A 264,971-nucleotide genomic window follows, 5' to 3' on the forward strand; every position below is an offset into this window, starting at 1 on the left:
CACAGAACCTCAGAGCTGGAAGAGACCTTTGACATCGTTGAGCCTGACCCGTATTTGAACGAGAGTACTCTCTACCTTACACCTGTAAAGTGGTCACCCATCCTCTGCCTGAGAAGCAGCTGGGTGGTGTAGTGAATAGAGTGCTGGGCATGGAGTCAGGAAGACCTGAGTTCAAATTCGACCTCAGAGGATTACTAGCTGTGTAACCCTGCGCAATTCACTTCACCCTGTTTGCCTCAGTTTCCTCACCTGTAAAATGAGCAGGAGAAGGAAATGGCAAACCACTCCAACATCTCTGCCAAGAAAACCCCAAATGGGGTTGCAAAGAGTTGGACATAATTGAACAACCTAGCTTGTTTGTACATAGTCGTTTGCATATTGTCTCCCAGTGATTGTTTTTTGCTTTTCTTTGCATCCCTAGCATTTAGCACAGTGCCTGACACATAGTGGGACCTTAAGAAATGTTTATTGACTTTTTTGACCAGAAATCAGGGAGTTTGACTTCTTTGTCAGATGCTTATTAGCTGCGTGACCCTGGTCAAGACACTTAATCTCTTTCAGCATGTTTCCTCGTCTGTAAAATGGGGATAATAAGAATGCCTACTTCCCAAGGTTATTGTAAGAATCAAATGAGATAATATATATAAAATGCTTTATGAACCTCAAAGTACTACATAAATGTCAGTGATGATGATGAAAGTCAGTGGTAAGACATTACAATATAAAAATCAGTTGGTATTTTATAAGGAATATTTATTGAGCTCCAGCTGTTTGTATACTCAATACTTCTAAACATCATAGGGGATGAAGAAGAGCTGATGGTTTGGTTTCTACTTTCAAAGGAGCCTACAGATCATGTAGGGAGAAGAGACTCATACAATTGCTATTTGGCACCAAAAGGCAGTTTAGGATAAGTGCCCAATGACTAGGACAGATCAGTTCTCATTAGAGAATTATTTTTTCAAGTTCTGTAAAATAACCATTTGGTAGTTTGAAAGATATGGCATTAAATCTGTAAACAGTATCATCATTTCTATTATATTGGCATGGCCCAACCATGGACAATTCATATCTTTCCAATTATTTAAATCTTCCTGCATTCTCTACAGCATGTCCACAGAAGACATTATCCTAGAGTGAAGAAGACTTGGCAGCAGGCAGGAATAAGATAGTTAACTTTAAGTTTTTAAAATAGTTACTGCCTGAAAGTGAGATTAGATTTTTTTCTCTTAGATATAGACAGCAGAACTGGAAACAGAGGGTAGATGTTGCAAAGTGGTTGATTTACACTTGATGTCAGGAAAAACTTACTATTATGTAGACCTATCCAAGACCATCAGGAGGAAATGGGTGTCCCTTCACTGTAAGTCTTCAGAAAGAGGATGGAGGACCATTTGTCTAACATTTTGTAGAAAGATTTCCTATTTAGTTATGGAGCAGTCTAGACTTCTGAAATCCATTCCAATCCTGCAATCCTGTGATTTTGTAAATTTCACTAGGAACTTGGAAGAAGGAATTACTGTAATTACTATAATGGGGGTGCTATCTTCCTCCCCTAGGCCTTTGTCCAGGCTGACCCCTATGCCTGGAATATGTTCCTTTCTCTCTTAGGCTTCTCCAACTTCTCTCAAAGGGCAGCTCAAGTGCTGTTTCCTACGTAAAGTAGAGTATGTGTACCATGCATACATTTGTTTATCAGTTCTTTCTCTGGAGGTGGATAACATCTTCCTTCATAGGTCCTTTCTAGTTGATTTGAATATTTATAATAGAATAGTTTAGTCATTTACAGTTATTCTTCAAACACTACTGCTGTTACTGTACACAGCATTCTCTTGGTTCTGCTCATTTTACCCTTCGTTATTTCATGTGAATTTTTCCATTTGTAACAACACTGTTGCTAGCAGCTGCTGTGGAGGTATAAGACCAACAACACCAACACACAGCGGGACTGCTAGCACAGGTTCTTTGATCCGCTTTTCTAAGGAAAGCAACTTTAAGGGGTTTACAATCTCACTTTAATTAAACATACACGTATCATTCACTTAATTCAGGGGAAAAAGTCAGCACCCTGAACTTCAGAGAAAACACAAACAGAAATTACAAACAGAGAAAATATAAACAGAGCAAATAACACAAATCAACAGACAGGCTTCTAGTTGTCTGACCAAAGCTACACATAGATAGTTACCAGAGAGAGAAGCACCAACATCTGTGTTTTCTAAGTCAGAGGGGGGAGCTCCTTAATGGCTACCTAGAGTCTCCACACAAACACTCTTCCAATGAGTGAGCCCCCAAGCAAAACCTCTCCTCCTGCAGTTCTGAGAGTTCTAGGCTACCCTCGGAGTATATATACCCTTTTTCAGGGCCTGAGGGCTTCATACCTAATTAGCAAAAGGGTGTGGGCCTTCCTACAAACAAAGGCAAAGCTCAATCAAAGGCACTTGATTACCTTAGTGCTGAGAAGCTCTCCAAAAGAAAAAAAAACAGTTAGAAGTTCCACTTTGCTTGCCCTTACGCCATTTAAAAAAAATCATCCTGCTTGTTATTTCTAATAGAACAGTGGTATTCCATTGCAATCATATATCACAACTTGTTCAGGCATTCCTAGTTGATGGACATCCCCTCACTTTCCAGTTCTTTGCCACCACAAAGAGAGCTGCTATAAATAGTTTAGAATGTAGAGGTTCTTTTCCTTTTTCCCTGATCATCTTGGGGAACATACCTAATAATGGTAGTGCTGACCTGGCCTTTGGCTATGAATCCCCTCATACCCCATCCCCAAGAAAGGTTCATCCAGCCTCTGCCTGAAATAGGAATAACTTGACACAGAGAGGTAACATAGAGTGCTAGGTTTGGATTCGGGAAGACTTGAATTCAAATTCTCACTCAGACACTTAACTAGATGCGTTATCCTGGGCAAGTCATTTAACCTATCAGTTTCCTCATCTGTAAAATGGGGATAATAATGCCATGTGCCTAATGGAATTGTTGTGAGGGTCAAATGAAATTCTGTGTGTGTGTGTGAAGGGTATTATAGCACTCTATATATATCAACTCATTATTAAGAAACATAGTATTAAGATAAGATTATTTAATTATTATATTTAGTAATATACGATGTTATATATTATATTACATATAAATGTAATATATACTGTAATAATTATATTTTTATTTAAGTATTTAAATACTTGGGAATTAGCTCAGGTCTTCTGAGCTCCAAAATTGTATTTTTTTTCTAGTACTGCAGAGTGGTGGTGAGGTGGGGAACCTGACCATGACTGAGTTCTCTATAGAGGCAGAACACCAGGGAGCTTAGGGGACTTCTGTTAGTGCCTTCTCGAAGAGGAATATCATAGGATCAGTAGTCTAGAGATAGAAGGGACCTCAGAAGCTATTTAATCCAAATCCCCTTATTTTACAGCTCAGGAAACTGAGGCCCAAGAAGGTACAATGACTTTGCCAAGGCTAACATTTATAGGAAGCCTTAGAGGTGAGATTTGAACCCAAAGCCAGTGTTCTTTCCCACTGTTCCAAGTTGAAGCCTTTGGCCAGATCAACAAAAGCCTCTTTTGGTTCCCTGGAGGGGAGGGCTTAGCAATCTGGGATAGAAAGCAGGCAACTGTTAAGAACCCCTTTTTGGCTTGTCCATTTGAATCCAGCAAGCCCCCTTTGCGAGGGAACCTGATGGAGCTGATTTCCCCAGGAAGGGAATTGTTGATTCTCCAGCTCCTGCAAGTTCCCATCATTTCAAAACCTAGTTGGCAATACATCCAAACAGCATGTGGTGCCAGGGAGTTGGAGTATTTTTATTTATGAAATCTGATTCACAAGCGTCTCCATGACAACGAGCGAGGCGAGGGTGGGGGGAAGATGTGAGCTGCCACATTATTAAATGACCCAAAGAAGAGAGAAACTTGAAAACATGTTAAGGATTAATTGAACATAGTGACAAGCCATTGCCCCCTCCTCTCCCCTCCCCCCATCACCGCTTGTGATGGTTACCATGCCCAGTGTGCTCAAAGGAGCTCATCTCTCATCTGCTTCTACTGGCTAGATGCTTCGGATGGCACTTCTCGGGACATTCAAGGCCAGATATTCAGGGTCATCGCTAAAAGCCCAGTTTTAAAATGAATTGAATAATTGCACCAGCCAGAGGTGATGGACACAGGATGCAGAAAGAAATATGCATTTTTGGACATCGCCACTGCGTGAATTTGTTTATTTGACCATGCCTCTTAGCTGCAAGGTTTTTTGGTTTTGTTTTTCTCATTTTTTAACTGACAGGAGGGAGGGAGGGTGGGAGGAAGGATTAGCAGTGATAATGACAAAAAAGAGGATCACTGTACTACTTTGAAAACTTCACAGAGGTCAACAGAAGGAACTTCAGAAGGAAGCATAGACCAGCAGGACGATTTTGAAAATAACGTGTAGAAGTTATTATATACTTAAAAAGCAGATGGTATGAAATGGAGACTCACTGTTTCATATAGAATCCTCTTTTTCAGAAGGGGTTCTCTGTGTGTGGAAATTCTCTTTATAGTGTTGAAGTTCAGAATAAAATTTAAAAAAATAATTATAATAACCAATCCAATCTTGGCCCTAGAGATGAGATAAGGAAGCACTTGCCTTCTTGCTATATACAGAAGCGGTGGATTATGTGTAGAGAATATTGTATACGTGATCAGATTCTGCTGTTGGACTGTTGGGTTTTTGGTAACTGTTTTCATTTGTTACAGGGAGGTCTCTCTGGAAATGTTAGTGATATAAGAATAAAGAGGATCAATAAAACTTGGGGGTATGAGATCTGTGATTTTCTTGGTATGGGGAATTCTTGGGTGAAGAAACTCCTTTCCCCAGTGCAGGCTGGCCCCTTTTGTGTAACTGACATCATCTTTAGTGAGTTGCTTCAAACACAAAGTTAAGTGACTTGCCCAGGGTCACACAGCCTGTAGGTGTTAGAGATAGGATTTGAACTTAAAAGTCTTTCTAGTTTTAGGACCAGCTCTCTGTACCATATTGCCTCTCCTGAAATGCAGTTTAAAATCAAACAAATAAACTCAACATTGATCCCTTTGGTCCGTGGATACCCAGCGCTGCTTTGTATGGATTGTGAAAGTGTTTTGTGTTCATGCTTTTGGACTTGTGCTGAGGCCTTTCCTCTGATCCTGGCATGGAGGTGACCTAGGGCTCTTGGAGGATATATCAGTAGGGTCTAAGTCATGCCAGGGGATTGAATGTCAGACCTCAGAGGTTACCTAGTGCCTCCCTGATCTGGACTAGATTCTCTGCCTGGAGAGCAACACTAGCCATGCCAGAATCATACTAGAGTGCTGTCAAAAATCACTTACTAAGGGTGAAAGGAGCAAACATTCATTAAGCACCTACTATGTGCTAGGAACTGGGCACTTTACAAATTATCTCATTTTATCCTCACAACAACCTGGGGAGGTAGGTGCTACTATTTTCTCCATTTTCCAATTGAGGAAACTGAGGCAAATAGAGGTCAAGTGACTTGCCTAGGGTCACACAGCTAATAAGTATCTGAGACTGAATTTGAACTCAGGTCTTCCTGGCTCCAAGCTCCCCTAAATGCCTCTAAGGACAGCTAGCTGACCTTTTCTTCTTCCCTCCCTAGGGGGGAATGACTTGTTTTTTTAACATAAGAGAAAAGGTGAAAAGTTGAAATTTAGGAAACATCCCAGCTTAGTCGATAAATATTTATCAAGTTCTTACTATGTGCCAAGGCTTGTGCTATGGGGTGGTGATACAAAGAAAGGCGAGAGATAGCTCCTGCTCTCGGAGAGCTTATAGTCTAATGCTCTGCAAGACAGTTCTAATGTGCCCACTACAATGGGCAAGCCAGGTAAGAATATTGGCAGTGTTCATTGAAATTTGATTTATTTAAGAACAAAAACAAAACAAAACAAAAAAACCCAGTCCCACTTGTAAGGAAGACGATGGCGCTTTACCCAAGAATGGTAGGGTTTTGCTGGTGATAGCCTTAGAACAGGTATAGGTAGTAAACCAGTGGTCATCAGCATCACCATTATTGGTCTGCTTAAATCCCCATGGGTGTGATCCCGACTGTCTAGATACTAGTGACCCTGGCTATGCCACTTCTTATGTATGCCTGGAGAAGGAAGACTCTGGGAGACCAGGGCACTATCTTTGAATATTTGAAGGCAAGACACAGAGAAGAGAAATTAGACTTGTGGCCTCAGAGGGTTGACCCGGGAGCAGTGGATGGGTGTTGCAGAGAGGCTGATTTCGGTTTGATGTCAGAAAGAACTTCCTAACCGTGACATCTGTCCCAAGGTAGGATGGCCCACTTTGGGAGGTAATGGGTTGGTTCTTCCTCATTAGAGCTTTGCAAGCAAAAGCTGGGTGACCACTTGTTAGGGGGCATGGTATCACAGAGAATGTAAGTTCCTTATGAATTCTAACCAAAAAAAAAGTCAGGCGAAAGGATACAACTACTGTAAACATCATTTTAATAAATTGCTGCCTTCTCCAAGAGGACTTTCCTGGTCCTTCCAACTGTTAGTGCCTTTCCCACTAAGGCGACCTTCCATTTCCTCCATATTTATCTTGTATTTACCAATTTACGAACAAGTTATCTTTCCCATTAGAATGTAAGCTCCTAGATGGCACAGGTCATGTTTTTGTTTTTCCTTTGTATATCCAGGGCCTGGAACACAGCAAGCTTAATAATTGCTTCTTGATTGATCAATTTCAGAATATAAGCTCCCTGAGGGCATGGATTTTCACTTTGGCCTTAGTATCCCCAGTGGTTAGCAGAGTTGTTGTTGTGTTCTCAAAGAGGACTATGACATCAGGAAGGAGGTGTCATGACTTGCGAATCAATTGGATTTAAGTGAAGGAGGGCTGTGCAAAGCTTCCCTCTCCCCTCCAGAGCCATCTGGGTCCAGTGGCCAGATATAGATCAGGATGACTGGAGATGGCCCTGGAAGCAGTGGCCTTTTTAAGCTAAGGTCTTTCCCAGGTCTCAGTTTGTCTGAGGTAAGTAATTCCAATTCAGTGATTAAGGCTAGGTAAGAAATGAGGTAGAGAATGGCCTCTTTACTAGTCAAAAAAATAAAATCAATCTGGGAGAGGAAGACCCTCCGAGTTTCTGGCCAAAACAGAAATTGCTATTTACACTCACTCTGAGTCACCAGAATCCAAACAAGGATCAAGTGAGGCTTGGGCTGGGACCTATTGTTGGCCGATCAATGAGAGCCAGAGTGATTTTTAAGTGCTTGATAAATGATTACTCAATGATCGATTGATGGAATGATAATGCCTGTGGTGGGGGCTATTTCCAGCAACAATCTTTGGATGTGTCTCCTGCTTACTACCTGGGGCCTGTTGGGCATATAGGCTGTAGAACCCATGCTTGGGCTGTATCTGGGGAGTTGGAGGGTATGTTTGTTCATATGGTCATGTGTACATCATGCTTTTGAGGGACAGCTGTCTATTAAGGAATGCAATATCTCCAGTCTAGGTCTTGGCCTGACTTTGACTGGTGCCTTTGGGTCACTCAGATAAAAGGAGGAGCTGACAGTTCTCTTGACAGTTGGTGCTGTCAGCACAGGCAGGATGCTGGAGTAGAAGAGAGGGCTTGCCTTTCAGAGAAGTCTGAGGATAGCCAGGGAGGAGGGACCTCATGAAATGATATTTATAGAGTGTCTTAAGATTGAGCTGCTAGGAATGCAGCTCCATATATATACTAACACCATTCTTCTAAGACTCTCTAGGGCATGGGAGGAACTCTGGATTCTGGAAGGGCAGCATGATATAGTAACTGTCTAAGGCTGGATTTGAACTCAGGTCATATAGTAGATGGCAAGATGGACTTAAATTTGGGAAGACCTGAGTTAAAATCTTGTCTATGACACTAACTGTGGGAATGGGAGCAATTCATTTAGGCTCTCTGAGCCTCAGTTTCTCGTCTGTAAAATGGAGATAATAGGATCTATCTTAGCAGAATGTTGTAAGGCATAAATGAAATTAAAAATATTATATATATACACAAACTATATGCAGATATCTATTTAGTACTGTGTAATCCTTACAGTGATATATGAATATGAGTTATTACTGTTACAGTTCTGCCATTATTATGATGGAAGGCTCTATCCTAGGTGGTGCAGTGGATAGAGTGCTAGGCCTGGAGTCAGGAAGACCTGAGTTCAAATCCAGCCTTAGACAGTTACTAGTTGTGTGACTCTGGGCAAGTCATGTAACTCTGTTTGCCTCATATCTATTTCTGATGTTGAACCATTGATGTCACCAAGGGCTTTGGTGGCAAGAACTCTCTTTTCCAAATCTTCAGTGGCCATGGCAGCTGAGGAGGCAAGGGCTGCAGATCCTGCAGAGCCTGCGTGTTGCCAGGTTGCATCTCCATAGGGTTGGGGTTGATGACTTCCCCAGATAACAGCTGTGAAGGCTGGACTGGAAGCAGGACTGTTGGTCTGAGAGGTGCTGCCACTCCCAGGGCCCTTGGGCTTATATGCACATTGGTGACAATTGATCAACATTTGGTGTTAGTCATGGTAAGCAAAGTGGGATCTTTATGCCACAGTTGCCTATTGAAAGATAGTGGGCCAGGCTCAATGACCTCTCAGGGTTGTTTTTAGCTCTGGGGCTCTTATCTCTGGTTCATCAGTAACTCAGGGGTACATCCTGAAGAGGCCAGGTCTCTGGTTCAATCCTTTTAGCTACAGTCTGGACTTCATTCACTTATACATTTGAAGAATATGGATGTTTGGTGTCATTCAGAGCTGGCTCCACTCTAGGAAAATTGTCCGGGACACATGCCCTGTCCACAGTAGCTTCACCTTTGTATGAGAAGGGCAGATGGTACCTTATTCACTGTGTTAGGGTCATGAGTAACGAGAGCTCAGCAGGCATGGTGCTTTGTTAGAAAGCATGGATGAGATCAATGCCAATCTTTAAATCTTTAAACCAGTGCAGCCTGATGTGGTGATGGTTGGTTTTGGTCTAAAGTAGGATGGGGGAGGCAGTATGATTAGAGAGAACTTTGATGGAACTCAATAGAAATAGCTGGGCTTTCTTGATCAGGAGGAGTGGAATCAGAGGAGGAGGAGGAAGAGGAGGAGGAAGAACACAGTGGTGGTGGGGGGGCTGATGGCTGTCAAAGGAAAGAAATTAGAAAATGGGGGGGCTGGTAGGCAAGACTTTCAGAGAGAGGAAAAGTGATTTCCATGACAACAACTCAATTAGAAAGAGAAGCCTTCTCCCCTACTGGAAGGACATGAAGGGATTTGTAGTAAACTCAGAGCTACAGTGTGTCCTCAGGGCAAGAGGACTGGCCAAATGTTTGGCTCAGCAGATCACCTGCAGGCCCACTACAAAGCCCTAAATCCCACCCTGGTGTTTGGTGGTAGATCTCCATGGGAGGATTGGATTGGAATGGGAATCAGTGGGAAGGGGGGAAGAGAAGCCCAGAACCACACAAAAGCATAGAATCTAAGAACCTCAAGGGACCTCAGAGGCCATCTGGTTGTTATTATTATTATTATTATTATTGGGTTGTATAGAACTTATTTTTCAGATGAATTGTTTTCTAGTCCTGTCTCCTCATCCCATATTTGTGAAGTTACTATTTTTAAAACTCAAGTATAGAAATATGCCTGATTTTCTGGCAGCTTGGTGGCACAGTGGATAGAGTGTCGGGCCTGATGGGAGGATGACTCATGTTCCTAAGTTCAAATCTGGCTTCGGACACTTATTAACTGTATGTGAGTCTGGGCAAGTCACTTCACCCTGTTTGCCTCAGTTTCCTCATCTGTAAAATGAGCTGGAGAAGGAAATGGCAAACCACTCCAGTACCTTTGCCAAGAAAATCCCAAAAAGGGGTCACAAAGAGTTGGACATGACTGAAACAACTGAACAATGTAGAAATTTGTGTTCGTTCCTGTTAAATTTGATATTACTCCATTTAGTCCTTCTTTATAGCCTGCCAAGTTATTTTTGGAGCTGGACTGTCATCTAGTTAGTCCTCTAAATCTCATGTCATCCATGCCAAATCATTGACAAAACTATTGCCCAGCATAGGCCATTAGCCTGTGTGCCATCCACTAGAGATGTCCATCTAAATCAACATTGACCCATTTATGACTTCTCTTTGTCTTTCAGCCTGCACCGAGTTTAGCCTACCTTTCCTATCAGAGCCCTTGTCAAATGTTTTGTTGATATCCAAGTTTACTGTGTCTACATCTTTTCCTTCCTCTACAAAGCTAATAACCCTGTCAAAAAAGGAAAAGTGGTTAGTCTGGCACTGGCAGAAGGTTGATGATCACTCCTACTAGTTCTTTCATTTCTCAAGGATATAATCTACCTGAATCTGGCAACTTGGCCTTGTTGAGTACAGTCTTTTTACTTCATAGTAGAGGTGGAACTTGGGGTGTGATGGGGACAAAAGAAAACACTTAGTCCTGGGAACTAAGAGCCCTGGCTTCTCCTCTCCACCACTTGTTTGCTTCTGGACTTCAAAGCAAATATTTCTGGGTTCCCATTGACCAATATGTGCAATGACGGGTTGGACTAGATGCCCTTGGAAGTCTCTTCCAGCTCTGACACTCTGAGTATGATGTGTTCCAACTTCTATATCTTTGGTCCTCTTGTTCTATCCAAATCTTCTCCATCCTTCAAGGTTTGACAATCTGGTATAGTCTGAAGAGTCAGAGGACCTCGGGTCACATTTCACCTCTAATGCTTACCTAACTGTGTGATTTTTAGGCAAGTTACTTACCCTAACTGGGTCTCAGTTTCCTTATTTATAAAATGAGGGAGTTGGACTATATGGGTGGGTGAATGAATGAAAATATCTAGATGGTCATTCTACCTCTCGACTTATGCTCCATAATCCTGTGAAATTCCTTCTCCTCCAGGAAGTTTTCCCTGACTGTCCCAGCTTACAATTATCTATCCTTTCCTGAACCTTCCACAGCACTTAAGAGAGTTTTTACTCCTCATTTGGCACAGTATTTATTCACTTTTGTTGTCACTTACTGTCTCAGGGGTCTTGTCTCCTCAACTAGACTGTGAGTTCCTTCAGGGAACGGACATATTTTTAGATTTCAGTATTCCACTCTCCCCCACCCCCAATCCCTGGCTCAAACTTGGGGTCAGAGCAGGGACCAAATTTAGACTGGCATTACTTTATTTGTTGGTATTTAGGAACTTATTCTCTAGCTCTTCCCTTGATGTCTCACCCTTCTCTCAGCTCCTTTCCTGCTCATCCACTCTCTCTTTCTGCTCATCTCCTTTCCTCTTTCCCTCAGCATTCTTCCCTCTCCGCCTTTCCTACTTCTCCTACTTCCTCTTTTTTCTGTCTCCTCCTTCCTCCCTTCTCCATTCCTCCTCCCCACCCGTGCCTCCATCCATTTTCCTCTATTCCACCCTTCTCTTCTTCTTTCTCAGTCTCCCTCTGCCCTTGTTTCTCTCTATTTTCCTATGTGCCCCAACTTTCTATACATCTCCCTCTGCTTTCTCCCTTAGTGACTCCCCTCTTTTTCCCTTGTGCCTGTTCCTTCTCTGTTTTTCCCACCCCCTTCTCCCTCACCTTCCCTCTGCCCTCTCTCTGTTCCCCCTTCTCCTTCACTCTGCTTCTCCCTGTCTCTTGGCCTCCACAATCTCTGCTCTCCCTACCTCCTCTGTCATGGTGTTTCCCTCTCCCATTCTCTGCACTTGAGTGAACTTATTAGTTCTTCTTGGCCCTTTCCTCCCTCCCCATTTTTCTTCTGGGCCGCCAAATTCCTGCTCTCCCTCCCTTCAGGCCAAGCAATTACCCACCTGCCTGTGCCCAGAACTACCCCGCCAAGCAAGGTGGGAAACAGAAGCTGGTCCCGCCACCCCCTGGGGTTTAGAAAAGCAATCTGCCCCCTGGGAGCGCCTCCATTTTCCATGGGGCTGCTAGAGCCTGGTTTTAGGCTGCTTCTCCAAAGAGGTTTTCTGTCTACAAATATGCTCTCAGAACAGTCTGCTTCCCTCCTGATGCTAGGCCTGCTGTTCCTTCTTCCCTGCCTCTGCCGTCACTCCCTGCCCTTTGCCAAGCAGGGACTGTGCATGTCTGGAGGCATTGGAGAGTGTCTATCTCTGTTCTTTCAGGAAAGGGTAGTGTGGGGCAGTGGGAGGAGCATCTCAGTGCCCACTCATAGGTGGGTGACCTCAGGCAAGTTAATGTGGCTCTCTGAGCCTGAGATTCCCCATCTGTAAATGGGGGGAATGAAAGCAGTAGTAATTGACATTTGTACAGTGAGGACTGGGCTTGCATATAGTGGGAAAGGAGCCAGTCTCTGAGTCAGGGAGAGCAGAGTTGGAATTCAGCCTCTGACACGGAGTGACTGTGTGGCCCTGGGAAAGTCATGGAAGCTGAAGCTCTCAGCTCTCTCATCTAGGGGCTTCACCACTTCTATGTTCTAGACCCTTTTGGCAGTCTGGAGGAGATTTCTCAGAATCATATTTTTAAAGAACTGAAGGAAATGCCACATTTCAGTTAGAATTTAGTAAAAATAAAGATGGCTTTTTTCCCTTATCCAAGTTCATGGGCCCCTGAAGTCTATCTGTGGATCTCAGGTTAAGGACCCTTGTTTTAAGACCTTATGTTCCCAAATAGTTGTTTATTTATGTTGAGGGAGTTTTCTTACAGATAAATTTATAAGTATATGGACCTTTCTGATTTGTTATGAACTTTTTCCTTTTTTTCTTCCTTCCTTCCTTCCTTCCTTCCTTCCTTCCTTCCTTCCTTCCTTCCTTCCTTCCTTCCTTCCTCCCTCCCTTCCTTCCTCCCTCCCTCTGTCCCTCTCTTTCTTTCTTTCTTTTCCTTCCTTCCTTCCTTTCTTATTCCTTTCCTTATTCCTCTTCCTTTCTCCTTCCCTCTTTTCCTCCCTTCTTCTCTTCCTTCCTTCCTTTCTCCTCCCTCTTTTCTTTCCATCCTCCCTTTCTTCCTTTTTTTCTTTTTCTCTCTTTCCCTCTTTTGCTCTTTCCTTTTTTCTCTTTCTCCCATTTTCCTTTTCCCCTCTCTCTCTTACTCTCTTTCTTCTCCCCTTCTTTCCTTCCTCTCTCGCCTTCTTTCTTTTCTTACTACTGACTAATTCCCTATCCTCTACCTCACTTCCAACTCCAGCTTTTCCTTGCCACAACTAAGTATAGGCAAACAAAAAAATCTCTTTTCTCTTCCCAAAGGAACATAGAAAAATAAAATACAACACACTTAAAATTCTCTAGCAGAAAATGTTGAAAAGTTCCTGGGGGCAGGTTGTTTATTGGAGAGGGTAAAAAGGGTAATTAGCAGAGAGGTTTGGGGGCAGGGTCTAATGAAGGGTAAGGATAGATGTGAAAGTTGCATTCCTGGCTCAGCATCCCTCCTTGGGCATCTGGAGGCGGCGAGGCTCTAATTCTGTACAATGCAGAATCTCGGTGGGTAGTAATAGCAGCCCACATTGATAGAATGCCTTAGAAATGCTGTCTATACAGTCACAGAATCACAAGAAGTGTTGGAATTAAAAGGAATTTTAAAAAGCCTTCTAAGTCAGCCCATCCTTAGAAAGAGAATTCTGTATGACACATTTGACCAGTGGTCATCTAGGCCTTTCTCTTGAGCCCAGATTTCCTGTCTGGCCCAAGCTGGAAGTTCAGTGGTCACTTAGGCACCCACCCCGTGGCTGATTGATACAGTAGCTTCAGTTTCTGACCTGGCCTGCGTCACCCCTCCTTAGTCAGCCTGGTGGCTCTCTACTCCTAGGGTCTCCACATATTAATTTCCAATTTAGTATAGATTCTCCAATCAGTTTAGTTGAACAATGGCTCCAGTGATCTATCAGCCTCACCCTCCCTAGCAGTGCCATCGACTCTTCTCTTCTGGGCTTTATGTGAAGAGAGGGACACCTGTTACCTCCCGATGGACCCCATTCTGGTTCTTGGTTAGCTTTCCTTATGATGAGGCTTTTCCTTACATCAAGTTCTAGTCTGTCTCTTGGCAATTTCCACCCGCTTGTCTTGGTTTTACCCTCTGGGGCCAATCAGGTGATCTGGTCAGATCCTGCCTCCACATGACAATCCTTCATATCCTTGAGGCAATTCATCAACCAACAAGCATTTTTTGAGGACCTACCATGTGTACCAGGAACTGAAGATACAAATACAAAAATGAGATGGCCCTGCCCTCAACGAGCTTGCCTTCTAATGACTGAGTATATTAGTTCTCTTGGTTGTCATAATGTACTGTTGACCCAGTCCACTAGCACCCCTGGACCTGTTCCAGACAAGCCGCCATCTTGTACTAGTGAAGCTGATTTTTTGAACCTACGTGTAAACAATTGTTTACGTGTGACCTTTTCCATAGCTTGGTGAGATAGACAGGGTAGGGATTATTAAGCCCACTTTGGAGAGCTGTGTAAGGAAAGTCATTTGTTCAAGGTTATTCTGTTAGTGTGGTGGGGGAGGGGTAACTAAAACTCAAATGAAAGTTTCTGGACTCCACGTCTTGAGCTCTTTCCATAAATGAACCTTTGATTATAAGAGTTCATTGAGATAAACTCTTGATCTGTGGACCTGGGTGGAGTTTTGGTACAAAAGAGAAGGTCAGTAACTCGGTTGGACCTTTTAGGTCTTCTAAGCCTATCTCTTTATTTTACAGATGAGACAACTGAGGTTCAGAGAGAGGAAATGCCTTGCAAATCATGGCAGAGCCTGGACTTAAGGCCAGGTCTTAGGACTTCCCAAGTGCAGCATCTCTTCACTCTGTCTCGATCCCTCCAGCACAGGGCTGTTCTTCAGAAAGCCATTGTCTTCATTTCCTATCATGCTTCCTTCTTCTTTGTTCTCATTTGCATCTATGACAGTTCCTCCTGTCATAGGCACCCTTCTTAACTACCTGAAATCAAGGGATTTTAGAGTTGGAAGGAACCTTAGCAGTCCTTTAGTCCAAGCCCCTCATCTTACAGGCCCAGGGAAGTCACGTGATTTGTCCTGATGCCTCACAGGTAGCAAAAGGCAGAGCTGGGATTCAAACTCAGGTCGAATGCTTTCCTCACTGCATCCCTCATTTTGTTTCCCGAATCTCCTCCTTCTCCACACAGCGATCAATTTTCCTAAAGTATAGCCCTGATGATGTCACTCCCCAGCTCAAAAAGCTCAAGTGGTTCTCCGTGGGCCTTCAAGCCCTTCTGAGGGCTTCTCTCCAGGCCAATTCCATGCTACTCCCCCTCATGCACTCTAGACTTCAGGCAAAATGGATTTTTTGTTGTTTCCTTGACACAAGACTCCGCATTCCAGCCCTGTGCCTTGGCCTGAGCTATCCACCACAGAATGCTTTCTTTCCTGTCCTCCACCTCTTGGAGAGGCCCTTTCAGGCTCAGTTCAGGGGTTGTCTCCTTCAAAAGACCTTTTCTGATTTGTTCAGTTGTTAACACCTCTGACTGGGAACCTCTTTGTGCTTACTTTATAGCCCTCACTTAAAGCCAATTCACTTGCGTGTCATGGCATCACCTCCCTGATGTCATGATCCTCTTCGAGAACAGAGGACAAACAAAAATATTAGTGCTTTTCCTCTGGGTTATATCTAATTTATTACATCTAATTATATAGAATGATATATGTGATTATCATATACATATATGTATATACACATATACACATTATATCTCTGTGTGTATATATGTGTGTATATAATTTGCACATAGTTGTTTTCAGACCATCTCTCCCATTAAAATGTAAGCTCCTTGACAGCAGGGACCGCTCTTGCCTTTTCTTTGCATACCCAGGTGGCACGGTGGATAGAGTGCCAGGCCTAGAGTTAGGAAGATTCATCTTCTAATTTCAAACCCAGTCTTAGACATTGACTAGCTGTGTGACCCTGGGCAAGTCATGTCACCCTGTTTGCCTCAGTTTCCTCATCTGTAAAGTTAGCTGGAGAAGGAAATGGCAAACCACTCCAGTATCTCTGCCAAGAAAACCCCAAATGGTGTCATGAAGAGCTGTGCATAACTGAAATGACTAAACAACAACAAAGCACTTAACATAGTGCCTGGCACTTAGTAGGTGCTTCATAAATGCTTATTGTCTAGTTGACTGTAAACAAATTGCATCCTCCCCTCCCTTCTCCCCAAGAATGAAAACTCTTTTAATGCAGGGACAATCTCACTTTTGCAGTTATTTCTCTAGGACAGAGCTTGGTGTGTGGGATATAATAGACACTTAATAAATACTCGATTAATCACTTCCTTCCTTTTAAATGCTATTGGCACCACTCTGGTACAGGTCTCATCACCAGCCTCTAAGACTACACTGACTTCTTACGTTTTCTTTCTCTATTCTCTCCTCCTTCATCCTTCATGCTGTGCTAGATTTATATTTCCTTATGCATAAACTTGGCCATAGCCATTCCTCTGCTCAAGAATCTTTGGTAGCTTCCTATTGCCTCCTGAGACTCTCCTGCCTGGTTTTCAAGACCTGTCTCCAGTACCATCCCTTCCTAATCTAGTCTCATCTAACATCTAGATGCCTGGATAGAGCCTGGAGTCTGGGTTTGGAGTTAGGAAGACCTGAATTTGAATCCAGCCCCATGTGTCCCTGGGCAAGTCACTTAACTGCTCTCTGCCTCAGTTTCCTCATCTGTAAAATGGGGATGATAATAATGCCTACCTCCTGGGATTATTGTGAGGATTGAATGAGACGATATTTGTAAAACTCTTTTGTATGTCTGTTAGCTATCATCATCATCCTCATCCTCATCCTCATCCTTTGTGCTTCAGCTAAACAGAACCACTTCCGACCTATTGGAAAAGTCACTGCTCTTTCCCAGTTCTGTGATCTAGCTATCCATCTCCAGTGTCTAGAATGTCCTTCCTTCCTGCTTGTCTCTTTTAATCCTTCCCTATTCTTTAAAGCTCATCTCAAACTCTATGTCCTCCAGGAAGCCTTTCCTGAGAGGAGACAGTGAGATGATAGGAGAAGGATCACCAACTCTCCAGTTAGGGGACCTGAGTTCAAACTCTACCTTTAAAACTTACTACCTGTGGGAATTTGAACAAGTCAGTTAATGGCCTCCCTCGATTTCTTCTTTGGTCAAAGGAAGGGATGGGATTCTGACCAGATGGTCTTCTAGATTCCTTCTAGTTCTCCTTGTAGGATCCTCTTGTTAGCGTACTTCCCCGATGCTCTTAGATTGAGTTGTGACTAGCAATGTTTGTGGGCATTGTATTAAGCTTTAAGAGGGCAGGGGCCATGTCTTATCTCAATTTGGCATCTTTCCCCTAGGGCCTTTGGTTAAATGAATGAAAGAATTGAATTTTTGTAAATTGAAGCTTCAGTCACAAGATCATAGGTCTAGATTTGGAAGGGACCTCAGAGGCATCTAGTAAACCCCTTCATTTGATGCTGGATCCGAGGGGGAAATTGAGTGATTTGCCCAAGGTCACACTTGGAGCTGACTCACTCGAGTCTGTGCTCCTTCCATGGTACCAAAGTACCTCCAAGAGAGCTCACTATTTAAAGAATGCCTTTGATGAATTATTTTGCAAAGTGGAGATTCAACCCCGGTTCTATTTTCTGAATTTGGATTTCTGTGTTTTCTTAAACTTGGGCCTGCCCTGAGTAGAAATCCTCTTCCTGCAACACCCTTCCCCCACCCCACCCCCTAATCACCTGTCAGCCAAGGCTTTGGGCTCCAGCGTGTCCTGTGGAGATTTGTGCTTTTTGAATATGGATCAGGTTCTGTGAATATTTTTACAGCTCATGAAATTGCTGCAAATGAGATCGAGAGGGAAGTTTTTGTCTTCTGTTCCTCTTCTGGAACACAGTGGATCTGTGTGGGATTTTCAATAGGCAGATGCTTGGATGACCTTGATAAATGGACATGAAGGATAAAAATTTGGAGGCTCGGAGAATGAATAATTTAGCCTAGAAAACATTTAATTACTTGGAATATCCATGCCTATGTTGTGGTCTGTTATGAGATACACCTATGACTTTGGAAAAGAGTGAGATGGTGGGCCATTTTGATCATTTACCTTTGGGAGAGCTCAGGGCACAAGCCATTCTGTAGACAGCTCATCTGATATAGATGAGCACAAGCTGCGTGAAGGACTAGAGTAGAAAAAAAGAATCTTGACATGTTAGAATGATAGGCTGAATGAAAAAAGGTTCAGTTTAAAAGGGAGAAATGTAAAGTTTGACATGAGTTCAAAAAATCGGCTGCATAAGACAGGAAGGCGTAAACATAGCTAAATGATAATTTGTATGAAAAAGATCGTGGGGTTTTAGTGGATTGTAAACTCAATATGTGTTAAAAATGGCAGCCAACTTTCCCCCCAAACAACAATTCTAATGTTATCTTTGTGGTTCAGTCGTTTCAGTCGTGTTCAACTCTTCGTGATGCCATTTAGGGTTTTCTTGGCAGAGATAATGTAGTGGCTTGCCATTTCCTTCTCTAGTTCATTTTAACAGACGTGGAAACTGAGACAAATAAGGTTAAGTGACTTGCCTAGGATCACACAGCTAATAAGTGTCTGGGGTTGGATTTGAACTCTGGAAGCTGACTCTAGGCCAGGTGTTCTATCCACTGCACCACCTAGCTACCCTAATGCTATCTTAGGCTATATTAACAGAGGCATAGTGTCTTGAATGAGAGGGGAAGACAGTCTTGCTGTATTCTGCTTTTATCACAGAACATCTGGAGTACAGTAACCGGTTCTCAGCACCACACTTTGATGTAGAATGTAGCCCTCCTCATTCTGCCCCCTTCCCCTAGATATCTTGAAATGCACCAAAATTCCCTCCAAAGCATGGCTCATGAGCCCCCACCTATATGTTTTTAAACCAGTCAACCAGATGAAAAATAGTTCATAACAAAGGTATTTTAATTAAATGACAATGTAAAATAACTACAGAATATTCCTACCCATAAACCTTGAAGTCACTTTTCTCAAAATATGTATACACTTAGTAGAAAGAGTGGATATTTCTAGGAATTATGTATAGAACATATGGACATCAATATGTAAGGAAATTCATATACTGAGAACACTTGTGACCAGGGCAGAAACATGGATGGGCAGCTGACGTTTCTAGTATTGTAAAGCTGCCTGTGTACTTTATAGATGTTGTTGTGCAGCTCTTTCCTGACATTTTATACCAGGGGCTGCCTCTTTCCCATCATATATTACTTGCTAACTGGCTATCAATTCCAACCATTTTCAGGGTCATCTAAAACTTGTTCATAACATCCATAATGGATACTATGGTTTTACACCAGCTCTTTCAGACACTTCCACTATCCACTGGTGGCATTAGACAGCTAAGTCATGCGGTGGATAGAATGCATTGGGGCAGGAGATAGGAAGACCTGAATTCAAATGTGGCCTCAGACACCAGCTATGTGACCCTGAACAAATCGCTTAACCTCTGCTTGCCTCAGTTTCCTCTACTGTCAAATGGGGATGATAATCACACCTGTCTTCTAAGGTTGTTGTGAGGAGTAAATGAGACAGTATTTGTAAAGTACCTAGCACAGTGCCTGGCACATAATAGGTGCTTAATAAATGCTTGTTTTCTCTCTGCCTCATTCTGGACTCCTAGTCTACCAACTCTCTACTGAGAAGCATGCCTGTTTCATCATCAGTCTTTCAAAGTCATGATTAATCACTGCACTGGTCAGATTGTTTTTTTGTCTAGCCCTGTGGTCACCATATAAATTGTTGTCTAGGTTCTGCTCACCTCTTTCTGTGTCAGTTCATACAAGTCTTCCTAAATTTCTCTGAGTGCTTCATAGACATTGTTTAGGATACAATAATATTCCATCACATGTGTAGGTCACAATTTGTCTGCCCATTCCTCAGCTGAGCAATTTTGTTCCAGTTCTTTGTTGCTATGAAAAGTGTTGCTATAAATATAGTCAGGGCAGCTAGGTGGCACCATAGTGGATAAAGTGCCGGGCCTGGAGTCAGGCAGACTTGTCTTCCTGAGTTGACATCTGGCCTCAGACACTTACTACTTGTGTGTCCCTGGGCAAGTCACTTCGCTCTGTTTGCCTCAGTTTCCTCATCTGTAAAATGAGCTGTAGAAGGAAACAACAAACTATGCCAATATCTTTGCCAAGAAAATCCCAAATGGGGTCACGAAGAGTCAGGCACAACTGAAAAATGACTGAACAAGAAAATAAATATAGTCATATGTGGGGAAGCTTCCCCTCTGTTTTTGACTTAATTGGGGTGTATGCCTTGTAGTGGATATTGCTGGATAAAAGCTTATGTATAATTTAGTGCCTTTTTGGATATAATTTCAAATTATTTTCAAGTATAGTTGGACCAATTTATAGCTTCCCCAAGGGTATATTAATGTGAGGCAATGGTGCCTTTAGTCTCCTTCAGCTCATTATGCCTAATTGGTCCCAGACCCCAGATGAGTCTTCACTTTCACATTCCATCCAGGCCATCTTGTCATCTGTGCCTGTCTCCCCTGCTCCCCTTCTGGACCGGCACCCTGGACTTGGATCTCTGTACCTTGGACCTCCAGATCCCATACCCCTGGTCTTAAGGGAAGTGAATCTGCTCCTTTTTGGAGCTCTAGCCATAGGACCCAGTCATATTGATTGGTAATTGAGTGAATGCAAACTAGCTAGCCCCGGCTCCTAGACCATATTTCATTTTCATATCCCACTCAGCTGTTCACCCAGGGCATCCGGCCATCTGCCTTGCGCTGCTGGCATACCCCCTCCCTGCCCCTTTTCCCTTTTTATTTCTTGCTCTGGGCATGACAATCAAGTCAATATTACCATGGCTTCTGGAAAAGACAGGTCAGTTGACTGCCCTATGGACCAACTTACCATCCCTGTGATGCCCTGAACCAGGGGTTCTTAAAAAACTGGGGTCTATGAACTTTGTATACACACATACATAAATGAATAAAACTCCATTTCAATATACTTTATTTCCTTTGTAATTCTATGTATTTTATATTAGACATTTAAAAACATGATTCTAAGAAGACTCATATATGATCATATATAAATATTAGTATAAATGATCTATATACGATTTATTTCCTTTTTAAAATGCAAGGTCCTTGAGGAATAGAGATTGCCTCTCTTTTTGTCTAGCATTTAGCATAGTGCCTGGTATGTACTAAGTGTTTTTATCTTCCCTTCCTCTCTTCTTCCCTTCTCTTCTCTTTTTTCCCTTCACTTTCCTTCCTTCCTTCCTTTCTTTCCTTCTTCCCTCCCTCCCTTCATTCATTCCTTCCTTTTTTCCTTCCTTCCTTCCTTCTTGCCTTCTTTTCTTCTCTCCTTCTTCCTTCCCTCCCTCCCTTCTTTTCTTCCTTCCATCCTCCCTCTCTTCCTTCCTTCCTTCTTTCCTTCTTTTCCTCCCTCCCTTCCTCATTTAGGATCCAGAGCTCAGGTGCTACCTTCTTCATCTATTATACAGAATCTTAGACTATCAAAGCTGGATATGACTGTAGAGATGATGAAATATAATCTTCCCATTTTTAGATGGGGAAACTAAGACCCTGAGAAAAGAAGTGATTTGCCTAAGGTCACACAGAGTTGACTGATGCTTAATCTCTATGGACCTCTGTTTTCCAAGCTGCAAAAATAAAGGGCTTAACTAGATGGCCTCTGAGTATCCTTTCAGCCCTAGATGGATGGTCTTATGATCCTGTAAGTAAATACAAGGTAGTGGTGGAGGTGTTGAAGGACAGAGGAGAGTTCCACACAAAATGCTCTACAAATATTTGAGGAGGGAGAAAAGACCTAACAGTGACATGGTAGACATCAACTTAGCCCTGATCCCAATGATTCATCCATCCATCCATCCATCCATCCATCCATCCAACAAGCATTTCTTTAAGTCCACTGCCAAGGAGCAGCTAGGTGGCGCCATAGTGCATAGAGTGCCAGGACTGGAGTCAGGAAGACTCATCTTCCAGAGTTCAAATCTGGCCTCAAACACTTACTAGCTTTATAACCTTGGGCAAGACATTTAACCCTGTTTGCCTCAGTTTCCTCATCTGTAATATTATCTGGAGAAGAAAATGGCAAACCACTCCAGTATCTCTGCCAAGAAGATCCCAAATTGGGTCATGAGCAATTGGACATGACTGAACAACTGAAGAACAATACTGTGTGCCAGGGACTATGCTGGGTACTGGGGCTATCTATACAAGGACGATAATAGTATTGTCTCCGCCTTCAAGGAGCTTACCTTCCATAGTGGTGGGGTGGAGCACCACATACCCAGATAAAGAAATACAACATAATTTGGTGTGTGGAGAGAGGCCATTAGCAAGTGGGGGGATTGGGAAAGGTCTCTTGTAGGAGGTGTGGTCTGAAGGTAACATGATCCCATGCTTTGAATGAGAAGGCTTCCTCAGAGGCCATAGGGAGTCTTCAGAGAGCTCCTGGATCATTGCAATCAAAGGGGGAGCTTGACCTGGATGGAGTTCCCATGGTCAAAGATGGACCTTTGCCCGATGTCATCATCTCTTGAATGCACAGAATAGTTCTGATTTGAAATGAGCCCTTGCTTACCTTTTCTGTTTCTTCTGGTTTGCATGAACCCCCAGAATACCCTGGAGAGTGTTTCTCACCTTCTGCAAAGCTTTGATATTTTAAGTTGCTTAAAATAGGGAGGAAAAGAATTCTTAAATTAGCATCAGATTGCCCAGAAAAATCAGCTTCTCCATATGTGATTGGAAGCAAAACTTCAACCAACAGGTTTTCAAGTAAAAAGTTTTTTTACCGGAAGAAAAATAAATCCTTAAGGGGATGCTGTGTTGTCTGTGAATTATTTAGCTTAATTCAGCGAGCATTTATTAAACACCTGCTGTATGTGTAAGATACTATATTAGGGGCTAGGGATATGAAGACAAAAATCCCTGCTTTGACAAAGTTGGGGCAAGACATTATGGGAAATATAGGAGCAGTACCTGCCTGCAAAGAGTTTACAGTCTAGAGCAGTGACATGTGCTTATAAAAACATTAGAAAGGGTATGAGATAATATAGTGAGAAATGGGTAGGTCACCCTCTTTGGAGGCCAGAAACAGGAAGGATCAGGGAAGGCTCCCTGGAATTGGTGGGACTTGAATTAGGGTCCTGAAGGATGACAAAGAGATGATATGACAAATATATAAGAGGAGACACATAGTAGGCAATTAATAAATGATTGACTGACAGGAAGGTCTGAGTTCAAATCCTGCTTCAGATACTTACTAGCTTTGTGACGCTGGCAAGTCATTTAACCTCTGTTTGTCTCAGTTTCAATACACCTATAAAATAGGGATAATAATAGCTCCAATGTCCTAGGGTTGTAGTAGGATCAAATGGGATAATATTTGTGAAAGTGCTTAGCATGGTGCCTAGTGCACAGTAGGTGCTATACAAGTGCACAGGTAATGTTGTATTTTAGAGAGAGTGCTGGATTTAGAGTGAGTCTTGGAATCTGGGTTCACATCCTTTCTTTGCTATTTACCACTTGTGCAATCTTGGGCAGGTCACTTCCTTCTTTGGGCCTCAGTTTCCCTATCTGTAAAATGCGGGTTTGGACTAGGTCATTGGAGAGGTAGTGTGTGGAAGTGCAAAAGAAAACTGATGTCAGAGAACATGGGTTCAAATCTTGGCTCTGCCATTTACCGTTTGTTTGACCTTGGTTGAGTCACCTACCCTTTTTTGGACTCAGTTTCTTTACGTGTAAATTAAACTGTTTGGATTAGATTGTTTCTAATGTCCAAACATAGTGATCCCAGCTCTAAACCTGAGGGCGCTATGATTGAGGAGTGGCATGACATCATGGGTAAAGGAGTGGACTTTGAATCAGGAAAGACCTGAGACCCTGGGTAAGTCACTTAACCTTTATAGGAATCGGTTTTGTTATCTTTAAAATGAAGGGGTTGTACTCAATGTATCTTTAAGCTCTAGAATCTAGAGTTATATCTAGATTCTAGATCCATGATTCTCTAATTCTAATATCTTTTGATTCTCTAGCACAGGCTGAAATTTCTCCCATAGTTCCTTCCTGGGACTATTGGGGGAAATCAATTTGGGAGCACAAAAATCGGAGGCTTTGTACTGCAGACTTCTGTTGTTCTTATGCCAGTAAACCAATCAATCGATAAATAATGTTCTGCTTGGTTCCGGAAAAAAATCAAGCCAAACCCAGACTCCCCAGGGTCCAAGTTGCAGGCTCAGAACTCACAAGTAGCCCTACTGAAACACGTGCAGGGCTCTGGGACTCAGTCCAGAGGCTGGCTCCAGTTAGCAAGAGTGGGAATTAGCACCACTGAGAACATGATGGGGAGATTGGAAAGCACCTTCTGGTGTTTCTCTGGCTCTCCAAGTCCAGAGAAGTCAGCCTCAAATGTTCACCGTGCCTGCCAGTGCCGAGGGCTTTTAAAACCACGCTGTTGATTCATGTTGGCTATTTTCCCCCAACTACCTGCCCTTCCTGCCAATGCTCCCATCTCTAGTCAGATCAAATTCCTTCCCAAGTCTGACTGAGGACTGGTCAGTGGGAAGGCTTGGAGAGCTGGTGCTAGTTCAGCTTGTCCGCTCTATAAGTGGCCATGCCTGGGGCTTCCCTCGGGGTGGTGGTGTGGCTCTCCGCCCTGTTGGCATTCACCCATGCCTACTGACCTGGAAGGACTCAGGAAAGGGAGCATTAGCAGAATCCAGGGGAAGAAAAACCTGTCCCAGGGACGAATCATAGAATCACAGGCGTTCAGAGCTGGAGATGGTAGCAGTGGGATGAGCTCTAGATCTGGAGGCAGAAACCCTGGGTTTGAATTCCAGCTCTGTTACTTACCATGTTGTATGACCATGTTCAAGTGACTTTCTGGGCCTAAATTATCTCAACTAGAAAATGAGGTATCTAGTTAGGAAGATAGATTTATCATCATTAATTTTTATTATAATAGAATATTTATATTATATAGTGTTATTGTAATATTATTATATAATATTTATAACAATATTTATTATTGTTTATAATAATAGCTGTCATTTATATAGTGCTTACTGTGTGCTATGACTGTGCTAAGTGCTTTAAAATTATTATTTCACTTGATCCTCACAACAGTTCTAGGAGATAGGTGCTATTATTATCCCTATTTTTTACAGTTGAGGAAACTGAGGCAGACAGGGTTAAGTGACTTGCCTAGGGTCCACACAGCTAGTAAATGTCTAAAGCTAGATTTGAACTCAGGTCTTCCTGACTCCAGGCCCAGCACTCTCTCCATGGATCACCTACCTGCAAGGCCCCTCAGAAGCCATAGCGTTTAATTCTCTAGTTTTATAGCTGAATAATAATAATTGACATTTATATAGAGCTTAGTATGTACCAAGAACTATGTAAAGCACTTGTACAAATATTACCTGATTTGATCCTCACAACATCCCTGGGAGTCAGGCGTTATTATCATCTCCATTTAACAGATGAGAAGAATGAGACTAATAGAGATTAAGTGACCTGCCCAGGATCACGCAGGTAGTTAGTGTCAGAGGCTGGATTTGAATTCAGGTCTTCCTGAGTCCAGGCCCCAGGATCAATCCACTGCAGTACCTAACAATGCTCCAAAAAATTTAAGTGATTTGCTTATAATGACATAGGAAGTGTCAACTGTAAGATTTGAGCCTAAGCCCTCTGACTCAGGAGCCATTGCTCCTTTCTCTGTGCTATGCTGTCTCTTCCATCTTGAAAATATATGATCCTGTGATTTTCTTTAGACAGTGTGTATAAAGTTCTTACTATGTGTCAGGTACTGTGCTAAGTGGTGTGTGTGTGTGTGTGTGTGTGTGCGCACGCACGCGCGTGCGCATGTGTGTATTTGTAGAGGGGATTCTCAGTCAAGGATACGTTGAACTAATTGGCCTTTGAGGTGCCTTCTACCCTTGAAATTCTGCTATTCTGTGAAACTGCTGGATCTTAGAACTTATTAATTCTGAAAATCTTTTGCCCTTAACACCACAGAATTCAACGTTCCAGGTGTCCTTTGTTTGGTTTCATGAGAATGTTTATATGAAATAATGTTAAATAGAAACTTCCCAAGATTAGCGTGGCCATGTAGATTACAGGTATGTAATAGGCATGTGCAATTGGCAAAGATGTAAAGACAATCTGGAGACAGGGTGCAGGGCTTGATGTTTATTAGGCTGTCTTTTTATATAGTTTTAAAATCTTTGATCCATTTGGGGTAATATGGGATAGCTGGGTCAAAGCATATGGTTTGCTTAGTGATTTTCCTCACATAATTCCAAATCTGTCTCCCTGCTTCCCACCAGCCTCTTTTATTCATCCATCTACCAGTCAATCGGTCGATCCATCCATCTATCTATCTATCTATCTATCTATCCATCCATCCATCCACCTATCTATCCATCCATCCATCCATGTATCATCTATCTATCCATCCATCCATCTATCCATCTATCTATCTATCCATTCGTCCATCTATCTATCTATCTATCTATCTATCTATCTATCTATCTATCCATCCATCCATCCATCCATCCATCTATCCATCCCTCCCTCCCTCCATCTATCTATCTATCCATCCATCCATCCACCTATCTATCCATCCATCCATCCATGTATCATCTATCCATCTATCCATCCATCCATCTATCCATCTATCTATCTATCTATCTATCTATCTATCTATCCATCCATCCATCCATGTATCATCTATCTATCTATCTATCCATCCATCCATCTATCCATCTATCTATCCATCCATCCATCCATCCATCTATCTATATATCAATCTATCTATCTATCTATCTATCTATCTATCCATCCATCCATCCATCCATCTATCCATCCCTCCCTCCCTCCATCTATCTATCTATCTATCCATCCATTTATCTATCTATCTATCTATCCATCCATTCATGTATCATCTATCTATCATCTATTTATCTGTCTAGTAAGATAAGGAAACTACGTCTTACTCAATATCTTGTAGGTAGTGAGTAATCGGCAGAGCTGGAATTTGAATCTCAATCCTTTGGCTGCAAATCCACAGCTCTTCCCACTGCTAATCCATACTGTCATCTAATCACTCTGAGTCTCAGCTTCTTCTCCCAGAGTTCTTGTGCAGGTCAAATGAGATACTAGATAGGAAAGACCTGTATGTGTACACACAGACACAGACACAGACACACATACACATTTCAATATGCTCTAAATATGCTCTAACATACACACACACACACACACACACACATAGTGAAAATGTACAGGATTGTGATGTCCCTACTCCCTAAAGGTTGCCACTGTCCTTTGGGAAGAGCGGGGTGAATGCCGGTGAAGTTCAGGGATCCCTTTATGACCATTCAAGAGCAGCCCAAGGATAGGGACACCTTGAGGGAGGAGCTTTTTTGCAGGATTGGAAGCTCCACCTCCTTTGGGGTGGGGAGGGGGGATACGGCTAATTTCTAATCCCTTGCCCATGCCAAAGAATGCCCATGTCTCATCCTTTGCCCTCCCCCAGACTGGCTTTTCTACATTCCCTGCTGCTGCAGCCTCCATAAAGCTCCATCCTCATCTCTCTGGCCCTTCCTTGATCAACTGGGTCCCTCATTTTCTGGCTTCCCTTTATGTCTATTCTGCAAAACCCCAGTAGCCCTCTAAGAATGGATCTGTGGGAGAAAGTATCCTTTTTTTTTAAAACTCCCAAAGAGAAAGGTGGTAGCAACATAAACCATAAAAGCAGAATCTTACTCCTTTAAAGCTAGCTAGTAGGTAGGTGGTGCAGTTGACTTAGAATTAGGAGGACTTGAGTTCAAATCCTGCCTTAGACACTTGCTAGTTGTGTGACCCTGGGTAAGTCACTTTACCTCTATTTGCCTCAGTTACCTCATCTGTAAGATGAGGATAATAGCACCTACCTCATAGGGTTGTTGGGAGGATCAACTAGGATAACATGTAAAATGCTTTGCAAATCTTGAAGTGCCCATGTAAATGTTTCTGTTATCATTCTACTTATAGCTGAATGGGAAAGTCTGATAGATGAAAAGATGTATTTTCATAGCTCGGCTCAGGGCAAATGAAACCTGGCCCCTTGTACTTCAGGGGCAAAATAGTTTGGTAGAAAGTAACTGGATTTGGAGAGGACCAGGGTCCATGTTCCGCTGCTGTCGCTTATTAGCTGTGTGACCTTAGGCAAATTAGTTCAGTTCTCTGGGCATCAGTCCCCTCCTCCATAAAAATGAGGGGATGTTCCCTTCTAGCCCTCTACCTGTGATTTTTCCGTGTCACAGTCTTAGGAAAGCCCTCAAAGCCCCAGGAGATTTTATCCAACCCGTCCTGCGATTGACGCATCCCTTTGGGGGCCCTGGTATCCACCAACAATCATCCATCAGGCTGCCTTTCCCCCATAACTCAACGTTAGTGCCACGTCAGGGAGACTGGCTCCATACGGTGTTTCTGCCAGGCCTCCAAGGATGCTTCTTCATTAGTAACCGACCACCAGTTTGCTTTGTATGCATATACATGTATCTAAGACAAGACCAAAGAATAAAACTCTGCTCCATCAATCTGCGGAGCGTGGATTAATGGCTGGTTCTGGGAAGGAACCCCATCCCATAATTCAGCCGAGGAGATAGTTATAAATGGGAGAATGGGGCTGCTGGAGGTAAATGCCAGGTAATTCTAGAACTGTGAGTTTCCCCCCTCACATCTCTATTGATGAATGGATCCAGATTTTTAAAAGAGAGACATCAATTGCTCCATGTTTCTTCCTTCATCTGCATACCCGGAACCTCCCCAGCTCCCATCCTTCCGGGGGAGAACTAAAATAGCTCTTACATCCCTTTATTCTCCTGCAAAGATTGGATGTAGGTAGCAACCCATGGAAGAAATGGAAATAGTACCTAATTAGATCAAATGCTCTTGTTCTCTCCCCCTTCCCTAACCCCCACCTTGTCGGGTGGCTCATTTGTTCCCTGGAAACCTGCTTTTCTGTCTTTTCATCCAGTGCCCATATATAGGATCACAGGATCACAGAACTGGAGCTAAAAAGGACCTTAGGAACAATCCCCCTCAGTTTTTTACATATGAGGAAACTGAGACCCAGAGAGGGAAAGTAGCTTGCCCAAGTTTACCCAGGAATGAAATGTCAGAATGAAATGGATTTGAACAGTGGTCCTGTGTTTCATTGATTACGAACATAGCAGCATCAACATAGTTCCTAGTACCAGAAAGGGACCGCAGAGGCCATTGGGGCTTCTCATCCTCTGTTTTACAAATTGGGAAACTGGGGACCAGAGGGGGTGATTGCCCAATTGGTAGAAGTGGAATTGGAACCCCCTCTAACTCCAAAGCCAGCAGCTGGAGCAGATTGAGCATCAGGCCTGGAGTCAGGAAGACTCATCTTCCTGAGTTCAAATGTGCCTCAGACACTTAGTAGCTGTGTGACCCTGGGCAAGTCACTTCACTCTGTTTGCCTCAGTCCTCTCATCTGTCAAATGAGCTGGAGAAGAAAATGGGAAACCCTTTGCCAAGAAAACCCCAAATGGGGTCATGAAGAGTGGGACAAGACTGAATAACTCCAAAGCCAACATTCTTTCCACTGTAGTGGGCTGGCTTCCCCAGATGGAGAGGAGATGCTCACTTGAAAGGGGGTGAAGATGAATGTGCACTCAGTAGGGCAGCCAGTGCATTCCCCTGGAGTGGGCATGCTGGTTCTCTTGTCTCTCTTGATGGTTTCCAGTTTTTGTCCCAGACAATCTCAGTTGGGGATGAGAGACCCATGGGAACTTTTGGCTGTTGGGTGGGCCCTGACATCAAGGGATGTCCATGGACTGTCAGCTTTGTTGGTAGATGGTATGTGCTATGATCACCCGAAACTCTAGGCAAAGTATTTCTGGGCAGCTCATTATGGATAATGTCAAACACAGCACGTGTCGATCTACAACCCAATGGAGGAACTGGCTGAATCAGAACTAGGGGTTGGGAGGGGGGAAGGAGGAGGCAAACGGCCCCTCCCAGTTCCACTCAGTATAGCTGAGGATCAAAGGGAGTCTAACCAGGTTCTTAAACCCTCAGTCTAGTCAACTAATCTCTTAAACCCCAGCCCTGTGCACAGAGATTAGCGAAGGTGTGGGGGACGTAGGCTCTCAAGGATTGGTTTGTGGGGGCGGATTTTTGTTTATGAGCTCATTTAGGAAGAATAGGAAAAAGCCTGGGAGGAACTTCTGGGAGAGGCCTTGTTTTTGGGGAGGTGGAGGCAGGAATGTGGAAGTGGGTCAGTTCTTTGGGGAAGGACATCTGTCATTGGTTGCAGTGCCTAGAGCGTCACCGTCACTGCAGACCTGGGCCATCGGATGTACCTCCCCTGCCCTTTCCAGATCCTGTCATTGGCAGTGGCCTTCAGAGCCCTTTGGGATGCCCTCAGAGCCTCACTGAATTTCTCATCCTGGAGGGGCAGGAAGAGAAGGAAGGATGCCGTCTTCATTATTGCTGATAATTATCTTCTATCCCCAGGCAGGAGTACTGCAGACCCTGCCCCTGCATCCTTTCACAGGCAATAGCAGATGCTGAGAAGCTAGGCAGGGGTTTGGTCAAGTCCTTAGGCATCCATTTCTTACCCAGGAATATTTCTGCTCATTGACTTGGGTATCCATTTCTCTGATAGGACATGGCAAACTCCAGCTGTTGTTACTGTTGGTAACGATGATCAGTCAATATGCCAGCATTTGTTAAGTGTGCCTTCAGTGCTGTTCTGGGCTCCAGGAATACAAAGGTGAAAGTGGATTGGTGCCTGTCCTCAGAGGGCTTACGGTCTAGCCAGGGAAGACAAGTGCATGGCTTTGAGACCAGCTCTGAATCTGTTATGCAATTCTGTATCATATTAAATTGTAACTGACCCTGAAATCTGGGGGTTTTGAATTTTGATTCAGTCTAGGATCATTGGCATTTTGGCTAGCAATCCATCAATCACAAAGGATCTATTAAGTGTCTACCATGTGCCAGGTACATTCTAGGGATAAAAATACAGAGGGAAAAGTGTCTCTGCCTCCAAAACACTTAGACTCTATTGGGGGAGAAAACAGGTACATGAGTAAATACAAATTATATTGAAAATAAAGACAAGTTTATTTGAGGGGTGGAAGGCACCAGGAGGTAGAGGGATGAGAACAGCTATATGTAGAAGGTGGCATTTTAGCTGAACTTTCAAGGAGACCAGGGATTCTAAGAGCCAGAAGTGAGGAAGGAGGGCATTCCAAATGTGGGGGACAACTGAGGCAAAGGCAGCGAGGTGGTGCAGTGGATAGAGCAGAGGACCTGTGTTCACAGATCTGAGTTCAAATTCTGTGGCAGACACTAGCTGTGTGACCCTGAGCAAGTCACCTAACCCTGTTTGCCTCAGTTTCTTCATCTGTAAAATGAACTGGAGCAGGAAATGGCAAACCACCCCAGTATCTTTGCCAAGAAAATCCCAAATGAGGTCACGAAGAGTCAGACACGATGGAAAGGACTGAACAACAACAAACTGCAAAGGTGTGGAGATGGGAGATGGAGTGCCATTTGTGACAAAGAATAAGGCAGCCATTTTGTCTGGACCATAGAGTGTGTGATGAGGAATAATGTTTACCAGTGCTTGGAAAGGTAGATTTGTGTGTGTGTGTGTGTGTGTGTGTGTGTGTGTGTGTGTAGTCTGTGTTCTGTTGCCATCATTATATTCACTTAAAATGGATTTTCTGAGGTTCCTTCCAGCTTTGGATCTAGTGTTTATTAACATTTATTAATACTGGAAGGATCAGGTGCATCAACTGATGGAACAATTTTATTATAACTTTAGTCTGAAATAAAAATGTTCATTGTATCTCCATTTTCTTTGGCTATGAATTTTTTTTTAAATCTACCACATCAATTTGTGCTGGTTACTCCTTTGAGGTCTTTTAAAATTCCATTCTCTATAGTATGTTAAGCACCTACTATGTGCCAGTCTCTGTAATGGGTTCTGGGAATACAAAATCCAAACAGTCCCTACCATCTTGTATTGATAGTGAGTTCCTTATCGCTGGAGGGCTTCTAATGGAAACTAACTCAATGATTCCTTCCAGCTCTGACTCTGTGGTCCTAAGTGACTTCTTGTTGGGAATATGGTTCCTATTTAGAGATGGGTTAGACTAGATGGTGTCTGAGGTTGCCACCAGTTCTGAGAGTCTGGGCTTCTTGTCCAACAGGCAGCCCTGGCTCTGAGATTGACGGACAGGGGTGAGGGGGCAGGGGTCCAAGGGGTTGCTATGGAGAAGCAGCCAATGGTATCCTCTCCTCCTCCCCTCCCTACATTCTCCCTCTCATCTTGGCTCTGCTCCTGACCCAGGCTCAGATGCTAATCAAACCAAATGTCCTTTTATTCGCCTACTCTGGTTGCAATTAGGGGCCCAATATGTTTCATTAGCAGTGTGTAAATAATACACGTGTCCAATCCTAGGATGAGTCAGTCAGGGTCGGCAGTGGCTTAGCTGTGCCATGTGCTTGCCTCGTCTTTGAGTGTTCTTCATTGGGCCCAACCCTGGCATGAAGGTGGCCCAGCAAACTAGGAGAGCCTCTAGCCTCTGGGGTCTGGAGTGAAGGAGTGGGTGAGCTTTTCTGGGACTGGCCCCTATGGTTGCTTCTCTCCATCTTGGCTCATATGGATGGAGATATTCCCAGAGCTCCAAGATCACAGGCTCAAATAGGAGGAAGACAGTAGTCATAGCCCCACTGGGTCTGCAGTTTTCCAACTAAACATGCCTAATTCCTCCTCTAGAGTTGGAAGGGACAGCCGGCTAGTCCAACTCTCTCATTTTTCAGATAAGGAAACTGAGGCCCCAGGGGTAGGGGGTGGGGCTTACATCATAAGATAATTATGTCTACAGGCCATCCAGTCCATTCTGCTCATTTTGTAGATTGACCTATAAATTATTTTATAGATTAGGTTTAAGGATTGCAAGCACCTCAAGGACAGAGACTGTTTTGCCTCTTTTATATCCCCAGCACTTAACACAGCACCTGGCACATAGAAGGTCTTCTTAAATGTTGTTGATTGATTGATTGGTTGAGGGGGAGTGACTTGTCCAAGGCCACAAGGTGTTCTACATTAGAAGCAGGATTTGAACCCAGATCTTCTGACTCAAGAGCCAGAGTTCTTTCTATCATATCATTCTGCCTGAGAGTGATATCAGTAATGAGATGGGTACCTTTGCATTTGCCTCCTAGTGGGTTTCTGGAGGAAACTCTGGTCTTCCAGTGGGTTTATGGCTGGATGTGTCGGTCATTTGGTACTTAAACCGAGGAGGTTTTTCCATTCAGTCTCATTTGCCTGCCTGGGGTTTACCATGGAGATTTTGTCTGGGACAGCAGTGGGTGGAGGGAAGGGACATCGGAAGGAAATTTTGAGTCTAGTCAAAGTATGGTTTTGCAAGTACATGTTGTCTCCCTGATAGACTATAAATTCGTTGAGGACAGGGACTGGTTTGTTTTTTGTCTTCGTGTCCCAAGCACCTAAAACAGTGCCTGGCACATAGATTGTAGAATTGAATGAACATTGCATTTCCTCATAGAATGTAAGCTGCTTGAAGACAGGGACTGACTGCTTCACTTTTGCTTTTGTTTCCCAAGTGCCTAATAGAGTGCCTGGCACATAGTAGGTGCTTACTAAACGCTTGTAGGGTTGAGTGAATGTTGCATTTCCTCATGGAATGTAAGATGCTGCTTCATTTTTGTCTTTGTATCCCGAGTGCCTGGCACATAGTAGGTGCCTACTAAATGCTTGTAGAATCGAGTGAATGTTGCATTTCCTTATGGAATGTAAGATGCTACTTCATTTTTGTCTTTGTATCCCAAGTGCCTAGCACATAGTAAGTGCTTACTAAGTGCTTGTAGAATTGAGTAAACATTGCATTTATCTATGGAACGTAAGATGCTGCTTCATTTTTGTCTTTGTATCCCAAGTGCCTGGCACGTAGTAGGTGCCTACTAAATGCTTGTAGGGTTGAGTGAATGTTGCATTTCCTCATGGAATGTAAGATGCTGCTTCATTTTTGTCTTTGTATCCCGAGTGCCTGGCACATAGTAGGTGCCTACTAAATGCTTGTAGAATCGAGTGAATGTTGCATTTCCTTATGGAATGTAAGATGCTACTTCATTTTTGTCTTTGTATCCCAAGTGCCTAGGACATAGTAAGTGCTTACTAAGTGCTTGTAGAATTGAGTAAACATTGCATTTATCTATGGAACGTAAGATGCTGCTTCATTTTAGACTCTGTATCCCAAGTGCCTGGCACGTAGTAGGTGCCTACTAAGTGCTTGTAGAATCATGTGAATGTTGCATTTCCTTATGGAATGTAAGATGCTGCTTCATTTTTGTCTTTGTATCCCAAGTGCCTGGCACATAGTAGGTGCTTACTAAGTGCTTGTAGAATTGAGTGAATGTTGCATTTCCTTATAGAATGTAAGATGCTGCTTCATTTTAGACTTTGTATCCCAAGTGCCTGGCACGTAGTAGGTGCCTACCAAGTGCTTGTAGAATCATGTGAATGTTGCATTTCCTTATGGAATGTAAGATGCTACTTCATTTTTGTCTTTGTATCCCAAGTGCCTGGCACATAGTAGGTGCTTACTAAGTGCTTGTAGAATTGAGTGAATGTTGCATTTCCTTATGGAACATAAGATGCTGCTTCATTTTAGACTTTGTACCCCAAATCCTAACACCGTGTACTTGGTGTCACAAATGATTGCTGATTAATTTGTATGGTCTAGTGGAAAGAATATCGGACTCAGGATTGAGAGATCTAGGGTCAGATCCCAACGATCCAATGTTACCAGCTGTGGGATCATATTGGAGTCAGTTCCCTTCATTAAGCCTTAGTTTCTCACCTGTAAGATGGGTACACTAATCCCTGTTTTTACCTCGCAGGGCTGTTGTGGGGAAAGAGCTTTGTGGACCTGAAGGTACCATGGAAATGTGAGCTGATGATATTGCTAGTAATATCTATACCGTCATATGTCCCAGCTTCTGCCAAGATACTCCACAAGTCCTGGGAAGAGAACACTCATTTCTATTTTAAGTGTGTTTTCGACAATGCCCATTGAAGCTCTTGTTTCTTTTGGCCCCCCTTTCTTGTTTTCCTATATTTTTTCCCCTAGTAAGTAAAACAAGGACCCTTCTGGCAGGATCTTCCTTGGTAGCTAGGGTCCATCTGGGACAAAATCATTAAATGCTCTCTTCAAATTCCCTCTCAGTTCTTGAGGTAGAGAGGCAGTTTAGTGTAGAGGGTAGCGCTCTACAGAGAAGGTAGAAAGGGGAACAAGAATTTACACGGCACTTACTGTGCCAGGCACTGTGCTAGTCACTTTTACAAATATTTATCTCGTTTCATTCTCACAACAAACCTGGTAGTCAGGCACTATTTTTAGCTCCATTTTACAGTTGAGGAAACTGTGGCAAACAAGTTCAATGACTTGCCCAGGGTCACACAGCACACAGTGCCAGAGGCTGGATTTGAACTCAGGTCTTCCATACTCCAAGCCCCGCCATCAGCTGCCCCTGTAAGGAGTTGGATACCAACCCTGTTTCAATATTGGTGAGCTTTGGGACTGCGGACACTTACCCGAGTCTCTATTTTCTCTGCAGAATGGGGAATAACAGCACCCACGTCCAAGGGTTGTCTTGAGGCTCAAATGAATAATGTTTACCTAAGGGTAAGATCCACTGAGTCAATCAGCTAATCTGCTCACTCCACTTAAAGCAAATACACAATACTCTAGCCCTGATAGCTTTATTAGGGAGAATATCTCAGTTGGACAAATCAAGGAATCACTCTATCCCACCTAAAGAAACTACCTTAACTGAGAGCACATCTATTGAATCAACTGATTGATGGAGCTTATCCGATTCAGTTCGAGACGTCTTTGAAAGTCATTTGATGAAATGGAATGATGCTGCATAAGAGACGGATCCGTATTGGCCCAAGAATGCTGGTCATGCCCTGTGGCTTTTGTACAAAGCAGCAAGCCAGTTTGCATTTCAGTATTCTAATATTTGGCCAGTGAGTGGGGATATAGTCCTAGCCGAGTGAGGGGGAACCATTTGGTGAGGGGAGTAGAGACTCTGTCTTTGTCCCCTCCTTACTTTACCTGAGCATGACCTAGACTCCTAGAGAACTAAGGGGGATGAGAGGGTTTGGATTTCTTATCAGGGTCCTAGCAGTGTCTCCTGAACAGCAGTGATTGGCAGCAGCATCAGTGCCGGGAGCGGAGGACAAACTATACATATTGAGGAGAGGCGGCTTTTGGACTCAACAAGAAGCCTCAAAGAAATCTATACCGTCCCAAAGGGGAGCTTCAGGAGTACCACGATGAAGGAAGAAAGCCGCTTCAGAAGCAAAGGATTCTGACATTCCTCCTAAGCTTGGGTCCACTTTCTCCTTGGCTCTGTATGCTGGGTGGTAGAGTATGTCATGAACTTTTGACATTATCTTTTATACCAACTATCTTACCGATAGTAAGTATGTGTTCTTGAAAGCTACTTAACTTCTCTGGCTTATGAAACCTGTTATACCCTGGCCTTTTTCTACCTTTCCAGTCTTCTTACATTTGAAACCTCAACACACACCCTGCTCCTCCCTTTTCCTCCAGCTCTCCTTCCTCTCTCCCCCCTCCCTTTTGCCCTCCCTCCCTTTCTCTCTCTCTCTCTCTCTCTCTCCTCCTCCTCCTCCTCTCTCTCACCCTCCCCCCTCCCCTTGTCTCTCTATCTCTATCTTTCTCCCCTCCCCTCTCTTCTCTTTCTCCTCTGTCTCTGACTCTGTCCCTGTCTCCTCTCTCTCCTTTCTTTCTTCCCCTCTCCTCTCCCCTCCCTTCCCCTCCCCTCTCCCCTCTCCTCCCCTCCCCTCCCCTCTTGTGTCCTCTCCTCTCCTTGTCTATCTCCTGACTGAGAATTTTCCTTGAGTCCTTCCTCTGAATTCTCTATCACTGGGTCTCTCTTCCTCCTGATCTCTGCCTCTTGGCTTCTTTCAACTTCCAGCTAAGACCTTCTACAGGAAGCCTTTTCCCCTTAATGCTAGTGCCTTTCCTCTATTGATTATTTCCAATATATCTTGTATATATCTTGTTTGTACACAGTATCTGCATGTTGTCTCCTCATTAGATTATGAACTTCTTCAGATTAGGGACTATATTTTGCCTTTCTTTGGATCCCCAGCATCTAGCACAGTGCTTGGCATGATAAATGCTAATTAACTGTCTAAATCTGACTAGCTCATTGATATCAATTAATAACGGTGGAGCTGGGAAGCACAAAATGGGGGACTTGGGAGGCAGGGTGCTGGAAAAGAAACCCCCCTAAGCCGTTAGAGACCTGAAGGTCTCCTGACCTCTGGGGAACAAGCCTGCCAAAATAAGAGGGAGTTAGAAGAGTAGCTGCAAAGCTTTGTAAGTCTTGGAGTGCCATATAGATGGTATCTATTATGTCATTGCTGATGAAGATGATGACGACGATGATGACGTTGATGACAATGATGGTGTTGATGATGCTGCTGCTGCCGCCGTACCATGACATAGCCAAGGGGGCTAGCGTTCAAGTAATGAAATCTGAACTTATGTCCTCCCCCTGAATGATGGATTTGGAATTAGGGACTAAAGGGTGCTGGCTATCCTAGAGACAGAGGCTAGGGTCAAATCTCATTGGTTTTCTTCTACTTTGTATGTATTTAATTTTTCCCCTTTTTATTAACATGAATTTGACAAATGTCAACAAACAGTAACCATATCGTATATGAACGGAAAAAGAGGACTGCCAGTGGGTGGGGAAGCTCGCTTCATCGCTGGTCTTCAGGAGTCAGCGTCAATCACTGTGTTGAGCAAAGTTCTTAAGACCCTTACAATGTTTTTGTTGTTCAGTTGTTTCAGTCACGTCTGCCTCTTTGTGACCCCAACTGGGGTTTTCTTGGCAAAGATAAAGCAGTGGCTTGCTATTTCCTTCTCCAGCTCATTTTACAGGTGAGAAAACAGAGTTAAATGACTTGCCCAGGGTCATACATCTAATAAGTGTCTGAGGATGAATTTGAACTCAGCTCTTCCTGACTCCAAACCTGGCACTCTATCCATTGCACCACCTAGCTGCCCCCTTACAATGTAATCTCTACATAAATTGTTCTCTCACACATTGAATAGAACTCAGGGCTTGGAATCTGGGAGACTTGAGTTCAAATCCTACCTCAGACACTTGCTAGCTGTGTGAACTGGGCAAGTCACTTAACCTTGTTTGCCTCACTTTTCTCATCTGTAAAATGGGGATGATAACAGCACCTACCTCTCAGGGTTATTGTGAGGCTCAAATGAGATTGTATTTGTAAGATTCTTTGCAAAACCTGAAGTGATGTATAAATGCTAGCCTTTTATTATTATGATCATTTCTCACTTCACTTTGTACAAATTTATGCAAGTCCTCCATTGTTTTTTGAATCTGTCCTTTTGGTCATTTCTAATAGTGTAGTAACATTCCATTACACGAATATTCCAAAATGTGTTCCATCAATTAATATTTATTAAACACCTACTATGTGCCAGGAACTGTGCTAAGCACTGCTCAGACATTCCCCAAGCGATGGCACTGAATTTGTTTCCAATTCTTTACTGCATTTTATGTATTTGTATTTACCATATCTTGTATATTACACCATATACAACACAAATATTCCTGTATACTTGCATTGATTGCACTTACTTATAAGTACATGCTGTTTCTTCCCAGGAGAATGTAAGCCCCTAGAGGGCAGGCACTGACATATTTCTTTTTCTGTATCCCCAATGCCTCACACAGTAACTGGCACATAGTAGGCACATAACAAATGTTTGTGGAATTGAATTGAATCCAGGGAAAGGAGCTTTGCTCAGATGCCAGCTCTTGATTCCTAGCGAGATGCCAGGACTTTCCTCCTGGTGGTCGGACAACTGCCCTGGGCTGTTTTGTGACGACTCGTGCACTACCTGTCAGCATTTGTCAGTGAGCTGTGGGCAAGGGCCATGTAAACACAGGACTCCAGCCTTGGGAACTGGGATCCAAATTGCTCTGGGAACTGGTGCTCGTCATTTCAGCCATAATTGAGTGTGTCTGGGCTTCCAAATTCCCTACCTCCTTTTGCCTCTCGGCAGACCATGCAGGTGAATGATGCCCACACGTTTACGTTTTACCACTCAGCCCAAAGCAGAGAGACAACATGGAATGGAGGCAGAGGGTCATGGATTTGGAGTTCAAAGTGACCTCAAAGGTCAGTGTATCCCAGCCTCTTTGTTCCCAGGAAGCCATGGGTTCAAGTCCCAATCTATGGAACTTCCGTGGGCAAGTCACTAAGGCTTTTTGAATAGCATATTCCAGTAGAAAGAGCCTTGGCTCTGGAGTCTGAATTTATGCCCTCTGACTCCAGAGCCTGAATGACCTTGTATGAGACCTCTTCCCCTCCCTGGGCCTCAGTTTCCCTATCTGTAAAATGAGGGGGTTGAACTAGATGATCTCTGAGGTCCCTTACAGCTCTACCTCTTTGGACCCATGATAATGATAATATTCAGATGAGTTTTTCTCTGATTGTCTTCTCATGGACCTGTCTTCCCAAGCTCTTAGCCCTGGGCATACAGGCAGTATAGTCCAATATTACTGAATTATCGTCACCCAGGTGTGCTTGCTGCCAGATACCCCAAAGCCAGGGGAAGCCTGTCTGTTAAAAATTAATGGAGTACGACATCCTAACATAAAGAAAAGCTGTGAGACTCCATGGCTTCATGGATTGTTAATTCTTTATTAGGTTTTTGTAAGACTGAGATAAAAGGCATTTCATCTTTTTTAAGGGTTGCATTAACATGCCATTGTGTTTTATGGATACATTGATCTTCGTTTGGCTAATCTGGGAGGGGTAATAGAAACGTATGCTACACACCCTAGCAAAGACAGCTCCATAATGCCAAGAGTTTTGGCTTATGGGTATTTTAGACAGGGACCTGCATGTTAAAAACATGGTATGGGGCTGATGAAGACACACCAAAATCCAGAGGGACTGGTTTCCATTGGCCAGTATCCAGAGCATGTGGACTTCATTTCTCATTGCTATGGTTTTTTTTTTCCAACTGTTCTGCTTCCCAGAAAAGTTGGGAACAAAGATGAGCTGGACAGTCTCTTCTGAGGAATGTCAGTAATGAGCTTTTGGGATAGAAAGAGAAAAAGAAGCTGAATTCTGGTTTCTTTGGTTGAGTGTCTGAGCACGAGCACATCCCTTAGGCTGAGTCAGGCACGGGAAGGGGCTATCCAGTGGCAGGCCACATTGGTACAATGGAAAGAGATTTTGTTGTTGTTTAGGCATTTTCTGTTGTGTCTGACTCTTTGTGATCCCATTTTTTGGGGGTTTTTCTTGGCAAAGATACTGGAATGGTTTGCTATTTTCTTCTCCAACTCATTTTACAGATGGGGAAACTGAGGCAAACAGGGTTAAGTAACTTGCCCAGGGTCACGCAGCTAGTAAGTGTCTGAGGCTGGATTTGAACTCAGGTCTTCCTAACTCCACCCTGGTGCTCTATCCACTGCACAATCTAGCTGTCCTAATGGAAAGAAAAATGACTCCCAAGTCAGAGGAACTGGGTTCAAATCCTACTACCAATATTTACGACTTATGTGACTTTAGGCAAGTCTCCCTGTCTCGGTTTCCTCATCTGTAAAAGAAAGGGAAGGAGAAGGTTGAATTATATGGGACACTTCTGGAGTTCCTTTTAGCTCTGTGCACAACAATGTCTTCTTGAATTTAGCTTCAACAACCATAATTTTTAATGTTGGTGGTAGGGGATGAAGCAGACATTTGCTTTGGATTGCCCTGGAGAGCTTAAACTCTTTGAGGGCAGGGCTGTGGGGTGGTTTTTGTTTGTTTGTTTTTTGTCTTTTTGTAGCCAGCACTAAGTATGATGTCTGGCACATGGTAGGTGCTGAATAAATAATTATTGGATTGGATTGCACTGATTTGTAGGTGGGCTTTCTGGGTTAGAGTGAGTGATGCTGTATACCTCACTGGTAGTGTGTGTGTGTGTGTGTATGTGTGTGAGTGTACATGTGTGTGTATGTGTGTGACCATACATGTGTGAGTGTGTGTGTATGTGTGTATGTATGTGTGAGTGTGTGTGTATATGTGAGTGTGTGTGTATGTATGATTGTATGTGTGTGTGTAGGGGTGTGAGTGTGTGTGTATGTGTGTGAGTGAGTGTGTGTACATGTGTGAGTGTATGTATGTGTATGTGTGTGTATGTGTATGTGTGTGTATGTGTGTGTGTACATGTGTGAGTGTGTGCGTAATGTGTGAGTGTGTGTATGTGTGTGAGTGTGTGTATGTGTGTACATGTGTGTATGTGTGTGACTATACATGTGTGAGTGTGTGTGTGAGTGTGAGTGTACATGTGTGAGTGTGTATGTGTGTGACTGTACATGTGTGAGTGTGTGTATGTGTGTGAGTGTGTGTGTATGGGTGTGAGTGTGTGCGTACATGTGTGAGTGTGTGTATGTGTGTGAGTGTGTGTATGTGTGTGTATACATGTGTGTGTATGTGTGTGACTGTACATGTGTGAGTGTGTGTATGTGTGTGAGTGTGTGTACATGTGTGAGTGTGTGCGTAATGTGTGAGTGTGTGTGTATGTGTGTGAGTGTGTGTATGTGTGTGTACACGTGTGTGTATGTGTGTGACTATACATGTGTGAGTGTGTGTATGTGTGTGAGTGTACATGTGTGAGTGTGTGTATGTGTGTGAGTGTGTGTGTATGGGTGTGAGTGTGTGCGTACATGTGTGAGTGTGTGTGTATACATGTGTGTGTATGTGTGTGACTGTACATGTGTGAGTGTGTGTATGTGTGTGTACATGTGTGTGTATGTGTGTGTACATGTGTGAGTGTGTGTGAGTGTACATGTGTGAGTGTGTGCGTAATGTGTGAGTGTGTGTGTATGTGTGTGAGTGTGTGTATGTGTGTGTACATGTGTGTGTATGTGTGTGACTATACATGTGTGAGTGTGTGTATGTGTGTGTACATGTGTGTGTATGTGTGTGTACATGTGTGAGTGTGTGTGAGTGTACATGTGTGAGTGTGTGCGTAATGTGTGAGTGTGTGTGTATGTGTGTGAGTGTGTGTATGTGTGTGTACATGTGTGTGTATGTGTGTGACTATACATGTGTGAGTGTGTGTATGTGTGTGAGTGTACATGTGTGAGTGTGTGTATGGGTGTGAGTGTGTGCGTACATGTGTGAGTGTGTGCGTACATGTGTGAGTGTGTGTATGTGTGTGTATACATGTGTGTGTATGTGTGTGAGTGTACATGTGTGTGTATGTGTGACCATACATGTGTGAGTGTGTGTATGTGTGTACATGTGTGTATGTATGTGTGAGTGTGTGTGTATATATGTGAGTGTGTGTGTATGTATGATTGTATGTGTGTGTGTAGGGGTGTGAGTGTGTGTGTATGTGTGTGAGTGAGTGAGTGTGTGTACATGTGTGAGTGTATGTATGTGTATGTGTGTATGTGTGTGTATGTGTATGTGTGTGTATGTGTGAGTGTGTGTGTACATGTGTGTGTGCGTAATGTGTGAGTGTGTGTATGTGTGTGACTATACATGTGTGAGTGTGTGTGTATGTGTGTGAGTGTACATGTGTGAGTGTGTGTATGTGTGTGACTGTACATGTGTGAGTGTGTGTATGTGTGTGAGTGTGTGTGTATGGGTGTGAGTGTGTGCGTACATGTGTGAGTGTGTGTATGTGTGAGTGTGTGTATACATGTGTGTATGTGTGTGACTGTACATGTGTGAGTGTGTGTATGTGTGTGTACATGTGTGTATGTGTGTGTACATGTGTGAGTGTGTGTGAGTGTACATGTGTGAGTGTGTATGTGTGTGACTGTACGTGTGTGTGAGTGTACATGTGTGTGTATGGGTGTGACTGTACATGTGTGAGTGTGACTGTACATGTGTGAGTGTGTGTGTGTGTGTGTGTGTGTGTGTGGTTGCATTAATCTATAGCAGTGGTTCCCAGTGATTTTTGTTCCATGAGACACTTTGAACACAACAAAATATACTATGAGCTCCCACAATAATATAACATGCTACGTTGTGAGTATACATATTACATATAAATAATTTACAATTATTTATTGCTTTAGGCAGCATTAAATAATTTTTATCATAAACCCCTCGGACCATCATCGTGAATTCCTAAGGGGTTTGTGAATTGCAAAATGAGACCCATTGATCCGCAGTGTTAGGTTAATAGGGCACCTTATTATTAGTGTTTCCCTCTGAAATTACTTTGTACGTATGCAAAGTCATATATACTTTATGTATATTTTGTATTTTCTTATGTTTGTGAGGTTCCTCCCAGTAGAATGTTTGGTTGTTGAACTGGTTTAGATTCCACCGGCCCTAGAAAAGCATCTATTCCATTATTTTGGCAGACGTTCTAATGAAGATTCACATTTCATTGGGTCCTAATAGTTTACGAGGTGCTTGCTGTGCAACAAACCTGGCAGGAGGAAATAAAAATATTATTTTCCCCATTTTACAGATGAACAAATTGAGGCTCAGAGAAATGACAACTTGCTAAGGGTCACAAAGGCAGAATGCAAATGTGACTCCAAGTCTGGTCTGTTCTCGGTGGACCATAACTGGAATTTACATGGTATTTAATGTTTGTAAAGCGCGTTACATACTTCAGTTTAAAATGGATGGTCTTAATTACAGCTTTAAAAAATTCACTAATTTTAGCTCAACAAGCATTTATTAAGCACCGACTGTGTTCCAGGCACTGTGCTAAGTGATGGGATACAAAAATAAAGATGAAGCAGCCATCATTTGGGGAGGTGGCTTCTATGGAGAAGGGGCTAACTATCCTCACCGACTATCAGCCAACTGCCAGTCACAGGGCAGGCAAGTCTGCCTCACTATATCAGCAAGGCATGCTGGGGGAGAGACAAGAGGAAGCATGGGCTGAGCAAGTGAGGCCACTACTAAGACCTTGAACATCATCTCCCCTAACACCCCTTTGGAGACAGCCCAGGACTATGAACCCAAGAGCCTTGGGAATAACAATGCTTCCAGTCCAGTGCCCTCAGACACCATCCTGAAAATTAATCACTGAGAAGATGCAGCCTACCAACTCCTCCTCCAGGTGCCCCATCCATTGAAATCCCAGAAAAGAAAGTGTTTGTCACCAAAGTCCTTGGCCCTGACAAATGGTTCGCCATCAGAAGCTAAACAGATTTTGTCAGTGGAAATGACATAAAAAGAAGTTGCTTTATTACTATCTTTCTTCGCTGCTGAACCCTAGGGACCACAAGGCATTTCTATCTGATTTGTAGCTGAAACCTTCCATATGCAGTGCGCAGCACAGAGTGAGCACTAAATAAGTACTTGTTTTCTTCCTTCCTGTGTTGTTTCTCCCATTAGAATGTGAGCTCTTTGAGAGCAGGGACTTTCCTTCTTTTTGCTTAGCAGGTTTTGTACATAGTAGGTGCTTAGTAAATGTTTCATACATCCATCTACCAATCCATCAATCCATCCAGTTATCCATCCATCCATCCAGTTATCTAGTTATCCATCCATCTATCTATCCAATCAGTTATCCATCCATCCATCCATCTATCCATCCATCCAGTTATCCATCCATCCATCCATCCATCCATCCATCCATCCATCCATCCATCTATCCAATTATCCATCCATCCATTCAGTTATCCATCCATCCATCCAATTATCCGTCCATCCATCCATCCATCCATCCATCCAGTTATCCGTCCACCCACCCACCCATCCGTCCATCCATCCATCCATCCATCCAGTTATCCATCCATCCATCCATCCAGTTATCCATCCATCCATCCATCCATCCATCCATCCATCCATCCATCTATCCAATTATCCATCCATCCATTCAGTTATCCATCCATCCATCCATCCATCCATCCATCCATCCATCCATCCATCCAATTATCCATCCATCCATCCATCCAGTTATCCATCCATCCATCCATCCATCCATCCATCCATCCATCCATCCATGGAGGTGGAAGATGGATTATCATATAAGGGCATCAGAAAATGGGCTAAGCACAGTGTATGCAGAAAAGCAATGTAGAACCAGTCTTGGAAGATGGGTTCAACATGTGAACTTTAACCAGCATGTGAATGACTTTTAATGCCAAACAGGAGTTTTGTTTTGAATCTGGAAGCAGACTATGGTCAGGTCTGTGTTTTAGGAATGTCAGTTTGACTGCTGTGTGGAGACTGGATTGGATGTGGCTAATTGGAAGGATTCTGGCAAAATATTCCAGTCTTTTTACCTTGATGGATTCTTGATGCCATCCAAGTGTCCCTTGACCAAGGCAGATCTTGACCCGGCTCTGCCTTCTTGTCCCCCTGTGTTGTTCATTCTCATTCATGTCTCCCTATAAATCCTCTATGAGTTATCTACCCAATCTGCTGGGTGCCTTACTGCAGACACCCATGCCTTTTGTCTTCTGGGTCTTCTGTTCCTAGTGTAGCCTTTGGGCTTTCTATCTCATCTCCCTCATTCTCACCATATGTGGCTGGCCCTGCTCCTTTCCTGGTTCTACGCATCCCTAACGATGTCTCTTGTACCACTTCCTGCGCATAAGGCATTATTGGCAACACGCTCCAGTCTTTTTACACCCACCATGTGTCTTTCCATTGCCCTCTGGCTCACCTGCTATTGTGACATTTCTGAGCTCAGGGAATTCAATGATTCACAGCCCTATAGCACCACCAGGAGAAAGCTGGTGCTAAGTGATGGTCTTTTACAGCAGAAAGCTGTGTGGCGTCCTTTTAAGAGCTCCACGGCTTCTCAGAGGCTATCCAGTCCAATCTCTGATTCTCTTCAGGCTCCTGCTTATTGGCCATCATCAATGTCTGTGGAGGGGTCATAAAATCATTGAGTTAGACCTGGAAAGGACTTCAGAGGCCATCTAGTTTAGTCCTTCCCCTTTTACATATGAGGAAACTGAGTCCCAGAGAGAGTAAGTGGCTTGGCCCTTGTAACACAGATCTGTGGTAGAGATAGGATGTGAACTCAGCTCCTTTGGCTCCAGAGTTCTTTCCACTGGGCTGCCCATCCAGCTATGATACTTGGGAAGACCCTGATTTTTATTCCTATGGGAACTTGTTCCACCTCAGATTATCATGTTCGTCATGATCTGTTTCATGTAAATGGTAGAATGTAAGCTTGCTGTGGGCAGGGGAAATTTCATTTATGTTTTTGTTTCCCCAGCTCCTAGAAAATGCCTGGCACATAGTTGGTGCTTAATCAATGCTTCTTGGATTGGGTTGGATCCTGACAATCTTATGCCATGGGAGATGGTTTCATGCCTTATTTCTGCCAGACAATTTCATAATGTTTCTGATGAAGACCTTCATGATGCTTCTCTAGGCTGCTCTTCAGTTGGTCTCAGGCACAAAGCCTTTTCCTGATTGGTGGGATCTGGCAGTGCCTGTATGCTGCTGGAATGAGCTGAGGATCCCAGGGTCACCTTTACACCACAATGAGGAATCAGTAAGAGATATTAGCAGAGAGTAAAGACCACTGTGGGGCAGCTAGATGGTGCCAGACCTGGAGTCAGGAAGACTCATTTTCCTGAGTTGAAATCTGGCCTCAGACACTTACTAGCTGTGTCACCCTGGGTAAGTCACTTAACCATATTTGCCTTGTCTGCAGTTTCCTTGTCTGCAAAATGAGCTGGAGAAGGAAATGGCAAACCACTCTAGTATCATTGCCAAGAAAACCCAAATGTGACCATGAAGAGTCAGAACTCCTGAAAAGCAATTAAACAACAAAGAATATTGTATAATTGAACGAAAGGAAGATTTTTTTTAAAGGGAAAAAACCTGTATTAATGTCTTTCATTTTTAAATATCACCTCCATTTCCAAATATATCTTTTACTCCTTCCCTCCCTAGAGAGCCATCTCTTCTAATAAAGACTAAAAAAAGATAGAAAAGGGAAGAAAAATTCATTAAAACTCACTGACGCATTGCCTGTGCCTGACAGTCTTTGCCATGTTCCTTACTCATAGGCCCCCAGCTCTGCAAAGAAGGGATGGAGGAACATTATCTCATTTCTCATCTGAGGCTGAACTTGACCAGTGCAATTATAAACCCTTCAGTACCTTTGTTGTCTTCTTGTAATTTTTTGTTTCTGTTGAGGTAGTTACTCTGTATAGTTTTCTGGGTCCTGTCACTTCGATCGATTCCTGTCTCTGAATTCATGGAGAAACTTCTTGACTATTAGAGCTGTCTAAATAGAGTATCACAAGATCATAGGTGGTGCAGTGGATAGAGCAGTGGAAGACCTGAGTTCAAATGTGACCTCAGATACTTGACCCTGGGTGAGTCACTTGACCATTCTGTGCCTCAGTTTCTTTATCTATAACACGGAAATAAAAATAGCAGCTATCTAGGATAAAATGTGAAAATATTTGTAAAGTTATTTGTAAACTTTAATACTAGCCGTTATTATTCTTAAAATGAGAATATTTCACAAACCTTAAAGCACTAATGAAATGCTAGCTATTGGTATTGGTTTTCTGATGTTTTTTCTTTTTTCATATATATATATATTTTCTTTCCCCCCAATTACATGTTAAACCATTTTTTTAACATTTTAAAAAAGTTTGGAGTTCCCAGTTTTATTCTTCCCTTCCCCCTCCCTGAGATAGTAAGCATTCAGATATAGTTTATTCATGTGCAATCATGTAAAAAGCATTTCTGTATTAGTCATTCGGTACTAGAAGCCTCAAATAAAAAAAGAATGAAAGTATTGTTATTTTAAAGTAAATATTTATAAATTGCTTCAAAACCCTAAAGCCCTGTATAAGTGAAAGCACTGTGCAAACCTTAAAGCACTATTTATCAGTTATCCATCCATCCGTCCATCTATCCATCCATCCAGTTATCCATTGTCGTTCTTAAAATGAGATAACATTTGTAAAGCCAGTGGGGATAGAGGTGGGATTTGAAACCAAGTCTTCTGACCAAAATCTAGTGATCTTTTAGCATTAGCATGCTCTCTCATCTTTGTGCAATGCCCTGGAAGGCAGGGAGGTGCCTCTCCCTGGAGACATTTCATCAGAGACCCAATGGCCATTGGTCAGGGATGCTATAGACGGTGGAAGGCTGGAGCATTTGGCCCAAAATTTTGTAAATTCTTCGTGGAGCGTAGTGACTGCGCAAACTGATGGAGATGATTTTTGGTCGTTAACACTTTGCTCCCACAAAAATCAAACAATATTCCTTGAAAGATGTAGTAATAGAGAAAATCTTAATTGTAATACTCTCTGGTTGTTAATATTCAGCAATTCCTCAAGTGAGATATAGATATAAAGCACTTTGCCAGCCTAAAAATACTACATAAATGATAGCTTCTTAATAAAAATAATAAGGCATGATTCAATTTAATTCAAGGAGTCTAATTTTTAACCCCTCATGACCCTGCTTCCAGCCTCATCATTCCACCCAAACTGCTCTCTCCAAAGTTATCAATGGTCTCTTAATTGCCAAATCCAAAGACTGTTTCTCAATCCACATTCTCCTTGACCTCCCGGCAGCCTTTATCACTGTGGATCACTTTCTCCTCCTCAGTAGTCTTTTCTCTCTAGGTTTTCAGGATGCCAGTCTCTCCTGGTTCTCCTATCTCTCTGACCTCTCCTTTTCTGGGTGTCCTTTGCTGAATCCTCCTCCTGATTGATCTCTCTAACCATAGGTGTCCCACAGAGTTCTGTCCTGGACTATTCTCTTTTCCTTCTATACTGCTTCATTTGGTGATTTTATCAGCTCTGATAGATTTAATTACTATCTCTGTGCTAATGGTTCTCAGATCTACCCAACCTACCTTAGGAGGAGCAGAGGGCAGGGGCAGAGGGTACTTCAGAGGTGTGAATCCCAAGGCTGGAGTGAAGTTTCAGGAGAAGATCTGGAGCATGGTAGAGGAAGTCTGGAGTGGAACCTGCGGAAGATATTTGCTGTACTATCCAAATGGCGGTGGGCTTCCTGTTAGGAAAATGATATTTTTCCAGAAGCTATTATTTACAGATATCAGTCTGCTGTTTGCATCAAAGCCCAGAACACTGCAGAGTCTCCTAAGTGAGATCCAGGAGTACTCAAAAGCTTTTGTAATCACTATCTGCATGGGAAAAACAAAGTGGATGAAGACATGGGACAGGATGTTGGATTGACAACCTGAAGAACTGGTCTATAAGTAAATATGGGCAGCTAGGTGGTACACTGGATAGAGGCTGGACCTGGAGTGAGGAAGACTCATCTTTCTGAGTTCAGATTTGGCTTCAGACAGTGTGAACCTGGGCAAATCACTTCACCCTCTTTGCCTCAGTTTCCTTATCTGCAAAATGAGCTGGAGCAGGAAATGGCAAATCGCTGCAGTATCTTTGCCAAGAAAATCCAAATTAGGGTCTTAAAGAGTTGGACACAACTGAAACAACTGAACAACAACAAGAAATAAGTAAATATATTTTGGACAGATATTGGAGAGATGAATAAGGCATTGGGCCCAGAACTGATTAAGAGGAATGTGAGCTGGCTTACCTTTAAGAATTTATGCAGTACTTTTTAACGACCACAAGACCTTCTCTGAAAGAAAGCCCATACCTTGAACACCAGTATTATTTCCAGTGATACTGTAGGGTTGTGAGGAATGGAATGCCACATTCTCTGAAGCATCCATGTTGTAGGTCCATGGAGAGGCATATAGTAGAGTGCTTGGGATGTAGTAGGGTGTTTAATAAATGTTTTATTCAACAACTGGCTAGCTGGTGTGTGTGAATAATCTACAGCACAGAGCCAATAAAGACCTGTCCAAGAGCTGGAAAAGAATGTGAGGTAGGATTGCAGCAACAGCAAGGGGCCATTTAATAAGCAAGCTTTCTGAAATGTCTCATATGTGCCAGGCACTGTTCTAGGGCTAAGGACACAAAGACAAAAAAGCCCAAGATAGCTCCTGCCCCCAGGAAGCTTACAGTCCCCATGCTTTATTGGCATCCTTGTGACCTCATGGAATCTAGAGGAAGGCACCCACCATGTTGAGTGAGCCCCTTGGAGTGGATTTTCCCAAGAGGACACAGATAAGAGTTGCACGGAAGACCACTTGTGGATGAGTAGGGATGTGTACCATTGGGCAGAGTACTCACATTGGTGATATCACAGATCTATCAAGATAATATTTGTGTGGTATTGGCACTGTTATCTTAAGATCATTTTATAATATCAGATAAACAACATGCACATTGATATATTGTCTTCCTTTATCTTGATGGCTCTCAGAGTTGGGTAGAAAAAAGAACATTAGAGACACATAACATAGGTTTGAATTCCGCTTTGCCACTGTGAAACTGGGTGATTTTAAAGAAGTTACTTAAACCTTTGTGGCTTGGGTTTGCCCAATCTGCAAAATGGGAATGGTTACATTTGCTCTGTCTTATCTCTGGGCATGATGTGACAGTGGGTATAAAGTAGCCAGAGAATTCAAACCCGAAGAGATGGTATTGTTGTTTTCCATGTGTGAAGACTATTGAGTGCTTAATGTGTTCTCAAGTCTTGCATTGAGTTACAGAATCTCAGAGTGGGAAGTGACCCGAGACGACATCTAGCCCAAGCCATAGCTGACCAGGAATCTCCTCCCCATCTCTCTATCTGTCAAGTAATCCTTTGCTTGAAAGCCTGCAGTCGGAGGGGAATCCATGACCTCCCGAGGAAGGCAAGCCACTCCACTGCTGGACAGATCTCTTTGTTAGGAACTGGCACGACCAACTATTCTAGCCACTGCTTTCATTTCTGCCCTTTGGGCTTAAGCGGAAAAAGCCAAATCCTGCTTTCACCAGACAGCCCTCCCATACTTGGAGACAGTTATTGTGTCTTAAGCTTTTTCCAAGTTAAAAGTCTTAGAGCCTCAGGCAACCATGAGAGATCTGTTCCACAGGTGGCTAATTCCTCTCTCCCTTGCAGGAAGCCAAGCTATTTATAAGTGATTATTATGATAACTGTCACCAAAAGAAAACCAGGTAGATACAGTTCCCACCTGTAGCCTTTTCAAATTTGGTTCAGTTGGTTTTGCCTTGGAAGCACTATTAAAATCAGACTGATAAAAATCTGATTGCCCAACAGATATATTAGAGAGGGGGCACAGTGGATAGAGCCCTGGGCTTGGAATCAGGAAGAGTCATCTTCCTGAGTTGAAATCTGGCCTCAGGAACTTACTAGCTATGTGACCCTGGGCAAGTCACTTCACCCTGTTTGTCTCAGTTTCCTCATTTGTAAAATGAGCTGGAGAAGGAAATGGCAAATCACTCTAGTATCCCTGCCAAGAAAACATCAAATTCAGCCTCTGATACTTACTATGTGACCCTGGGCAAGTCACTTCACCCTGTTTGTCTCAGTTTCCTCATTTCCTCAAAATGAGCTGGAGAAGAAAATGGCAAATCACTCCAGTATCCCGGCCAAGAAAATATCAAATTCAGCCTCAGACTCTTACTAACTGTGTGACCCTGGACAAGTCACTTAACCCTGTTTGTCTCAGTTTCCTCATCTGTAAAATGAGCTGGAGAAGGAAATGACAAAGTATCTTTGCCAAGAAAATGGTCTCATGAAGAGTGAGACACGACTGAAAAAACTGAACTCACTCACACACACATATGTATGTGTATATATGTATATGTATACATAAGCATATCTATATATCTATATATGAAGTCATGCAAAACACATTTCTATATTATCCGTGTTCTGAGAGGGGAAAAAGCAAGAAAAATAAAGAAAGGATAAAAATGCTTCAGGCTGCCTTCTTGCATCCATCAACTCTCTCTGGGGGGTGGGTAGCATTTTTTATAGCTAGGGATTCTAAGAGGTGGAGCTGAGGATGGGAAACAGTCTGAGCAAAGGCATCTGAAGGTGGGCAATGGATGTTATTATATTAGGAAGGCAGAATTTATGATTTCAAAGAGAATCTCATATGTGCCTAAAAGGTCCGGAACCGCAAGATACAAGGAATTCTCTAGGCAGAAGGCAGGAGAACTAAAGCATGTATTTACACTCCACAATAACAAGCCCACAAACCAGCGTCCCCATTTTGATATTTTCATCAAAAGCTTCCAGGCCCAATAAGTCCGCCTTATAAGGGTAACCAAAAGGCCACAGGGAAGCGAGATAGTATAAGGCAAAATCGTATACATGCTTCCCCTCTACGGTAAGAAGATTACCCACTAGCCTCTAGTCAGCTCTGCTACCGCAGCTCAGCTTCGGCTGTAGGCGTCTCTGGCTCCAACCGGAAAAGGAAAGGAGGATCTTCAAGCTGTCCTCTCCCCTCTTATAGAGTTTTTGACATCATCAAGCGCCGCCTGAACAACCAGGGCTGATTGGTTCTTGACTTGGCCCCTCCCCCAGCGTAGACCACGTTAACACACCTCCCCTCAGCCAGCGCCACAACTCATCACACAGGAAGCTCTGGTCCTGCCCCGGAAGAGCAAGCCCCAGCGTCCAGGGAAGCTCAACGAGGCGAGCTGAGTCATTCAAAGAAAACAAAGTCCATTCTGGCTACAGTTATCCAAAAACCTCAGTTTCCTCATCTGTAAAATGGAGACAGAAGTTCTAGTACAATCTCCCTCATGGGATTGTTCTGAATAAAAGATCCTGCAAACCTTAAAGGACTATATAGAAATGGGAGAGATGAGTGACAGTTGCAAGATTTCTCATCGTCTATAGGTCGGTGTTGAGCAGTTTAAAAATATACTCCAAAATATGCCGTCCCATAACCAGAGCCTTCACCCGCCTTTGTGTTGCTGGTGTTCACTTTATGTTCTTTTTCTTCAAGGAGGGCTTCTTTTTTTTCCCTTTCCAACAAAAGACCTTTCCGGAGGGAATTTTCCTCCCTCGCTGTTCTTTACTATTTTGAGAAGGTTGGGTAAAGCACAGTTCTCATATTTTCAGTCTTAATGGTGCCCACCCACAGGGAAGTGTGTGTTGGTGTTTTATGGGTGGTCGGTCAGTGAATGAGCATTTCTTAAGGGCCTACCATGTTCCAGGCATTGTGCTAAGAGCCAGGAATACATAAAATGGTCAAACTCCTGTCCTTGCTCTCAAGGAGCTCACAATCTAATGGGTGGGAGTGGGGGAACAACACAAAAATAACTATGTACATATTGTTGTTCAGTCTTGTCCAACTCTCTGTGTCCCCATTTTGGGGTTTTCTTGGCAGAGTTCCTGGAGTGGTTTGTCATTTCCTTCTCCAGATCATTTTACAGATGAAAACTGAGTCAAACAGGGTTAAGTGCCTTGCCCAGGGTCACACAGCTAGTAAGTGTTTGAAGCTGGATTTGAACTCTGGCCTTGGTCCAGGCAATCTATCCACTTTGCCACCTAGCTGCATACAAGATATCCATGTGTACAAACAAGATGTATATAGAGTAGATGGAAGGTTAGTCACCTTAGAAAGAAAGGATTAGCACTAGGGTTGGGGAGGAGTGAGACTCAGAAAGGCTTCTTGCAAAAATTGGGATTTTAGCTGGGTCTTGGAGGAAGCCAGGCAAGCCAAGAGGGGGAGATGAGGAGAGAGAACCAGTGAAAACCCCTGGAGTCTCAAGACTCCTCTTGGAGAAATAGTAGAGTCCAGCATAGCTAGACTGGAAAGCTAAGAAGGGGCCAGATCATGAAGGGCTTAAAAACCAAACCGAGCATTTTGGATTTGGTCCTGAAGATTACAGAATAAGGGCATGGGTCCATGGTCAGACCTGCACTTTGGGAAAATCACTTGGGCAGCTGTGTGGACATTTGAAATGCACAAATTCATACCTAGAAGCCTGATTGTTTTCTTCTTTTCACCTGTGCTCTCTCCACCCTGCCTCCCAGAGCTGTAGTCCCCCAATGGGGATCAGGATACAGGAATTCTGTATTAGTATTAGTCCATTAGTACATAGAATTAGTAGAGTTCTGATGGTATTAGAAAGCTTGGCTGGATCCTGGGTGTGGAGACTTTGGCTACCAAAAGAGGGTTCTTTTTAGAGCTAGAAGAGATGTCAGCTATGGCTTGGCCAACCCCTTTATTTTACTGAGGAGGAAACTGAGGCCCCAAGAGAGGACAGGACGTGTCCAAGGTCACATAGGAGTACAATAGCTGATTTAGGCTTAACAACATTTATGTAGCTCTCAGCACTTTAGTAGGCAGAGTAGGGATTCATTATTTAATGTTCTAAAAGGTGGGGCACCTGAGCCATACTTTGGTAGCAGAGGGAATGCATCATCTCACTGTGGAGACAAAAACGTATATTTTAAACTCATTCAATGGTGAAATAGTGTGATTTTTGGATTTCTTCAGTATAGGTCCTCCTTCTCCCAAGCATCACCCATCCATGTCTCAGTAGCTGGTTTTTTTTGAGAGTTGCTTTCCATTCAGAATTTGGCAAGGCTAGTCCTTGGACAACAGACATGGAGACACGCAAGTCCACTGCCAGGTCAACTGTTGAAGCTTTACCATCTTGGAAAGAACTGCCAATGATTGCACTCCTTTTGAAAACCTGGAGTCATCTCCATGGGGTGGTGATGGCTCAGAGGATGTTGCCAGGGGAAGATAAACAATTCAATACTTGTAAAAGTGTTGCAGTGAAACCACAGGTTCAACGCTCATCCCTTTTCCTAGAAATGTCATAGACCATGGGTGGTAGAGGAGTTCTAAGGAAGGAGAGATCACTGGGGGCTGGTCCAGCAGAAACCTACCCAGTTCTGCTGCCTCAGAGAGAAGGCCCCTGAGATCTGCCATCTCCTGTGTGGCAGGCTTTGAGATCTCCTTTCTCTCAACAGCTCCTTAACTCTGCGGGTGAACTGAGCTCCATTGGGTGATGCCATGTGCTTCTGCTGAGGAGGGAAGAGAAATCCCTTTCCCACTTTCTGGACTATCCAAGGGGCCTAAAAGAAAAGATGAGAAAGAATCCTCAGGAGCTTCCTCAAGAGCAGAGTTGTCCCGTAGTTGACTCTTTTCCCAACTGATTCCACTAGGGTCTGTTTCCCCATGTAAGCCCACTGAACTGTACTGGCAAAGAAGAGACTCTGAGACCCTTCCAAAGGAGAGCCCAGCCAAATTCCTGACCTTTTCATATGCAAATATGGCCACTTGGAGTCTGAAAGGGCTCTTTGCCCCACACCCTTACAGACTATAAATTAGTCACTCCATGGGGGCATATCCTTACATTCCCATTGTTTATGTCCTCTGCCCCTAACATCCTACAAATGAAATATGAAAAATTTAACCATTTAATTTCATCTAATCAACTGAGGCACTTGGTTGACCGGAGGTTCCAACCTCCATTCCAAACCTCGACCCTCACTCATTTTAGGAAAATGAAGCCCAAAGAGGCCCTTAGATAGCTACTGTCTGACGCAGGGCTGAAACCTAAATTTTCAAACTTTCAGGCTGGAGCTCTTTCCATCATCCAGCTTCTTATGTAAGTTGAGCCCCTGAAGAATGGGTAGGTATTGATGGGGGAAGGAGAACATAGTGGGAATATATGGGAAGACTAGAAACAAAGGCATGGAGGTGGTATATTTAGGAACATGATGCAGAATGGTCAAACTGTAGTGGGGGCTGCTTGTCTACCCCCATTGGGAAAAAAGTTTGGAGAGGGTGGGAGGAGGTGAGATGGGGCCGATCTTTCCTGTTTATTCCTGGACCTCTTATCATATAGCTTTAGAATATTGTCTGGGAATTCATTTCCGGGTGGGAGAAGTAAAGGGAGAAGCATTCAGATACTAGGTCTCTTTTTAACCTCCTGTAACTGAAGAGGGTAGGGGTAGAGAACATTTGCAATTCCCCTTTCTCAGATATTATAGATGACCAATATTTGTGTGCCAACCAGAATTTCCCTGGCCAGAGGACCACATCACCTGTGAGTTGGGTCTTGTTGGTGCTAGGAGGATGAATAGCTTTTGGTATAAAACTGGGCAATATTCAGTCCAATCCAGGGGCAGTAAACTAGAAAATCTGGGAAGATGCACTTTTCTAAGAACTCTTAGAGGATTGATTTGGCAGAAATCTGCCAGAGGTGAGGTACTGTTTCAGACAATGCCCACACCCTTCCTCCTTCTCCTTGGTACAAGTCAAGCTTATTCAGCGCTGTTATGCACACCCTAAATTTTCATCTTCTCGATAGTTGTTACTTTTTTCCCCTTCTTTTTATAACTAGGGTTAGATAAGACTAATTTTTAAAATGTGTTTTTGTTTAAAATAAAAAAAATTAGCAAAACTCAATTCCATTCAACAAACAATTATTAAGCACCTACTATGTGCCAGGCACTGTGCTCAGTACTGGGCGTACAAAAAGAGGACAAAGACAGTCCCTGCCCTCATGGAGCTTATGATCGAATGGAGGAGAAAACATGCAAACAAACATACAAAAAGTAAGCTACCTACAGAATAACCAGGAAATAACTTATAGAGGAAGTCACTGGAATTAAGCCGGGTTGAGGAAGGCTTCCTGTAGGAGGTGGGATTTTGTTGTTGGTTCATTTCAGTTGTGTTTGACTCTTCATGATTCCATTTTTGGGGTTTTCTTGGCAAAGCTACTGAAGTGGTTTGCTATTTCCTTCTCTGGCTCATTTTATAGGTGAGGAAACTGAAGCAAACAGGGTGAAGTGACTTGTCCAGGTTCACCTAGCTAGTAAATGTCTGAGGCTGGATTTGAATACATGAAGATGAGTCCTCCTGATTCCAAGCCCTGTGTTCTATCCACTGGGTCACCTAGTTAGTTAGGACTTAAGGGAAGCTAGGGGGGTCAGTAGTTGGAGTAGAGGAGGGAGATCATTCCAAGGTATGAGGGACAGTCAGAAAAGAAGGAAAAATTACTTAGAGAGGCTGAAAGGATCATGAGGCAAGAAGAAGGAAATACACAAGCACTTCCTGTTCACTGCCATTTTTCATCCTAGAGGCCTAGAATGTCAGAGGTAGAAGGCTTGAGCATCTTGGGGATAATCTAGCTCAGGGATAGGGAACCTTCAGCCTTGAGGCAACATGTGGCCCTCTAGGTCCTCAAGTGCAGCCCTTGATGGGTGGGGGATCTGTAGCCTCAAGGGCACAGGTTCCCCACCCCTGATCTAGCTTCTTCAACTCCTAGAACCCAAGAAAAATTGCTGTCCATACTCATTACCTCTACCTTCTCTCTTTTCATTTCACAATCCCATTGGAATCTAGAGTTGAATTAGAACTTAAATTCCTTGAGGGCAGGGACTGTCTCATTTGCATCTATATCTCTAGTGCCAGGCTCAGTGCCTGGCACAGAATAGGTGCATATTTGTTGTTGGGCTTTTAGCATTGTCACTCACCTGAAATTACTCTCTCCAAGGTTACCAGCAATTTCTAATGGCCAAATCTGATAGTCTATTAAAATTCTCATTCTTCTTGACATCTCTGCCACACAGACACTATTAAGCACCTTCTCCTGGATCCTCTCTTTTCTTCCTGACAATGTTCTCCACTGCTTCTCATTCTACCTTTCATTCTTGGTCTCTTTTGCTGGGGTCATTGTCTTTGTCCCTGTCCCTGTGTGAGGCTGATGACTTTGCACAGCTCTGCCTCACTGGAATCCAATTCACTTGCAAGTCAAGACATTAAGCTCTTGATGTTAAGGGTTTTCTTCAAGAAGGAAGGGTGAACAACAATAACATGTGTGGGTACATCCACATGTTATGGGTCCTTTTGTGGGTCCTTTTCTTGTTCCTCTACATGTGCTCTCTTTTGCTGACCTCATCAGCTTCCATGGGTCTAATTATCATCTCTATGCTGGTGACTCCCAGATCTGTATATCTGACCCTAGCTCTAGTTAGTTTACCATTGGACATTTCAAACTGAATGTCCCCTATATAGGTATGGGAACAACTCAACGTGTTCAAAAGTTGCCCCAAATGTCTTTCTTCCCAGCTCTCCCCTTCCAAATGTCTCTATTATTGTGTAGGGAACCATCATTCACCCAGTCATACAGTTTCTAACACATGGAATCATCTTTAACTCTTCTTCCTCCCTTGCCTCCATATACAATCAGTTGCTCAGTCTCATCAGTCTGTCTCTGAAACATCTCTTAAATCCAGCCCTTTCTCTCCAGTCCCATGGTCATCATCCTAGTTCAGGCTCTCTTCTTCTCTCACCTGGACTGTTACAATGGCTTCCTAGTTGGTTTCCCTACCTCCAGGCTCTTCCCACTTGAATCCTTCCTCTACATGAGGCAGCACAGTGGATAGAATACTAGAATTGGGGTCAAGTAAGATCTATGTTCACATCCTGACTCATACACTTACTAGCTGTGCGTTACAAGCAAATCATTTAACCTTCCTCATCCCTCATCTGTAAAATGGGGCTCATAATAGCATCTACTTCCCAGGTTGGTGCTATTGAGATAACACGTAAAATGCTTTGCAAACCTTAAATACTAAATGTTATTTCTCATTACAGCTACCAAACATCTGTCCATTCCACTTCCCTGTTCAAGAATCTCCAGTGGCTCTCATTTGCTTCTAGAAGAAAATACAAACTTGGGTGTTTAAGGGCCCTCCTAATGTGGTTTCATCTTGCCTTCTTGTAAGGGCAAGCAAAATGGGACTTTTGTCGTCTTTTGTTTTGGAGTGCTTCTCAGCACGAAGGCAATCAAGTGCCTTTGATTGGGTCTTGCCTTTGTTTGTAGGAAGGCCTGCACTGTTTTGCTAATTAGGTCATGAGAGCTGTGAAGCCCTTGAGAGGTGTGAAGCTCTCTGACCCTGAAAAAGGGTATATATATACTCTGAAGTTAGCATTTTGTTTTCAGCTCACTCATTGGAAGAGTGTTGGTGTAGACACTCTGGGTAGCCATTAAGGAGCGCCCCACCCCCCCAGCTTTGAAAACACAGATGTTGGTGTTTCTCTCTCTGGTAACTGTATGTGTTGCTATGGTCAGACAGCTAGAAGCCCTGTCTGTTGATTTGTGTTTATTTGTTTATATAATTTCTGCTTGTAATTTCTGTTTGTGTTTTCTCTGAAGTTTGGGGTGCTGACTTTTCCCCCTGAACTAAGTGAATGATATATGTATGTTTGATTAAACTGAGATTGTTAACCCCTTTAAGTTGCTTTCCTTTGAAAAGCAGATCGAAGAACCTGTGCTGGCAGCCCTCCTGTGTGCTGGTGTTATTGGCCTTGCATAGCCATAATGGCTTCAAGTAATGTTGTTGTTACACTTCTCCAGTCTATTATATGTCACTCCATTGTCTTTATGTTGTAAACTCAGAATCCATAGTCCTGAGTACAAATTCAAAATGAGGAAGGCCTGGATTCTAGAACCACCTCTGGTATAGACGTGTGTGACCTTATGTAATATATTGAGCCTTAATTTCCTTATTTTCCATAAAATGGGGACAATAATACCTGTAGCATTTATTGCACAAGATTGTTTGGAGGATCAGCAAAAATAACATATGCAAAGCATGTTGCAAACCTTAAAGGACTATAGAAATGTCAGCTATTAAGTTAGCCAGTTACCTACCATTTATTACACTCTTACTATGTGTCAGGCACTCTGCTAAGTGCTGGGGATTAAAAAACAAGGCACAAATGAATTTCTGTTTTTAGGAGCTCACAGTCTAATGGGGGAGATAGCATGTAAACAATTATGTAAAAACAAGATATAGACAGGATATACTGGGATAATCTCAGGAGGAAGGCACTAAGATTAAGAAAGACTGGGAATGCTTTTTGCAGAAAGTGGGACTTCAGAAGGAAGCCTGGGACACTAGGAAATGGAGATGAGGGAGGAGAGCATTCCAGGCTTGAGGGACAACCAGTGAAAATGCTGGGGGATGGGGTGTCTTATGGGAAGGACAGCAAGGAGCCAGTGTTGCTGGATTGTAGAGAATGTGGAGGGAGGTAAAGTGTAAGATTACTGGAAAGGTAAGATGGGGTCAAGTTCTGAAGTACTTTAAAAGCCGTACGATTTTATATTTGATCCTGGAGGCAATAGGAAGCCACAGGAGTTTATTGATTAGGAGGTGATGTGGTCAGACCTGTGCTTTAGGAAGATCAATTTGACAGCTGATTGAAGGCTGGATTGGTCTGGGGAGAGACTTGAGGCATGAAGACCAACCAGCAGGCTGTTTCAATAGTCCAGCGATGAAGTGATGAATACCTGAAGTACGATGGTGGTAATGTCAGAGAGAAAAAGGGGCTGTGTATGAGAGATGTTACAAGTGCTTTGGACTTGACAAATTATTGGGTCTGGGGGGTAGGAAAGAGTGAGGGGTTGAGGATGACACTGAAGTCATGAGCCTGAGTGACTGGATGGTAGTACCCTCAGCAGTTACAGGGAAGTTAAGAAGAGGGAGGGAAGGTTTTGGGAAGGGGACAGGGAAGATAATGAGGTCAGTTTTGGACCTGTTGAGTCTACATGACTCCATTTTGAGTATCTAATAGGTACTTAGGAGATGTAAGTCTGGGGGTTAGGAATGAAGGGGGTGCTCATCCAAAAGGCATGAAAGGATGTGATGTAGACTTTTCTTGCTTAATTCTAAATTATGCCACAGAATGGTAGACCAATTTACAGCTCCATCCAAGAGTGTCTACTTAGGCCTGTCTTCCTTCACCTCCTTCAACATTGACTGTCTTCTATTTTGATTCTGTTCATCAGTTTGATAAGAATGAGGTGATCTGAATTGTTTTAATTTATACTTCTCATTAATAGTGATTTGTATCATTCTTTCATATGGTTCATTCCTTCAACGATCAAGCACTCACTCAATGAAAAGAATTCAGTAGGTACCTTCTACTCTATCTGTCTGGAGCAGCTAGGTGGCCAAGTGGATACAGTGCTGGGATTGGAGTCAGATGACTCATCTTCCTGAGTTCAAATCTAGCCTCGGACACTTACCAACTATATGATCCTGGGCAAATCACTCAACTCTGTTTGCCTCAGTTTCCTCAAGGAAATGGCAAAACTCTCCAGTATCCTTGCCAACAAAACCGCAAATGAGGTCAGGAAAAGTTGGACATGATTGAAAACAACTGAAAAAAAAGAACAACTGTATCTGCCAGGCACTACATTAGGTGTTGGGGATAAAAGAGAAAAATGAAACAATTCCTCCCTTCAAGGAGTTAACATTCTCTTGGGGAAAAATAGCACTCAGGTGATACATACAAAGGAATCTTGAGTGGGGCAGCACTAGCAACAGGTTAGGGGAGAATCAGGCTAATGTAAGATGGAGTACTTGAGACAGGGAAAGTACAAATGACTAGGGAATTTGGGAAAGTCCTCTTGTATGAAATGGTACTCAATCTGCACCTTTGAAGGGTTTCCAAGGAATGGAGGTGACAGGGGAGAGCATCCTAAGGTACGGGGAACCTAACTGAGAAATGCCTTCCTGCATCTTGTTTGTCTTTCCACTGTTGGGGAGGGTGGCTGTTTATATTAGTAGGATGGGAAGTACAGTATGGGGAGAGCCAGGAAAGTTAATGGGATCTGAAGCTCTCTTCAGAGAAGAGTTTGGAGGTCTCAAGGAGCCCTGAGCTGGTCAGAGCACATCAGGGGGCAACTAGGCAGGTAAAAAGGCATAGAGACAAGAGAGGGACTGTTGTGTATTGGTAATGTCAAATAGGATGGGTTAGTGGGAATGTATAGTGTGTAGAGAGTTGTTGCATTTCTTTTGAACATTCTTTGTTCCTATCCTTTGACAGTTTATCTCTTGGGACTCTTGACCTTATATACTTGTGTCAATTCCCTTTATATATTGGATCTCAGGCTTTTATCAGAGATACTTGATGTAAACATTTTTTTTCCCAATCGACAATGTCTTTTTTATCCTAGTTGCATTGATTTTGTTCCTGCAGTAGTTTTTCAATTTTATGCAATTGAAATTATATGTTTTCTCTTTAATGATCCCTTCTATCCCTTGCTTGGGATACAGTGAGAACATGTGTCCTGAGCAGGCAACTCATGCTCACACGTGTGTGTCCCTAAAGCTTTGGCCAAGTGCCTGAAATGACATACAACAAACGGCTTTATTCCTCCAGAAATCTGGCTTATCCACAATAGAGTTGGTCCATGAGCAATTCCATCCATGACTTGGTATCTAATTGGCTTGAATACAGAACCATATTAATGTGGTTTACTTAGAACTCTCTTTTAAGTTACATGATCTGAGCCAGTGACCCAAATAAGTGGCTCTCAGCCTCCCCGGCATTAGACATGGTGTCTGGCCATCGTTATTCCTTTGTCCGGCATTCTTCAGAGTTGATAAATACTGAGGCTTACAGGACAATCGCCCTTCGTTGTGCTTGTGGGAAAGCTGCTGGGAGGCCTGGTATGCGGAGGGCTGGTTCAGCTATGTCTTGCTTGTCAGTCCTTCATACTTCCCTTCTCAGTTGTCCTTAATCACTCATCTCAGCCCTGCCTCTGTATGGCATGTGAATCAGCCTGGGAAAGTTGTGAGACGGGCCTGAGTCCATCGGGCGCTGGGGTTTTGACATGTGCCAACTGACCGGATGCGCCAGCAGCATTTAGGGCTTTTGTCGAGGGTTGCTAACGAGCTCGGACCAGTGTAGGGCAGGGCCCCGGCAGAAGTCTGCCTTAGAGGAGGGGCTGATCTGGAGGATGAGTGACTGCTCGAGCTTTGATCGTCGCAGACGGAGACAAGTGCACCCAGGGAGGGCCATTTGGGCCATCCCCAAAGTCATCTCACCATGAATTCGGTGAGCATGTCGGATGCATATGTTAGCTGTAAACCCTGGCATTTCTGTGAGGAGAAATTGGGCCAGAGAGGGTTGGAAATAGGGCAATTTCTCTGAGCTGGGAACTTCAGGAAGAGGTCATGAACCCTTGTAAGAGAAGGACAAAGATCTTTTCTTCTGGCCCAAATTAGTGAGATTGCCAGAGGCTGTTGTCATCTTTCAGTGGAGACTGAGGCGTTAGGAGTTGGGATGAGAAATTTCTGTCTTCGGCGCTAATGAACATCCAGGCAGCCTGGTCTTTCTTTCAAAGATTAAAGAAAGAAAAAACCTAACTGAGAAATGCCTTCCTTTTGAAAGTGCATCTCGTTTGTTTTTCCACTGTCTGAGAGGGTGGCTGTTTATATTAGTAGGATGGGAAGTACGATATGGGGAGAGCCAGGAAAGTTAATGGCATCTGAAGCTCTCTTCAGAGAAGAGTTTGGAGGTCTCAAGGAGCCCTGAGCTGGTCAGAATGCATCAAAGGGCAGCTAGGGAGCCCAGTGGATAGCTGGACTTGGAATGGGGAAGACCTGAGTTCAAATTTGACCTCAGTGGCTTACTAGCTGTTTGACTCTTGGCAATTAGTTTACTTCCCTCTGCCTCTGTTTTCTCATCTGTGAAATGGGAATAAAAAATGGCCCCCACCTCACTGGGTTGTTGTGGGGATCAAATGGGATTAATACATGTAAAAAATTTAATAAATCTTAAGATGTTATATGAATGCTATGTATTATTTACTAGTATCTCGTTCAATTCTGGGAGCTATATTTTAGGATTTAGCTACAAGGCATCCAGAAGAGAATGACCTGAATGGTGAAGGGTGGTGAGACCACACCACCTGAGGGCTGGCTGAAGGAACTGGAGTTATTTAGCTTGGAAGAAGGGGTCAGTGAGATACAGTGGAAAGAATATAGGCTCTGGGAGTCAGAGGATTTGGGTTCAAATTCTGTTCCCAGTGCTTAACTACCTGTATTTGAACAAGTAACAATCTCTCTGGGCCTCAGTTTCTTTATTTTTAAAATAAAAGGGTTAGACTAGATAGCCCCTAACGTCCCTTCCGGCTCTTAGGATACAGTTCTAAGACTGAGGCAGCTAGGTGGAGCAAGTAGATAGAGGACAGACCTGGAATCAGGAGGACCTGAGTTCAAATTTGACCTTGGATACTTACTAGCTACGGGACCCTGGGCAAGTCACTTAAGCCCGATTGCTTCCCCCCCACCCCAAACCCAAAACAAAACGGAGACTGAAGCTGAATCCAGACAAGGAGTCAGTTGAGTATTTGAAGGAGTGGATGTAGAAGGCTTGACTCATTCTGGTTGGCCTTAGAGAGTAGAATAAGTGTTTAATAAATGTTTATAGACTGACTGAGCTGATTTTGACTTATTGTGAAGATCTTATGAGATTTAGAGCTGGGGTCATCTAGTCCAATCTGTTCATTTCACAGAGGAGATGACTGAGTCCAAGAGATAGGAAGAAACTTTCCCAAAGGTTTACAAAATTCAGACCCAGGTCCTCTGGCATCAACTTGAGTGCTTTTCATCACTATACCACACTTCCTGTTCCTGATTCAACCAAACAATCGATCAGCGAGCCTTTATTAATTGCCTCCTGTGTGCCAGGCACTGTGCTAGCACCTGGGAATGCAAGGACAAAAACCAAGCAGCCCCTGCCTTCCAGGAGCTTATATTCTCTTGGGGACAGACTCCCCCTAGTCTCTGGAATCCTGCATTTAAAAGCATCCCCTCACCTCCCCAGCTGCCTTGTGGGATGCCAAGTATCCGGCTCTATGAGGAATTCCGTCTCCCAGCTCATTCAGCTGTGGTCTTCAGATCAATATCTATAGCAGGAGAGGGATTTTAGTCACAGGACAGTCCCCGATTGTCTGTCTCTGTGATGAGTAGACTGACCCTCACCTACATATCTGACTCTTCTTGGTTATAGCTGAATATCGGGGCCTCAGAGCAGTCTCGGTGCCCCAGAGTGTCCTTCAGTTATCTGTAGCTGGTAAGTGTCCGAGGCTAGATTTGTCGAGGACTGGATCCTGCTGCCCATTACTAATCTTGCTCCATGCTCTGCTTTGTTCCTGCTGTAGGATTTCAGTCTTTTCAAACCTCTTTTGTTTTTTCTGGCCTCTGCTCTGTTTGTGACGGAGGACTGCTTCTGGGCTGTAGAAGGAGCACTAGGCTTGAAGTCAGGGGAACTTTGGGGTTCTTGTGTCATCTGGACGCTACCTGTGTGATCCTAGATAAATCCTTTTCTCATTCCTGGGCTTCCTCCTTTAGAACATAAGCTTTAGGAACAGGCAAGGACAGTTCTACTTTGTCTCTCTGTTTCCAGTGTTTAGCACATTTTGTTGGTGTTCAGTCATTTCAGGGAAGTCTGATCCTTCATGACCCCATTTGGGGTTTTCTTGGCAAAGATACTGGAGTGGCTTGCCATTTCCTTCTCCAGCTTGTTTATAGGTGTGGAAACTGAGGCAAACAGAATTAAGTTACCTGCCTAGGGTCATACATCTAATAAGTGTCTGAGGCTGGATTTGAACTCAAGTCCTCCTGACCCGGTGCTCTATTCACTGAGCCACCTAGCTGCCCAATATATAACCATGAAATGAAATAGTCCCTGCCTCTAAGACCTTATATTCAATTGAAAGATCATAGGTTTAGAGGTCGAAGGTATCTGAGAAGCCATTGAGGTCAAAACTGAGGGAAGGATGGTTTTACTTTGTCACTGTATTTCCAGTGTTTAGCCATTTTATTCTTACTCATTCATTTTAGTTGTGTCTGATTCTTCATCATCCCATTTGGGTTTTTCTTGGCAAAGATACTGGAGTGGTTTGCCATTTCCTTCTCCAGCTCATTTTACAGGTGTGGAAACTGAGGCAAATGTAGTTAAGTGACTTGCTCAGGGTCACACAGCTACTAAGTGAGTGTCAGAGGTCACATTTGAACTCAGGTCTTCCTGATTCCCGGTCCGGCACTCTATCCTCTGCACCATCTAGCTGTACCTATTTAGCACATAGTAGGCACTTAATAGAAGTCTTTTGGTTTCATTATTTATTGACGAGCTGATCTCTAAGGCCTTTTTTCAAGTTAAGCCCCGATAGTTTTGGACTTTTAGTCAAAAGTTTCTCAGGAAGGTTGGCCTGTGGCAAAATTGTACCTGTAATTAATTTCTTTTTCTTTTCCTCTTTGTTGGTAGAGAATTGAAAACCTAGGTTTCTGGCTCCAGATTTGCCACTAGCCACTTGTGTGATGTGGGGCTGTCTCCAGGGGCCCTTTCAGTCTGGCTGTTCTGTGACATGATGACTCTTCCTTCCTCTGGTGACCCTTTGACATGCCCATTGTCCCTGAAAAAGTCCCTCATGCCCTTGCTTTGTCCTGGAAACTCTAGTTGGCTTCTTTAACCAAGCCACCTTGAGAGAATTTTCCTCTCTCCCTGTTTGAAGTACAGATTCTTAGATTTAGAAATGGACCTTCCTCAGGGACCATCAGGCCCCACCCCTCTTATTTTACAGATTGTAGGATCCTGTATCTCATGCTGGCAGGGACACCTCCAAGGCCTTCTAATTCAAGCTCTCCCTCCTCTACATCTTTTACAGATGAGGAAACTGAGGCAACAAATTCAGACAGGAAATAAAGATGGGATCTGAACTCAGGTCCTCCTGACTCCAGGGCCACCCCTCTCTCCACCGAACTGCTCTCCAGTTAGGAAGACCTGAGTTCAAATCTAGCCTGAGATATGTACTAGCTGTGTGACCCTGGATTAGTCATTTAACCCCGTCTGCCTCAGTTTCCTCACCTGTGAAATAGCACCTACCTCTGCAGACGGCAATGAGGATAAGGCACTGTATCATCACTCTGTAACAGGAGACATTTTCCAAGAACTGATTTAGGCCCCTTGGAACTCCCACTGTCTTATATTTCCTGGAGGCCTGTTGCCTTGTTCCTTCTAATTTTGGAGAACTTTCATTATCCTATGAATCCCGAACTAATCCTCTGGCCTTTGGGGGATTGGATTAAAACTTGGCCCTGCTTCTCCTAAGTCTTCCCTCCAACAATGGGCCAACTGTCGTGGGACTCTAATCCAGTTGGGGCCCATTCAGGCAGGCGAGAGAAAATATCAGAAAACACATTTCTGGGCCAAGTTAAATTTAGATTTATTCAGCTGGAGCTAATTGTAATCTTTATTTGCTCCCAAGTGAAGCCTTCTTATCGTTCTTATTATAGCTGAGAAAATTAATTTTTATTCTGCCATAAAGGTGGCCATAATAATCTGGGTTCAGGGAGGGAGATTACTTTAATAAGATTTACAGGCGGGTGTTTGAAGCAGTTGGCTCTTCTTAGCCTGTGGCAGTGGCGGGATGGGCCCAAGAGAAGGTGGGTGACAGGGCTGGGGGGAGGTGTGGGGAGGCTGTGATTGGGGGCCAAGGCAGTCCCATTGGCCTGCATTTGGAACTCCACAAAGGACAGGTTTGAAAGTCAGCAGAGAGCCTAAGGCTCTCTTCCATTCCTGTCTTCCAGAGAAACTGCCTGGGAGAAACACACAGTACCTGGTCCATAGTAAGCACTTAATAAATGTCTTTTCATTCTTTCATAGGATTGTTGTCTTTCCTTATTAGAATGTAAGCTCCTTGAAGGCAAGGACTGTTTTGCTGGCTTGTATTTGTATCCCCAGTGCTTAGCATAGTGCCTGGCACACAGCGAGTGTTTAATAAATACCTATTCATTCATTCATTCATTCATTCACAGATTGTTATTCGCTATGACGTCATGAGGGTGATGTCTTGACTGGGGAGTGGATTGGATTTAAGTTGAGGCAGAGCTGTGCAAAGTCTTCAGCTTCACTCTGTCCTCTAGTCATCAGAATCCAGTGGCAAGCCAAGAGTCACCATGACTGGTGATGGCCTCGATTCATTCATTCATTCATTCATACAAAACCTGGGGTGTTGAGGAGGACTAGCACCTCTGATGTGAGGGCTCACTGGGCCTTTTCAGGACTGATCATCCACCTTTGGTATCCACCTCCACCCAATCTCACCTGGGCCTCCAAGAAGCTGCACAGTGGCCACACCTCAACAAACCATCTCAGCAGACAGGCTAAATCGGGTTGAGGGTAACTGAGGGGGTCATATACCCATCAGTGAGTTAGGGGGGTCTATCCCAAGCATGTGAAGACTTCACCCTGGTGGAATGGGGAGATGAGAACGATTTGTCCCGACAGCCACCAAGGCGGCTGAAGCAGGTGTTGTGGAGCGCTTAGAGCTCAGTCAGACGCAAAGATGCCAAGGTCAGCTGTTGCATCCCGAGCCATCGCCAGTCATCCTGACTTTTGTCTTGCCACTAGACTTCTATTGCTCTGGAAGAAAGAGTGAGGCCAACGACTTTGCTCAGCTCTGCCTCACTTAAATCCAATGCTCACCCAAGTCAAAACATCACCCATGATGTCACTGGTCCTCTTCAAAACAACAAAAAAAGGACAAACAACAACATTCAAAACCACTGCGTTTGAAATCAGGAAGACTTGACTGGTGGATGGGGAGGTTGAGCAATTAGTTCTTGAGCCTTTGGAGGAAAGAATTAGAGATAATGACATGGATGGGAGAAGAGATATGGGTTAGGCAGAAGGAAGAGATCTCTGATAGGATGTTGGGTGAGGTCTTTGAGAAGAATGTTACTCAGTCCCGTGATCATGGCTCAGAGACTCAGAGTTGGATGGGGACCTCGTGGTCCTCTCCTCATAGAAACTTAAGCTTAGCATTAGTAAGTCTGCTGGAGACCTTCCAATACAGCCCCTTTATTTTACAGATGAGGGAGATGAGACCCTGAATTATGAGGAGACTTGTCCAAATTCACCCAGGCAGTAAGACACAGCGGCTGGATTTGAACCCAGGCCTTCAGAACAGCACTGAACTACATACAAAGAGAATAGTTTGCCACAAATAGCCTAGATCAAGATGTTTAACCCTTTTTCTATTGGGCCTGTGTAACTGGAAAGCCACAGGAGTGTGGGCTACATGCTTCTAATGATACCATTTCATTCATCTTCAGTGAGTTGTTCCTCAAGTTCAGCATTCTGTCTCCACCTCCATGCATTGATCCAGACCAGCCCCCTTGCCTGGAGTGCCCCCTTTCTTCATCTCTGCCTCTCTGAATCTCACTCTTCTTTTGCAGTTCAGCTCTAGTGGAACCTTTCATAGAGAGCTGTTACAGCGGAGAATGCTCTCCTGCTGGGTTCTAATCCTGCCTCTGAGATTTACCATTTATGTGACCTTGGGCAAGTCACTTATTGTTTCTGGGCCTCAACTGTCAAATGAGACAAGATGGCTTCTTGGGGCCCTTCCAGGATGGGATTGAGAAGCCTATGGCCATCTGTTCCTCTTTAACTTACCTTGTATTAACTTATCTGTGTACATGTAGGATCCTTGGAAAATCTCTTTGATTTTGTATCTTTGGGTCTCTCATAGCAAGGGTTGTATCTTGCATGCAGCAGGTACTTAATAAATATCCACTGAGATGGAATAAAATGAAAGAAAAGTCATAGAGTGTAGAACAGCAAAAGGGGGTAAGAAGATTAGAAAGTCAGGAAGATTCAAATTTGAATACTGGCTCTGTCAATCACCACATGTTACCTTGGTCACACTTAATCTTTCGGGGTCTCAATTTCCTCCTCTTTTCTGAGGGGTTTATTTGGAGTTGAAAGTGGGTGGGAAGGTGGGCAGTCAGGCAGAGGAGGGGCTTAGCTCAGCCCTCCATCTGATAATTTCTTATTTTAACTAATTATTCTTACTAACTACTTGTTAAGTTCTGTTGTTTTCATGATAATTTTGGAATTTGAAGTCTGTCATCACCCACTAAATTCAGCACCCTGGTGCAAACCCCCAACTGCACCATCCTAGGTACAGCTCTGGTGCTCTTAATGGGTATTTTTTTCCTCAGATTAAATTGGGCAGAATCACATTCTCTTTTTCAGAGTCTTTACCGGATACCTCAGAACTGCCCAGGTAGGGCACTGGCCAGGGCTCTGACTGTGAGCTCTTTTAGGCTGCATTCATTGCCTTTGGGGCTGGCTTTTAAGATCTCTCACCCTGCCCCAGGACTCAGGTAGTTTAATGAAAGGGAAGAGTTAGGAGGCTTTATCATCTGGGAGCCAGATACTCTTCCTCCTGCAGTGAGTGCTTCCACAAAGGGAAGAACGCACTTTCATAAAAACTACAGATTGTCACAGGTGGGAACATACTAGATATGGGCGAAAATGAGTTTCTCTTCCTTTTATGATTCCTCAGGGTGAACACAGAAGACAAAAGGAAAGGAAGGAAAGAGGATCTCAGACATAAAGATCCCCATCAGCTTGGCGGTGCCTTCTAAACATAAACAGTGCTGGCTGCTCTCTGGGGGCTGTCAGCGCTTGGTCTTTTAGTGCCCAGCTGCCCATGTGCATTCTGGGAGAAGGCAGGATAGCACTGTGGAAAGCTCTGGAGACACAGGACCTGGGTTCAGATCACACTCTGATGCTTAATCCCTGTGTAACGTTGGGCAGGTTACTTTGTTTTCCTGAGAAATTTCCTGTAAAATAAAAACAACGTCTAGCATTTCTCTAGTGATTTAAGATTTGCAAAGTACTTTACAAATATCTCATTTGATCCTCCTGACGATCCCAGGAGATAAAGGTGCTATTATTATCCCCACTTTAGAACTGAGGCAGACAGAGTAGTTGCGTGAGGAGCCCAGGGTCACACACACATAACCAGCAGGAGTCTGAAGGAGGATTTGAACTCAGGGTTTCCAGGCTCTATGAACTGAGCTGCCTCCTTTAGAGAGTAGAATTTAGAGCTGAGAGGGATTTTAGCCATCACTGAGTCCAAGGGCCTCATCTTATAAAGAAGCAAGCTAAAGCTCAGAGAGAGGATGTGATTTAGCTGAGGTCACACAGCCAGAAAGACTGGCATTTGAACCCATGTTTTTTGACTCTCCATCCTGGGTTCTTTGGACATGGTTCCTGCCCTCAGGGAGGGTGTAGTCTAGTAGGAGGATAAAACACTCAAACAGATAATTGTAATATAGGATTTTTTTGGAATATTGGATAGGGAGTTCTTTGTGAGGAAACTCCCTCTACCAAAGTGGATTGCCACCTATTCTAAAATTTAGACTTTCCTCTATATTACATCACCTCTTAAATTAGGTTTTATGAAGTACACGAATGGTAAGTCATGAAATCAGAGAATCATCGAGTCGTTGGACTAAGCAGGAATGTGCTGAAGCCAGCCAAGCTGATTGTTAAATTTTCAGTGTGTGCATTTACATATCAGAAATCGGTAAGTGCTACAAATCCAGGCTCCATTTATTGTTTCATTGATTATCTAGACTTAAGAAAGTGATGAAGAATTTCCTCACCAGAAACTGTCCACATCCATGAAATCATGTATCCTGACCACAATTTTCCCCCTTCAGATTAAATTGATTTTGCAGGCTCATTTATTTAGCCCATGTGGGAAAATCACTGACACAGACTAAACTTATAAGTGTGTCGAATATTTTCAGAGAACCAGTTGTTAAACATTTACTAGTGCACACTCCTGGATATAAAGGACTGGAGCAATCCTCGGAGTCAATATGCTGTTCTTTACAGCAAGCCAGGTATTGCAGTCTCTTCTTGAATACACCCAGTGAGAGGGAACTCACTACCTCATTAAGTAGCGGATTTCATCCTTGGATAACCCTCATCACCATACACTTCTTCCTCCTGGTGTGTGTCTCAGATTTGAGAAGCATCGTTGCATGCTGCATAGAGAGATGAGCTGGGAAGACCTGAATTTAAATTCTGGCTCTGAAACATACTGACTGTGATCTCGGACAAGTCAAGGTAACCCCTGTGTGTGCTAGGCAGCTCTCTAAGACTGTGTATTGAAGAGAAGGTGCTGACCAGCTTTGGTAGATGGAGTTCCCTCATCCAGAAGTTCCTTATACCAGGAAAATCACAGGTCCAGTTTTCAAATCATCAGCAAGTATTCAGTAAGCGCTTACTATGTGCCTGGCACTATGCTAAGTGCAGGGGATACAAAGAAAAGCAAAAATACACCTGTCCTCAAGAAGCTTGCAATGTAATGGAGGAGCCTTGGTCCTGCCCCCGAGGAGCTTAGAATCCAACAGAGGAGCTCCGGTCCTGCCTCCGAGGACCTTAGAGTCCAACGGAGGAGCTCCGGTCCCGCCCCCGAAGAGTTTAGAGTCTAACAGAGGAGCTCCGGTCCTGCCCCCAGGGAGCTTAGAGTCTAACGGAGGAGCTCTGGTCCTGCCTCTTTTTATGTGAAAAATTGCCTCTCTTTTATTCATACCCATTGCTCCTGATTCTACCCTTTCAGAGTCTAGAGAATCAACTTAATACCCCTCCCCTGTGACAACCCTTCAGAGGGTTTCTCTTTTCCAAATGAAAACTCCTTAGTATAAATAAGATTTCAGAAGGCTGGTTAGAGTACTTGAAACCAAGCCGTTTTAAAACACAGTTGAAAGGATAATTACTGGCCTTATCTATTCATCAAAGCAGGTCCTCTAGAGATTATTACTTGGCAGTACTTTGTTAGTCTGGTTCTAGTTACTCATTGTGCTTAAAATAATAGACTTTATGCCTTTCAAGAGACGCTGCAATTCTGACAAATTCAGACCAGCTTCCCGCAATGAGTCTGAATTAGCGAAGTTTTCCTGTATACAAAGGAAAGGCAAATTAGTCCAGTTCGGACTAGGGGAGCGCGGAGGGAGAAAGGTGTGCTCGATCACTCCCGGTGTGTTTAATCGGGTGAGCCCTGGTGGGCGTTCCATAGCCGATTAAGTAATTACTAAAGACTCTTACCCAGAGCAAAGCAGTTCATTATAGCAGATAGTGAGCCAACCTTGATGGCAGGAAGAGCCTGGCATGTATTGGTTGGGTGACCCTGGGCAAATCATTTTATTTATTTATTTTTGTGTCTCTGGGGAGCAGTCCAAGATCATAAGTTGCAGAGTAGGTACTAACTTACACGGGTAGAAAGAACTTCCTCATCAGAAACCAGTAAAATTGCAGGTCCTGACGCCCTTAAAAAAGCCTTTGCCTCAGTTTCCTCATTTGTAAAACGGAGATGATGATAGCCCTTGCTTCCCAGGGTTGTTGTGAGGATCAAAATAGGTAACATGGGAAAGTGTTTTGTAAACTTTAAAGTGTTATGTAGATGATAGCTAGCTGTGTGTGACCCCGGGCATATTTACCCTCTCAGAGCATCTGCTTCTTCATTCTTAAAGGAGAACATAGGACTGGATGATCTCTGAGACCCTTTCCAAATCTACTCGTGTGATTCTGATCCTGTGACCAGCGTGGGCTTCTATTACCAACTCTCTTGTTCAGATAGAGCCTTTTTGTTCTAGCAAATGAATTTCATTTATTCAATATATATTCAATGCTATTCCAATTAAATTACCAAAAATTATTTTACTGAATTAAAAAAAAAACAGTAACGACATTCATTTGGAAGAACAAAAAGGCTATATTTGAACAAGAGAGTTGGTAATAGAAGTCCACACTCTGCTGAGGGAACAATGAAACCATCGAGTTAGCAATGCCCACTTTTTATTTCGGCAAAGGTCAGTCTGAATCAGCCACAAGATCGAAGTATGAAATCAGTATGGAACTGCTTTTAATGAAATTCATTTAGAAGCGTTAAAATACTTATTTCTAACAAACTCACACCCTCTTATTCTATGCAACGAATGTTGCTGACAGACAGGTAGGGGAGAGAGGATATCCCTATTCAATAGAAGGGGAAATTCAGAGCGATTGAATGACTTGTGTCAGGACATAAAGGGAGCTGGTGACAGGGGTGGAACCCCCATCCAGGGCTCCTCCTTGACCACCTCCTGTTAGAGTAAGTCACCGCCCAATCAGACAATGAGATAATTGCTAGAAGCGCACAATGTTTTCCGCCTCCAATTTAAACAACCTCTTAGGTGTCCAATTTAGAATAGATATAAATGGAAGATGGGACAAGGTCATCATAATTTCCTGCTGCTTAGCAGCTGATGGTGCCTATAGGAGATCAGAATTACTGTCAGAAAGATGTATATAATCCGTTTAATAATGTTCTCTTTCCATCTGGTGCCCTGTGGAAGTCTCCCATGTTGGCTAACAAGGTCTGCCTTTCTCTTCCTCTCTCATCCCCTTCATCTTTTCCTTTCCAGTTTAAATCAAAGGGGAGCTGTCTGGATGAGATGTGATCTGTTTGAGCTTTGTAGTGGTTGGGGGGCTGGAACTTTCCAACTCGCAAAGAACCGTGGGACACCACTGTCCCCTGTCCTGATCTCAGGCTGATTGGATGCCCAGCCAGCACTCTCTTCCCTGGCCCCGGTTTCAGACAGAGTTATAGAAATTCTTTTGGCATGTGGTGTGAAATATGAAGAGAAAGAATTTGATTCTTGTTTTTCTTAAAGCCGTTGGTAAAACCCTGAATGTGTTACTCCCTAAGTTCAAGATACTTATCCAACAAACCATAAAAAAAACCAAAGAAACCAAAAAAAACCTCTTTGTGTTTTGGGTGGGGTGGTGGATCTCGGTGAAAAGAGCATAAAATTTGGAGCCAGAAGACTTGGGTTCAAATTTGGACACTGTGGCTTCCTAACTGTGTGCCCTATAGCAAATCACTTACTGTCTCTGAACCTTGGTCTCCCTAATCAATAAGCTCAAGTGGTTGGAGTAGATGACTTTCAATAAGGTCCCTTCTGCCTCTGATGATCTGGGATTCTACTGTGAGAATTCAGAGAATGGGGAGGTAGATGTGGCTTGACTGGTCAAGGAAGGCTTCATGGAGAGGTAAGCTTTAAAGTTCTCATATAGGCAGAGATCTAGATGAGTCCCTTAATAGAGAAGTAGTGTTCTCTCATTCCTTGGCTGGGGCAGGTAGGTGGTGCAATGGATAGAGCACTGGGCCTGGAATCAGGAAGACCTGAGTTAAAATCCAGCCTCAGAAACGGAATAGCTGTGTGACCCTGGGCAAGTCACTTTATTCTGTTTGCCTCAGTTTCCTCATCTGTAAAAGGACCTGGAGAAGGAAATGGCAAACCACTCCAGTGGCTCTGCCAAGAAAATCCAATGGATGGTTGTGTTTCTTGGGATCACAAAGAATTTCAGACATAACTGAAATGCCTGAATGATGACAATCTCTGACTACAAATCTATTGCTCTTTTCACTGTGCTGTTCCTTTTTGGCTTTGGTACCTGAGAATTCTGTGATTCTGTGAATGAAGGCCCATCTTTCCTGTTCCCAAAGATGCTTCCCAGGTCTTAAAAACTCTGGCTATGAAATTAGAACTATCAGTAGTGAAAAGTTCAGTAACTAGTATTTTCTTATGCTTTACTGACTGTTCCATCTAATTCAACGAGCATTTACTAACTGCCCACTGTATGCAAGGCCCAGTGCTAGGCAATGGGGATACAAAGATAAAAAAAGAGCCCATCCCTGTCCTTCTGGAGACTGAAATCTTATGGGCCTCATGATGCGTGAACACATAAATCGGAAGCCAAGTAGAATGTGCTAAAGGCAAAGGGGTGGTGGAGTGAGTGTCCTTTAAGTGTGAGGAAAAAATCTGAGCAGGAGCAGCCATTCAGCTTTGGTGTGTGTGTGTTTGTGTGCATGTGTGTGTGTGTGTGTGTGTGTGTGTGTGTGTGAAAGAGAGAGAGAGAGAGAGAGAGAGAGACAGAGAAAGAGAGACAGAGAGACAGAGAGAAATTGTAGAGGCAGAGACAGACAGAGAGACATAGAGAGAGACAGAGATAGAGAGAGAGAGGGAGAGAGACAGAGACAGAGAGATTGGAGAGACAGACAGATGAGAGAGAGCGAGAGAGAGAGAGAGAGAGAGAGAGAGAGAGAGAGAGAAGACAGAGGAGGTGGCACTTATCCTGGGCATCAAAGGACAAGGACCATTTCAACAAGTGGAGATTAGAGATGGATAGGGGGTTGGGAGGGGCAGGAGTGGGCAGCAGATTGGGGTGCCAAGAAGCCCCTGGCTCAGGAGTCAGGTTTTGGAACCTGCTTCTCTGACTCCAAACCCAGTTTCCTTCCTGCTGTACCACACCGGATTGGAGTCTGGGTCGTGCCGCTAATTTCCTGTGTGTGACACTTTAACTTTCCTGGGCCTCAGTTTCCTCACCTGTAAAATGAGAGAATTGGACTCATTGGCCTCTTAGGTTCCTTCCAGCTCTAAACCTATGTCGTTATGGGCTTGTAAATCCTTTCTTCTTATGCCTCAGCTTCCTCATATGTGAAATGGAGGGGTTGAGTGAGAGTATTCCCAGGTCCCGTGCCAGCTCTGATTTTGATGACTCTTCAGATACAACCCTGAGGCCTGGATAGTATCATGGGAGGCTGCTGTGTACAGCGGCTTTGGAGTTGGAAGACCTGAGTTCAAATCCTGATGCTTATTACCGGTAATAACTTGGGCAAATCACTTCCCTTCCTTGGGGCTTCAGGAGTTGCACCAGATGGCCCTTCTAGGCCTTACTCTATGATCCCATTATACTAAATTGTTGTTTGTTATTCAGTCATTTCAGTTGTTTCAGACTCTTTGTGATCCCATTTTGCATTTTCTTGGCAAAGACACTGGAGTGGTTTTACTATTTTCTTCTCCAGCTAAATTTATAGATGAGGAAACTGAGGCAAACAGGGTGAAGTGACTTGCCCAGGGTCACACAGCTAGTAAGTGTGTGAGGGCAGATTTGAACTCAGGTCTTCCTGGCTTAGTCCTCTATCCATTGCACCACCTAGGTGTCCATAGTATACTAAATGCAATATAAAGGGAGTGGAAGGGGGGGCAACTCATGGCATAGCCTGACTGAAATATAACACATATGAGGAAAGAGTACCTTATGTGAGGTCAGGAAGGTATGTTGCAGCCAGTTGGCAAAGAGCCCTGAATGCCCCAAGGAGTTTTCATTTTATCCTAATGTATAATGTGGAATCACTAAAGTTCATCAATAAGCAATTATTGAACACCTACTGTATGCCAGGCACAAGGCATGGAATCATCATGGTTAGCCTTAGGAAGATGACTTTGGCCGTTGAAGGGAGTATGGATTAGAGAGGATGGTGACTGGAGGCAGGGAGGTCAGTGAGGAGGCTATTGCAACAGTCCAAGCGAAAAATTCAGGAAAGACCTGGAGAAGCTGGTTGGCATCCAGAAAGAGGCATCCATGATGGTTAAATGACCTCCAGTTCATGGAACTGGGGCCATCCAGGCTGGAGAACAGAAGACAAAGGAGGGGAATATGTCTTAGTAGCCTCTTTCTACTTGGACTCTGAAGGTAGAACTAGAACAGTGAGTGGAAATTGCAAAAAACACAGATGTAGGCCGGCTATTAGAAAATCTTCCTAACAAGCAGAGCAGCTGTCCCCGAGTAGAGTGGGCTGCCTCCAGCTGGCAGGCTCCCTCACCTTGGCCATCTTCAGGTAAAGGCTGGATGAGCTGCTATCTAATATGGTGCTGGGTATATAGTAGGTGCCTAATACATGATTGTTGAATTGAAGTGAGGGCCTTCTTGTTCAAGTCCGAGTTAAGCTAGATGGCCGCTGAGGCCTGTTCCAGCTCTGCCATCTGTGATTCTGTAAAGGGAAGAGATCTTGAACGAGCCTTCCGTCAGTGGCCTTGGTAAAGTGATGGATACCTGTAACAGCCAGGCAATAAGCACAACATCGATGATAATCGTGAATATGCCTATGTAGTTCTGTATTGCAAAGTATGAAAGACTCTCCATATAAAGGTAGAAGAAGTAAAACATTTATTCAGACACTAGAGAACCATATCCCATAACCAGGCAATCTGCTCGCACAACCAGTAAGCCCACTTTATCACAACAGCAAGGAACTTAAAACACAGTATCATAGCATGGAGCCTTGCCATCCCAAAACCTCTCTGGCCCCCTGCTGGGGTCTTTCCACGAAACTCACAGTGCAGCTATCATAGGTCAGTTTTCTTTACCTCAGCTCTAACCATTACGATGGCCATTAACAGCCATAATGACTCTTTCAGCATTTCCTGTGACACAACTTCCTTTTTCTGTCAAGAAGCTCCTCCCACCACATGTGACTTAGGCTTCCTGTGACATAAGCAGGTCACATGGCCTATTAATGGGTGGGAAAGATCTTCAAATCTAAATTGCTATTACAATACCATGCTCATTATGGCTGCTGATGCCTGGCAGTAGAACAAGTCCCAGCAGCCTCAATCTCACTTCTGGGAGATCTGCTGTTTGGGAAGTAGGGAAAGGAACTTGACAACAGAAGAACCTCAGGGTCTTCTCTTATGGTCCATGGCCAATACTTCCATGCCCACCACTGGGTATATTTTAGTAATGCCTGTTCTTTTTCCATCTCAGTCATTTCAGGGGACTCATCTTCGCAGAACTGAACCCCTCTCTTGTAAAAAGGAAGATAATTAAGCAAAAACAGTCGATCTAGTGACTGACAGTGAATGCAGCACTTTGTCCCTATAGTCCCCCACCTCTGCTGAGAGAAGATAAATATTGGTTATCAGCATGACACAGAGTTCAGTAATTTTGTTGTTCTCATTTCCGTCATTGAATTCATTATATATATTGTTATTCCATCAGTGGGTCTTTTCTTTAATTCCTCAGTGGGTCAGGCTCCATGACTGGATGTAGACAGTGTATAGTTCAATCTCATTGGTGGTAGTGTGTGATGGGGCAAATCTTTGCAGAATTGCTCCAGGGTCAAGGTGTGTTCTTTGTGTCCAGAAACTGGTTTGCAGGGGAGCACAGATAGCAATACAGAAAGCCCCTCTATGTGGACTCTTGTGTATAAGAGGCAGCACGGAAAGGTGGGGAGTGGTGGGTTCTGGAGTCAGAGGACCAGGATTCAAATCTTGACTTTGCTTCTTATTAATTGTGTGGCCTTGGGGAAGTCAGTTAGTTTCTCTGGGCCTCAGTTTCCTCAATAGTATATTGAGAACATTTGTACTAGATAGCCTCTAATGTTCCCTCCAGATTAATAATAATAGGTTACATTTATATAATGCCTACTATGTGCTAGGCACTGTGCTAAGCACTTTACAAGTATTATCTCATTTGATCCTCACAGCAACCCTGGGGAAGCAGGTGCTATTATTACCCCAATTTTACAAATGAGGAAACTGAGGCAAACAGGGTAAAGTGACTGCCCAGGGTCTCACAACTACTAAGTGTCTGAGCCCAGATTTGAATTCAGGCCTTCCTGACTCTAGACCAAGCACTCTATCCAGGTACCCCAAAAGTATAGGATCAAAACCTATGATCCTATTCTTATTATTTGTGTACCTGCTATTTACCCTAATAGGATGTAAGCTCCCTGAGGCCAGGGACTGTTTTATTTTTGTCTCTTTGTGTCCTTGGAGCCTGGCACACAGTAGGTGCTTAATAAAGGTTGGTTGATGGATCAATTGATTTACAGTGAGAATTTCAGGCTTTGGGAGCCCTGTCCCATACCCTGTGTACCTTGTGAGTGGTTTTATTCCAGGTAGTAATTGGTTTTTCTGGTAAAATTTTTTGAGATCTTCCTGGATCAAGTTGACATTGCCTCTGAAAAAAATGGGGACTCGTGTTTCCAGTGGCTATTGTCCACTGGGCTGGGTGGTCTGTCACATGTAACAATAACAACAATAACAGCTGGCCTTTGCATACTGCAAAGGCTGATTGTGTCTCTCTTTATATCCCCATGGCTTAACACTGTGCCCGTCATACAGGAAGTGCTTAATAAATGTTTATTGATGTTTGCAAAGTGCTTTAGGTAGGATTATGGGATGTTCTATCTAGAGACAGAAGGGACCTCAGAGGCCATGTAGCCCAACCTCTTAATTTTGGGGATGGGGAAACTGAGGTCCAGGGAGGTTGTGACAAGCATCATAGAACCAAGGTTGTGCTGGAATCGGCTCCAACTGGCTCAAGAGGCGATTGTTGAATTTTCAGAAATCATAAATTGCTACAAACCAGGGTTTGATTTATTATTTTGTTGATTGTCTAGACTTAAGAGGGTGATGGAAAAATGTTAATAATGCTGACTAAACATATAAGTCTGTCCTGCTTTATGGAGAGCCGGTTGTTAAACATTTATCAGCGTAAACCTGTATAAGACTACAGACTTAGAGTTTAGGACCTTTAAAGTTATCTAATCCAGCCACTGAATTTTATCAATGAGGACACTGAAGCTCAGACAAGTTAAATAAAATGCCCGAGGTCATTTAGTATTAAGTGGCAGAGCTAGAGTTTGAATCTGATATTCATTTCATTCTCATAACAGTCCTGTGAGGTAGGTGGTATTATCATCCCCATTTTACAGATGAGGAAACTGAGGCACAGGGAGAGGTTAAAATGACTTCCCTAGGGTCACACAGCTAGGAAGTATCTGAGGTGTGATTTGAACCCAGGACTGCCTGGCTCCAAGTCTAGTGCTCTTTCCAGTCCCCACACCAGTTGTTATGTCTTTGAGCATCCACATACTTTGATTCCTTCTCCAGTTTGGGATGGAGGGAGGAGAGGCTGATCCTTGCTAGGTGTCCTGAAGGCTTTTGGATTTCCCTCTCCATCTACACCTTGCTCACCGGATGTTTGGAAGCAGAGAAGTGAAAGGTGGCTGGCTTCCAAACAGATGCCGGTCCTGGGGAGCCCCTCTTCCTGCCACTTTGAGTCCGGGCATCAGCCCAGGTCAAGGGGCATGGGTCCGCTGCGCTTTTCCAGGACCCGGTGGGTCTCTCTGCACACATTCCCTGGGCTTCATCATACGCGGCTCAATTCAGATATCGTATTCAGCGGCAATCTGGTTCTGGGACAGAATGGAGCCCTGTCAGCCAATGTTTACGGCTTTCCATCGGGCCTTTCAGACAAAATTTGTATCGCCTTCCCTCGGAATTACAGGGGACGGCAGCGCCGGCAGGGGACGTGGAGAATGAAAGGGAAGAAGATGCTGCCTTAAAGTTCCCCTAAATCACCCTTTGAGAGATGTCAAATATCTGCATAAAAGATAAAGAAGATAATAAACCTCTCCAAGATGAAAAAGCAAGTGTGTTTAAGAATTGCATTGCAGTCCCTGGAAGGCTGCCAGGGTGTAAATTGCTCCTGGTTGGGGAGATGGATAAGTTTGTACATATCATCCTTCCAACGCTCCCCCTCCCCCATTTGAGAATCCCTCTCCTCCCCTCCCCTCCCCTCCCCTCTCCCCTCTTATCCTCTCTTCCCCTCTCCCCTCTCATCCTCTCCTCCCCTCTCCCCATTCCTTTCCTTTCCCCATATTTTTCTTCTCTTCTCCCCTCCCCTCTCCTTCCTTCCCTCCCCTCCCTCCCTTCCCCTCCCTTCTCCTCCCCTCTCCTCTCTTTTCCTCTCCTCTCCTTCCCTCTCCTCTCCTCTCTCAATTTCTCTCCTTTACCCATTTTCTCTCTCTCTCTCCTCCTCCTCCTCCCTCCTCCTCCTCCTCCTCCTCCTCCTCCTCCTCCTCCTCCTTCCTCCTCCTCCTCCTCCTCCTCCTCCTCCTCCTCCTCCTCCTCCTCCTCTTCTTCTCTTCTTCTTCTTCTTCTTCTTCTTCTTCTTCTTCTTCTTCTTCTTCTTCTTCTTCTTCTTCTTCTTCTTCTTCTTCTTCTTCTTCTTCCTCTGCTCTCTCTCTGTCTCTGTCTCTCTGTCTCTGTCTCTGTCTCTGTCTCTGTCTCTCTCTCTCTCTCTCTCTCTCTCACACACACACACACACACACAAACACACACACACACACACACACACACACAAACTTTCTTCCCCTTCTTTCTATTTCTCCTAAGTCTTCCCTAGGTTAAACATGCTCTCATATGGCATTAATTCTGATTACCATTCTGGAAGAGCTCCCTTCCATCAATGTCTTTTCTAAAATGTGATCCCCACAGCAGACCCCAACATTGTGGATAGGCGTGAGCAGCCTAGGGTACAGTGAGATGCTCTTCTTCCTCATCCTAGATACTGTCTCTCTTTTGAAGCAGCCTGAGACCCCATTTGCTTTCTTGGCAGTCATATGACACAGTCGATTCCTAATGAGCTGGCAGTCTACTTCCTGGTCTTTTCCCAATGAACCCAGTGCCCAGTCAGGCCTCCCCCATCTTACGGTTACAAAAGCCCCTCTCTGCCCGGGCTCTTTCTCTTCCTGTGTCTTCCTTTGGGGCCTATGCCCCAACCCCAAGGGACAAAACCAGCACAGAAGTAGGCATGTAGGGGGTGCCTCATTAGTACTTGGAGTCCATGTGAGAAAGAGAACAGTGGATTGTAGCATAGTGGGCAGAGAAGTGGTCCTGGAGTCAAGAAAATGTGAGTTCTAATCCTACCTCAGATGCTTACTAGCTGTGGGACTCTGGACAAGTCACTTAACCTGTTTCCCTCAGTTTCCTCAATTATAAAATGAGAGCTAATAAGAGTTTGTCCCTTGCTGGGTTGTTGTAAGAATCAAATGACATAATATTTGTAAAAGCTCTTAGTGTAATGCCTACCACCCACGTGGTAGGTGCTTAATAAATGTTTATTCTCTTCCCCGTCCTCCCATATGGGAATAACATTCTGACTGCTTTGGCATTACAAAGCAGAGATTCTGACCCCTAGCTCCTCACCCCTTTCCTCCTTCCCCCACACCAGGGTAGCAGTTTTGCTGAAAATGGATGCCTGAAAGGAGATCTAAATAAACACAAAATTATACCTTGCAGAATTTTTTTAAAATATAGGACAAATATCACTGGGTGTCAGAGTCAACAGACCGGGATTTATCTTTCTTTCCATCTTCAAATCATACTAAAGTTAAAAAAAAGCTGCTTCGGGATTTCACATGTTTTCATTCTGGTAAATATGGGTTTAGTTGTTTTTCTTTTTTGTAAGAAAAGGTTGGGTAGTACCAGAGAGTGTGAGACAGTGTGGTACAGGAGAGAGTGTGCTAGACTTGGGGTTGATGAGACCTGGGTTAGAATCCATAGACATTTTTAACTGTGCAATCCTCACCTCTCTGGGCTTCAGTTTCCTGTCTGTAAAATAAGAAAGTTGGGCTGGGTGGCCTTCACTCCTTCCAACTCTAAATCTATGATCTATGAGGGTATAATCTTGACTTCAGCTCTTGCAGTGGAAAGAACCCTGGATATACAGTCAAGGTCTCAGCTCTAGAGCTGAAAAGACTCTTAGAAGTAATTCAGTCCAACCCCCCAAATTTTATAGACGAAGAGACTGAGGCTCAGAGAGTTAAAGAGATTTGTCCAAGATCATACAGTAAGTGGCATACCAGATCCCTTTGATTCCAAATCCCAAACTCCTGTAAAAAAATGGGAATGAGAACAGCACCTGCCTCCTGGTTGTTGTGAGGATCAAATGAGATAAAGCATTTTGCACAGTGCCTGGCACGTAGTAGGTAATAAATACTTGCATCCTTTCTCGTACCTTCTACTGTGCTACCTAATAGGACCTGGGTTCAGATCTCAGCTTTATTATGATTTACCTTAGACAATGATTATATTTCTCAGTGCCTTAGTTCCTTTTCCTATATAAAATGATGGAGTTGGATTGGATGATTTCTGATGTCACTTAGAACTCTAAATTGATGACCCTGGGATTTATTATCTAATGTGATATGGCAGTTAAGAAAGCTAATGAGAACTTGGATTGCATTGTCAAATGAGATAACATTTGTAAAAACTCTTAGCACAGTGCCTGGCACATCCTAGGCATTATGTGAACACTTGTTTCCTTCCCCTCCCCTTCTCCATTAAAAGAAGCATAGCAGGAGGTGAGCAAACCTTCTGTACTCCACCCTGATCGCTCCCACCCGGAATGCTGTCTTCAGTTTAGAGTTTCACAGACTGAGGAGAACACTGAGCCCAGAGGAGGCAACCAGGATGGTTAATGGCCTTGAGTTCAGGCCACTTGAGGATGGGATGAAGGTACTAGAGCAGAAGATATTTGGGAGGGAAATGATGCTGTCTTCCGGTATTAGGACTGCCCTGTGGCACAGGAATAGAATTAGGCAGAAGTAGAAGTTGCACAGAGGCAAAGTTAGGCCAGAGGTCAGTGAATAGTCCCTAAGCCATCTGCAAATGGACTGGCTGCCTTGGGGAGGTGGTGGAGGTCTTCAAGACAAGAGGCTAGCTGCTTATTGGATATGATGTAAAAGGGATTTCTCTTCAGCCTGTCTTGGACCCGTTGACCTCCAGGGTCCCTTCTAACTCTGACATCCATCATCCAGCATTGGCACTTGACATCGGGGGAGAAAGAGATGCATCTTTTTTTGTTAAATTTTACACTTGAGACCTTGGTTCACTGTCATCTCTTCATTGATAAATCCCATTCGGGTCCCCATCCTCATTTTAATTTTAATTATGGAAGATTCCTCAATGCCCCACTTGACAGAAACCATATGTTTACATAACATATAGAGGTAATGAAAAATAAGCATAAATGCCGAAGTGATAAAATATTAACAGGCCATATGTAGCATTCGCAGGGGCTGACTGGCAGCGTGTGTCTGATGCTCTCCCGACCCCTCGCAGTTCTGATGGTGGAATTACTAAGGCTGATAATGACAGTTCTCTGGACTGGAGATTGGAGGCCAAGGTTGAGAGAGTTGGTAGTATTCCATTGTCATCTTTTATGGAGAGTGGCTGCCCACGGCTAAGATGCCTTGGCGATCTTCTGATCCGTCTTAACAGAATTTCTCTTTTTTCAGACCTTTCCAGAGGTTATTTAGAAGGCCTTGAAGAAAGTGCTTAATGTTATTTTGCTCTTAATTGTTTAAAGGCTTTCTGGTTTTAATGAGGATTAGCAGGAGGAGTTATATCAGATGGGAGTAGTCTCTTGGAGCTGAATAAAATTTTTCAGTGATTTCCTGTGTGATCTTGGATAGCCTCTTTCAGAGGCTCTCTGTGTGACCTTGGGCAGCTTTCTTCAGTGGCTCTTTGTTGTTTCCTGACAGCAAAGTTCAGATTTTTTTCTGGCATTCAAGGCCTCCCACAGTCTGGTGCCAGCTTACCTTTCTAGACTCCTCTCTTAGCTTTAAGCTCTCATACTACCCCTTAAAGTTGCTTTCCTTAGAAAAGCAGATCAAAGAACCTGTGCTAGTAGCCCTCCTGTGTGCTGGTTTTATTGGCCTTACACAGCCACAGTAGAAGCAAGTAGCATTAATACAATGACCTTTTTTTATTACATGTTTTGGTAACTATTTCATTTCCTCATGTCTGAGATGTTCTCCCTTATCCTCTTCACCAAATTAATTCCTTCCCAGCCTTTGATGGTATCATCGTTAATGGTACTGCTTCTTCCATAAGACCTTCTCTGGTTCCCCTGGATGGTGACCACCTTCCCTTTCAAAGACCCCGTAGTACCTTGTTTCTGCTGAAGCTCACTCCTTCTGCTTTGCTAAATCAGAGGAAATGGGCACAAACCCCATTTTGTTGCATGTTCCATGTGTGACCTTGGGCAGGTACTTCATCTCATCTCCTTGGGTCTCAGTTTCTTCTGCAGAATGAGGGGGCTGGACTAAATGATCTTTAATATTCCCACCCCCCATTACTCTTGATATTACCACTATCCTCTCAGTTCTATCTCCCCTCTAGACCACTGCCAGTCATATTCCTAAAACACAGGCTTGATCACACTCCTGAACTGCTCAAGAACCAACACTGGCTCCCTGCTACATCCAGGATCAAAAACCAAACTTTGTTTGGCATTTAAAGCACTTCACAACCTGGCTCTGGCCTGCCTTTTCAGGCTTCTTACATGACTTACTTTTTTGCTAGGAGTTTTCAGTCTAGGGGTCCATGACTGTAATGGCAAGTAAAGTGGGACTTTTTGTTATCTTTTGTTTTTGAGTGCTTTTCAGCACTAAGGCAATCAAGTGCCTTTGAGTCTTGCCTTTGTTTCAATCAAGAGTCTTTGGTTGAATTGGGAGTCTTTGATGACCTGCTTAAGTCACAGGAAGGCTTAGGCCACATGGGTTTCAGCCACATGGTTGTGATGTCCCCTGACCCTGAAGAAGTGTACATATACTCTGAGGTTAGCATTTTTCTGGAGGCTTACTCACTGGAAGAGCGTCATGCAGTTTGACCAGATGAGACTCTGGGTAGCCATTAAGGAGTCCCCCTGCCCCAGCTTTGAAAAACCAAGATGTTGGTGCTTCTCTCTGTGGTAACTATGTATGTAATGTCTTGGTCAGATGGCTAGAAGCTTATCTGTTGGTTTGTGTTATTTTTACTCTGTTTATATAATTACTGCTTGTAATTTCTGTTTGTGTTTTCTCTGAAGTTCAGGGTGCTAACTTTTCCCCCTGAACTAAGTGAATGATATCTGTATGTTTAATTAAAGTAGGATTGTTAACCCCTTAAAGTTGCTTTCCTTAGAAAAGCAGATCAAAGAACCTGTGCTAGTAGCCCTCCTGTGTGCTGGTGTTATTGGCCTTACACAGCCACAGTAGAAGCAAGTAGCATTATTACAATGACCTTGTTTTATTACATATTTTGGTAACTATTTCGTTATGATTGATTTCCTTTATAGTTCTATGCATTTTATTTCATATATTTAAAAATATGATTCTGAGAAAGGGTTTATAGGTTTCATCAGCCTGCCAAAGGGGTCCAGGGCACAAAAAGATTAGGAACCCCTATTTTGAGTACTGTTACATTCAAGAGAATGTAAGCTCTTTGAGGTCAGGGACTGCTTCATTTCTATCTTTGTGCCCAACACTGCTAGAATAGAACTTGAGACATAGTAGGTAGTTAAAAATGCTTGTTGATTGATTTTCAATGGTTAATGCATTTATCATGTAACAGTGTATATTATTATGAGGAGACATGATGACATCTATAGAGATTCAGCTTCAGAGCCAGGAAGAGCTGGGTTTAAATATCACCCATGACATATAATGGATTGTCCAGTGTGACGCTGGACCAGTTGCTTGGCTTTTTGGTGCTCTAGCTAACATTCTATATATTGAAGAGAAGGTTTCAACTTGCCTTGTTAGAGAGAACCTTCTCATTAGAGAGTTTCTTATTCCAGCACAAACACAGGTCCGGTCCCTCTCCCTATTGCGTATTATAATTATCTGTGATTTTTAAAAAAATTACCCCACTAGACTCTAATCTCCTTGAAGGCAGGAATTCTATCTTATGTAAACTTTGTATCTTCCCCCTGTACTCTGTACATAGTAGGTGCCTAGTATATGCTATGTCCATTGCTGTTTTTCAGTCATTCAGTTGTGTCTGACTTTTTATAATCCCATTACTTTTTGTAACCCCATACTGTGCATGGGGTTTTCTTGGCAAAGATACTGGAGTGTTTTATCATTTCCTTCTTAGATGTACATACTAGATGCTTAATAAATATTTGTTTTTGTTAAGCCTTTGAAGAAGTAGTGACACTCTAAGCCTCTCTTTGTTTAATGAGGGTTAGAAGGGAGAGCATAGCATAGAGGATGGAGCTGGGGGTGATTATATTAAACATATTGGGTGGGTAGTCACAGGATGGTCCCAGTTAATGCTGGGAAGATAAAGAAAAATAGTTATCAAACTAAACTTTGAAATTGTTTTTTTTCCTTTCTTTCTTTTGATTGTGTAGTGATGGAGAGCCGGGGAATCATGGACAGTCTCCAGAGATTTTCCTCCTTGCCTGCCTATCTCCCCATGAGCTACCACATCTGCAATGCTGAGGTCTCCTTCTTTCTGAAAGAGGCCAACCAGGACCTCATGAAGAATTCCAGTCTGCAGTCCAGGGTGGAGTCCTTCTTCATCTATCGAGCCAAGGAGCCCCCCATTTTGAATGCCAGTTATGGCCCCTTTTCTGTGGAGCAAGTGATCCCCCGAGACTTCCTGCTGACTTTGGCACCCTTTGGCCACTCAGAGAAATTTACTTTTAATTGGAAACTAAAGTCACACATCCTCGACAGCTCCATTTACTCCAACAGACCTAAAGTGCAGACATTGTTTTATGTCACAGGAATGGACTGGGAGGAGAACAACCCAGTGGAAGATTTGCCCTGTGTTAAAATGTTTGCCATTCTAGAGGCTCGGGAGGTGGTGGCCAGCTGTAGGCTGCAGGGGGACCTGGGGCTTTGTGTTGCAGAGCTTGAGCTGTTACCTGACTGGTTTGACTTTGTCCCAGTCCTGGATCCTGAGGCAGAGGCTGAGGCTGAGTCAGGAGCAGGAGGCACCCCTGTAGAGTTGTTTTACAAACTGTGCTCTGCTGATGAATGGGGCAAGTGTTCCCCAGAGGATGGCAAGTGGGAGAACAACATCCATTTGGGGCAAGAGAATGCTCATAAAGGGTTTTCTCCCATGGAGAGGATCGGCAGCGTAGTTGTCTACCCAACTCAGGACCAGACGAAGCGGTCCCTTGTGAGGCTAGATGACAATCTTGTGATCTCTCTGCCACTCAATCCTGTCCGGGAAGGGGACACTGTCACCTTCTTTGTGTCTCTGGCTGGTGGTTCTACTGCAAACCACTTTACTCTCAGGTAAGAGGCTTGGCCCAGTTGGGCAGTATAGAAATCGATTCTTAATTATGAGTCAGGTACTTACCAAACACTGACTTCCACACCTGGCCTCTGTACTAGGCACTCTGGGGAGACAAAAGAAATATAGCTCATAATTCAGGATTTCAATGTGCTTGTAGTCTAGCTAGGGAGCTAAGATATACACATGTGAAACATTTTGAGGATAATCCATGGCACTAAAGTATGTTATCGCAGTAGATAAGTTTTACAAGGAGGAGGGATCACTGTGGACTAGAGCAGGCAAAGATGATTTTACGGTAAGCCTTGAAGAATGGGAAAGATTTAAAATTTAAAGCTCTTCATTACTTTCTTTTCATAAGACTCGTCTTCACTTACCTATTCCCAAAAAAACCTGGTTCTTTAGGTGCTCCCTAAATGTGTATGACCTGTACTTGTGTCCCTGTCCTTGGTACCTGGAAATGTACTCCTTTCTTACTCTTGTCTCAGAAGCCCTTGCTTCCTTCAAAGAACTTCTCTTCCAAGCTCTCTACTGCCATTTTCTACATTGGCCCTCTCTTTATTCCTCTCTACCTCTCTTCCCCTCCCAGTTTTTAGTACTGTTTCTCTTTTTAAATTTCTTAGTATTATTTTTTCCTTGCTTCTTTGTATATACATTCTGTCAGTCTCCCCAATGGAACATAAGCTTCTAGAGGGGAGGGATCATTGATATTGGCTTTGTATCCTCAGCATATAACATATTGTTTTGCATATAGTAGTTGCTTAATACATATTCATCAGGTTGGCTTGAATCAGTTTTGACTAGAGAAGTGGGAGGGGCATTCCAGACCAGAGGAACATCCTGAACCAAGGAACAGAAGTTAGAATATGCAAGATATCTTCATTACTTTAGCATGGGGACTTTGCATATATTAGGTGCTTCATCCACTTTTAGTTGAGTTGAATTGATCATGAGGGAGATTGGTTTGATTGGAATGGAGGGAACATGCAGGGGGGTAGCTTTTTTCACAGTCAGGGAGGTAGGATAATTGAACTGTGTGAACAGGAAAGTAGAATCTGCTGCCTTAGCCCTAACAAGTATTGGTTATATTCTGAAGCTGCCTGCAGGAAGCTTCTGACAGTGGGGATGGCCTAGGCCTCTGGGACAATGTTCCTCAAACTATTTCTTAACTAGAAAAGTGACCATATTAATAAGACAATAAGAAAGACAAATGAGGTCTTTTTGTGGCAGAGCAGTATAGCTGTGGGGTATCTGGGTGGCTTTTCCTGTGTGTCTGCTTTTGTGTTTCCCTTTGTTATATATCTCCCCAGGGAAAGTCTCATGCATTGGCTCATGCTATAAAATGCTTGAGGTCTTATGTTCAGAATGTACCAAAGGGCGAGGCAATGATAAATCTTCCCTTGACACCTTCCCTTATTCTCTTGGCTATGCCTGTATTAGAGGTTACAAGACCCTGACGATGACAATGAAAATAAATAATAATAGCTAACATTTATATAGTACCTACTGTGTGCCGAGCACTATACTAAGTACTTTACAAATGTTATCTTGTTTGATCCTCACAATGACCCTGGGAGGTAGGTGTTGTTATTATCCCCATTTGACAAATGAAGAAACTGAATCAAATGAAGGTTAAGTGACTTACCCAAGGTCACACAGCTAGTGAGTCTCTAAGGTCAGATATGAGGTCTTCCTGACTCCAGGCCCATCGTCCTGACATACAGTTGCTTTTGGACTCTGACAGTAGTGGAAACCAAGACTAGAAAGACAGAAAGGGCCCCCAGATTGGGGAGGGCTTTGAATGCAGAGTGAAAGGGGCAGATTTTTATCTTGTAGGCATTGGGGAACCATAGAAGGTTTTGGAGCAGGGGAGTGACATAGGATATGAGAATTTTAGAACTGGAAGGGAATTTTGCCCATGCCCACTGATTTTGATCAAACTGAAAATTCCAGATTCCTGAGAACATTTCTCAAGAATATCTTTTGGTTTGACTCTCTCCCCTCTGGCTGATGGCCAAAGAAGTAGCTCTTCAGTGAGAGATGGGCCCCCTCCTTTTGTGAGTCCCTCTGTACTTCAAAGGCTGTGTTGTAACACGATTTATGCCTGTGCCTTGGAATGTCTTGGCACGCTGAGTAGAATTGAGGGTGGTGAGAGGGATGATGGGGGACTGAGAATCTTGGGATAATAGCGGGATTTAGAGCTAGAAGGGCCCTTAGAAATGGTCTTGTCCAGCCCCTGAGCATTTTGGGGCTCAGAGAGGAAACAGTGACTTGCACTAAGCCATTCAGGTAGTAAGTATCTGAGCCAGGGCTCAAACTCCCATTCTGTGAAATGAAATTTCATGCTTTGTCCATGGAGAGGGAAAGAGGGGGAGCTGTGATAGCAGAGAGGGGCTTTTCCCATAATTCTCTTTACTTTTGGGTGTGTTAGAAATGGGGTTCAGTTATTCCCTTAAGAAACAAAACTTAAACTGAAGTGAGTGAAGGAGGCACTTATTTAGATTCTTTGCAAGAATTGGGTATATGACACCCCAAAAGGGGCACATACAAACAGTATAGAAGTCAAACTGAGCCTTATGTAGGGTTAATTATTCCTGGTCCATCCCTTCAGAGCTGGGATTGGTCCCAGCTCCTCCGAGTCACAATCTTTCTAGTCCACCCTCTACACATTACTCCTTAACATGTTACTCCCCACCCCAAACATGGGTCCCATGTTCAAAAAATGGAGGGGTGATCTATGCAGGGGAGTGTAAGGTAATATGAATGAAGGTTATTAGGTGTGCACAGATGCAAGAGAACTTTGCCCCTTGTTTGACCTCTCAGGTTTTGAGGGGTTGTCATGTCCCAGCCTCTAGTCCCATTTTCAGACAGGATGTACCCTAACCATAAATTGAATAAGGGGAAGCTCAAGGGTCCTGGTGTTTCCCTTCATACTGCTGTGGAAGCAGAACAATAGAATTCCTTTCTCACAGGCTTGTAGAGAGTGGTGCCTTCATCATCACTCCTCAATCATCATTCCTGGTACCAGGGCATAGAAGCATAGGCAGCACGGAACAGTGGAATGTGTGTGGGTCTGGGTCAGTCAGAGGACCTGGGTTCAAATCTTGACACTCCCACTTACTGGTCTTGGACTTTGGGCAAAGTCTTTTTCACTTCTTAGGGCCTTAGTTTCTTCATCTGTAAAATGGGGAGGAGGGATTTGAACAAGATGGCCTCTGACTGCTACAAGTTGATGATGCCATCTTCTCCTAGAGTTAGCTTGAAGACATCTTCAGTGAGTTTGTAGAAGATGAGTATGTATCATAACATTGTCATTCATTCAGTGACAAAAATCCCTTATTTTAGTCACCAGCTCAATAAATGTTACACATAAAAGAAGAGTAGCAGGATATCAACTTGTCCTAGAACTGCTTGTCTCTGACAGACATCCTTTAAGCATAAGAATGCGAACAAACAATAACAATGATAATTGTAATGCTAATGGTGTTGGCCTTTGGAGAGTCCTTTGAGAGTTGCCAAATGTTTTACATGGATTATTTCATTTTGCCTCTCAGCAATCTTGTGAAGCTGTTGCTATAAATATTATTATCCTTGTGTTGTAGGTGAGGAAACTGAGTCTCTGGGAGACTCATTGTCACAAAATTAGTAAGCATCAGAAGTGGGACTCATTCATTCATTGTCAACAAACATTTATTAAGTGCTTACTGTATACCAGCGCTTTATCAATGAAGTGCTTTAACTTTGTGCTAGAAGTTGGGGGTGTAAATACAAGCAGTGAGAAAGCCAATCCCTTCCCTCAAGGCACTGAAGTTCTTATGGGGGAAGGCTACACATAAAAGGGGAATTAAAAGGGGAGGGGAGAAGAGATAAGGGGGAAAAGAAGTTGGAGAGGGGATTAAGGCACCTAAGGTGGAGCATTGCAGAGAATAAAGGATGACTGGTTTGGGGCCATTTTCCAAAGTGAAGGTTTCTGGGAGGAACTCACCAATGGGAGAAGGAGCCAGAGCTGTCTCCAGTACACCCCGTTGCTTTTCCAAAATCATCTAGATCTCTCATATCTGATAAGTTGGACGCTGAGATGGAGGAAGATTTAGTGACTTGGGCACAGTCACACCACTCATGGGTGGCAGAACTGGAAAATAGAATCCAGGCAGGTCTCACGGATTCCAGGACTCCCTTTCTCCCCTAAGGTGACACTGTCTTTCTTTAGAAGGTTCCAGAGGACAGGAGGACAGTTCTAGGATCTTACCTGTCTGATGGACAGGTAGAATATTAGAACTTCAAGGAAACTCTGGAAGCCTCTTAGTCCTCCCTGGCTTGCTTGAAAAAAACCTTTCTTGAGCCTCCATACCATAGCAGTGCTCACAAATGCCCAGCAGAAACTGGATCTGGAGAATGGCCCGAAAAGTTTTTTGTTTTATTGCTGGTGGAAAGTGTATTGAAGTAAATATTTTTGCCTTGGGAAATCTGTTGTTTCCCACCATAAGTGATTGTCTCTTTTAATCACGTCCTTTATAAATGGAAGGGGGTACACTCCGCTCTGGCTCCGATGAGACACTGAGTCTGAATGCAAGATAGTTGCAGATCCATATTTCTGAGCTTAAGTTGTCTTGAGAGGGAATAGAGATGTGCAGTGTTCATGTGTCATATTGCTATTTCTGACAGCGTGTGTTGGTGTGTTGTGAGATGCCAGTTTGGGGCAAAGACGGCATTTCTTATTCAGGAGCACAGAGTTAGACGCAGGTTAAATATGAACGCCCAAAGAACACTGAGGAGCTAATTGGCTCCTCTGAAGGCGAGACAAAAGGAGGTGTGAAGTGGAGGGCGGGAGGAGAGAGAAATCAGCTCAGACTCCTCTGGAGTCTGTCACATTTTGGAGACAACTTGAAACCTGAACCTTCCCTGGGAGCTGAGGCGGGACTTTACAGGGGAGAGAGTGCTGCTGTATGTGAAGTCAGGAGACCTGGTTAAGAGGCCCATCTCTGCTTGCTTAACCTGTATTACCTTGGGCAAGTCATTCCCCTGCTTTGGACCTCAAAATATCCATCTAAAGTTCCATTTGAATGGAAGAGGACAGAGATAGTTTCATTTTTGTCTTTATTCTCAGCAAAATGCCTGGCACATTTTTGGGTGTGTGGTGGTGATGGGAACCAAACCTGTGATTTCTCCTGTGGAGGGAACTCCCAGGGAGATTCTTTCAGATCAACATATTCTCTGCAATTTAAAGCTTTTGAGAGTGGTTAATTGACTTGCCCAGGGTCACACAGCCAGTATACATCAGAGATGGGAGTCAAACTCATGTCTTCCTGACTCCAAGATTGATTATCAATGACACCACACTGCCTTTCTGCCTGGAATATCATAGGTATGTAATCAATGCTTTTTTTGGAATTGAATTGAACAGGTCTCAACCTATGATCCTATGACCCTAGGAAAATTCTTTTCTGAAGCCTAAATATTCCCTCATATACCCTATATGGTAAATAGCACAGTAGTTTGAGCACAGTACTGGAGTCAGAAAGACTCATCTTCTTGAGTTCAAGTCTGGCCTCAGGCATTTACTAGCTGTCTGACTCTGGGCAAGTAATTTAACCCTGTTTGCCTCAATTTCCTCATCTGTAAAGTGAGCTGGAGAAGGAAATGACAAACCACTCCAGTATCTTTGCCAAGAAAATTCCAAATGGGTTATGAAGAGTTGGACATGGCTAAAAAACCACACCCATGAACCCCTATAAACACAAGGAAATTTTTGGGCGCAGCCACATTCTCTGAGAAGTCTCCCCTGCCCCTGCCCCATTTTCTGGCTTACTATTATGTTACCTTGGCCAAATCACTTAACCTTTCTCTGGGGCTCAGTTTTCTCATCTTTGGAATGAGGGAATTGGATTGGATGCCCTCCAAGATTCCTTCCATCTATAAATCTATGATCTTTGAGCATTTTATCTAATATCCCTACATGTGTAGTTCCTCCCAGATGAATGTCTCTTGAGGGCAGGGGCTTTTCTATTTTTTCCATTGTACCTTCAGGATGCTTAATAAATACCTGTTGAATAAATGAATCAATGGACTTTTGGTTTTTAAAACTGATTTTAGCTTATCGTTTTGGAACATTTATGGTCCTTTTGTCCATTCTTCTTTCAACCTAGGAATAATTAGTCCTTGGAGAACTCCATGTTGCCCCAAACAATCAGCTGACCAGTGTTTATTCCAATGGTCCAAGCAGATAGATGTTCATTAAGTCCCTTCCAGGTGCCATGATGTGCCAGATGTGTTACATGCACTGTGCTCAGTGCTGGAGATACAAAGGATACAAGTAAGAAGCAAAACAATCCCTGCCCTCAAGGAGCTTACTCATTTTGTGCTCAGCCTGGGGCTAAGTGCTGAGAGGGAAATGGAAGTGGAAATCATGCTCCCAGCACAAAGTTGATAAAGTGAATGAGAATTCAAGCAATGAAGATGGCCTCTGAGGTTCTTTCCAATCTGGGAATCAACTCAAATGCCATCTATGAGAGGCTTTTTCTTCATCTCTTCCCCTATCCCCCTTCCCATCCAGATGCTAGTGCTTTACCTTCAATGGGTTCTGTGTGTCTTGATGCACATATTCCTTTCCATGTTTCCCATTAGAATGTAAACTCCTTGAGGGCAGGGACTGGGTTTGCCTTTCTTTGTGTCCCCAATTGCTTAGCACAGTGCCGGACACATACTGAGGGTTTAATAGATACTTGTTGATTGATTCTAGAAGTGTAATGAAGACTGGGGGCTAGATTGATTTACTAGAGTTGATCAAATTCTGGGATACCTTCCACTCTACTTAGAGTACTTATTAGAATTGCCTCATCATTCAGGAATTACCTGATGGGTTTTGATGATTGTGAATGCATGAAGGATTCATAATTTATTTAGTGTGGGGAACTCCTTGAGGAGGGGGGAACTCTCTCTACAAATTCTGGTCACAACTTCTCTTTTTGTTAGTAAATATAAGCCTTATGGGGTTGTTTGAGAGATGTAGAAGTTAAGCGACTTGATCAGGGTCACACAGCCGATAGCAAAGTATTTGAATATGGGACTTCCTCATTCTAAGCCTAACACTTTATTCCCTCAATGATATTAAAATAACTGTCCATAAAATTTTAAGATAGATTTTTAAAAATAGTTTTGAAATAGATTTTTTATGCTTGGTATTCATAATCTCCAAACAATGTGGAAGGAAAAACTTTCAAAATATAGAGACTTAGAGGAAGAAATCAAAACCATGTGCTAACGAGATGAAAATCATACCTATTATCTGTGTCCTGAAGTTCTATTGAGGATCTCTTCAGTGAACTACAGAAGAAGAAGTTACATCTCAGTATTTTTATTTGGGTCTGAAATAGTCATTTTCTGTAATAGTATAATTGTCCACAGAACACTAACTATAATAGAATTAATAACAAGATATTGACTTGTCCCAGGACCTTATAGCTAAACTCTGTTGAAAACTTTGAGGATGAGATGAGAATGATGACGATAGTTTGTAATTAAAGAGCACATTTTATTAGAGGCAGCATGATATTGGCAGGGGGCAGGGAGAGAAAGTGAGAGAGAAAGAGAAAGAAGAGAAAGTGAGAGTAAAGAGAAGAAAGTAGAAGAGGGAAAGTGAAAGACATAGAAAGAGAAAGTGAGAAAGAGAGAAAAGAGAAAGGGAAAAATAAAAAGTGAGAGAGAGAATGAAGAGGGAGGGAGGGGGAACAGGAAAGAGAGAAATGGGAGGAAGAAGAAATTGGTTTACATTCCACATCTGACACCAACTGTGTGACCCTGGGCAGGTCACTTAAATTTTCAGTTTTCTAGGCAACTCTCTAAGACTATAGGTTTCAGAGAAGGTGTTGATCTGTATTGGCAGAGGGAGTTTCCTCACTTGGGAGTGCCCTATAACAATGAAATCACTGGTCCAGTCCCTCTTCCTTATATTAGACCAATTCAATTCAACCCAGGAAGTGTGGCTTAGTGGATATAGAGCCAGAAAGACCTGGGTTCAAAGGCCGCCACTGGAACTGTGTGCCCCTGGGTCATAATCTCTCTGTGCTTTAGGCAGCTCTCTAGGATTTATCTCCTAAATCATAGGAGAGTTCCAATGGGCATAGATGGAGGGAGCTCCCTCTGAGATCACAGATGGTCCCTATATTCTAATTTTGAATGTGCCATCTTCCCTTCCCTCTTCCCCGCCCTCTCCTCCTCTTGGTTTCTCCCTCTCTGTCCGCCTCAGTCTTTCATTGTGTCTCCCTCTAGTCTCCTCTACAGTTGGCATGAATTTCTTATTTTCTTCCCAAATCCCCTTGGCTTTCCTTCTCTGAAGAGAGACTAATCCCTGAGCCCATTCTGGTCTACTACTCTTCTCTATCCCCTCTCACCTCTTTTCTTTAGGAGTATTTTTATTTTCTTTTGTCAGGTGATTTATTTCCATTGTGAAGAGGAGAGGACCTGGTTTTACTTGACAGTCTTGCCTTCACACTAATTCTCTATAATCTCTGGTAAATTTCTTTTTCATCTCTGGGCCTCAATTTCTCCTTCTGTGAAATGAGTGGGTTGAGCCTAATGATCTCTAAGGCCCCTCCCAGCTCTGACATTCCTTGTTCTAAGGCCCTCCCAGTCCTGACCTTCTATGTTCTAAGGCTCCTCCCAGCTCTGACATCTGTATTCCAAGGGCCCTCCTAGCTGTGACATTCCCTGTTCTAAGGACCCTCCCAGCTGTGACATTCCCTGTTCTAAGGACCCTCCCAGCTGTGACATTCCCTATTCTAAGGGCCCTCCCAGCTCTGATATCATGTGTTCTAAGGACCCTCCAACTCTGACACTCACTATTTTAAGGCCTCTCCCGGCTCTGACTTTCTCTATTCTATGACATATGTTAGCTCTAACACTCTTAGTTCTAAGCTCCCTCCCTGCTTTGGCATTTTCTGTTCAAAGACCCTAGCCGGCTCTAACCTGCTCTAAGTTCTCTTGACATTCCATGCTCTATGAGGTTGACCACATCTTCCACTCTTCTTGGTTGAGCACAGCTTCTTCCTTGCCTCATTTCCCACTTGTTGCCTATATAACCAAGGTACACCAGTGAAATTATCAACCCCTCCTCTCCCTGGGGAATATCTCAGGTTTTTTGAATGAGCTACAGGGATGGTAAGTAAGACTACCCAGGTAGGTTGTTGGACAGATGGCATTGGGTGCTGTGCTGCCCACTGGGGTTCACGTGAAGCCAATGCATGTCTATTTTTAATGTTAGTTGCCTGTCAATCAAAATGCATCTAATTGATGGGGACATCTGCTATAATCCCTGCTGTTCTGACAAATCATGCTGCTTGTTCCTTGAGTTCCTGGAAGATTGACAGCCTCCTATAATCTGGGAGAGGCATTCCTTTCTTTCGTTAGCTAATCAGAACATCAGAGAATCATAGACTTTTAAAGAGTGGTAGGTTCTTAGAAGTCATCCAGTCCCATGCTGCTCTGGACTATTGATCTCTGCCCTTGGGCCCTGGAGTCTGGAACTAAATGAAACCCATTTGTTACTAGTTTTACAACCACAAGTGATTGAGGGCAGTCAGCCTGACCCCCTGGGGAAGCTTTTTTCATGGTATAATCTGTACGATAGATTTTCTTTCATTACCCACCTTAAGGTAATATTCAAAGGTACTGGAATTAGAAACTTTTACAAATATATAGGTGTCTTTTTAGAGTCTAGGACAGACATGTACCTAGCATGGGATATATGGGGTTCTGCCTCAGGCAGTGACCCCCAAAGGTTCTTCATCTTTAGGAAGGTCTCTTTCCTCCCAGCAGCGACTGCCAGCCTTCACCCTTGCCTTGTGGAGATACTTCCACTGGGTCACCCCTCTTCCTCTGGGTCCTGGGCCATCTTTCTCCCTGCTCATCTTCCCATTAGCCAACTTGCTACCCAGACCAGAGACCATGCTGTGGAGACCTTAATTCTTTTGGTACTAGAAGTCCTGCTCAGGGCCCAGATTTCCTGATTGGTAAGACCCCAAGGAGCCCTTTGTATCTAGGCAGGTTCCAAACAAGCTACACTTTGCTCCTCAGCCATGTTTCTGCAATACTTACTACTTGTGTATATAAATGCTACTGTCTTCCTACCCCTGCCATATTCCCCAGTTCTGGGACCATGATCACTTTTGTCATTATTCTTGGAAAGGGTATATCAGTCTTTCTCCCTTATTCACCTTCTTAATAACTTTCCAAACCAAAATACTATTCTCTGGGCAGTACTCCCTTATATTACATGGGTTCTTAACCTTTTTTTTTTTTTTGGTATCCTGGATCCCTTTGGCAGTCAGTGAAGCCTATGGATCACTTCTTAGAATGTTTTTAAATGCATAAAATAAAAGGAAACCAATTATATTGAAATACTTATTAAAAGGTATTATCAAAATACTTTAAAAAATAACTTTCCCAACCCCTGTTCTATTGAGAATCCCTATCGTGTTAGAATGGAAGCTCCTTGGGGCCATGGACTTTGTTTACTTTTGTATCTTCTCATATTGTTGGACACATAGTAAGTGTTTAGTTATGTTCATTCATTCTCTGGACACGGTTTTCTTCACCCCAACAGAGATGAAGGCTGGGGTGTGTCCCCACTCTCCTGGTGGTCAATCTCCTTTGCACCACTCCCCACTCTCCTCTGTGCCACCATTACCTCTCCAACCACCCTCCCCATTTTTGTTTTAAGTGAAAGAACTCATAGTTACAACTTTGGCCTGAAATGTAAGCATACTTTGGAGACTGTGATTTCTTGGAAACAAACTTAGCAACTTGGATTGTGAAACCATGAGACTCAGGGAGGTAATATTCAAAGACTGCTCTGATAGACCAAACCATGACCTTAGCTTTGTGAGAACTTTAATATTAACTTACTTTCTGTCTTTTGGCAATACACTCAGTCCTCATGGGCCTCAGTTTTTTCATCTTCAAAATGGGGAGAATAATCTTTCCTCTGCCTTCTTTCCTTCCAGGACCATTGTGAGCTGCTTCTTCTTCTTCTTCTTCTTCTTCTTCTTCTTCTTCTTCTTCTTCTTCTTCTTCTTCTTCTTCTTCTTCCTTCTCCTCCTCCTCCTCTTCCTCCTCCTCCTCCTCCTCCTCCTCCTTTTTTGTTACAGAATGGTAATAGTTACAAACTCATTGGGTATGCCAAAGGAGAAGCTTCAGAGCCCTCACTGGATGTGTGCCTCCAGAGTCCATTTTCTGGGGGTGGGAAATAATTCTCATCATGAGTACTTATAGATTTACAAGAAATCCAATGGGTAGTCTCCATTTGGGGTTTCTTCTTAATATTCTTTTAGATAGCTTTATTTGAAATTGGAATTTTGTGCAAAATAGACCTGCTGTAATTGGTTTGTGGAGAGCTGGTTCAATTTGCCTCTTCAGTGTTAACAGATGTCTACCTTAGGTGTACCTCATCAGTAATTTTAAACAGATTTGAAGGGGATGGGCCAATCAGGAGCCCAAGGTACATTGTGTGATCATTTTATTTCGAGTGGGGAGAGGAGCATCATTTCTTGACAGCTTTATCAGATTTCCCTTGAGCTCAGGTGGCAACTTCCATTTATTCCCTTATTGTTTGCAGTTCTCTTTTAGAAAGATAGATGGGGTAGATAGATGATAGAATCATTATAGATATGAGGAAACAGACAGAGAGGTAATAGATAGACATATGAAAGCTACGGAGAAATAGTGAGGTAGAGAGATTGATGATAGATAGTCTTCCAAAGACTGTAGAGACAAAGGAAATCTGGGTTGATCCAATAATGTGTGAATTTCCCAATGTCACACAGCTAGCTGAGTCTGTACTAGTCATGACTCCATCATGATGCCTCTCAATTAAGAGTACCAGTAGTGAAATAGGGCAGCTAGATGGCACAGTGGATAGAGTACTGGGCCTGCAATCAGGAAGACTGATCTTCCTGAGTTCAAATCCAGCCTCAGACACTTCCTAGCTGTGTGACTCTGGCTATGTCTCTTAACCCTGTTTGCCTAAGTTTCCTCATCTGTAAAATGAGCTGGAGAAAGGAAAGGGTAAACTACTCCAGTATCTCTGCCAAGAAAACTGCAAATGGGGTCAATAAAAGCTGGACATGACTGAACAACAAAAATGGTTTGAAAAAGTATGATTCTTACTACCCTTGGCCCCTTTCCAACCTCTGTCAAATGTTGCTAGAGAACTGGAAGGGGTCCACACAGCACTGAAGGCCATTTTTTATTTTTCTTTGTTTCATGGTTGCTGTGGCCCAAGTGAAAAAATTACCAAGTGGCCAGTCTCCTGATGATGAATCTTCCCATGCATGGATGGCTAGGTCGGCTCTCAGCCAAAAGACCTAGTCTGCAGGAAGGGTCATGCAGGAAGTCTTTCTAGTCTGGTGATAAGCTCCGGGTCTTATGCTTTCATTACCTTTGAGGATTCAGGGTCACCTCCATGTCATGGTAAGGGATTGGGCTGGGAACAATAATGGTTAATATTTATATATAATAACAATAATGGTTAATATTTATATAATATATATATTTATATATATAATATTTATATATAATAAGCTAGCACTTATACACTGCTTTAATATTTGCAAAACACTTTACAAATACTATCTCATTTTTTGTGTCTACAACAACCTTGGGAGGTAGGTGCTCTTATTATCACCCCATTTTACAGATAAGAAAGATAAGACAGGTAGAGATTAAATGGCTTGTCCAGTGTCACACATCTGGTAAATATCTGAGACTAGATTTGAACTCAGGTCTTCCAGACTCCAGATCCAGTGCTCTACCCACTGAGCCACCTAACTCTTGGCATTTGACAGATATTATTTCATCTTATCTTTAAAAGGCCCCCTGAGGTAAGTGCTACAGGTTATTTTTAAGATGAAGAAACTGAGACTGAGAGGTGACCTCATTCAGGATTTCATACTTCTGCTCCTTAGAACCGCCCAGCTTCCTTCACGGCTTGCTTTGTATTTTAGTCTCTTGCATAAGGCTTCCCCTCTCCTCCTAGTTACCAGTGCCCTGCCTCCTCCAAATTACATTATATTTACTTTGTATACATTTTCTCATAGGAATATCTTTTTTCCTCCTAAAAGAAGGTAAGCTTCTAGAGGGCAGAAACCGTTTCATTTTTGTCTCTGTCTCTACTACCTTGGCACATGGTAGGCACTGAATAAATATTTGCTGAATTTGAACTGAGTAGAATATTAAGTGTCTAAGGTAGGATTTGAATGCAGATCAGGGCACCCCTGTGTATTTGTGTATGGTTTGAGTTTTCTCTCTAAAAACAGCCAAGGGGCAGCTAGGTGGCACAGTGAATACTGGCCCTGGAGTCAGAAGGAACTGAGTTCAAATCCAGCCTCAGATACTTGCCACACCTTCTAGCTGTGTGACCTTGGGCAAGTCGCTCAACCCCGATTACCCTGCCTTCCCCCCTCAAAAAAAACCATCCAACACTTCAGCCAAGTCACTTGGTTCCAAGTGGATGCTCCCCATCTCCCTCCCTCCCTCCCCATCCTCCTTCCCTCCAAGTGGATGTTCCCCACCTCCCTTCCCTAAGCAGGATGACAGGAAGCTAACAACTCCAACTTGGACTCCCTGGAAGCAAAATTTCTGACCATTCCACAATGACTAGATGCGTAATAATGCTTGAGGGACAAGTTCCCGATCCATTTTCCAATTAACCATTTGGCAGTCTTGTGAGTAAACCTGATTTCAGTTACCCTTGTCAACTCGTGTGTTCAGGAAGTGAAGGATGTGTTCAATATCACTCTAATTGTGTGTCTAGCAATATACCTGTGGGGCGAAGAAGGACATTTGCCCTTACATGCATAGCACACAGGTCCTTGTGAAAGATAATTGGACAGTCAGCTCCTTTAGAGAAAAGCTTACCTCATTTTCTCTCGTTGTTTTGTCTTTTTCTGGGGAGATGGATGGGGTTTGGATCAATCCAATTTAATCATATCAACATTTATTAAGCACCTACTATGTGCCAGGCACTGTGCTAAGTACTGGTGATACAATTAACTAAAAGAGAGTCCCTGCCCTCCAGGAGCTTATAATCTAAAGGGGGATATAACACACTAAAGGAAGGAGGAAGGCAGAGAAGAGGTGGGACACCAGAGGGTACCCAGTACGCCCCTGTGGAATTGAAACCAGGCAGGACAACAGATGCAGAGTGGAGTGAGCTTAGAGTCCAGCTTCTACCTACTGTAAAGGAAGGCACTGGGAGGAGTTTGGTGCCCTCCACCCCTCCAATCAGAGGGGAGAGGAGAGTAAGGGAGGTGGTATCAATCAAGGCTTGAGTTAGCAGCCTGGGGGTGATAGTAGAAGTGATGAGCTTATCCTGGGTGGAGCGGGGAGCACCTTGTTCTGTGGAACTGAGATCAGGCAGGGTGGAGGGAGACCTATGATTTCATGGGTGAAGAGATCTCCTGGTAAAAACATTCCCTCTACTGAAGCAGGTTGCCATTTGCTCTGCCATTTATAGTCTGGGAGAGCTGCTTGCATCCCTGAGAAGTTAAGTGACTTGCCTAAGGTCACGCAGCCATTATATGGCAGGGTGAGGAACTTTTTATCATCTTCCCTCTGAGGCCAGCCCCATATCCACCATGCCACCTCCCCTCTCCAAATGTCATTTACAGTTTTTATTATGCAACCAAAATCAGAGCCAGGATTCAAACCCAGGTCATCCCAACTCTGAAGCCGGGCCTCTCTCCACTCTGGGTCTCTTTTGTAGCTTAACCTCATAATCAGTAGGTGCTTAATACTTGTTTGTTGCTTTAAGCTGATTTTCTTAGCACAGATTACTAGACCTCCTCCCACCAACTAAATACAGCCTTATATGGTTTTAAAAAATAAATCCTTGGAGTGAAGGGGCACAGTGGAGAGAGTGCCCAGCTTGGAGTCAGGAAGGCCTGAGTTCAAATCCAGGCTCAGACACTTATTAGCTGTGTGACCCTGGGCAAATCACGTAACCCTGTTTGCCTCAGTTTCCCCATCTGTAAAATGAGCTGGAGAAGGCAATGGCAAATCACTCCAGTATCTTTGCCAAGAAAACCCCAAATGGGACCGTGAAGAATCAAACACAACTGAAATGACTGAACAAAAACAACAACAACAAAGATAAATTCTAGCGAGTTGACTGAGGCAGGAGCAGAGGTTAAGTCAAGTCAACAAGCAATTATTAAGCCCTACTATGTGCCAGGCACTATGCTAAGCACTCAGGATACAAAGAAAGGCAAAATACCCTCAAGGAGCCTCAAGGAGCTCACAGTCTAAAGGGGGAGAACAGCTATGTATAACCTACAATATAACCAGTTTACTATTACCTATTCTAACTAAGGGGATGGAAACACTAATAAGACTTGTACTTCTCCATATATGCAATCACATTTAATTAACAGAAATGTGCAAACAATACCCTCCTCTAAGATGAAACCACCAGCCTGAGTATCTAAGGCTCTGATTCCTGACTGGACAAGGCCCAGGTGGAAGCCATGTGTCTCCCTCTGAAGTGGTCATCTGACCAACCTGTGTCTTTCAACATTGCCCTCAAGCCACCACAAAGAACACAGAAGGCACTCCTAGTCTAGGAATAAGCTCCTGGCTGGGGGCTCAGGTGGTTTTTTATATTTTTAGCTATTGCTGCTTCTAAGTGGTTTACTGCATAATTTGTTAGTTTATTTCAAAATTATTGATAAAGTTGCTTATGACACTTTTTCCATTGGTAGTCTACTTTATCAGAGGGTATACATGTGTTTATCGGTTGTTTACAAATACGCATGTTGTTTATTACATCATACTACATAGGTGCTTGAGCGGCTAGGTGGCACAGTGGATAGAGCACCAGGCCTGGAATCGGGAAGACTCATTTTCCTGAGTTCAAATCTGGCCTTAGACATTTAACTAGCTGTGTGACCCTGGGCAAGTCACTTAACCTTATTTACCTCAGTTTCCTCATTTGTCAAATGAGCTAGAGAAAGAAATAGCAAACCACTCCAGTATCTCTGCTGGAAGGAAAACCCCAAATGGGGTCATGAAGAGTTGGACACAATTGCAAACGACTTAACAACAATACATAGGTGCTTATTTTTCAAAAACAACTTACATCAAATGACTCAATCACAAAATGGAGTCAGTTATGCTAAGTTGACAAACTTATTCCTAGTATCTCTTTAAGATACTAAAACATATTCTCACTACATTATATATTAACAAGCTATTTTTTTGGTGTGTGTTGTTGTACAATTGTTTCATTTAAAAAAATTTAAAAACCAATCCAACTTTCTTAGCACGGTACTTGGCAAAGAGGAGGATCATAGCTCTCGAACTGGAAGGGACCTCAGAGGCCATGGAGTCCAACTGGGACCCAGAGAAGTTAAGAAATTTGCACAGGGTCACATAGCTGTTAACTGTGGAGGGCAGAAGTTGAACCCAGGTCTTTGACTTGAGCTCAGCATTATCTTCTATGCCACATTCCCTCTCCTTCTTCATCAATAGATGGGTTTGTTCATAGGATCATAGGATTACAGCATCAGAGCTGGAAGGGACCTTGGAGGCCATCTAATTCAATTGTTAATTGATTAAAGATTTAAAAGCTAGCACACATTAACTTAGCTCAGTTTGCTTATGAGCGCTCATTTTGTTTGGTGGTCTATAATGTGCATGGTACTTGAGGGTAACATAGCGCCAAATGAGATGATGCATATAAAGTGCTTTGTAAACCACCAAGTGCTATATGAATGTCAGTTTCTATAAAAATATTCTGTAATTTACTAGCTGTGACTCACTCTCCATTTCTGCCAAATCGTCCCTGACCTCAACATTCCATTTGTATCATCCCTAAATTTAGAATCCCTTCCCTTCTCCTCTTTGTCTTCTAGAATCCTTCTCCTGTTCCATAATTCAGCTCTGGGGCCATCTCCCCAGGGATTGCTTTCCAGGACTCCCCCAGATCCCTCCTTCCCACAAACCATCAATCAACAAGCATTTATTAAGCACCTTCTGTTTACCAGGCACTCTGCCTGGGGGATACAAATACAAGCAAAACCACTCCCTGCTCTCAAAGGGCTTACATTCTTTTGGGGGAGAAAATGTTTATGTAATTTGATATATACAATATACATAGAGAGTAGAGGGAAGGCAACCTTTGAGAGGAAGATAGTGGGGGGAGGGACAATGGAAAAGGTCTTGTGCAAAAGGTGGCAATTGAATTAAGTCTTGAAGGAAGCTAGGGAAGCTAAGAAATGGTGGCTGAAAGGGAGAATTTTAGAGCTGGGGGATTCTGAGACTTATAAATTGCAGAGAAGGTGCCAAGTTACATTGGCAGAGGGAGCTGACTCTTCCAGGAATTCCTGATGTCTATGAAATTGTAAGGCTGGTCCTTCTTCCTATCCCATTTTACAGGTGGGGAAACTAAAGCTCAGAAAGATTTAGGTGATTTTGGGAGTGGGGGGGAGAGGTGTGTGTCTAAACTCATATCTCTTACATGTATGTTTGCATGTAACAATCCTCCCTCCCCAAATAAAACATAATCTCCTTGAGGGCTGGGACTGTGTCGTTTTTAAATTTTCCTATTTGTAGGATTTAAAACAATGTTTCGCTCATTTTAGACACTTCTTACATGTCTGATCAAGAAATGGATTTGGCCTTTTCCAAAACCAGTCTTCTTTTGTCCCTGTTCTTTGTCATTAATGGATTTTGGTGTGGTGTTCTCCCTAGTTGTCATTAGGTTGGTGCTTCCAAAGAGATGTCCCTGGTAATATTTATTTTTCTAGGATATTACGGTATAAGTGCTGGCCACTAGGGAAGCTGGCTTTAGGAATTGCCCGTCATAGGAATTGCCCATATCATCTCCATGCAGAATGGAATTTGGATTTAAGCACCAGAGACTGGGTGTCTAGAGGGAGTTTTCAGCACCAAGGACAGGGCCAGGGCTGTAGAGTTGTGCCCTGTAGACAGATGGCTTCTTGTTTCCTGGAGTATTTCCCTCCAGATGCCCTTCCCTGATTCCAAGATGCCTTACATGACTGGGCTTTCCCACTGCCCCAGAGACAGCTGGCAGCTGTCTGGGCTTGGAATTCTTGTGAGCCTTTCTGTAGTATGGGCTTGCTTCAAAGTATGGGTTTTTCCTTGCGTGGAAACACCATGTAGACTGTTTCTGTGTCACTGGGTAACTTGATATTCTTTCATGTCTCTGGCATTTTGTGTTTTCACCAGTTACTGAGAGCTGGAAGGTGGCAGACAAAGGCTTTGGTGGGGGTGGTGAGGAAAAGGAGTGAGTTTTACCGCTCTAGAGCTGGGAGGGACCTCAGAGACCATCTCATCCGATTCCCTATTTTACAATGAAGGATACTGAGGCCAGTGGAGGTTAAGTGACTTGCCCAAGGTCATACAGGATCACAGTATCATAGCTCCAGAGCTGGGAGGGAACTTAGGGGCCATCAACTCCTTATTTTACAAAAAAGGTAACTGAAGAAAAAAAGATTAAATTACTTGCCCAGGATCATACCTGTAGAAAGTGGCAAAGTTGGGACTTGATTCCAAGAGCAGCTCTCTAATCATTACACCACACGGCCTTTAGTCAATGAATAATAGTAGCAATGATATTAATAATTATAATAATAAATGCCTTTTTTGGTAAGTAGAGCTTCCATTAAAACCCAGGTGTTCCTGATGCTAAGTCTCATGTTCTTCCCACTGCTTGTGGGGGTCCTGTCCTGCCAGGTCTTTCTAAGTGATGTTTCAGATATCTGTACTCTCTTTTGCCCATCCTTTCTCTTATCATCATCCCAGTTCATCATAGCCTCCCAACTGGTCTGTCCATCCCAGCCCAAGACTCTCCCTTCTTCACTCCAGCCTTCACATCCCTTCTAGGTGATTGACTTGGATGGAGCAGGAAGCTCAGCAGAGACAGCCATGGAGGGTGTTGGAAGTAGCACTAATTTTGTAGTCAGGAGACCTGGGTTTGAATGCTGCTCTGATACTGAACTGGCTGCATGGTAATGGGGGTGAGGGAGCAGTGTAGCAGTTATAAATGTAAGATCTCAGAACCTGAGTTCAAATCTCAGCTCTGATACCAACTTGGGTTGTTGGGTAAATCACTTAATATCTCAGAGCCTCAGTTTCCTCATTTGCAAAATGAAGGAGTTGGACTGGATAATAATTTGTTGTTGCTGTTGTTGTTGAGTCATTTCAGTTGTGTCTGACTCTCCATGACCCTGTTTGGTGTTTTCTTGGCAGAGATTCTGGAGTGGTTTGCCATTTTTTTTCTCTAGCTCATTTTACAGATGAGAAAACTGAGGCAAATAAGTAAAGTGACTTGCCCAGAGTCACCCAGCTAGTAAGTTCCTGAGTCAGAGTCAAACCTGTGCCTTTTTAAAAGTCCAGCTCTCTAACTTCTAGTCTCTGCTTCTTCAGCAATCAGTGATTAGTCAGTGTTATGCTCCATAACAGACCAAAGAGAGATAGGGTTTGGGGCTAGCATGGTCAATGAAGATTGGTAGATATCCTGACTTTCTGGGAAAGAATAAACTCAGTGGAAGGTGGAAAAACAAAACATTAAATTTCATTCTGGAGCAGAGTTGGTTGGTTTGCCTGGCTAAGAGCCATAGACCAGGTAGAAAATTTCCCCCACCAACTAGGTTAATGAGATGCCTAATAGGATTTGCTGACCATGAGAACCACAGACCAAACCCTGAAAGCTTTTATTTATTCACCATCTGTATGTAAATTCTAGTTATTATGGAAATTGTAACAGAAGTGGTATTACAGCCAGACAGCTATGTGCTATGTCCTGTGATATTGGAGGCAATATAAAAAAAAGGGAGCGGGAGCAGCATATGTATGTGTGCGCCAGAATAATCGACTCCATTGTGCTTTTTCTGAGACGCTAAATTTCAGGCTCTCCAGCTGATCTGTGATCACAAGTGGCATGCATATTTAAGAGGGGGCCATAAGTTAGAGTAGTGGGAAGTCTCATCCTCAATGAAGCCCCCACCTACACGTTCCTTCAGCTTTGGAAGGGACCTCAAGAGGGCATGTGGTCTGATTTCTTTACTTTAAAAAGGAAGGAAGTGAAGCCCAGAGAATGAGTTCCCCAAGGATACACAAGTAAGAAGTAGCAGTACTAGGACTGGAACCTAGGTCTTCTGTTGGGAAATCCAGTCCTTTTCTCATCCTACCAAGCTGAACCTTTCAGGACATGGACTGCTTTGTTCATTTGCCTTTTTGTCTGTGCCTTACATATATTGTTGTTCAGTTAGTTTAGTCTGACTCTCTGTGACCCCATTTGGGGTTTTCTTCTTAGAGATACTGGAGTGGTTTGCCATTTCCTTCTCCAGCTCATTTTACAGATGAGGAAACCGAGGCAAATAGCATTAAGTGACTTGCCCAAAGTCACATATAGGAGGCATTTAATAAATGCTTGTGGAACTGAATGGTGGTAGGGGCTGGGCTTTAGAGGGAAAAGAAAAGCTTGTTCATGATGTATATTTAGGTTTCCGAACATTGTTCAGGCTCTATTTCCTTAGTGATTCCCCAAGATCCCATAGAATGAACGAGTGAATAAAAAGGTACTTGTTGAACACTTGCTTAGTGCCAAGTACTGTGCTAAGTGCTAAGAATATAAAGATAAAAAGAAGAGAGAAAAGGACAGAGGAAGGGGGAGAGAGAGAGAGAGAGAGAGAGGGAGAGAGACAGAGAGAATGAGAGAGAGAGACAGAGACAGAGAGGGAGAGAGAGACAGAGAGGGAGAGAGATAGAGACAGAGGGAGAGACAGAGAGAAGGGGATAGAGAAAGAGAGAAACAGAGAGAGAGAGAGAGATAGAGAGAGAGAGAGGAAACGAGAGAGAGAGAGAGAAACAGAGAGAGAGAGACAGAGAGAGAGAGAGAGAGAGAGAGGGAGAGAGAGAGAGACAGAGAGAGAGAGAGACAGAGAGAGAGACAGAGAGACAGAGAGGGAGAGGGAGAGAGAGAGGGAGAGAGATAGAGACAGAGGGAGAGACAGAGAGAAGGGGATAGACAAAGAGAGAAACAGAGAAAGACAGAGAGAGGGAGAGAGACAGTGACAAGAGAGACAGAGAGAAAGAAAGAGAGAAAGAGAGAGACAGAGACTGAGAGACAGAGAGAGAAAGAGAGATGGTGGTGGGGGAAGGATTGGGCACCAGGAAGAAGTGTGGAAAAATAGAGAAGTTGACTGTCAAACTTTTTCCAAAACCAATAACAGTATTGATTTGAATCATATTTCCAGAGATAGAGATGAAAGCTGGTGGGGCTAGCAAGAGAACTGGACAGCTGGGTTGTCTGTGAAGCGTGCTTGGGGCTGGGTAGATAGATCAGGTTATGTGACTTTGCACTCTATCTACCAATCAAAACTTTGGGCACCCTCAAAGCTGAGTGGATGACATCCCCCAGGTCATGGCCTCTGAAGGTCCATTGGCTATGAGGTTTCAGCATCAAGGTAGATGCCAACAGGATGGTTTGGGTAGATGGCTGGCAGGATGTGGAGCATGGTTAGGACAATCTTCGAGTCATCCAGACAGGGCAAAACTATAGGAAAGTTGATCTCTTCTTGAAGACACTGAAATGACCCTAGGCTACTCAAAAAAACTTTCTAGAGGCTGGGCTGAGGATGACGATCATTGACAGTGGAGCATAGATTTTTAACTGGAAGGAATGTTGGAGGTCACCTAGCACACTCTTCCTTCCCTCTCCACTCTCAGCTTTTACCAATGAGGCAGCTAGGTACCAACGTGGATAGAGTGCTGGGCTCAGAGTCAGCAAGGACTGAGTTTGGATTCTCCTTCAGATACTTCTTTCTAGCCACACAACTCTGGGCAACTCTCTTGACCACTCTCAGCCTCAGTTTCCTCACCTGTAAAGTGGGGACAATAATGACATCTACCTCCCAGGGTTGTTGTATCATATGAGATAATATATGCAAGTAAAGCTTAAAGCACTATATAAATGCTAACTAATACTATGAGTAAACTGAGGCTGAGAGGTCTACTGACACGCCTAAGGTGACACAGGTAATAAATGTGACCATCCAAATTGATGCTCTTAAAATCTATGTCTGACCATGTTACTCCTGTGCTCAAGAAGCTCCCTGGCTCCCTTTTGGCTCCTCAGACATTTGGCATTTAAAGCCTTTCACAAACTGACTCCAAAGCCACATTTCTATGCATATTTCTTTCTTGGACTCAGCATTCCAGCAACACTTGCCTCCTCATTGTTCCCATCCTTTGCCACTGTGACCTTGCACAAGCTGTATCCCATACCTGGAATGTTCTCCATCCTCCTCTCTGCGTCTTTGGCCCCATTCAGGGCTCAGCTTGGGTGCCCCATCCTACATGACCTATTTTTCCAATCTTTTCCTTCTCTCTTTGAAGTTGTTGGTGTGTCTCCCAAAATTACATGTCTATATTTTGTATTTCCTTTTTGTGTACGTGCTAGTAGACTGTAAGCTCCTTGAGTCTAGGGATTGTTTCATTTCTTCATATCCCTGATGCCTGGTACACTGTCTCATGCCTGGACTACCAAGCCTATGGCTTGGTCTTCTGGAACATCTCTTCCTGCTTCACCTGTCAAAGTGATCCTCCTAAAGCACAGGTCTGACCCTGTCTTCCCCCCTCCCCCACCCCTTAGTAAAGCCCAGTCACTCCCAGGATCAAATATATAAACCTCTATTTGCTTCAAAGCCCTTCATAACCTGCCTTTCCCCTGCCCTCAACCTTTCAAGTCTTCTTACACTTTACTACCCCCATCTGGACATATACTTCATGATCCAGTGACATTGGTCTCCAGGCTGCTTCTCAAACAAGACACTAATCTCCTGATTCTGCTCTTTTGTCTCTCATGCCTGGAATTCTCTCCCTCCTCATCTCCACCTCCTTGGCTTCCCTCAAATCCTAGCTAAAATTCCACCTTCCATAGGAAGTCTTTCCTAAACCTCTTTCGCACTAGCACATTCCCATTGAGATTATCTCCAATTTTTCCTCTTTATCTCTTCTTTGCACATAGTTATTTCATGTTATCTCCCCCATTAAACTGTGAGCTTTTGGAGATCAGGACTGTCTTTTATTTTTCTTTATATCCCTAGTTCTTAGCACAAGGCTTGGCACATAGTGGGCACTTAATAAATGGTAATTGACTCACTGACTAATACAAGCTTGTTGAAGGCATGAGTAAAGAGGGCAGAGTTTGAATTTGAACCCGAGTTCACCCACTTCAGCTCTAGTGCCCTTTCCATCACACTGCACTCCTGTTGCAGGCTGGGGGAATGGGATATAGTCAAGGGGAAGGATGCCCATTCGTTTCAAAAGTATACAACCTGCTCCTTAACAGGGGGCTAGTGCTAGAAGATGTCTGTTGACATTGCTACCCGTATCCATAGTAACCTGGTTGTAATCCAGGGAAAGTGGTAGACTTTGCACTTCTGTGAGACTGGGGCTTAAATGACAGCACAGTCAACATTGCTTTAAGTCCTAATCTTGCCTCTGGTCCCCTGCCCCCACCACAGGACTGGATTCCAGACCACCTTCTATCTTCTCTGAATTCTTTTCGTTTTACAGGTAGGTACTGCCTTGGTTAAGATTTTGGAAGCCATGAGAGGGAGCAGTTTGTATTTTAAGAGTATATAATTATAATGATAATCACCATTTAGATATAACATTGATTCATAAAAATGGAAGAATAAAGTCTTTAATAGAGGCTGCCATACTGAATACTCATAAACTAAATGCAATGTCAAATGAAAAGCTTTCAAAGTATAGACACCTTGTAGAAGAAACCAAGACTATGTGGGAGCAAGATGAGGTACACATCATCCCCATCATCCTGTCTGCTGCTGTGCTTGTCTCTGTGATGCTCTCAGCCAACCTATAAAGGAGTGTTGTTGTTCAATCGTGTCTGGCTCTTCATGATCCTATCTGGGGTTTTCTTGGCAAAGATACTAGAGTGGTTTGCCACTTCTCTCACTCATTTCACAGATGTGTAAACTGAGGCAAATAGGGTGAAGTGACTTGCCCAGGGTCACACAGCTAGTAACTGTCTGAGGCCAGATCTGAACTTAGGTCTTCCTGATGCCAGGCTGGGTGTTCTAACCACTGGGCCACTGAGGAGATTTCTACAGAGGATGAGTTTACATCTAATATTTATTCAATCACAAAAACCAGTCATTTAAGCCATCTGCATAATACTGTGGAGAATACTAGCAGAATATTGATTTGTCCTTGGCTCTTTTCTATTTGAACTACATCAAAAAAGATGAGGCTAATGAGATGATGATGATGATGACGATGATGTCAATAAGATGCTAAGAACATTACTGCTAATAGAAGCAGCAACAATGGACATTTTTATAGCACTTCAAAGTTGGCAAAGGACTTTCCAAACATTTGAGCCTCATAGCAACTTGTGGGTTATATATTATCGTCATCCCCATTTTCCAGAAGAGAATATAAGCTCATTTGTAACAAGTGCTGTTTTATTTTTGTGTTGTATCCCCAGTACCAAGCGCTGTTCCTTACTCCTTGTTTGCTTTTTAATTTTTTCATTATTATTATTTTATTTTTGGAAGGGGGATGGCAGGGAAATTGGGGTTGAGTGACTTGCCCAAGGTCACAGAGCTAGTGAGTATGTCAAGTGTCTGAGGCTGGATTTGAACTCAGGTCCTCCTGATTCCCGGGCCGGTGCTCTACTCAATGCGCCACCTAGCTGTCCCTCCTTGTTTGCTTTTAACTAAATATTTCTTGGATGAGAAACTGGTAGAAAACTAGAGGTCTAGCCAAATTTTTCCAAGGCACAGATAAACTGAAAATTCCAAGTCTGCCATGTTAATGAAGTTGGGGGCTTGAATTAGAGGTCACTTGGACTATGGGCTTTTCTAGCTCTTTTCTGAATCAAGCTCATAGCCACATTGAACCATTTGAGTGAAAGTCTCTGAGACTGAATTTACCTCTTTGAGCTTTCTTTACTTCTCTCACAGTAATACTCTCAGTCTTGCCTTCTCTTTGGGTCACAATGAATACACTTCCTTAAACTCCCATCATGCCTTTGGATACTAGTGTTAGAGCCATGCAAATTACCCTGGACCTTCATTTATCAAGACTTGAATGGATATGAAGAATTTAGTGACTTTCATCTTACGTTCTTTCAGACTTTAAATCTCTCCTGTCTCTACAATTTTGTGGGAATCTCTTCCTCTTTTCCTTCCTGAACCCCCAAAAGAGAATATCTCCCATCAGTTAATAGGAAGCCAGGTGACACAATGGATGCAATGCTGGGCCTTGGAGTCAAGAAGACTTGAATTCCAATCCTTTATATACTCTATGTCAATATGTGATCATGGGCAAGTCACTTAAGTTCTACTAGTGTCAGTTTCCTCATCTATAAAATAAAGGATTTAGACTTGATGGATTCAAAATTCCCTTCAAGTTCTAAACCAGAGGTTCTTAGCCTGGGATCAATCCATGAACTTCTTTTAAAAATATTTTGAGAACTGTATTTTGATATAATTGATTTCCTTTGTAATCCTATACATTTTATTTTATGCATTTTAGAGCATGATTCCAAGAAGGGGTTCATGGGCATCATGAGATGACTAGAGGGGTTCAGAGGAGGTTAAGAACAACCATTCTAAATTTATGATTGATGAAATTATTTGTTATTGTGAAGGTGGCTGAAAGGTGTCAACTGACAAGGGAAACGCACATGTGACTTGGTTAGAAATTGTCACATTAGTACTTTATTGGGGGAGTTTGTCGACTTTTTCTAGGCAACAAACTCGAATGGCCAATTCTGCTAGTATGATATTAATATTGTGGTCTCTAAGTAAGTTACAGGTGTATTTCATAAACTACCATCTGGCAGGCTGAAAATCTGTTGGGATGTGGCAGTGGTCCAGCAGTTTGGACAAAGATAGAAATAGCAAGTGTGAGAATGTCGATTCTTGTATTCATCGCTATTAAACTTGATTGGTGATAAACAGGGATGAAGAGAAATATGAGTGAATTGAGGGAGTGGGAGGAAGGTTGGTGGGAAAAAAGACGTGTTCCAAATGAAAGAGCTGATTTTCCTTTTGCCTGCCCATCTTCCTGTTTGGGTTGGTTCAGGAAGTGATAGGATCACTTTTAGAATAGAAGGGCTACATGCACTCAGTCAAAGTGAAGAGAGCTCCTTAGACCTGAAAAGCAGGTTCTCTTTCTGCAAGGCTGGTGTCCCGTCTTGGATAAAAGGGTTTTGTGAGATAAGGAGTTGAGCAATGTGAGGATCTGGAAGCAGGGACAGAGGATGACAGTAAGCCATTGAAAGGAATCAAAGGAAGGAGGAATGTAATGGAATAATTGTGTCCACCCTTTGGGAAACACACAGGAAAAAATGAAAACACAGAAAGCTGAGTGATTTCTGACTCCATTTCCCAATTCCCTAGGCTAGGCAATATGTCTATGTGAGAGTCGGCACAAAAATGGGCCTTTGTTGGGCAAAGCAAGGTATCATTTTCGCTTGATCACACAGCTTTGTCTGTTTGTTCCATGGTAACTTTCAAAGGAAGTCTTGATGAAGCTTGGGAGACAGTTAATGCGGATCACTATATACCATAAGTGAGTCCTCCTGCCATCTAGAAACAAGATGGTGGCCAAGAATTAGAAAAGCAATGTACTTGGTCTGTTTGTTTTTTTTTTTTATTTTGGACCTATGAATCCACTGGTGTAGGGAACCTCAGAAGAGGAAAATCCCTCTATTAGTATAGATTGCCACCTTTTCTGCAATTTGTAGTCTTTTAAAAAGAATTTTTTTTGTTATTTTTTTAAAGTATCCTCTACATTTCCCAATGTATCTCTTCCCCTAGCTTAAAGGATAGGGATTTCATGGGACTTGTGAAATCACACCACTCCTGTGATTTCATTGGTACGGGGAACTCCTTAGATCAGGAAACTCCTTTCACTGATGGAGGCTGGCACCTCTCCATAATTTCTAGTCTTAGAGATTTGTCTGGGGGCATTGAGAGGTTAAGCAATTTGCCTGGGATCATACAGACAGTATGTGTTGGAGACAAGGCTTGAACCTAGGTCTTCTTGATTCAAAGGCCCCCACTCACTTCTGCTACAGCACAATGGTTCTCTTGTGAGAATGGGAAAGAAGGACAGAATAGTGTAAGTGCATAGATAAGCAGGAAACAAGTAGACACAGAGCAAGTAAGGTACTATTTTGTTCAAGTTTTTTTTTGTAAAAGAGGCAGTGTGGTGTAATAGATGGGAGCAAGCTTCAAAACCTGATCCTAGTTCAAATCCTGCTGATGTCCGCATCTCAACATCTGCAGCCAGGTGTGTTACTTCAGTGTGTTTTAGTGATGTCTAGCAATGTGGCAAATGTAATGTGGCAAAAATATGGAAGAAAGGAAACAAGTATTTATTAAGCACCTACTATTGTGCCAGGTGCTGTGCTAAGCAAATATGGTCTCATTCGATCCTCGCGATAACCCTGAGAGAGAGCAGCTATCATTACCTCTATTTTCCAGTTGAGGAAATTTAGTCAGATAGAGGTTAAATGATTTGGCCAGGGTCACACAGCTAGCAGCTGTAGTAAGACCAGTAACACCAGCACACAAGAGGGCTACTAGGACAGGTTCTTTGATATGCTTTTCTAAAGGAAAGCAACTTGAAAGGGGCCAAAAATCTTACTTTAATCAAACATATATATACACACATACATATATATGTGTGTGTATATATATATATATATATACATACATACATACATACATACACACACACACACACACTTAGTTCAGGGGAAAAGTCAACACCATGAACTTCAGAGCAAGTATAAACAGAAATTACAAGCAGAAATTATATAAACAGAGCAAATAACACAAATCAGCAGACAAGGCTTCTGTCTGTCCATAGCAACACATACATAGTCACCAGAGAGAGAAGCACCAACATCTGGGTTTTCAAAGCTGGGGGGCTCCTTAATGGCCACCCAGAGTCTCATCTGGATACATGTAGCCAGAATGGACTTTGTTTTCTTTGAATAACTCAGCTTGCCTCGTTGAGCTTCCCTGGACGCTGGGGCTTGCTCTTCCGGGGCAGGAGGCCCAGCGACCACGCCAGGGATCAGAGAGCTTCCTGTGTGATGAGTCGTGGGGCTGGCTGAGGGGAGGTGTGTTAACATGGTCTATGCTAGGGGGAGGGGCCAAGTCAAGAACCAATCAGCCCTGGTCGTTCAGGCGGCGCTTGATGATGTCAAAAACTCTATAAGAGGGGAGAGGACAGCTTGAAGATCCTCCTTTCCTTTTCCGGTTGGAGCCAGAGATGCCTACAGCCGAAGCTGAGCTGCTGGTAGCAGAGCTGACTGGAGGCTAGTGGGTAATCTTCTTACCGTAGAGGGGAAGCATGTATATGATTTTGCCTTATACCATCTCGCTTCTCTGTGGCCTCCTGGTTACCCTTGTGAGGCGGACTTATTGGGCCTGGAAGCTTTTGATGAAAATATCAAAATGGGGACGCTGGTTTGTAGGCTTGTTATTGTGGAGTATAAATATATGCTTTAGTTCTCCTGCTTTCTGCCTAGAGAATTCCTTATATCCTGCGGTTCCGGACCTTTTAGGCACATATGAGATTCTCTTTGAGATCATAAATTCTGCCTTCCCAATATAATACATCACATGAACACTCTTCCCATGAGTGAGCCTCAAAGCAAAATGCCAACCTCCAAGTATATATACACTTCTTGAAGGTCTGAGAACATCACAACTCTTGTGACCCAGGCTCATGTGACTTAGGCTTCCATGTGACTTAAGCAAGTCACATGGGCCTATTAATGGATGGGAAAGATCTTTTCATCAAGCAAAAAATGCCTTAACAATATAAGGACCTGGGTTAAAATCCTGTCTCTGTCAAAACCAATAGTTGCCACTTACTGTGTGACCTTGGCTAATTCTCTGGGTCTCAGTTTCCTTACCTGTAAGCTAAAGGGGTTGGTCTAGATGGCATTTCCAATCCATTCCCTCCCATGATCTTATTTATGCTATGTTTAAATAAGGTCCCAATGATGAGAAAACGAGAAAATCATAGTATCATAGATTTACAGCTGTAAGAGACCTTAGAATTCAGACAGCCCATTGTCCTCATTTTTCATTTTAGGAAACTCAGATATAGACAGATGAACTGATGTTCTTAAACTCATGTGGGGTGTAATGGCAGAGCTGGTCATAAGACCAAATATCTTACACAAATATCTGGGCTAACTGAATTCTAAGACCTCTTACAGCAATAAATCTATGATCTTATTAATTTCTCCCTTTCTCATGGCTAGCACCTTATTTAAACATAGCATAATAAGACCCATGGAGGGAAGAGATTGGAAATGCAATGCATTTAGCCCAGCCCCCTCAGTTTACAGATGGGGAAACTGAAGCCCAGACAATTAGCCAAGCTCACACAGGAAGTAACTAGCAAATTTCTAGAGCTGGAAGGGACCTTAGAGACTATCTAATCCAAGCCTCTTATTTTGCAGATGAGTAAACTGAGTCCCAGAGAGGTTAAGGGACATGCCCCAGTTCACATAGATAGTAAGTGGTAGAGTCCTGCAGCTCCAAATTCAGTGGTTTTTACACTCCTGCATGAGGTCCTCTGGCTTTGGGTCTGTCACTCTTTCCTCAATGGAAATGATCTTGAGGTTGATAGCACTTCATCTGAGAAATGAACAGTGCTCCCCATTCCCCTCAACTCCAGAATTTTATTCCTTTATCTGTGGATTTATAATGAAGCCAATGGAAAAGCTTCTGGGAATGGTACTGGCCATGACCTTTTTCTATTTTGCAGGTGTGACTCTTTCATGTCTGCTCTATGTTTTCCATGAGCAAAGGAAAGAACTATCCTGCCTCTCCATCCCTACCTTTGTTCACTAGCAGGAAAGTGAGTGGAGGGAGGCCTGGGGAAAGGAGAGTTTTGGGGGGAATGTGAGAAATGGTGCTTTGACTTAACTTTTAGAGGGAACTGCAGACCCTGGGCTCTATGAGGCTTTCAGAAAATCCTGGGGGTAGAGGAGGTGGTACTTCCTCCCACAGAGGAGAAGCAGATCTTTTTGCTGCTTATTGGCCAAGAAAGGAGGATGTTGGAATAGGAGGCATCTCAGAATCTCCAGTGTCTCATAGTCCTTCTATTAAGAGCATGTTCTGTTTACTTATATTGAACATTTTCTGCATGCTGGGCCCTGGAGTGGAAATGGGCTACTGATGAGCAGATGAGGTTGGAAGCATCTGGGGGAAGACTGGCTGAACTTAGAAACTCTGGAGAGGTTTGAATCCCAGATGTCCTCAGCCAGGTGGAGAGATGAGTGGCCAGAAGATGGGAGGCTCCAAACATGAATAGGCTCTGTAGGAGACAGATTCTTGGCTCAACATAGGGAAGGACTGTTTAACAGTAGTATTGTCTGCCTTGGGATGTAGTGAGCTCCCAGTTTTGGAGCTTACATTCTAATAGAGGATGAAACATATATAGGGGAGTGGTGGCCAAGGAGGGGAGCTGTGATCTGGGCTGTCATAAGGATGATGAATGGAACCTGAGGACAATCAATTGTCATATCTCTTCCAGAAGCAATGATAGTATTGACTTGAGTATTGTGTGCAAAATCAGAGGCAGAAAATCAGGTTTAGTGATGGTGGCATTAACCTCATCCTAGAAGTTCCTGGCATCCTTAGACTTTAGGTGCTATCCAAGGTACTGGCAATACAGTGGAAAAGTCCCTGCCCTCAAGGAACTCACATTCATGATGCTGTCTTCAATTTTTTTTCTTAGCACCTTAATCTTCAGTTCTCTCTTTATGAAGCTCTTTCTACCTTGCCAAGATTGAAGGCTATTTTCATTGATGCAGAAGCAAAGTAAGAGTGATTTGGAGCAGGAGCTCATGGAATCACTGGTATAGTGCTGGAAGGAACCTGTGCAAACAGAAAGTGCTTAATAAATGTTTGTTGACTGACTAGAGGTCACCTAGTCCATTTCCCTGATTTTTAAGATGAGAAAATAGAAGCCTAGGGGGTTATGTGACTTGTCCAAGGTTACACAGGGAAGAAGCATCAAAGAGAGAAATTGATCCTAATTTCTCTGACTCAAAAGCTTGTTTTTCCCCCTACTATACCAACACTTAATCCAAACGGAAAATTATACGTATATCTCAGTCCAGGAAAAGCCAGAGAAATGTTACTGCCTTCAGTTCAACTCAGAGGGCATCTAGGTGTTAGGTAGTATTTAATTTATGTTTGGATACTGTCTTGATCAAGGCAACAGACATCTCTCTGGTTTCCATCAGCCTTCTCAGCTATTGATAGTGGGCTCCACTGAGTTCCAAAGATGTCCATCTAGCTTCCAAGTTAATTGGCCTGGGTGGAGAATTTGGTTTTCAGATCTAGATTATGAAGGCTTTGAAGGGTTTAATCCTTCTATGATGAGTGATGCATTTCGATTTACAGAGAGGCCCTGGGAGAACAGATGTAGTGATACTAGAAAGAATGAGGGGTCTAGGAGGACACAGAGGCTCCATTTTATAGTGGAGAAAGTGCTGAGCCTGGAGTCAGGGGAGACCTTTGTTCAAATCTTACTTCTGATGCTTACTAGTTGTGAGACTTTGGGCAAATGACTTTGCCTCTCTCTCAGCCTCAGTTTCCTTATCAGTAAAATGATGATAATACAACTTGTACCCTAACACATCCTTGCACCCTAACCAATTTCCCTGTAAGGAAACTGAAGCCCCCTAAAGTAAAGGGGTTTTATCAAGTTCCCGAAGTAAATTAACTGGTGGCAAAGCTAGTATTTGAACCCCAGTCTCTGTATACCTCAGCCCAATATTTTCCCCATTATACTGCCTTTATATCCTTTGTGTATTTTACCCTACACTGGCCCTGAATTTTTGTCTTCATGTGCCTCATTTTACTTTGATGTTCTGCCTCCATAATATTTGACTGGTTTTCTATTTCCACATCTTTTTTTTCTCCCACGTCTTTTTATTCCGCTCTGGTTTTCTGTCTTTATGTGCGTCAATGCTCTGCAAGCTGTTAGCTTAGAGGTGAAGACAGAGAATGATGTAGGCTGGGCAAATGTGGATGTGCATTTCAGAGGAAAGCACTTTTGACAACTGAAGAACAAACTCAGGGGTTCTCTCTTGGCTGCCTGTCTCTCCCTCCCAATAGCTAGTTTCTCTTCTTCCCTCATCTCAGTGGAGAATCAGGCTCAGCCTGGGGGTTGGGATCCTCAGAGACCTTCCTATTTTCTTTGCTTGCAGCTGCTGCTCCCTGGGTTGGCGGCATCTGAGTCCAGTTGAGTTGGACAAGGAGGCCACCTCTTGTTGGAAAGAATGGCCCTTTGATTTGTCACTCAAAGGCTCCCCTGGTGAAGCTACAAGGGAGAATGAGGCCAGCGATGTAGGAGGATGCCAGACCATGCTGTCTTCTCTTAGTACCTGCTGGCTTCAGAGAGATGAACAATTCTATGCCTTCCCCACTGTGCCCAGTGGGCATTCTCCTCCTACACACATGGAGAATGGGGAAAGTACTATTGACAAAACTCAGTGACCATGTAAATAGTTGTACTTCCTGTTCACGTCAACAGATGTTGACTGGGTACCTGTCATGTGTCTGGGCTTGGGAATCAGACAAGTCAGTCGTGTGTCATCACTATTGGCAAAACCAAGTCACCATATAAAGGATCACACTTCTTGTTCACATCAACAGATGTTGACTGGGTACCTGCCATGTATTTGATTCTAGGAATGGGACATGTAACTCATGTGTTGTCACTACTGGCAAAACCAAGTCACCATGTAAAGTATCAAGCTTTATGTTCATGTCATCAGAGGTCACATGCCTGACCCCAGTCTTTGTGTTATAGGAGAGAAGTTATAAGCCAGCCAGTTCTTGTTTGTCAGGAGTACACAACCTAATTGGTGGATGGTCCAGACAACAGGAGGTAGCTTCACTTAAATGGGACCGTGCAAAGCATCTTCTTTAGTCATGATGAGACATTAAAAAAACTAGGTGGCACAGTGGATAGACTGCAGGACCCAAGTTCAACCTCTACATCAGGTACTCCTTAGCTGTGTGACACTGGGTTAGTTCCTTAACCCTTCTGTGCCACACTTTCTTCACATGTAGAGTGAAGATAATAACAACCTCACTGGGTTATTATGAGGATCGAATGAATTACCATATGTAAAGTACTTTACCAACCCTAAAGAGCTGTATAAATTATAGCTATAATTACTAGCTAATATTCACTTAATGCATAGAATGTATTCCCTGCTCAGCTATGACTCTTAGAATCTCTAAGCTCAAAAGTCAGCTCAAGCACCACCTTTACTGATTCCCTCAGACATTAGTACTCTTGCTCCTAAAATTGCCTTGTCTTCAGACAGTGAGGCATAGTGGATAGAGAGCAGGCTTTAGAGTCAAGAAGATATGGATTCAAATCCTGCTTCTGACACATATATGCTATATGACCCTGGGCAAGCAAGTCCCCTAACTTCAGGGTGCTCTAGAGAACACTCTAAGCACCTTCATTGGTAGAGGGAATTTCCTCACCTGGGAGCTGTCTACACTGAAGCTATCACAGGTTCAGTTTCCTCCATTTACCCATTTTGTGTCTACTGTGTATAAGGTTATTTTTGTATGTGCCTTCCCCTTATAGACTGCAAGCTTCTTGAAGACAGGGATCGATTCACTTTTGTCTTTGTATCCCCAGATTCCACCTCATGCCATGCAACGGAGCAGATGATTGATAAATGCTTGTTGGTTAGTTGGTGGATCGACTGATATAAGCCTAATGAATTAAAAGACCCCTAAACATCTGAGAAGTAGCTTGAGATCAGACAAAGTGTTGATTCCCTCTGATTCCTACATTTTAGCTTCCTCACATTTGCCATATTATCTTAGCTTTGAAATTCAATGGGCTGCCAATCTGCCCTTCTTCCCAATCCCCTTAGTCTCTCTACTGTAAGTCAACTTGGTCTTTGGATTATGTCTTCTCTTCTTCATTCTCTAGCCTTATCTTCTACTCCTTGAGAGGATTACTTTCTCCCAGTCTGGGAACCTTGAGGTGCAGAGTACATGAACTCACAGTGATGGGAAAAGGCAAGGTAAAATTGAAGAGCAGTCCCTGGGTCTTAAATGATGGATTAGGTTTGGACCCAACTCTCTGATTAGTAATACAGTCAATGGTTTATTTTTCCCTTAAGCTTAAGATCCTTCACTGGCCACCAATCCCTCCTTCCTCATACCCATATTTTTCACCCCTATCCTTCTCATGCCCCTATCCTGATATATTATTCTACCTAGGCCTTCCATAGTGCCCTCTGGAATCCCTGTTCTTTTGTTAACAAGCTGTCCTTCATATTAGACGTGTGGCTACCCCTCAGAAATTACTATTCTATGCTTTGTATTTGATTTTTGCATACATATTATATCTGCCAGTGCTCCTCCCAAATGTAAGCTTCTTGAGGACAGGGTTTTTGGTTTTGTTTTTGCTTTTATGTCCTCTAGCTCATCACTCAGTGCCTGGTATGTAGTAGTTTCATAATAAATATGAAATAAATTGAATTGAGTCATAATAAACATCTCCACTGAGTCAAATGGTGTTGGCATAGCCTGATGGAGCAGACACAGCGTTCTGGGGCTTAGTAGCATATCTGGGGAGGCAGTACTTAAAGTTTTGGCCATTAGATAAATTGGAGCCCAGCTGACATACTGGCAAATGACAAAATGCTTGAAGGTTCTGCCCTGTCTTCTCTTTAAGGTTGTGTAAACCTGAAAATGCTATATAAAAGAGTCTTTGTGTTTTTCTTTTATTTGACAGTGGCCCAGCTATGAAATGCAGCTCTGATAACATACACATAATGCTATAGACATGAGAGCTGAGAAAGGCCTTAGAGATCATCTACCCCACCTCACTCTACAGATAGAGATGAGCTCCAGAGAGAAGTGACTTGCCTAATGTCACACAAGTAGTGAGAGAGACTGGGGGCTTCACAGAACTTAGGTTTGAAGCTGGAGGGGGACCTCAGAGTTCAGTTCATCTTACCGAGTTTCCTGGTTCCCAGGCCCGAGTATTTTATCTGATATCTGAGTTCTGGTTGAAATTCACTTCAGCATTTATTATGCACCTATTATATTCTAGGCACTGTGCTAGGCCCTGGGACCCAAAGGCAAAAAGAAACCATCCCTTCCTTCAAGGAACTGATATCCTTTGGGAACTACACACATAGATCTTGGGCTGGTTTCTAACACTTAAGGAGACCTTTTAAGAAGTGGGAAATCATTGAATCCATCGATGAGCTCCTTGAAGGCAGGGACTGTCTTTTGCCTCTTTTTGTAACCCCAGTATTTAGCACAGTGACTGGCACATAGTAGGTGCTTAATAAATGTTTTTTTTTGACTGACAGAATCCTAGGTTTAGAGCTAGAAAGGGAAAATACAGCTAGAGCTGAAAGGGACCTTAGAGGTCATCAAGTCTAATCACCTCATTTTACAGGTGACACTGAGGCCCAGAGGTGATTTGCTCCAGATCTCCTAGTAAGTGGCACAGAAGTGGGATGGGAACTTAGGTCTTGTAGCTTAAACTTCAGCAGTCTTGATACTGCCCTTTGGTAACCCAGAGGTCGTCTAGTCCAACCCTTTCATTTTACAAATGAGGAAACTGAGGCCTGGAGAGGTTAAGACTTGAACCTCGGGCCAGTGTCTGTATGTGGCTCTCTTTCCCCTATCTCAGCCTGCTACCATGCAGTAGCATTTAGATCCTGTGCTAACCAGCACATATTTGGCTTCCTTTTGATTGTGGGGGAAGGATGGCAGGATGAGCGTTTCTTAACGAGTGTATTAATTCTTTTTTTACACTAAACTGAGAAAAAGATGAACTTCCAGGGAACATGTGTAGCAGCTGTGTTTGATTCTAGATGTTCAACTACAAAACAGAAACCGGGCAGTGGATGCGAAAACAGCTCACTTCAACAGATATTTCATAAGTACCTGCTGGGGGAAGGTAATGAGATCCCCTGGATCTGGAGCCTGAGGCCCTGAGGTTAAGTTAGAGCCAACTGGGTGGCACAATAAATAGAGTGCTGGACCTGGAGTCAAGAAGTCTCAGACACTTGCTACCTGTGTGACCCTGGGCAAGTCACTTAACCTCTATCTGCCTTGATTTTCTCAGCTGTAAAATGGGGATAATAATAGTCTTTACCTCCCAGGTTGTTGCAAGGGGCAAATGAGATGATATTTGTAAAGCGCTTTCCGAACTTTTAAGCACTATGTAAGGGTGGGCTAATTCTTATCATCATCATCATCATTATCATGGTTGTCATATGTTGGCTTATACTCACCACCTGGGTAGCTTGGACAAGTTACTAACTTCATCTCTCTGGGCCCAGTTTCCTCCTCTATAAATAAGGGAGATGGACTTGATGACCTTCTATGTCCCCTCTAGCTCTGTCTTTGATGATCCACTTCATGCAGAGTACTGATGAACTCTGCTAAGATCTGAAGGGAAGTACAAGATTAAGACTAGTCAGCCAGTCAGCTAACAAGTCTTACTGTGTGCCAGGCACTGAATGCAAACACAAATAGAAAGAAAGACAGTCCCTGCCCTCAAGGATCTTACATTTCAATGGAGGGAGATCACTCATAATAGAAAGATAAAACACAGGGGTGGGAGAGAGTGGGGGAGAAGTAGGAGGGGAAGGTACCCAATGTGAGGACATGATGGAGAAGTCCAGAAAAGTGCAAGAGCAGTGTTGTTCTTGGGAAATGGTGTCCATTATCTTGATAGGAGAGGGAGGGAGAGAGAAGATTTGAAGATGAGCCCAAGGTATGAAATATAGAATTTCAAACTCATTTGGAGTATTATGTTCAGTTCTCAGCTCCATGGCTTAAGAAGGACATTAATGAGCTGGTGAGTGTCCAGAGCAGGGACACCAGGGTGGTGAGAGACCTTGAGAACATGTCATATAATGGTTGGCTGAAGGAATTTGGTATGTTTCCTCTGGAGAAGAGAAGGGTGAGGATGGGGTGGTATAAGATAACTATATTTATGTGTTTGAAGGCTCCAACTTTTATGCCAGGGATTCTTAACCTTCACTGTATTATGAACTCCTTTGGCAATCTGGTTCAACTGAAAGATCTCTTTTCAGAAGTTTTAAATAATCGAAAGAAATACTAAATTTCACTTAGAGGTCAGTGAAAATAAAGATGTAATTTCCACCCTTCCAGGTTCATAGACCCTCCCAAAATCTATAGTTCGGGGACCTCAGATTAAGCACCCTTTGTCTGTGTCTTTATACTTTCTACTTTTCCTTTACTTGGAATTCAATCCTTCCTCAAATCCCTTATTTTCTTTCAAGGTTCATCTCAGGTGCCACCTCCTACAGGAAGCCTTTCTTGATCCACTTTCCCTCCTCAAAATATATCTGTTAAATGTAATATCTCCTCCCAATAGACAATAAGCGCCCTGAGGGTAGGGATTGTTTCATCTTTGCTTTTCTATTTCAGCACCTTGAACAGCACCCAGGTCTTGTTAGGCACTTAAATACTCCCAACTAGAAATCCTCCGGTTCTATGGATGTTTGCTGCTGCTGCTGATTCCTTTTCTTGTAGGATCAGAAGATTTAGAGCTGGGAGGGGTCATTGAGATGATTCAAGGCTAGGTAGAGCATAGATAGAGCATGGGACTTAAGGTCAGGAAGATCCAGGTTCAAATTGAGCTTCAGACACTTGCTAGCTCTGTGACCCTGGGAAAGTCATGTCACCTTTGTTTGCCTTAGTTTCCTCATCTGTAAAATGGGGCCAATTGCTTCTCATCCTATTAAAGGCCAAGATCAGGTGTAAAATGGGTGTCATAATAGCACCTGTCTCCCAGGGCTGTTGCAAAGATCATATGAGACATGTTTGTAAAGTGCTTTGCAAACCTCAGTGCCATACAAACATTAGCTATCATCCTTTAGTCTAACACTCTTATTTTACAAATGAGGAACTGCAGCCTAGAGAGGTCATAGAGAGAGAGAGAGATGTAGAGCTAGAAGGAGTCTCAGAGGGGATTTAATCCAAACCCCTCAATTTGCAGATTAGGAAACAGAGAACCTTAGAAATGTAAAGGGACTCAGGTCACAGGTGGTGGTCACAGGTAGGCTATAAATATGAAGTATCAGAGTCCAGATTCAAACCCAGTTTCTCTTACAACAAATCCAGGTTGGGGCAGCCAGGTGGCGCAGTGAGTAGAGAACTGGCCCTTGGAGTCAGGAGGACCTGAGTTCAAATCCGACCTCAGACACTTGACATACTTACTAGCTGTGTGACCTTGGGCAAGTCACTTAACCCCAATTGCCCTGCCTTCCCCCCTCCAAAAACAAACAATAAAACCAAAAACAAAGCCAAATCCAGGTGGCCCACTGGATTAGACCTGGAGTCAGGAAGACCTGAGTTCAAATCTGCCCTCGGATACTTACTTAGCTATGTGTCTTGGGCAAATAGCTTGACTTCTGTCTGCCTCAGTTTCCTCATGTATAAAATGAGGATAATAATTGCACCTACATCCCAGGTTGTTGGGAGGATCAAATGGATTAATATTTTTAAAGTGCTTTGTGAACCTTAAAATACTATATAACTGTTAGCTATTAATACTATGATTTCTGTTAAATCCCAGCCTACTTTGTGCAAAGCAACATTCTGATAATTTTCTAGAAATGGAGAAAGACAAATAATTTTTTCCCTTTCCATACATTTTGAACTTGTTTTTGGCCAGTCTCTAGTTTCAGTTAAATACCATCCATAGAAGCATATTACTGGAGATGACAGGGACCTCGGAGACCATTTATAGTCCAATGCTTTCACTTTACAGATATGGAAACTGAGGCTAAGGTCACACAGCAGTAAGTGGCAGACCTGGGATTGGAACCCTGGTCCTCTGCATCCAAATTCAATGCTCTTTCTACTACACTAGTAAGTGTTAGGAGCATAGTATCTTGGGCTGGAAGGGGCCTCATAGCTCCTCTCCTCTACCCCTCTCATTTTACAGAGGAGGAAACTGAGGCCAGAGAAGGTCAAATAAGCCCACCATGGTCACAGAGGTTAGTAGATATCAGAGGCATGATTTGAGTGCAGGTAATTTGACTCCAGAGATGTTTTCTCCCTCTCTGTTCAACTTCTATTTGGTAACTGAATATCTCATGTACATTTGTCTCCAAAATCAACTGTACTGGCAACAGAGCTAGCCATTGCCAGCTGCTGAGCTGTGAGACCACCCCTTGGGCTCCTGAAGGGAGGACTCCAGTGACAAATCTCATCTGTCCCCTCCTCTTTATTCCTACCACCAAGACCCAGAATAGACTCTTACTGCCTCCATGGTAGCTGAGATCATCATCTATGGTTCTACAGCTAATAAGTGACAGAGGAATAACTTAAAGCCAAGTTTTCTTGCTTTTGGGGCCTCTGGCACTCTATCTAAGAGGCCAGAGTGCATCTCAAATGTAGGAGGGCCATAGCTGAGCCCATCAGAAAACAGTAGAGGGACACAAAGGAGGGATAGCTTTTGCATGATTTTTTTTTCTAAAAAAGGGGGAAATTTAACAATTATTTTGCTTCCAAATTATGGGAACAAGTCATGTTAATAAGCCCGAGTCCTATAATTACACCCCAGTCCTTAGATTATATACTCTGCAAAATGTGGCAACAAATTGGTGGTGACATATCTCTAGTCCCACCGTATCATTAGTCACTGCTGTGGGTTCATGCAGAGCCATGGGAATACGGCGGAATGTGCTGGGGAGGAGAGGTTAGGCTTGAGATCCAGCAAGATGCAACTTGCAGGCAAGGAGCAAGAAAGAGGAGAGGCCAAGAGGGTTTGTTGTGTGCTTGGAGGGAAGTCTGGGCCAGAATGGTGAATGAGTAGAGCCTAGATGCAGTAGGGCTGACTGAGAGGCAGAAGAGTAGTGGAAAGGGCAGCTAGATGGTGCAATGGATAGACTGATGGTCCTGGAACCAGGAAGATCTGAGTTCAAATCCAGCTTCAGATTCTTACCAGCTGTGTGACCCTGAGCAAGTCATTTGACCGTGTTTTCTTCAATTTCCTGAGCTGGAGAAGAAAATGGCAAACCACTCCAGTATCTCTGCCAAGAAAACCCCAAATGGGGTTAGGGAAGAGTAGGACATGACTGAAAATGACTAACAACAAAGTAGGCAGAAAAGAGAATCTGACTGTGAGCCAGGAAGTCTGGGGTTGAACCTTCCTTTCTTAATCTGACTTTAGAGAGAAGGGATTAGATTTGTTCTAAAGGCAAAGCTATGGAAATTAGAAGAAGTAGTAAAGAGACAAATTGAGGCTAGATGCAAGAAAGAACTGCGCATCAATCATAGCCATCCCAGAACGGAATAGGCTGCCTTGGGAAATCCTGAGTTCCCTCCCCAACGGTTTATATAGAGGCTGGATGACTGTTTACTGGAGATGTAGAAGGGAGTTCCATATAGCTGCTGGTTTGACTAAATGACCTTTTCGGTCCCTTCTAACACTGAGATTTACTAGATAAAGATGAGTTATTACTATAATCTTATTTGGCGAGGGAGGGGTGGAGCTGTGATTTCAGAGCTCTCTCTAAAAGCTGTTTTATTTGTCCATTCATTCATTTCTCTATTTATTTTTTTACCCAACTTGTGATTTCACAGCTCTCTCTAAAAGCTATTTTATTTGACCATTCATTCATCCATCCATTTATTTGTCCATCTATCTATTTATTTATTTTTGCCCTGACCTGTGATTTCCTCAGTAGAGGGAGTCCTGGTAAGGAAACTCTCTTTACTAATGTAGACCCAAACATTTCCTGTAATTTAGTTAGAGTAGCAGTTCTCAGAGTGCATTTTAGGGGACCTTGTGGGGTCACTGTAACCCTAGGGATCTGTGAGATCAAAACTATTTTTACAAAAATACTAAGACTTTAAAAAATATGGTTCTCTCTTCCACATCATGACTTTCTCCATTGTGGTTTCTATACATCACAGGTTGGCATAAGAAATTAAATGGGAATTTTGGGGGGTTTTGTGGAAGTTGCAGATGACACGTGAAGGCCAGCAAATGACACAGAAAAAGCTTAGAAACTCAGAAATGCATAAAATATGTATAGTATTCTATAATATCAACATATCTTATATTTTAATATCATCATAATTCAGATTTGTTCTCCAGTATGAAGAGGTGACCAAAAAAATCTACATGGACTTTCCAGATCATGGGAGTGCTGTACAATATGGAAGCCCTATGATATGGAAGGGATAACTGTACAGCAACTATTAATGGCTATAACCAGGGGTGTGCTGGTAAACGTTTGACAATTGCCTCTCTGGGAAAAATGTATGCGTGACACACTTTGAAGTTTATTCTGCATTATTAAAATCTTCTTCATCCCTCTCTTAAGTCTAGGCAATCAGCAAAATAAGACACCAAGCCCTGATTTATGGTGTTGCTAATTTCTGAGGTGTAAATGCTCACGATGAGAATTTAACCATTATTTCTGGAGCCTCTGGCACACCCCTGCATATAATTCACAGAAACAAAAGGTCTTTGTGGGATCCTCAGTCATTTTTAAGAGTATAAAGGGGTTCCGGGACCAAAAAGTTTGAGAACTGCTGTTTTAGAGTTTCTTGGGACACCTGGGAGGGGCAGTGACTTGCAGTGTCTACATCCCTGGTGTGTCAGAGACAAGATTGGAACCCAATTTTCCTGATTCTGAGGCTGGCTCCTTTATCAACTATTTCATTGTTTACTTCTTTTTTTCCCTTTTGGCAGGGGGGAAGGCAGGGCAATTGGGGTTAAGTGACTTGCCCAAGGTCACACAGCTAGAAAGTGTGCCAAGTGTCTGAGGCTGGATTTGCACTCAGGTCCTTCCGACTCCAGGGCTGGTGCTGTACTCACTACTCCACCTAGCTGCCCCCAAGTTACCTTCTAATGAAGGTAACTATGTATTTTTTCAGTAGTAAGGTGGTGCAGTGGAGAGAATACTGGTCCTGGAGTCAGGAAGACCTGATCTCAGGCATTTACTAGCTTTGTGACCTTGGGAAAGTCACTTAAATTTTGTTTGCCTCAGTTTCCCCATCTGTAAAATAGGGATAGTAATGCCACCTACCTCCCAGGGCAGTTGTGAGGATCAAATGAGATAATATTTGTAATGTGCTTCACCAACTTCACATCAAAACATTAATGCTAGCTAATAATATTGATAAGTCAATCTAATTAACTGTGGAGGTGGGACCCTTTTTTGGCTTCATTTTGGGACCCTCTATGAGATTGAGCGATCCTCTGATGCAGTGTAAAGTTTCTCTGGCTTCTTTCAGGGCTCAGCTCAAAGTCTACGTGCTTCAAGAGGCCTTTCCCAGTCTCTAGCTTTGAGTGCCATCTCTTTTGAGATTACCTTTCACCTACTGTGTATATATTTGTATATGTCTAGTAATTTGTACATCACCATCCTCATTAGAAGGAGAGATCCCTGAGGACAGAAACTGTGTGCGTTTGTCTTTCTTTGTATCCCCATTGTTTATCATAATACCTGGCACATAATTGCTTAAAAATGTTTGTGCCTGTCTGACTAGATCTGGCAAGAAGAACAGGAGACTTTTTTAAACTAAGGAGGCCTGTGGCTTCCGTTGGCATCTCTGACAGTGTGAGAGACAGAGTGGGGTCCTGGTTGCTGTCTTCTGTGGTGGGGATTATGCCTTTCTCCAAGCTTATTACGTCTTTTGCCAAGCTTTGGTGGCTGCATCACAACCTTAGAACGCTTGGTGGTTCACAGAGACCCACAGGCCCAGAAGCCAGAAGCAGCTTCCAGCAACTCCATGGTCTGGAGATGAATGATGGATAGGCTGGGGGCTTCCTGGCAGGGAGACACTGTTCCTAGGGAGAAGGAGCATCTGTCCAGGGTGCTTAGAGGCCAGATGCGAGTTCATCTTGGCCTGACTCTGATACCCAGGCTGAAATAATTCTCTCTAATCCTTCTGAGGAGCCAGTGACTGACTGGCCATTTTTTAATGCAAGAAAAATGACTTTGTGTGGTAAAAACTGCTCTATCAGAGGAGCAGTGAGTTTCCTTTGCCTGCTTTTCAAAGTGGATTCAGAAGCTCAGTCCAACAGGATTAGTTTGTCTCAGACATGCTGTTATGGTCATCTTTGGTGTTTCTTCTTTTGATCTGTGCTTGTTGGTTCATCAGAGGAGGGAAATCTCAGTGAGGACACTCTTTACCCATGCAGCTGCTCTGTAGCCCACGGTATTAGCTGTCCAGGGCACCAAGGGGTTAACAGGGTTACATGGTTATTCTATCTTAGTGAAGGGACTTGAACCCACATCTTCCAGACTCCAAGGCAAACTATTGATTACATTACAGTGTCTTTCATTTATTCACAGTCCTAGCATCTCCAAGTTGGAGCAGACTTTAGAGTTCCAGTTCAACCCCCTTCTAAAACAGAATCTCCCTCTATAATTATCCCTAATTAGCAGAGTCCTCACCTGGAAGGAAGGAAGCAAGCATTTATTAAACACCTGCTGTCTGCCAGCCACTGAATTAATCATTTTACAAATATTTTCTCATTTGGTCCTCACAACAACCCTGATAGGTTGGTGCTTTTGTTCCCATTTTACAGTCAAGGAAACTAAGGCAGAGATTAAGTAACAATACAACAACAGCAACAGCTAGCATTTGTATAGTATCTATCACCTGCCAGGCAGTGTGCTAAACACTTCACATATACTAGCTGATGTGATCCTCACAAAACTCTGAGAGGTAGGTTATATTATTTCTCCCATTTTGCAAATGAGAAAACTGAGACACAGAGAGGTTAAGTAATCTCCCCAGGATCATACAGCTAGTAAATATCTGAGGCAAGATCTAAACTTTGGTCTTCCTGACTTCGGGCCCAGTGCTCTATTCTCCAAGTTACTTAACTTCTTCTGGCCTAGAGACAGTCCATCACCCAGAAACAATACGTCCTCATCCTGAGCCCCTCAACTTCCAGCTCCCCATCCAATTTCTTTGTATTTGTAAGTATTTTGTTTTTATTTCTATGTCTACATGTCTTCTCCCCTGATAGAATGTAAGCTTGTTGAGGGCAGGGACTGGTTAATTTCTTTCTTTGTATCTTAACTGCCTAGCACACTGCCTGACACATAGCAAGCAATTTATAAATGTTTGTTGATAGACAGATAGATAGATGAATGGATGGATGGGTAGATGGATAGATAAATGGGTAGATGGATAAATGGATAGATGGATAAATGGATGGATAAATGGATACATGGATATATACATATATATAGATGGATGGATAGATAAATGGATACATGCATGGATATATAGATGGATGGATGATGGGTGGATGAACAGAGGGATAGATGGAATAGATAGATGGATGGATGGAATAGATAGATGGGTGGATGGATAGATTACTACTTAGATGGATTGATGGGTAGAGAGATTCATGATACATGAATAGATGTATAAATTGATATATAGATAGACAGATGGATGGATGAATGGAGGGTGGATGGGTGGATGGATGAATAGGTAGATATATAGATGGATAAATTAGATGGATGGATGGATAGGTAGATGGATGAATATATAGATAGAAAAATAGATGGATGAATAGATACACAACTAGATATATAGGTAGAAAGATACACAGATGGACAGATGGATAGATGGATGGGTGGGTTGATGGATGAACAGAGGAATGGATGGATGGATAGATACAAAGATAGATGGATAGATTAGATGGATGGACAAATGGATACATGGATGAATATATAGATAGAAAAATAGATGGGTGGATGGATAGATACATGGATATATGGAGGAATATATAGGTAGAAAGGCGTAAAAGATGGACAGATGGATATATGGATGGGTGGATGAACAGAGGGATGGATGGATGGATAGATACATAGATGGGTGGATGAATAGATGGATGGATACATGGACACATGGATGGATATATAGACTGACGTGTGTATACATACATACATACACTATATACATACATATGGATAGATAGATATATTGACTGATAGGCGGGGGTAGCTAAGTTTAAGTTGGAGAAATATCATGAGGAAAACTTAGAATCACAAATAATTATTGTAAGTTTGGGCCACAGTAGAGGATGTTGGCTTGTAAAGCAGATTTGTGGAGCAATGAGAAATGAAGTTGCACCAATAATGTGAGGCCAGACCACCCAAGGCCTTTGTGGCCAGACTGATGAGTTTGAACTTTAAAATCTGTAGGTAGTTAGGGGGGCATTGGAGGTTTTATAGCAGGAGAATGGTATGAACTCCTGATTAGCTGTGCTAACAGCTGAGACCTATCCCATCAATCCAATAGTCATTAGGCAATTCTGCACTTGTTGACACTTTTTTTGGTCCCAGTCAAATGCTAAGGGATATTGGGTAGAGCAGTGGATAGAATCACAGATTTAGAGTCTGGAAGACCAGAGTTTGAATTCTACCTCAGACACTCATTATCTCTGTGACATGGGGCAAATCATTTGGCTTCTCTGCATCTCAGTTTCTTCATCTGTAAAATGGGGCTAATAATAGCACCTACCTCATAGGGTTGTTGTAAGGATCTAATGAGATAACGTATGTAAACCTTAGGGTGCTATATAAATACTAGCTGTGATGATGATGATGACGACAATGATGATGTTTTTTGTGATGACTTCTGTCCTTTATAGGAGTTCTTAGTACATCAAAATGAGTGGTGTTTGAATAAGGTGATAACCTGTCCATGTATTTACTCTTTTGTTCCCAAAGCTAATAGTTGGTTAAACATCCTGTTGAAGCCCAAATAGTTCCTAATTTCATAAATGCACTATTAGGTTGACAAAAGAAGTGCCAGTTTAGGCAGAACCCACTCATTTTCCCTTGCAGGGTTAGGCATCATCCAATTAGTTAGCAGTTTTTAGTCACCTAAATACTCAGTATTAGGGGGCTCAGGGTACAGACAAGGGCCAGTGATTTGACCAGAAACAGAGCAAGTCATTGGCAGAGCTTGAAATAAATAACCCTGGCCTCCAGCATCCAATTCCCTGCTTAGTTTCTCAAGACACAAGGCTTCTCTGCATGGCTGACTGTTCTGTACCTCCTGGGACATCTAATGTCTATTATCTGTCTCCAAAGGCTCAGGATTTCCCAGGTGATTAAAAAATGTTAGTAAGATAGAGAGAAGGGAGCCCTAGCCTGGTTCAGTGGCAGAGGCTGCATTAACTTCCCTCTCCCCTTTGTTCTTCCAGGGACATAGAGGATATTAAAGCTGGGCATCCTATCTTTGAAGCAGCTACCCATTTCCCTTCAGGCTTCAGGTGTAGTTTGCACCTAAGGAAAGGTCCCTTAGCCTGACCCATGGAGGTCTTGCCACATTCTCTATCTCCTTCTCCAGGTTTAGAGCATATTCCCAAAGTGTGGCCAGACATACTGGCTCTTTCCCTCCCATACATCCCCAAAATGCCTTCCTTGTGGATCTGTTCACATTCATTTACCAATCATTTCCTCGGCACCTAAGAACTCAACATAAAACTTTGGGCCTTGTGCTGGGTTCTGAGAATTCACACCAGCTTTTTTATTTTCTTCTTCCCTCCCTCCTTCTCTCTCCCTTTCTTCTTCCCTTTCTCCTATCCTCTCTTCCTTCCATCCTCTCTTTTCCTTCCCTCCCTCTCCTTGTTTTTCTTTCTCCCTTCTCTTCCCCCTCCTTCCTTCCTTCCTTCCTTCCTTCCCTCCTTTCCTCCTTCCTCCTTTCCCTCCTTCCCTCCCTCCCTCCTTCCTTCCTTCCTTCCTTCCTTCCTTCCTTCCTTCCTTCCTTCCTTCCTTCCTTCCTTTCTATATCACATAGATTTCCCCTTGTATCCCTCCTGTCCACCTCTTTCATAACACAGCATTTGAAAAAAGAACAAAAGAAGAGAAAACAAAATTAAGCCGAACTGATGATGTAGAAAAAAATCTGAGGACTATGGGGTGGTGTCTTCCTAAAGCTTGTCCTTTTGAGCTTGGTTGTAGCTGCTTCTCTCCTCACTGTTGGGTATAGTTTGTCTGTGATGAGTAATTGGATCTATCAATGATGACTGTATGATTTATCATTTCCTTTGGATCACAAGAAGATAGATGTAGAGCTAGAATGAATGAAAAAGCATTTATTAAGCACCTACTATGTGCCAGGCAGTGGACTAGATAGATAGGTAAAGCATTTAGCAAGCTCTTCCTCTGTGCTACATAGACAAAATTTATTATTTGCTTACTATATGCCAGGCATTGAGCTAAGCCCTGGAGACAAATATAAGCAAAGCAAGACAATCTCTGCCCTCAAGGAGCTTATAGTCTAATAGGGGAAAACAAGACATACTTGGGATTGGTGGCATGGGTGGAGAGTTTTGGGAATGGAAGTTAGAATGAATGGTGAATAGGATAATCAGATAATTGAATGACATGTTCTTATAGGGAATAGTTGATTATCATTCTCAGAGCTAGATCTGGAAAGGGATGTGCATGGTAATGGCATAGAGATAGCTAGGAATTAGTGGGGGGATCCTGAAATGGGGCAGGATAAAGTAGTAATGTTCACCAATAGGACCCCAAGGTTACAGGGGTGGAACCTTCACTTTCTGTTGGACTTTGGAGCTGGAGAACAGGTGGCATGGAGATAGCTGGGAAGGGACTTGAGAGGCCATCTAGTTCAATGGCTTCACTTTTCAGATAGGGAAACTGAGGCCAAGAGAGCTGAAGCGATTTGTTTAAGATCACCTAAGTGGTAAGTGGTAGAACTTACTTATCTCATGTTTCAAATGACTATTAACCATTTTTTATCCCAATCCAACAAGCATTTATTTGTTCAGGGCTTACTAGGCACAAGGGAGAGTACTAGATCCTGAAGATACAAAGACAAAGCCCAAACCCAGTCCTTTCAAATAGATTCTTTTCTATTGGAAAGGGGCACATTTATGATAATTTCAGGAGTGATCTAGAGCACTCATAGCTAAGGGGGTCACCATAAGCTTCTTACAGGAGATAGCACAGAAGCTGATCTTTGAAGGGAGCCAGACATTTTAAGAGATAGAGACCAAGAAGGAATGCATCCCAGGAATGCACTATAGGTTGTGCAAAGCCTCTTAACGTTCACTGCTTCCCTTTCTAGATGTCTACTAAGCATCTCCTTAGTATTACATTCTAGATTTTTCCAGAAAGGCAAATCGTGCATGCTAGTTTATATTCTGAGGATTCCACTCCCCTCTCTCCCCTTTTAAAAAAATAAGTTTTTATTGATGTCCTTTTTTTTTAAAAAAATCAGTCAACAAAAATTTATTAAATGACTTATTATTAAGGGAACAACCCTGCAGATTCTAGACAACTGATTTATGAATGAACTTTCTGAACACAATTGGACTATATGACTAAAATCCATTTCAGTTCTGAAATTCTGTGACTATGACTTCCATGACTTAAAAAACTTCCTATATTCAGAATATTTCACTGTAATTACTGACACCCCATTTCCTTGAACAATAATAGTTTGCATTTATGTAATGTATTTTAATATATTATGTAAACATTATATAATGTGATTTATAGAATATATTTATAGATACATTATATAATGTAATTTATGTAATGTTTTAGCTTTACCATTTGCTTTCCTTACAACCACTCTGCAAGGCAGGTACAACAAATATCATTATCCCCATTTTGCAGACGTGGAAAAGGACTCTTGAGAAGTAATTTGCCCAAGGTTACACAACTAACAAGTATATAAAGTTGAATTGAAAAGAAAGTCTCCCAACACCAAGTCTTTACACTACTCCACACTACCTCTCATCCTATGCTCACCTGGAAGGGTGCTAGATCTTAAAAGAGTGTCCATATGGGTGGGATTGTGGATAAAGTTCTCAGCTTGGAGTCAGAAAGACCTGAGTTCACATCCAGCCTCATACACTTACTAGCTGGATGACTTTGGCCAAGTCATTTGACATCTGTGTGCCTCAGTTTCCTCACATATAAAGTGAGGACAATAGTAGCACTGGACTTCCAGGGTGTTATGAGGATCAAAGAAGATGATATTTGTAAATGCTCTTATCACAATGCCTGGCACGTAGTAGGCACTATATGAACACTAGTTATTGCTGTCGGTGGTGTTATCTTTTGAACAGACCAGACCTGTGATTTCACAGGTATAGAGAACTCTATGGAAATGCTCCCTCTACTAATGCAGATGGAATAACTGTGCCACAATCTGTAGTCTTAAAGAATTGCCTGGAGGTTCTGCCCAGGATAATAGCCAGTATGTCTCAGAGGCAGGCCTTGAACTCAGGTCTTGCTAACTAGAGGCCAGCCCTCCATCCACTAAGCCTGCCTGCCTCTCTTGTGTGCATGTTGCAGTCGAGGCTTTATCTACAAATGGGCCAATCAGTCTTCACTGAGAAAAATATTTAGGACCTATTCAAAACCATTACCATTGTCGGCTCTGACTTCAGAGAAACAGGATAAACAAGCCTCAGCCTCTGTGGGAGCTAGCCTTGCTGTCTTTCCCTGCTTTTCTAATTCCTCAAAGCCAAGTTTTCCAAAGTCTCAGATGTACCTTCTGATTGATTTTGTTGTTTTGTTTATTGTCCTTATCACACGGGCCAGATAATTTCACATTCTATAGCTAACAGAGAAATCCGTACCATGGGCCAGAGACTTTCCTCACCTGACATTGCAATTTGTTTTGGAGGAGTATATAATATCTTTCCCAATTAGGCAAGGTGAATATGGAGGCATTTGTGGGTAGACTGTCCATTTATAATCTCTGATTTATGCATATGGCCTGTGTCATCATTATTATTATCAGCAGCAGCAGTATCATTGCCATCACCACCAACATTAAATATTTAGGGAATGCCTACTCAGTTGTCTTAGAATCAATGGGACAACGAATGGGACTTCAGAGGTTATCTTCTTTCCTTAATCATGAAACCTAGTTCCAACATCCCTGACAAATGGTTATTTAGCTTTTGTTTGAATACTATTCTATTTGAATGCTGGTAATAGTACCAATGATGGGGAACTCACCACCATACAAATAATCCACTTCATTGTTTTGATAGTTGTAATTGTTAAGGAGTTCTTTATTTTTATTTTTTAAAATCTCATTTAATATTTTATTTTTCTCAATAACATGTAAGAACAATTTTAACATTCTTTTTTCTTCTTCAAAATTTGAGTTCCAAATTATTTCCCTCCTTCCCCTTCCCTCCCTGCATTGAGACGGCAAGCAATTTGACATAGGTCATACATGTGTAGTCATGTGAAACCCATCTCCATGTAAGTCATTCTGCAGAAGAAAACACAGACAAAAGACCCCCAAGAAAAAGAAAGTAAAGAAAAAAGTATCTTTGATCTGCATTCAGGCTCTACTAGTTCTTTCTAAGGAGATGGACAGCACTTCTCATCATAAATTTTTCAGAATTGTCTTGGATCATTGTATTGATGAGAATAGCTAAGTTATTCATAGCAGATCATCATCACTATTATGGTTAATGTGTACAGTGTTATCCTGGTTCTACTCATTTCACTCAGCATCAGTTCATGAAAGTCTTTCCAGGTGTTTCTGAGAGCATCCTGCTCATCACTTCTTAAAGCACCATAGTATTCTATCACAATCATATACAACAACTTGTTCAGCCATTCCCCAGTTGATGGGCATCCCTTCAATTTCTAATTCTTTGGCACCACTGAAAAAGCTACTATAAATGTTTTTGTACACAAAGGTCCTTTTCCTTTTTGTTTTTCATCTCTTTGGGATATAGACCTAGTAGTGGTATTGGTTGGTCAAAGGGTATGCATGGTTTTATAGCCCTTTGGGCATAGTTCCAAATTGCTCTCCAGAATGGTTGAATCTGTTTACAACTTCACTAATAGTACATTAATGTTTTAATTTTCTCACATCCCCTCCAACATTTGTCATTTTCCTTTTCTGTCATATTAGCCAATCTCACAGGTGTGAGGTAGTAGTTCAGAGTTGTTTTAATTTGCACTTCTCTCATCAATAGTGATTTAAAGCATTTTTTTCATGTGACTATAGATAGCTTTGATTAGTTTGTCTGAAAACTTCCTGTTCATATCCTTTGACCATTTATCAATTGAGGAATGGCTCTTATTTCTATATATTCAACTCAGTTTTCCATATGTTTGAGAAATGAAGTCTTTATCAGAGAAACTCATTGGAGAAATTTTTTTCACAGTAATTATAGGCAACTGTGTATTTCTCTCCATCCTATTTTCCCCCTGTTTATCTTACTCTCTCTCTCTCCCTTTTACCCTGTCTATTCTCAAAAGTGTTTTGCTTCTGACTTTTACATCCCCCAAATTGCCCTCCTTTCTATCAGCTCCTCCCCTTCTTTTATCCCCTTCCCTCCCTACTTACCTATATGCTAAGATAGATTTCTACACCCAGTTGAGTGTGTATATTATTTCCTCTTTGAGCCAATTCTGATGAGTGGAAGGTTCATGTGCCCCACTCCTCCACTTCCCCGATCTCTTCCTCCACCGTAAAGTCTCTTTCAGGCCTCTTTTATGTCAGAAAAGTTTTTAGGAGTTATAAATATCATTTTCCCATGTAGGAATATAAAAAGTTTAACCTTATCAAATCCCTTAGATTTATCTTTCCTGTTCACCTTTTTATGCTTTTTTTCACCTTGTATTTGAAAGTCAAGTTTTCTATTCCGCTCTGGTCTTTTCATCAGGAATACTTGAAAATCCTCTATCCCACTCAAGGATTACACTTAGTTTTGCTGGGTAGATGATTCTTGGCCATAGTTCTTTTGCCCTTTAGTATATCATATTCCAAGCCCTCCAGTCCTTTAATGTAGAATCTGCCAAATTGTGTGTTATCCTGATGGTGGCTCCATGATATTTGAATTGTTTCTTTTTAGCTAATTGCATTTCTTTATCCTTGATCTGGGTGGGGGGGGCCCTGGAATTTGGCTATAATATTCCTGGGAATTTTCATTTTGGGATCTCTTTCAGGAGATGATTAGTGGATTCTTTCAGTTTCTATTTTACCCTCTGGTTCTAGAATATCAGGGTAGTTTTTCTTGAAAATTTCTTGAAAGATGATGCCTAGGCTCTTTTTTAAAAAAAAACATGACTTTCAGGTAGTCCAATAATTCTTAAATTATCTCTCCTGGATCTATTTTCCAGGTCAGTTGCTTTTACAATGAGATATTTCACATTTTCTTCTATTTTTTCATTTTTTTATTTTGTTTTATTGTTTCTTGATGTCTTGTAAAGTCATTTGCTTCCAGTTGCCCAATTTTAACTTTTAAGGAATTATTTTCTTCAGTTGGCTTTTGTATCTCTTTTTCCATTTGGCCAATTCTACTTTTTAGGGAGTTCTTCTCTTCATTGAATTTTTGTATATCTTTTTCTGTTTGGCCAATTCTACTTTTCAAGAAATTCTTGTCTTCACTGGATTTTTGTGCCTTTTTTTAACCATTTGGCCTATTCTATTTTTTAAGGTATTATTTTCTTCAGTATTTTTTTGTGTCTCCTTTACCAAGCTGTTGACTCTTTTTCATGATTTTCTTGTATTGCTCTCATTTCTCTTCCCATTTTTTTCTCTACCTCTCTTACTTGGTTTTAAAAAATCCTTTTTGAGCTCTTCCATGTCCTGAGACCAACTCATATTTTAGTTTGAGGCCTTGGATGCAGGAATTTTGACTTTGTTGTCTTCTGAGTGTGTGTTTTAATCTTCCTTGTCACTATAGTAACTTTCTATTGTCATAATTTTTTCTGTTGTTTGCTCACTTTCCAGCCTATTTCTTGACTTTTAACTCTATACTAAGGTGGTGCTCTGCTTCCTAAGTGGAGAGAGCACTATCCCAAGCTTTAGTTTTTTTGTGCAGCTGTTTTCAGAGGTAATTCTGGGAACCTGTAAGTTTTTGGCTATTCCAAGGTTGTATGATCTAGCGAGAAGTGTGTTTACTATTCTCCTGTACTGTGCACTGGTTTGTGAGTGACCACAACAAGCACTCTTTTCACCCTGGAACTGTGACCAGGATCCTCGTTCCCTTGTAGCCACAAGCTCTTCTATGCTAGTTCTTCTCCTCACACTGGGACTAAGACCCAGGACTGGGTTCCAGATCCAAGTATAGGCAATGCAACAGAATCCTGCCCCTGGTGCCAGTAAGGGGACCCTTGTAAATCTCCTTCTGACCTGTTATCTGATCCCCTTACCATCTGTGGTGTGGGAGGTCTGGAAACTGCCACTGGTACCACTGATTCAGTTGCTCCAAGGCCTGCTCCTGGTTTGTTGGGTCTGGGTCTGTGTTGGTGCAATCTGTGCTGGACTATGTTCCACTCTCATCCTTATGCAGCAGACCTTTCCTCAAGACTTTGTAAGGTGTCTTGGACTGGAAAATTGTTTTACTCCATCTTTTTGTCGGTTCTGCCACTCTAGGATTTGTTTAGAGTCATTATTTAAAGGTATTTGGGGGGTTTGGGAGAAAGCTCAGGTGAGTCCCTGCCTTTACTCCACCATTTTGGCTTCACCTCCCAGAGTTCTTATTGATGTCTTTTTTTTTTAAAAGAAAACCACATCACCATAGTTTCCTTTGAGAGCCTTCTCCCTCCTCCCTGTAGAGAGCCCTGTCATAGAACAAATAGTATTTTTTTGTGGGACATTTGGCCTTCTCTGATCCTTCAGCTAGGTGGTGCAGTGGGAATCAGGAAGACTTGAGTTCAAATCTGCCCTCAGACATTTACCAGCTATGTGACCCTTGTCAAGTCATTTAATCCTGTTTGCCTCAGTTTCCTCACCAGTAAAATGAGCTGGAGGGAGGAAATGGCAAACTACTCCAGTATCTTTGCCAAGAAAACCTCAAAAGGAACCACAAAGAGTTGAACATGACTAAAAATGACTGAGCAACAAGAAGAATCCTTCAGAACCTCCCCTGTGCTTCATGGTCTTTCAGAAATCATAGGCAGGGGCTGACCAGTCACTCTGGCAATCTGTTCCCTGTGCTTGTAATAGACCTCCATTTAAGTCCTAGTCATAACATTTAGAGCTGGAAGGGCCTTTGGAGACTATTTAATCCAATCCTGTCATTTAACAGAGATTATTGAAGCCCAGAGAGTCTGAATACTTTGCCCAAGGTCACAGAGCTGATAAGTGGCCACATCTCTGCCTCTTGAAATCCATCTTTGTCTTCAAGGCTTGTTTGGCTGTTGCTTTATTTACAAAACCTTCCTTGTCTTTCCCCTCTCTGCTCTGCTCCCCAGGTAGAACCCTTACCTAATGTCTCATTCATTTCTTCTTGGTCTGGCTTTATTATATCGTGTGTGTGTGTGTGTGTGTGTGTGTGTGTGTGTGTGTGTGTGTTGTGACATTCCATGTCTTGGCTCAGGGCATTTTTTCTGGCTGTCCTGCATGCCTGGAATGCTTTCCCTTCTCCACTCTGCCTACTGACCTACTAAAATCCCACCTTCTACAGGAAGTCTTCTCCAATCCCTCTTAATTCCGGTCACTTCCCTCTGTTAATTATTTCCTACTTATCCTGTGTATAACTTGCTTTGTATATATTTGTTTGCATGTTTGCCCCTACTGCTCATTAGATTGTAACCTCCTTGAGGGCAGGGGCTGTCTGTTACCTCTTTTTGTATCCACTGCACTTAGCACAGTGGCTGGCACATAGTAGGTGCTTAATAAGTGTTTGTTGATTGACTGATTGCAGTGCAGGGACTTGCAACTCCCTTTACCAGTGCAAGATGACACCTCTGCAACTTTATTGTCTTAGAGAGCTGCCTGGGCTACTGAGAACCCAGATGACTTGCCTAGGGTTACACACCAGTATGTGTCAGATGTGGGACTTGAATCCAAGTCTTTGTGGTTCCAAGACCAGCTCTCTAGCCACTTCTGTATTGTTTTTCACGTATCACAGATTCTCTTGAATTGCATTTATTTGCACAATATGTCTCAAAAGTCTGAGCGTATGCAATTTTAGGCTATTCAATCAATAAATCAATAAACATTTATTATGCACCTACTATGTGCCAGACACTGTGCTCTGTGCTGTAGATACAAAACAGGGAAAAGACAATCCCTGCCCTCAAGGAGCTGACAATCTAATGTGGGATAGTGGACAATAGGCAGACAAAAAATATAAAAAAGCAAGCTATATACAGGATAAGTAGGAAATAATTAAGAGAGGGAAGGCACTGGAATTAAGAGGGGTTGGGGAAGACTTCCTGTAGAAGGTGAGAATTTAGCTGGGACTTAAAAGAAACTGGGGAGGTCAGTGGATGGAAAAACTTAAACTTTAAGCTGTCCCCAAAGTCTGAATGTAGTTGTAAAATTGCAGTAAGATTCTTGGGACACCCTTATATTTATATTGCAGTCCCCTTCAGTGTTGGGACTGGAACGTTTTCTCTTTTGGGCATCTGCAGTGTCTTGCAAATGTATGTCAAACTGAATTGACAAAACACCGACCCATGTGCCGAGTGAGATTTCTGGGCATCCACAAGGTGGCAGGATGGAGCAAGCTGGCTAGTCCATTTTTTAGTCATTTTTAGCCAAGAGAAACATAATGTAGGAGTGAGTGCCCTCTGGAGGAGAAAAGAAACCTGAGCGGAGGTCCCCTGTAGAGTGGGAAAGGGGCAGTTGAAGAGGGTTTGCTCACTATTGAATAGGAGTGAATGTCTCACCAAAGCATTAGTGATCAGCCTGTCATGTGGAAGACAGATGAGACTTTTTCTGCTTGTCCCCAGAGGGCAGAACTGGGAGCAAATGGTGGATGATACAGAAAGGCAGATTGAAGCTTTATATCAGGGAAAGCTTCCTGATGAGGAGGGAGATGCCACAGTGAAATGGGCTGCCTCTGGAGGTGGTGGGCTCCTCCCCCTTGGAGGTCTTAGAGCAAAGATGACTGGATGATCATGTTGAGTATGTTGCAGGGATTCCTTTTGGGGTATGGGTCCTATTGGATGGCTGTGGAGACCCCTCCCAGCTCTGAAATTCTGGGATTCTGAGGTGATTGGGGCAGGGTGTCTACTTGGCTTGGGAACTTGGACTAGATGACTGGGATTCACGTAGACCCAGATCTAGAAGGGGATTTAGAGAGCATTTAGTTCTACCCTTTCATTTTACAGAGAAAGAAACTGAGGCTGAGTAAGGGAAGATGCTTTACCCAAGGCCGCACAGTGAGTTGGGGAAGAGCTAGTACTAAAACTCAGGTCTTCTGACTCCCGGCCAACTTCTTTATGCTTGGCCTCTGTGTTTCTGGATTGGACTGGATATCCACCGAGGTCCCATCCACACTCTAAAATTTGGTGATCCCTCAGAGAGTCCTAGATTGGAGTTAGGATTCCTGGGTTCTATTGTTCTAATCCTGGTTCTGTCACTAAGATGCTAGATTTTTTGGCAAGTGACAGGTCTGGATAGACTTGCTGGATATTCAGCATATCTATCTGTAAAATGGGTATAATATATACCTTACCTGTACTGCAGGGTTATTATGAGGATCAATCGAGTAAAAAAAGTATGAACATGCTTTGAAGAGTACTATGAGTGTGAGGCTGTATTAGTCTTCTCCCTTCTACTTCTTTCCTTCTTTCTCTCCTTCATGGCATTATGGGTAGAGAGGTAGCTGCTGCTGCTGCTGATGACATCTAATACATGCCAGGCACTGAGAAAATACTATCTAATTTGTCCTCATAACAACCCTGGGAGTGCTATCTTTATCCCAATTTTACAGCTGAGGAGACTGAGGCAGGCAGAGTGTTAAGAGGGCTAAGGAGAGACCAGGCACTTAACCAATTCTGCTCTATGTATGGCATCCTTTCCTGGAAACAGGGCTTGACTGCAGGGCTTGAGGCTGAGGTTATTGGCTCTTCAGACCCAGGAGAATGGAAGCCACCAGAGGGCAGGAATCTTTTCTTTTCTTTTTGTCACACAGCTAATAAGTACATGAGGCTGGATTTGAACTCAGATCTTCCTGACTCCTGATCCAGTGCTGTAGCTACTGTACCACCTAATTGCCTCAAGTTACTAAGACCTGGGTTCAAGTCTTTCCTCTGATACATATTGGCTGTGTGACCCAGAATAATCACTTTATGTTTCAGGGCCCTGGGTAACTCTCTAAAGTTGCAGAGAAGGTGCTAACCTGCAGTGATAGAGAGAATTTCCTCATCTAGGAGCTCCTTATATAATGAAATCATCAATCTGGTCACTATTTCTTACATATGTATATACTAAATTGTATGTATTTTATATTTGCTTATCTGTTTACATGCTATTTTTCTCCAGTAGAATATAAGCTTCTTGAAGGCAAGCTCTATTCCAGCTTTGTCTATCTATCACTAACACCTACCATGGTTCCTGGTGCATAACAGAGAGCAAAATGAGGATGTGGATAGAGAGATGGACCTGGAGTCAGGGACACTTAAGTTTCAATCGTGCCTTTGGCATTAGCTAGCTGTGTGAGCCTGGGCAAGTCACTTACCCTCTGTCAGCCTCAATTTTCTCATCTGTAAAATGTAAAATGTAATAATAACACACACCTCTAAGGGTCGTTGTGAGATAAAATGAAATAATATTTGTAAAGTGCTTTGCAATCCTTAAATGCTTATGTAACACTTTATATAATCTATATAAATAAGTACATTTATATAACTCTAGATATTGTTAATGTTATTAAATGACGGACAGCTAGGTGATGCAGTGAGTAGAACACTGGCCCTGGAGTCAAGAGGACCTGAGATCAAATCTGGCTTCCCTAGCTGTGTGACCCTGGGCAAGTCACTTAACCCCAGTTGCCCTGCCTACCCCTGTCCCAAAAAAATATTATTGAGTGAATGATGGTAATTGATATATTTCCTATAGAATTAGCCTAGAATTTCAGTGATTAGAGTCTTGAGAGGCAGTGGTTTGCATAGTAGAAAGCACCCTGGACTTGGAGTCAAGACACTGCGGTTCTGACCCTTGACTGTGTGATCCTGGACAACTCCCCTTCCTTCTGTGAGCCTCAGTTTCCTCACGTGTAGTATGGGAATGGTGATACCAGTTGCTCTGTCTACCTCACTGCTGTCAGCAAAGTGCTTTGTAAACTTAGCATGCTTCTGAAATGTGAATAGTGGCTGTTAGCATTATCAGGGTACATTCTAGTCCCCGGCTATCTCCTCACCCCCTTGTTCCATGACCTGCTCCCTAATCTGCCATTTAAATTCAGTTCAACAAACATCTGTAAAGTCTTTACCATGTGGAAGATGAGAATGTGCTAGAATGTGGGAATACATCCCTACTTCATCTAATCCCTGTATGTTATAATCACAAAATCCTTTACCATTATTTTTTTGTATGTGTCAGTCAATCAGCATTTATTAAACCCTTGTTGTGTGCCAAGTACATCAGGGGACAGAAAAGTAGGAGAGTCTCTGCCCTCAAGAAGCTTACAGTGTAATGGAGGAGAAATACACATAGAGAAGGGGGAGTAGCATCCAGGGAAGGGCTTTGTGCCCTGGGGGAGGCATAGGGATTGTGAGTGGTGCCCTTACTGCATACCATTGACTCTGACCCAGAGGCAAAGGTAGTGATGATCTGATTACGTTACTCCAGCAAGAAGTGATGAGGGGGTGCAGTGGGGGGTCAGGATATCGGGACAGAAAATGGGACAGGGAAGAAGAGATTATGTGGGAGAATCCCCTGCCTGTGTCCTGGGAACCCTGGCTGTATTCATGGGGTGGGAGCAAGAAGGGAGGAGTCAGAGTCAGAGTCAACTTTGATTAGGACTATTCACAAATTACTTTAAATTGCTGAGATAAATGGTTGTTAGTCATTCGAAAGTTCATATCATCAGATTTTCTAAGAACAGCTGATATGAGGGAAAGTGTATTTGGTTCCATAAAAGGTCAGATTATTCTTGACTTATGAACTGAATTTTTATGCCTGGCATTGTGTATCGACATTTATTACAGAAATTGCTTCTGTGCAGAACAGAGACAACCTGGGATTTCTAGGCTCCCCACCTTTAACATTTGCACTCTAGAGTAATAATAGCTCACATTTATAAAGTGCAAAGCACTTTACAAACATCCCTTCATTTGTGATGGACAAAGGCAGCTGGCAAATGTCCGAGGCAGGATTTGAACCCAGGTCTTCCTTGCTCCATGTGACATGCTTGTTACCTCTGTAGTCACTGGGGCTACTTAAATGCCCATTGAAAGGAATGACCAATTTCTACTCTGGGATGTATTCCAGGAGCAGAATGAAGAATGAAAGGAAGCACCAATTTCTACTCTGGAATGTATTCCAAGAGCAGAAAGAGGAACTTCAGTTGAAAAGCTTTCATGGGATGTAGGAAGGTCTTGGGTGGGGTGAGAGGATGGGGAATGAATGACCTTGGTCCAAATCTTGCCTCAGCTAATAACTATCTGTATGAGCTTGGGCAAGTTGGTATTACTCATCCCTGGACTCAGACTTCCTTGTAACTAAAACAAGGGGTTTGTCTTAGATCGGTGGTGTCAAACTCAAGTAGAAACTGGGATCCTCTACACCATATGTAAGGATCTGTATATTGACTTAGAAAACTACATATTAACATTATCTATATTGTGTTGTATTTTTATTTATTTTGCTAGATATTTCCCAATTACGTTTTAATCTGTTCACACTCAGGAGTGTAGCGGGTCATTCCAGGTAGCATGTTTGACGCCCCTGACATAAATGATCTCTGAGGTTCCTCTGGTGTCTAAAGCCTCAATGAGCTTACAGGCTTTAGACTGGACAGGCTTCTCTTGCTGTCTCCAGAGGATAGCTATTCCATCATCTCTCACTCCACATATCCTGACTCCAGGAATGAGAGTCTGTCTGTGCCACCATGCTAAGGAATCCAGGACAGCTGAGCTGCAGGGTTAGAAAGGCAGTTTCATGCAGGAGCCTTGAAGACCATACCCTTTTCCTTTCTGAAACTGTCAGCAGCTAGCAGATAAAAGCATGAAGTAGGTCCTCTGGGCTGGTGTTTGTAAGAGGAAACTCTCCACCATAGCTGTGGAGGGAAGGAGAGGGCCAGAGCCAGAAGAGACCTCACTGGGGCAGAAAGTTGTGGCTCCAGAGAATGTTTTGTTTCCAGGTAGGTCTCCCTATGTTTCTCTGTGTTTTCCTGTGTTGTGCATGTCCATGGTGAGGTCTTGTATGATGAACTGTTGGGGCTGTCTAAGGCACAGAGATCACTGAGGGACAGCTGTGCCCTTGACCACATAATCTAAGCCCTTGACCCTTCTCTTGGCTGGGACATAAGCCTCCGGCATTCAGAGTCTGGGACATGCTGGGTGGATTAAAAGTGATATTGCACAGTGTAGTTAACATTGCTTATTTCTGGATCTCACTTTCTCTCTCTGAAAAATGAGGGAGATGCCTTGAGGGGGTGGTGGTGTTTCCTTCTCACTGGAGAGGTTTAAGCCAAGGCTGAAGGACATCTTGTTAAATACATTGTTTTTTATTCATTCAACATTTATTAAATGCCTACTATGTGCCAGGAACTGCTCTAAGTTCTTTTTCAGGTACATATTGGATTAGATGTCCATTCCAGCTCTAAAGCAGGTCTTCTTGATTGAAATTCTGTGATTTTGTGACCTGTTATTTTGAAAAGCCTGCCCTGCATGACCTTGATCAAGTTACCCTCATTGGGCCTCAGTTTCTTTATTTGCTTTTTATAGCATTTGGACTAGATGACCTCTGAGGTCCTTTAAAGCTTTAAATCTATGATTCTGCCTTCTTCTAAAATCCTTTTTAGCTTGAATTCCTGCAGCCTTATGAATGCTGCTATCCCTAGGAAAGATTTCATACCATGCCCGCCCCACCTCGCCAATTCTCCAGTCCATTCCTGCTTGCTTCTGCTACCCTCATTGTAGAGTCAGTCTCTCCAAGCCATGAAGCTTATTTTGAACCCTTCCTAATTCCATATCCCTCATCAGAAGCCTAAGCTTTTAATTACTTTAGGCCTGGTAATCCCATTCTCACATGAAAAAATATTATGCTGCTAATTGAATCCAAAAAACAGAGTGTGCATTTCTGTGCCCCCTCTTACTCCATCCTTCTCCCCTCCCCGCAAACTTCCCTCCTCCCCCACCAAGCTGATTGCCATTCATGACTTGGAAAACAAGATGGCTTCATCAGGTGGCAAGAACTCTGGGAAAATGGCATTGTTAATATCATCGTCGGTACCATGACAATCCCAGTCCATTGTTCCTGATTGTAAAGGGAGCTGCTTCCATATTTCAGGAAGCCAATTCAGATATTTAAATTTCATCTGAAGATGGATGGGCTTCATCGTAGGGAGCCCTGGGCTGGCATTATACAGGAAATGAAGTAGATGCATGTCCTGGGAACCCGCCTTACTGATGGCTGAGCGATAATTAACTTTTAATTGCAAGCCATATTGATTTCATGACAGTGACTTAGAATGCCCATGGAGCATGGAGTCTGTAGGTGAATTACTTCTCAAACCACTCCCCAGCCTCCCCAAATGAGCATGTGTGCTCACTCAGAGGGCTAAGGAGAGACCAGGCACTTAACCAATTCTGCTCTATGTATGGCATCCTTTCCTGGAAACAGGGCTTGACTGCAGGGCTTGAGGCTGAGGTTATTGGCTCTTCAGACCCAGGAGAATGGAAGCCACCAGAGGGCAGGAATCTTTTCTTTTCTTTTTGTCTTTGTATCCCCAAGGCTTGGCTTATCAATCAATTAATGAGCATTTATTAAGCACCTACTGTGTACTAGGTGCTGGGGATACAAAAATGACAACAAAAAGAAATAGCTTCCCATTTCAAGGAGTTTACATTTTTTTTTGTGGGTGAGATAATGAGGAGCAGAGTGGAATTAGGAATAGAGACACAAGGAGGACCTGATTCCAAGTTCTACCTTTGACACATAGAGATTTGTAAATGTGGGTAAATCACTTAATCTCTGAGTGCTTTAGGAAACTGTCTCAGATGAGTAATTGGAGAAAAGGTGGCAGCCTCCATTGGTAGGGTGTGTATATGGGGGTTCTCTCTACTGGTAGTTTCCTATACCGATGAAATCACAGGTCAAGTCTCTAAAACCTATGGAATAAATATTAAATACAGATTAAATATAACATATGCACTTAGCAGGTGCTTGATAGTCAAGTCACATCAACAAGCATTTATTGGGCATCTAGCATGTGTGGTCCAGGCATTATGCCAAGTGTTGGGGATACAAAGAAAGGCAAAAAATTGAAAAAAAACACCCCCCCCCCCTTCACAAAGACCCCGTCCCTGGTCTCAGGGAGCTCACAATCTAATGGGGGTGGGGGAAGCAACTATGTACAAACAAAAAATCTCCAGGATAAATTGGAGGATATCTCTAAAGGAAGGCAATAGCTTTGAGGGGGTGAGGAAAGGCTTCTTGTAGAGGGTGGGATTTTCCCTAGGACTTGAAGGAAGCGGGAAGGCAGAGGGGAAGAGGGAGAGGATTCTAGATATGGGCAACAGCCAATGTATATGTTTGGATTCAGGAGATAGAGCGTCTTATGTGAGGAACGGCCAGGAAGCCAGGGTCAGTGGATTTCAGAGTACTCTGTAGGTTGTAGGTTTAAGAAGACTGGAAAGGTAGGAGGGGACCAGGTTATGGAAGGCTTTAAAACCAAAGAGAGGATTTTATATTTCATCCTGCAGGCAATAGAGGGCTATTTGAGTTTATTGAATAGGGAGATGACTTGGTCAGACCTGTGCTTTAGCAAGATCATTTTAATAGCTGAAGAGGGGGTAGACAGGAATGAAGAGAAACTGGAAGCAGACTGAGCCATTGGCAGGTGAGAGGTGATGGGGGCCTGCACCAGGGTCATGGCAGTGTTGGAAGACAGAAGGGGGTGTATTCAAGAGATACTGCCAAGGTGGAGTGGACAGGCCTTGGTAAGAGATTGGAAAGGGGGGGAGTCAGAATAGTGGGGAGGTTCAAAGATAACATCTAGTGGTGAGCCTGGAGGACTGGGGGGATAGTGGTACCCTCTATAGTAAGCAGGGACATTAGAAAGAGGGCACACTTAGGATGGGGTAAGAGTTTCCTCTCCCTCTCTGAAATCTTATTCATTCCTTAAGGCCCAGCTCAAATGTTGTAGTTTCTAGGGGGCCTTTCTTGACCCTGAGCTGGAAGAAGACCCCCTTTCTCTGAACCCCCAGAAAACCTTGTTGCTCCCTTAGAGTGTTTATCAGGCCAGACTCTGATTTATAGTTACTCGTGTTCCTGTCTTATACTTTGAAGTAGATTGCAAGCACTTTCGCTATGTTAAGAGAGGTTTAGGGTCCAGGACAAGGTAGAGTGAGAGCCTTCTGTTTGGGCCAAATCAATTCTGGATTGTTGTCTTTAGGAATATCTGAGTTCAAATCCAACTGTAGACACTTACTTGTGTGACCCTGGGCAGGTCACTTAACTTTGGTCTGCCTCAGTTTACTCATCTGTAAGATGGAAATTATTATGACATCTGCTTTCCAGGGTTGATAAGAGGATTAAATGAGATAGTATTTGTAAACCCTAAAGCTCTATATAAATGCCAGCTATTGTTTAGGGTTGGGTTGATTTCTCTGTGTTCCTCTGAATTCTGTTTGTCCGTAGGGAGATCTTGGGAAAAACGCTGAGTTTCCAGAAGAGGGAGATGAAGATAGTGAGGGGCCTTGAGACTATATCTCATGAAAGCTAATGAAAGGAACTAAGGATAGCTAGCCTGGAGAGGAGTAATAGTTACTAATCTGTAGTATGGGAGAAAGGATAGGTTTGTGGTGCTGTGAAAAGATTAGAGCCTTAAGACCTGAAATCAAATCCCACTTACTACCCGTGTGACCTTCAAGCAGTGCACTCCATCCCTCTGGCCTCCAGTGTCCTCCCCTACAAAGCAAAGACCTCTGAGGTACCTTGAGCTCAAACTCTATGATCTTTTGGACATGATGCCTAGGATCATGGGAGTTAGAACTGGAAGACCACCCTCTATTCTCCACTCAGCTGTGAAATCAATCTTCCTAAAGCTCAGGTCTGACCATGTTACTGCTCTCCTTCAAGAAACTCCAGTGGCTCCCTATCACTCAGTGGGAGCCTGAGCAGTTGTGGCCTCATTCCCTCTAGTGTGATTCAGGGCAAGAACTCTGGCTTTGGAGTTCTTGAATGGGTTCCAATGCCATCTCTCCTTATTATCTGTGTCACCTTGGGTAATTCATTTGCACTCCCCCAGGCCTCAGTTTCCTCATCTGTAAAGTGAAAGGCCTAGACTAGATGATTTTGGAGGCCCTTTCCAGCTCTAGGACTGTCCTCCTTATGAGCCTCCCTCAAGGTGTCCCTGTTTGTTGTCTCCAGCATGGTCCTTTAGACCTGAGACTACAATGACAAAAAATAGCTGCTGGGTTTGAAACTGCCCAAGATATCAGGGAGTCACTGTCAGGGAGGCACTCTGGCTTCAACATGGAATGATTCCAAGGCCCTGGGACAGCACCATGCTCCAACTCCCAAGTGAATGGAGGAGAGGGCGGACCGACATATGGACATACATACACACAGAGACACACAGAGAAAGAGACAGACACACAGAGATAGAGAAAGAGAGATGTAGATACAGAGAGAGGAGAGAGACATGGGGGGAGAGAGAGGGGGAGAGAGAGAGAGAGAGAGAGAGAGAAAGAGAGAGAGAGAGAGAGAGAGAGTGAGAGAGAGAACATTGAGCAGAGAATCTTCTTCCTTTCTCAGTTTCCTCTCAACCCCTCCGTGGTCACTGCCTCCCCAGGGGCTTCCTTTGGCCCATGTGACACAGCCAATGCCAGTTCTTAGAGGAATGGCTGGGCTAGCTCCTCCCTGGGGGGCTTGGGGTCCTGAAGAGTCTCTAGTGCTTCCCTACCACTCCCTCCCCGACTCAGAGACTCACAGCAGCTGTTTGAGACTGTTCAGAGACTAAAATGCATCTTTTTTCTTCCCTGGTAAAAATGTCAGACTTCTATGTTGGGAAGGGGTGTGCGTTATTAAAGGGCAGGTTTGCTTGGAACGTAGCATCCTTAGGGGGAAACAAGGTAAAGAAAAAAGGGAGAGGAAGGACAAAAGCCTGCCCTCCTCCCCTTGCTTCCCTCTCCCCCAGTTTTACTACTCTGCCATGTGTTCCTCTGGAAAAGTTCACACTTGCATAAAATCAATTACAGAAGCTACATATTCTCAACTAAAAGAAGCAGGTCCCCAGGCCTTGGTGATGAGTGCCTCCCCTCGGCCCAGATTGTTCCAGGCCTGAGTGGGGGCAGCCCGTGGCCTCCCCGGTGGGCCCCGGGTGCAAAGAGGAGTGTGAGATTGTGAATATGGGTGTTAGACAAATGTGAGAGGCTGGATGTGGAGTCAGAAGAGGCCAGGGTTAAATCCCCCAGCTGTAACACTTAGTGTTTAATCTTGGGCAGCCCCCCTCTTCCCATTCATGCTGCACAGATCTCCCCGCCCCCCCCCCCCCCATTAGACTGTAAGTTCCTCTTGGACAAGGACTGTTTTTACCTTTATTTCAGCGTCTGGCACATAGTAGGTGTTTACTAAATGCTTGTTGACTGATTGCCCAACACATTTGTGAAAGAGAATTAATAATTTGACGTATTTCCTTTCCATCCTCTTTCTAGTAGGTCCGACACTGGCCTTGGAATCAGGAAGACCCGGCTTGAATTCTGCCTGAGACATTTAATAGGCCACTGTGTGACTCCCAGCAAGCCATCTGACCTCTCTGAGACTCACTATCCTTATCTGCAAAAGGGAGTGATGCCATGTCCCTCACCCGGGTGTGTTGTGAGAATCAAATGAGGGAATGTATAGACATATGGACATAGACATACCAGCTTCTTTCTACCCCCATCTTGATAGGTGTGGACAGCAATAGGATTGTGTATTTTTTCATTCATTCATTCATTTGCTCATTCATCAGTTCATTCATTCAAGGAGCATTTATTGAGAGCTCACTATGTGCACTCTGCTAGGTGAAGCTTGTGACTTTACTACCACTACCATAGATTTTCCGTCAGCTCAAAGCCTGGAAATTCTCTCTGTGTCTTATTCTGGAGCTCAAAAACCTGGGCCAGCTAGGCACAGCGCCAGCAGGGTGTGTCTCCTCTATTTCTCCTGTGCTTCTCGCCCTGACTGCTCCATCATTTGGAGTTTAAATATCAGTTTGGAACAGAATTGCTGTAGACCTAGGCTCCCCAGTGGGCTCAGCTTCTGGCAGGTCCCCCTCCTCCCGGGGAGAAGGAGGGGGACTGGTACGCGATTCTCTCTCCCAGTAGCTAATTTATCACATAGAAACTAATTTGCTTGGAGAGCCCAAATTAAAAGCCTCTTTACCCTTTTCATTAATCAAACCTTGAAATGGTCCCGAGTCCATATCTCCCCAAAGGTCTGCTGAACACCAGGTGCCTTCATTCCTATTTGGTTTTCTTTCTCCGCTAGTCTGGTGCCTCATTCTTCACAATTCGGTCTTTATTTATGGCTTCTTTGCTCGTGGAACCTTGGTTGCCTTGTTTCGTAACTGGCTGCTGTGGTTAGGGAATGCCTTTCCTTAGGTCATGGTTTTGGATGTTGGCATCTTTGGCCTTTAGCACCTCAGAGCTAGAAGGGCCCTGAGAAGGCATCTAGTAGGGCCTGTATCTGAACAGGAATCCCTTCTACTCCACCCCTCTCCCCAAACCAGGCATCATCCAGCCTCTGTTGGAAGAAGGGCCTTTATTAAGGGCAAACCTGCCATGTTTGGAGGCAGCTGGTTCCATATTGGAACAGCTGTAATTATCAGAAAGTTTAGTCTGGCATCATTTTGTATTTGCATCTTTGTAAACCTCCCTCCCCCCTCCCCAGTTCTGCCCTTTGGGCCAAGCAGAAAGGCTAATCCCTTCCCCACATGACAGTGCTACAGGCACTGGAAGACAGATCTCCGGCCATTACCTACTGTCCTCTTTAAATCTTCTCTACTCCAGGACAGACATTTTCTGTTCCACCAACCAGTCATCATATGGAATGACTTTGGGACCTTTCACTGTCCCGGCTTCTCTTAAACTCTGCCCTGCTCCATCTCAGTTCTAGCACCTGCCAATCTGCTGATTATCTCCAATTTATCCTGTATCATGTATGGCTTCTCTTGTACATGGTTGTTGACATGTTGTCTCCCCCATTACACCGTGAGGTGCTGCAGGGCAGGGACCGGCTTTTGCCTTTCTCTGTATCCCCAGGGCTTAGCACAGTGCCTGGAACACAGTAGGTGCTTAATAAATACTTGTAGACTTGAAATGCTTGTTGATGCTCTAGGACACTATCTTTCTTGCTTTGTATTTTTGCCTTAAAATTGCTACCTCCATTTGGCTGGTACCATGGAAAGACTTGGAATCAAAGGACATGGGTTTTAATCCTGACTTGGTGCTGCTACTTCTTGTCTGTGCCACTATGGGCAAGTCCTTTTGTAGAAAACATTTCTCCCTCTTCATCTCTTTCTCTCTCTATTCATTCTCCTCTCTTTCTCTTTTCCCTTCTCTCCTCCTCCTTCTTTTCTCTCTCTCTTATCTCCATCTCTTTCCCCCTCCCTCCCCTCTCTCTTTTCCCTTCCCATACTTTCTCTCTCTGCCTCCCTCTCTCCTCTCTCTGTCCTTCTGTCTCTCTCTGTCTCTGTCTGTTTCTCTCTCTGTCTGTCGGTCTGTCTCTTTTTCTGTCTCTCTCTGTCTCTGTCTCTCTGCCTCTCTCTCTCTATCTCTCCCTGTCTCTCTCTATCTCTCTCTATCTCTGTCTCTGCCTCTCTCTCTCTCTCTCTGTCTCTCTCTCCTCCAGCTGTCTATGTGGCAGCTGGGAGGCGTTGCCACAGTACCCAGAATGCTGGGCCTGGAGTCAGGAAGAGCCTACCTCAGATGTTGTGTGACTCTGGGTAAGTCACTTCACCTCTGTCTGCCTTGGTTTCCTGATTTGTAAAATAGGGATAAGAAAAGCACCTATATTCCAGAGTTGTTGTGAGGATCAGATGAGATAATATTTGTAAAGGGCTTAGCACAGTGCCTGGCACATAGTAGGTGCTTAATAAATGCCTATTTCCTTTCATCCATATCTGTATTTATATATGTGTATATGTATTTATGTATGTGTGTATGTGTCTAAAACATTCACACAAACACACACACATATGTATATGGGGGGGGAGGACAGTGAGTTAGTTCATAGTAATGAGGAATAATGGATATAAAACTGTCCTTGAAGCCAAGAAAATCTGAATTCAAGTCCTTTCTCCAACACATCCTGTCTGTGTGATCCTTATCGAGTCACTCCGCATCTCAGCGCTCTGGGCAGAAAATACACTAGAAGCCTCCTCCCCCCCACCCCATTGGCTTCTCCCTCTGTGTCCTCCATATCCATTGGTGTCTTCTCCAGTTCTGTTGCTCCCAGGTTAATGGTGCCTTTAGACATCACTTAGTTCTGTGTCATCCTGTGGGTCTTTGCTGCTCACCTGCAAGGTGTAGAGGGGGAGGGGTTGTTGTGGTGGCAGTCCCTCTTACCCAGACTCTTCTTCCTACTCCTTTATTAGTTTGTGGTGGTTGTTTCTCTGCAGGGTAATTTGAATCTCTGAGTTGAACCCAACAATCCCAAGACATAAGCTCAAAGAAAATATTCTGGGCTTGTACCACCACCAGCCTAGCAGCCTTTTGGCTAAATATTTAATCCACTTTCTTCTCTTAGTGGCTTTCAAGTCTTTCTGCCTTGAATGGGCCTCTGCTCTTCCCTCTGGTCACATTCATTTCCCTGATTTCACTTTCCTCCTCCCTCCCTCTCCCTCCGCCCCCCTTTTCCAGTTCTAGAGTCAAAATCCAATCAATACTGTCACCGATTCTGAAAAGTATGTCTCAATCTTTCCCCATCTACCTCTTTTCCCCATCTCTGTAACTTTCTAAATGAAAATAGTCCTCCCTGGCCATTACGCCTTCGTGTTATATCATAGCTCCCCAATCCATTTTTAAAATTCCCACACATCTTTCATTTTGACAAATAAACAAACCAATAATGATATGGGGTCTATAGATCTATTTATAGATTAAGAGCTAGAAAGGACCTCTAAGATCATCTTATCCCTGTACAAGTCCCTTGATGTTCTTTTCCACATCAGAATATAAGCTTCTTGAGGGCAGCGATTGTCTTTACTTTTGTATTTTTTCCTCAGTATTTAGTTCAGTTCCTGGAACAAAATAACCACTTAATAAATGCTTTTTCATTCATTCATTCAGTCAGTCATTAATTCAATCCTACTATTTCCCCATGGGGATATTTACATGGGAATTGGAATCATAATCCTAGGAATATAGGACTGGCAAGGAACTTTCTGTCTGGATAATAAGGAGGTTGGCCTAGATTAGAAATTTTTAACCTTTTTTAAAAATCATAGACCCTTTGGCAGTCTGTTGAAGTATATTGATGATGAGAATAATGTTTTTAAATGTATAAATATATAGGATTACAAAGGAAATCAATTATATTGAAATGAAGATGTATCTATTTTTTCCCTGTCCAAGTTCATGTACCCCTAGAAATCTGTCCAAAGACCTGTAAATCCTAGGTTAAGAACCTCTGGTCTGGATGGTCTCTGAGGGCTCAGCCAGCTTTGCCATTCTACAATCTAAGGACCCTTTTTTGCTCTGGAATTCTCTATTCTAAGGGCCCTCAGAGCTTTAACATTCTGTGTTCTAAGGCCCCTCCATTTTCTGACATCCTGTGCTGTAAGATCCTCCCCAGCTCTGACATCTGGGTTCTAAGTCCTCTGGGTCTGACATTCTCTATGCTAAGGAGTCTCTCAGTTCTGACATTCTGTATTCTAAGGCTACTTCCAGCAGTGACATTCTGTGTTACATGGCCCCTCCCAGTTTTGGCATTCTATGTTTCAAGGTCTCTCCCCACCTCTGATATTCTTTTATTTTCTAAGCTCCTTCCAGCTCTGACAGTCTCTTCTAAAGATTCTTTCCAGCTTAGACCTTCTACACTATAAGGTTCAACCTAGCTCTGACATTCTCTATTCCATGGCTCCTCTGAGCTTTGATATTCTCTGTTTCATGGCCCCTCCGTGGCCTCTGAGCTCTGACAGTCTCTGTTCTGTGGCCCCTCTGAGCTCGACAGCTCCTGTTCCATGGCCCCTCCATGGTCTCTGAGCTCTGACAGTCTCTGTTCTGTGGCCCCTCTGAGCTCTGACAGCTACTGTTCTGTGGCCCCTCCATGGCCTCTGAGCTTTGACACTCTCTGTTCCTGTGGCCCCTCTGAGCCCTGACTGTCTGTGTTCCATGGCCCCTTCAGGGCCCCTCTGAGCTCTGACAGTCTGTCTTCTAAAGACCCTTTCCAGCTCTGACCTTCTACACTCTAAGGTTCATCCCAGCTCTGACACTGTCTCTTCTAAGGTCCCTTCTGGCTCCATCATCCTGTAATTCTGTGTTTCTGTGACAGTGGATAGAATCAGAGCCCACAAAATCTATGAGGCCAAGAGCCCTGAACTGATAGGCAGTGGGTGAGAGGTGCTGGGGTTGATGTGATTGGGGCGGGGGGGAAGCAGCTGAGAGCTGTTGGTGGATGTCACACCCAGAGGGAAGGGGAGCTAGCAATGGCTGTACCACATTTCCATCTCTCTGTGTCCCTGACACATATGGAGACAGTTAATGTGTAACTGCCACGCCGAGAGTTGCTTTATAGAGCATATGTAAGGGTCTGGTTGCCTTTATTAAGCTTTGTAGCTGCAATATTTCAGTGCATGCAAAGTATTTCACAGTAAAGCTTCAGTTTCTAGGGCGGATTCTGTCTGTTCTAGGGATGCCTACAGGAGTCCCAGAAATCAAGACTGGAACTCACATTCCTAGAGCATTTTCCTTATAACTCCCTTTTAAAGTGGGAGTAGCTTAAACGCCCTGTTCCCCATTTTACAGATTCTGAAACTGAGGCTTAGGAAGTACAAGCTAATGAGAGGTAATGTATCATAGTGGATAGGGAACTGGGCTGGAGGACCTGGGTTCAGGTTCCGCCTCTGACACATTCTGGGTGTGTGATGCTCAGCAAGTCACTTCACCCTGGGCAAATGTCTAAGCCTATACGTTTCAGATCTACATTGCTGAAAGAGTTTCCAGCCTATACCAATTAAACCAGAAATTCAAGTTTTCCCCTGCTCCCCAGTAGGTGACTTATATAGTATTTTAAATTTTTCAAAGCAATTTCCACTCCTTCTCTCATTTGATCTTTGTACAAGCCCGTGGAGATGGGCGTGATTATTATCCCCATTTTGGAGATTCAGAAACTGATCCTCAGAGAGGTGGAATGTTTTACCTTACACAACTGGCAAATTGTAGATTTGAGACTTGAACCCAGGTTTCCTTGTACCCCCAGTGTTCTTGTCAGGGTACCTTGTTGCCTCTAAAAAACCCCGTCAAGGCAGCTATTGTGATCTAAAGGGAAGAACTCTTCATTTGGAGCCAGAGGACCTGGATTCAGATTACTTTCTGGCCAAGCCTTTTAGGCCTCATTTTTTTTTTTAAATTTAGTTGAGTGTGGGATGGATGGGGGAATTGGACTAGATGACCCTAAGGGACCGGTCTAACTTTCAAGTCTGTGACATCTGGCTTGAGAAGGTGCTGGCTGGAGTCAGTCTATCCATGGGCTCCTAGAAATAAGTTCTGCAGAAGTCAAAATAGCATTGAGGTTTGCTGATTCCAACCCTGGTGTATCACAATGAAAAGCACTCCCCTCTCCCCCACTGTGCTTCGCATTTATTAAATATTTAACGACATGCCTGGCAATGTGCTAAATGCTGTAATAAAAAGACAGGCAAAAAGAAAGACAGTCCCTGCCCTCAGGGAGTTTATATTCTAATAGGGGAATATAACCCATAAAAGCTGGAGGGGGCAAGGTGAGGGATAGTAGCAAAGTCCAGAGAGTTAGAAACAAAGGTGGAAGAAGAAGGAAGGATGGAAGGCCTGGGCCCTTCCGCAAAGTGGAGGTTCCCGGAGGAACTCACCAATGGGAGAAGGGGGCTGCAGGGCAGAGGGCACTTCTGGGGTGAGAAGTAAGTCCTAGAAGGAGCAGGGCCTGGTCCTGTGATTTCACTGATATGGCCATAGACTATTGGCCTCCGTTTTCTCTTGTTTCTCTTTTGAGGGGAACTGCAACTGTTGGTCTCTGGGGCCCCTTCCAGCTCTTGATCCAGGATCCTGGGATCCTTTTTAGCTGTAAGTTATCTAAGGGATCCCGTGAACACTCTGATGAGAAAGCTCCCTCTGTTGATGGAGGCTGGTATTGTTTATGCAACTTAGGGCCTTCCTAAAACCACTGAGAAATTAAGTAACCTTTGAAAGGTTAAGTGGAACCTTTAGGCCAGGGCTGGGGAACCTGCGGCCTCGAGGCCACATGTGGCCCTCTAGGTCCTCAAGTGCTGCCACAAGGTCCCAGGTTCCCCACCCTTGCTTTAGGCCATTTCTAATCCATGCACTGATCTTCTAGCCTTCAAATCTGGTTCTTAGCCTACTCTAGCCTTTCTGGGCATACCAAACTATGCTGCTGTGCTTATAACCACCCCCGGCCCCCTCCCCCATTTCCATATTAGAATATGAGCTGCTTGAGTGCAGGGACTGTCTTGCTTGCTTGCTTTGCACATAGCTTGGCACATTAATAAAGATTTTTTTCATTCATTTATTCATCCATGGCCATTAGGTGTGAGAGTCAAGACCGAAAGCATTATTATCCCCATTCCACAGGTGAGAAGACTGAAATTCAGAGAGGCGAAGTGATTATGCAGGAATTGGCAGAGCAAGGTCTTGAACTCAGATTCCAAATACATTGATCTTTCCTCTATACCATATGGCTTCCTTATTTCATCCATGAGGGAAACTGAGGCTCATAGAGGTGAGCCCAGGGCTACATAGTTAGGAAATGGACTTAACTCTGGTTTCACATCTGCTTTTTCTACCGTGTAGGTACAGGGAATAGAGTGCTGGGCCTAGAGTCAGGAAGACTTGAGTTGAAATCCGGCTTCAGACATTTAGTAGCTGAGTGACCCTGGGCAAGTCACTTAACCTCTGTCTGCCTCAGTTTGTTCATCTGTAGACTGGGGATGATAATAACACTTCCCTCTCATGGTAGTTGTGAGGATTTAAATGAGGTGGTGCCATAGTGGATCAAGCGCTGGGCCTGGAGTCAGCAAGACTCATCTTCCTGAGTTCAGATCCCAGCTCAGACACTTACTAGCTGGGCAAGTCACTTCACTCTGTTTGCCTCAGATTCCTCTTATGTAAAATGAGCCAGAGAAGGAAATGGAAAACCATTCCGGTATCTTTGCCAAGAAAACCCCAGATGGGGTCGTGGAGAGTCGGACGTGACTGAAAAACAACTCAACAACAATAATTTATGAAGTGCTCAGCACAGTGTCTGGCACACAGTAGGAACTTAATAGATGCTTGTTTCCTTCCTTCCTTCCATACCAAGTTGTCTGTGGTACATTGATCCTTCTAATCTGCATGGCAATATGGGAAGAGGACTGGGCTAGATTGTAAGATCAGAGAGCTAGAGCTGGTGGGGGCCTCAGGGTCCATCTAGTCCAATCCCGTCATTTTACAGATGAGGGGACTGAGGCCCAGGAAGGTAAGTGACATGCTCAAGGTCACACAGGCAGTGAGTGTCAAAGGCAAATCTATGTTCTCTGACTAGATCTATGACCATGATTCTATGAGAAAGCAGCTTTTCTGGATATTTTGGATGGGAAAGGAGGAGGGCAATCAGGAGGGTGAATAGTCTGCAGATAAGACCATAGGAAAATCAGTTGAAGGAACTGGGAATATTTACCCTGGAGAAAAGACAACTTAGTGAGCCCTTGACAGGCATCTTCAGGTACTTGAAGCAGGGCTGTTGTGTTGAAGGTTTTGACTTGGCTCGGACCCAATGCAAAGAGCTATGGGTAGAAATTGCAAAGAGGCAGCTTTTAGCTAGATGCAAAGAAAAACTTCCTAACAAGTAAAGGCCTCCAAAAGTGGAATGAACTGCTTTGGGTGGTAGTGAGTCATCTGCTCTCTGGAGGTATCCAAGCAAAGGTTGGATGAGCACTTTTCTTGAATTTATTAGATGGATCCTTATTCATATACAAGTTGGTCAGCCTGGCCTTGGAGGTTCCTTTTGGCACTGATATTCTGTGATTCTGTGAAAGGCAGGAGGGAAGGAGAGAGAGAGAGAGAGAGAGAGAGAGAGAGAGAGAGAGAGAGAGAGAGAGAGAGGGAGAGAGAGAGAGAGAGAGAGAGAGAGAGAGAGAGAGGGGGAGAGAGAGAGAGAGAGAGAGAGAGAGAGAGAGAGAGAGAGAGAGAGAGAGAGATAAAACACATAATGAGTCGCTGTTGTAAAGTGATTGAGGTAGGAAGCTGGGAGGCAGGCAGACTTCAAGGAAAAGCCAAAGGGCTGAGCTTTGCAGTGCCTGGAAGGGGAATGGGGGTGGGGATCACTCCCCTAGAGAGAGGGAAGCAAATGTTGAGCCAACAGAAGGGTCCCCTGAGGGGCTTCATCTATGCCCCTCATAGCCATGAAGGAATATAGGAGGTAGGTCCACATGGGCATCATAGTACATCATAGAGCCAGAGTGGGAAAGGATGTCAGAGGTCATCTAGCTCAACCTCCTCATTTTACAGGGGAGAAAACTGAGGCTCAGAGAAATTGTGACCTGGCAGGTGAGAAACAGCAAAGCGTATGTGTGTGTGTGTGTGTGGGGGGGGGGTATGTGTGTGTATATATATGCACACAATACACACACATATACATATATGTGCACAGATATGCATATATTTCATTAAATATTTCCCAATTATATGTAAAAATTTTAACATTCATTTAAAAAAATTTTGAGGTCCAAATTCTCTCTCTCCTTCCACACCCCTTGAGAAGGCAAGCAATATATTGATTATACATGCGAAGTCATGCAAAACATAGTTCCAAAATAGCCATGTTGCGAAAGAAAACACAGAAAAAAGCAAGAAAAATAAAGTAAAAAAAATTCTTCGATCTTCTCTGAGAGTTAATCAGTTCTTATTGATAACATTTTCATCATGAGTCCTTTGGCATTGCTTTGGATCCTAAACCAGGATGAGCAAAAACAGAGAAAGAAAATTATAGACAAATTTCATTAATGAATATGGATTGGAGAGGAAAGGAGGAGGGCAATCAGGAGGGTGAATAGTCTTCAGATAAGACCATAGGACAATCAGTTGAAGGAACTGGGAATATTCACCCTAGAGAAAAGACAACTTAGTGAGCCCTTGACAGAAATCTTCAGGTATTTGAAGGGGGGCTGTTGTGTTGAACGTTTTGACTTGGCTAAAATAAAATACTAACCAGGAGACTACAATAATAAATCACAAAAATGATGGTGACCATTTGGAATTTATATAAGGAATGAAAGAATGTTTCAGCATAAGGAAAACTATTAACATAACTAATTATATAAATAACAAAAGTAACAAAAATCACATGATTATCTCAGTAGATGCAGAAAAAGCTTTTGACAAAACACAGCACTCATTTCTATTAAAAATGCTTGAAAGTGTAGGTATAAATGGATTTTTCCTTAAAATGATAAGAAGCATCTACCCAAAACCAACAGCAAGCATTATTTGTAATGTGGATAAGCTAGAAGCCTTCCCAACAAGATCAGGAGTGAAACAAGGATGCCCATTATCATTAACATTATTTAATATTGTATTAGAAATGCTAGCAATAGCAATAAGAGAAGATAAAGAAATTGAAAGAGACAGAACGGGCAATGAGGTAATAAAGCTATCTCTCTTTGCATACAGTGCGATGATATACTTGGAAAATTCTAGAGATTCAACTAAAAAGGTGGTTGAAACAATAATTTTAGCAAAGTAGCAGAATATAAAATAAACCCATATAAATCATCAGCATTTCTACACATCAACAACAAAACTCTGCAAGAAGAGATAGTAGAAGATACCCCATTTAAAATAATTGTAGATTGCATAAGATACCTGGGAGTATACCTGCCAAAACAAACCCAGGAACTATGTGAACATAATTACAAAACACTTTTTATGCAAATAAAGTCAGAGTTAAATAATTGGAGAAATATTAATTGTTCATGGATAGGCAGAGCCAATATAATAAAATGACAATGCTACCTAAACTAATCTACATATTCAATTCCATCCCAATTAAACTACCAAAATCATTTTATTGATCTAGAAAGAGTAATAATAAAATTCTTTTGGAAGAACAGAAGGTCAAGAAAATCAAAAGAATTAATGAAAAAAATGTAAAGGAAGGAGGGTTAGCATTAACAGATCTTAAGCTGTATTATAAGGCAGTAATCATCAATCTGGTATTGGCTAAGAAATAGAAAGATGGCACAGAGTAAACATAAAATACACAATAGTAAATGATTATAGTAGCCTTGTGTTTGGCAAAGTAAAGATTAAGCTTTTGGGGTAAGAATACCCTGGCAAAAATTATCAGGAAAGCTGGAAAGCAGTTTTGTAGAAATTGGGTATAGATTCATTATCTTACACCATTTACCAATATATGATCAAAATGGATACATGACCTATATATAAAGGGAGATAGCATAAGAAAATAGAAGAACATGAGACATATTACCTATAATACTTATGGATAGGAGAAGAATTTATGAATAAACAAGAGCTAGAGAACACTGTGAGATGTAAAATGGGATAATTTTGATTACATTAAATTAAAAAGTTTTTTAAACAAATAAAACCAATTTAGCCAAGATCAAGAGGAAAGCAGAAAATCAGGAAAAATTTATAGACAATTTATCAGATAAAGGTCTCATATCTAGAAAACATAGAGAACTTTGTCAAATTTATAAGGATATGAGTCATTTCCCAATTGATAAATGGTCAAAGGATGTGAACAGGCAGTTTTTTTGATGAAGAAATCAAAACTACATATACTTACATGAAAAATGCTTTAAATCATTATTAAGTAGAGAAATGCAAATGAAAATATCTTGAGTTATCATCTCACATCTATCAGATTGACTAAAATAATAGAAGGGGAAAATGACATATGTTGGAGGAGACCATGGAAAAACTGGAAGAATAATACATTGTTGGTTGAACTGTGAATTGATCCAACCATTTTGAAGAACAATTTGGAATTATGCCCAAAGAGTTTGAAATTGTCTATACCCTTTGACCCAGAAATACCACCATTAGGTCTGTTTCCCAAGGTGATTGGGGAAAAAAAGAACCTGTATGTTCTAAAATTTGATATCAGCTCTCTTTGTGGTGGCAAGGAACTGGAAATTGAGGGGATGCCCATCCATTGGGGAATGGCTGAACAAGTTGTGGTATATGATTGTGATGGAATACTACTGTGCTATTAAAAATGATGAGCTGGTTGATTTTAGAAAAACATGGAAAGACTTACATGAACTAATGAAAAATGAAGGGAGCAGAACCAAGAGAACATTGTATACAGTAACAGCAATATTGTTTGAAGAATAGCTGTGAACAATCAAGTTGTTCTGAGTACTATAAATACTCAAATCAACTATAAAGGACCTATGAAAGAAGATAATATCTACCTCCGGAGAAAGAATTGATAAATAGACGTATACACACTATGGTTTTACATAGATTTATAAATCTGTGTTAAATGGATAGCTTCTCTAGTGCGGGGTGAGGAGGGAGGAAGGGACACAGTTTGGAATTTAAAATGTAACAAAAACTAAATTAAATTAAATTTAAAATTTTTTAAAAATGAATTGCTTGGATCATTGTCTTGGTCAGTGTAATTAAGTCTTTTACAGTGGATCATTATGCAATATTGCTCTTACTGTGTACAATGTTCTCTTGGATTTTTCTAAAACCATTCTGCTCAACATTTCTTATAGCACACCAGTATTCCATCACAATCATGTACCGTGATTTGTCCAGCCATTCTCCAATTGATGACCAGCCCCTTAATTTCCAATTCTTTGCTGACACAAAAAGAGCTGTAAAACCTAGATTTTAACCTAGGTCTTCTTCTCAGCTGCCTTTCCATTTGCACTAAAAAGTTATGTCCTGGAGAACTGGATTCTTTCAGCTCCAATGCATTCATCCTGGGATCTCCCACTGCCCTGATCCTCATGATATCCAGGCTAACTCTAGCCATGCCTCCTTATCCTTCCAATCTCTCCCTTTTCCCAATTTCCACTTCTGGAACTTACTGTCACTGTTACTAAAAAGGGTATATCCATTTCCTTCTCTGGAACATCCCAATGATTTCCCAGACCAAAATATTCCTTCCCAGGAATTACTGCTCTGTATAGGTTGTCTCCTCATTAGACTATAAGCTCCTTGAGGGCAGGGATTGCATTTGCTTCCATCCATCCAACCATCCATCTATCCATCCATCCATCCATCCATCCATCCATCCATCCATCCATCCATCCATCCATCTATCCATCTATCTATCCATCTCTCTGTTCATTCACCCATACATCTGACTTTCTGTCCATTCATCTGTCTGTCTTTTGGTACATCCATCTGTCTGTCTCTCTGTCTGTCCACCTGTTCATCCGTCTGCCATCTCTCCATCCATCCATCTTTTTGTTCATCCATCCATCTGTCTGTCCTTTTATCTGTCTGTTCTAACATCCATCTATCTTTTCATCTGTCTATCTTTCTGTCTGTTCCTTCCCATTTCTCTGTCTCTATCTTTCTCTCCTTCCCCCTTTCCTGTGCCCTCCCCTTCTCTCTCTCTCTCTCTGTCTCTGTCTCTCTCTCTCACCCTCTCCCTCTCCCCCCCTCCATCCCCTCTCTTCTTTTTCCCTCCCTTCTTCTCTCCCACTAATGCTTACCTATACTAAGAACAATTATCAAATTAATCCATTTGTGTTTTATTTTGTCAAGATTAATCACAAAACTTTAGAGCCTGAAGAGACCTTAGAGACTGTTGGTTTTGTTAATAAGATACTTCATGAAACATGTTGAATTCATTCAAGTAGGTTTAAAATAACAACAATAACATTTATATAGCAAAGGAAACTGAGGCAGACAGAAGTGAGATGACTTGTCCAGGTCACACAGCAAGTAAGTGTCTGAGAGCAGATTTGAACCCAGGTCTTCCTGACTCCAGGCCCCAGAGGCTCCATCACCTGTTCCTTTTGTATTTCATAGTGATGACCCTGGCTTGGCCAACATTTACCTTTCTGCCTGATGTAGGTTGCGTGTGGTTTGTCCTTCATTCTCAAAGAGGACCATGACATCAGGGAGATGATGTTGCAGTTGACTTTGATTTGAGTGAGGCAGAGCTGTGCAAGGTCACAAGCCTCACTCTCTCCTCCAGAGCCATCTGGGTCCAGTGGCCAGATATTGATCAGGATGACTAGAGATGGCCCAGGGTACAGACCTTGGCTCTTTTAAGCTAAGGTCTTTTCAGGTTCTCCGTTTGAGTGAGGCAACACCCATTCAATGAACAGGCCTCTTTAAGAAGTGAGACAAAGGCTGGACCTTTAATCAAAAAAAAAGTCAAACTGGGAGGGGAAGACCCTCATGGCAAAGTGGAGGTGTGAGGGAATGCTAAGGGAATGAGGTGCAAATGAAGACCATGCATGCATTTGTAACATTTTACTCTCTTCACTAGTATCTTTTATTTTTATATCACTTTAATTTCAGAATCTATCCCTCCCCTCCTCCTGACCCAGAAAGCCAACTCTTATAACAAAAGATTGAAGGAAAAAAATGAGAAAAATGAGAAAAAGGAAACCAAACAGTTCAGGGAATATATGGCCAGAACCTGACACCATCTGTAGTAATAGCTAGTCTTTCTATAATGCTTTAAGGTCTGCAGAGCACTTCACATATATTATTTCATTTGATCCTCATGACAGCACCATGCGGCAGGTGCTGTTTTTCCTCCCATTTTACAGAAGAGGACATTGAGGCCAGAGAGTCTACGAGACTTGCCCAGGGTCCCAGAGGAAAGCTTCTGGGGTGGGATTCAAATTCAAGTCTTCTAGACTCCAAGTCTGGCACTCCATCCATTGCACCCCTAGCTATCTGTGGTACATCTATCATCTCTCCCCTCCACAAAGAAGGCAAGGAAGATCCAACATGAATTTACTGGCTGCTTTTCTCTGCATCCTTCAAATTCAGCAGACATTTAGCAAACAGCCACTGCATGCAGAGCACTGTGCCAGGTGTGGGGAGAAATGCACTTAAGATGGAATCCTTGCTTACACTCCAATTGGGAGCATAAGGAAGCAATACACAATACTACCTGATAAATGCCAAAAAGAAGGAGCCATTCAGGTTTCAGGCAGGGGAGGATTTTTAATGCATGGGGTAGGGGGGAAGCAAGGAGAGAAGTCAGTTACCTGACATTAACTCTGTGTAGACTATTTCTCTGGAGGTAGCGTCTCCCTTGACATTGTGTGAAAAGTGATGCAGGGGAAGCATCCGTCACTTGCTAAGTTATGAAGCTCCTTGAACACTAGCTCCCATTGGCCCCTGGTGAGCAGAGGGAAATCCAATCACAATTCCCTGCTAAGCAGACTGGCTAAACCTCAGTACTGTGCTTACATTTCACCTGAAGTCTAAGCAGTCCCTCTTGACTTTACTTAAAATTAATTAAGTCACGGCAGCAGTGGTGGTGGCGGTGGTGGGGGCAGGGTGGAAGGGGGGAAACCACAGTAGGTAAGCTCTCATCCTAATTATGCACCAGATGGAAATCCCAAGATTGCATTTGGACAACTTGAGCTCTACAAATGAAGACTCTGCCATGACTGTGGGAACTGATTCCCATTTCTGTAGTAGCCTGGGAGCCATTCTGGGAACAATGAAAAAGAAGCAGGTGGGGGCCAACCTGCCTGTGAGGACATTGAACTCTCCTTGTCCCCCTTCTCAATGGCAGAAGGGCTTAGCTCTCTGTTTCTTTCCTCCAGGAAACAAACTCTGCACATGCCGTAAATCTCTAGTGGCCCGTTTGGATTCCTTAAGTCTGAGCTGGACTTATTTTTTCTGTTAGGGGGACATCTATAGTTATTTATCAGTGACAAGAGGTCTCAGCTTTCTCTTGCTGGTTCGTTAGTCAACAAACAGTTTATTAAACTCTCACTATGTGCCAGGCATTGTGCTAAACCCCAGGGATACAAAGAAAAGCAACAACATAGTCCCTATCTAAAGAGGTTCCATTCTGGTGGGGAGAAAACATGAAAATAATTAAATACATAGAAGACATATAAAGAATTCACACTTGGTGGCACATTGACCTCCTTCTCAACATCTTGGATATACAAAGCCACATTACTTAGGTGAAGTAACCCCATGTGTACCTATTTATGGTACTTGGAGATGGACTCATCTTCATCTCCATCTGGAGGATAAAATATTGCAAATTAAATAAATTTTTATCTAGGCACATCTGTTTCATTGATATCTGGCCAGAGCCACAAAAGTGGAGAGTGTTCAGGTTTCCAATGTATTGTTTAAGGAAAAGATTAACCTGCATCTCATGTCGGGAGACCTGTGCTTCAGTTGCGTGTAATGCAAATGGCTATAAAAGCCCCAGCCACTTTCTGCCGTTTCCCCCATGTGTCTTTAAGAGAAGGGTGGCCATGGAGGCATCATTTCCTATAGCGATAGGGCCTTGTCCCGTTGTGCTCCATATATTTTGTGCTAACTAAAGTGCTTTGTTTTGTTCTCTCTAACAGCATAAAAGCTGCTCCTAGGCTCAAGATCATGGCGGTGAGAGTCAGCAATGAAGATGAGTGGGAGATCCAGGAGGAAATTGACAATGGAGAGATGCAGACAACGGCAACCCTCGTGTGCGTGGGCCATATTCCAGATACCGAGAACAGGTAAGAAAGGGCCAGACACTCCTGTGCCAGGAGGCCTGCTGTAGCTGATAGAGAAGTAATGCATTCATTTTTCTGATGGGTCTCCTTTATGGCTAATAGAATTGCTATCTTTTTAGCTCATCAGCATAGTGGCGGCCATATAGCTTCTGAATAGCTACATTACGTGGATATGTTATTGCACCAAGATTTCTTCTTTGGGCTTTTTATTCATAAATGACCTAATTACAGATGTGGCGTGGGACAGAAATTACCCAGCTCAGAGTTGCTGGGGGTGAGTGGTTGGATAACGCTGTGGCTATAGAGATGACGGTAAGGGGTCATGGATTAAAATGGGGGAAATAGAAATGATTTAGGAGGACTGAGGGAGATGGGCTTTTAGATTGCAATAGCTGTTGGGTAATTTTTTGCTAGCACTTTGTGCAATATGTCCCACAGACATCATTTTGGCTTATTGCCATGTTGCAATGATTGGAAAAAAAAAGCCAAGACCCATTAGATTCCTGAGGAAGCTAGTCAGTCCCCAACTGGCTGCCATGCTTTGTTAGAAGCCAGAAGTTTATCCCTTTCTCTTATCATCGTGGCACTGCACTCTCAGAGTCACTATCTTTGCCCCCTTTCCCCTCCCCCATCTCCCTTGCTTAAATGCAGTTGATGACAAACCATTTTTATGAGCCAGAGGGAGAACAATAGGATGATAAAGGACCTTGAGTTCTTGACAGAAGGAGATTGGCTGAAGGAACCAGGCATGTTTAGCCTGGAGAAGAGAACATTCAAAGGGGCACCCACTAACTATTTTCAGGTATTTGAAGGGCTGTCATTTGGGGGAGGGACAACACTTGTTCTGTTGGTTCCAGAGGGCAAAACCATGATCAATGTGTAGAAGTGGCAAAAAAGATCAATTTCAGCTCAATGTCAGGGAAAAGCTTCCTAACAATTAGGGCTGCTCCAAAGTAGAATGGATTGCCTTGAGAGGCAGTGCGTTTCCCTCCCTTGGAGGTCTTTAAGCACAGGAAGGCCAGCACCTGTCTGGTATGGTGTAATGGGGGATTCCTATGAGCTATGATTTGTATTCTATAGGCACTGTGTTGGTAATCAAAATGGGCTCCTTAGCACTTAGTTCAACAAGTGCCCTTGAAGAGTTTGGCCTTTGTTTCCTTTGATTAATTCAGTGTCTTTGATTGAGTCTTACTAGGTGCTAAGCCCTAGGCCCAAACCCCTATTAGGTGTAAAACCTTAGTGGGTGTGGATTGGCAACTAAGGTGGGGCCCAAGGTGGGGCTAACTCCAGGGAGGGCCTAGTTTACATGTCTGGGAGAGCAGAGGCTCTTAGACCAAGTGGGTTTAAGTTGCCTCTTTGTGATGATTCTAGGTCACATGGGTGAGTCACATGTGTGACTCACCCCTGATGCTGAAAAAGATATAAAAACCAGGGGTTGGCTGTCTGTTCCTTGGAGCTCCTCCTTACAGCAGTGGTGGCACATGACCCTGGGCCAGCCCTTGTTCTGAGCTCCCGGGCTGAACCTAGATGTTGGTAACTATGAATCTGTATTGGGTCTGTCTGTTGATGTTTATAATTTGTTTGTATGTTGCTCTGAAGTTCAGGGTGCTGGCCTTCTCCCCTGAACTAAGTGATTTGATATGATATTTGTATGCTGACAAGTGAGCTTGTCAACCCCTTCACCTTGCTTTCCTTAGTTAAGCAGATCAAAAGAACCTGTGCTGTTGGCAGCTTTCTGGGTGCTGGCTGTGGGTGGATCTTACACCCCCACAGAAGCTGCTAGCCGGATTGTTGAAACAGGCACTGAGGTCATTTACCATGTGAAATGCTATGATTCTGTGATAATGTGCCTGGCACTAGCCTGGGGGCCAGGGATACAGACAACATGGAAAATAGTCCCTGTTCTCAGAGAACTTACATTCTGACAGACTGATGCATCCTCGGCTCATCCTTCGGCAAAATCGTGGGGCTCAGATTTAGGGCAAATTTTTCTACTTTAGATTTTAACACAGGGCCTGGTACTTTGTTCGTTCATTCCTTTCCTCAACCCCACCCTTTGTTCCTTCATTTTCCCTTCTTTCTTCCTTCCTTCCCTCCATCCCTCCCTTCCTTCATTCCCTCTTTCTTTTTCTTCCTCCCTTTCTTTCTTTCTTTCTTTCTTTCTTTCTTTCTTTCTTTCTTTCTTTTCTTTCTTTTCTTTTCCTTTCTTTCTTTCTTTCTTTCTTTCTTTCTTTCTTTCTTTCTTTCTTTCTTTCTTTCTTTCTTTCTTTCTTTCTTTCTTTCTTTCTTCCTTCCTTCCTTCCTTCCTTTCTTTCTTTCTCTTTCTTTCTTTCTTCTTTCTTTCTTTCTTTCTTTCTTTCTTCTTCCTTCCTTCCTTCCTTCCTTCCTTCCTTCCTTTTCTCTATATGTCTGTCTGTCTTTCTGTCTGTTTATCTACTTTCCCCTGGTGGGAGGATGATGAAGTCCCTGGCTTCTCTGACTCTAACGATTACCCCCCCCCACTCTTGCCTACATGTCCCTGTTCACTTACCACTCCCATTCACTTGGTCCTCTTGCATCTGTCTCCTTGAAGATCTTCTAATACCCTTTGAAGTGAAGGTGAATCCTTCCTGTTGCCCCAATGCTACCCCTATTTGGCATGTAAATACTATTTGCTATGTAGCTCCCATTGGCTACCAGAGTGGGATACAGAAAGTTTTACTTTCCTGAAAAAACCCTCAGATGTTTTTTTAAAAGAAAAGGAAATATACTTTGGGGTGGTTTAAAAATTCTATTCCTATTCATTCTTGACATTTCACTTCCCATCAAAGTTTCTACCTTCCACAGGAGATGGTAGAAAGATCATCAACTGAGTCCGAGGACTTGGGTTCCAATCCCATTTCTGATGCTTGTGCCTTGTGTGACCTTGAACAAATCACTCAGCTTCCCTGAGCCTCAGTTCCTCTAACTATAAAATGAGGGGATTGTTCTAGATGACCTCTGAGGTCTCTTCTAGTTCTAGACCGAGGACCCTTGTTACTCACTCTCTCTCATATGGCTCTGTGTTAGTCATGGGTCAGTGTAGTTCTACTGCTAGAAATAGCAAGGGATAGGAATTATGGGGCAATGAGTCCTCCAAGTGGACTCTGTGGACTGAAGGGAAGGGCTTGGGTTTAAATCCTACCTTTCACATTTACTAGCTGTGTGGCCATAGATGAGGCATTTAACTTCCTCTGAACCTCAATTTCCTCATCCATAAAGTGGACATAATAATAGCTCCTACCTCAAGGGGTGGGGCTCAAATGAGATAACCTATGTAAAGTACTTTATGAACCTAAAAGTGCTACATATGTGAACAATTAAGTTATACTAGTAATTCACTTTGATCAATATTTATTAAATACCTACTACATGGAAGGTGTACATGGGTGCTGCTGACACAACAAAAAAAGAAATTCTTCTGAGAAAAGATGTGAGGATGAGGGTGGAATATACAACATAGACACAAACAATTATAGGCCAAGGAAAATTGAGGAGGAAGAGAACACTAACAGCTCAGGGGGAATCAGAGAAAGCTTCGTGGAGGAGGTGTCATCTTAAGCATTTTTGTGGGAAGACAAGGACTCTGACAGGCTGAGATGAGGAAAGAGGGCATTCCAGGCACCAGGACTGGCTTATGCAAATGTAGGGAGGTGGGAGATGAAATATCAGGGGGAGAAAAATGAGAATCAGACAGCATGTCCAATAGTAATAAAATCAGGCAGTGAAATAGTCATTTAGTCATTGAATAAGCATGGAGCAGCTAGGTGGCTCAGTGGATAGAATACTAGACCTGGAGTCAGAAAGACTAGAGTTCAAATCCGGCTTTAGGTACTTACTATTTGTGTGACTCTGGGCAAGTCGCTTAGCCTCTGTCCACCCTACCTTCCAAGGTTATTATGAGGATCAAATTAGATTATGATTGTAAAGTGCTTAGTGCATGGTACATAGTAGGCCTAAGTTATGTGGACCAAAAACCTGGTGAGTTCTGAAGATTGATACATGGAGTTTTCTCACAATTATATGTCTCAAGCAGTCCCTATGTCTCATCTGAAAACTGGCCCTGTAGGGATCAATCATTTATTCTTTCCTTGTTCTTTTGATTGAATATAGATACTTGGGGGAATTTCAGGGAATGGCACCTGTTCACTTTCCCCTCCCAACTTGGAAAGTCCCTAATCTTTCTTCCAATTAGAAATCAGCTGACCTAATTTTGTATCCTGGTCCAATGCTTTCTTTTAATTGATCTTATTAGATTAATTGTCTTTAATGTATGAAAGTCTGTCTCTCCTATATTTGGGGCCTGGCACCAAAGCTGAGGAAGGCTACCTGACCTGATTTGTTATGTATTTGGCGTAGATTGCTTAGTAAATCGATGTGATCAGAAGCTCAAACTTTTGTTTCCTCATTTATTTCATCTTTCACCTGCTACATAAATAACTACTGTGTGTACATACAAGATATATACAGAGCAGATAGAAGGTAACCTCAGAAGGGAAGGAGAAAGGAGATAGGATTAAAAGCAAAGGCCTCCTATAGAAGGCAGTATTTCAGCTGAGTCTTTAGAGGAGGCAGAGCAACCGAGAGGTGGAGAGCATTCCAGGAATGGAGAACAGCCAGAGCAAAGATGTGGAGATGGGAGATTGTGTGTCATGTGCAAGAAATAAGAAGACCAGTGTCCTTGGAGTGTGTCAAATGTAAAGTGTAAGAAGATTGGAAAGGCGAGAAGAAGCCAGATTGTAAAGGCTTTAAATGCCAAATAGTGTATTTTCTAATAGATCCTGGAGATAATAGGGAACCACTGGAGTTCATTGAATGAAGGGAGTGGGTAACATGGTCAGATCTGCATGTTGGGAAAATAATTTTGATAGTTGAGTGGAGGAAGGACGGGGGAGGGACTTGAGGCATGAGGACCAACCAGAGGTGATGAGGATCCAAAATGGGGTTGCAACCAGGCAAGTGGGAAGAAGGGGACATATATGAAAAATGTCGTAAAGTTAGAAACAGCAAGGTTTCCCAATTGATTGGACCCAAAATAAATGGATTTCTCTCAGTCTATTACCTTTTCAAGGACATCTTCACACGGATAAGTGGAGGTCTCTGAGGCTGTGTCTACACATGCAACCAGGGTGTTGGTGCTGAAGAACAGCTCCAAACAGCTGTGTGTGCATAGAAACATTTGAGACAGTGTGCTGATTCAGCTACTGATGCTGCAGGCAAATTCTCCAAGCTTAGCAAGATAAGCAGGAGTGGTGGGCTTGGGAAATAACACTTTTTGTGGCTTGATGATTTTGGAAAAGGATTTGTATGGTTGAATGAAGGTGTGGAAGCTGATGAAGAGTCAGTTACCACTGACAATGGAGTGTAAACTGTATTCTACCTTCGGTAAGCTTTTAATGTGACTTAGAGTTGATGACAATTAGGTTAAGGTCACAGGTTTGATTTACACATGGAGCTGTTAACTTCCCACCTGAAGGAGGCTGCAGACTGCATTTCTAGCCCCAGCTAGTTCTCTTAACAAATATAGGCCACTACTCAGCAAGGATAATTCTAAACTTAATCTAGTAAGAGCAGTTTTAATAGGAATAGGTCTGAAGGTCTACACATGGACCAAAAAATAAACTTTATTGTTAAAGGATGAGAAATATGACTGGACAACAGTTCTCAAGAAAGAGACCTGGAGGTATTAGTGGACCATGAGCCCATTGAGACAGAAATATGTCATGACAGCTGAAAAAGCTACTATCAGTTCAAACAGCATGAATAAAAGCATAGTATCTATAGATGACTCAGTGGATAGAGAACTGGGCACGGAGTGAGGAAGACCTGACTTAAAATCTGGCCTCAGAGACTAGCTGTGTGACCTTGGGTGTGTCACTTAACAGAGTTTGCCTCAGTTTCCTCATCTGTCAAATGAGCTGGAGAAGGAAATCACAAACCACTCCATTATCTTTGCCAAGAAAACCCTAAATGGGGTCATGGAGAGCTGGACATGACTGAAATGACTCAGCAACAACCACAACAAAACACTGGACTATTTAAAATAAAATGACCCTCCCGGAGGAAATGCCACCACTCTTCATTCTGTATGAATGAAACTTGTGGTCCTTTTAGTAGAGATAATATATGATGTCATAGATTTAGAACCAGAAGGGACCAAAATGATCCTCTGGTCCAACACCTTCATTTTGCTTATGAGAAAACATGTCCAGAGAGGGGTGGCAATTTCCCAAAGGTTACCCAGGAAGTGACAGACCCAAGATGCAAAGCTACATTCTTTGACTCCAAATTCAGTGCTCTTTCCAGGACAGCACGTTGTGTCAAGGGGGATGTACCAGTAAATTAGGTGCCAGTTTTCTCCCTGTGGGAGAGTTCCTCTCTTTCCACCAACAGTTTTCTGCTTTTTATTCACCTCCATGGAGAATGTCCTAATACTTTCTTCTCCTTTCTTCTCTTCTTTTGCATTTCTACTTTGACCTCTCTTTAGCTGTCCAAAATGCCAGGCATCTCTACCTGGGACAGACAATTTATGCCTATCCAATAACCCTGTAAAATACATTTCACAATATAAATAAATAATCGGTCCTTTTTATACTTTTTGTTGAATCGTGTTATCAAATGAGATTTGAAAAACTGGCTCCTGGAATGTGCTGGGCTGCTAACAAGGTGAATTTATGAATATATTCCTAACAAACCCTGCTGCCGAGAGCTGTAATCTCCAAATTGTGACAAGGCTGGATGGAATGGAGTTTTAATAGAATATAATGTACAAACTGCCTGAAACACCACGATAAGAATTTAAAAAGTGGTGTAAAGAAAGGAGTCGGTGCACTGTGTGAGGACAGCGGAAAGGTCTTCATTTAAAATGTTTTAATGAGCCCTCATTGTGAGGAAATGGTGAGTAATGAAGATGAATAAGCATGCGATAAAGGGGTCAAACTGCAGAAGGGAGGAGAAGAAAGATTAGAAAAATAAAGCAGATTCGGAAAGCATGCCCAGGGATGACGCCCCAGGGAAAATTCTAGGACAGACCTGATGGGGAGCAGGATGCTGAATGACTTGAAGGCAGGCAGGGATGGATTTAGGTTTTTGTTACTGGAACCCAGCCCATTCTGTCAACTCTGAACATGTTCAGAAGCCCCAGTAACCTGATGATGGTTCTGAATGGAAGGTAAGAATTAAGTCAGAAAGCTTGAAAAGGGTCTCCTGGCATATGACATAGATACTGGGCTTGGAGTTAGCAAAATCCTGATACTGCCACTTCCTAGTCTTGTAACCCTGAGAAAGTCATTTGATCTCTCTAGCCTCACTTAACTCATGTGTGAAATGGGAATAATAGTATCTACAGTACCTACTTCAAAGAGTGGTAATGAGGTTCAAAAGACAGAATCTCCATAAAGGTCTTTGAAACCTCAAGCAGCATAAAAATGGCAATTGTCTTTGGAGTAATTTTTGCTTCTACTTTTGATGACAGAATAGTAAGATTGCAGCACAAACTTCTCCAAAGAAATATATGTTCAGTCCTGCTCTTACCCCCAGAGCAAATTAAAATAAAGATCAAAGGCAAATATTTACCTTAAGTGCTACAATATTTGAAAATCTGGGACCAATCTTTCAGGAGTTTCCATTTGCATACTTTAATTAATCCCAAAATATTAAACCTAATCTCACAAAAGAAAAGTTCACAGTGTTAATTAACTTGAGACCTACAGCTTTTGTGAAATTCAACAGTTCAACACAAAGCAAAAAAAATAGTGTTAATAAAACTAAATTACTGTGACAGGTATAATTTCATGGATTAGTGAAACATGAACGAAGCAGATTCTTTCATTGTTTTTCCTATTCCTTGCCCGAGTAACAGGAAAAAAAGAGGAACTTCAGAGGTTTGAAATGGATTCACTTGGTTCTGTGAGGTAGACCAAGTCTCTTGTAATTTGGTCTGTTTAACCCTCCCCCCCTCCCTCCTTCCCTTCCTTCCTTCCTTCCTCTTTTCTCTTCCTCTCCATCCTTCCTCTCCCCCCTTTCTTCCTTCTTTTCCTCCCTCCCTCCCTTCCTCACTTCTTTCCTCTTCCTTTCCTCTCTTCCTCCTTTTCTCCATTCTCTGTCTCTGTCTCTGTCTCTCTCTCTCTGTCTCTCTCTCTCTATCTCTCTCTCTGTCTCTCTCTCTCTCTCTCTCTGTCAACCTCGTTACCCTTTCACTTCTCTCAAAGACTTTCCTGATGGTGGAAAGATAGGATCTGCAGAGCATTCTTTTGAAAACCTTGGGGGTCACACGGACACTCTGATACTCCAACTTCTTCCCCAAGTATATTCATTGATTGAATACTGATTGTTACTTTCTTCTTTGATCCAACTTGGCAATTAAAATCCTGAGATTCTACACTATGCAAAACCGACATTTGAAAATCTGAATGTGAAAATCTATTAATAAAATGAGTCTTGCTTTATAAAATGATTCTCCTTAGATTCCTACAAGTAGTTGAGCAGCCTTAGTGCATTCATTCACACATTCATGCATCTATCCAAACCATTTGAAAACTCATATATAAGGCATCTGAATCAATTTATAAAAATTATGGGGTACACATGCGTCTTTGGAAAAGCCTCATGTCTATTAAGTAAATTTGGGTCCATGAACTTTTCTGCTTCACAGCGGGAAGATGGAGAGGAAGCTTACACATGAAAAAATCTTGTGAAAAGGTCAAAAGTAGTCATTTAACTCTGTCTAGCTCAGCATGATTTTCACCCTCAATTCAGGGTTGGGAACTTAAGTTTTCCTTCCTTCGTGGAGGGGGCAGGGATATACCGTATCCCTTGCAAGGTTTTCTGATTGGGTCTGTGCTCATGACACAACTAATCTGTCATCTCACCTTCTCAATTCAATAAGAAGGATCAGCCAAAGACTCCAAATGCACATGGATGGTGGAGATTGGAAACAGTTTCCTGTGAATTTATGGGAGGACAGGGACAAGAGTCATAATGAATGGGCAGGCATGAATAGGCTTCCATCTACATCTCTGGAAGGAACACCCACAGTGATGAAATCATAAAGTGCTGGAGTATTAGAATGGTGTGTGTGTGTGTGTGTGTGTGTACAAATGCTCGTAGTTGGTCTGGGATTTGAAAGAACCGAGACAGAATCCCATACTCGGTTGATCTCCCTATGGGATTTATTGATAGTATCCAAGCTGACCTGGTGGACAGAGGACACTGACGATAATGTGCCCAGGCCACCTCACTGCCACCCTAGGTTTCATTTAGCCTAATTTGGATTCTGAGAGGCTCAAGGACATCATTCCTGTTCTACAGAGCAGGAAACTGACTCTCGGAGAGGCAAACTGACTTTCCTATGGATACCCAGCTAGCAAGTACTGGGACCAGGGCTCAAACCCAAAATGTCTGGTTACAAGCCCAGTGCTTATTCCAGTCTACCATGCTATACAATCAGCCTACTCCTCGGTGAGGCTGCCCAGTGCATAACATGATTGACTTAGAGTCAGGAAGACATGAATTCAGATCCTGCCTCAGATAGTCACTAGCTGTGTGAGCCTAGGCAAGTTATTTACCCCTGCTCATCTGTAAAATGGGTGTTGTGGAATCATTTCTCTTGTAGAATCTCAGATCTGGAGCAGGACTCTGAGCTCATCTAGTTCAGTTTGTACCTGATAGAAGAATCATCTTTAAAACATAGTTAATAAATGACCCCTAGGCTGTTGCTTGGAGACCCCCCCCCTCCAGTGGGGTGGGGGTGGGGTGCCCCGTGACTTCTGAGGCAGCACAGGCCATCTCTTGGTAGGTGTAATTGTTAGGAAGTTTTCTCTTCAAGTCTCAAGCCTTCTACCTGCCTGAAGGTAGACAGTGAATGGCTTCACAGTAGGTTGGATGTGCAGGGTGAGCAAGAGGGAGGAGTGAGGATACCAATGATGTCACCAGTCTGGGTGAGTGCTGCCCTCAACAGTAATGGGGAAATTTGGAAGAGGGAAGGTTTTTTTTGGGGGGAGTGGAGTGATTAAGTCTTCTTATTCCCGGTTACTTCAACTGATCATTTAGTAATGAACTCAAGAGGGTGACCTATGAGTCTCTTAAAATGGGCCATTTCAAGGGTGTTCAGCTACAGGAGGAAGAAGGGCATGATGGATTTTTCTCTTAAAGCTTAGATTAAGTTGTGTGATGCCATTGGGTGTAGGATGCCATTAAAGACTTAATAAGCCCACAGAAATGAGGAATGGGGCCCACTCTTCATCTCTATAGTAGCGCTGTTTGGACTCTCACTCAGCGTCTTGGCATGTTCCCTCCCACGTCTTTTTATGCCCCTCATTCATTGTACAAACATTTACTCCTTCATCATGAGGTTGAGCCAATTATCCATCCCTCAGTGGCATTGGAAGTTGGTGAGGGCATTGGAACTGAGGCTCTTAGTCTCTGTGCGATAAAATGTGAGTCATTTAGTCAATACATAATCAATCAACATTTGGGCAGTTAGGTGGCACAGCATCCTGGAGTCAGAAGACCCGAGTTCAGATCTGGCCTCAGATACACTATCTTTGTGACCGTGGGCAAGTCACTTAACCTCTATTTACCTCAATATTCTCATCTGGAAAATGGGATTAATAATAGCCCCTACCTTCCAAGGATAAAATGAGATAATATTTGTACCATCTAAATGTTATTATTATCATCACGATTATTGTCATACAGTTGAGAGAGGAAGGAGAATCAGTAAAAAGCTTCATGTGACTGAGCCCTGAAGGAAGCTAAAGATAGGAGGAGGTGAGGTGGGGAGAACATTCTGGGCATGGGAGACTACCTGTGTAAAGGCATGAACGTGGCAGATGGCATGCTCCAGCATGTAGGCCACTTTGGATGGAAAGGGGACTGCACGAAGGAGAGAAATCTGCAAAGTGTCTGGGAAGGTGGGCTGTGTTTGGCACACAGTAGGTAAGCTCTTATGAAGTGGTTGATAATGATGGTGGAAATCATGTCTTCTGAGGACTCTGGCAGTGAAAGTGAAGCATGTCTTCTCCCTCCTGGCTTAGCAGAGAGGTGATAGACTCTAGGTGTGGAATGAGGTGTAGGTTTTTAGAAGTAGCCTGCAGGTTAATTGCAGACCGGCTAGGTGTGACATAGTGAACAGAGTGCCAGGCCTGGAGTCAGAAAGACTCCTCTTCCTGAGTTCAAATCCGGCCTCAGACACTAGCTGTGTGACCCTGGGCAAGTCACTTAACCCTGTTTGCCTCAGTTTCTTCATCTGTAAAATGAGCTGGAGAAGGAAATGACAAAGCACTCCGGTACCTCCGCCAAGAAAACCCCAAATGAGGTCACAAAGAGTTGGATATGAGTGATTGACTGCTAGGAGTGGAGATTCTGGGGCCTCAAGGCCACAAGCCATCTGCCATGTTCATGCCTTTACACAGGTAGTCCCCCATGCCTAGAATGTCCTCCCCACCTCACCTCCTCCTATCTTCAGCTTCCTTCAAGGCTCAGTCAGATGAAGCTTTTATTGATTCTCCATCCTCTCTCAACTGTATGACAACAATAGTAATGATAATAGTCACATTTATATGGTACAAATATTATCTCATTTTGTCCTTGGAAGGTAGGCACCATTATTAACCCCGTGTTATAGATGAGGACCCTCTAGGTCCTCAAGTTCAGCCCTTTGACTGAAACCAAACTTCACAGAACAAATCCCTTTAATAAAAGGATTTGTTCTATAAAACTTGGACTCAATCAAAAGGCCGCACTCAAGGACCTAGAAGGCCTTGAGGCCACAGGTTCCCCACCCCTGGACTAAACATTAAAAAGCTTTGCCTGTTCCTTGGTGCTCTGTACACATCTGGTGCTTGATAAACGTCTGTCAGTGACTATGACTGATGATTTGGGCAGAGTATCAAGTACCCAGGGGATTCACCAGAGGCAGTATGGTGCAGTGGGTTGGGTACTGGATAGGCAGTCAAGAGGACCAGGCCTCCCATCCTACCTCCCTCTTAGATAATTTGTAGGGCTCAGTTTCCTCACGTGCTAATGAGGAGAGCAATGCCTGCCCTTACTTGGCACAGGGTGTGTGGTGGGGTGTAAAGGTCACATCCCAGGGAGCCAACACAGAAAAAGTGCATGGTGAGCTCTCATGGAAAGAGGACTTGATCTGATGGTCTTGAGATCTCCTCATTCTTAGAGAAGGGCTCACTGTGGTGAGGCAGCTGGCAGTAACTATTGGGTGCCTTTTTGTGCACGGATTCTCTATTGACAAATAGCACCCAGGCGGTGGCTGGAAAAAAAAGAACAACAACGTGCTTGTGATGGAAAGGGCACCATCCTTGACTGGGCTAATTGGGTATTGGAATATAATATACATTATGTGGCATAATCAGCATTAACTCATGCCTCAATCAAGCAGCCACTGTAAGCATTAGCCAAAACGGGCAGCAGCTGAAGCAGCATTTTATGTGAATCTGCTCAAATTACTGCCCTGAAATCTTCAACTGTGGAAGGAAATCTGCAGATTGGTGGGGTCCCCTACCTACACTGGGAGGGGGAGGGTCTGGATTGTAGGATCATAGAACTAGAGATAGAGGGAAGGTGCCTCAGAGGTCACTGAGTCCACCCCTCCCCCACTTTATAGACAAGGGACTTGAGACCCAGAGAAGTCTGATGAGTTAGGATCATTGGATCATGGATCTATAGCTGGACAGTAACTCTGAAGTCATTGAGTCCAATCTCCTCATTTTAGCCCTCTCAGTGAGTCCCATGGCTCACTATGGGTTAAGCAGTTTTAAGGTCTGTGATAATGGTCCCCTCCAGTCAGGAATGACCTTCTTCCTTAGACCTCATGTGGCACTTGGTTCAATGGGATAATATATTTAGAGCTAGAAGGATCCTTAGTGTTATATAGCTCACCCCTTTCATTTTATAGGTCAATGTACAAGTATTTATTAAGGACTTACTATGTCTGGGAATGGGGAACAAATCTGGGCCAAGGCATTGAGATGGGAGATGGATGATTGTCTTTCCCTGCAAGGAATAGTGACAAGGCCACTATGGCTAGACACTGAGGACAAAAAAGGTTATATGACTTGTCGAATAAGTGGCAGGATTTGGATTTATTGAGATTGGAATGAAGACAAGGTCATCGGAGATTGGGAAGCACCATGATTTTCAAAGTGGAAGCTAGCATAAGCCTCAAGGAATAGATACAAATTAGACCAAGGATAGGATACAAAGAAAGACCAAAAGAGTCCCTGCCCTCTGGAGGCTTACAGTCCATTGGGGGAGATGTGCATAAATCAATATATATCAGATGCATATGGAGTAGAAAGAATGCAACCTCATAGTGGAAGGCTATTGCACTTGGGGGAGGGCATGGAGAAAGATCTCCTGCAGAAGGTCACATTTGAATCGAGTCTTGAAAGAAGCCAGGACATTCCGAGCTGAGGAAATAACTGGGGAAAATAGTGAGGTTTGGAGACAGAAGAGTTTGAATTCTGCTTTTGCTACTGACTTGCTGTGTCACCTTGGATGAGTCTCTCTTTTCTTGGCCTCAGTTTCCCTACATGTAAAATGAGGGGGTTAGACAACATGATTTTAATGATCTAAAATCTTCTGGGAGATAATGTGGCCTTGTAGTTAGAATAAATGGAACATGTCACAGTGGAAATAGCAGAGGACCTGGGTCTGATCTTGGTTCTGTCATCCCTATGTCTGTGATTTCAAGTAGTGATAATACTAGCTAACATTCACATGGCGCTTTAAAGTTTGCAGAAGTATTTTACATAGATGATCTAATTTGATCCTCACAACAACCCTGAGAGGTGGGTGCCATTATGATCCACATTTTACAGTTGAGGAAACTGAGGCAGACAGAGGTTAGGTGACTTCCCCAGGGTCACACGACTGCTAAGTGTCTGAGACAGGATTTGAAATCAGGTCTTTCTGATTCCAAACCCAAGCTCCTCACTTTAATGATAGCAAACATTCATATAACACTTTGAAGACTTCAAAGCACCTTAGTATGTCAACTCCTTTGATTTCCCTTGATCTCCCTGGGTCTTGGTTTCCTCATTTGGAAAATGAAGCAGTTGGACCAGATGATATTTAAGGTCCCTGCTATCTTTAAATCTGTATTCTGTGCTCCTGTGACTTGGAGTCAGGAAGACCTGGGTTCAAATCTTGCCTCTAAAACTTACTAGCAGTGAGATAATGGGCAAGCCACTTAACTGCTCTCAGCCTCATTTTCCTCATCTGTAAAATGGTACCTACCTCTCAGAGTTGTCATGAGGATCAAATAATTAGTGTTTGCAAAATTCTTTGCCAACTCTAAAGTTAAATGTTAGTTGCTGTTATCATGATGGTTATTATCATTATTATTACCCAGTCATACTTGTAATCAGTGGCAGAGGCTTGAGGAGAGATGAAAAGATCTGGAACAGTTACTGTGGAGAGTGCAGTAGTGAATTAATTGTATTGTTGTTCATCCTTCGTTTTTGAAGAGGACCAATGACAGGGTGACATCTTGACTTCTGCATGAATTGGATTTAAGTGAAACAGAGTTGTCCAGAGGGGTTGAATTATTGTCTTACTGCAGTGGGGGCCCAGTTCAGATCAGATAACATGAATTTAGAGCAGATCCAATCAACTTTGTTTTGGGATTTCCTCCAGCTGTGTTCAGTAGCAAAGGGACCCTAGAACTGGAAGGAACCTAAGAAGCCATCCTATCCAACTCTTCTAAATGTGGGATGTTTGTTGTTGTTTTGCTCCACACTTGTGATTTCATCCCCGTAGGGAACCCCCATGTGGAAAGTCCCACCACCCATGCAGATCAGCAACCTATCAGTAATTTTTAAGGCTTGAAAGGCTAAGGGACTTGGCCAGAATCATACAGTCAGTATTGGCAGAGGTTGAATTTGAACCCAGGACTTCCTGGCATTGAGGCTGGCTCTCTACCATGCCAGGCCACTTCTTGCCCTCATTTTGCTGCTGAGAAAATGGATTCCTAGAGAAGGGAAAGGAGCTGTCCAAGGTCACCTCACAGCCCACAGTCCCCAGGCCCCCAGCTCTTCATTTGTACTACTCTCAGACTCTGCCCACTCTCTCCTCTCCTGCATTACCATCATCCCCACCTCCTCCTAATTGCTCCCCTTTGTACTGGCACAGAGACCACAAACTGTTGCCTCCAGCAAACAACCCCCGACACGGTTTCCCATGGCAACTGAACAATAACTCAGAGAAGAAGGCGGTAGAGTGTGATTCAGCTCGTTGCTTAATTTCCTGAGCATGGCCTGGATTTCTTGTAGTCAGTCATGCCTGCATGTATGGGACAGTTAGTTTTTGGGTGGGGGACACTGCCTAGGATGCTTTGGTTCTGCCTTCTTTGTCTTTAGAGGCATAATTGTGGTGCCTGTGGGTGATGGTGGGGCTTAAAGGGAAAAGAAATAGTGAGCAGTGATCCAGGGCCTCATTGAAGGTGAACTCAAAAGACTAAGATGAGAGACTGGTAGATTTAGAGGTGGAATGTACGCTAGAGCTCTCTTCTATGTTTCCTGTGGAAGAGAGGCTTCATTCGCTCAGTTCCAGAAGGCTGAACTGGGAGGAATACGTGGAAGTTGTAGAGAGGTGAAATTTAGGTTTGGTGTAAGGAAAAACCTCCCACTACTTAGAGCAACCCAGCCCAGAGAGGGTGAGTGACTTGCCCTGGGTCACACAGGAGTTTTTAGTCTGGAAAACAGAAGGTTTCTGTTACAAGAGAGTCCTATTTTGGGTATGCTATTTCAAATTGACAGTTATGTTTATGAAATGAATCAACAAACCATGTATTCTGAAAGTTGAGCACTTCAAGAAGACATCATCACAATCTGTAGAATCAGAGATTGAAAAAGAAAGAAATGAGAATTGTTCCCTAGCTTGGGAGGCAGCTTGTGAAATAAGGAAAGGAGGGAGAAGTGTTGGGGTGTATCCCCTCTCTGTCACCAACTTGCTGTATGACATTAGGCAAATTCACTATTCTAGGTCTCAGTTTTCCTTTCTTAGTCCTTGTCTCCCTCTCCCTTACAGGGTGGTTGGGAGGATCAGATGAGCCCATGAGTGTGAAAAGTGCTCCACAGAGGGTAAGCGGCATGAAGGATTGACATGCTTACTCAGAATCCTGGATTCCTAGAAGAGAATAAATCCAGGATGTAGGCAGACAAATAAAAGGAAGACTTATTTTACATGGTGTGGGACGAGCCCTAGATATCTGTTATCCTGAGAGTTGGAACAAGCAGGAAATACAAATAGATTAAAGAAGAGTTTAGGTAAATCCTTGGCTTTTTGATCTAAGCTAGTGATTAACCAAACATGGGGAACCTTGGGAGAATAATAAATAGAGTCAGGGTGGATAATGGACAAAGTTCTGGAATCAGGTTTGGAATTCCAGAATCTCTGAGTGTGAAGGGACCACAGAGGATCTGGTTTGGGATCCTTACTCTGCTACTTGGGTAACTGATTTTGGAGGCAGGGCTAATGTCAGCAGGCTAGACCAGGGTAAGGAAGCCTGCAGCCTCGAGGCCACATGTGGCCCTTTAGGTCCTCAAGTGCAGACCTTTGACTGAAGTCAAACTTCACAAAACAAACCCCCTTAATGAAGGGATTTGTTCTGTAAAACTTGGACTCAGTCAAAAGGCCACACTCAGAACCTAGAAGGCCACATGAGGCCTTGAGGCCACAGGTCTCCCACCCCGGGTTAGAATATTAGTTCAAATCAAATGAGACAAAATTTAATGGAAACAAATGTAAAATCTTACACTTGGGTTCAAAAACTTAATTTCATAAGTACAAGATGGCAAGATGGGGAGAGGGGAGGAGGGTAATGAATAGATAGCAATTTGCCTGAAAATGATCTGGGGTTTTTAGTAGACTCTAAACTCAATATAAATAACTCATGTGGTATGGTAGTGAAGAAAGTTAAGAAGCTTTTAGGGTGTATTGAGAGAGATGTAGTTGTGTCCAGGAGTGAGGAGGTGTTGGTCCCTTTGGTCCCTTGATACTTTCCTCAGGTCAGACTACATCTGGAATACTGTGTTCAGTTCTAGGCACCACATTTTAGAAAAAGGGTATTGCTAAGTAGTAGAGTATCCAGAGGAGGGCAAGCAAGATGGTGAAAGGGATTGAGTTCATGTCACTTGAGTGTCTTTTGAAGGAACTAGAAATTCTTAGGCTGAAAAAGAGAAGACTTGATGAACACACATGATAGCTGTTTTCAAGTATTCCAGGGGCTGTCATGTGAGAGTGGGATTAGACTTGTTCTGCTTGGTCCCAGAGGGCAGAATCATGAGCTATGAATGAGCAGAGGACAAACAAAAGTCTTCCTGCCAATGGGAACTGTGCAACAGCTATCTTTTGAGGTGGTGAGTTGGCTTCTAGTAGAGGCTTTCCAGCAGGACCTGGAAGGTCACTTTTATATGTAATTGGAGAAAAATATAAATATTAATTTTTTGACCCTACTTGACTGTAGGCAAAAACAGCACTATATTCAAACTTGGCAGGGATAGCTAATACAGCGGAAAATATTCAGGATTCCAGAAGACCTTGACAGGCTAGAACAGGGGCGGGAAACCTGCAGCCTTGAGGCCACATGTGGTGAGGGTACTTGTTCAGCCATGGGATAGATCAGCTGCCTTTTGAGGTCCCTTCCAGCTCTGGGATTCTGGCCTTCAGTGCCAGGGACTACTAGTTGAAGCCTGAATTCTCAAATCCCAATTTCATATCTCTGATGACCCAAAATGTACAAAAGACAGAATCGTTTGGACTTGTCCCTTTTATGTTTCTCCAAGTTGCTTCAGTAACTCAATGAGTCTAACATTTCATCAAGACAGGTCCTTCCTCTATTAGGAGAACTTTCATCTCAGCAGAACCTTCTCATTTTACATGACTGTTATTCTTTATCCGTCCATGAATCCTCCAGAGAATATCCATCCAATGTACAAGCAGCCTTCCTGTTTCTATAAATATTCGACAAATACCAGTGCAATATCCAGGGCACCCATCTTTTTTGGTAAAATTTAATGCTTTCCATTAGCAAAAATCTGGTTTTTTTCCTTCCCGCTTTTCTCCACCTTCATTGAAAGATAAAGAAAAAAATCTTTTAAATAACAAATATGTATTAATGAAGCAAAGCAAGTTGTCACATTGACTGTGTATGTGTATGTGTGTGTGTACACACACACATACACATATATATGTATATATGTGTATGTACATATATGTGTATATACACATACATCTCTATACATTTGCACTGAGTCGATCATCTCTCTATCAGCAGATGGTCAGCATGTTTACATCGCTCACTATGTTGATGACAGATTTCTTAAATCTTGCAGTTTTTTGTCTTTACAATGTCATCATAATTGGCTAAATTATTTTCCTGGTCCTGCTCACTTTACTCTGTATCAGTCCATACAAGTCTTCCAAGTTTCTCTGAAAATGACCCTTAGTCATTTCTTATGGCACCATAGTGGTCCATTATATTCATATGCCATAATTTGTTCAGCCATTCCCCAATTGATAAGTGTTCATCTTTTCGAAGGATCATAGATCTTTCTGAAGATCATAGAGGTAGAAGAGACCTCAGAAAAATCTTGCTCAACTCCCTCTTTTCACAGCTGAGGAAATTTAGGCCCAGAGAGGGGGATTAAGATTCTTAAGATCTCAGATGTAGAGCCGATAGGGGCTAATTCATCACCACCATTTTACAGCAGAGGAAACTGAGGACCAGTCATGATGGGAGTAAGTGGCAGACTGGGATTCAAACTCAGGGTATGTGACTCCCAAATTTAGTTTGTAAGCTTTCTCTCAAGTCTTGCTACATGTTTAGTCTGCCTCCTATTCCAATTGTGCTTACATTTGTGATGCTATTTCTTCTGCTTTCTGTGATAAAGTTCTTGCCACTAACATATTGTCCCCTAATAACACCTGCTTTGCCTCTTTTCATTGCCCTTTGGGTCACCATACAAATTATGACTCTTCTGAGATCGTGATTTACACCCTGATTTTCAATCATATAGTATCACTGAGAGAATATTGGTACATATTTTATAATGATATAATAATGATACAACTAAAATTTATGGAACACTTTAAGGTTTGTAAAATACTTTGCACATATCCAGTTTGATCCTCACAACAATCCTGTGAAATAAGTGCTATTATCATCTGCATTTTACAGATAAGAAAACTGAAGCTGAGACAGGTTAAGTGACTTGCCCAGGGCCATGCAGTTAGTCAACAGCAGAGCAGAATTAGAACTCAGATCTTCCTGACTCCGACTCTGCCATGGTATCTACTGTGTATCACAGCCTCCAGAAGTGCTCTGGAGAGGCCCAGTCTCCCAAACACAAGCCTTGTCCTACCTGATTCTGGGTCCATGTCATTGTGTGTCACCATTGTCTACCCAATGCCTTGTGCATAGTAGGTGCTTAATGAATTTTTATGGGATTGAATCAACTGCCCATCCAGTGACACATGATTTCCATCCCATGATGGTTTTAGTGGGAAAATATTGTTGAGGCAAGAGCTGAGACTTGCAACTCTTATGAACTTTGGCAAGAGGTCAACTATATCCCATGAGACTTTCTGAAGGATTGAGTTAATTATTTCCAAGCGATTCTCCTTTTAATTTGACCTAATTAGCTTTATTTTCTACTCATCATTTCTATGTGTGAACCTTAATGTTGGTGTAACAGTTGGCAAAGTTTAATTTCAGGGAAGGGTAATCTGTATAATGAGGCCTGGAAGAATATTTCAGGGGTGTGGGGTGTGGTGTGGTGTGGATATGTAATACCTAATGGAGGCTGTATACCAGTGTGTTCATTGAACTCCAGGCCCTGTATATATTTGCTGTATGGAGATAAGGGCATCATTTACACCTTGACTTACTCATCAACCAGAGGTAACCTTGGTACCCATAAGATTCTAAAGGAATAGACGGGGTTGTGGTATAGGTCCACAGGTCCTTTGTGGACAATCTATGGGACATCATGGGTGGAAATCTCACAGGCTGTAAAGATTTGGAAGGCCTACTTACCATCTGCATCTGCAGAGAGTAACTACCAGGAAGATCATGGTTCTATCCAAGCATCATGGTAAGTAGAGGGAGCCCAGTGGAGTAGTGGATAGAGAGCTGGCCTTGAAGTCAGGGAAACCTCAATTCAAGACCTGTCTTTGACATATACTGGCTGTGGGACCCTGGGCAAGTCATTAGCCTCTATGTCCCTTAGGAAACTTTCTAAGATTCTAAATTGAAGAAAAGACACTGACCTGTACTGGTAGAGTGAGTTTCCTCATCTGGGAATTTCCTGTACTAGTGAAATCATAGTTCCCTTCCCTGACCCGTCTTGGTGTAAAGAGAAGTATAGCCCAGGAATTAGGATGTCTAGAGTTCAAGTCCTGCCTCTAAAACAAAATGGCTGTATGATAAGGCACTTAATTTCTCAATGTCCCACATAATTCTCTAAAGTTATTACATTCATTAGTTATAAATGAGCAGCTGATCTTCATCAGAAGAGGGAGGGAGCTTCCACATGTTTCAACAATCTGGCTAGCAGTTGTTGTGCGGGTGAAAGACCAACACAAGCCCAACAACAAGAACGCTACCAGCACGCTGCAAAAGCACAGGTTCTTTTGATCTGCTTTAGTAAGGAAAGCAACGTTAAGGGGTTGACAAGCTTACTTTAATTCAGTATACAAATATCATTCGCTTAGTTCAGGGGAAAAAAACAGCACCCTGAACTTCAGAGCAAAATACAAACAAAGTACAAACATCGACAGACAGACCTTGTCTGATTCAAATCCCAATACATAGTTACCAGAGTTTAACAAAGTCTCAGCATCTGGGTTACAAGCTGGAGGGCTCTTAGCTACAGCTGCCTGGAGTCTCCTCATCAGCACCACCACGAGTGAGAGCCCTTGCACAAATGGCTCTGTCTTCTCTTCTTAAAGCATTTCAGACGTCATCAAACATCATCTGAATGACTAGAACTTAATCTCCCATGGTTGGCTCTAGAGTTAGCACCTCCCCTTAGTTAGCCCCACCTTGGGCCCCACCTTAGTTACCAATCCACACCCACATAGGTTTTACACCTAATACAGGTTTGGGCCTGGGGCTTAGCACCTAGTAAGACTCAATGAAATACACTGAATTACTCAAAGGAAACAAAAGCCAAACTCTTCAAGGGCACTTGGTTGAACTAAGTGCTAAGAGGCCATTTTGCTTACCAACACACCACACTGGGAGATTTCCACACTGAAGAAATCACAGATTCATCTCCACTAGCTCCCAAAGACTGTTGTTACATGTATGATTTATTTTTTTCATCTTCCCCTTTCCTCCCTCTTTCCCTAACTTGTTGTTCCCTAATTTCGTTGTTTGGGTTGGTCAATCATGTCTGACTCTTCGTGACTCCGTAGACCCCAGCACGCCCGGTCCTTGTGTCCTCCACTATCTCTTGAAGTCTGTCCAAGCTCCTGTTTGTTGTTTCCATGACTTTATCTGTCCATCTCATCCTCTGCTATCCCCTTCTCTTTTTGACTTTAATCTTTCCCAACATGAGGAGAACATAACTTCCTGTATAATCATGATCAATTTACATATAGTTCTGTTTCTGGTAATTAATCTATTCATGTTGGCATATATATATACATATATGTGTACATATGCATACATATCCTTGTATGCTTCATATTCATGCTCTTTTAACATAAATCCATTATTGTCTAATTGTCGGACACCTAGTTGTTTCCAATTTTTTGTCATTACAAAAAGAGGGGCAATGAATCTGTTTTAAGGCAGCTTTAGTGTGTAGAGAACTGGGCTTAGAATCAGGAAAATTCATCTTCCTGAGTTCAAATCCAACCTCAGACACTTACTAGCTGTGTCACCCTGAGCAAGTCACTTGTTTGCCTCAGTTCCTCATCTGGAAAATGAGCTGGAGAAAGAAATGGCAAACCACCCCTGTATCTTTGCAAAGAAAACCCCAAATAGGATCACAACGAGTAGGTCATGACCGAAATGACTCAACAACAACAAAAGAATCTTTTTGTACAATTCCTTCCCCCTCTTTTATGAAGTCCTAGCAATGTCATTGCTTGGTTGGAAGGACTGATGAGTCTTGTGAATCATAAAGCTTATTTGGCATTTTATTAATACTTTGAATTAAGGCATAGCTTAGATGATTAGATGGCCCAAAGATGGGAGGGATAGATCACACTTGGGAAGAAAGAATAAGGATTCCAAAAGATTTCAGCTAGCTGGAATGATAGACTCATTCTAATAAGGTAGTTATAGTAAGGATCAATGTAAAATCCTATGGTTAGATTAAAAAAATTAGGCGTGCAAAAGCTGATTGGGGAAGTTGTGGCTAAGCACCCTCTTTGGAATATGGAGTATGGGAGGGATAATCCTGCCATTATCCACCCAAGGTCGGCCCACGTACTGTGTAGTCTGCGAAGCTCTCAGAGTTACACTTAGCGAAGACATTGACAAACGAGAGCATGCCCCGTTGGCAAGGACCAGTGGGGATAGTGAAGGAATCAGAAACCATGCTATTCAGTCCAATTCAACAGGTTTATTAATAAAATATTATGAGCCTGGTGCTGTGATAGATCTGGGGGATACAGAGACAAAAATGAAACCATTCCTGGCTTCAAGTGTCTTACATTGTACCAGAAGGAGAAAATGTTTACGTACAGTCAAGGAGATACACAAAAGCCAGTCAACAAGCATTTATTAACCACTTTCTATGGGCTAGGGACTACGCAAAGGGCTAAGGAGACAACGAAAGGTAAAAAATAAAAATAACGAGCCTGTTCTCAAAGGAGCTCACCGTCTAACAGAGGAGACAACATAGATAACTCGATGCAAAGTTATGAGTGAGATATTGGGTCTTAGAAGATACAAAGCTGCCCTTGGAAACAGAAAGACTTGACTTCAAATCCCACTTCTGATACATATCGTATGACTTTGGAAAACTCAGTCTTTTACATAACTCTCTAAGTTGCTAAGGTGCTAATCTGCATTGGTAGAGGAACTTTTCTCACCTGGAAGTTCTTAGTGCTAGCAAATCATAAGTGAAATCATAAGTCAAGCTCCTATCCCTATATGAAATGGTTTGAAGGTAGGTGTATGTGTGTGGAGCCCTGACAACCAGGGGGAGGAGGATCAGGAAAAGACTTGGGTAGGAGGTGGCACCTGAGCTGGGCCTTGATGGGAACTGGGAGTTCAAAGAGGTTGGGGTGAGCAGGTTGGTGGAATGTTTAGTACGCATAGTTTGTGTGGAACATAGAACCCACGAGGGGGAGATGTGTAAAATCAGCTTAACAATAGTAATAATTATAGCTAGCATTTATATATACACATACCATATATATATTATATACATATATATATATATATATACTTTAATATTTGCAAGGTGCCTTCTATCTTCTATGCCATTTGATGCTCATCCCAACCTTATGAGGTAAATGCTATTATTTTCCTCCTTTTAGGGAGGAAAGGGAAGTGCTAGGCATCGTGCTAAACATTTTGCAAATATTATACCATTTGATTCTCACAATAACCCTCCAAGGCAAAGCCCCACTGTTATTCCCATTTTACAGATAAGGAAACTGAGTCTGACACAGGTTAAATGACTTACCCAGGGTCACACAGCTACTAAGTATCCGAGGCTGGATTTGAACTCTAGTTTTCCTAACTCCAGGTTAATGCACTGTGCCATATAGTTAATATTGGAAACTCAGAGATGAGGAAATTCTGTCAAAGCAGGTTGGCCCTTTGTGTCTTAGAGAATTGCCTAGGGCACTGAGAGGTTATATGTCTTTTCTGGGGTCTTATAGCCAGTCTGTGTCAAGGATGGGACCTGAACCCAGTTCTTCCTGGCTCTGAGGCCAGCATTCTATCTATTACACCACACTTCTTCTTGGTCTCTACCAGGTGGCTCCAAAGCCAAGTCTGTGTAACTGTGAGTCGGGGCGTTATTGGACTCTGTTCTCTTGCTCATCCGTGTCAGCACTAAGGCTGATGGGTAGGCTTCCAGAGGTTGAATCAGGGTTTTTTTTGGCATGTACTCTTAGAGGGAGAGGGAGGGCAGCCTTCCTGGGGACTCACATTGGGCTCAAACAACTGGACCATTTAATTAGCCACACCTGTGGCTTTCATTTTACTCAGAACAGAGCCACTCTATTAGCAGGAGCTCGTGAACAATTGAGCTTTGGTTGCAGTTTTGGGTGGTTGACAGCAACAGGTGAACAGACTGGGAACTGCTCGCATTAAAATGTGGATTCAAAGCTGGCGCAGCAAGGAAAGAAGTCAGTCTTGAGTTTACAGGGGATCATAGAGATCATGTAGTGCAACTCTCTTAATTTTAAAAATGAGTAAACTGAAGTCCAGAGTGGTGCAGTTAGTTGCCCAAGGTAAATAGCAGAGCTCTTATTCTAATTCAGTTTATTTCACCAAGCATTTATCGAGTACCTACTGTTTGCTGTATTGTGACAAATGAGTTCTCTAAGCAACTCTCTAAATTGCTAAAGTGCTAACCTGTATTGGTAGAAGGAGTTTCCTCACCTGGGAGTTCCTAGCACTAATGAAGTCTTGAGTCAAACCCCTATCCATACACAAAGTGATACAAAATAGTTTGAAGGTGGGGGAGAGCACTGACAATGGTGGGGGGGGGGGGAAGGGGCAATCAGGAAAGGCCTGGAGTAAGAGGCAAAGACAAATCTCTCCACAGTCCCTGTCCTCAAAAAACTTAATTTTTCTTCATTCGTCTTGATAGAACACAAGTTTCTCGAGGACAAGGGGTATTAAAAACAAAACAAAACAAAACAACTTTGTATCTTCAGCACTTAGGACAGCACCTGGCTCACGATCAATTCTTAATATATTTATTTATTGATTAATTCTATGGGATGGGTATATAGTATGAACAATGATAAGCTTAGGTAGAGTTAGACAAAGCAGTTTCAAGAGGGTGCTTCTAACCAGGGGGAGGGGGAGGGATTACGGAAGACCTGGAGGAGCTGGCTCCTTTAGTTGCGCTTTGGAGTAGGCTGGGGATCAAATGAACCAAAAGTGAGGAGAGAGTGCATCCCATACACAGGGTACCACCTTTCTTAAGTGATAGCAGTGGGAGATGGAATGGCTTATATGGAGATTTGGACTGGACTGGAGAATGCGTGAAGGGGAGTAATTTGAAATAAACGTGGAAAGTGAAGTTGGAGCCACATTGTGAAAGGCTTTCAAACTGGAGTTGAGGTTTGATGCTTTATTCTGACTTCTGATTCCAAATCTAGTATTTTTCCTACCAGACTTCTCTTGTTTTTGTTTTTGCTTTTTGCTTTTCCTCCCCAGGCCAATGGATTTATGGTCTATAGCTTTGCCAGGTGGGAGCTCCAAGACACAATTAGAATTTCTGTACTGATGGGTTGACTTCTTTACTTAGCAATTAATGAGCTCAAGTACAAAAGCTGAGACCCAATTTTACTAGACTTTTAGCCAAAATCCTACCCATGTGTGGTGGTCAGGACATATACTCACTGTAGATGGGCTCATAGGCTCCTTGGCTTATGCTCCTGAGATCCTAGATACCTGATATCTCTCCACCCCTGCACCTCCATTAGTGTTTTCAACAGCAGCTTCCAAGGAGCCAAGTTTTGTTTTAATGAGAATGATTCTCTGGTCTCCATTTTTTGCTTTGCCATAAGCACATTTTTCAGCCTTACTACATTCATTTTCTTGGGATGACAAGATCATATTTTAACACTTGGAAAGGACTTCAGAGTCCAACCTTTCTCATTTTTAGAGGAGGAAACTGACACAAGGAGAGGTAAAGTGACTTTCCCAAAGTCACATGGTTAGCAGAGCCATGACTTGTACTCAGGTCATCAGATTATAGACTGAGAGCTAGAAGGAAACTTAAAGCCTATCTAATCAACTCCTTTATCTTATAAATTAGGAAACAGGCCAAGAGAGGTTAAATAATTTGACATCTAGCAAGTGGGAAAAGCTGGGATTTGAATTCAGGTCCTCAGACTCTAAATCCAGCCTTTTCTGTCACTGGTCTTTTCAGAAAGTCTTAATTCAATAAAAATGTTGAAAGAACTGATTACAGGCAAGCCTCTGTGTTGGGTAGACCTCACGCAGGCCATATTCACATGGAGTTTGTAGTTTAATGGGAAGAGAACAAGAATAATAAATATGATGATATGTGAGAGAACGAGGTAAGTGGAGAGATCCAGATGAAAGGCCATGAGAAATTCAAGATGGGAGAGATCACTTTCACCTGGGCATGGGCCAGAGACAGCTTCCTGGGGGAGGTGGCATCTGAGATGGGCCTTGATGGAGGAGAGGTACTTGATCATACCAAAGTGAGGAGCAGAGGTGATAGGAGAGGGTAGGAGCAGCAGTATTTCATTTCATTTTAAGTTCAGCAAGCATTAATGAAGTACCTACTATATGCAAAGTCCTTAGGTATTAAGAATAATATGCAAACAAAAAATATAGTCCCTGAGTCCAAGAAGATTATATTCTTCCGGTGGTGGTGGTGGTAGATGAAGGGGGGGTTGGGGTGAGAGGGAAGGGGGATGTATTTCAATGAATAAATACAAGATAATTTTAGGAGAGAGAGGGGGGGGAGAAAGAGAGACAGAGAGAGAGAGAAAGAGAGAGAAGCAGAGAGAGAGAGAGACAGAGAGAGAGAGACACAGAGAGACAGAGAGAGAGAGAGAAAGAGAGAGAGAGAGAGAGAGAGAGAGAGAGAGAGAGAGAGAGAGAGAGAGAGAGAGAGAGAGAGCAATAATAGCTAGTGGTATCAGGGAAGACCCTGTAGGAGATAGGACTCAAGCTGAGCCTTTAAAGGAAGTTAAGGATTTTAAGAGGTGGAGGTGAGGAAGTGAGTACATTATTCCAGCCTTGAAGGTCAGACTGTGCACAGGCAAGGAGGTGGGAGATAGGTCATTGGATCATAGATTTAGAATTGGGAGAATGTCATAGGCCACCCAAGGCCCTCCTTTTACAGATGAGGAATGGAAACCAAAAGAGGTCAAAGTTATGTAAGTAGTGAGCAGCAGAGGTTAGATTTGAACCAGGTCCAATGGCACCCAATCTACCATGCTTTCTTCTGCACCACACTGCCTCTGGGAAAAGGGACAAGGATTTGGAATGCCAAATCATGGGTAAAGGAAACAGTCTAGTTTTTCTAGAATGTAGAGTGTGTAAAAGGGGATAGTATAAAACAAGTCTGAAAGGAGAACCTGACTTTCAATGACAGAGGGAGGCCAAGTCATGATCAAAGGTGCAAGATGTGGAATGGGGTTTGGGGAGTGCTATAGTTTTGTTAGAGCCTTAAAGTATCTGGATCCAGATTGTGAATGACCTTGACTGCTAGGGTTGGATGTTTGAAGTTTATTCCATTGACAATGGGTACCACTGATGGTTTTGGCATGGAGAAGCACCATGATTGGAATGGTCTTTTATGGAGATGACTTGGACAGTAGTGTGGAGCCTGCATTGGGTGGTTGGGAGGGGATGGTGGCTAAAGGGAGTGAGATCAGTTAGCAGTCTATTACAGTAATCCAGGCAAGGAGAGCTGGTTTTGAAGCTGTCCAGCCACACACTTCAAAGTGAACAGTCCATTTGTCCAAGAGAAAAAGGAACAGGAAGGAAAATCATTCTCTTTAATGTTGTCATCATATTTTAAGAAAGGGATGGGAAGGGATTTTTCTTTCTTGCTGAAGGCCTCATGCTTTCCCTCAGGTGAGAAGCTTGGGCCTGTCACCTCTGTGATCCAGCCCCCTACTGTCTGGATCTTGTGTGATATTTTTGCTCTTTATTTTTATAGTAATTGCAGGTTTACACGATTCAGACTCTGCTTCAAAAATTTTCTTCCTCCTTCATTATTTTTAAATGACTGAGTCGACTGGGGCTTTTCCCAGGATACTTGTTAAGGTATTGGCTGTGAAATATCGCAGTCATTAAGGCAAAACTGCCACAGCCTTTAGCCAGGAAGTTTCCTCCTCCTTTCTGAGTTGGAAATGACTTTATTTCAAGAATGATACTTCTAAAGTCTGGGATACTCAGAGCTGCCCACTCAGCTGGTATTCTCTGGTCTCATTTCCACTATATCCTATACCCAAAGGACTCATTATGTACTTATGTACTAGGCACTATGCTCAGTGCTGGAGAGATTCTGCCCTCAAGGAGCTTATATTCCTTGGGGGAAAACAGCTTGTCCATGGAGAGATAAATATAGGGTATATACAAATTATTGGTGGGGAGGTGGGGAGGAGGAGAGCACAAAGAACTGCGTGTGTGTGTGTGTGTGTGTGTGTGTGTGTGTGTGTGTGTGTGTGTGTAGGCAGCAGCAGATTACAAGAGGTAGAGGTGAGAAGGAAGAGAATTCTGGGCATGCTTTCTCCCCCTGGTTGGGGTGGGGCTGAATTTCTGGTCCTCTGCTGGGCTGCAGGGTCCTCTATTACCAGGAAGTAAAAGGTTTGGGTTTGGGTCCCCTTAAAGTATGATGGCCATACACACATGTGTGTTATATATGTGTGCATATACACATGTATGTATGAATATAGACACATTTATGTTCATATATACCCTCTTCCTTGTTCAACAACTACAGTTCTGCCCCTTTCTCCTCACTGCCTCCTCCCCTTAGATGTAACTGCCTATCTCCATCCAGAAGTCTATTACCCAGGGGTCAGAAAAAGAGACAACTGGGTGCATTTTCTGTAATTCAGGTTCTGGATAAGGCCAGTATAAAATGCTGCCTAAAATTAACCAGATCATCAAATCCAACTCCCTCTCATCCATTTAACAGAACGGAGGCATAGAGAGGTGAAGAGAGTTACCCAGGATCACAAAGGTAGCAATTGTCTAAGGCAGGATTTGAACTAAGGTCTTTCTGATTCTAAGTCCAATGCTCTATGTCAGGGCTGTACAGAATGCAGCCTGCAGTGCGATTTATGCGGCCCGCCTACAAGCATAGAAATTTACATAAATGCTTTAGTAAACAAAGCTGAGCTACCACAGAGCTCTCACTAAAATGGCAAATCAAAATACATTGTCTATTGTTTCCATAAAAACCTAAGGTTGGAGAGCCCTTCTCTTTTTTTTTTTAAAGAAAGATTAAGTTTAACAAACAAATCCACAGACATTTATTAATACCAGGTGCCAGATACTACCCTTGGTGCTAGGGATACAATGACCAAACATAGCTAACAAATGGGCAAAGTCTATGAATAAATCATTCCTTAAAAAAGAACCACAAGCTGTAAATGACCATTTGAAAACTTACTCTAAATCACTAATGGTAAATGAAATGCAAAAGAAAGCAACTCTGAGGTTTCATCTCACACTCTGCAAGTTTGCAAAGATGACACAAAGCAGGAGCAGTCAATGTTGGAGGGGCTTGGGGAAGATAGATACACTGATGCTCTGTTCAAGCCATGAATTGGTCTAATTGTGTGGGCTATCAATTTGGAATTATGTAAGAAAAGCAAATTGTCCGTCCCATTGACCCAGTGATCCCATTTCTGGGCAAATACCCCAAGAAGCCAAAGACAGAAACAAAGGTCCCAATACAGAGTTGCATATTCTTGATAGCACTCTTCGTGGTAGCAAAGAACTGGAAATGAAGTGGGTTTTTGTCACTTGGGAATGGATGAAAAAAACACCCTAGTACATGAATATAATGGAATATTATTAGACAATTAGCAGTGCTGATTCTGGGGAATTCAGAGAATCATAGAAAGGCTTGTATGAACTCATGCAGAATGAAGTAAGCAGAACCAAAAAGAACAATCTAATAATAGCTAGCATTTATGTAACACTTTATGCTTTGCCTAATACTTTACAAATATTTTCTCATCTTAATAATAGTTAGCATTTACATAGCATTTTTAAGTATTCAAAGTACTTTACAAATCCTATCCCATTTTGTCCTTACAGCAGCCCTGGGAGATAGCTGATATTATCATCTTCTTCTAAAGATGAGGAAAATAAGGCAGATATAGCTGAGCGTCTGAGGTCAGATTTGAACTCAGGTCTTCCTGACTCCAATTCCAGTGGTTTATCCACTGTCACCTAGCTGCAGTTGCACAAGGGGACCAGGGGAGGGAATCAGACCAAATGCTTTAGGAAAATTTCAGAAGGAAGGGACACTTTTAGCTCTGAGGAGCAGGGGAGGCTTCCAGGAGAAAGTTGATATATATGTTGAGCCTTAAAGAAAACAATTTTCACTGGTGTATATAGTAGGCACTTAATAAATTGATTGGTTGCTTTATAAATGCTTGCTGATAGCTTGATTCTAGGAGATGAGGGAGTATGCCCATGTTTGTAACCATGGACTCATTCTTGACTCTTTCCTTTCCCTCACTGTCTATGTCCAATCTGTTGCCTAGATCTTGTCCACTAGATCTTCTGCTCCCATCTCTTTCTCACCCCTTATATGGCCACCATGGTCATTTATGTCCTCTCCACCATTTGGCCAATTGCAGCAGCTTCCTGATTTATCTCCCTGCCTCCATTCCTTTTTCTTTCTAATCCATCAACCTCACCTTTGCTAAATGAATATTCTTAAAATTCATGCTCTCTTATGTTCTCTGTGAACTGGTCTACTCACCTGAATATTCTATCTCTAGCTTTCATGCCTTTGTCCAGGCTGTGCTCAGTTCCTGGAATACCCTTCCTTTGTTCTACCTCCTCCAGGAAGTCTTTCTGTATTCTCCACCCCCCCCCAAGTTATTAATGTTCTATCCCTCCAGAATTTATTTGCTTCTCATTATATACATAAGATCATAGATTCAGATCTGGAAGAAACCTTAGTTTGACTCCTTTTTTTTACAGACAAGAAAACGTGAGCCCTCAAAGGGGAAAATGACTTGACCATGGTCACACTGGGGTGAAGGAGCAGAGCAGGCTTTAGATGCAGCTCTTCTTACCCACAGACCCAGTGTTCTTTCCCTGCCCATGCTGCTGCCGATACCAATCCTCTGACAGAAGCTAATCATCCTTGATCTGTAGGTTTTCCATGGGTGTCCAGTCACTTAATGAGGCAGAAACTCCCATGATTGTGCATAAGCAGGCCCAGAGACTTCCTAATCAAATCTCAGGTGAAGTTCTTTAAAAGAAAGCCTTAAGGAAACAGACACGAAATTCTAGCTGCCAAGGAATGACTGAAGGAAGTAAATATTTTTTTAAAAGACTAGAATGATTCTTCAAATCCGCTCTAGAAGCTGACTTTTCTCTCCTTTGGGTAAATTTCTTGACTTTCAAGGATGAAGGAATCCTCTGAGTGCTTAGTCTCATAGGCCTATTTTGGGGGTGGATGAGAGTGGGGGGAACATGGCGTCATCCCTCCAACCTGATTTTCTGTCTACGTGCTTGGTATTCTGTCTTGATGGAGAAGCACTCATCTAAATGGTGCCCTGTCTAATTTCTCCAGTGTCAAGAGGCAGAAATAAGTTCTTGCCTCCTTTTAGAGAGTGATTTAAGTAGGGAATAATGAATGCAAAATGCTGTAGTTAAAAATCAGCCGATAAACTGACGGATCATCTGTCACTCTTGAGCCTTGCTATGAGGGGAAAGGAGATGCTATCTAATCATTTTTTAAATAAAAGTGGCAATGACAAATTTAGTGTATGTTGGCTGCGAGGGACTCATTAACGCAAAGTGTTATTTCTCAATTAATCGAGGGAAAAGCACCTTGTAATTCCCTCCTGACCAAACAATGAGATGGAAAAGGGAGTAATTGTTTTCCAAAACAACTTTCTGTCTCCTGAATAGGTTGAGCCGAGGTGATTTCTCAAGGTGAAATTGTCAGTTCAAATTGGCACCCACTCTCAGGATAGCAGTATTTTAGGTTGGATTGGGGCTTATAGAGGTCACTTAATCTACATGATAAGGGTCCTGAGGCTCACAGAGGGGAGGGGACGCAACTAAGCAGATCCAGGATTTGAACTAGGGATAATTCTAAAATTCATATTCTTTTCACTGTACCCTGTAGTTGTAGTTACTGGCTATGGTGATACCAACAGAACACATCTTAGGATCAAAGATCTAGAATTTGAAGGAATCTCAATGGCCATCTAGTATCCTCTCCCCCACTTTTTTTTTTAAACAGATGAGACAGAGGTCCAGGAGGTTATAATCAATGCCATATAGAACAGAGAATCATATTTAAGATAAAAGATTTAGGTCTGCAAGGGAGTTCAGAAGCCATTTAGTTGGTCCCTCATATTACAGATGAGGAACTGAGGCTCAGGGTATTATTAGTTCCTTAAATGACTTGCTCATAGAGGTGATAACCAGCAGAGGTAAAATTTGAACCCCAGTCCTGTGTATTCCAGGACTGTTGTTCTTTCCAGTGAGTTATACTGCCTCTTTGTCCTGAGGGAGTCACCCAGAAGTTCTGATCACCGTTAAATTGATGAAGATTTCTCTTTGGTTTGGATATACTGCTATTCACCCTAAATCATTCCCTAAGTTGGAAACTATTAATCAAGCTTACCTTGTTCTTTAGCTTTGGAAACTAACACTCTGACATCCTCTTGTACTAAAAATACATAAGGGAAAAGAGATGACTTAAGGGAAACATGATAGTTGTCTCCAAGTATCTGAAGGAGTGTCAAAAGAAAGAAAGATGAGCCTTGTTCTTTCTGGCCCCAGAGGGCAGAACTAGAAGGAATGCATGGGCATAGCAGAGGCAGATTTCTTCTTGATGGCGGGAAATGCTTTCTAATAATTTGAGCTGTCCCAAAATAGAATGGACTACATCTGGAGGTAGGAGGCGCTCCTCACTGGGAGGTCTTCAAGCCAAGACTTTTGTCTTTTGTTGGGGACATTATAGAAGAGGTGTGTGGTCAGGTATGGGTGGGATCGATGTCACTGAAGTCTCTTCTAACTCTGAGATTCTGTCATTCTGTAGCAACCACCGAGGGGGTGAATCAGGACAGGTCGATGTTAAGCCAACAGTTGTTCTCACGAAAAGAGTGAAGGCTATTCTTCTGAAAATAAAGTGGTATTGTTTTAAATACCCAGCACCACCTGGGAGAAGATCTAAGCCTTCCATGAGCCCTCACTAACCAGACATCTTGTACTGACACACATGAGAAATTGTTGTTGGATGAGAAGGTCAGCAGAGGCTTCTCAAGTCGGTCCATGATGTCATTTCCCAGAGTAATGCAGAGGTTAGAAGCCTTACATGTTGTTAATAACTCTGACCTCCTTTCTGTTGTTTCCAGTGTAGTACTAGCCAGGTCTAAGAGAAGCTGTTTTCTCCCTGCTTTATGACAGCCCATTGTGACCTCAGTTTCTTATTTATAATTACACTTGGCGTACATGTTTATTATCACGTCAAATTGAGTGAAGATGAGTGCTTGCTAAGCAGACCACTGTGGAGAGTGAGGCGTGAATCCTGGACTAGTGTCCTGAGCTGTGTTTCCCCTAACTCAAGCCTGCTGATGACCCCTCTCCTTTTTCCCTCTCCTATCTCAGTTTGTTACCCTTTTAATTAACCACAACTAACAGGAGACCAGATTGGGTTGGTGGTACATTTTTTTTCCCCCAACACTGTTCTAGTGGCCATCCTAATTGATCACCCGTGGCGAGGAAGAAGAAGACTACTGTATTTCCGTGGCCTATGATTTAGTGACTTCCTGAGGTTTTTCCGATGGGCAGTAAATTGTATTTATTTGGGGGAAAGCAAGGGATTGTTGGGCTACCTCTTTCCCCGAGAACTCCAGCGGAGAGCAGGAGAACTTCTGTAAAGATGTGAACTGTAATTCTCTCTCCGCCGTGATTATATGTCAGTCTACTGGAAGGCTCCAAGTACCACTTAGGGGGTTCCTGCTGAGCGGCCCTGATTAAATTCCGTTGGCTTTTTGTCTGTGTGTTGGGAGTTTCAGCAAGCTCTGTAACATACCAGTGAGATGGGGATTCTTTTTTTCCTCTCCCCCCACCTCTGTTTTCCTAGTAACAGCTCTTGCCTAACATAGAAAGTGGATTTATCTTTAATCGAATTTGGAAACATCGTATAATTAAACGTTTGCAACCAAAGCATATTTTATAGCGATGATGTTTCCATCTTTTGCTGTCAACAGATGCCACCCCAGCTAAATATTGGAGGGAAACAGGGAGAAAACAGTCTTTTATCTGTTAATAATAGCAGTCTTTCTCCCATTTGTTTCCTCTAGTGTGTCAGTGACAGTCCAATGGAGGACAATAACATAGCCTAAAATTGAGATAGATTGGGTTAGGGCAAGGTTCATGGAAAACCTACTGATTGCTGTTTAGTTTCTTGAAAGTTATTTTGTGGGGTTAAAAGAAGTTTAATCTGATGGGGGAATAGGGGAAGGGTGGATAAGACCATAGGTTTAGAGCTGTAAGGGACCTTCAAGTTAATTTAGGACAACTCCTTCATTTTACAGATAGGGAAACTGAGACCAAGAAAGATTAAGTGGCTTGGCCAAGGTCAGATAATGAATAAATGATGGTTGGGAACGGAACCCAGGTTCTCTGATCATGACTCCATTGTTCCTGTCACTGAACCATACTGGGTTCAGACATCTCCAGCCTCTCTTTTCTTCTAGTGTTATACCTAAGGGTAGTCTATTATCACTTAAAAGAAGCCAATTGTTTGTTTGTTTTAGTAATGGGGAAGTGATCTGGGCTTGTGATGTCATCACATAAGGATTCTGGGTGTGAAAATTCCCTCCATGGATGCAGATAGTCAACTCCTCTTTAATCTATAGTAGTATAGCATTCCCTGGGTGGTGGGAGGGGGAACTGAGAAATTAAGTGACTTATTTAGGGTCACAGAGCCAATATGCATCAGATATTATATATTTATATCTGAGAGGGTGGCTTGGTTGCCTCATCATACAGACCATTCTTACTGTCTCTTGTTCCCATTCAACAGATGGTAAGGAGCCAAAATATTGTAATGACATTGGCATTTAATACTCTGATATACTTGTTATCACATTGATATGGGTGTTGGCTCTTTTGATACTGATTGCAGTCCATCCATGTTTGTTCATTCACTTTAACTGTCATTCATGTCCTCTTATAAAGCCTCCCCACTCCCACCCCATGTGCTTACCTTATGTTCTCTTGACATTGTAAGACTGATACTGGCCTCCTTGAACAAAACACTCCACCTCTTAGCCTAGAATGCTTTCCCCCCTCATCTTTGGCTTCCCTGGCTTTCTTCAAGTTGCACCTAAAGCCTACCTTCTACAGGAAGACTATCCCCATCCCCGCTGATGCTAATGCCTTCCCTTGGTGGTTATCTCCTATTTATCTTGTACATATGGTTTGTTTGTACATAGTTGTTTGCACTTTATATCCCCCATTAGATTAGGAGTGCCTTGAGGGCAGGGATTGTCTTTTGCCTTTGTTTCCTCAGTGCTTAGCATGATACCTGGCACTTAGTAGGTGCTTAATAAATGCTTGTTGACTGATTGACTGAGAATGCCATAGAAAATCTCCATTGATTGATATCTCACTCATGGGATAAAACTAACTTATTTTCTCTTTGGCTCATACATTTCTTTGCTAATTTTTTTTATGTAGTCTTTTTAGAGGAGATGATGGCATAGTGGCCTGGATATGCATTCAGAGGACCCAGGTTCAAATCCTGGCATGGTTATTTACTATCCTTGTGACCTTTCCCCCTTATGAATCTCCTTTTTTGTCACCTGGAAAATTGAAGAAGTTGGATGAGATGACCTTCAAATGTCCCTTCCACTTTTAAATCTGTGACACTTGCTTAGAGCTAAAAGTTCCTCTCTTTCTTCTCCCTTACGACTCATACTACACTGTGAGGATCAGAGAAGGTAGCCTTTTTCTTAAAGCCACGTGGCTGGGTGTTTAATCCCGGTCTCCTAAGTCCAAGGCCATATTCCATGCTGCTTCTCTGACTAAGGATGCCTTGCTTCTGTTTCTGAGACTTAAAATAAGTGTTTTAAAATTCAGAGTCGTGTCCTGTTTTCATCCATCTTTCATTTCCAAGAAAGACTTTTCTACCCAGATGCAAATTCTGTTCTTTTCCTTTTGGGGAAGTTGTGTCCTGGATGACTGGCTCTTTTTGCACCATCCAGAACAATCCCTTCCCCCTCCCTGCTACACATCATATTTTGAAAACAGCCATAGCCAGCTGCCACAGTGAGAGGTGTCCAGTTGGGAGGGGGAGGATGGGCACCCCTGCCAAGTAACCTCGGGTGCAGACACTCATTCAAAATAGGGTGTGTGTGTGTGTGTGTGTGTGTGTGTGTGTGTGTGTGTGTGTAAGGGGAGGGGGGGCTATTTGTTAACACACCATTAGCAGTTCCACTACCCACTTGTTGGCTCCCTGCTCTGTTAATGACTATTTCTATGCTTTCTCCTAATCACTTGCCCTGGGAATGGGGCCAGATGTAGCAGAAGACTTTGCTTGTACGGGCTGCATTTACGTTTTGTTCGCTTTTGCACAAGCTCTGTGGGGCTGAATGGAGCTTTCAAGGAGAATCCGTTTTTCAGGATTAAGAAAAAAATAACATTTCAGAACCCTGGCTTGGGTGCCATTTCTTTTGATGCCTATGCAGATGCCCCATCATCCATAATGCGGAGTCCCTGAAAACAGGCAGCATTGTGGTCATTGTGAGAGGTTGGGATGAAAACCGGGGAGTCTAATTTTTGTCTTCTTGGACCATCAGCTGCTGGCACCACACAAACAAAAAAATTAATGTTGAAATGTATGAGTCACCCCCTCCCATAGAGTCCCCTCCCCCATTTCATTGTAAACCGGCAGATGGCAGCAGTTGTGCGGTGATGTTGCCAAAGACAGCCCCTGAACAGAACAGAGAGGGTGGCGATGCATAGACTTTAGACCATTCCTTGGGATTTCAGGGGGTATTGAAACATGCTCTCTCTTTATGTAAGTACAAAGCTCCAGTAGTTGCTTACCTTGGCTTCCAAGTCATGGAAAGCCTTGCCATAGAGGAATTTTTGAGACAGATCTGTGTTACGCAATGTCTTGTTTAAAGCGGATAAGATAAAATATTGTTGCCATCCAGAAATCTGCTTATTTATCTCTTAGGAAAACACAAAGATCACTCCAGGGAGATGGAAATTGTCATGCTCTCATGGGATCTTTGGGCGCTTCTCAATGTGTTGACTTTTCGCTTTTGCTTTCTCCCAGCTCCATTTCTATATTTACATTTTTTTTAAAAAAAATTTGTCCTTTCTCCTTCTTGCTGGTGGATATGATTTCTCTTCGAAGGTTATTTGCAAGAATGAGATAGAGCACTGAAGTATTTCTGGGTTAACTACTGAATTTTTCAACACGACGTTTTGGTTTCTTGTGTTTATGTGGTTAATAAAGCTCAGGGAACTTAAAAGGGAGATGTCTTGAATTGGACTCATTAAAAACTTAAAATATTTTATCTTGCGATCCAAGACCCTTGAGCAGCTTGAACAGAAGGTGCTCTGTGTATTCAAAAGAGGAAAAAGCAACATCGTTACATGAAAAAGATGAAGAAAGTAAGCCTGCGTGTGATTCAGCAGAATTCAGGAGTCTGTTAGTGATCAAGGAGAGAGAAAGGGAAGGAAGAAAGTGAAGAGAGACAGACACAGGCAGAGAGATACACAGCCATGTGTGGGGACAGCGTCCTTTATTTAGGGGAAGTAGAGATTTATTTAAGGAAAGTAGAGATGGAGGAAAGCAGAGAAAGAAAGACAGATGGACACAAGGGAGGGGGGATGTGAGGAGGGAGGGGAAGAGCAAGATGTAGAGATGGAGGAAAGTGAAGAGAGATGGAGACGTGCGTGAGGATGAAGGAAAGTGGAGATGGAGATCATCACAGTCTCCCTACAGATTCTTCCTTTCCATGTGCAGGAAAACGGCTATATGCTATTCCTCCCACACAATGCCCCATTCCCCAATCTTTGCACTGGCCAAACTCCCTGTCTGGAATGCCCTTCCATTACACAAGTTTTACCTCTTGGAATCCTTGCTTTCCTTTAAGACATAGGTCAGGCACCACCTCCTGTGAGGGGCCTTTCCTGGGTTCCCCAGGGGAAGCTACTTCCTTTCCAATTTTACTTCAGATTTGATTTGTATGTGTTTTATATACCAAATATGCGTATGTTGTTTGTCCTCGAGGACAGGGACTACCCGCCCCCCCATGTCATCATCCCTAAGTATAGTGTTGGGCACAGTAGTTGCTTAATATACACTTGTCGATTGATTGGTGAAGAGAGGGGCAGGGACATATACACAGGGAAGGAAGAAAGTCATGAGAACAGAGAGGCATAGCAATGGAACGGAATGGAGAGGGATAGATGTTCATGGGGAAGGTGAAAAGTCATAGAGCGAGACAGAGAGAGAGAGAGAGAGATAGAGAGAGAGAGACAGAGACAGAGAGACACAGAGAGACAGAGAGAGAGAGACAGAGAGACAGAGACAGAGACAGAGAGACAGAGACAGAGACAGAGAGACAGAGACAGAGAGACAGAGAGACAGAGAGAGAGACAGAGAGAAACAGAGAGAAACAGAGAGAGACAGAGATAGACAGAGACACAGAGATAGAGACAGAGAGACAGAGATAGACAGAGAGACAGAGACAGACGGACACAAACAGATACATATGGAGAAGAAAGTGAGAAAAATCAAGAGGGAAATGCAGCACTTTCTACTTCTACTTCTAACTCACAAATGCTACCCCACCCCACCCAAAGCTTCCCCAGGTTCAAAGTACTTGGTTGATCACCATCAACTCAAAACTATAGTTCATGAGCCCCCACCAATATGTTCCTTATACTAGTCAGCCAGACAGCATGGTTTATTCAATGCAAAGGCATTTAATGAAATAGCACAATAAAAATATGGTAATATATAATTTCCCCCTATAAACCTGGAGCATATTCTTCTACAACAACAATACACTGTCAGTGGAAGAGTAGAAATGCATAGGGATGTCTTATGAAGGCAGAGGCATCTCCAAGCTTGAAACCTCAGAAGGCAGCATGGTCCTACGAAAACTACTGGATTTTGAGTCAGAGAACCTGGGTTCAAATTCTACTTCTGACAGATGCTGCTAGTTTCACCTTGGGGGAGTTATTTCATCTTCTCTGGGCCTCAGTTCTTTTAAAAGGAAAATGAGGAGATTAGCCTGAGTGACTTCTAAGAACCTTTTAGCTCTAAATCTAAGTCAATGATCCTGTATCCCACCAAACTCAGAAGGTGTTAAGTATGCTCTGATTAAATGCCACTTTCAGAGGTAATTAGATGGCATAGTGGATAGAGCACTAGACCTGGAGGAAGCAAGACAAGAGTTCAAATCAAACCTCAGACATTTACTAGCTCTGTGACCCTGGCAAGTCACTTAACTTTTGTTTGCCTCAGTTTCCTCAACTGTAAAATGGGGATAATAGCACCTATCTTATAGGGCTGTCTGTGAGAATCAAATGAGATAATAATTACAAAGTGCTTGGTACAGTGCCTGGCACATAGTAGGTGCTTAATAAATGCCTTTCTCTTTCCCTTTTTTCTTTCCCCCTCTCCCTTCCTTCCCTTCTTGTTTCCTTCCTCCTTTCTTTTCTCCTTCCCTCCCTTCCTCCTTTTCTCTCTCCTTTCTTTTCTCCGTTCCTTCTTTCCTTCCTTCCTTCCTTCCCTCCTTCCTTCCTTCCTTCTTTCCTGACTTAGGGCAAGTTACTTCCCTATGGCAACTCTCTAAGACTCTTAAGTTATGGAGAATGTTGCCACCCTGCATGAGAAGAGAAAACACTTTTTCCAGTGTTCTCTATTGCAATGAAATCATAGGTCCTGTCTCAGTCCCTGGTGGTTGTATCCTCCCATTAGATTGGATGTTCATGGAAACCAGGGACTATTTTTCATTTTCACTCTTTGTATTCCAGCACTCTTAAAGGTTCTTAATTGTTTGTGTGACCCAAGCCCCTCTGGCAGTCAGTCTAAGGAAGTCTATGGGCGCCTTCTCAGAATCACATTTTTAAATGCATAATATGAGGTTCATAAGGTTACAAAGGAAACAAGTTCTGTATCTTTTGTTGTTGTTTTTCAGTCATGTCTAACTCTCTGTGACCCCATTTGGGGTTTTCTTGACAGAGGTACTTGAGTGGTTGGCTCTTTCTCCAGCTCATTTTATGATGAGGGTGAGGAAACTGAGGCAGAGTGAAATGACTTGCCCAGGGTCACACAGTTAGTAAGTGTCTGAGGCAGGATTTGAACTCAGGAAGATGAGGATTCCTGACTCCAGGCCCAGCACTGTATCCACTGTGTCATCTATATCCATAGCCACATCTCTTTCTCTATCTCTATCTCTGCCTTTCAATGATGCCCAGCTTCCTGCTTTCCTCTTCTGAAGGGCTTTAGCTTCAAAACATACCTTGCCTTCCCTCAACACATTTGTGCAATTCCAGTCAACAAGCATTTATTTAGATCATAGGTTCTTAAACTGGGGACTACAAGCCTGTTTTTTGATAAATAATATATATATATATATATATACACACACACACATATATGTATATATACATACACACATACGTATGTATATCTATATACAAAAATATCTGTATATACGCACATACACGCAGCTACAAATATATGTGTATCTATCTATTTATTTAAAAATCCCAAGGGTCATGGGCTCCAGGTTAAGTACCTATGATTGAAATCAATGTTGTGGAATGGAATTACATAGCTATGTTGAGGAGAGGGATGGTGAGGTGCATTTCAGAGCTAGAGCCCTTCAGAAGGGGAAAACTGGAAGCTGGGCATCATAGGCAGAATCCTGGCTAAGAGCGGTGCTGATATTGTTGATTGGAGACAAGACGTGGTGACAAGGATAAAGGTTGTCACTTAAGGGAACAAGTGGGAATAAGAGACAACACTTAGTGGGGAAAATAAATCAGGTTTGAAAATTCTGCCTTCTACAGGGAGGCACAGGGGGCCTCACCTAAGTGGGGGTGAGGGCAATGCCTGGAAATGTGGAAGAGGCATTTGGAGGACAAAACAGAAAAAGACTAATCAAAGGAAAGTCAGAGACAAAGAAAGGACAAGTTTGCCCAAATTCTCTCCCTATGCTTTTGCCTCAGGTTATGTTGAACTCAACCAAGTAATATACCAAGTCCCTTTCCCATCTGGTTCTCTTGGGGCTGGGAGGCATCTCCCTCTTAGGTACCGCTGCACACTTGTCAGATAATCTAGGAATCCTAGAAGGCATTGAGTCCAGCCCTCTCTTTTACAGAGAAGAACACTGAAGTCTGCAAAGGTTCAGTGACTTGCCCAGAGTCAATAAAGTAGTAGAAGAAGGATTCAAATCCAGATCCTGGGTCCCCCTAATCTATCACCCTTCTACTGGGTCATAGGACTTCCTTAAGGATTTCCATTCTTTAGATGTCCAGCTGGAGTTTGTGTGGTGGAATGGTCTTAGCCTCGTTTGAGAAGTGGGAAAACTGAGGCAGGGAGAATCTGAGGGTGTTTCAACTACTATTTGCAAGGCCTTGTCAGCAGGTACTGAGAGTCAAACAAAATATCAGAGTGGGGAAGGATCTTAGGGATCATTTAGTCTAATGTCCCTCATCTTTACTTTTACAGGAAAAGAAATTAAACCAGAAAGGGGAAAGGATATTGCTCTGGGTTATACAATGGACTAGTGAGATGGGCAGAGCATTGTAGATGGGGCACTGGATGTGAAGTCAGGGAGATCTGAGTTCAAATCCAGCCTCAGATGCTTAATAGCTATGTGACCCTGGGCAAGTCCTTTGGCCTGCCTGTGCCTCAGCTTCCTTATCTGTAAAATGAGGGAGGGCTAGACTTATCCCTTTCAGGTTGAAATCCATGTTTACATAATTTATTCAAATAAGGAAACTGAAGATCAAGGAGGTTGAATGACTTTCCCAAGGTCACGCAGCTCAGCTTTGGTTGAAATCATATTCAAGTCCCTATCTCTCCTGACTCCTGAGTCTAATACGCTTTCCACTGCACGTCACAGCTGCTTCTAGATTAGGCTCAGTGTGTGTGCGTGTGAGTGTGTGTGTGTGTGTGTGTGTGTGTGTGTGTGTATGTATTTGTATGTGTGTGTGTGTGTATATGAACGTGTGTGTGTGTGTGTGTGTGTTTGTAATATCTGCTCCCATCTCTGCAGGAGGGTCTACTTTCTGCACTCCAAGAGGAAGACAGAGCTAAATATTTCTTTACAAAAAGAAAATAGCCCTTTTGTTGACTGGCCATTCTTTATACAGTGACATCGCCCTTTTGATTTCTTATTTGTAGCTCGCGCAGTAAAAAATAAATTTTCAGACGATTTCGGCTTTTTTGGTGAGAGCTTAGCTCGTATCTCAGCCCTGGCACGGCTCCCTGCGGCTCCTGGGCTTTTCCTTACCCCTCTGTGTTTATTTTTTCCCCTCAGAGATACACAAACCATCTGTGCTTCAGCTACCATGGTTTTAAATAGTCCACAGGCAGGCCTCTGCTAGGGAAGATTTTCTCCCTTCACTTTTTCCTGTTGTTGGACTGAAGTTCATCCTCTTACTCAGGGGAGACTTTTTTGGGGGGGTGGGAATGGGGGCTACTTTAATGAATCTGCTTGTACCGAGAGTGACAAGAACCCAGTAAGTGCTGGGATGGCAAAGGGCAGGTGTCTGCTGGGCTTGATTCCCACACACCAAGTTGTACTTAGAGTTTTCTTTCTTTCTGTTTTTTTGGAGGGAGAAGCAAGGGAGTTGGGGTTAAGTGACTTGCCCAAGGTCATTGTAACAACAATGTTACTTGCAGCTACTGTGGAGGTGTAAAGCCAATAACACCAGCACAGAGGAGGGCTGCTAGCACAGGATCTTTGATCTGCTTTTCTAAAGGAAAGCAATTTTAAAGGGTTAACAATCTTACTTTAGTTAAATGAACATATATCATTCACTTAGTTCAGGGGGAAAAGTCAGCACCCTGAACTTCAGAGCAAATACAAACAGAAATTAAAAACTGAGAAAATAACACAAATCAACAGACAGGCTTCTAACTGTCTGACCATAGCAATACATACATAACCACTAGAGAGAGAAGCACCGACATCTGGGTTTTCAAAGCTGGGGGGCTCCTTAACAGCCACCCAGAGTCTTGTCTGGCCAAATCACATGAATATTCTTCCAATGAGTGAGCCCCAAAGCAAAATGCTCACCTCAGAGTATACATACTGTTTCCAATCAATGACTCTTGATTCAATCAAAGACTCTTGTTTCACACAAAGGCAAGACTCAATCAAAGGCATTTGATTGCCTTAGTGCTTAGAAGCACTTCAAAAGAAAAAAAAAACAGCAAAAAGACCCACTTTGCTTGCCATTTCAGTCATACAGCTAGTAAATATCGAGTGTCTGAGCCTGGATTTAAACTTAGGTCTTCCTGACTCCAGGGCTGGTGCTCTATTCACTGCACCCTCTAGCTGCTCCTAGAGATTTCTTTTGTTGGTCTCAAAGTCAAGGTTTTTCTTCTGTGTTGGTGGAACTTGTTTCTGGAGCTAGAATCCCAGTGCTGATCTCCTTCTCCTTGTATCTGCCCCAGAAAACAGAGCCCCTAGAAGACCAAATAGGAAAAAAAGAGGAAGTCAAGTGTCTTCATTTAGATGCCTTTTGTTCCTTAGATCCCACAGCCTGATTTCTTTGGTCCTCCTCTCCTTACTCCTAATCAATCAACAAACATGTAGCAAGCATTTACTATGTTCTATGTTTTGAGGTATGCGCTGGGGCCTCTTTGGAGTTGGAAGATCCCTGAGAGACCTTTTAATCCAAACCTTTCCTTTTATAGAAAAAAAAAAAGAATGTGGCCTAGAGATGGAAAATGACTTGTGGAAAGTCCAGACATCTGTAGGAGGAAGCAGTGAATGTGGTGAAAGGTTGACCCTGAAGATGAGAAACTAACACTTTAACTTCCCTTAGGGTCGCAGAGTGTCTCAGGTTCCAAAATAAAACTGACATTTTTTAACCTGCATTTGTGCTTTCTATTGAGATTCAGTCTTTGAAAAGACTCTTCCTAAATCAGTTAAAAATTGCAGTAAGAAAATCCCAGTAGAATGCAAGCTTCTTGAGGGCTATATTATTATGATGATGATTATTGTCTAAACCAGTGCTTTGTATACTGGAACAGATCTTAATTTGGGTGCTTATTGAATTTCAAGAAAAATATACGTATTTTTTTTTCTGGAGGCCAGTTCCTTAGGAGTCATCATGGAAAACTGGGTTTGTAGTCAGAAGACTTGAGCTTGAATTCAGGCTGTTATATGGTCTTGAACAAGTCAATATCTTCTGGAAAATAAGAGGATTGGACTAGGACCAGGACCAGGATTTCTTAACCTGATTAAGAAGTGTTTTACTAATTATATTTCAGTGTAAGTGATATCCTTTGTAATTCTATGTTTTTTATGTATTTGAAAACATGATCCTGAGAAAAGGATCCATAGGATTCATCAGATTAACTGTCCAAGGTGTGTGTGTGTCTATGGCACACAAAAGATTAAGAACTCCTGCACTAGGTGAATTCTTAAGGGTCTTTCCAAGTTCTAAATCATTGATCATCATGATTTTCGCTCCTTGCCTAAGTGAACTGGGGTACAGTGGAAAGAAGGCTGGGGTTGGTATGGGAAGATCTGGGTTCGAATATTGGCTCTACCTTCTCCTCCTCCTCTTTGTATGACTTTAGGAAAGTCATTTCCTCTCTTACTTATCCATTAAGTGAGAGAGTTGGAGGAGATGACTTCAGAAATTTCTTCCAGATCTCTACCTCTTGCTCTTTTTACCAAGGAGGCGACCTGAGCATATATCTCTCTGAGTCAAGCTGGTTGACTTGGAAAGACGGGAATGAGAGTGGGCATGGTGTTTTTTCACTCCTTTCCTTTGCATGTTCTCTTGGGCTTTCATCTGCTTCTTGTACCTGGCCCTTCTCTGAGGAAATCCTATCTAAAGGATTTCCTAAAGGAAATCCTTTAATGGGGATGGGAGCATCAGCAGGGCATGTACAATTGTATGTAGATGCCCGACTCATTTAGGTTGTTTTAAGCGGTATGCTGTGGCATGACATCTCTTTGTAGAGGAAAACTAAAAGGACTCCCCCCGCCCCACCACACACCTTGCTTATGGTATTTTGAGCTCTTCAGAAGAGTTTCCTTTGTGGCATCTGATTCAGGGGTAATTTAACAATCAGCTCTTGCTTGTTAGTAGCTAGCTCCAACATATCCCTGAATTTGATTACCATCTTATTTCAGGGAAGGTATCATTGTCTCCCTGTGGCAGCTGGAAAAAATAAAAAAAACAACAAAACCCTGAGGATTAGAGAAGTGAATTGACTTCCCCCAATGTCTCCCAGCCAATAGAAGAGACTAGAACTTGAGCTAGATTCGAACACCCTACCCCAACGATCAATTAGTCAACCAACAGACACTTATTAAGTACCTACTGTGTGTCAGGCAAAGTACTAGGAACTGAAGTTATAAAGACAAAAAGGAGACAGACTTTGTAGTGAGTCTACATTCTTTCAGGGCAAACAATCCATACCTCTTTGAAGTAATGCTACAAAGTAAATGCAAAGTAATTTTTAGTGGCAGCGGGCTGGCACAGTAGATAGAATGTGAGACCTAGAGTCAAGAAGATCTGAGCTTGAATCCTACTTCAGGCATTTACTAGCTGTGTGACCCTGGGCAAGTCACTTTACCCTGTTTGCCTCAGTTTCCTCATCTGTAAAATGAGCTGGAGAAGGAAATGGCAAACCACTCTAGTCTCTCTGCTAAGAAAACCCCGAATGGGGTCACGAAGAGTTGGACATGACTGAACACGAACAACAATTTCAAAGGGTGCCCCACCAGCAGAGTTCCTTCGGCTGCTGCTTTTTCCTTCCCCAGGGCTTAGCTTGAGTCCTCTTCTGGCTGGTGGGTTGGTAGATGGGCATGGGGGACTAGAGAACCAGAAATTGGGAGGTGAAAGGGAACTTGTCATTGAGTTCAAAGCTCTGTCTTATTGAGGTGGGAAGTCCAGAGACACAGGAACCTGCCCAAGGTCGTATAGCTGGCAAGGCAGGGAAAAGAACCAGACCTTTGAAACTGAACCCTGTCATCTTTTCTCTGTGTCATTTTTTGGATGGTATATCTCTAACCAGCGGAGGTTCCCTTCCTCCTCTCCCCGCCGCCGGCAGCGCAGGGGTAGAAGATACCCTGGAAAGACTGGTATAGATTTTGACCTGGGCTTTTGAGCAATGTAGATTTAGAACTTGGAGGGACTTTAAAGGTCACTTGGTCCAACATCCTCATTCTATGCATGAGAAACTGAGGCCCAGGGAAATCATCTTTACTTTTCAGGACCTCAGATCTCCCATGAACTATTGACTAGGTGATAATAATAGTAGCTTTGGACATGACGTCAGAGGGACATGAGGTTAGATTCCGTCATGTATGTTTGTTAGTTGTATGATCACAGGCAGCTAGGTGGTGTAGTGGATAGAACACCAGCTCTGGAGTCAGGAGGACCTGAGTTCAAATCCAGCCTCAGACACTTACTAGCTGTGTGACTTTGGGTAAGTTACTTAATCCTGACCGCAGGGTATATAGGGTGTGATCAGGGACAGCTAGTTTCTCTGGTGTGAGGGATGCTTTCCACCTTTGGTGTCTGCCTGATCTGCTTAACTCTCACCTGTGGCTCCAAGAAGCTGTAGCGTGCACAGTAGCCACAACAAAGTAAACTATTTCAGTAGAAGGGCTAAACTAGGCTGAGGGTAACCAAGGGGTCTCAAACCCGTCAGTGAGTTAAAGGGTGTCTACGCCAAGTATGTGAAGACTTTCCTTTGTAGAATGGGTTGGATGAAAACAATTTGTTCCAATGGCCATGAAGGCAGCTGAAGCAGGAGCTGTGGAATCCTCAGAGCTTGGTTAGACATCAAAGACACCAAGGTCATTCACTGCATCCTGAGCCATCATCAGTTTGTCTTCACTCTGTCCTGCCATTGGACTGTGACAACTCTGGAAGAGAGAGTGAGGACAATGACTTTGTGAAACTGCCTCACTTAAATCCAATTTATGCATGAATCAAAAGCCACCACTCATATCATTTAACCATTTTTACTTATCTCAAAGTCCTGCGGTGACAGGCAAGTGACCAAGCAGCAGGTGTGGATATACTGGGGGCTGTAGTCACAACCCTATACGCAGACAGCCCAGGCCAGAAGGTCATCTTCTAACTGGAAGCAGCAGTGGGATTTGGCAGCCTCCTGGGTAAAAATGTACAAAAACTTCTCCAAAGATGATTCTACTCATCATAGATATGTAGAATGTGCGCACACTTATAGACAGACACTACAAAATCCAGTAGATCTGAAAGACAAACAGCTCTTGTTGTGAGAGAACTCAGCAGGCATCACATCCAAAAAGCAGCCCTGAGTGCAACAAGGCTGGCAAATGAAGGCCAGCTTACTGAAGTTGGAGCTGGATACACGTTTTTTCTGGAGTGGCCCCAGTGTAGAGGAGTGTTGTGAAGCTGTTGTAGGTTTTGCAACCAAAACTGATCTAGTCAACAAGCTTGCATGCCTGCCAAAAGGAGTGAATGACAGGCTTGTGACAATGCGATTGCCTCTTGCAGGAAAATGCCACACCACCATCATCAGTGTGTATGCTCCCACCATGAACCCTGATGAGGTCAAAGAAAATTTTTATGAAGACCTGGAGACCCTCATCATCAATGTGCCAAAAGAGGACAAGCTTATAATTCTGGGTTATTTTAATGCTAGAGTAGGTTCAGACTATCAGGCATGGCAGGGGGTCCTTGGGAGGAATGGAGTTGGAAACAGCAGCAGCAATGGCCACTTACTGTGGAAGACTTATGTGTCTCATGACCTCATCACCAACACTGTCATCCCTTTACCAAAATTCAATAAAACTTCATGGATGCACCCTCGCAGCAAACACTGGCATTTAGTAGACTATGTCACTATAAGGAAAAGAGACAGACAGGATGTGAGAGTGACAAAGGTAATTTGTGGTGTAGAGTGCTGGACTGATCATAGACTTATCCTCTCCAACCTAAATATTCACATTCAACAAAAGTGGCAGCCCCAAGGCAAAATGACTACTAGAAGATTTAATGTCAACAGATTAGAGCACTTCCCTGAGCTGAAATAGTTCCTTGCTAACTTGGAGAGAAAGTTGAGCCAACACACAGTTGGTGACAGTGGAGCAGAAGAGGACTGGGCAGCTTTCAGAGATTTAGTGTACAGCACTGCATTCTCTCATCTGGGTCAGAATGCTTGCAAACATCAAGACTGGTTTGACGAAAATAATTGGGAAATTCAGAAACTGCTAAACGAAAAATGAGGACTCCATAGGGTTTACCAGCAGGATAGCTCATCCATCTCTAAGAAGGCAGCATTTAAGTCCATCAAAGTAAAGTACAAGTGAAACTTAGAGAGATGCAGGATTCTTGGCTTAGTAAAAAGGCAGATGAAATTCAGTTTTATGCTGACAGTAACAATCCAAAGAGCTTTTATGATGCCTTGAAGGCTATTTATGGGCCAAAGACATATGGTGCATCTCAACTACTCAGTGCTGATGGAGCCACATTGATTAGTGATAAGGGCATGATCCTGGAGAGAGAACACTTCCATAGTGTTCTTAATGGACCATCAATCAATGCTGAAGCCATTGACCATTTACCTCAGGTTGAAGTCAATCCCTGTCTAGAAAAATTTCCAACTGAAGAAGAGGTTTTGAATACCATTAGGCTCCTCTCCTGTGGCAAAGCATCTGGGGCTGATTCTATTCCAGCTGAGATTTATAAAGTGGGGGGTCCATTTCTCATACCAAAGCTGACTGAAATTTCCTGGGTTATATGGCAAGAGGAGGTTATCCCCCAGGAGTTCAGAGATGCCTACATTGTCTATCTCTATTAAGGTAAAGGAAATAGACTGTCCTGTGACAATTTTGGGGTGTGTGTGTATATGTGTGTGTGTGTGTGTGTGTGTGTGTGTCTGTCTGTCTGTCTGTCTTCGTCATTGCTGGCAAGATTCTTGCCAGAGTACTCTTTAATAGGCTGATCCTTCACCTGGAAGATGGTCATCTACCTGAGAGCCAGTGTGGCTTCAGAAAGGGCTGAGGAACAGTCAATATCATGTTTGCTGCCCGACAACTCCGGGAGAAATGCCAGGAGCAGGACAGAGGTCTATATACAATGTTTCTAAACAAGGGTCTTTGATACTGGCAGTCATGAGGGCTTATGGAAAATTGTGTCAAAACTTTGTTGCCAGAGAAATTAATCTCATTGTATGTCAATTTCACAATGACATGCTTGCTGGGTTCTGGATAATGGATGATGCTCTCACGCTTTCCCAATCACCAATGGAGTGAAACAAGTCTGTGTGCCTGCTCCCATGTTTTTTAGCATGATGTTTTCAGCTATCTTGTCAAACACCTTCAATGAAGACAAACAGATTATCGAGGTCAGCTATCACAGTGATGGTAAATTATTCAACTTGAAAAGGCTACAAGCCAAGACTAAAGTGGAAGGAGTATTGGTGCATGAATTTTTTTTGTTTGCAGATGATTGTGTACTCTATGAAGTCTCTGAGGTTGAGATGCAACAAAGTATGGATCTATTCTCTGCTGCTTGTGCTAATTTTGGCCTAAGAATGAACACCAAGAAAACACAGGTGCTCCATCAGCCAGCACCACACCATCCATTGGTGGAACCATTGGTTATAGCAAATGGAGAAGTTTTGAATACTGTGGATAAGTTCACTTGCCTTGGTAGTGTACTTTCCAGGGATGTACACATTGATAATGAGGTTGACACATGCATTGCCAGATTTAGGTCAGTATTTGGGGGGCTCTGAAGGAAAGTGTGGGAGAGAAGAGGTATCAGACTGCTTATCAAACTGAAGGTCTACAGAGCTGCGGTGCTGACTTCATTGTGGTATGCCTGTGAAACCTGGACAGTCTACCAGCACTATGCCAGGAAACTTAATTGAATCCATTAGAATTGTCTTAGGAAGATTCTGAAGATCACCTGGCAGGATAAGGTACCAGACACTGAGGTCCTTACTTGAAATAAACTGCCAAGCATTTGAATTCTGCTTCAGAGAGCATGACTCTGATGGGCTGGCCACGTTGTTTGAATGCAAAACGTCTGCTTGCCAAAAAGACTTTTATGGAGAACTCACACAGGGCAAGCGTTCACATGGTGGGCAGAAGAAGCTATACAAGGACACTCTCAAGGTCTCTCTTAAGAACTTTGCAATTGATTGTGTGACATGGGAGACACAGGCACAGGACTGCTCAGCATGGTGTGCCCACATCAGAGAAGGTGCTGTGCTCTGTAAGCAAAGCAGAACTGAAACAGCTCAAAAGAAATTCAGGATGTGTAAATTTAGAGTTTCCACCCCAAATGTTCACATGGACTATTTGTGCCCAACCTGCGGTAGAGCATTCTGAGCTCGTATTGGTCTGATCAGCCACAATAGGGCACATTTAAACTTGGCTCTAGCATAGTGATGTCATGTTGGTCCTCTTTGAGAACGAAGGACAATAGCCAACCAGCGACCACAGACTGGTCATATAACCTCTCTGACCCTCAGTTTTCTCATCTTTAAAATGGGAATAGTGAACCTTGTAAGGTTGTTGTGAATACCTAATGAGTTATTATATATACACTGTCTTGTAAACCTTCAGATAAATGTAAATAAAAATCACAGTTATTATCATCATACTCTTCTTCACCGTCTTCACAACGACAGAGTGCTTTCCATACTGGGACTTGATAGGAGCTCACTTTGCTTCACTAAATGGCATTGCAGACTGGTGCCCTTGGTCTGCTGTGGATCTGGATTCTTGCTAGCAGAGCTGGAGGCAGGGAGTGAGCATAGGTATAATAAGCATTTTACAAGATAAATCCGGCAAAAACTCTTACTGCCGCCATCTGAAGGCCTGAGCTCTTTCCCTTTGTGAAATTACTTTAAATCTCCCATTTAAAAAAATTACAAAATCCTCCTTAGTTTTCTGCTTGAATGTTATTTTAAAAATACAGTGTCCTATGGTAAGGGATGGGGGGGTGGGGGAACTGTAAAAGCTGTTGCTAAGGAAACCAGCAGAGCTGTGCCTATATATAAACCTTCTTATTGTACTTAAATACACCTAGCAGGGAGGGAGGGCCTGGGTTCTAGTCTGGGTTCTGCTAGTAAAGAGAGCAGGGAGTGCGTGCATGTGTGTGTGTGTGTGTGTGTGTGTGCATATGTATGTGTGTGCATGTGTATGTATGTGTGTGTATGTGTGTGTATGGGCGCATGTGTATGTGTGCGTGTGTATGTATGTGTATGTGTGTGTATGGGTGCATGTGTATGTATGTGCGTGTGTGTATATGTGCATATGTGTGCATGTGTATGTGTGTGCACGTGCGTGTGTATATGTGTACACGCGCATGTGTATGTGTGTGTGTATGTGTGTGCATGTGTGTGCTTTAAATGCATAAAATACACAATATTTTAAAAGGAACCAAATATATTGAAATTTAGTTTGTCATATTATTTTAAAATCTCATCTTTAATAATTTAAGTAAATTATTTTAATTAAGAATAAAATAAAAATAAAAATTAAAAAAAAGTTTCTTTTTTTCTTTATTTATTTTCAGTGCTCAACATTGACTTCCACAAGTTTTAAATTTTCTCTCCCTCCCCAAGGCGGCCTGCAATCTGCTATGGGCTCTACACACACATTCCTGTTAAACACATTTGCACATTAGTCATGTTGCAGAGAAGAATTATAACAAATGGGAGAAACCACGAGAAAGAAAACGAGCTATTTATTTAAAAAATAAGTTCAAGGACCCCAGGTAACGAACCCTTGAACCAGATGATCTCTAAGATAACTTCTAGTTGTAATTTTGATGAATTTGTCCACAAGTCTGACATCCTCTGTTCTCAGGTCCCTCTCAGCTCTGACCTCCTGTGTTCTAAGGGCCCTCCCAGCTCTCACATTCTGTACTCTAAGGGCCCTCTCAGCCCTGACATCCTCTGTTCTAAGGACCCTCCAAGTTCCGACATTATTCTGAGGCTCTTCCCAACTCTGGTATTCTGTGTTCTCAGCTTCTCCAAGCTCTGACATTCCATGATGCTGAGATTCTCGTTCAGAACCTACCATAGAAAACTGGTCTCAGCAAATGTCAGGACTCTGATCTTGCATTTGGATGTCCAACCAAATATTCTGTGTCTCAGGAGAGCCCCCCCCCCCACCCAATGCATGGAAGGCAGCATCATTGCAATCAGCGAATCCACTGTCTTGCCTCTTGTCACCGTCAAGATATGTGACATCCAAAATGTAATAGGTTTGAACATTCGGCATATACAGTGCAAATTGGAAAAGGCAGGGGGAGGGATCCTGCAGGCCTCTAATACCAAGTTTCATCCCAGGAAAAAATTTGATTTCTTGGTGATAAATCCCTCTTTTTCTTCTTCTCAGAGCTAAAAAGTTTTATAACATTCTCTAGCACAAAGGATTTATATTCCTTGAACAAAAATTCCTCATGATATGTGTACGTATGTGTGTGTGTATTGGGCTATGTGTCTGCCCGTCTATCTTTTCGTTCCTATGTTTGTGCCCACTCTTCTGGTTGAACCATCATGTATGTAGTCATGTGTGTCTGTCCACACAATGCCACCATATTGGTATATATGTCCATGTTCCTATCCATGTCTATTTGTGACCTAATAACTGTCAACTTTTCATCTGTATATCTATCCAGCACCAATTAATCCAACTAATTGACCTTGGGCGTATCATGAATGTACGTAGTTGTCTGCCTGTTGTCTCCCTCACTGTTCTGTGAGTTCCTTGAGAGGAAGGGCTTGTTTTTTCTTTATATCCTTAGTGCTTAGGAAAATCACTGGCCCTTAATAAGTGTTTGATGAATGCTTGTTGACTGATAACCATCCTTGGATGCTGGTTCAGTGTGTCTGTTTATCTCTTCATACTACATAAAATATATATATATAAATATACATATATTAATATTACACTACATATATATTATATATGCATATATTTATACTACACACATACTACATATCTGAATGTGTGTAGGTTTGCATGTTTCTCTGTGTATTTTTAAGATCATAGAATCATAGATCTATATAAATTCTATATTTACAATAATAACGATGATAGCTAACATTTATATAGTTCTTATTATGTGCCAAGAACTGTGCTAAGCACTTTACAATTATCATCTCATTTGATCCTTACAACAACCCCATGAGGCAGGGGCTGTTGTTATCCCCGTTTTACAGACAAGGAAACTGACATTATTCTCAGGCTCTTCCCACCTGAGGAAACTGAGGCAGACGGTACCTAAGTGACTTGCCCAGGGTCACACAGCTAGTACATGTCTTAGATGGGGTTCGAACTCAGGTCTTCCTGACTCCAGGCCTGCTGCTCTATCCTCTGTGCTGCCACCTGCAGTGGGATCACAGGGGCCGTCTAGTCCATTTACAGATGAAGTGACCTGGCCGTGGCCACACAGCTCATAAGGGGGATTTTGAGATCTAACTCAGGTTCTACCTCTAGTGTGAAACCTTCTTTTGGCACCCCAGCCCATGCAAGACCTGCCTTATCTCCGAACTACTACCTTTCCTATAAGCCCACCAGCCTTTACTTAATACAATTATGGATATTACCTTGGCATTGCTCATCAGTGGCATTGCTTGGCATTGCCCATCAATGGCTTTGAATGTCTTAGTCTTCTGAGGAAGGTAGATGGCACCGTAGAGCTCTGGGCTTGGAATCAGGAAGACCTGAGTTCAAATACAGCCTCAGAGCCTTCCCAGCTGTGTGACCCTGGGCAAATCATTTGACCTCTATTAGCCTCAGTTCCTTCATCTGTAAAATGGGGCTAATAATAGCACCTATTTCACAAAATTGTTGGGAAACCCAAATGAGATAATATTTGTAAATCTCTTTGCAAACTTTAAAGCATTTTATACATACTAACTAGCTATTAATTCTTGTGCCCTCCCAACAAGATTGGCTGTTTCTTAAGGATGTGAATGATGATCTTTATTCTTTTTTTTACCTCCTTCATCATGCCCAGCATGTGGAAATTAGACTTATAGTTAGTAGCTCCATAAATGCTTATATGTTAATGAATTGATTTGTGTTGCGTGTTCACTGTTTTTCTTCATTGGAGCCAAGTTTCTTTTCTCATATTTGGCCAATGGCCTGCTTTTACAGGAAGAATCAAGCAGAGGAAACTAGTTTTAGGGGGGGAATATCACATATCAACTTGATTCAACAAACATTTCTTAAATAACTTCTGTGTGATCTGAACTGGGGAGATCCAGCTTTAGGAAAGACAAGGTCTCTGTCCAGAGGGAGTTAATAGTGTATAGTAATTGGGAGATAAGGTGTAAACATAAACACCTATAACATACAATGATGACTTAAGTTGTAAAAAATTATTCATGGTATATATATATATATATATATATATACACACACACACCACACACACACACACACACACACACACACACACACACACAGAGAGAGAGAGAGAGAGAGAGAGAGAGAGGGAGAGAGGGAGAGAGAGAGCCTATATTAGGTTGCATGTCATCTTGGGGAGGGGGAGGAAATTTAAAACGCAAAAGCTTATGGAACTGAATGTTGTAAACTAAAAATAAAAAAAATTTAATACTACCCCCCCAAAAGACCCTCAAAAAATCTTATTCATGGAATTGCAGAATGTGAAACTTGAAAGGGGCCACAGAAACCATCTAGTCTAACGTGAACGGAGTCCCCAGTGCAATCTACTGGCCAAGTGGTCTTCCAGCATTATTGACACTTTTTGGTTTTAACCACAGTCCTTTCCCAGCATGACACAATGGATAGAGTCAGGAAGACTTGAATTTAAATCTGTCCTCAGACACTTACTAGCTGTGTGACCCTGGGCAAGTCACTCAACCTTTTTTTTTTTTTTACCTCTGTTTCCTCATCTGTCAAATGAGCTGGAGAAGGAAAAGGCAAACCGCTGCAGTATCTCTGTCAAGAAAACCCTAAATGGGGTCACAAAGAGTCAGACACAACTGAAATGAATGGGCATCAAGTTTCCTAATGTATCTTATCTCCCTTTGAGCCCTGTCTTAATACGTCTGATACTTTATGACACATTCCATTCCCACAGTCCTCCACCATTTTCCTGGCAGGAGGGTGCGCTTCATCACCTTAATATACAGTAGCCTATAGTAAGTGTCTATATGTTAAGGGCCCTGCTGTCTCTGACCTCCTGTGCTCTCTGATATCTCCCAGCTCTGACATTCTATTTTCTAAGGAGCCTTCCAGCTTTGATACTCTTATGTTCCAAGGCTCCTCTGAGCTCTGATGGTTTTGGTAATCTTTCTTTTAAGGCCCTTTACAGCTTTGATAGTTTTATGTTCTAAGGCAGGGGTGGGGAACCTGCTTCCTTGAGGCCACACGTGGCCCTCTAGGTCCTCAAGTGTGGCCCGTTGACTGAATCTGAACTTCACAGAACAAATCCCCTTCATAAAAAGATTTGTACTGTAAAACTTGAACTCAGCCGAAAGGCCGCACCCAAGGACCTAGAAGGCCACAGGTTCCCAACCCCTGTTCTAAGGCCTCTTCTAGCTTTGACATTCTGTGTTCTAAGGCCCCTCCATCCTCTGATAGTTCTGATATTCTTTGTTCCAAGGCCCCTCCCAGCTTTGATACTCTTATGTTCTAAGGCTCCTCCCAGTTCTTGAATTTCCCAGTTCCCAAGTTTCTTCTAGCACTGACATTCTTTGTTCTAAGGCTCTTCCTAGCTCTGATATTAAGGACTTCCCCATGCTTCCAGTTTATGTTCTAAGATCCTTCCCAGCTCTAACCTTCTGTGATTGTGTGATTCTAGAAATGTTGAAGAGGTACAAATAATGAGGTCTGAAGGGGGAAGAGAATTATCTGCTATCAGGGATCAGAGGAAGCTAAAGTGAGAACCACACTGGCCACCTCAATGGTGAGTGTCATTTGGGGTTGGTTTGCTGGAAAGAGCCTCTGGCCTCCAATGCCTTCCACAGTGATGCTGGTGGAAAAAAACAAGGAAATATTGCCTTTTCTTCACTGAATGTGCACTGAGTGGGTCCTCCTAATCATGTCCTTTCTGAAGACTTTAAAAAAAGCTGAGTGCAGTTCCCTTTAAGAAGTTATCAAGATAAAAGATGGCTGGCTGTAAAGTGTAACAAGACAGATTCCCTCTCGCTACCCTACCTTTCACTAAGGATGCCCGGGCAAGGAACAGCAGTTCTGTCCTAATGGGGAGGCCTGATTTATAGGAATGTATAATGCAGAGGACACCTTTAAGTATTTGAATAATAAAGTTCGAGATTTGACTTAAAGGATGGGATCTTGTGAAATGAAAGCAGGCAGAGAGTGCATGGTCACTGGGAGATGGAGCTTGCCCAGTGCCCTTGGCTTTGGCAAAGGTCAGAGGTTCAAGAAATTCAAATTAGGCAAACTTTTTTTTAAGTACTCACTGTGTAAAAGTCTTTGGGCATGATGGACCTTGTGGTTCCCTATCCTTAGGGAGCTCATGGACTAATTGGAGAGGCACACGAATACCAAGTGGAACAGAACGGCTTGAGGTCTAGGGGGCTACTGGTAACACTTTTCTCTGATGCCTTGTTCTACTACTGCTGCTGTGACTACCACTACTACTACTGCCACTGCTACTACTACTACTACTACTACCGCTACTACTACCACTACTACCGCTACTACTACTACCACTGCTGCTACTGTTACTACTACTAACTACTGCAGTTGGGTGGCACAGTGGATAGAGGGTGGGCTTGACTTTTCTTTGTGAGTGCAAATCCAGCCTCAGACACTTATCAGCTGTGTGATCTTGGGCAAATCGCTTAACCCTGCCTCAGTTTCCTCATTTGTAAAATGAGTTGGACAAGGAAATGGCAAACCCCTCCAGTATCATTGTCCAGAAAACTCCCAGTGGGGTTGCAGTGAGTCAGACCTGACTGCAATGACTGATCGTAGACCCCTTTTCAGAATAAAGTGACGGCTGCCGCTGCTGCTACTGTTACTGTTACTGCTACTTCTACTTCCACTGTTATTGTTACTGGTGCTACAGTTACATTGCTGCTATCATCACCACCGCTGCCACCTAGCGTTCATAGGTACTGATTTCTGGTTTCAAAGTGCTTCATATACATTATCTCATTTGCTTCTCTGCAGTAGGTAGCTGGGGCATTCGTCTTTTGCCCCTCTCATCAGGCCCAGCATGTAGTGGTTAGGAATACAGTAGGCGATCCATAAATGCTTGTTAGTTAATGAATTTATTTGAGGAGCTTTTCCTCCCTTAGAGCCAGGGGCTCTTTTTCATTTTTGGCCAATAGCCTCCTGCTTACCAAGCAGAGGAAACTATTGTTTTGGGAAAAATATCCCACATCAATTCAATTCAACAAACATTTATTAAATAACTTCTGTGGGATTATGCTAATAAGGCCTGGATAAGGCACCACAAATGGCTGTCATTTAAACCTTACAACAACCTTGGAAGGGGTTGATATTATTACCCCATTAGACAGATGGGGTCGTTGAGGCTCAGAAAGTTGAAGTGATCTGCACATCTCATCTAATGTCCTATTTTACAGATGTAGACATTGAATCCCAAGGGGGTAAATCTAAGGTCATACAGATAGCAAGTGGCAGAGTGAGAGTTCAGATAAGGGACAGGAAGAGCTTCATAAATCTTCCTTGTGGGATGAGAATCAGAGTGGTTCTCCCTAGAGAAGGTGGCTTTTCAGCTGGGCCTTGAAGGGTGAGTAGGATTTCAGCAGGTGGAGATTGGGAGGTGGCAGGGGCGGGATAAGAGGGGATTCAAATTTGTTTGAAGACCATAATACGTGGGGAAGGGTGATAATGATGCTTCTGCTTCTTAAGTGCTTTAGAGACCTGATTTTGTCCTCATGGACCCAATATGTCATCTCTCCCTTTAGAGTGTGAATCTCTTGAGAGCAGAGGCCATCTTGCTTTTCTGTGTGTATTTCTAGCAATTAGCACAATGCTTGGCACAAAGTAAGTGTTTATTAAATGCTTTTCCATTCATTCATTCATTCATATCATTTGTTCATTCACATACTCTTCTGTCAACAGATATTGTTGTTCAGTAGTTTTTTATCATGTTCAATTCTTTATGACCCCAGTTGGGGTTTTCTCAGCAGAGGTGCAGAAGTTGTTTGCCATTTCCTTCCCCAGCTCGTTTTATATATGAGAAAACTGAAGCAAGCAAAGGTAAATGACTTGCCCAGGGTCACATAGCTCGTAAGTGTCTGAGGCCAGATTTGAACTCAGGAAGAGAAGCCTTTCTGACTCCAGGCCTGGCACTCTGTGCCCATGGTGCCACCTTGTGGTCCAGGCAGAGATTACAGCCCTCATAATCATGGATGATCTTGGAGAATTGCTGTTGACTTGTCCCTTTCTCAAGTCCAATGATGAGCTTCTCTGATCCTAGGCTGCTCCCTCCATAGTACTCCATTTGAAGCTTTTCTGCCAGAGCCTATATGTGTGTGTATATATATATATGTGTATATATATATATATATATAATATGTATGTATATATATGTATATATACATGTATACATATACCTATATACACATATAGTATTATAAATATAACAACTTTTGAGTACCCAGGGTTGTCTCCACACTAGCAGGGTACATTGGAAAGGGACTTGTTTTTAATAGTGGAAGTTTATTATAATAATTATTCCCATTTCTATTAATATAGTTCTCCAGTTAATAAAACTCTTTCCTCACAACAACCCTATGAGGTATGGCCTTATGAGGATCATCCCCATTCTGCATATGAGAAAATAGTCACAGAAAAGGGGGAAATGATTTGCTCATTATTGTGTGACTAGTAAATCAGATGGTTGTAGCCCAAAGGGACCTCAGAAAGTATCTAATGCTTTGCCAAGTTGCTTGGAAATCTTTCAGTGTTATAAGCATTTGAATTATTATTACTGTCTTATTTCTAAACCCCTCATTTTACAAGTGAGGAAGCCAAGGTTAAGTGATATACCCAGGTCACAGATATGGCAAGTAGCAGAGTTGGTATTTGAACAAGGCCTGGGAATTGAACCAAGGTCCTCTGCATGTTAATAACAACAACAAGAACAAGCATATATATACTGCTTTAAGGTTTGAGAAGCACTTTAGAAATATCTCCTTTTATGGTTCTGCTTCTGGGAGCCATGATGGTGGAGTGAGAAGTAGGTCATTCTCACCCTCCCTTATTGACCTCTGAAAGCCCAGAAAATATTGCCCTAGGAAAAACCCTGGACTGGCTGAGTTAGCAGAAAGACTGGATGCAGCAGTTATGTAGTCCAGGAAGCTTGGGGTATTAATGGGTAAAGCCCCTTGTGCTCTGGAGGAGGGGTTGGGGGAGAAATACAGGATGAGAGGTGTCCCAGCAAGCCAGCAGCAAGTCCCACCTCAGGAAACCAGAGAATGATCCTGAGCTCCCGGGTGGTAGACCAGGCAAGTGCCAACACCAGGAATACCCCCCCATCCCCCAGTGCCGCAGCACAGGTAGGGTAACCAATAGACACCAGCTTGGAAAACCACCACATGTGCCAACTTTCTCCAGCAGCCAAATCTCCCAGTGCTTCAGCACAACTCCAGGAAGCACAACTCCAAGACCCACAGCTCCACCCTGGCAGACATCCTCCAGCAGCCAAACACTGGAGTGCAAGGCCCTGGTGACCAGGCATTCCCCAGGGGCCAGACTTCCCATCCCCACCCTGAGAACTCCAGTGTTGCTGACCTCAGCTTAGCACCAGGTAAGCTGCCAGATTCCTACAGCCTTCAGCTACCAGCACCTGAGGCCCCAGTACACAAAGCCAGTGACTAGGTCCCAGGCTCCTAGCACAAGAAGCTTGGGTCAGTGCCCCTTGGCTCCAGCAGGAGAGCTCAACTTTAAAAGTCAGGAATTTAGACAAACACTATGAGCAAAAAGCAGAAATGGACAATGACCATATATTCTTATTATGAGGATAGGGAAGATCAAGGCACAAATTCAGAAGAGGAAATCAATGTCAATATACACACATTTGAAACCTCGAAGGGGAATATGAACTGGTCTCAAACCCAAAAAGTCTTCTTGGAAAAGCTCAGGAAGGATTTTAAAAGTAAAATAAGAGAAGTATAAGAAAAATTGGGAAAATAAATGAGAGGTATGTAAGAGAAAGTCAATAGCTTGGAAAAGGAAGAACAAAAATTGTAGAGAACAAGTCCTTAAAAAGTAGAATTGGTTTAATGGAAAAGGAAGCATAAAAACTCACTGAAGAGAACTTAAAAAGTAAAATGGGCTAAATGGAAAAAGAGGTACAAAATCTAATAGAAGAAAACAATTTATTAAAAATTAGAATTGGGCAAGTGGAAGCTAAAGACTATGAGAAATCAAGAATCAGTCAAGCAGAAACAAAAGAATGAAAAAATAGAAGAAAACATAAAATACCTCACTGGTAAAACAACTGACCTGGAAAATAGATCCAGGAGAGACAATTTAAAAATGACTGGTCTACCTGAAAACCATGATGAAAAAAAGAGCGTGGACAGCATCTTTCAGGAAATCATCAAGGAAAACTACCCTGAGAAGGGCCAGCAGGTCCTAGAACCAGAAGGTAAAATAATCATAAAAAGAATCCACTGATCACCTCCTGAGAGAGATCCCATTTTAAAAATGCCAAGGAATATTGTAGCCAAATTCCAAAATTACCAGGACCAAGAGAAAATACTGTAAGCAGCCAAAAAGAAACAATTTAAATATCATGGAACCACAGTCAAGATTACTCAGTACCTTGCAGCTTCTACATTAAAAGATCAGAGGCTGTGGAATACGATATTCTGGGAGGCAAATGAGCTGGCATTACAACCCAACCAATTACAACCAAGGATCAACTACCCAGTGAAACTGAGCATAATCTTTCAGGGAAGGAGACAGATATTCAACAAAATAGGGGACTTCAAAACCCTCATGATGAAAAGACCAGAGCTCAACAGAAAATATGATCTTAAAATAGAAGATTCAAGAGAGGCATAAAAAGGGAAACAGGAAAGAATAAAAGAGCAGCATGTTGTTAATAAGGGCAAACTGTTTATATCCCTACAAGAGAAGATGACACTTGTAACTCTTGAGAACTGTATTGTTATTATGCCATTTAAAAGGGGTATACATAGACAGAGGGCATGGGCATAAGTTGACTTTGATGTGATGATAAGAAAACTAATTAAATGGTGAAAAGGGATTACACTGGGAGTAGAGAAAAGGAGGAAGTAAATTATATCACATGAAAAGTCACAAAAACCTATTAGAGTAGAAGGAAAAATGGCGGGAGATGAGCATTATTTGAACCTTACTCTCATCAGATTTGGCTCAAAGAGGGAATAACATAATCAGTTAGGTATAGAAATCTAACTTACCCTATAGGAAGAAGGAGAGGAAAGGGGAAAGTAAGATGGGGTGGATAGAAGGGAGGGAAAAAGTAGTAAGGGCAAAGGGGAAGAAAAGGGAGGGGACTGATAGAGGAGTGGGCAGACTGAGGGAGGCAGTAGTCAAAAGCAAAACTCTAATGATGAGGTAAATGAAGAAAGGAGAGAGAAAAGCATAAAGGTGGTGGGGGGGATAGGATGGAGGGAAAGACACAGATAATAATCATAACTGTGAATGTGAATGGGATGAACTCTCATAAAATGGAAGCAAAAAGCAGAGCAGATTAAGAAACAAAATCTTACAATATGTTGTTTACAAGAAAAAAAAACGTTTGAAGCTGAGTGATATACACAGAATAAAGGTAAAAGATTCGAGCAGAATATGTTATGCCTCAGCTGAAGTAAAAAGAAAAAACTGGGGTAGCAATCCTGACATTAAATTGAAAAGTTTTTGCACAAACAAAGTCAATGCAACCAAGATTAGAAGGGAAGCAGAAAGCTGGGAAAAAAATTTTACAACCAGTGTTTCTGATAAAGGCCTCATTTCTAAAATATATAGAGGGCTGAGTCAAATTTATAATAATACAAGTCATTCCCCAATTCCCCAATGCTCAAATGATATGAACAGGCAGCTTTCAGAGGAAGAAATTAAAGCTATCAATAGTCATATGAAAAATGCTCTAAATCACTATTGATTAGAGAAATACAAATCAAAACAACGCTGAGATACCACATCACACAGATTAGCTAACTTGACAAAACAGGAAAATGATAAATGTTGGAGAAGATGTGGGAAAATTAGAACACTAATGCAGGGTTGGTGGAGTTGTGAACTGATCCAACCATTTTGGAGAGCAATTTAGAACTATGCCCATAGGGCTATAAAATTGTGCATACCTTTTGACCTAGCAATAGCACTTCTAGATCCATAACCCAAAGTGATCATAAAGATGGGAAAAGGACCTACATACATACAAATATTTATAGCACCTCTTTTTGTGTTAGCAAAGAATTGGAAATTGAGAGGATGTCCATCAATTGGGGAATGGCTGAATAACTTGTGGTATATGAATGTAATGGAATCCTATTGTGCCATAAGAAATGATGAGCAGGCAGGCTTCAGAAAAATCTGGAAGGGCGTACATGAACTGATGCTTAGTGAAATGAGCAGAACCAGGAGAACCTTGTGCACAGTAACAGACAACATTGTGTGATGACTGATCTTGATAGACTTAGCTCTTCTTAGCAACGTAATGATCCAAGACAACTCCAGAGGATTCATGATGGAAAATGCTATCCACATACGGAGAAAGAACTGGGGAGTCTGAATGCAGATGGAAGCAGACTATTTGTTCTCCTTTCCTTTTGTTGTTTTGTTTTGTTTCTTTCTTGTGGTTCCTCTCATTTGTTCTAATTCTTCTTTACATCATGGATAATGTGAAAATATGTTTAATATGAATGTGTAAGTGAAGCCTATATCAGATGGCCTGCCATCTTGGGGAGGGGGGTGGAGAGAGTGGGGGAGAAAATTCAAAACTCAAAATCTTATGGAAGTGAAAATTGAAAACAAAAAATAAATAATTATGTATTAAAAAATAAATGTCTCCTTTTATCCACAACCATCCTATAAGGTCAGTGTTATTATTCCAATTTTATAGATGAGGAAACTGAGGCAGATGGAAGTTCAGTATCTTGACTAGGGTCCTACAACTAGTAAGTATCTGTATCTGGATTTGAACTCAGATCTTCCTGACTCCAGATCCAGTGCTCTATTCACTTCGAAGAGGGAGAGGGAAAGGGAGCAGGAGAGGAAGGAGAGAGGGATTGGACCTGTGGTTTTATTTGTATAGGGAACTCCCAGGTGAGGAAATCCTCTCTAGCAATGCAGGTGTGCACTTGTTCTAAAAATCATAGTCTAATTGTTGCCTAGAACACTGAGAGTTTACGTGACTTCTCCCGGGTCAATCAGCTCATGTGTCAGAGGAGGGACTTGAACCCAGGTCTCCTTCAAGTCTAGCCACTAGGCTGTTTCATCTAGCAGGCACTTAGTTAAGGCTTATTGAATGGAATTGGACAGAACTAATCTTATCTGATGCAGGCTAGCAAGATCAGGGTCCTTCCCCTAGAGAGAGGGGGCAGTGTAATGACAAGACAATTAGTCCCTGCCTCCAGAAGGAATTCTAACAAGTCATGCTCGGCCTTAACATCTTCCCCTATGATTGGTGCTCTGGCTTCCTTTGTTGCCCTCGGTATAAGATCCCACAGCTCCTGCCATCCAGGATCCCTTGGCTGCCAGAACTAGACTGGATCCCTGCAACAAGCCCAATTGGAGAACCCAGGCAATAGTGAGGAGTGAGATGGAGAACTCGTACGTCTTCTACCATTTTACCATGAATGACTATGCCCATTAAGACAGTTTGTAACCATAGCAGTAACAACAGTAATGAAAACAGCATAAAAAGTTATGTTTCCTCCCCTTCTCTGTCTCTCTCTTCCTCTTCTCCCTCTCACATGCCCTTTCCCTAATAACCAGAGATGCATTGGAGATGGAATTACAATAGTAATAAATATCTGTCATTTCTAGAGCGCTTTAAGGTTTACAAAGCACTTTACAGAGATTGTCTCAGTTTATCCTCACAACAGCCCTAGAAAGCAGGTACCATTGATAATCCCCATTTTACAGATATGGGAACTGAAGCAGCCAGAGGTTCAAGTGACCTATCCAGCGTGCCACAGCTAGTAAATATCCGAGGCTGGCTTTGACCTCAGGTCTTCCTCACTCCAGGTTCACCTACCTACCACACCACGTAGCTGCCCTCACACAGGAGGCAGCTCATGCCTACAAGGTACTTGGTTTTAGACCTCCAATGTCAGGTCAAGTCATTAGGTCCCAGGTACACAATAGAGTTTGCCAGCCAATTCACCCATTGGCCAAATTCCCCTTTGTAGAGTGTGGGTGAATGTGCTGAGTGGGGGCACTTGGGACATTACCCATCCAAGTCAGTCAGAGTTGAGACAGTATTGTATGAACCCACTACTCTTGATGATCAGCAGCCCTTTAGGGCAGAATGTCAGTATTTACTTTGCTAATGAATGCAAAGTCTCTGTGTCTTAATTACAGTAGTTTTGCTATGAAATAGGATTGTGGTGATTTTCACGTTCATGTGTCTCATTAATGAGCCTGTTCTAACAGTTATTGGCAATATTGTAAGATGCTGCTTGGTTTTAAATCATTTTCTAAATGGTTCACGTCATTGGCTGAGGTAGAATGTTTCTCCAAAGTATCTTTTGGAAGTATTTTTTGGAAGTCTTCCATAACAGAAATCTTTCCCAGGGTGGGACAACTTGACTCTTGTCTTCCATTGGTTCTGTGGTGTCACCTATGTGGCTATGCTCTCCCATGATATCAATGGCACCCCAGCCATGCCTTTGAAACTTGTCTAGATCCTCCTCTAAGTTCAACACACTGAATCTACCCTTGTATTCCATTGGCATTGAGTATGAGTTGTCCCTAGCTCATCTTCCACTCTTCCTATGTGATACTCATTGTCTTTTAGGATCCTCTGGGTCTTTGACCTTTCCTATGTCTGCTGTCTTCTTACACTTTATACCTGTCTATGCACTCTATGAACTAGCAACACTAGCCTACTTTCTATTCCTCTGACAAGATACTCCATCTCTTATTTCCAAGCCTCAGCACTGGCTTGTCCTCCAAGTCTTCAATGCCCTCCTTTCTCTTCTCCATATCATAGGATCTCTGACTTCCTTCACACCTCTGCCCAAATCCCACCTTCTGCAAGTTGCCATTATCACTCTCCTTCCCCTGCCACTCCCAGCTGCTGGTGCCTTCCCCTCTGAGATTGCCTTCCATCTGCTTCATCAGCATCTTGTGTGTACCTCATTATTTACATGTATCCTCATTAGACTGTGAGCTCCTTGAGGGAAGGGACTGTTTTTGCCATTCTTTTTATCTTTGGTGTTAGCACAGTGCCTGTCAGGTAATTAATAATATTATTGTCTTCTTGTCTGACCCTGAGGAAAGTTATCCTTCACAGGATCACGGAGGCTAGTGAAACCTGCATTGAACATGAATTCATTCTAGTACATTACTCCTTAACCTGGCTTCATGAATAGATTTCCAGTCATAGATTAATTGTGGATGGGAAAAATTATATATTTGTTTCAGTCTAATTGGTTTCTTTTGTAATCCTTTTGTAATTTATTTTAAACATTTAAAAATAGGATTCTGAACCCACATGTACAGAATTATTTATAGCAGCTCTTTTTGTGGTGGCCAAGAACTGGAAATCGAGGGGATGCCCATCAATTGGGGAATGGCTGAACAAGTTCTGGTATATGAATGTAATGGAATACTATTGTGCCATAGGAAATGATGAACAGGTGTACTTCAGAGAAACCTGGAAAGACTTATATGAACTGATGCTGAGTGAAATGAGCAGAACCAGGAGAACACTGTACACAGTAACAGCCACATTGTGTGATGACTGATTTTGATAGACTTAGCCCTTCTCAGCAATGCAAGGACCTAAAACCTTTCCAGAGGACTCATGATGGAAAATGCCATCCACATCCAGAGAAAGAACTATGGAGTCAGAATGCAGAGCGAAGCAGACTATTTTTTTTTGTTTTCTTTCTCATGGTTTCTCCCATTCATTATAATTCTTCTATGCAATATGACTAATGTGAAAATGTGTTTAATGGGAATATATGTGTAGAGCCCATATCAGACTACATGCCATCTTGGGGAGGGAGGGGGGAAATTTAAAACTTATAAAAGTGAATGTTGAAAACTGAAAATAAATAAATTAATAAAAAATAAGATTCTGATAAGAGATCCATAAGTTTCCCCAGATTGTCCAAGGGGCACTAAAAAGCTTAAGAACTCATCTTCTACTTCCCTTACAAGTAGTCACCCATTCATTGCTTGAAGATCGCCAGTGATGGAGAACCCACCATGTTCTAAGGCTGCCCATTCCACTCTGGAATCACTCTGATTGTTAGGAAGCCATTCCTGACATCAAGCTGAAGTATGTTCATCTGTAACTTCTTTTTTTGGGGTTTTTTTTGGAGGGGGAAGACAGGGTAATTGGGGTTAAGTGACTTGCCCAAGGTCACATAGCTAGCGTGTCAAGTGTCTGAGGCCGGATTTGAACTCAGGTCTTCCTGACTCCAGGGCCAGTGCTCTACTCACTGTGCCACCTAGTTGCCTGCATCTGTAACTTCTTCTCTTTGCTCCTGGTTCTATTCTGTATCCAAGAAGAATGAATCTAAACCCTCTTAGGCATTATGGCCCTTTGTAATCCTGACTACAGACATGTCCCTGAGCCTTCTGCTCTTCAGACAAAACATTCCCATTTCCTTCAACTGACCGTCATGGAATGGCTTCCCATCTTCTCATCGGCCTGTAGAGCCTTGTGATTTTCCCTCAGTGAAAAATGTATTTTCTTTGCTATGTTTCGCACCCCTAGGTCCTCAGCATTGGTGTTTTCTTCTAAGCTGCCATAATGTGTTAACAAAACTCATCTGTCCTGGTGGGGAGGGCGGAGTTAGAATGACAGTTTCTCCTACCACTTAATGCTAGTCATTTCAAGGAAGCAGAGCATTGTATGATGGGAAGGACTGGAGTTCTGGAGTCTGAGGACCTTTTCTATTCTTATTTTTCTGCTTCTTATCTTTGTGACTTTGATCCTTTCTGTGCCTCAGTTTCTTCCTCAGTAAAATGGTGAGGCTATGTTAGATAACCTCTAAGGTCCTTTCCAGCTCTGTATCCCATGATTTTAACAATATCCCATCACTCACTAATCTCTTGTTCAGTCATCGGTAAGTCAATCAGTTAGTCAACAAGCATTTATTAAGTGTTTGCTATATTCGAGGGCTGTGCTAAACTCTTGTGATAAAAAAGGAGCAAAAGTTCTTGCCCTCAGGGAGCTTATGTTCTAATGGGGGAGGCAAAACGGAAGTAATTAGGTTCATTCAAGCCATGCATAGAGTAGACAGAAAGTAATGTAAGATGGGAAGTCAGCAAGCTAGGGGGATAGGAAAAGGCCCCCTGCAAAGGGTAGGACTTGAGCGAGGTCTTGAAGGAAGCCAAGGAAACAGTCAGGAATGAGGGGGCAGAGCATATGGGGCATGGGAGGCCACCAGTGCAAATGCCAGAGACAGGAGACAAACAGTTAGTTATATGCACAAAACAATGAGTTGGTCAGTGGGGTTGGATCATTGAATGTATGGAGGGCAGTAAAGTGAAGACTATAAAATGGGAAAAGCCAGGTTATGAAGACCTTTAAATGAAAAATAGAAGGAGTTTATATTTGATCCAGGAAGCAATAAACAGACACTGGACGAGAGAGAGATAGAGATAGAGATAGAGAGAGAGAGAGAGAGAGAGAGAGAGAGAGAGAGAGAGAGAGAGAGAGACAGAGAGAGACAGAGGGACAGAGAAGAGAGACAGAGACAGAGAGACAGAGACAAAGACAGAGACAGAGATAGAGAGAGACAGAGAGACAGAGAGAGACAGAGACAGAGACCGAGATAGAAAGAGACAGAGACAGAGAAAGACAGAGACAGAGAGAGACAAAGACAGAGAGACAGAGAAAGAGAGACAGAGAGACAGAGATAGATAGAGAGACAGAGAGAGACAGAGACAGAGACCGAGATAGAAAGAGACAGAGACAGAGAAAGAGAGACAGAGACAGAGAGACAGAGATAGATAGAGAGACAGAGACACACACAGAGAGACACAGAGAGAGAGAGAGAGATGGAGAGAGTATGTGCGTTTGTGACATGGTCAGACTTTGTGCTGTGGGAAAAATCATTGTGGCAGCTGACTGAAGGATGAACTGGGGTGGGGAAAGACAAGGTAGGGATGACTATTGGCATCATCTATCTCAAAAGTGATGAGAGCTGGAACTAGGGTGTGTCTGTATGAGTAGAAGAAATGAGACATATACAAGAGATATAGTGAAGGTCAAAACTGAAAAGAATTGGTGATGAATTGGATATTTGGGCCCCCAGAGTGAGAATGAAGAATTGGGGATGATGCCAAGGTTGCAAGCCTAGGAGGTGGGAGGATGGCGGTCCTCAGCATAGGAAGAGGAAAGTTTGGGAGAAGGAGAGTGTTTGGGAGGAAAGATAATGAGCTCTGCTTTGGACATGTTGTTTTTGAGATGCCAACAAGACATTCAGTTCCAGATGTCCACTGGTGAAGTGGAACTGTGGCTTATGAGAGAGGTTAGGGCTAGGTATGTAGCTCTTAGAATAATTTAAGATGCTAATTGAACCTGTGGGAGCTGATGAGATCACCAAATAAGCTAGAGTGGAAAACAGAAGGCCCAGGGCAGAGACTTGGTACACCCCTGCTCTTGGTAGGCACGACCTGTTTGAAGAGCTGGCAAAGGAGGAAAAAGAGAGCCGTTTCCCTGAGGAGCAGGAGGAGGAGCAGGAGACAGCAGGGTCACAGAACCTCCATGAGGAGGGCATATCCAGGAGCAGAGAGATCAACCACTGCTAACTTGGGAGAGAACAGTTTCATTTGAATGATAAAAATAGAAGCAAGATTGCAGAGAAAGTCAGCACATTCATTAAATACAAAACTAGGTATGGTGGTGACGGGGAGGGAGGAGGAGACAAGAGGAAGAGAAATAAATAGGAATAAAGTCCTTCACTGTCAGCTGTCATGGAGTTAGATTCAAGGTTTATAGTCTGATATTTATCTTGAAGAAAAGAATCTTTTGGGAGTCCATGATAATCTTCCAGAGTTTTTTTTAGGAAGGGGTCCATTTAAATTTTTAGTTAGGAAGGGGTCTATTTAAGTTTTTAGTTAGGAAGGGGTCCATTTAAGCTTGGTGTAAGGAAACAATTTCTACTAATTTCTGTTCAGTCATGTCTTATTCTTTGTGACCCTATAAACCATAGCACACCAAAACCATCCACGAGGTTTTCTTGGCAAAGAAACTGAAGTTATTTGCCATTTCCTTCTCCAGCGTATTAAGGCAAAAAGAGATTAACTGACTTGCCCAGAGTTACACAGCTGTTACGTATCTGAGGTTGAATTTGAACACAGATCTTCCTGACTCCAGGCCCAGCTCTCTATCCACTGAGCCACCTAGCTGTCTCAGCCGCAGAAAATTGAAATGGGCTTCCTCAGAATGTAACAGGCTCCCTTAAATTAGTAGTGTAAGATTCAAATAGAAATAGATTGGTCAATAAGATTTAGAAAACTACAAATTAACATTATGTTGTATTTTTGTTTGTTTTGTTAAACATTTTCCAATTATATTTTAATCTGGGTCTGGCCAGCAAGTCAGAAGGCTTACACCTCTGTCCTATGCTAGAGATTTGAAAGCAAAGGGTAGATGACCAGGTATCAGGTGTCTTATAAAGTGGATTCTTTAATTCAGGTCCTGGTTAGACTAGGGACCATTGAGGCTCCTTCCAGCTCTTGAGATTTGGGGTTCTCTGAACATAGGTTACTGGATAGACGATGGCCATGACAGGAGTTCCAAGTATGGTGTCCTTCTCTGTAGTTTTCTCCCAGGAATATTTGTGACATTTACAATATGTGTTTCAGGGCTGAACTCCAGCTGAGAATGATCATCAGGGGCTGAATGATCAGACAAGGGAAGGACACGTTCTTGGTAAAACAGGATTTGGAGATAGAAGGGACCTTCGAGATAATCTAGTGCCATGTTTTCATTGTTATCGTGGTTTAATTCTTTCAGTTGTATCCCACCCTTCCTGATATTTTTTGGGGTTTTCTTGGCAAAGATATTGGAGAGGTTTGCCATGCCCTTCTCCTGCTCATTTTACAGATGAGGAAACTGAGGCAAACAGGGTGAAGTGACTTACCCAGGGTCACACAGTTAGTTATTTTCTGAGGCTGGATTTGTACTCAGGAGGATGAGTCTTCCGGGCTCCAGGCCTCACACTCTATCCACTGCACCACCCAGCTGCCCCCTTCATTTTCTAGAGGACCACAATAGTACATCTCCCACATTGACATGGAGGCCTCTTAAAAAGCCTGGCTTCCTTTGTAGCATAGCTCAGGTACTACCTACTGACCCTCCATGCTAGGGGAAGCTAGGTGGCACAGTGGAAAGAGTGTTGGCCTTGGAGCCAGGAAGATCCAAGTTCAAATTCTGCCTCAGATATTTACTAGCTGTATGACCCTGGGCAAGTCACTTAACCTCTGTCTACCTCAATTGTAAAATGTAAAAGTATCTACCTCTTAGGGTTATTGTGAGAATCAAATGAGATAGTATTTGTAAATATTTGCACTGTGCTTAGCACATAGTAGGCACTTAATAAATGCTTGTTCCTTCCTCTCTCTGCTTCTTGAAATTACTGTTTTATAATAGGGAATCATACACTTAGAGGGGATCTTAAAGGCCATATGAGTTCAACTATTTTGAGGAAACTGAGGCAGAGGTTAAGTGACTTATCCAGGGCCTCACAGCTAGTAAGTTTCTGATGGTAGAATTCTAATCTAGATCTTCCTAACTACAAGATCACCTCTATCCTCTACTTGATAGATATTTGGTAATTCCTCATCTGTGCACATGCTCTTCCTCCCCTCCCTCCCAGTAAAACGTAAGCTTTTTGAGGACAGAGAGTGTTTTATTTTTCCTTTTGTACCTACAGTGCCTAGCACTGTTGGTATGTGCCTGCCACAGGCACACAGCAGGTGCTTAATAAGTGCTAGATGAATTGAACTGAGTGGTGATCTCCCCATTAATTTAATTTGCTTCCATTTGGCTTCCCCCACTGTATTTCCTCTTGGTGAGATCTGTGGTCTGGCAAAAACCCCATCTGCAACAAGGCATCCTCACACTCTGTCCAGCCTTTGCTGGTGGCTAATGAGAGAGCCGTGCTGTGGACACCTGCCTGCAGAATCTGGTTTCTCCTGACCCCATCAGATAGAAAGGGGCTATCTAAAACTACTCGGTAGATCTGAGAAAGGTTCTGATTCAGCCATTACATATCGTGAGAGCTGAAGACGAAGAACCTATGCCGCTTGTGCCTATGTGGGCATAATTGAAATTGATGGAGACAATTAGGAGAACCAGTCCGCTAATAAACATTCCATATCCTTGGCAGGTACAGCCTTAACTTTCACCAGGAATATGTTCTTCCTTTGTCTGTTTATTCAATCTTTGATGATTATTCTTAGCTTAGTTTCAGCACAGTTACATAATAATCTACATTTGCTGAATTCTCATTATGGTTGTAATAAACATTTACTCCTTCCCTCCATCCCCCATTTTGTTAATTACACAGAATGGATTTCCATCCATGGCTTTCCTCATATGGGGCTTAGGGTGCTTGGATCTAGGGGCATGCTATCCACCATTGTTTCCATCAATGATAGAACATTTAAATTACCTTTCCATGGCACTTAATATCTTTAGGATCTGGGGCCACCCTACCTTTTCAGCCTTTCCAGGGGCAGTTAGGTGGTGCAGTGGATGGAGTGCTGGGCTTGGAGACAGGAAGACCTGTGTTCAAATCCTTCCTCAGACACATACTAGCCGTGTGACCCTGCATGAATCATTTAACCTCTATCTGCCTAACATGTTGATAATAATAGCATTCACCTAACTACCGACCAGGGTGTTTGTAAGGGTCAAATGAGACAGTAATTGTAGAACTTGGTGCAATGCCTGGTACATAGTAAGCATTATAGAAATGTTAGCTATTATTATAATAATGATTTTTTTTCTGTAGCCAGACTGACCCACTCTCTCTAGTAGGATGCGATTGTATTTTTCTGTGTCCTTGTATTTGTCTGACGCCGTTCTACATGTTTGGAAAAAAATCTCCTTTTTTTTTTCAACTATTGGTCTCCCACCATCCTTTAAAGTGGGGGGTTCTTATCCTGGGAGCAACAAACCTCTTTTTGCTTTTTAAAATTTTGATCACTGCATTTCAATAGAATGAGTTTTCTTTGTGACTTTATGCATTTAAAAACATTGAGAAAGAAGGGATCCATAGGTTTCACCAGACTGCCAAAAGCGTCCAGACACAAAAAGCTTACAATCCCTTGCTTTAAAAAAAGTCAGTAAACATTTATTAAACACTTACTGTATGCCAGGAACTGTGCTGACCATGAACAATACAAACAAAAGCAAAAGGCAGTCCCTGCCCTCAAGGAGCTTACTATCTAATGGGAGAAGACTACATATAAAAAGTAGCAGCAAAGGGAGAAGGAGTGATGGAGAAATTGAGAGGAATGCAGCTGGGCAGAAGATGAGGCCATGGCTGAGCTAGGCTTCTTTCTTAAATGGAGTTTTTGGGAGGAGACTCCACCCTCTAATCAGAGGGAGGGAGGGGCCCTGGGACAGAGGGTACTGATGAGGTGGGAGTTCCGGGGCTTATGTAGGAAGAAGGGGTTCCTGGGGCATGATGGAGAAGTTTAGGAGTGCAGCCAGGTCAAATTAAAATGTTCCCTTCTCAGTGAAGCCTTCCCTGATCACTTTCATTAGCAATGACCTTCCTCTCAAGTAGCACTTGGCTCTGAACTTCTCCATAAAGTACTTTTTGCATAATAGTGTATATTTCAGTTTTATGTACTTTGTATCTTATCTCCTATTAGGCAGCTTCCTTCAGGAGGGTGGGGGCAGTGACTACCGCCTCCAGGAGGTCATAGGCAGCATGTTGCCTAAACTTTGTAGCATCTCCAGGGTCTAGCTCAGTGGGTGTTTGGGGAATATTTCTGGAATGGAATCTGTTACATTTATTGCTTTATGGTTTACAAAGGGTCTTCTTTATACGGAGCATTTTCTTTATCTGCAAAATTAAGAAGCGGTGTGATGGATTGGATAGAAGTTTGGATCTGAAGTCAGGCAGACCTGGGTTCAAATCGTATCCTAGTCTCTAGCTGTGTGACTCCAGGCAAGAGAGTTCATCTCTTTTTTGGGCTTCAGCTTTCTTCTCTGGAAAATGAAGGGGCCTTGGGACAGAGGGTACTGATGAGATGAAAGTTCCAGGACTCATGTGCTCTTGTAGGATGAGGTTTCAATGGCCTCTGAGCTCCCTTCTGGCTCTAAATCTGTGAAAATGGGGACAATCATCATTGTCCTGTCTAGAACACATGTGATTGTACAATGGAGCTCAAGCTACACATACTGCCTGCCTCATGAGTCATAGGGTTGTTTATGAGGTCCGAAGGAGATAGTGTCTGCAAAGTGCTTGGCAAGCTTTCTATCCAGATACCCAGAGGACCTGTGATTTCATGCATGTGGGGAGCTCCCAGGGGGAGGTTCCCTCTACCATTTCTGGTTATCTACTGCACTGGTCCATGTGGTGTTAGAAAATTGCCTGGGCCATTGATAGGGCAAGTGACTTGCCCAGGGTCACACAGCCAGTATATTTTACAGACAACACTTGCATTCAAACTCTCCCTCCCTAGTTGAGACTCTCATCACTCCTCACCTGGATATTGCTTTCTAATTGAGACCCCTGCCCCAAGTATCTGCAATTTATCCAATTATGGGACAGTTATAGTGCCCAATCTATCCTCCCCCTAGCTGCCAAAGTTATTTTCCTAAAGTGTGTGACCTTGTCACCATACCACTCCTCACTCATTAAACTTTAGTGGCTCTCTATTACCTCCAGGATCAAATATAAACTTCTATGTTTAGCATTTCGAGCTCTTTGGAATCTGGCCCCTTCCTAACATTCTGGCGTTCTTACATTTTTGCTGCCCCCCCCCCCCCGTCCCCAGTCACTCCACAGCTCAGCTACACTAGCCTCCTGTTCCTTATGTGGATAGTCCTCCATGCCTTTTCTCTGGCTGCCTCCCCCCCCATGCCTGAAATGCTTTCCCTACTCTCCTCCTCCTCCTGGTTTCCCAGGCTTCCTTCAAGACTCCGCTCGCTCAGATCTTACCTTCTTCGGATCTGCCTTGGTTCTCTCACCACTGGTACCTTCTCTCTAAAGTTACTTCCAGTTCCCCCACCTACGTCTTGTATGTACAGAGTTGTTTCCATGTTGCTCCCCTATTAGACTATGAGGTCCTTGAGGGCAGGGACTGCTTCTTGTGTTTTTACCTTTTTTGTACTTCTAGCACTTAGTACAACACATCATCTCATTGCTCATTGATCTCCCATTAGACCTGGAGTTCTTAACTCTTTGTGCCATGGACCCCCTTGGCAGTCATGTGAAGCCTTTGCACCCCTTCTTAGATAATGGTTAAGACTATTTAAATTTAAAATTGAATTTATAAAATGCATCTAATCAAATACATAGGATGACAATGGAAACCAAAGATTATTGAATAAAGTTGTAATTAGTTTTCCTATCCAAGTTTATAGACCCCCTGAAATCTATCCATGGACCCCATGTTAAGAACCCCCTGTGTTAGAATGGAAGCTACGGGAAGTAAGGGACTGTTTTGTGTTTTTATTTGTCTTTGTATCCCTAGCACTTAACACTGCACCTAGCACATAGTAGGTGCTTAATAAATGCTTGTTGATTGATTGGTAGGATCTGTTAGACCTTGCATTCTGTTGGTTTAGTTATCTAGAAGCCAGAGTCATGTCCATGAGGAGGCATTAGAGGAAGTCTTTATTGGGGCACACGAAAATGCATATTATTCCTGTTGTTATTATTAGGATTTCTTCTGATGCCAAACTTCAGTGGTTAGCTATACATCGTGAAGGTCCCTTAATAACCTGTCATGGAGTCATCATCATCATCCTCATCCTCATCATCATTGTAGCTAGCATTTATATAGAGCTCACCATGTGCCAAGTGCTTTACAATTATCCTCTCATTTGATCCTCACAGCAACCCTGGGGGGGCAGGTGTTACTATTATCCCCATTCTATAATTGAGGAAACTGAGGCAAGCAGGGGTTGAGTGACTTGTCCAGGGTCACACAGCTAGGAAGTGTCTGAGGCCAGATTTGAACTCAGGAAGATGAGTCTTCCTAACTCCAGGCCATGAACTCTACTGCACCCCCCCCCATCATGAATATATCTAATCTCTTTCTGAACCTCTTTCTTTTTTCAAACTTGATCACCTCTCAGGGTAATAACTCCTTCCATTTCCTCTCTCCAAAGTCTGAACCATTTTTCCCATCCCTGGAATGTTTTCTCTTTCCCCCTCTCTCCTCTCATCTCTTTGCTCCCTTCAAAGCCCTGCTCAAGGGTGACCTTCTATGTGAGCTCTTTGCTGATGGCCCCAGTTGTTACTGGCCCATCCATTGAGTCATTTAGTCTTTATTTTTCTACCTACTTCCAGGTTGAGTCCCTAGAGTTTAGTTGCTACATCCCCTCCACACCTCCCAGAGCTCCAGCGATAGCTCTCAAGCACTGGGTATCTTTTTAATGCTAATACCTAAGCCCCTACCACCAATGTGCTGCCCTGAATAAGCCATTAGTCAGCCAGACTTAGTTAGTTTAGGCCTTAGGGGCGCTTACTAAGGGAGTATATAAAAACAGTTGGTATAAAATATTTGTTCCTTCCCCTAAGGTGTGTGACACACTCTCCCACCATTACATACAGAGTTAGAGGCAAAGTGGGCTCAAGTTTAGGGAGTACTTGTGGCAAAGGGGGTAATTTAGAGCTCCTGGTAGTCTTTATTTTTGGAGTCCTCAAGCTACGCATGGCATAGCTTTTCTGTGACCTTCCTTGTAGAGCCTTGTAGAGCCTTGGCTTTGCCTTGTCTCATCAGCTCTAGTCTGTCCTCAACTGCCAATATACATACTGCTATCAGCTATTGCTGTCCCTGGGAGGATACTAGAGTGATAAAGAAAAAAGTCCAAATTATCTGGTTCTTCCAAGCTCCAGAAATCCTTTTCCAACTAAAATGGGGTTGGGGGAAGACTGAAACTTAGGCAAAGGTTGAGGCTGGAGCCAGGGCTGTCCCCCTCCTTCAAGTGATTCCTTCTTAGGGGCTTGACTAGGAGGCCTCCATTCTCTGATACCAGACACTCAATCTCTGGGTTCATAATTGGCTTGCTACTCAACCCCATCCCCCTCCTTACTTTCCCCTGTTGCTCACTTTCTGACTCTCTCCTCTCTGACAGTGATTTTCTTGGGAGCCAGATCTCAGGATATCTCAGCTTTCTCCCATGTTGGACAATTTATAGTTCTGCAGCCTAGGTCTCTGCCCCAAGCTACTCCTGGGTGGGCAGAACCATCACCAGCTAGATGCTGAGCTTACTGGAGTGCTGCATAGTACCTCCTTTTCCTCCCCCCCCACCCAAGACACAGTGCCCTATCCTGGAGTCATGTCCCATTCCCTCTTTACCTCAGTTCTTTGGCTTGAGGATGGAGTTACAGGGTTGTCCACCGGGGCATTTGTGCTCTTCATGGCCCCCAGTAAGCTTTCCCTGCTGAAGGACTGCCAAGGTATTGGCTATCTGCTATGGCCCAAGCAAACTCCCACATGCTGGAGCTGAGGTCTCCACAGCAATGGAAATAGGGAAGGGAGACCAGAGTGTGAGATTGGGCTTTGTTGTAAGAATCTGTGTATCAGCTAGTGCTGCCTGTGGCATAGGAGAGGAGGGGTACTGAAGGGAGGGATACTGAGTGAACTTAGGGTAGAAGTCAGTTCATGGGTTTTTGAGTATTTTTAGCCTTTTGGATTCTGGGTGTCCTAGTCCATGGAGACAATTGAAGTTGTTTTATCCTTGGTGCTTAATTTCTGTTTTGAAGAAGTTTTAGAGATTGTGAAGATCAGAGAAAGTGTCTAGTTCACCATTTGTTGCTCATGTGGCTTATTTTATAGATGACCCATAGGCATTATCAAATTTTCTCAATCATTTTGAACACACATACTTCCTGTGAAGTGTCACTGGCTTTCAATTATGTTAAAACTGATCAAAATTTTTTTCAAACTCAGTCCAAAGCCTTTGATTGCTTGATCCTCTCTATGCCTTATTTACATTTAGTTCATACCTCTCTCTGATTGAGTGTTCTGCCTGACAAAGTATCAGAACAGTAGTTTTTTTCATTTCCTCTAAGTGGGAGGCAGATACTGACTGACTCAATAGAACCCCCTCCCGGACCTTGTATATATCCTGTATTTATTTACCTGTGCTTATGTAATTTCCTTCCAGAGGATATAAGCTACCCAAAGGCAGGGATTGTTTTGTTTTTGTCTTTGTAGTATCTAACACAGTGCCTGGAGCCTGATAGAAGTGAAGCCATGCTAGTTGGATTCAATTGAATTGAACTTTGATTCTCAGTACCAATGGTCTGTGTCCTGCCTAGGTTGGAGGTGGTAGGGGTGGGGTGTGTGGATGGACAGATGACTACATGGGATGGGTTCAATTTCACTTGCTGCTCCTCACATTGGTGTTTCCTCGAATGTTCACAGGAGTGCCATGATTCAAAAATATTGGGGAGCACAGCCCTAAATATGTCAGATCATGGGGGCTTGAACCATACTTTAGCCTTTTCAAAAATCCAAGTCCCTGGTTGGTTAAATACCACATGTATATATTTATTACCCTTCCTACCAAGGCAGCCTCTCCCTTGCATGTATAGTGGAAAATGTCTGAAAGATCACAGGGTTTCTTTCTTCCCTCCTTCCTCCCCCACCCCATCAAGACTATAGAAGTCTCTTTTAAATTCACAGTGGGAAGATGTCCAAAGCATTAGGAGACTTTGGTGACTTGGAGCAGGATTTCTAGACAGAGAGAGCCAGTCTCCCTCATCTTTATCAGTAATTCCTGGTAAGGGTCAGCTTCTTCTTATTAATGTGGAGAATTAAGTGAGAATCTGACCTTATGTTCCAAAGTACGGGCATTCTGATGGAGCGCTTAGAAGTGCTAGAAGTGCTGGAAGGCCTGGGGTAAAATCTTTCCTTGGACATTTACTTACTGTATAACCCTGGGCAAGTAAGTCACTTTTCTTCCCTGAAACTCAGTTTCCTCATCTGTAAAAAGGCCACAGTAATAATAATAGCTAGTATATATCAGGTTTGCAAAAGCCCTTTACATATATTATGGCATTTGGTCCTCATAACAACCCTGTGAGGTAGGCGCTATTATTTTCCGCATTTTACAGATGGGGAAACTGAGGCTGAGAGAGGTGATAGAGATTCTATTATTCCCATTTTACAGATGGAGGAACTGAGGCTGAGAAAAGTAAAGGTACTATTTTTTATCACCAGTTTTACAGATTAAGAAAGTCAAATTGAGAGAGATGATGTGACTGGCCCAGGGTCACAGGTAGTATGTGATGGAATCGGGATTTGAACTCAGGTTCCATTGTGCCACCTAGCTCCTAATACATGCTAGCACCTATATCCCAAGGCGGTTTCAAGAATCAAATGAGATAATACAGGGAAAGAGCTTTGCCAACCCTAAAGGGCTTTTAAAATATGAACTGTTATTGCCTTTATCCTAATACCTGCTGAACTGAGGCAGAGAAAGTGGGAAGGATTATAAATATATGCATGTGATAGTTAATGAGCCAGGGCTTGGCATTTTTGAAAAGGCCAAAGTGTGATCGTGTCCCAGGATTGGAGTCTGTAGCTCATTTGTTTCCAAGAAAAATGGCAGTTGGCGTTGGGGGTGTGGCAATGGATGTTAAAGGTTGGAAACCAAGGCAGGATCCTGCCCATCAGGATAAAGTTGGGGTAGGACTATGGGGAGAGAGAGGTCAGTGCAGGTGGCATCATGCTCAATCCCATGTCCTATGCTGCTGAAAATGACTGAGGCTCCAGTGGAAGAAGAAAACAGAATCCCTAGGTTATCATGGGGTGCTGGTATGTAGGAAAGCTGCTGGGGTAGGCACCCTCTGGTGGAGGTAGACCTTGACCATAACTGGCTGTGGAGAGGGCCTGTGGTATAAGGGGTACTTGTGCAGCAGAGTCTGGGAGGCGGAGGGTATTGTGGGCTATGGGTATTTAGAGCTAAAAGGGACCATGGAAGGCTCCTTGTCCAGCCTTCTCATTTTACAGTTGAGGAAACTGAGGCTCACAGTGGTGCAGTAACTTGCTCCAAGTCAAACAAGTACTAAGTGAAAGAGCAGCTTGGATCCGCCTCTGTTACTGATTTTCATTGTTGGTCTATGTGTTTGTGTATATTTGTGTGAACACGCAAATTGTAAGATCACAAGATTTAGAGCTCAGAAAGGACCTTAGAAATCATCTAATCTCAGCCCCCTCATTTGACAGAAAAGAAACTGAGAGACCCAGAGAAGGCAGCTCATAGCAGACCTGGGAGTGCTTGGCATAAGTTATGGTTGTTTAGCCATTTCAGTCATGTCTGACTCTTCATGACCTCATTTGGGGTTCTATTGGCAAAGATACTGGAGTGGTTTGCTATTTCCTTCTCCACCTCATTTTACAGATGAGGAAACTGAGGCAAACACTTGCCCAGGGTCACACAGCTAGTAAGTGTCTGAGGCTGGATTTAAACTCGGGAAGATGAGTCTTCCTGACTCCAGACCCAGGACTCTGTGCCCTATGGCGCCCCCTAGCATATAGTAGGTGCTTAATAAATTGCTCATTGATTAATGGGTTGAGTGACCCAAACTCAGGTCTTATAAATCCACCAAGCCATCCTGCCTCATGGGACTCTTTGTTGTTCAGTGTTTGTGGGAAAGCAAGTGCTGGAGAGAATTGAGGTCATTTCCAGTCTTGTGCCGTTTGTCTGGATCCTATCCACTGAGTTTGCTTCCAAGTTTCTTCCCAGGAAAAGAGTGCTTGATGGGGGGAGGAGGGAGGCGGGAGGCAGGGAGATTAACAGTGCTTGATCTTCTGGCCACATACTTTTCTATAATGGCAAAACCCACTTAACATTGCCCTAGCCAAGTCCATTTCTTTCTTTTTTTATTACATTTTACTTTTATTGATGCCTTTTGTAATGTCGTATTCATTTCCGAGTATATCCCACCCCTTCCCTTTCCTCCCCTGCAGAAGGAGCCATCCTTTGTTAAACTCAATAAAAAAACAAAGAGAAAAAAGTGGTTTAGTAAAACTAACCAACACATCGATTTTGTCAGACAGAATATACGACTCTTCACACTAACAGCTTCTTTCCCTCTGCAGTGATCATAGGATCAACCAATAAATAATCAACCAATAAATATTTATTAAGCACCTACTATGTGCCAGGTACCGTTCTTAGTGCAGGGGATACAAAAAGAGGCAAAAGACAGTCCTTGCCCTCAAGGAGCTTACCATCTAATAAGGAGAGACTATATGTAAGAAAATATACACAAAGCAAGCTTTATACAGTATAAATAGGAAATGAGCAGAGGCCCTAGAATGAAGAAAGGTTGGGGAAGACTTCCTGTAGTAGGTGGAATTTTAATTAGAACCTAAAGGAAGCCAGGAAGGTCAGTAGTCTGAGCAGGAGAGGAGGGAGAGCATTCTGGCATGGGGGAAGGCCAGAGAGATTGCCCAGAGCTGAGAGACAGAACAGCCAGGAAGCCAGTATCACTGGATCGAAGAATACATGTTGGGGAGTAAGGTGTAAGAAGACTAGAAAGGTAGGAGGGGGCTGTATTATCGAGGGCTTTGAATGCCAAACAAATCATTTTGTATTTGTTCATAAAGGTAATAGGAAGCCATGGGATCAAAGAGTTAGAGCTGAGAAGGCCTGAAGAGGCCATCTGGTATAATCCCTTCACTTTATAGATAAAGAATTGGGGTCCTGAGAGCTGAAGTGTTTGCCCAGATTACTAAGGTTGGGATTTGAACCCAGATCCTTTGACTCCAAAGTTAAGGCTCTTTCTCCTGAGTCACCCCTGTTCCCCAAAAGGCTAGCCAATGCTACTTCAATAGACTTCAATAGCTACTTCAAGACTACTTCAATAATTCTAGGCTCTCTGATTTGATAAGCAGTTACCAACATAGATACAGACTCATCTAGAATTTGGTAGCTAGCTTTTGAGAGTTATGGGACTGGAAAATTTCTTAACTTGTAGCTGATCTAGGGACAATTCTCTGAACTTAGTGATGCTGGGCTTGGGTAGACAGACATATACTTCCTTACCAGTCTTTATTTGAAATTTGTCCAGCTTAGTAGGACCTCAAATAGAACTCAGACCAAAGAAAATCAAGAAATGAGTCCTTCATGAGTCCTTCACAACCCTGGTGTCTCCTTTCTACTTTTGCCAGTTGCCCTATATTTTATACCCCTCTATGCACTCTGTGAGCCAGTAACAGTGTCCTTCCTTCTTGCAGTGAGATGGCTGAGATAGAACGCTGGGGCCTGGGGTCAGAGAGACCTGAGCTTAAACTTGGCTTCAGATATTCACTGGCTGCATGACCCTGAGCAAGTCACTTAATCTTTGTCTGTCTCAGTTTTCTCAATTGGAAAAAATGGGATAATAACAGCAACAACCCCCCCCTGGTGATTGTGAGGACCAAATGAGATAATTGTAGAGTATTTAGCACAATGCCTGGTGCATAGTAGGTGCTTAGTAAATTCTTGTTTCCCTTTTTTGTGTTCTAGATCCATTGGGCAGTCTGGTCAATCCCATGGACCCCTTCTTAGAATCATAGTTTTTTTTAAAAAAAAAAAACAACCTCATAACTGAAGGAAATAAATTTCATCTAGAATGGGGTGAAAATTCTTCTTTTTGTTCATCTAAGTGCATGGACCCCAGAAGTCTTGTCTGTGGTCTCCAGGTTAAAAACTACCAGCCAGTTGTAATTAAATGACTTCCCCATGTAGATATAGATTGTTTTCAGAGAATCAGAGGTTGGGTGGGTTCTGCCCATACTGAATTCCACGATCAAGAGAATGCCAGACTCAGCCTCATAAAGGCAAACCTCTGATAAATGGGCTTATTAAAAAGGGCCATAAAAATAAATGTGTGGAATGGTTTCATCTTAGAAGTAAAAAGAGGATTAAGGGCATTTTCTTCTGGGGGCACCCATGGAAGAGTCTACGCTGCCATATTTTCACTTATTTATTTCTCTTATGTAAATGAAGAGCAGGAAAAGAGGAGCGGGATGCTCCCTTGACAGAGTAATGAATGTGAGCCAGTTTTTTTTTTAATGGAAAACTGATATAATTAGAAGACTATTAACTTTTTCCCCCCAGCAGCATGAAATGAACAAGCCACAGGAGACCTGTCCTTCACAATAATTAAAGTTTAGAATTAGCCTTTTGGCTTCATAAGCATCTTATTTAGTAATTCTTAAATTGATAATAAATATTAGGGCATATTGGGGATAGGGAACTTCTTCCCTTCTTTCTATTTCTTTATGAGGGAGATCTCTGTGGGAGACTGAGGTTTTTTTCTTCCCTTGCCTTACTTTTCTTCCTTCCTTTCTTTCTTTCTTCCTTCCTTTCTTTCTTTCTTTCTTTCTTTCTTTCTTTCTTTCTTTCTTTCTTTCTTCCTTCCTTCTTTCCTTGCTCTCTCCCTGCTTTCCTTCCTTCTTTCTTTCTTTCTTTCTTTCTTTTTCTTCCTTCCTTCCTTCCTTCCCTCTTCCCTCCCTCCCTTCTTTCTTTCTTTGGTCAATTTCACAGGACAATGTCTTTTTCCCATGATTTATCCCTATCTAGAATACTGTTTTCAGTTCTAGGTGATATTTTATGTATGACCCTAGGCAAGTCCCTTAACTCCTACAGGCCGCAGCAGCAGCAACATCAATAGCTGGCATTTGTACAGCACCTTAAAGTTTCTAACATGCTTTACATATATTATTTGATTCTCAAAACAATCCTATTATTTTGCCCATTTTATAAGATGAGGAAACTGAGGCAGTGAGACATTAAACTATCTGCTTGGGGTCACAAAACTAGTAAAAGTCTGAAGCAGGATTTCCCGGTGTCTTGCCTCATTTCTTCCATGCACCATGCCACAGAAGTAAGGTGGAATGGGTCTAGTCTCATGGCTCCCTGACTGCCTGCCAAATAGGCAGCTGCTGTCACGGTGGATAGAGTGTAAGCTTGGAATCAGGAAGCTGTGAGTGGGAACCCTGCCTCAGACACTCCTTAGCTTTGTGACCTCTGGGCAAGCTGCCTAACCTCTCTCAGCCTCAGTTTCCTCATCTGTAAAATGGAGAGAATAATAGCATCTAGCTCCCAAGGTTGTCGTGAGGACCCAAGGAGATGATTTGTGTAAAATGCATTGCAGATATTAAGGCGTTATGTAAATACTGGCTACTACTATCCCTACTATTGGCCGATGATCTGACAAGCATTTCTTAACGTGCCAGTGCTGTGGTTGGTATTGATGACATAAATACAAAAATGAATGAGTCTCTACCATTAAGGAGCCTTTGTTCTATTGGGGGATACAAAACATAAAATAGTAAATGCAGAATATGTACAAAATAAAAGAATTTTTCCAGAAGGGAATAGGAATTGGGAGAAACCAGGGAAAGTCTCCTTTAGCGCATGACACTTAAACTGATCATTTAAGAAGCTAAGGATTCTAAGGAGCAGAGCTAAGAAAGGAATGCGTTCCAGGCATAGGGTATGGCCTGGGTAAAGGCATAATGTGTAACAAGAAGTGAAATATTATGTATAGGGAGCAGCAAAAAGCTAGTTTGGCTGGAGTGTAGAATGTGTGAAGGATAGTGACATGTAATATGCCTTTGGTAAGTTAGGGGCAACTAGAATGTGCAGGGCACAGAATGTCGGGCCTCCCTGACTGGAAGACTTGAGTTCAAATCCAGCCTCAGACACATATTAGCTGTGTGACCCTGGGCAAGGCACTTAACCTGGTTGCCTCAGTTTCTTCTCCTATAAAATGAACTGGAGAAGGAAATGGCAAATCACTCCAGTATCTTTGCCAAGAAAATCCCAAATGGGGTCACGAAGAGTAGGACAGGACTCAAATGACTGAACAATAACAGGTTAGAGGCAAATTGTAAAAAGCTATCAAAGCTAAACTGAATTTTGTTTTATCTTAGAAGAAAGAGGCAACCACAGGGGCTTCCAATCTTGGTTTCTCTGCATGCTTCCCCTCCCCTCCAAAGTCTTATCTCCTTTAGGCTTTCAGCATTTCCGAAGCTCCAAACTTCAGCATTTCCTTCAGTCCATCCTCACCTGGCTTGGATCATCAGGGAAATTTTCCTTAATTGAGTCTAAACCTATCTCCAGTACTCTCACCATTTTGATCATTTCCTCAGTACCTACTCCTGTTTTTGAGTTTCTTTCTTAAAATAGAGCTTGGAGCTCTGAACAGAGTGTTCCGGATGTACTCTGGACAGAAAAGAGGGCAGTGAGACTGTCTACTCCCTTGTTCTGGAGGTTACTCTGCTTCTCTTAAGACATTCCTTCTTGATGACTTGGAGACAAGGTACCCCCTTGGCCAAAGACTAAAATGCTTCAAAGTACGTCTTTGGTTGATGATGCCATGCTATCGGGCTTCCATTCCATTCCACCTTTTAGCACTCTTTCCTTTTTTCTATCCAGTAGTCTTAAGCAACTCTGGTGGCCCCAGGAAAGTGATCTGATTGGCACTCATCCTGGAACTTAATGGGTTCTCCCTTCTAGAGAGATTTCTGTTGTAATAGAAGACTTCAAGAAGAGGGTAGTTTTCCGTGTAAAAATTCATCACTAATGGCAGGTTTAACAGTTTAAGCAAGAGGAGTTTCAGCTAGGGGTGAGAGGTAGGATGGACATATTTTTTGGTCATAGTATATGGATTTTCCAACTTCCTTCAGATGACATGATACACTGACTCATGTGTTAAATTATATGGACTCTGACTAGAAAGAGAAAGCATTTATTAGGTGTTTATTATATTCCAGGCACTATGCTAAGCCCTAGAAATACAAATACAAATACAAATATGAATACAAGGCATTCCCTATTCTCACAAGTGTGGGAAGGCGAAATATAAAGGAGAGCTATAAAGAGTGGGTGGGAAAAGGAGGTTACCCACATGAGAGTGATACGGTACAGCTTGGAGAGGTAGCAGTGGGTGAAGTGAGAGGATAGGGCATGGATAGCCTGGGTTCTTCATGAGATGCTGGTCCCAGGCAAAAAAAAATCACTAATCACTGGAGGGGTCCCAGGGGTGCAAGCACCTTCAGAGTAAGAAGGCTGTTGGTTCATAAGTGGAAATGCCTGGAGAGTCAGAAGTAGAGTCAGCAGAGGAGGAAGCATGCCTGACTTGGGCTCTTCATGACGTGGTGGTCTTGGGCAGGGGCTAGCCAATTGGGGTCAACACATGGAAAAGTGCAGAAAGTTGATGAGGCAATGCTCAGGGACAGACCGGAGAAGAGCCCTTCTCCATGATTCTGCCTGCTCCCCACTGAATGAACTTGTGGTAGATTCTTCCTCCTCTCCCCATAATGTTTAATGACAGTTGACTCATTAAATCAGGAAAGTAATACTGACATTTAAATGGCGCTTTAAAGTTTATAGAATGCTTTATACCCATTTTCTTGATTGCCCCAATAACCTTGTGAGGCCCCTTTTATAGAGATGCATATTGGAGCTCAGATAACCAGAAAGTAGCTGAAATGGAATATGAACTCAGGTCTTCCTTGCCCTATGCATCATGGTAGGCTGCCTCTGGAATGCAATATGTAGCGAGAACGTCTGTCTGCCATTGCAGTACTTGGTCCTCCTTACTAGTAATAGTCGGGCTTTCTGTGTGTGTGTGTGGGAGTGATTTAACTGAGCTGTGGGGCCTATGAGCTTTGATTTTATTTTCTAATTAAGATGACACATTAATGGTTAAGAAATGATAGCTGGGTAAAGAATAATCCCACATTTCAGAAATTTATAGGGATTTAACACTGTTATTTACATAATGTCACCCTTCCCACTAGTCAAAGCTGGAACATTGGGCTTAATCAAGGAAGGAGATACTATCTGGAATTTACTACCCTCCAGACGGCTTCATGTTCAAATACGGTGTTTTCTTGTGTGGACTTGTGATTAGACAGAGTCATTCCTTCCCACAGTCCTAGAAACCTCCCTTAATAGAATGTCAAGAAAACAAATAAAACGATAAACGAACACGAGATGAAAAAGACTAAAATAAATAGTCTCAGGTGTTTTTGTGTCCAGGTGAAGTATTCACCATATGAGCTGAGGAAGAGGAAGTTTCTTGGGCAGGAGAGGTTAAAATCACAAGAATAAAGAAAGCTTTTTGATAGATTCATCTGGTTCCTTGTACAGGATGGATTAATCAGTAGACATTTATTAAGTACCTACTGTGTGCCGGGCACTGTGCTAAATGCTGGGGATACAAAAAGAGGCAAAAGACAGTCCCTTCCCTCAAGGAGCTTACAATCTATTGGAGGAGACAATGTGCAGACAAATATATTGGAAGCAAGGTATAGACGGGATAAATAGGAAAAAAATATTAACAGAGGGAAGGCACTGTTGGAAGGGGCTTTGCGTATGTGCATCAACATAATGACCAGCCTTTATATAGTAATCTAAGGTTTGCAAAGTGTTTTACAAATGTTTATCTCTTTCATTTATTTATTTATTTATTATATATTATTATATTTATTTATTATATGTTTATTCATTTTATCTTCACATCAACCCTGGGAGGTAGGTGTGACTTAATTTTACAATGAAGAAACTGAGGCAGGGTGAGGTTCAGTGACTTGCTCAGGGCTACACAGCTCATGTCTGAAGTAGGATTTGAATTCAGGTCTTCTTGACTTCAAGTCTGGCACTCTGTGGACTGCCCCACCTGGTGCCTATATGTATATATATCATCTCATCCAATTCCCTCGCTCTTCGGATGAGGAATTGAGACCCATAGAGGTTAAGTGACTTGCCTAGGGTCACATAGCTACAGAAAAGCAGAGCTAGGATTCCAGTCCCAGTTGTAGACTCTCAGAACTTCAAGGGACTTTCCCCTAGTAGAATAGAAGCTCCTTAAGGGCAGGGGCTGTTTAATTTTTGTCTTTCTATCCCAGCATTGAGCATAGTGCCTGGCACATAGGAAGTGCTGAAATATGTGCTCATTAAGTTGAATTGCTTTCAGAGACCAGTTAGTCCAACCCTTACCTAACCAATAGGCTCCTCTACCATCTTCCCCGTGTTCTACCATGTTCCCCAAAGTAATTATCTACTTCTTCTGGAAAATCTCTAACAAGAGGATCCCATCCTCCTGGAGGAGCCTGTTCAAGTTTTGTTTAGCTTTGTTTCTCAGGAAATGTGGCCTTACGTTGAGCCTAAATTGACCTCTCTTTATTCCTCACTGTTGCTCGGTCATATCTTACACTTTTTGACCCCATTTGGGATTTTCTTGGTAGAGATATTGGGATGTTTTGTCATTTCCTTCTCCAGCTCATTTTACAGATGAAGAAACTGAGGCCAACAGGGTGAAGTGACTTGCCTAGGGTCACACAGCTAGTGTCTGAGCCCAGATTTGAACTCAGGAAGATGAGTATTCCTGACTCCAGGCCCCGATGCTTTATCTACTACACCCATTAGCTGTTCTCACTTCCCACACTGAGATCTAATCCTGCTGTTTGGGGCCATATCAGCCTTTCAGACACTTGAACACAGCCTTTTTCTTCTTCCCTGCCCTAAGTCATCTCTTCTCTGGGATAAATATTTCCAATTCCTATAACCAGTCTTCTTACTCTAGAAGCCAGAGTTCTCTGCATTATTCCACACTGTCTTCAGGATCAGTTAAGCTTTGTTTTCATGAGGATCTAGGTTCCTGATCAAGGTTCCGTGAGTAGTAATCAATGATAGGAATGGTCCTTCCTTGAATACAGAGCTTTATATTTCCCACAGCTCTTTCTCATCCCTTTGCTCTTGGATCGCCATAATAACGTGGAAACTGGGCAGCTAGGTGGCGTGGTGGATAGAGTCAACCTGGAGTCTGAAGGACCTGAGTTCAAATCCTGCCTCAGACATTAACTGACTGTGTGATCCTGGGCAAACCACTTAATCTCTGTCTGCCTCAGTTTCCTCCTCTGTAAAATAGTGATTATAATAGCATCTACCTCCAACGGTTGTTGTGAGGATCAAATGAGATGGTAATTGGAGAGAGCTTAGCACAATGCCTAGCACATAGTGTGTACTATATACATATTATTATTATCTGGGGTAGCTATTGTCTTCATCACACGGATGAAGAAACTGAGGCCCAGAGAGGAGAAATGACCTGTCTGAGGCCCCAATCAAGTCAGTACTCGAGCCAAGATTCCAAACCAGGGCTCCTGATCCCAGGGTTCTTTTCACTTTGGGCATAGCCAATGCTTAGGTCTCTTTGCTCACAATTTCTGAGCCATGAATTACTCAGAGTAGGGCTCTCTTATAATGAAACAGCTGTCTTGTAGTTGGGGAGAGTATTCAGTTGTGAAGCAATTCCCCCTTTCATTTCATTGGAGCACTGTGAGCCATTGTGCTGGAATGAAGGGTTTGGAGTCATTTACCACTGTTCCCAACGATGGCTCCCCATCCGCCACATTCTCATTACGATAGATGTAAGTAAGTGGAGTCACTGGCTTAGGAAGGCACTTCAGATGTGCTATGGAAAGGACTTGTCAGTGTTTTTGTAGCAGACTTATCTCTCCAGTTCACATAAACTGGACTTCTTCGTCTTCCCATTCAAGACTCCCTTCTCCTTCAGTGGTCGACCTCCCTGCCTTTGTACAGGCTGTGGCCCATGCCCAGCATGAACTCTTTCCTCACTACTTTCCTTGAGAAGCTTGAGCTTATTTTAAAGCTCAGCTGAAGCTACTTCTTACACGAGGTCTTTCCTGATGTCCCAAGTTACTTGCACCTCTTTCCTCCATTATCTTATTATTTGGGTTTTCCCCCCTGTATTTCCTTAACTTGTCTACATGTTAACCCCCTGATAGAATAGAAACTCTTTGAGGTCAGAGATCTTTTTCTTTTCCTCTCCTCTCCTCTCTCCTCCCCCTCCCTTCTCCCATCCCTTCCTCTCCCCTCCCCTCTCTTCTCCTCTCCTCCCCTCCCTTCCCCTCTCCTCTCCTCTCCCTTCCTCTCCCTCCCTCCCCCTCTTTCTCTCTCTTTCTTTCTCTTTCTCTCTCTCTCCTTCCTTCCTCCCTCCCTTCCTTCCTTCCTTTTCTTCCTTCCTTCCCTTCTTTCCCTTCCCTCCCTCCCCCCTCTCTTCCTCCCTTTTCTTCCTTCCTTCCTTCCTTCCCTTCCTTCCCTCCCCCCTCCCTTCCTCCCTTCCTTCCTTTTCTTCCTTCCTTCCTTCCTCCCTCCCTTCCTTCCTTCCTTCCTTCCTTCCTTCCTTCCTTCCTTCCCTTCCCTTCCTTCCCTTCCTCCCTCCCTCCCTTCCCTTTCTTCCCTTCCCTCCCTTCCTTCCCTCCCTCCCTCCCTCCTTCCCTCCCTCCTTCCCTCCCTCCCTCCTTCCCTCCCTCCTTCCCTCCCTCCCTCCCTCCCTCCCTCCTTCCCTCCCTCCTTCCTTCCTTCCCTTCCTTCCCCTCCCTTCCTTCCTTCCTTCCTTCCCTTCCTTCCCTTCCTTCCTTCCTTCCTTCCTTCCTTCCTTCCTTCCTTCCTTCCTTCCTTCCTTCCTTCCTTCCTTCCTCCTTCTCCAGGGCCTAGCCTAATACCTGGCACATAATAGACACTTTATACTTGCTGATTAATTTATGCTGAATTACCATGTCCCTCTCTCATTCAAAAGCCTCCAGTAACTCCTGATGGCCTGCAGGACAAAATGCGATCTGGCTGCCATGCCCCTCTGCAGTTTGGGCTGTTTCTTTGTATCCCCAGCACATGCTCGTTTGTTGATGGATCAATTGAGCGATTTCCCATCACTTCCCTCCATGTACTCTCTGTTCTAGCCAAACTGACTTATTTGCTCTTATCCAAAATTATCATTCCATCTTGCACCTTTGTAGAATCTGCCCACTTTGCCTGGAAAGCCCTTTCTCCTTAGCTCAGCCCCTCATAATCTTCACCATCCTTCAAGGCTCAGTTCAAGTGCCACCTCCTACAAGAAGTCTTCCCTGATTCTCTTTCTCTCCCAATTGCTCATACTCTCCCCCTCCTGAAATAACCTTGTATTTCCTTATCTGTTGTCTTTTTCCTTAATGACCTATTCTCCCTAGGGAATACAAACTCCTTGCCTGCAGGGATGCTCAGGACAGTGCCTTGCATATAGTAGATGTTATGAGCTGTGGAAGCCTGAAACCTTCCTTCGGTTTCCCTATTGGCTTCACCTCTTAGAATTCCTTGTTTTCTTTAAGACTCAGCCAAGGGCCACTTTCTGCATGGAGCCTTTCCTGCTATCCCGATCTCTCCAGCTGCTATGACCTCTATCCCTCCAGCTCCAATATATTTGTATGTTATTTAGCATATACTTAGAATCACACGAACATAGATTTCAAATGGGCAGGACCCATCTCTTCAAACTCCTTCATTTTACAGATGACGAAATTGTGTCCTAGACATGCAGAGTGACTTGTCCAAGGTCACAAAGCTAATAAATGTTAGAGCCGGGCTTCAACTCAGCTTCTTTGAATCCAAATCCAACATATTTTATTTTTTATTTTTATTTTTTTTTAGGCAGGGCAATTGGGGTTAAGTAACTTGCCCAAGGTCACACAGCTAGTACATGTGTCAAGTGTCTGAGGTTGGATTTGAACTCAGGTCCTCCTGACTCCAGTGTTGGTGCTCTACTCACTGTGCCACCTAGCTGCCCCCCAACATATTTTCTACTATACTACACTGCCTTACTAAACTAACTAACTAACAACTAACTAACTATATGGATAGCTAGTGGTGCAGTGGATAGAATGCTGGGCCTGGAGTCAGAAAGACTCATTTTCCTGAGTTCAAATCTGACCTCAGACACTTACTAGGTGTGTGACCCTGGACAAGTCACTTCACCGTCTTTAACTCAGTTTCCTCATGTGTAAAATGAGCTGGAGAAGGAAATGGCAAACCACTCCAAGATCTTTGCCAAGAAAACCCCAAATGGGGTCACAGTGAGACATGACTGAAAATGACTGAACAAAGCTAACTGTAAACACACATATGCATACATGCACACATACATACATAGATATGTATATGCACATACATATGCCATGTGGCCTGATAGAATGGAAGCTCCTTGAGGGCAGGTGTCTGATTTTTGTCTTTGTGTCCCTAGTGATGGGGTACAGGCCCGGAGACCTTTTCTTCCTAACTCCCAAAAAAAGCCAGTTTGTATATTCCTTCAGGAACTTCCTGCCCTTGATCCCATTCTCTTGGATCCTGGACTCTGGCTCCACCTTATCTTCCTTAGACTTCCCCTCAGGACCATCCCAAAAGCCCCCCACCAGTCACCCCAGACAACCCCTCAATCTTTCCCATAATCTTTTATGTATTTAAATCCCATCCTGCCTTCACAAGGCGCTCAGATTCTTTAGGAGTCTAGCCTATGGCGGGGCTGCTGGAGGATCTGGCCACTGTAACTGTTCCCTAATAAACTTTGTCTTTTTCTTTGGCTAAGAAGGCTTGAGTCGAATTCTTTCGGCAGGACCTGGTGCGTCGATATTTTGGGGTGTCGAGCACCTCTCCACCTTTCACCTCTTCACTAGCACCTAGGATAGCTCCTGACACAAAGTAGGTAATTAAGAAATGCTTTTCGACTGACTGATTTATTGGTTGATTCTACCATAAGGAACCTGTGACTGGCCACAATAACTAGGGGAAGGAAAGAGATCAGAAGTGTGGTTGTTCTTCAGGCCTGTTGTACTTTCTGGCCTTGAGCTCTTGGCCCCAGCCTGAACTATTGTTCCGAAGCTTCTTTAGGCAGTATTTCAGATCACAAAGTGAGGGATAGCAGAGATAGGCCCTAAACAAGAGACATAAGTTGGGGTCATTTGGAAATGAGCAGGAAATTTAGGATTGGGCTACAAATCTTATTGGTGAGGGGTCTGGGGCGGGGGAGGGGACCAGGGCCTTATCTGCATTTCCTGTTTTTTTATGGGTAAGAGTCAGCATAAAAGTTGGCCCTACTGACACCTTGGAAGTCTCCAATTTCCTTCTCCACTCCCCCTCCTCGCATTTCCTTTTTTAGCTTCTAAAATACAATCTCTTCTCACACAACCAAGAATTTCTACGTTTCTCTGGGCTGATTGTTACAGAGATAAGATCAGAAAAAAGGATGCTCTTAAGGGAAAAGCTGCACCTCAGGAAGCAAATCAAAACAGAATTGGCCTCAAATCCTGGCTCTGCTGCTTACTGCATGTAGTGACCCCAGGCAGATCCGTGCCTCAGTTTCCTCATTTGTAAATAAAGGCAAGGGATTTGATTAGATCAAGGGTTCTTAACCTGGAGTTTGTGAACTTAAAAAAAAATTATCATTGCATTTCAATCTAATTGACTTGCTTTGTATTCTGTGTATTTTATTTCATTCATTTAAAAAACATGGTTCTAGGGAGCCCATAGTCTTCACCAGACTGCTCAAGGGGTCTAGGACAGAAATAAGGGTAAGAACCCCTGGCTTAGATGATCCCTGAGGTCCCTTCAATTCAAAATCCTCTGGTCTTGTGGTCTGTACCAGATAGATACCCAACTTGGAGTCAGGAAGACCTGAATTTGCTTCCTTCTTTTTTGGAGGGGGGTCACTTTCAATTTTATTGCTATTTTGTTTTTATATTATAAACAGTTATAGTTTACACCCCCACCCCAGTCCATGAGTGGTCTCTTGGTACAAAGTAAAATAATTAAGTAAAATTAATAATATAGTAGCCTCATCTGACAGTGCACGCAACATTCCACATCTGTAAACCTCTGTCATGTTAAAAAAAATTAACAGAAACCTTATTTTCTCCTCCTCCTACCCCTAGTCTATTGGGAAAAAAGCCTGAAAAGCAAAAATAGATTTCATCTAAGAAATATGCATAGTCAAGCAAAACAGATTCCCCCAATGACTGCAAACAAAAATTTATATGTCTCATCCTGTACCCTAAATGCATCATCTCACTGTCACGGATGGCATGTTTTATCATCGGTCTTCCAGAATCATGGGTGGTCACTATATTGATCATAATTCTCACAGCTTTCAGAATTGTTTTTCTTGTGTTGTCATTATAAAAATCATTCTCTTGGCTCTGCTTATTTCATTCATTGATTTATAGAAGTCCTCAAAAGGGTTCATTTTTCTAATACTGATGCCGTTGTATAAATTGTTCTGGTTCTGCTCACTTCTTTAATTTGCATATCTAATTAGTAGTGAATTGGAGCATTTTTTTTTCATACAGCTATCGATAGATAGTCTGGGTTTCTTCCTTTGAAGACTGTCTGTTCATATCCTTAGACCAATTATCAACTGGGGAATGGCTCTTTTTCTTATGAAGTTGAATCTGTTCCTTGTATATCTTGGAAATGAGACCTCTATCAGAGAAACTTGCTGCAATGATTATTTTCCCCAGTTAATTGTTTCCCTTTTAATTTTAAGCTTATTAGATTTGTTTGTACAAAACCTTTTTAATTTTGTGTAATCAGAATTATCCATTTTAACTTCTATGATCCTCTCTTGTTATTGTAGAAATTGTTCTCATTTCATTCGTTAGCAGGTTACAATAGTCCTCAATATTGTTCGTGTTTTATAATATTGATGTTATCAGATAAATTATTCTCTTGGTGCTGCTGGCTTTACTCTGTATCAGTTCTTACAAGTCTTTCATGTTTCTTTGAAATCATCTCTTTCCTTATTTCTTTAATGCCCCCCCCAGCATTTCATCACATTCATATACCACAACTTAGACAGTTAGTCCCCAATTGTTGGGCATCTTCTTAGTTTCCTGTTTGTTTTTTGCCACCACAAAAAATAGCTGCTATAAATATTTTTGTACTTAAAAGATTTTCCTCTTTCTTTGATTGTTAGGTACATACAAGGTACACACACTACGGACTTTGGAATTCTGTGATTATGTAGGTTTTGTTAGCTCAGTTCAATGAAATTGATTTTCAAGGTGATCTTGGAGGGGATGGCAAGAACAGGGAGGTTTTTTTCCACTTGAAAATCCTCTTCTGGGGGGAATCCAGTGGCTCTTTTGTGATGACATCGACTATAATCTCCTTGAGGGTAAGTTTCCTTCCTCCCCCCCTTCCTCCCTGCCTCCCTCCCTTCCTCCCTCTCTTCCTTCCTCCCTCTCTTCCTTCCTCTCTTCCTCCCTCCCTTGCTTCCTTCTGCCCTTCCTTCCTTCCTTCCTTCCTTCCTCCCTCCCTTCCTTTTCTTTTTCTTTCTTTCTTTCTTTTTCTTTCTTTCTCTTTCTTTCTTTCTTTCTTTCTTTCTTTCTTTCTTTCTTTCTTTCTTTCTTTCTTTCTTTCTTTCTTTCTTTCTTTCTTTCTTCTTCCTTCCTTCCTTCCTTCCTTCC

The 264,971-nt window shown here is 42.9% G+C and overlaps 1 protein-coding gene across 1 annotated transcript; it reads left to right on the forward strand.

Annotated features, from left to right (window-relative positions):
• Positions 1-87,389: 87,389 nt before the first annotated feature.
• LOC118855041 (transmembrane protein 132B-like) lies at positions 87,390-239,282 on the forward strand. The gene is made up of 3 exons (XM_036765200.1): positions 87,390-88,282; positions 170,049-170,195; positions 239,141-239,282. The coding sequence occupies exons 1-3, from the start codon at positions 87,390-87,392 to the stop codon at positions 239,280-239,282; spliced, it is 1,182 nt and encodes a 393-aa protein (XP_036621095.1).
• Positions 239,283-264,971: the final 25,689 nt, after the last annotated feature.

The sequence above is a fragment of the Trichosurus vulpecula genome, chromosome 1, assembly GCF_011100635.1.
Source record: "Trichosurus vulpecula isolate mTriVul1 chromosome 1, mTriVul1.pri, whole genome shotgun sequence".
Lineage (NCBI taxonomy): Eukaryota > Metazoa > Chordata > Mammalia > Diprotodontia > Phalangeridae > Trichosurus > Trichosurus vulpecula.

Coding starts and splice junctions, on each gene's coding strand:
- LOC118855041 (XM_036765200.1), top strand. CDS start 87,390: ATGGAGAGCCGGGGAATCATGGACAGTCTCCAGAGATTTTCCTCCTTG. Junction 88,283..170,048: donor GCAAACCACTTTACTCTCAG/GTAAGAGGCTTG, acceptor TCTCTCTAACAG/CATAAAAGCTGCTCCTAGGC. Junction 170,196..239,140: donor ATTCCAGATACCGAGAACAG/GTAAGAAAGGGC, acceptor TGCTCTTGGTAG/GCACGACCTGTTTGAAGAGC.